Source organism: Lepisma saccharinum, chromosome 1 (genome assembly GCF_977018435.1).
Source record: "Lepisma saccharinum chromosome 1, izLepSacc3.1, whole genome shotgun sequence".
Taxonomy (NCBI): Eukaryota; Metazoa; Arthropoda; class Insecta; order Zygentoma; family Lepismatidae; genus Lepisma; species Lepisma saccharinum.
Genome location: NC_139229.1, coordinates 125,654,055 through 125,889,360, shown reverse-complemented (window position 1 = coordinate 125,889,360; position 235,306 = coordinate 125,654,055). Strand labels below are relative to the sequence as shown.

General features: G+C 38.9%; 1 protein-coding gene and 1 non-coding gene across 3 annotated transcripts; one reads left to right on the top strand and one right to left on the bottom strand.

Moving 5' to 3' along the window:
* The first annotated feature begins 11,139 nt into the window (after positions 1-11,139).
* Phlpp (PH domain leucine-rich repeat protein phosphatase) lies at positions 11,140-230,719 on the top strand. 2 transcript variants are annotated; one of them, XM_083138376.1, is made up of 18 exons: positions 11,140-12,375; positions 34,258-34,411; positions 45,356-45,490; positions 48,840-49,018; positions 114,788-115,119; positions 176,955-177,105; positions 179,248-179,376; positions 210,575-210,728; positions 211,660-211,720; positions 213,744-214,001; positions 215,026-215,223; positions 215,867-216,029; positions 217,350-217,480; positions 218,919-219,062; positions 221,061-221,252; positions 224,977-225,232; positions 227,256-227,392; positions 228,489-230,719. In XM_083138376.1, exons 1-18 carry the CDS (start codon positions 12,016-12,018, stop codon positions 229,768-229,770), a joined length of 4,416 nt encoding a protein of 1,471 aa, XP_082994502.1. In that variant the 5' UTR covers positions 11,140-12,015; the 3' UTR covers positions 229,771-230,719. The 2 variants fall into 2 exon arrangements, with proteins under 2 accessions (XP_082994502.1, XP_082994504.1); XM_083138378.1 differs by lacking the exons at positions 11,140-12,375; positions 34,258-34,411; positions 45,356-45,490; positions 48,840-49,018 and adding an exon at positions 75,765-76,572 and having other exon boundaries at positions 228,489-230,718.
* Positions 57,070-57,141, bottom strand: TRNAE-CUC (transfer RNA glutamic acid (anticodon CUC)). The gene has a single exon. It is a non-coding gene; the product is annotated as a tRNA-Glu (tRNA).
* Positions 230,720-235,306: the final 4,587 nt, after the last annotated feature.

The window sequence follows — 235,306 nt, the reverse complement described above, 5'->3', positions numbered from 1 at the left end:
AAATTAATTGGGTTCATTGTTTCTTTTTTTTTTCAAAAACTTTGTATCTCTTTTCGTATATTTCATCTTTCATATGCTGCAATGACATGACTTTGAAAAATGTCGACCTATAATTTTTGAGGCCAGAGGCGTCCCAGAAGGAGGATCACTTGGCCTCTTCACTGCAGCCTCTCTGTGCATAAAGTGGACTTAAAACAAAATTCAAACAGGACAATAAGAATGGATATCTTATCTTTCACCCGTGTTTGTGTTAACAGAGGAAAGAAAAATGCCTTATAAGGAAAAGAGAAAGCATGAAAGAAACAATAGAGAATGTGAAAAAGAGAGAAAAATAAAAGAAGCAAGTGGCATAAATACAGGGTGATTCTTATAGAACCGGACCGACAAATTGAGCTGCAATATAAAATATACCATATAGTTTTTAACGTAATTTATGCATGACGTACCTTGGATAGTGTGCCGTTGATTGTGATCAGAGCATGTGTTAAAAGTGTCCGCCTTTTTCAAGAAGGCAGCCTCCACCCGCGTTTGTTCATTCGCCGTGACTCGCCGCAGTGTTTCTCCGGTCATGTTCCTGATTTCAGCAGAAATGTTGGAAGCTTGTAACGTACACCCGTTTGATTGCATACACCCTCTCCTTCATTAAATCCCACGTACACTACAAGCTTTAAAGAACAAGGTATGTCATGCATAAATTACGTTAAAAACTATATGGTATATTTTATATTACAGCTCGTTTTGTCGGGTCGGTTCTATAAGAATCACCCTATAGAAAGAAGCAGAGCAGAAGGAGAAGGGGAATAAGGAAGCGCGAGGGGAAGAGAAAGAAAAAAATATTTTCTGCGCGTCTGATTCCTTTCTTCCTCTTTCTTTCTCTCAATCTATACCATTTCTTTTACATCTCTTCCTGTTTTCTTATAAAATGTGTGTGTGTGTGTGAGGACACTAAGATGCACGTCAATACAATTCCATGAATATGGCATTTGTTTGCCGTTACGCAACACTCTAAGATAAAAGGTGTGCATCTTTCACTTTCGCTACCGATGGAAAGGGGTTCCCGGGTTCGAATCCTGGCCTGGGCATGCGTGTTCTTTGTGAGTGTCCGTGCACTGCTTTAATCTAATCAACACTCATCTCTAGGCTTACCATACGCCCGGGATTAGCCCGGACAGTCCTGTTTTTTTTTAGTGATGTCCGGGATTGCAAAATGTCCGGGGTTTTGAGAATCTGAACATGAAAATAGCTACCGGTATTGAATATTCACGACCAAAATTTATGACCGGCAAGGATCGATCGATTATAAGGATCGATTATACCTTTTCTTTCTTCGAGATATCGACTTCCGAGCGGTTCCGTTTCCGTACTTCCGTGAGCGTCTTGGTGGTCTTGCAAGCGTGTGAAGTAACTCGTCTACACGCTTTTGATACAAGGAACATCTGCTCCAGTTGAGAGAGTATTTTCAATTATGGGGAATATTTGGTCTGCAGAAAGTATCCACTGTTAAAGATCTGCTGAATGTCAAAATTAATTCAGAACTTTCATGTTGTGAATTTTATGATGTTAATAAAACAAACAAGCTATTTCTGAAGAAAGTCATGTGTAGTGAAAAGTACAACTGAGTCTACTAACAGATAATGCTACCTAGAACAGAGAGGTTTTCCAAACATCAGAAAATGTATTATTCAATTAAAGATTTGAAAATTAATCGATTTATTTTAGAAAATAATGTTAATATTTTTTCTTGTGCAATTTATAGTTTAATATTCCAATAAAATGTTAAGGCTTTTAAGTAATTTCAATTTATTTTTGTAAAAAAAACAAATTCAGCAGTAACGAGTTGATCGCGAATATGTCCTGGCTTGGACCCAAAAAGATATGGTAAGGCTACTCATCTCCATCATCTCGATTAGCCAAAAATCAAGGGGTCCAGGGGTTCGATACCCCGGTGGAGGCACATAGTGGCTCAGATCCCACTTTAAACTGTAGAAACAGTCCTGCAGGGACGGCGACAGGGGTGGCCATGGGTGGGCAAGCGCCCATCCAAAAAATCCTGTGCCCACCCGATTGCCCACCCAATCAAAATCTCTAAGTACATATACTTGAGGGTATGTGAATGTTTCAATAAATAATTGTATTCTGTTATTCATTACATGTATATTTTACTCATGAATATTGTCTATACTAGAAATGTTCACATATCATCATCCCATAAAAAGCTGTCTTAACTTTGTCATTAGAAACCAAAAAGAATTACTGGAGAACTTGTAACAAAATAAACTGTCATCAATTGAATACTTCTATGGTTAGAAACAGCTAGTAGGCTTAGGAGGTCTAAATTATGTAGGATATGGTTAAGATGAGATCAGGATTTAGGGTGACCTTGACAGCTGCAGCTCTGGGCTTGCACTGGGGAAAACTGCTTAGAAAACTTCTGCATAAGGAAAGAAAGCAGGTACTTCGGATGTGATGAAAAAATGTAGAAATACGTGTAACTAACCACCTCACGTAGCTTAGCGAAAAGTTATAACTGAAACTGTGGAGGGGATTGGGGTGGGATCTTTGTAAATCCCGGCCTACGCATGTAATGTCTAAATAAAAATATTCTCCAGCAACACAATAAATTATTTCGACTTCTTAATTAGGTCTAAATTGAAATTCCAGAAGTGTCCCTTTCTTTATTTCATTACAATTTTTACATACATGTCATCTTCAAATATCTACGTGGTATACAAACAACGACTTTGTATTCGTCCTACTAATAAATACTAGGGCCTCCCCGATGGCGCAGTGGTAGTGTCGTTGCCTTGTAATCAAGGGGTCCCGGGTTCGATACCCGGTGGAGGCACATAGTGGATCGGATCCCAGTATAAACTGTAGGTCCAGTCCCGATTAGCCTTACTGTGCACAAAGTGGACTTAAAACACCAAATCAAACCAAACCAAACTAATAAATACTAATAAGAAGTAAGCACAATAATCGCTACAATACTAAGTAATACTAAACAATCGCTATGTGGGTTTGGAAAAAGCTAAAGAATTATTGAATTGATAATAGCCTATCAGTTATGTAATCATGCAATTTTTCTTGTGATTAACTTACGTAGAATTAAAAGAAGAAAGGGGTTGGTAGGAAAGCTTTGTTTTGAGGGCGTCAGAGAACTAATCAATCACGATGAGAATGGTTTAAACTTTAGAAGCATCCGAGGTTCAGCCGAAAAGGTCAACAGAATCTGTAGATGCAGATGAAGTAAAGAAAAAAGGTGTCACGAAGTATCCATTAGAAAACTTTGTTTGTTTGTTTTTAAGCCCACTTTTAGGCTCAGATAGGCTAATCGGGGCTAAACCTACAGTTTAAAATGGAGTCTGAACCAGTGTGCATTGTGCTTCCACCAGAGGGGGGGGGGGGGGCAGCAGAAGCCAGAACCTCTTCATTATAAGGCGACAACGTTATACCATTGAAATATTTGAGACTTTCGGAAAACAACGTTATTGTTCACGGAGTTAGCTGCCTTGATCCAAGAATGCAACAATGTGAAATTGAAAGTACCACCTCAACTTTCGAAGGGGTATGAACTAATGAAACTCCACTTTTGTAAGAATAAGTTGTTGCTGATTCGACTGATTTGTTCTATGTGAAGTAACTTTTCTGCTAATTTGGCTAATGGCGACGATGAGGTTCGATGGTGATTAGGTGAAAGTGACGAAGGGCGAAAACAAATACACGCAGACACTGAAAATACAACCCCACACAATTAAATTATTATTTTGACTGTGGTTCCAGGCGCCAGAGATTCGTTCACCTGCAAGATTAAAGTTTCCAGGGTAAACTGGGCAGGATAGAGGTTAACATATGAGCGCTTTCGAAAAGGTCGCGGCATACAACCCAAATCATCTATGAAAAAGAGATGAATTACCGGGTATGGTGATCAATTTCGATGAATTCCTTGTGTCTAAAATCACATTCTACAAAATGTAAACTATTTGTTACCTCAGGGCATGTGTTCATCTAACCATACGTGTGTTACTTGTCCCGCATGAGTAACGAAGACTAACTTCAGAAAACGAACAGCAACTTAGCAAATAATCTCTTCAATTCTTAACAGATTATTACTTTTGAACGATGTCTTGTCAAAATATCCTTTCATAAGCCTTGAGATACTTTATGCAGAATGAAGAAAGAATTGTCTTTTTTATTTTCCGCGCGCGCGCGCGCGTGTGTGTACATTCATAATAAGACATTCATTTTAATCAAAATATTCAGTGCCAGCAATTTGGAGGAGCAAGTGGGGGAGGGGGAGTTTCCCCTGCCCATTTTGCCACTTATTGCACCCGTACTATGGCCTCTTAATGCTAAGACTTTTCTACCAAAAAAAGGTAAACTGTCCTTGCCCCTAGTTTTGGCACCCGATCGCCGTTACTGCAAACATACATTCAGATACATTTGTCAGTTGCAATAACCTTGTAAGCCAAGAAAAGTGAACATTAACCCCCAAGTTTCAGTCAAAAACTCATGATGAAAATAAAATGATCAGGAACATGCATTTAAATTACGATAAAGTAATTTATTTCTTCACCATTGTCTGCCACAGTGGCGACTCGTGGCTTTTTTTGGAGTGTAGGAAGAAGTTACGGTAAACTGAGGAAGATTTGAAAAATGAGTTCAAATACAGTCGCACAAATCGCTCGTACTATCCATTGCATTTAGAATGTTACCTGTAGACCCACGCACAAGATAGGCCAAGGGGCCCTCTTTAACTATGATTTTTTTAAATGTGAACCTATAAAATCAAACGAAAATAGTATTGACGATATTTTAGATTTTTCAAGAATTTCGATTTTGTCCCCTCTCCCTGTCGTGTAGATTGAGGATAATAAAAAGTGCTGCTTAAACTCTGAAATTATGTTAAATGCTTCTAAATTGTGCTAGGATTTATTATTAATTACTTTTTTCGGATAACTGCAGTTTTAAGTTTAATTATGGATATACTTTTGGAGTTTTGAACTTGCGTTACTTATTATTCACTACACATTGTGTAGAATGGCTCAACAAACGAAATGGGTTCAGTATAGAACTTGAAACTGTTTGAGAAAATGGTTTGTTTACTCCCCCCCCCCCCAACCTTCTATCGATTTACTGCAGTAAAATCTCCTCAAGAAAGAAATCAAGAGGACAAAGAAAAGATAGAGGATGGATCGTCGCATGGTTGTAAAAACATGCGTGTCGCTGTGTATGCATACTCCCTTTTATTTGAAACAAGTCCGCTGGTGAAGTATAAATGAGACTTGGAAGTAATTTTATTTCTATTTCCTGAAAACTTATTCCTTTGAATTTGATTTCCCTCTCCCAGAGATCGCGATTGCAGATTATGCTAGATTTAACCATTATGCCAAAAGCAGGTTAGGGGCCAACGAAAATTACACTGTGCTACGTTTAGTACCATTTTGATGGAGTTGGCACCACTGGTGAGGAACCCCTCGGTGCTTCCTTGCTTTATCTTTAAAAACTGCAACCTTCCCCCCTGCCCCTTTTCCACTCCTCACCCATCTGTCTGTAGAAATGACCGCCGATGTTCCTCGGCGAGCGGCAGCCAAGCGTGTGTGTCCATCGTCTTCGGGCTGCGGCTGGAAGGAGCGTCACCAGTCAACTCTTGACAGTAGCTAACCTAGTCAATTGTACGTACATTGCGCTCATAATTTTATAACGCACATTATTATTAAACTCCTAAAAAGTAGAGAATTGGAAGCAAGTATAAGTGAACTGTAGGAAGTTGCTCACTTCCTACATGGAGGAATCGCCCCTGGTCTACCATCACACGTTCTATCACTGTCGCCGGATATATAAAATTGAGTATGTGCCTTGTATTTTTTGTACTTGAAGAACAAAATGTGATGCAACCGATTCACATTTATTTCACTACATTGACATGAATGAAAGAATGTGATTAGCACGTATGGCTGAGCAGACACAAACACTTCCTTGAAATATTTGTGTCCGTCGGAGACAAAGAAGTGGAACAAGATGCGAGAATAGATTAGAAAAGAAAGAGAAACATTTGAAGAATGGAACGAAAGAAAGTGAAAGGGAGAAAGAGGTAACAAGTTGAGAAAGAAAGATATAAGAAGGCATTAAAGAGTAAAAAAGAAAGATGAAAAGTAAAGGGACAAGAAGTGTAGGGAAATCGGGAGTGTAAGAGAGGAGGGGATACATATACATATATGTCATACCTACATATAAATGGCCTTACATTTATACCTGCCCACCCTAATCTATCAATATACAGCTTCTGCCCACCCGATGAAAAATTTCTGGCGCCGCCCCTGCAGTCCTGATTAACCTTTTGTGCATAAATTGGACTTAAAACAAGAACTGGGGTGTAAGGGGTACCTTCCACGTAGGCACCCAAAAGTCAACCTCACTTCCACGTAGTGCACCCTGGACAAGAGACTAACGAGGCTCTGGCGACTGGCCCTATGGCCAGTATAATTGTGTGTGTGTTGTTCTGTTTTTGTCCTTGTATGTGCTGAGTGCCCGTTTACAGCCTCAGCTTTTATCAGAAGTCAGAACATTCTAACATTTTTAGTTATGCAACGTTAGAGTTGTTATTTGAAATGATAAGGGGCTGGCCCCCGTATAATGTGACGGGAGCAAAATAGCCTAAGTGCTGACGCTCCCAAATTTTTAAATTCAAATTCAAATTCAAAACAAGAACTAAAAGGAGAATCAGGGGCTTCCCGGTGGCGTAGTGGTAATTGCCTTGTAATCAAGGGATCCCGGGTTCAATACCCAGTGGAGGCACATAGTAGTGCAAACTGTAGTTCCAGACCCGATTAGCTTACCTTTATGGTTGTAAGGCAAAAACGTGTTTAAGCGTCTTGGCCTTGTAATCAAGGGGCCCCGGGTTCGATACCCGATGGAAACTCATAGTGGCTCGGATCCCTCTTTAAACTGTACGTTATGTCCCGATTAGCCTTACTGTGCATAAAGTGGACTGAAAACACCAAATCGACTAATCCAAAAACGTGTTTATGTATCGTTATAAGCTATGCAAAAACAAATAAGTAAACTCAAGTTTAATCTTCCTGCAAGACATAATTAGAACACCTAGGACATCGCCGCTTGAATCACATTGGTTCAGATCTCACTTTAAACTCTAGATTCAGTGTCGATTAGCTCATCTGTGCATAAAATGGACTATGAAATGAACAACAACAACATATACCGCGTCTTACCGAACAAATTCTAACAGCACATAGAAGTCATTGACCAAACAATTTTCCTTAATGAAGTGTTTCTAGTTTCGACGCTACGAATCCTTGAAGAGTGGAATTTTATCGTGATTCATGAATACAATCATGCTACAGCCCTCGAAAAACTGCATTTTATTTCGAATACATGCAATCAGGGACCATAGGCTCAGAATTGGCACAAACAGTTTGACTTTGTAATTAGAACAAAACAAGATATGTGACTTAACTATAAAAAATCAGGAAGATATATATTTTTAGAATATCTAAAGAAGTCGCAGATTAAAGTAAATTTGTTTTAGGTAATAATAATAATAATAATAACCCATAGCTCTACAGCCCGATGAGGGCCTTGGCTTACCTACCGACTGCTGGTCTCCCTCCCACACTGTTCCTCCGTCACCTGTTGTAGCGTGGAGATCTTAGACCAGTATTGGAGTGTCGGGGGATCAGCCCGACGAGCCCCCAGCCGTTGCAGGTCTTCTCGATCGGGTTACGCTCACTCACTCGGAGCTTCCCAATTTCCTCACGATGGTGGGTTGCCACCGGCCCTATACATAGGCCGAATAAATTCCGACCAGAGCCGGATTCGAACCTACGCCATCCCGCAGCGAACGATCTCAAGACGAGTGAACGCCTTAACCCGCTCGACTACATTTTCAAATGTTATGCCATGTCAGGCAATGCAACTCCACACTTTAAGAAAAGTATCGAATTTCGACACGAGAACGAGACCAGACCTTTCGAGACTTTTCGAGACGAGGCTGTTAACGAGACACACCACTATAACATCGTGACGAGCTAGAAACTTAGTGTCAAGGACACTCGGTCACATTCCAAACTTTGGTATGATGACGAAAAAATTACTTTATGATGCGACTATACAGAATTTAGGATAAAATGCCGGTTGTTGAGGGATCGTAGCGATGAAACGAGGCGTCAAACAGAAAAACATTATTAACCAAAAGTTGTTTGCCTTAATGACCTCTACGCACTGACAAAGTCTGTGTGCGATAACATGTTGTGTGTACTATATATTTCTAGACTCGAGACCGAGAAAGACATATTTTCAACTCGTGATGAGACCAAGACAATGTTAAGTCTCGCTTCTTGTGGTCTCTTCTTCATACCATCCCTATGACAAAGTCTTGATTCATTTGTTTAGTTTATTTTACTTTGCTTTTTTGGCTAATCCCGAAGATGAGGATGAATGATGAGTTGAGCCATTTTCTTTTAAGTCCACTTTTGTGCACAGATAGCCTAATTGGGACTGGACCTACAGTTTGAAGTGGGATCCGAACAACTATGTGCCTCTAAGGATGAATGATGACATGATGAATTTGATGAAGACCCATGGCCAGGCCGGGATTCGAACCCAGGAACCCTGGCGTTATATCGCGCTGTGCTAACCACTCCGTCACGGAGAACGGATATACCAAAGTATTGAACGAGAACTAGTGTCTTGTAAAGTAGGGTGCAAAGTATCACAACCAAATTGCTCTTTTTCTTAACCAGTGAGAGATTCAAGAGTTGAAACAAAACAAAAGCTTCTTAATTAATTAATGAAAATAGTCCTGGACAATTCGACGAGCAATACGTGTGCATCCCACTGTACACGACGTCTCGGTCTCGCATTGATTTTACAGATGTCTCTCTCGTTTTCGATATCGTATCGAGGGATCTAATCTCGTTCTCGTCAGGATTTTTACAAGGTCTCGGTACGTTCGTTCGTTACTTTTAAAAAGTAATAGCGAAAGTCACACTCTGACGTCATGCTCTATGTCTGCAATCCAATTTCTGAGAAAAGGTGAAAAACTGCAAGGTCACTTTTATGGAAGGTGATTCTCGTAAATTGGGTTAGGCGGCTGGAATTAAGGTGGAAGAACACAGGTAGAGCTCAAGTGTAAAGGCCGAAAAAGATACACCTTCGCTTTCTAACATGTTGTTTTCGGCCGCCATGGCTCACCGGGCCGTAACGTTTTGTCTGCACAGGAAATGAAGTCAGGTGGTGCCTCCCTCGACTGTTTTATTCTGCATATGACTCCTAGTTTTCCCTTTCTTCAATGGTGCCAACTACATTGATTTATCACTGCATGTAGAGGTAGGTGCTTTTCACTCCACGTGCCGAAATATACACACATGTAAAGTTTTTTTTTTTTTTACCTCTTCCAAGATTTTTGTATGTTTCTGTGTTTGTTCGTCTACCAGTCTGCCATCTTCCCTCGAACGAAATTATGTAAAAAGAAAACTAGAATATAATTACTATTCTCTCCGCCCAAATGTGCAGATATGAGTTTGAGTTTAGATTTAAGGTACCACTTTACGCGCAGATAAGCTAATCGGATCTGGAACTACAGTTTGGCACTACTATGTGCCTCCACCGGGTATTGAATCCGTGATCCCTTGATTACCACTACGCCACCGAGAAGCCCCTAATTCTTGTTTGAATTCTTGTTTTAAGTCCAATTTATGCACAGAAGGCTAATCAGGATTGTTCCTACAGTTTGAAGTGGGATCCGAGCCACTATGTGCCTCCACCGGGGTATGGAATCCTGGACCCATGGGCGTCCGGAAAAGGGGGCAAGGGGTGGCCGTGCCCCCCCCCCCCTCCCTGAAAAATGAAAGTCAACCAAAAATTATGTATTTCACACATATAATTTCATTTTAGCCACAATAATATGTGTTAATTATTGCATGATCACCATAAATTCAAATTTAAGCTATTTTTTTTTTAGGGAACAGCACTATTTTTGGAGAAAATGTGCCTTGTTTGCCCCCCCTGGACCCAGGACCTCTTGATTAGAAGGCAAAGACGTTACCACTACGCCATCGACAGGCCCCTAATTCAATGTGATATCATTTGCGAAATACTAAGCACTAAAATTTCCAAAATGAAATTCCTAGAATAAAATCCAGCTAAAAGAGGTATACATTATATATAATTTTAATAATTAGGCTCCTCCTATATACCGAATACTTGAGCGAACAGATTTGAAAGAAATAAGAAGAATATGAAGAACAGTATGGAATTGCACTCACGTGAAAGTCAAGTAATTCTGTGTTTCCCTTTTGCAAAAGTTGACATGAAACTTTACGTTATTTTAACATATTATTACTATGGTGTTCACTCTTCATTTCATCATGGCCAAGACATTCACTGATTCGGCAGCCTCTGTAACCACATTTCACTTGGAACTATAGACTTTCCCTGTCTCGGTTACCAACGGTGCATAAAGTAAAATTCGAGAACAGAACTTGACAGACGGTTTTTTAATTTTATTTTTTTATTATTTAATTGTTAAAGAAATCCAGACGAGAACAAGGGAAGGTGGAGACTTACTCTCCGAGAAGCAGAGACAATAATGAGACGGGTGTTTATAACATTTACAACTCGAAACGAGACCGAGAACGAGACGTCTCGTCTCGATGTCATCCTTAGTTGAGTATCAAAGGTCTCCCAGCCTAATCAAGATTTACTCCTCGAAATTGAGGATTAGAAGTAGAGTCGAGACAGAGAACGAGACATACACGAGATAGTCCTGAGATTATACTAATTTTTCCCTTAGCCAGATTGATCGCACGGCTTTACTTCACCGTAATTTCTAGCTGTGTCGAAGCTTCATGTTCACTTAACACGTGACCGAATAATACCACTAGCCATGGAAAGTGGGTATTTCTTCAGGTAACAAGCATGCTAACGTACAAAAGAGAAAGGTAGATTATAATCTAATAATTGTTATATGAGAGCTTCCGTTAACGCTTGAATTTCCACCCACCTCCAGTGTTATTTCACATAGCTTGATGGATACATTGTTTGGAACTTCCTGTCGACTCAGCCAGTAATCCGTTCACCAAGTGCTTGGCTGACTGACCGATAGATCGCGCACGAGAGTTTGTGGCTGAGCGAATCGCGTTGCGCGCGAGGTCTGCCTGTCAGTTGCGTTTCGACGACACAACGAAGAAATCGGGAAGTGTCAAATGATACCTTGCTCGAGTTTCTTGTCACTGGAGAACAAGAGGAAGAAATATTCGGGAAATGTATCGACATCTCGAGGAAGATAGACATAACATTGTAAAACAGTGGGATTTGTACAAATGACAGTGATGACATCTGGAAAAACGTGGGAAGTGAAGTTCGTTAAAGAAGTACATTACATGTCGCCAGGCGGCCCTGTTTTCTTTGTGTAATTGGTGAGAAATTCTGTGATATTGCTCACACGTACGTCTGTAACAGTGTCTTCGAGTATTCTGCAAGATTCTAATCATAACTAGAGAAGTGCCAGTAAGACAAACATCGAAAAAATAAAGTGTGGAGGAAATGAAGTTTTTAAAGTTCAATTGTCTTGTCAAAGTGAGTGTTCAAGTTGTTAATAAGCTGTGTCAGGTGTGATCTAAGTTACCGATACGAGGAAGTGCAGAATGTGATATTGATATTGCTGCAGTTTCGATGTGAAATTATTGTTCGTAAGGTTTCTTTTGTGTTGTTTTGTGACCTTGGACAAGTTAAATTGCTGTCGAGTTGGTCAGTGAACTTCATTAATGCAAAAGTGATGTTAGGAGAGTTTTTACTCAATTATCTGACCGCGACCAACGTTGATTTTAAATGCATTTTCGTGTAATTTGTGCTTAAACACGGTAGGTGTCGCTAGTTAAGAGCTCAAAGTCGAAAATTCGGCGGTGGTGCGTGCCATCAACGTAAAACCATGGAAAAGCGTGGATAGTTCTCACGGATGCGTTCTTATCGATTTAACATCCTTTTCCGATACCAATCATGGTGAGGATGAAAGTGATAGAGGTGCTACCGAGCCTGTCGTCGAAATTCAAACTGGACGACGATAGTGTCGGTGGAAGTGTGAGAATTCCCAGGAGAAGGTCTTCGGCGTTTAGGCGGCAGGCGTCGTCGCGATTGCCCTCGACGACATGGCACCAGCATTACGATCAACCCAGACGAGAGCGAAGGCAGGAGCACTTGGTTCGTGGGGACTCTGACCGCGACCAGTGCGGCTGGGTTCGAGTCTTTGGCGGCACGGATGATTCCAGGGGGACCTTGGTGTACCTCACCCTTACAACAACTGTAAGAGACATTTGCAGAGACCTTGTCCTTACAGAAGAAACTTCAATATGGGTTCAGGTAAGACATTTTATTTACTTGTATACCTTGATAATCGTAGCAATGTATGAAGGATATAGAAGGCGAGACTTTTACCACGACGACAGTGAACGTTTTAGAACGTAGCAGTCAAGATAAATTTGACTTTGTTACGAGTGAAACCCAATCTAAAATTTCAAAATTTATACCACTTCAAGTAAACACGCTGTAAATTTGACTGTTTGTCAGTCTGGCAGTTTCTATGTTGGATGTGTTTCCATACGTTAAACGTTGTAGAAATACTCAGAGCGAAAGCTAGGGTAGATATTGTTTCGTTTGGGGCGAGAATAGATTTTGGCACCCTCTGAGCCAATTTGTGTTCACCCATCCTGCTTGGCACAAATAATCTCCTACACTTTTTAAAAAATATTCTCGCACAAAAATCTCTCGGAACCGTATGATATCAATAGCAAATAGAAGTTCATTTTATCTAATATTAGCTATCTTCTCTACAGCAATAATATTTTGCTAAGATAAAACTGTCCTTCAACAGTTTTGGAAATGTGCATTTGGCATTATTTATTTATTCTTTGTCGGGTAATTTACAACTAGTTATAATGCAGTGTATTCAGTACAATAATCCAGCATACAGAATAGTATTAATGTCTGTAATATCATACATCTGTATCTTAAGCAAGTAGTTTGAACTTGAAACGGCTCGTTGCGAGCAACAAAAATTTTCAGATTTATTTCTTTGCCAACTGGTAATACTGGTAAAGGTAGAGGGTAAAGTTCGCCGTGCACATAAAACCGTGCCATGAAGGCATATTTAGGGAATGTAGGGGTAAGGCCACATCAATGACGGCAATTAGGGGGGCGTGGTGGGGGCAGTTGACCCCCCCACTTTTTGCCACTCTTGCCTCCGCACTTTGCTAAACCTTATCTACCAAGGGAAAGTAAACTCCTTGCCCGCTAGTTTTGGAACCCGATCGCCTTCCTGGGCCCCACATATTCTCGATCTCGGCCATTTTGGAGATGATGTGATCAGCACCACGTTCCGGCTGCCCTAACTCCCCAGGGTTGCCCCCCAGGTACCCATTAATTTGAGGAACGGCTAATTCGACTTTTTCTTATTTCCCTATCTCCATCTAACGTGTTGGTTCAAAATGTAACGTTTAACTAGAATTTAAAGCCGGGTTAAAAAATGTTTGTTTTATTGCAGCCAAGAATTAGCCCTTTTCATCTATATTTCTCACTTGTTACATTTTTCATTTTTTTTAAAAAAAAAAATAAGCCACGTGGGACGCGAGAATACTTCAGGAGACAAGCCACGGTGGTCGCCCACTTCGCTCACTCCTTGCCACGCCTCTGTAATCACACATTTGCAAGATATGCTACATGCGATTTGCATACAAATTGCATATACGTACATATTCTGAAGAAAAAATATATTATAATTGTAATTATGCCATTAATTGCCCAAATAGTTTTTAGGATGTTATGTTCACAAGGACACATTAAACACACAATTTCCCCTAAAAATGCCTCTTTTCCAATTCAAGAGTAATAAATATTCTTAGCTTATTATATTGCTGGTAAGACTCTGTATACATGTGTGTACATACATATACGTAAGCACATACAATCCGAAGATTATGTTCGGTAGATAAGTTGAGTGCAAGGAAAATGGTTTTCTTTTCTTACGGACAACTTATTTTTCACTTGAAATGTTAGTTGAATTTCGTTTACTATATGAATGCTCACGTGATGTTGTTTTTATGGTTGATTTGAATGTTCTTTATGCAAACTTTCTGTCATGCGTATATTACCTGAAAAGGTAATATGATTATAGTATTTGCCCCATGCAATATTTGAAAGTATAGAGTTGCTTTTAACGCAGTTACAAGTAACCTTTTTCGAGTAACATAACTGTAACTAGTTACTTTATTAAGTAAATATAATTGTAGCTCGGTGTTACTTTTCCAGTTAATAAGTAATGAAATTAATGTTACTTTCACTTTCTGTACAGTTCAATAGCAATAAATTGTTAACCTTCATATTACTACATTTTGTTATGAAGAAGTGTTTTGCATACCGTAATTTTCTCAAATGTAAGGGTTTATTTTAAATTTTCTTACCTCTATATTTACATATTAAAATATACGAAATTTATTATAATCGACTAAAAATTAATATTAATTTTATATGAACTTGAGTGAAAAATTTAGAGTCATTTTGCAATTCAAACATGCAAAAGCTATGAAAAATTATAGTTTTAAATGACACCTACTTTTTTTAAAGTAACGATAACAAAGTCATATTTCATCAGGCTAATTGTAACTAAGTTACTTTTGAGCAAAGTAATTGTAACGTGGTTACTTTTTAAAAAGTAACTTTCGAAAACTGATCCTGTGTCGATTCACTGGTTGAACAGAATCCATAAGTACTGTTGAACGGAGAAACGTTAAAGAAAGTCCATTCAGAACATGACGTGAGTAGAAAAGAAAAGAGTGGAATGTTGTTATACTTCAGCACACACATAACATAACCCAGTCTCAATGCAAACAGACATGAATTTAAATCTTGTTTGATTAACGCTCCCATATTACCCGTCGATAGCACATTACATTTTTAGAATTGACACTTCGCAAATCCCATAGAAATTAGGTTGTGTCGACGACTTTGTTAAACTGAGGAGTTTGTTTTTGAGTCCACTTTATGCACAGAAAGGCTAATCGGGACTGAACCTACAGTTCAATATGGGAATGGAACAACTGTGTGTCTCCGCCGGGTATCGATATTCCTTGGTTATAAGGTTACTACCACGTCATCGGGAAGGCCCCGGAGATGAGAATGAGACGGACCTTTGTAAAATCGAGACGAGACCAAGAGCGAGACAGCGAGACGAGACCGAGACTTTGTGCCCGAAACTCTGTCTCGTTCGAGAGTTTGGTACGATATTGAAAAGTTTACCCAAACCAAATTTACTTTACTATGCCACATCTGCAAACATACCAAACGAATATACCAGCGTATTAAGAGATTCATTCGTCATAAATTCTGTTTGTAGTATTTGCAAAATCAAAACGTTGGCGGCAAATTTGAACAACCTGTGCTTCGTGGTTGCATATACATGTACAACATATTGAAAAATCATGTTTGCCTTAATGTCCTCAAAACGCTATGAAAGTTTCTACGGTGACACGATATAAATGTTGTTTAAACTATAGCTATACTTTGAGTATCGACTAATGTTGGGCGATATCGCCCAGACGATATATCGCGATATTGAAAAAAGTATTGTCCAGGCGATATCAACTAGACTATATATCGTCACGATATTTTGGCGATATATATCGTGTCTGTGATGTATCGTCACGATATCTGGCGATATATGCTTGTATATAGTGGATATGATATATCGCCTATATCACGATATGGAAAAAATATCGTATCATATCATCTGTGACGATATTTTCTTGACGATATATCGCGATATCAAATTTCCGATATCGTCCATCCCTAGTAGATGCAAGACGAGACCGAGAACGAGAGAATCTTTTAAAACTCGAGACAACATCGAGACCTGCCAAGTTACGTCTCCATACCATCCGCAATTGAAATATCTACGTGGCATATCTAGGAAAACTGTTGTTAAAGTTTTGCATATTCCTTGGTTACCAGGTTGCTTGTGGAGGAAATCCCCGAGTTTCAAACAATATAAAATGGCCTATCTTTAATTACGTATAATTATTAAGTGCCGTTAGGTACTACGATGTAATTTTACTAGTGAAAGCACTGAACAAAACATAGGTAATGTTTTGCAGTTTACTTCATCTAGAATATCAGTGTTTTATGATGTGATTCTTTAGAAATACTTCGGAGGCAAAAGCAACAAGAATTATGGCCAATGTGTGAAATCAACGGATATACGGGTATCGTACGCTGGGAATTTTTACAATGTATAAATATTTTAAAAGAATTTAAGAATTCAGGAAACTTCTGAGCATTGGAAAAATGTCAGGATTAACAGAAACTTGAAGAGTGTGGGTCTAAGCTCATAAGTGCATGAAAACCATCAATTTTACAATTTGCCCAGTTAATTGCTTTCACACTTTTTAAGTTTAATATTTTTCCTTTGGCCTTTACTCGTAATTCCGTAGCTTACATTGATTCATGAAGTTCCTCTTTTTCAATAATGTCTTAACAAAATTCTGTAAATATGGGCAAATTTCAAATTGTATGCAGGTAGGAATATTTTTTTACGCTGTTAGAATATACTTAAAAACTTGCAATAATCTACCATTAAGAGTTTGCAGAGAGCGCTACGACACCAGGGGTCCGACTTCGAATCCTGGCCTGGGCGTTCTTCATCACTTTCATCATATCATCACTCATCCTCATCGTCACGTATCAAAGTTAGGTAAAGACCTCAAAATTCAATGGTAACCCTAAATTCTATTTAAAATGACCGAACTTCAGTGAATCTGTCAGTGAATTTATTGACAGTGAAAGTCAGGGAAACGAAGCGTTCTGTTGGTCACTGATTTGGCACTGTCACTGTGACCGCGAGGCCTATATATCGCCGTGTTAATCAAGGAGGCGTGACTTCAGCTGACTTGTTACGTTGAGCTTTGGTGCCACTTCCAGTCGACCCAGAACTTGAAAAGAGACGAAGGCGTAATAAAAAAGTCAACAAGTGAGAATGGGCAACCGCAAACAATTCTCTAGTTCGGGGAGGGAGATTAGAAAAGTTGTCAGTTTAAGCGGGATATATTGATATCTTTATGTATCATAAAAAGTAAACAAGTGCAGAACGATGAAATAAGCGATAGAAAATGGGAGAAAGTAAAAATGAAGCGAAAGCAATTGCACACACACACACACACACACACATATATACAGAGAATTAAAGAGGAGGAAGGGAAGGAAGAAGAGGAAGTCAGAAATAGGTTGGAAGAGTAATGCAGAGCTTCCTTTATGCCAATTTTTTTTTCACAAGGACCCATCTGTAATATTTAACCCTGAAAACTGTCAAAATTTTATGAATGGCTATGTTTGAGCCCATGCTGTAAAAAAGGGTTGCATTTCTAAGCAATGATATTTTATTTGCGGATACCCTGCAGGTAGGCCTTACACATAAAAAAATCAAGCGTTAGACTAAAGCCCTTCATTTAAAAAATCGGCCTTAAAAATCCAAATTTTAAACTATTCTTACCCAAAATTCCACCATAATTTTCATACTTAGGATGCAATTTTGAGCAAAACATATTTCAATATCATAGAAAGTATAACTACTTCATTATCTACAAAATGAATTTTGTTCCAAGTCTGTAATGTTTCTGTAAACTGCTACATTATTTTAAAAAGCCGTGCAGCATGTTGGAAAAATGGCCGCTCCAGGAGAACTAAGGACAGGAATTTCTTTTAACATTGGTTTTGATATCTAGAAACATGTACAAAAGTATGTACTAAAATATTTTTTTCTAATATGGTCATGCAATCACCATTGGATGGTTTCGTATCGAATGACACTAGAGCAATTTTTAATCTTCCAGGAAGGTGGAGGGGGTGGGGGTTCAAGTAACTATCTTTGATGCTCTCTATAGTCTTCCATGCAAGAGAATGACATTTTACTGTAATTAGGAATTACCCTTTACAGGCACAGGAGAAGTAAGTTTGATTGAAAATGGTGGAATTTAGATTTCTTAATGGCATGTTTTTCGGCAATTTTTCAACCAATCTCATTTTTTTTGTTCGAAAGCTTTAAATATGATCTCTAATTTGTGTCCTTATCATTTTTTTCATTAAGATCAACCATATGCCTGAAAATTTGAAATTAGTGTGGAAATTTTACAGTAGCATAGCCTTTTCCTTTTTTGGAGATTCCAATTTGACGTAATTTCCTAATGGCAAAGGAGAAAACAACAAAATGTTAATAGGTGGTAAGCCGAAACTACTACTAACCTTTCATATATGAAACTGGGGAAAGGTCCAGAAACAATACGAGGTGTGGCAATAAAGCTTCCGGACTCATGCTATAACTGTAATAAGACTATTGAAATGTTGTACCTTTCAATGTAGTCCCCTGCCCGACCCCTACCCCGCTCTACGCGGATCTCCCACTGTTAGAAGCAGTGTTGCAGGTCATTTTCTGATAGGCTGTTCAAGAGTTGCATCTCTTTGGCTTTCACCGCATACAGGCTCGAACCGGGTTCCTTTTAACGCAAACGTGACTTTTGGGAAGAGTAAAGAGTCGCACGGGGCTAGGTCCGGCGAGTACGGTTGATATTTCAACACTGGCATGTTGTGTTTCCCCCCAAAAATATTCACAGATAGCACGTTGTGAATTGGCGCGTTGACCTGATGAAGAATCCATGAGCCATTCTTCCACATGTCTGCTCTCCTTCTCACCCGTTCACGAAGGGTCCCCGAAAGATTATTATAATACAACTGACTGGCAGTCTGACCTTCAGGCACCAAAGTAACGACCATAGTGACCTTGTCCATACTGTCTTGAGTTTTCGAAGAGCAAGGGCGGCCTGATCGTGGATCGTCCCCGACGCCTTCTTTACCCTCTTTGAACTTCTTAAACTACAGTACTCGAAAACTTGCGTGCGAAATAAGCACTGACGTGGGTTCTGGGGTGGATTCTGAATTAAACTTTGGGGGCGGGCGTATCAAACTCTAGGTCTTAGATCATTGATTGATTGATTGAGTTGGTGTTTTAAGTCCACTTTGTGCACAGTAAGGCTAATCGGGACTGCACCTACAGTTTCAAGCGGGATCCCAACCATTATGTGCCTCCACCGGCTATCGAACCCGGGACAGGTCTTAGATTATGTCGAGTACTTTAGTTAGACGGGGATTGAACATTAAATTGATGGGGGTATCCAATACTTGTGTATTACTATTGTTTTAGTCTGTTGCGGAAATTCTGGTGTGGAGACTGAGAATTTTTTTTTTTTGGATCAGACAATATCCACTCTAGTATGGGTAAAATAAGATTGGAGACGGAAATAATTATTAGAAAGCTGATTCCTTCTGAAATACATTCTTTAGGTCCCTCTGTACTTCCCCAGAAAAATCCCAAAAAATCCTGCTTGGGGAACACCCTTAAATTTTGAATAAACGGCCGCCATCTTGGATTTTTAAAAAAATGCGATAACTCAGTAATGGACAAACATAGGGAGATGGTGTTGGTGCCAATCGTTTCAGTTTTGGCAGAAGGAACTTATTACTGCAAGCAAAAGTGTAAAATATAGAGTTTATATAAATTTATTAACATATTATTGCATAAAACAGGTTTGAAAACATACAAAAACATAATTTTTTCAGAAAAGAATTGTAGAATTTGTTTGGAAACATTTCAAAATGAAAAATGAACACGTATACATAAACAGGTAGTGTTTGATATGTCTGACAAATTTCCGTCTTTTCTCGTCGTTTCAACAACCAAAAGATCCCCGTCACTAGGGGCCTGGAAAACTGGGAACTTTGCTTTCTGGAATTCTGTGCTAAGGAGTTCCAAAAAAACTTATTTTATTCTCAACGTTTGACAAGAAATTCTCTTTTGCAATTGTCACGGGGTTGGATGGAGTTACATCAACCCTCGCAGCTGATTTCCCTACAGCTCGTCGCATATGCACTGCATCTTTCGTACTTTTTTCATATCCGTCAAATACTACGATGACATTTGTTCCGTAATTTCGGTTCACGTAATCTAAGTAGGCATTGCACACATGACCATACGTTGCTGGACGGGGCCAATGTACTCTGTGCAAAAGATCCCCACCGTCGAAAGTTTGGGTTTTCCGGCAATTCATTGTTAATCGTGCACATCATGCAACTTTCTGGATGACAACGATGACTGCCAGTACCTGTTGTCTGACCTTATAGAGATGCTCTTACAGTTCAGTACCGACAGTGACAAGTTAACAGTGAAAGGCGTCTGCGGGAGCTTTTATCAGCAAGCTAAGGCAATACTGTTCTTATGACATCCAGCAAGAAATGTTTCAGGACTGTTGTTTCTTTTAGGCCCGTTGCATCGAGGATTTTAACGGACAAGTGGTACAGCGATAGAAAGAAAGACGCTGTGGAAGAAAAGAAGAGGATTATAGACACGACTATTACCATTCTCCAAGAAGAGATAAGATCTAAAGTTTATGATTGCTCGACATATCCAACCTACGAAGAAATATCGAAACATGGAGAAAATCAAGTAGGTGAGATGCTCACTCATCTGCTTTCTGGTCTAATGAAACCAGTAAAAGGTCCACCTTGCAATCAGAAGGTGTTGAGTGTTGCGCACTCTATCATTTCTTCGGTGCGTCGACGTTCATTTGTGTCAGCTGTGCAGGTTGAAATTGGAGTGTTTCTTCATAGGCGTTTCCGATCAAAACATCTAATTAACCTTCTGCATAATTTAGGCTGCTCTGTTTCCTACAGTGAAATCTGTAAGTATGAAACTTCCGTGACAACGAACACTTCAAGTGAAGTTCAGAAACATGGATTTGTGCAGTTTGTCTTCGATAATGCTGATCATAACACTCGAACTGTGGATGGACATGGAACCTTTCATGTGATGGGAGGAGTGCAGTGTGTGACGCCTTCTTCAGCTGTTCAGACGAGTTCTCGTGTTCCACGACCGAAGATTATACCAACGTCAACTGTTGTTGGAAAGTTTGGCTTCATCTCAATCGTCACTCACGACCGGCCCAAGAACCATGGATTGAATCGCCTGGTAATGGATTTGCGGCCGATGGATGCAGAAATCGGAACCTGATACCAATGGATTTGGATGGCGGGTCCCAAGTCAGCTGAAGAACCTCATACGGGATGGAGTGGTTTCATGGAGATTGCCGCAGGAAAAAGATCCTGCGAAAAGTCAGCAGTGATACCCTTGCCCTTCGTCAATCTTCAACCTTCTAACCAAACCCAATTAACACCTGTCTTCCTTTCGCGGTAGAAAAATAGAAGAATGCAGGAAGCAGCAACAAAGGTTTATTGTGACATTTGATCAGCCACTTTTCATTAAAGTCGTGGATATAATCTATCAGGCAGACGAAACTCATGATCCGTCCAAGGTAATCTTGAGATTAGGTGGATCTCGTCTGCTTATGAGTTACATGGGTGCGGTGAGCAAAACCATGGGTGGAAGTGGTATGGAAGAAATGTGGGGTGAGGTATTTGCCAAGAACGCTGTTGTCCAGATGGCTAATGGACATGCTTATGCAAGAGCATTATGAGCTCATTCGCTGTCTCAGGCAGCTATCGCTCATTTGATTTTGGAGTGTTGTGAGGAAGGCGGACTTTTGATCAGCTCTGAGGTCCAAACTCTCAGGGGAATTCACAGTGAGGTGTTAAAATTGTCCTCCTCCGCAGAATCTTTCTTTCCTATTCAAAGTGAAACCTTTACTGAGTGCGGTATCCAGTGTGATGAAGACACTTGAAGAAAGAAGTCGTACTGCTAAATTATGGCTGCAGTATTTCAAGCAAGTTTTTATAATGCATGACTTCGTGAGAGCGGAAAGAACAGGCGACTGGAACCTTCATCTCTTCTCCGTTCAACGCATGTTAGTTCACCTCCATGCAGCTGGCCATATTCATTACGCTAAAACAGCCCACCTCTACCTCCAGAATATGTCTAAACTTAAGACTACTTTGTCGGATCAAGAGTTTGAACGTTTTGTCAGTCAGGGTTATTTTACAGTTCGGCAATCGGATAAGTTTTGGTGCGGCGTTTGGACGGACATGGCCATAGAGCAGGTCTTAATGCAATCTATGAAGGTTAGCGGTGGTTTGACACAAGGCCGAAATATGTTTGATAGCGTTGTAGCGCATTGGATTTGCACCATGCCAGGAAGTCTCCAGGTGATGGAAGCAGTGGAAGCTTTCGCAGGAGTGACAGGTGAATCCTCCGACCAGAACATTTCTTTATCAAGACTGTGGCAGACTCGAGATACCAGTGATTTGAGAAAATTTTTGAAATCCTCTAACTTGGACTCGTTAACAGGTCTTCCGACCACATTTTCAGATGGCTCACCTGGCATACTTGAACCAACGTTTGAAAATCGTGCATCACAGTTTTTATGATATTACGATTCGGCCGCAATCAGGTCACATTCGCTATTAATGCGATTTAGAACTACCCCCCCCCCTTGTGGCACCTATTTGCGCACATACTTAGAATACTTGACTTTTTTGTAAAGTTTCCACTTGGCATATTTTTGGGTGGCGATGTGTGTGCTTGTTGCAAGCTTCCTTATCAACCGTCTCCCCGCAATAAAGACAGCACGTTTTAAAGTCGAAGGGATGTAGGTCACTTCTGAGGAGGGGTTTTCTTGCATTTGTTCCTACAGGAACGTAATTTCCATGTCTGGTATAACGTTTTTTGCACTGTACATGCACTCGCACATGACTAACGCCCTCAATTTTTTCCACAATCCCATCTTTTCTCTACTGAGATTCCTCAAAGTCTGTAACCCTCTTGTCACTTTGACACTGTCAATGTCCATCATCCCGCCTTCACCGTAGATAATGCACTTCTCCTCCATCTCCTATTCAGCTTTCCAACAACCGAATACGATCACTGACACCTGACTAGAAGAAAAACTATTAATAATAATGGTAATGCGGTTTTTTCTGAACATTCAATTTCTTTTATCAAAATTCTTATTAATTTCATTAAATTTTTACCGTAAACTGACTTTCTTTAGAAAATACATGTTATAATCGATTATACTACACAAACCATGCATTTTAGCGCAAAACAGCACCTCCCTATGATTGTCCATTACTGAGTTATCGCATTTTAAAAAAAATCAAAGATGGCGGCCGTTTATTCAAAATTTAAGGGTGTTCCCCATGTAGGATTTTTTGGGATTTTTCTGGGGAAGTAGAGGGGGACCTAAAGAACGCATTTCAAAAGGAATTAGCTTTCTAATAATTATTTCCGTTTCGAGCCAAATTTAGGTCTAAATGTACTATACTACTCTTCAATATCAACAGTAAGTCTAAAATTTGCATGAAAATTTTGGTGGTAGGATTGAGAATTAAATTTAAAGGGGGAAATAGAAAGCTCTTGACGTTATGTTCAATCTTAGATTGAATTTCTGTAGTGCAGAGAAAGTTCGAACATTAAATTCTGAAGAGACTATTTTGCTATATACGTAGTATCCACACGTTTTCGACCCCGAACGTGCCAAAGGAGAAACTGGAAAAGACTAAATATCTCGAGATCATAAGAAAGTATTGACACTCCATTAAATTAATATTCTTGAAAGCCTACAAAGAAATGGATGTAAAAATTTTCTTGCTAGCTTCGCTCGCAATAGTAGTATGTTGCTAGGATGCGTGTTTGGTGCTTTAATAAGGTGATGTGTATTTACACTATAGCTGCATTACAAGACAATCGATAATCTTGATTATGATGAAAGATTTTAGGGGTGGTCTTGAGTGATGGGCACCCCTGTTTAGGGAGGAGGGGCAGATCAAGTATAGCTTTAAGTAACGCATAAGAAAAAAGTAATTTGGTGGGATTACGATATGGTTTGAGGGCGCTAATGATATGATTTGGGGGGCGTATGACGTGATTTTGGGGGTGATGCGTCATTTGCCTTGGGGGGGGGGATGGGCAACCCTGCCTTTCGGAAACTCAAAAAATGAACTGAAAATCCTAGATCCTTGTGATACCACGCAATTGATGCGCATGAGATATTGCTTTGTTGGTATTAATTATTATTATTATTATATGGAGAGTGTCATTTTAACCCATCATTATTACTGTTTTGCAAAACGGAAATTCTATCCCCTCAAGGTTGATTCGGCTGAAAAATGCGGAAATTGTCTCCCAGCTGCTCGCTTACGGCACGCCATGTGTTGGAGAAAGTGGAGTTTGTGAAGAGCGCATGCGTGACGAGTGGAACGCAATTAAACAGTACAAAGCGTTGGGGGAACCGCTCAGTTTTTGTTTGTGTCTCGCCCTTCTTATTGTTTGTTTCATACCTCCATTAGCGGCTGTGAAACAATAGCCATTCCAACAATGCTTGTTTAGAGAAATGATTTCTAGCACGTTCACGTTGCCTTTGGAAATAAACAGGGTGCGGGGGAAAGTGGGGGGGGGGGGTTTCAGAGGATACACCCCCCCAAGAAGGGTAAATTATAATCCCTGTTGGGGATGACGTTATCCACCCACTCTGACCATTCGCGTACGCAAGGGGGAGGTTATGGGCTGCAGCCCTCCCGAAATTTTGAGAAAATAAAGAATTCAAATGAAAGCGGTGAAGAATTCTGGAAAAACCAAAATGCTAAATGCAACCTCCCATTAAAATCACCCCGGCTATTATTATTATTATTATTTTTTGGGGCCTTTGAACAACTTTTAAAACAACTGTTTGAAATGCTAATTACAATGTATTTTATTGTGCATCCCTCCTCCTCCTCGAACGCAGGTATGTAATATCCACCTTTACACTTCCACTCCCTCCGAAGAAAAGACTGCCAATGCTAGTGACTCCGACTGTTGTGAAACTGACAGCCGAAATTCTTTACAAAAAATACTTTAAATGAATTCGTGTGAAAAAATGAATGAGGGATTCATTGATTACCCGGCATTGCCCGGATATTTATTTATCCCAGTCTTCTATTAGACAGGAATATAATGAATTCTAACTATAGTGTAAAATGAACTTGGAGTTGAACTGCATTGGGAGTGTCACTATTCCTCTTAGCGACCCCGAAAACTATGTATTCTACACTAATATCGGTCGTTTTCTATTATTTTTACATGTCACCCCCTTCCCACACCCATCCCTAGGGGTGCCAGGGGTGTCTTGGAGTTGAACGGCATTGGGAGTGTCACTATTCATCCTAGCGACCCCAAAAACTATGGATTCCACACTAATATCGGTCGTTTTCGATTATTTTTACATGTCACACCCTTCCCACACCCATCCCTAGGGGTGCCAGGGGTGTCTTGGAGTTGAACGGTATTGGGAGTGTCACTATTTATCCTAGCGACCCCAAAAACTATGGATTCCACAATAATATCGGTCGTTTTCGATTATTTTTACTAGGGCTGAACCGATACCAATTTGAACAGATACCGATACTCTTACCGATTCCACCGATACAGATACTTGAAAATTGCAATAATTAAAATTTGTTCGAAATCTTTATCAATATCGGTGTGTAAATATTCTTCTCCAATTATATCCATCCATTTACCAAGAAATTTGCTTTAGAATTTCCAAGAATTGCATCAGAATATTAAAATAGATATTATGTAAAAAAAAAACAGTTTTCGTGCAAAATTGGTGTAAAATAAAAATAAAGTTTGAATTTTACATAATTTTCAGTATAATTAGACTCGGCGAAAGTGTCGGGCGGTAATTTTGCGGACCCCGTGCAAGACCAATATGCCAGAAAAGTATCGGCTGGTATCGGTAGATGAATTCAAACCGATACTTTCCGATACTGATACATCGGCATCGGCTCACACCTAATCTTTAGATGTCACCCCCTTCCCAACCCATCTCTAAATACTTGCAGCTACTTAGACTTCAGCTTATAAACAAGATGACGGTGGAGGCACATAGTGGTTCGGATCCCACTTTAAACTATAGGTCCAGTCCGGATTAGCCTTTCTGTGCATAAAGTGGACTTAAAACAACAATTCAATCAATTATAAACAAGATGAGCGAATGATGTTCATGTTCTGTGGATTTATTCTTAAAGTTGTGAGCTGACTACATTTTCACTCTTCACTGCAAACAAATTATACAAAATAGTTTTACCTAATGTCAAGGGGGGCTGATGGCCCCTCTGGCCCCTGCCTTGGTTTGAAAACTAAGTTTCTCAAATAACCAGCAAGATACTTGCAAAAATATTCACTATCTTTTTTATATACACATACGAGGGACGTTCATTAAATATTTCTCCTGACCCAGTTCTAGTTAATGTAGAATACTGAAATTTTATATGTGTAATGATACATATGTGCATAGGTCATGAGGTAATTTCCAATTCTGAACTCCTCTTAGTTGAAAAACTAAATATGCTGACCAAGGCAGTAATTTATTTTATTAAAAACATAAACTAAACGTAACGTTTCAACCTTCTAGAGTCGTTTTCACGTTCAGAAGACACAACGGCGCTTATGGAGAAACCGCACAGTGTTGCCAATACAGCGCTAGCTCATGTCGCCGGGAAATGATGACCTTCCTTCACAATGAAGGTGTTACATATTTTGTATATATAATGATAATTATATGTAATTATTAATATTAATATTTTACTGTGAACGTTACAGTTACCCTTTTAACTATGATCCATTGCGATCACTACACACGCGAGTGTAATGCACGAATATGACACTTCAGAAATCACTTAAAAAAGTAAAAATCACTGAGAGCTCACACAACTGAAAACACTTTTTTCGGGAGAGGGAAAAAGTCTAAACAGACCAAAGCAGATCTCTCACTCAAGTAAGGGGAACCTGGCACATGGGTTAGATTAAGTTGCAACCCAAACAAACAAATGAGTTATGGCCCACGTGAACTGATAAGACGTGAATGACTCAAGCAAGGCATGTCATATTTCTATCTTGAAGCCCCATATTTTGTCACGTGTTGGAAAACCTTTCAAGGGTTAATATGGTGTCTATGAATTTATGTGTACGTAGGAAACTGAAAGGTGATCTTCATTTCAGTATTAATGTCGACAGTAATGTAAACGAAAACAACGTGTATTTGCGACAGCACTAATGTTGATCACAACAGCAGCATTGGAAATAATTGTCAATTATTAAATTTAAGTAATTTCAATTCTATTATAACAAACAGCATGAAGTTCATATTTTTACTGAATGGAAATAAAATAACTCGAAAACTTGGTGGTGATTAGCCGGAATGCTGCGGTGAGTCAGCTCAAGATGGCCAGACAACGTCTCCTTACTTCGCGCGCGGTTCGGGTTAAAAAGAAACTCCAAATGCATGGAAGTAATATTTCTGGGAACCTTTGAGTGGTTATAAAAAATAATTTCATTATTTTCTCCACAACTTTGTCGCTGGTAGTTTTTACTTGGAATTACAGAACAAAAAATGGCCAGCGACGACATTTTCTACTGCACGAATATAAAAAATCTCCACATACTTTATTTGAATATTTTTTAATGCAAATATGCTTTAAAGTATTGATAAATTCTGAGTACCACCGTCACCTATGACAATTAAAAAACAGTGTCAATTTTTTTCATAATGAAAGCTTCAATTTTACGGCATGTTTCAACGTTAGGAATGAAAACAATGTAAAAATTGTGTTTTCACAGAAAATTTGCGTTTTTAATTTATCTAAAATTATGTAAGAAAGTTACCAGTTTTTTGTGTTCACCATCGTATTCTCTACAAAATTTCCTGCAAAACTGCAGGTACCGATTTTACTTAAGCTAAATTTGTAAATCCAGAAATTTGACAACAGCGCGCTCGTATTTCCCATAAGAAAAGCATTGCCCATAAGAGCCCATTGTGTCTTCTGAACGTGAAAACGACTCTAGCAAGGTCTTCTTCAGACTCTGTATCAAGTACAAAAGTAACAAGAAATGCATAAAAGAGACAGGAAGACTACCAAGTTTGAAAGGCTTTCCAAAGATACACAAAGAGGAGATAAAGTTAAGACCAGTAATGAACTGCAGAAACAATATTTTGGAACCCTTAGAAAAGAAATTAAAGAAAGTTATTGACGTGTTAGTAACACAGCAAGAAAGCAGAGCAGTTAAGAACAGTGAACAAGTAGTACACCTCATAAAAGGACTTAAGTTAAATGAGATGAAGACGACAATGTTTAGCTTAGACGTGAAAAGTATGTTCCCGAGCATCAAGAGGGGACACGTTTTGGACATTATTAAAAAGAGAATGGGACAAGAAATTATAGGAGAATGGGATAGTGAAAGGGTAGTGAAAGCGCTGGAAACCATTTGGAATAACGGTTACAGTATAATGGGAGATAAAATAATGTTAATGAGTGAAGGACTAAATATAGGTTCAAGTCTAAGCCCAGCATTGGCTGAATTGGTTATGAATGAATGGGAAAAGAAAGTGATAGAAAAGGGAGGTGACAAAATAATTCTGTTTTGCAGATATGTGGACGACTGTTTTGGCATATGGAAGGGAACGAAGAGGCAGCTTGACATTTTTGCCAAAGAAATTCAAGATGAAGAAAGAGGGATATTATTGGAACTTGAAATAGAAGAAGACAAGTTAAGCTATCTAGATATATTGATGAAAAGGAAGAGAGGACAAGAGATTGAAACCGCTTGGCATCAGAAGAAGTGTGCAGCAGGGGTATTCTGCCACAAAAGAAGTGATGTAAGTGAGGTGACAAAAATAAATTTTATAAAGAATATGGAGGACAGAATCAAGAAACTATGCATGAAAGAATGTGAAAAAGAAGGCAAAATAAATAGCCTATGGAAACAGCTGGAAAAGAATGGCTATGAGAAGCAGGATAGACTGGACATAAACAGAAGAAGGAAGAAAACGGGCAGGGAAGAATTGGAAGAGACAGAAAAAGAGGAAGAGAAAGAAAAAGAGAGAAGGTTTGGAATAAGGAGTATGGGGAAGACCACAGAAAAGATATGCAAAGTGCTTAGGAAAGCGGGAATTAAAACTTACAGGAAGGGAGGGAGAAGCATCTTAGGAATAACGAGGAATGCTAACAAGAAAAAAAGGAAAACAGAGAAGAGGAAGAGGAAGGGATTATCTACGAAGTGAAATGTAAAGAATGTCAGAGTGTGTACATAGGAGAAACGAAAAAGAGGCTGAAAGACAGGTTGAAACAACATAGGGATGATGTACGACTTAAGAGAGAGAAAAATGCAATATTTAAACACACAAGAGGAACAGGACATGACATAGAGTGGGATGAGGCTAAGCAGATAGGAAGGGAGAAGAGAATGCTAGTGAGAAAATGGAAGGAAGCCAAGGAAATAGAGAAGACAGGTGAAGAAGATACAATGAACTGGAATGGGGGACTGAAGTTAAACAAAGAATGGAAGAAGATGTTAGAAAGAGTGGAAAGGACAAGAGAGAAAGAGGAGAGGAGAAGGAAGAAAAATGAAGGGAAAAGAGCGTGAGATTAAAAGTCCAACCACATTCTATATGGAAGTAATTGTGTTTAGCCTTTTAGGTGAAAGTAAAGTTGGCAAGTGAAAGTCACCTGCTAGAAAGTTCCAAACAACTTTCTAAATAGTCTGGAGGGAGTAATGTTTGTGTATATATAATGCCCTGTTTATGTATCTTGTTACTTTTGTACTTGATACAGAGTCTGAAGAAGACCTTGCTAGAAGGTTGAAACGTTACGTTTAGTTTATGTTTTTAATAAAATAAATTACTGCCTTGGTCAGCATATTTAGTTTTTCATAATCATGGAAACAAGGCTTAATGGTGTTATAATCCTCTTAGTTATTGTCTTACAAGTACTGAATTGAGACAAGGTGTAGTGATGGATCCAGTGGAATACCGAGCAGTCATCAAGTTTGTTTACTTGAGAGGCCGCACACCAAAGGAAACTTTTGATGAGATGAAAGTGACCTATGGAGAGGATGCCCCATCGTATGACGTAGTGAAGCACTGGCATCGTCAGTTCAAGTGTGGTCGGACTTCAGTAGAAACAGCTCCCATTCCCGGGCGACCCCAGTCAGCCATTGACGAAGACACCATTGGGCAATTGAAAGCCGCCATCTTGGAGGATCGCCGCATAACTGTTCGCCAACTAGCTGAAGATGTCAAGATCAGTGTGGGGTCTGTTAAAAAATCATCCATGACCATTTGCACATGCAGAAGGTGTCTGCCCAATGGGTTTCTCGGCTACTCACACCTTTCCAAATGCAGGAACGAGTCACGTGCTCCCAGGCTAATTTGACCATGTGCCAGGAAAACCAGGAGGATTTATTGACAGACTTATCACCCAGGGTGAAACGTGGATCCATCCCTATGACCCAGAGACCAAGGCCCAGTCAAAGCAATGGAAGCATCCTGACTCACCACCAGCAAAGAAGACATGTGTCCAGCCCTCAGCAGGCAAATTGATGCTCATGGTTTTTGGGACCAGCATGGAGTAGTTATGATGGATTTCCTGGCGAAGAGTACCACAAATACCAGCACGTACTACGCTTCACTGCTGCAGAAATTGCGGAAGGCCATCAAAACCAAGAGGCGTGGCATGCTGACCAAAGGCGTCCGCATCCTGCAAGACAACGCTCCAGTTCACAACTCGCATGTTGCCCAGACAGAAGCACGGTCCTGCGGATATGAAATCCTTCCTCATCCCCCGTACTCTCCAAACCTCGCAAAATCAGACTTCCACCCTTCCCAACAATGAAGTCATTTCTGAAGGGAACGCACTTCCACGACAATGAAACGTTGATTTCTGAGGTCAAGTCATGGCTTTTGGAGCAACCTGCAGACTTCTACAAACAAGGTCTCCACGGGTACATAAAGCGATGGGAAAAGTGTGTGGCCATTGGTGGTTCCTATGTAGAGAAGGAGTAATGTCTGTACCAATTTTCGTTTATCTCCGTCTATGGGAACTGGTTCAGGGAAAATCTTTACTGAACGTCCCTCGTACCTAGGTATAATACTAAGGCTTAAAAAACCCTAATTTGCGAGTTAACATTTCTATCTACATAATATAGTATCAAAGAAAAAACATATCAATTTATCAAAGAAAAAGGTAATTATATTTCAATCATTGCATTATATTACATAAAGATTTATCTTTCGACTGCTGTTGGTTCCAATATTTTAGGTCCCACTGCTATAATATATACCCACAGGTATAATTTATCGGGTGTCATATGTTGGTCGACGTTAGCATGAGATCTGGCGAGATCTGCAGTAACTTTTCACCATTTTTCACCTTTACCTTTTATCTAAAATGTCTCGGAAGTAGTTACGATGGCCAATTTGGTGAATCCCACTACCCAGCTAGCTTGTGCTTTTATATAACATATTCTGAATTTGTTCCATAAACTCGAAGAGGCTTCAAATTAAAATTAATCCATTCCGAGTCTTGAGATGGTGAGCACTGACCCATGAAAATGGTGTGTAGGGGGAATATTCACGTCTCGTATATATACACAGTATACGTGAGGAGTAAGTAATTATATTAATGAAATGCTACATAGCATTGTCATTAAGTTTAAGTAACGTTTATGAAACTAGAAATTGGCTGTCGCACCGTAAAATGAACGTAAAAACGGATGAATTTGACCTGATAATAACATATCTAAGAGGTTGAAAGGAAAGTGAAATTTCACTGCATGTGAAATTTGAGTTAAACTTGCAGAGAACAGATTTTTCTGTCAAATTTAGCCAAATATGAGCTGCGTTTACGCACTTACATAATTTTTCATGGAATTTGAAAGTAAAGGTGTATACTTGGAAATATAAATTTTATATTTGTGGCAAAGAACTTAATAGAGTAATTTTGTCAAACATCTGGAAGTAATGAGGTAATAACAATTTTTTCCTTGAATTTTGAGCTTTAATATTGATATTATTCACAGAAATTCCTAACTTGAAACAGAAAGAACAAATTTCTAAATAACACTTGACGCAGACTGAACCTCTCTCTCTTACGCCGGTCGCATAGATAGTCCGCGTAACAACATTGCCATCTAGTGGTGTGCATTGTAGTGAATTACCCGACTTCCAGAGAACCTGGGCCTACTATCGGATTACAAATGACTAATTGTAGATAATAGCCTTTCTTCCATAAATACACCTCATTGTCAGGAAATGTACAAGTAATTCAATGTCGAAAAATTGTCACATGACATAAAAACAAACATACAAATATTTTCCATTTGGCAATTGTTACAGAGTTATGAATTAGTGCAGTCACTTTAGACGAATTATTTCAAAATAAAGGAACTAATTCACAGGAAGCTGAAATTTGTTACATACCAAAAGTCTCCGACGATCACCAGTACGCTAAGTCCGCCAAATTCTATAAATAGGAAAACACTGGTGGTATGATCGTGATGAAATTTTAATACGTTGCAGGTACACATTTCTTAATTTTCAGAATATTTTAATTGGTCAAGAAAACATTCTTATGAATTTTGTAAAAAAAATATTTTTATTGTATTGGGTAGTCCTCATACAAATTCAATATTGGTCTTGTTTTGAACCTCTTTGCATCTGTTTTAAAAATCGATTACCATTGTCAATTGCATTGCAAACCGATTTTATACAGATTTTTATTCAACGGATTAAAGATGTGTGTTGAACGTGGCGACATCTTTCGTTTTAGTACCTATTTAAGTTCATGTTTATAACCCTTTATTGCCTATTGCCTATGCCCCTTTTGATCATTTTATTATCCAATGCCTATCTTGTATTTTCGTGTCACTGTAAATATCCTGTGCTCTTTAGCAAGTATAACTCCATTAAGCCTTGTTTCCATGATTATGAAAAACTAAATATGCTGACCAAGGCAGTAATTTATTTTATTAAAAAACATAAACTAACGTAACGTTTCAACCTTCTAGCAAGGTCTTCTTCAGACTCTGTATCAAGTACAAAAGTCTAATTTTTATCTTTCATTACCTAATGCCTATTTTATGTTTCAGAGCTAATTAGGCACTTCGTGCTTGCTCTTTTGCCTGTCTATATTTTATTTTTTCAATGCCCAATGCCTATTTTATAATTTTAGTGCATATTAAAGTGCTTTTGTAGAAATTTCAGTTTTTTTAAAAACTTTTCAGTGTCCAATGCCTATTTAACCTTCTTAGGTTCCTTTGCCTGCTTATTTTTCAAAATCTTTTTAGTGCTTAATGCTTATGTTGGCCTTCTTAATGTCTTTTTGCATTCATATGTTCTTACATTTTAATGCCTAGTGCATATTTTGACCTTTCTAACGGTCTGTTTTTCTATTTTCTCTTTAGTGTCTAATGCTTATTTTGACCTTCTAATTTATCTTGCCTACCTGTGTTTATCTGTTCTTATGAAAATCATAAAAGTCCAATAAAAATTGTAGGGCAGACTGTATACAGCTCAAATTTACATGAATTATCAACTGTTATCTACAAACGACCTCAACGCTGCAATACTCATCAAGTGAGCCATATTTGTTATTTTAAAGATGGTGCCTCCTATACACGCTGGCACCAGTGAAGAGAAGTAGTTTCTTGCCCTCTGTCAGCCTAAAGCTTACAGAAATTTCTCGGCAAATGAATATTCAATATTTCTGTGCATGCTTACTACACCAGCAAGTTTACTAATGGAGGAGAAAGTTAACAATGGCGTCAGTTCGCAGGCAAATGGATGGAAAGGCCTTCGCAGTGGCTTATAAGTGACTGCACGTGGACCCCAAAGGCTTATTCTTCTTAAGGTATATAGGTACTAACTCAAAGTTGAAAATACTTATAGAACAGCAGTGTGTCTGTGCTAAAATGCAGAAAATTTGTGCCACCGTACCTACAGAATGGCGGCGATTGGGTTCCAAAACCAGGGGGCAAGGTGCCAAAACTTGGGGAGCAAAGGCAGTATATTTTCCTTTGTATATAAAGTTTAGCATAGTGCGGGGGCAAAAGTGGCGAAATGTTGGGGGGGGTTACTAATCACCGATAAGTAACAAAAACAAATTAAGGTTTTCATTTGACTCTCCCATGTTGTGGCTCATGCCTGTCTTGTAGTATCAGTGCCTAATATTTATTTAGAAATTTCAGTACTTACTGCCTATTTTTTTAGTTTTAGTGCCTATTTTGAACTTCTTCGAGCCCTCTTTCAGCCTATGTTACAACTCTTTAAGACAGTACACGTCATTGTCGTCCAAGCCTCAGATTCCAACGTGTCATTGAGAGGTGCTAATCGTGGAAAGTAAAGTTATTTCTTCCTAACAGTTGCTTTTCTCCTGTTACAGTACGGCGGAGGGGACAGCGCGAGGATGGACTTGCGGGAGACGCCGCTGGCCGTTCAGGACGCGTTCCTGGCAAAGCTCGGCTACTCCGAGAGGACGCGGAGGGCAAGGCTCGGCATCGACCCCGAACTACGACATCTCATCAGATTCCACACAGGTAAGGCAGCAAGCGACTCTTCCGGGGTCAGCTTCTTGATATATGTGCAGCCTGAGAAGCTAATATATTCTTGGCAAGAAGCAGTCGGACATTACTAAATGCACGGCCACGGCAGGGCAGATTTGCATTGGTGTCACATATGGGAATAGCGAGAGCGGGACAAAAGTCGATGGTTCCCATGCACTGTGTGGCAACGTCAACCGGGCTGCGTTGTTTAGTTCGACCGTCAGACCAACCTCTCTCCGGGGCACTTTTGTGTCATCCCTGTCATTTCTAGCAAATACTGCCAGTTTGTTTCACATGTATTGCAAAGACCAACTCTACAACTTCTTCTTTCATTCTCTCAAACCTCCGAACACACGGAGTTGTGCTCAGACGTGGCAACAGCGCGAACTTTTGTCATCCGCCTAATTTCATGGCCGTGCGTTTACAATCTGAATTGTCTAATAGTGGGCATTCCCATAGGCGCACCTAGATTTGTTTCTGGAAGAGGCACAAATCATGTTGTGAGCATATGATAGGGTACGGCAAAGCAAACCTTAAGAGAGGACCATTATTCAGGGTGGCTCAAAAACTCACTTAACACCCTCGGTACAAGGCCACTGCAGCGCGCAACATGAAAATAGTGATGACCAATTGTTATCAGGCCAAGGGGGAATCACATTGACGCCACCCACGCGGTCGGCGGCCATCTTGAATTCAACTTCAGCATTTTAATGGGAAGGGGGTGATATGATATATCAAATCAGGCTAGAATTTCACGAGAAATGCAATGATGAAGGTTTTTTCGACGTATCTTTAACCAGTAAAAAGTTATGACTGAATTCTTGTACCAATTTGCTCCTTTTCGAGGTGTTAGAAAAATGCCTTAAAATTTGTTTAGTGCATCGATAATGCATCGAGATCAAAGTGATGTTTAGGGAGAGAAGTTCGCATGCCATTGCACAAGATTTTAATTGGATACATCCATGAAGAGCTGTGCATTATGAATGGTTGTCGCGAACAATTACAGTGTGATGCTTCCATTAAATGAAAAGTCCTTCACAGTGACAAGGCTAATGTTTATGTTCATAAGGAAGTTCATAAACAGAATATTCGATGCTTTTTATCTGATAACTCATTTTCGACAGATAAAAGCTGAATGGTTAGCGCTGGTAAGTTAATGGTGTGGCGTTTTGTGTGGAATAGATTGGTTAGTCAATTTTCCATCAAGGGAACCTTAAATGCTTAGGGCTACTTGGGTTTGTTAAATAAACAGGTTTTTTCATCCTTGCTTATGGAAGAAGGTACTTTTTACAGAGTTTTTTCAATAGGGAGGAACACCAGAACACTATGGGAACGTTGTGAAGCAGTTTCTGTCCAAAGTTAGTCATCAGATGACAAGGGTCGCATATTCTGTTTATGAACTTCCTTATGAACATAAACATTAGCCTTGTCACTTTGAAGGACATTTAATTCAATGGAAGCGTCACACTGTAAATTGTTCGCAACAGCCATTCATAATGCGCAGCTCTTCGTGGATGTATCCGATTAAAATCTTGTGCAATTTCATGCGAACTTCTCTCCCTAGACATCACTTTGATCTCGATGCATTACCGATGCGCTAAACAAATTTTAAGGCATTTTTCTAACACCTCAAAAAGGAGCAAATTGGTACAAGAATTCAGTCATAACTTTTAACTGGTTAAGATACGTCGAAAAAACCTTCACCATTGCATTTCTCGTGAAATTATAGCCTGATTTGATATATCATATCACCCCCTTCCCATTTAAAATTCTGAAGTTGAATTCAGGATGGCGGACATCAAGATGGCCGCCGACCGCGCGGGTGGCGTGAAAGTGGTTCCCCCTTGGCCTGATAACGATTGGTCATCACCATTTCCATGTTGCGCGCTGCAGTGGCCTTGTACCGGGGGTGTTAGGTGACTTTTTGAGCCACCCTGTATATCGCTGAAATGAAAAAAAATAGTAGCATAATATCTTGGTTAGCAACACTAGCGTTAAATCATTATTTCCAAGCCCATCACATGACCTCTATTGTTCGCATAGCACAGATTAGCATGGCCCTAATCGTAAAACTGCGATTTATGACCTTTTCTCCACCGATATTGGCATCCTGGAAAGAATTCCAATCCGATTTCAGCCATTAATTTCTGGAATTTCCGGTATGGAATGTACTGGCAATCAAATGTATTAAAACATATGCCAATAGATGAGGCTTATTTGGGAAACCTGGTGTGAATATGCGTACTAGTTTTCATGTTATAAGCGACTTTGGAAAAGCTGTCATCCATATGTAATCGCCATGTACCTTACATTCAAATTTAAAAAAGTGTCTGTCCACTTGAGACACTCGGACAGCGGAAGTAGCAGGGGGGTGCGGTGTGAACTTTAGGGGGTGCAATGTTGAAAATAGTGGAAACATGAAACATGCCCGCATATTCTAAACATTACATCATATACCAAAATACCAGTCAACTTCGAATATGGTTCTGTGAAAATATTCCAATGAAACTGAAGATGAACACTACTAGTGACCTGCTTAATTTTTGTTTGCTTTTACCATAACTGTCTCACGTATTATACGTAATTTGAAATGATCAAACCATGTTCACGACAGGCCAATAACATGCAGTGTGTTTTACAAAACTTTCTTTTGAATTTTTGTTTTAAGTCCACTTTATGCACTGATAGACTAATCTGGACTGGACCTACAGATTATAGTGGGATACGAAACACTATGTGCCTCCACCGGCTATCGAACCCCTTAGCAGGGACGGCGCCAGGGGTGGGCACGGGTGGGCAAGCGCCCACCCAAAAATTCCTGTGCCCACCCGATTGCCCACCCAATCAAATTCAATAAGTACATATACTTGGAGATATATGAATAATTCGATAAACAAGTGTATTCTGGTGTTCATAACATGTATATTTTACTTGTGAATATTATCTATGCTAGAAATATTCACATATTATCAACCCATAAAAAGCCAATTTTGTCATTAGAAAGTGAAAGTAAATACTAGAGCTATTGAAACAATAACTGTGATCAAATAAATACTTCCATGATTAAAAGCATTTAGTAGGCTTAGGAGGCTCAAAATTATGCAGGGTATGATCAAGATTAGATCAGAATTTAGGTCGAACTTGAGGACTGCAGCTCCGGGTCTCCACATACGTATATAAATCCCGGCCTGGGTATGGTTAAAATAATCTCTAAATAAACCAATAAAATCATCATCTTAGCGTTACTTCCACCGGGAACTCAATACATTATTTTGACTTTTTAATTATTATTATTAGAATAATTTAATCAAGAAGACTTAGATGGGCAGGCCATGTGACACGAATGGCAGAGGAAAAAAATAGTTTACAGGATTATTGTTGGGAAACCTGATGGTAAGAGACCAGTAGGAAGGCCAAGACGAGGATGGAGGGATAACGTTGAGATGGACCTAAAAGAAATCGACAAGGATCGAAAAGATTGGATTGATCTTGCCCCGAATAGGGACAGATGGAAGGCTTCTGTTGCTGAAGCCATAAACCTAGAGAGTATAATATAGTTTTAATTAGCTCTGCATTAAAATTCCAGAAGTGTCCCTTTTTTTATTTCATTACAATTTTTATATACTTCTTATCTTCAAATATCAATATGGTACGCGAAATATCAACTTTATATTCATTTTACTAATAAGAAGGAATCACAATAATCACTACAATACTGCGGTGAATAAATTTTAATAAACCAGTTATGTATGGAAAAATCTACAGAATTATTCAATTGCTAATGAGTGGCTTATCCTATTTAGAAATCCTCGTTCCACACATAAATTTTGCCATATGAATCAGCCGAAAATGGCAACAGAATCTGTAGATGCAGCTGAAGTAAAGAAAAAAAAGTTGTCACGAAGTATCCAGAAGACGATTTTATCAGTTTGTTTTTAAATCCACTTTTAGGCTAATCGGGACTAAACCTACAGTTTAACGTGGAATCAGTGTGCATTGTGCTTCCACCAGAGGAGGGGTGAGTCGAACACAGGACGTCTTCATTATAATGCGACAGCGTTATGCCTTTGGGGGAAAATATACAGAAAGAACTCGCACCAAACGTGGCATTTTATCACCACAGAAGGTGCGTCCATTTTAGGAGGGTGATTGCCTGAGGCAAATATTTGAGACTTTGGGAAAACAACATCATTGTTCACGGAATTAGCTGCCTTGACTTGATCCACTAATGAAACGCTGTGCAATTGAAACTACCATCTCAACTTCCTAAGAGGTATGAACTAATGCAACTCCATTTTTGGAACAGTAAGTTGTGGTTGATTTGCTATATTTAACCTTTAAACAGCCGAGCCGGTTTTCGAAAGTAACCCCTCTCTCGCCGCGGCCTTTGCGCGCGATTTTTAAATTTTTACACATTTCAGAAAAACGTTATATCTCGGATACTATTTGAGCAATCTACTTCGGATAACTTTTGTTTGAAAGCAAAAACATCAGAGCACGCGACCGTGTACAATTCAGAAAGCCCAATTGAGAAAAACGGGGTTGGGATGGGCCAAGTCCCAAAATTTCAATGAAAAAAAATCTGGCGTTCCCACCCTCTTCTCCCGTTATTTTGGAAAAAGGGCGCAAACATTTGCATTGTTTTCAAAGAGTAGACCTTTTGCAACAAAGCGAAACTTGTTTCAAGTTCTAGTTCTCATACAAGCTGAAATATGAAGCAATATGTACAATTTGCATTTTGGCTAAAAATAGCTAATTTGTATATTAGAGAAAGGGGGAGGGAGGTGGGTTTTCTTCCACATGACATTTCAATGTCTTGTCTCAACATCTGTCAGCGTTTACAACCTCACATACAAGTATGAAGGTCCTAAAAGCACGTGAATGTTGTAATCCGCACCGTGGGTCATACATGACCCATTGGCTGTTTAAAGGTTAAGTCATTTTTCTGCTAATTTTGATAATGACGACGATAAGGTTCAATGGTGATTAGATTAAAGTTACGAAGGGGCGAAATCAAACACAAGCTGACACTCAAAATACAAACCCTCATAAATTATTACTTTGACAGTGGTTCCAAGCACCAGGGACTCGTTGCCTGAAAAATCAAGTTTCCAGGGTGTGCTGCACAGGATAGAAGTTGACATTCTAGTGTGTTCGAAATGGTCACGCCATGCAACCCAAGTCATTATGAAAAATAGATGAATTATTACTGGCACGGTGATCAACTTCGATGAATTCCTTGTGTCCTAAATCATTTTGTTACCTCAAAAAATATGTTCATGTAACCAACCATACGTGTATTGCTTCTCCCGCAATAGTAACATGACAGTTCAGAAAATGAATAACAACTTAGCTAATAATCTCTTCAATTCTGAACAGATTTTTCGATCTTACTTGTTTGTGAGTGATATTCTGTCAAAATAGCCTTTCATTAGCCTAGGTATACTTAATGGACAATGAACAAATAATTTGTTTTCCGTGTGTGTTTTAAAACATTCCTAATAAGACGTTCATTTTAATCCAAACATTCAGTGGCGGCGATTAGGAGAACCGGGAAGTGGGGGATGCGGTTCCCTCGCCAAATTTTGCCACTTTTTGCCCCTGCACTATGGCCTTTTTATGCTAAGCCTTTTCTACCAAGAAAAAGTATTTTGTCCTTGCCCCTCAAACGTTGGCACCCAATCGCCGCTACTACAAACATTCAGATAGATTTCTCAGTTGTACAAACTTTGTAAGCTAAGAAAAGTGACCCATAAGGAGTAAGAATACTCTTTCAGTTAAAAACTCATACGATGAAAATACTATGCTCAGGAACATGCATTTAAATTACGAGAAACTGCACGATTGTCTACCATCGCAGTTTCTATCATTGTTGCCGAATACATAAAATTTGCAACACAAGCTCAAATCTAATTCAAATTTATTTCACTGTATTAACATGCATACATTAGAATGTATGGCTGGGGTATGGCTGCCCATGTGTAAACACTTCCTTGTGTCCATCAGAGACAAAACGAAAGGAAATGGAACAAGATGTGAGAATAGATTAGAAAAGAATAAAGAGGAAAACAAGGAAAGGAAAAAGAAGTAAGAGGAAAATCGGGAGTGTAAGAGAGAGGGGGATACATACGTACACATACATGGTCTTACATTTATACTGCCCACCCTATTCTATCAATAAGGAGCTTCTGCCCACCCGGTCGAAAATTTCTGGCGCCGTCCCTGCCCCGTAGCCCTCGATTGCAACGCAACGAATAAAATAAAGCGGTCTCACTTCAATACCCAACATTCTATTCTACCCTCAATATGACGACAGTCTAACATTATAAGAGTTAATAGAGTTTTCGGTTGAAAATAGGTTTTGAAAGAGGGGGAAGGGGTGCGATGGAAAATTAATGCATTCCCTATCGGGGAATAAGTCCCGGCCTCGTCTCTGCTATTGCATTGTCTCACGATGCGTTTGATCTCGTTCTCGTATAGATTTCTAAACGAGGTTACGGTCGTTATAATAAGAACGAACTTATTATTTTAAAAACGAACGTCGTAATAAGAACGAACTTATTATTTTAAAAAAGCACGTAATTTCAGGGAAATAGTTCGTGTTGCTATGTGGTAGTTCTGGTGTTATTTTGGCCATGTATATATTGGTTGTAGCTGCACAGTTCTTTATATAAGGTCCCACAACATTAATACAGCAGATACGTTGATTGGTATGGCTTTATCACATACACTATATTCCTAGGTGCAGAGCTGCGAACAACCAATATTATAATACGTATATCAAAAGCTACATGCATTTCTTTACACTGACTTCGTTCTTACAGCGGATACAGAATAGGTGTTATTCGTGCAATCTAAGTTTTACAATTATCATAATTTATTTGTAAATGCTCTCGTTTTTTTACGGATTTTACTTATATCCTGTCTTTGCAATATGTGGAGCAAGGCCGCGCATAACGGAAGAAAAAGGGAGAAAGCAAGTTTGCGGAGCATAGCAGTGTGCGCTGCTACAAACTGCTGGTAGCTGCACCCACTTCTCCTCTCAGGAGTATATTGATCAAGTCCTCTCGAGATTGCGCAGAGATTTTGTTTTCGTTCGCTGGCTCCAGAGATTCCCGAGACAGTGTGTACGTATTAATATAACGCAATATACGTATTAATATTGCAAATTCCAATTTCAATTCACTGTCATAAAAATATATTTGTGTTGAAGTTTCCGCCAGTTAATTGGCGCTAGTTCCACGACGCCGTGGGCCCCATGTTCAAATCCCGGCCTGGGCATTGGGTATTCTTTGCGAATCCTTCATCAATTCCATCCACATCTTCGCGATTAGCAGAAAGTGGCTGAAAATCGAAGTAAAATGAACCAAATCAATAAATAATTTAATTGGCGCTAGTTATAAGAATTTTGCTTCATTTGCCATATTCTGTTCTCTTTCCCTGATAATGCGTGTAAGGCACGGATAAGTCAAAACCTTGCTTGTATTATAATAAACCGTCCCAAGGTATAGGGTCCAGCAGCGATAAGGGGGGTGTGAGCAGCAATAATATTTACAATTTTAATGTATTTCCTATAGTAACACAATACTGCTAATGTAAAACAACATAGTGGTAATAGATAGATAACATAATGCCATTTGTGAACAATAACACAAACTGTTCACTTTGTCTTTTTTTTTTTTTTTTAATCACATCAGGTAGATAGCCACCATTCCGTGCTGTACACTCACGGAGTCGACGAACAAAATTATCCATTACAGACACCAGCATTGCGGGACATTATCAATGTCCCAAGGTATATCAGACAAATGTAACCTGGGACAAAAACAACCCTAAGAAAAAACTGTAATAACTAAGAAACTAAGTGGCACATTAGAAGTTGAAACCATATAGATACCACTGAACTAATGCATCATATTAGAAAGTATTCGAAAATGCAGATGAAGTGTGACGAAAATATGAAAATGTTCAAAATGTCTCTACTGCACCTTCCCCTAAGCCCTGACTGCTTTCTGCAGAAAGGAGGCTGGTGAAATATAGTGACCTGGAAAATCTGGTATACGACAGAATATGCGTATGCATGTTCGGTAATGTAACTAAAGCCAGTTCTTTCTTTTCACTCATTTGTCATTTTTATTCCGAATTCGACATTAAAAACTCAACATTTCAAGCATATCTAGACCAGTTGCTCTGTTTCGTAGCGTGTGAATATTTGTGAAGTGCAGTCATCCATATTGGTTTCCTGTAAGCTCGAGGGAACCCTTTTCCTCAGGTATTCTCGTACAAACGTCGGTTCTTAAGTCTTGATTGTTGTGCATGAACTACAAGATTGGAGTTTATTGTTGCATGCTCGCATTGCATTTCTTGGGACACAGTTTCACATGCCAGATTTAATGGCAGGAATTTCGAGCTGCTGCCTCACGAAATAACGTCTTGATAGTTCCTGAGAATCGGCAGCCATCCTTACTCTATATCTTTCCACTTAGAGGCAATGCTACGTGCACAGGTGAATCTGCAGGCTATAGTGTATTGCTCGGCCTTACACATGGAAAGGATATCGACCTGTACTCAGGAATTGTAACGTTATCAAATTATAAAAAATATATGATTTTCCCGATTCTTCGGAGTTTTCACAATGTCTGTATATAAACCCAAACAGGTTTCTTGTTGACGACTTTCGTATTTAACGAACAGTTAATTGTAGTGGCGGAGATTGGGTTCCCAAACTAGGAGGACGGGGGGGGGGGCGGCAAAATGCTAAAACTGAGGGGACAAGGACAGTTTACTTTCCCTTAGTAGTGCTGGAGTAAAACTGACAAGAAGTTGGGGGGAGGCAACTGCCCCCTCACGCCATCCTAATCGCCGCCACTGGTTAATTGTTATCAAAGTAACAGACCCCCATAGCTCGAAATTAGTTCTTGGTGGAAGGGAAAAAGGGCGGACCGGACTAAAATTGGGTTAACCCTGATACTATTGATTTCCAATAACTCCCCAATTCTCCTCACGATACTGATTCAACATTGAAAGTTCTGAAGTTACAGCTGGGATCAGTGGCGGCGATTGCGTTCCAAATCTAGGGGTGCAATGTGCAAAAAGTGGGGGAGGAAGGACGGTGTACTTTCCCTTGGTACATAAATCATAGCATAGTGTGGAGGCAAAAGTGGCCGCCACTGATTGTGAATCGAAATCGGGACCTCTCGCACCAAAGGCGAGAGCGCTAGCTCGTCATTAGACTACATCTTTACACGCTTACCATTCAAAAAAATGTTATTTTATGTATAAGAAAAAGATCCTATAGATCTAAGCCCCGCGACAGGTTAAGTTTGCAGCAACGTTTTGCATATATAGACACAAACGTACACGCAGAATATAGTTCTGCTGCAATACTGACGATTTTCTCACTGTCTGCTATATGAACAGCTCGATGCTTGAGGAAAGACTGGCACGGGATTTGCAGAGCGTCGTTCTCAGGCGGATTAATACATAAAACCTGCTGCAAACTTAACCTGTCGCGGGGCTTAGTCCAGATTCTTCCCTCAGACCCCTCCCCCCAAATAATGTTTATTAAAGTTTACATGTTAAGGATATTTTTGTTGACCTGTAACCGAGGAGAGAAGCAATAGAGAGTAATTTTTATAATTTTTCCGATCTTCGCGGCAGAGTGGTTTACACAGCATGCTACGACGACGAATCCCCGCCAAGGTATGGGTGTTCTTTGTGAATGTTCCTTCATCAATTTTATCATATCATCACCCATTTTCATGGTCGCGATTAGCCAAAAATGGCAGAAAAGGGACGCAAATTAACAAAAATGAAAAATAAATAAAAATTCAAAGATAACAGTTATTTACGAAAATAGTCCTGAACGCTATTTTAATGCAATGGATAACTTTTCGATTCTCTCCTCAAAGTTAGGCATCAATGCTTGAGGTTCATATTATAGGCTATGATATGACTTAGTAATAATAAAGTTACAGTAACTCACATAAAGTCCATTCTAGTTTTTAAAAGTAGCCCTACAATCATTTAACATTTCCCGTTCTTTAGTTGTTTTCTATTGGTTGGAGGTTATTAAAAGTTTACTGAAGGTTTGAAAATGTTGATTATATTGCTACCACGATATGTACTAAATTTTGTGTTTGATTATTACCGGTATATATGCGTGTTTGTAATAGTATTGGCAGTTCGTGGCACATATTAATATCGAATGTTGCTAAAAAACAGAACTTTATGATTTTCGGTAAATTTTCGTAATGTAGCAACAACTATTCGTTAAATAACATAGGGTAAATGGGAACCATGCTTTCTTGTCATTAACATCACTCATTATTATTATTATTATTATTATTATTTTTATTATTATTTGATTGCCCGGCGTTGCCCGGGAATTTATTTATAGCTACTTTTATAATAGTATCTTCTATTAGACAGGAATATAATGAATTCTAACTATAGTGTAAAATGAACTTGGATTTGAAAGGCATTGGTTTTGTCACCATTCATCTCAGCGATCCCGCAAACTATGGATTCCACACTAATATGGGTCTTTTACATGTCACCCCCTTCCCACCCCCACCCCTAGGGGTGCCAGGGATGTATTGGAGTTGAATGGCATTGGGAGTGTCACTAATCATCTTAGCGACCCCGAAAACTATGGATTCCACAGTAATATCGGTCGTTTTCAATTATTTTTACATGTCACCCCTTCCCACCTTCCCACCCCACCCGTAGGAGTGCCAGGGATGTCTTACCCTCACAGTATTTCTTTCCAGATTGTAAGTCATGTGTGTACCAAGTTTGGTTGAAATCACTCCAGGCGTTCGAAAGTTATGCCGTAACCAACACACACACATACATGCATACATACACATCCATTTTTATATATTTTATATATTAAGAAGATTAAAGAAAATAGAATCTAATGCATTCTCGTTGTAGGTCCTGCAGTGCCAATGCCAAACCTAAGTGGACTGACTTGCTGTGGAACCGTGCAGGTCCTCAAGGGCCTTGTGTTCCCCCAGTGGCGACGCCGCCCTATTTGCCTGATCGGAAACAGGCTCTTCATTTATCCAGGTATGTAAAAGCAATATTTAAATTGTCAATTATACTGCTTTTCCAGGTAAACTTTAGTTTGTTTTGTTTCTCTTACCATCATGGCATTGCACTAGCAGTAGCTCCGACTTCAAATAAATGGAGGAGGGGCAAGATATTGCCCCTCTTGGGGAATTTGAGGGGACAGAAAGTGCCTCCCCCGAAGCAGGCACCTGTATGCGCTAGTAGTTAATTGAGGGGTCTAGTGAGAGAGGGTGCTATGCCACTTTGACAAGAAATGGAAATAAATTGAGTTTTCTGAAGCATTGCGATGAGTCATAATTTGTATAACAAAGGGTAATTTTTTTTTCTGGACATATTGTTAGGTAAATTATTCAAAAGCAAAAATATGAATTTCAATATAAATACAATTTATTATGAACATGTATGGTATATTGTAGTATACCATGTGAAAAAATCAATCTAGCACATCAAATACTTTGAACAAGGCTTAAATACTTTTGCCTGAGTGAAATCATGTTCACAGGGTTACATATGATCTACATAAAGACAACTTCACATGTCTTCTGGAGGATCTTCAATGTCCATTGTTTCTGTGGATTTTAGTTTTTGGTAAACACCATGAAGAACTGGAAGAATATAAGGCATTAATGCCATGAGATCTTTTAACTTCAGGGCTGATATTAAATCTAGCACCGGTTACTGCCACACAACCTCTGCCACTCCTATTGCAGACACCATCAGTAAGTGGCATAGCTCCTTCTCTCACTCAAAATGCTGATGAGGACGTATTCAAGAACTCAGAAAATCTGCTGCAGAACAAGCGGGAGCTATGCCACATGGTTGTAGTTCACATGATAGATGACAGATAGTAGGAGAAGACTGAAAATGGCAAAAAAAATTTTTAAGAAAATTCAAGATTTGTGGCATAGCTCTCTCTCTCACTAGACCCCTCAATTCATGGAGGAACTATTGGGCTTCAGCCCTCTTCTCTCCCGAATAGTTTAACACTATCGAAGTCTGTATTAACCACTAAATGTAAAGTAATTCACATGTAAAAGCTATATTCATTCATTGAAAGGCGAGGAATATATTTTCGAGATATTGAAAGCTGGTACTATTCTTACATAGATTATTTACGTATGCGCCAGTTTAAGAAATTTCAAAATCTGTAATCTGAGAGAGAAGGGAGGATTGGTAAGTTGGGATGGAAAGAAAATATTGATATAGCCAAGTTTGAAAACATGAAGGTATGCTCATAGCATTTTTTCTTATGTAATCTATGGCGTAGTTCTGGATCGTTCAGAAGGACTGCCCTGGAACGCAGTTTTCCATTTTTTCCTAACTAGTAAGTTAACAAATATGTGGTAAAATTCATTGCAGACATTTGTAATATATTCAGGGTCCGGCGGAATGAATAGCCTGATATGAGTCACGTAGTACGTCGTCGCTGTTGCGCCTGCGCAACGACGTGTGTGCGCGCTGCATTGAGGAAGGACTGCCATTTGTAAGTATGGCCTTGTGGAGTTCGGAACATCTAGGATTCGCCGTTGAGGCGTATTTAAAAAATAACGAGTCTCCAATCATCGTGCAGCGACTCTTTCGTCGCCATTTCCAGATGGGCCGACATCAGAACGTCCCGGATCATAGGACGATTGTACGGTAGACGCAACAATTCAGGACTACTGCATCGTGTGCAAAAAAGAAAAGCCCGGGGTGACCAAAGACACAACGGACCCAGGAGCGAGTGGAGGAGGCCCGTCAAGCACTGATCCGAAGTCCTCGGCGTTCTGCTGCCAGACATGCCTTGGCGCTAGGAATGTCAGATCGTTCCCTGCGGCGCATCATCCATGAAGACCTCCACTTCCACCCCTAGAAAATGCAGGTCGCACAGAAACTAACCGAACAAGATAAACATGCCCGTCGAACCTTTGCGTTGCGTTGCTTGGAACTTTTAGCAGCCGAGCCTCAGATGCGAAACAACATACTGATGTCGGATGAGGCTCATTTTGATCTGCACCGTGGTGTCAATAAACAGAATTACAGATACTGGGCGCCATTTAATCCTCTTTGGCTGCATGAGCAACCCCTGCACAGTGAACGTGTGACGGTGTGGTGCGGTGTGGCATCATCGGTCCATATTTTTTTGAGGATCTTCATGGACGTGCGGTAACGGTTAATAGCGATCGCTATGTCCAAATGTTACATGACTTTCTCCTTCCAAGGGTGAACAGAGACATATAGTTCCAACAGGACGGGGCAACAGCCCACACGGCCCGCCGGTCCATGACTGTCTTGCGGCGTAATTTTCCTCGTCGATTGATTTCCCGATTTGGGGACATTCATTGGCCATCATGGTCGCCCGATTTGACTGCCCCGGACTTCTTCTTGTGGGGCTACCTGAAAAGTCAAGTGTAGGCTACACGTCCTCATACCGTGTCTAAACTGAAGGCAAGGATACGTACAGCTGTGGAGGCGATCTCATTGGACATGCTGGAGCGGGTGATGCGAGCTTTCCTTCGCTGCCTGGAAGAATGCGCTGAACTTGATGGTGACCATCTGTCGGGCGTTATCTTCAAAACCAAGTAAAATGGCATATATGGTATGTAATGGCATCTATTATTCTTTGTTTTCAATGTGTGTTTTAATAAATTATTCGATTTGTTTCGACGTTCTGTCCTTTTTATATCCTACTATTCATTCTGCCGGACCCTAATGTTTCATGCGCAGAGTGTTGCCATACCGCACCGATAAACTTTCACAGCGTCTAGAAGACATCAAGGCGAACAACTTTTCTTAATATTTTGGTTCTCCACGCAACGAGCACTGGGAAAAATATCCTGTATCTATGCAGCCTCTCAACACAGATTCATGGTTGCCACTGGCAGTTATTTCTTCTGTCGTAGGAGAGTATTTTTGATTCACTACCGATAGAATACATAACCAACAGAAGCAAGGGTCAGCCTTTACATACACCGTCCCCCCACACACACCCTCCTAATATGCTCAATTGTTTCGCAAGATGCACCTAAAAGTTTTCACAAAGGTCCAATTTATAGTCATTCGGGCATATTTATACGGTATGCTTTACTCGAGAAATGATAATCCTTGCAACCTCGCCTTAACTGTTAATCTGCTACCACAATATTATTTTCCATTGCATACTCTCGATTTTAATAGATTATGTGACATAAATATCAATGTCGCTGGCAACTGTGATTCTGTGTTGAGTGGTTGCATACATACAGGATTACTGATGCTTTTCCTCCTGTATGCATATCTCACTCTTGGCATAGATGTTACACTTTAATTTGTTAAAACACAAGTTAACATATTCTGATTCCAGATATTTATGTTGCAAACATTTCAGGCAGTGCCTCGACCGATCCCGAAGTAATGGATCTGGCTGGCGGTGACGTCACAGAGCGGGCACAGAAAGCTGGTCGTCAGGTACTCCGAGTAGCTACCGCGGGAGACATTTCCCGGCCTGTCTTCCTCGGCTTCAACCAATCATGGGACAAGCAGGTGTGGAAGAAGTGGCTCATGAAGGTAAGTACTTTCATTATCACTATTAATACCCTAAAATTATGTGACTACCTACTTTGATGACAGACGTCCAGGTACCTGACCGGAAACGTGGGCCTTTTAACATGGGTCAACTTAATTTCGAAGCGGAGGGGAAACTATCATGGCGGCGAGCGTACCTTTATATTTCCACTTGTAACAACTACAGGGAGTCCATAAAGTCCTGCAAAAAACTAAAACTCTATAACTTTTTAGCTGTTGCGTTTAACAATACACATTTTTTGGGTGAGAAGGGTGGAAGATTAAAGTTTTGTTCTGGCCACACTGCTCAGTGACGCTTGCAGTGGTAATCACGTGATCATGTGACTTAAGATGGCGCCCATCCAGGAAAAGACACAGTGTGAAATACTTTAAATATTAAGAGATAGAAACCAACCTGGCTCACGCCGGTTTGAACTCTGTGGTTTGCAGAGTTAAAATCTTGTGTTTCAGTGCAGAGAAAGAAGTTCCAGACAACATATGGGCAACCACCCCCAGCAAATTCAAGTATCAAGAGATGGTATGAAAAGTTCAAGGCAACGGGAAGTGTGTCAGATTTGCCACGCAGTGGAAGGCCAGGATCGAGTGACGATGTGATTCAGTCAGTGCAGGACAGCGTGCATCGGAGTCCAATGAAATCGCTGAAACGAAGATCACTGGAACTGGGAATACCGAAGTCAACATTCCATAAGATCGTACGCAAGAAGGTGAAGGCCCGGCCCTACAAGTTCGGCAGTTTCTTAACGAACAATTTCAAGATAGATGGATTGGCCGAAGAGGGCCCACACCTTGGCCTGCAAGATCACCAGACTTGACACCTTGCGATTATTGGTTGTGGGGACATGTAAAGCCCGAGGTGTATTCATAGAAACCAGCTAATCTGGATGACCTAAAAGAAATAAAATAAGAGATGTGATTCTGAATATCCCAGGAGAGCACCGTCAGCACGCAATTCTCCGTTTCACAAAAAGACTGCAACAGTGTTTGGAAGTGAATGGTACACAAGTGGAGGTTTGGCGATGAACCTAACAAGCAGGAAATAAACTTTGAACCTTGCTGTAAGTATACACAAAATATTTTGTTAATAAACTTAATAGTTTTCAAGTTATAGAGTTTTAGTTTCTTGCAGGACTTTATGGACTCCCTGTATTTTGAAGATTGTGAGTTATTGCGTCACACACAAGATTGCAATTTTCAAGTTTACTAAGAAAGATATAACTTTACGTTAGGTTCACATGTTGATCCCCACAAACGTTCTTCTGCAGGCTCAAATCAGAATACGCATCTCCGCCATATTTCTATCCAACCAGGCTATGAGCGAACAAAGATACGCGGCTTCAAACAAAAGAGCATCGCTTTCAGTCTGTAATTAGATGTCTAACTTTTTACTAATTGAGTGCAAAGGTATGTGAATGCCAGGTGGATCAACGACAAATAATGAAAGTGTAGTGGTCGAAAAGGAGTAACGTCATATTGAGCAAAAATAAAGAGGGGTCCAATATACGTCTCTCCATCGTCGACCTAACCACGTAAAGGTTAAGGTCTTTAGGGTAATATGAGAAATATCTTCTAGAGCGCGGAAATGTTCGTTCACGAAGATACGTGGGTTTGAATGTACGCCGAAACTGTAGGTTTCTCAAATAACAATACTTGAATTCTCTATTTCTTCTAGCAATTTTCACATTTCACCGATTTTGACTTGAACGTATCTGATATCACTTTTATGATTGATTTGGTTTATATCATTTCGCCCTTCTGCCACTTTTGGCTAATCACAAAGATGAGGATGAGTGATGATTCGATGAAGGGGATACTCACAAAGAACATCTATACCCAGGTCGTGATTCGAACCCCGGATCTCTGGCGTCGTAGCGCGGTGTACTAACCAGAAATCACTCTCATGGATGCGTGTGGGAAGTGAATCGTAATATCACAGCAGTATATATGAGTTGAAGCAACGTAAAGTTTCGATCACATTACACATACACAAACATTTTTCGAGAGAGAGACTCTGAACTTATCTAACCTACTTACTTTCAATTTCTTTAGAAAGTTTGCATACAAACATTATACATAATTCCCTAATCTAGAAGGGAAATTAACAAGAGTTTTCAAGCGTTTATGCAAATTTTTCAAATAATAAACAGATAATTTAAGGAATTCATAAATGTTAACAAAACTACAGTGTTATTAAGCGATAAAGAGAAACTTTCAAGTGTTGAATAAGAAATTTCTAAGCGTTAAAATGCATTTATAAGTGTTAAAGGGGAATCTTCGAACGTTAAAGATAAATTTTCAGGGGAGTAGAAATATACAAATGTTAGTGATTTTTTTTAATGAAGCGAAATTTTACCGCCAGCGGATGGCAACACTGCCTGTCGTTGGGCAGCGAGCGCAAGGTGTTCTGGTGGCACCTGCCCCTTGTCCAGCAGACCCAAGATCCGGGGTGGCCTTGGAGGGCTGCAGGCTTCACCGAGCAGTCGAGACAGCAGGGAAAGCGTCGATGGTCTGCTTCACAACGTGGTCGGCTGCAAGGGAAAGGGTTCTTTCCAGCCTACATGCTGTTCGTCACAACTCCCGGGAGATTATTGCGACGCAATGACGATAATTGCTTTCATTTACACAGGAACAGTGGCGTTCGGTCATAGAACTAGCCGACCATTTAAATACCAGTGGTTGGAACGAATCTAAAACTTTATATTGTGGGGGAGATATGAGAAAATTGGCTCTCTTTTTTAGAAACCTATAAATGACATTGTTGATATTATTACTCATAACAACAGAATAACTTCTGGGTTATTTCGAAAGCCACAATCGGCACTGTAATCATGGGGTCGCATGGGCGTCGTCGGTAATTTTTGTACGGAGAGGGGGCTCAGGCTATTGATAAAATTTTGAGTAATACTAACTAACTCTCTAGCCTGTTTAAACCCGAAGGTTTATCGCTGCAGCAACACAAGCCTTCCTTCCATCTGTCCCTATCCTGGACAAGATCGATCCAATCTTTTCCATCCTTGTCCATTTCCTTTAGGTCCTTTTAAACGTTATCCCTCAATCTTCGTCTTGGCCTTCCTACAGGTCTCTTACCATCAGGTTTCCCAACAAGAGTCCTGTAAACTCTTCTTTTCTCTCCCGTTCGTGCCACATGGTCTACCCCCTATGTCTTCTTGCTTTAATGATTCTAATAATGTCTGGACAGGAATACAAATTGTGCAGTTCTAAATTATGCAACCTTTTCCACTCACCTCTCTCCTCATCCCTTTTAGGTCCAAATATTTTCCTGAGGATTTTATTTTCAAATACTCTTAATTTGTTCCTCTTTTAATGTAAGGGACTTATAATACTACAGGCAAAATTACTGTTTTGTATATTTTAACTTTTATATATTATACGAGAATATAAAAGTTTATGAAGAGAAAGTAACACCCATTTCCTGAATTAAGCCTGCTTTTTATTTCCTCTTTAATATCATTTTCATTTGTTATTATTACCTGAAAGTACTTGAATTTGGAAACTGATTCAACTGAGTTGTCATCAATAATTACATTATGTTTATTACCTAACACTTGGATTTTGGCCTGTAAGCATATATTTAGTTTTCTCTTTGCTAACCCTATTCCTTTAGCAGCCTTTAAAAATAGTTTAACATTATTCTTAATTGTATTTATATCATCCTCTAGTAAGTCTACATCATCTGCATATGCTAACAACTGAGCGAGACCATTTATTTTTAGTCCTTCATTAGTTTTTTACCTACCTAACAGCATATTCTAAGGCAAAATTAAATAGCAATAAATAATGCATCTTCTCCCTGTCTTAACCCATTATGTAAATTTTTGTCAGACATATTAACACCCACACGAATTTTACTTTCTGTTTCATTATTGTATAAGTTTATCATGTTAACAAGCTTTTTAGGTTTTCCAAACTCTAATACTCCCTCTGTCCCATAATTATTGTCCCGTACACCTTTGCTTGTTGTCCCATAATCATTGGTAATCGGCTGGGCTGTATTTGTTGCTCTTTGCGATAAGGTCACGCTGTTCCTCTTCACAATCTTGAAGACTGATCTACTGTGCCTCTCCTCATGCGTGTGCTTTCCATCTGCCTCTTCGTCTGTAATTTCTGTACTACCAATTTGGCATACCGGACTATAATTATGGGACAGAGGGAGTAATATATTAGTCTATATAATTTATCCCTTTTAACCGAATCATATGTTTTTTTAAATAATAATAATAATAATAGTAAAATGAGTACGAGATTATTTTTATACAACAATAACTTTTATAAACTAAATATATACACCAAGTTTCTTCTAAATTTACTATTATATTCTTGGAGAGACACTTGTTTTTTATATTTCATACATTTAGTGTACTGAAATGTATAGTTATTCTATTTTCTTATTAACTTTTACACGCCTCTTTCAAGAAAAAACTTTAAAAATTAGTAGGAAATTTTAATAATAAAAGTCTAACATAAAACGATATTCTTTGAAATTTTGTAAACTGTGGAACCATGTATTCTTTGGATTAAATGGTAGGATACGGAAACATAAACGGATTCTTGTATTTAACACTTAAAGTTACCCATCTAACGCAGTTGTTCTTGGGTTATTCTGTTCAAATACTAAGTATCTGAACTTCATTTCTGTCATTAACAATAAAAACAACCTTTCTTCTTTTTCTTCAACTTGAAATTAATGATACCAATTTCAAGGGAGGGGTCGATGAACCGATTTGACCCTCCTCGAGACGATCACGAGGGGCTGCGGGTTTGATTCCCGGTGGAGGCTCATGGCTCAATGGTTCGGATTCCACTTTAAACTGTAGGTCCAGTCCCGATTAGCGTACCTGAGTTATTCTGGACTTTCGCGACTATCCGTGTGGTAGTTTGTACCTGCGCGATAACTCGTATAAGATTACTGGATTATAAAGAAACAGTGCATACATATTAAGAACTATTATTTGTTGTTTCATTGTCTTGAAATTTTTACTTTTCCTATGCAACTTTGAGGTACACTTTAGTTCAACATCATGCACTGAGAAAACACGAAGTTTTCTGCATTGAACACTCGTACAATTTAAAATTCAGCTTCCGTTCCCGAATATGTGACCAGACAGAAACCCGAGTTCCGTCTCCTACGGTGCCCAGTTGATGCCAAGCGGTCGCATTTGCTTGCACACACCGTTCTAGCTGCGTGAAGAAATTCTTGTTTCTGGCATTCGATCAAACCACTCGTTTTGCATTCAAGAGAACGGCAACCGACGAATATAAAAAGGCAAATATCCCTGCACGGGCCTCCCCCGATGCGTGGCTATTCTTCGTCCACTGAAAGAATGAGGTGATTATAAACAAAAACCATGTGACTTATGATAAGTATCTGCATGTCAATTGGTTAATTCTTAGCGCTTCCATAGATATATTTATATATACATAGAATTAGGTCTCTCAACTTGACATGTGTAGTTGAGTGACATGGCTTTACTGCATGCTCTATATTCCTACTCGCAACATTTCTGCGCATCAGCTGTCATCGAGACTAACCAATAGGATTTCCCGCAAGTCACATTCATTTTCTTTACATTGACTTCGTTCTCACAGTAAACAGAGAATAGTTTCAGTTTTCCTTTTGCCAGTCCCAACCTTACCCTTTCGGGAACAATACAATTTTCTTTGTAAGGAACCGATCTTAGAAATTAATATAAAAAAAGAACTTGTCCTCATTAACTGACTTATTAACACAGTCCAAACCCAAAAAGGACCTAGAAACCTAAAGGTTTAGGGCTGCCTTCCTTTGACATAAGCACCCACTAAGAATGGATTTTCCTAAATTGAACGCCTAAGGGGGGAAGAGGGATGGGAGTTAAGCCCAGACTTCTAGACGTAGAAACATGTATTATAAACCAAGGTTGTCAACAGATGGCACTGTATGTATTATACATCTCAATATGGTTGGCTTCTTCCGGAGATCTGTATAATCACCTGAAGAACTTGCCTGAAATTTAATTGTAATACAACTTGAGCGAGGCACTAGTTCATACATAGATGATGTGACTTCAGATATTGCCTCAACTAATGCATGAGTGTGTTACTTTTTATATCACTCAAGATTTTGGTTTAATATACTTACTATGACGTACTTCATTGTGAAGGAAAATAGTGAGCGTTGTGGTGGGGTCCATTCCGTGATCGAGTTAGAGTAGGTCTTGTGATAACTAGTAATTTAGGATAATATTTTTCGCAATTTAAGTCACGTATCTGCTTATTGAGGCTAATCGCGACCATTAGATATAGATGCAATTGATGAAGAGGCACTTGCTGTAACGCCCACTTCCTGTGAGCGGAACTCAAGCCCGGAACTCACTGTCACAATATCGTGATTGACTAGTTAGTCAAAGCATTGCAAGCATGCCCAGGAATTGCGTACACTTTGCGTTACATCCCGATGGTATAACTTTTTCTATATATACCAGATGTTTCATATATAATCGAGGGGTTACAAAAATTTATTGCAAGTAAACTATTGAACTTTCGTTAATGAAACCAGAAAGAACTAGCAACTCAAAACAGTTTTTTTTAACACCTACAAATGTTTAATGTACCCACGGGTGACACGGCACGCATCAACACGATAGGAACGCAAACAGTTTGTGCGTGGATGTTTCGTTAGGCTGAGAGTTCATATCCCTGACGCTAGGCGACACTCAAATAACTAGCATCACTCAGTGTTTTGTGCAATGTTTTGGTCCGCAAAATCACGAGACCTTTACACCGTGTGGCTTCTTTCTGTGAGGTTCCATCGGTATTCGTCTCACCGATGCCGCGTGATATCGCAGCCCTAAGGGAGCGTATCATCGCATCGATAGACACTATCGACAAGCCCATCTTGATGCGACTGTATCAAGATGTAGACTATCGTGTTGATGCGTGCCGTATCACCGTGGTGCATACATTGAACATTTATAGGTGTTTAAAAAAACTGAGTTTCTCGTTCATTCTGGACTGGTTTCATTAATGTAAGTTCAATAGTTTACTTGCAATAAATATTTGTAACCCCTCAAGTATTTTTGAAACACCGAAACACCTGCTATATTACTGTTCAGTTCTACACAGCAAATATCGCCTATGAGCATGTTTATACAATATTATATAATATTGAAATGCATAAAATGCATAAAAAATCGTTATATATTTTAATTTACATCGATAACTTATGTAATGTTTTCATTTTTCTACGTGTTAATGCTACTTTAAAGGTTATAAATTTATCCATCAGCAAAGGCATATTCAGTGACATGAAACCTAAACCCCCGCCCCCTTTCTCTTTTGGGCAGCATCTCCAAAACAGAAAAGAACGTCGAATGGTGTAAAATGTGGCAACTGATTACTAAAAAATAGAAGACGTACCCTCTCGTTTACGAAAATCCTGGATATTTTGTGTTGTTATGCTTCTTATAACCAGGGGACGCATTTATATGTACTAAACTAGTAACTAAATACGTACATATAGTTATTTTAATCAAAATATGGAATTAAATTTGGATTACAATTGTGATGACTAGCGGCTCACATAGCTAAATAAAGTGCATTTTGCGTACATGACATTAATTGTAATTGAAAATCCATATACAAAATGTGCTTTATATATTTTCTTACCAGGAAATGTGTTACCAAGTTTTCTTTTAAGTGCTGAAACGTGAATCTCTTGTGTGTCTAAAGACAGATTTATTTATGTTGCCTGAAACTGCGTTCAATATCGCATGAAGGGAGTATATTTAAAATATGCAATGGATTTTACCGCAAAACCTCCAGCTTGCATTCTGTATCGTAAACAAGAACGATAGAATAAATAAAAAGATAATACAAAATAACATTAATTTGAGCATCATAAGAAGTTGTATTTATATATAAATCTGTTCACTTCTTACGACAATTGAATCCTTATTCCTTCGAATGATTGTGACATGTGACTCATGCAGAAAACATTCGTGACTACTTTTTCCGGCAAGTCTACGCCGGAAAAAGATATATTCCGGCACCGGGAATCGAACCCGGGCCTCCTGGGTGAGAGCCAGGTATCCTAACCACTAGACCATGCCGGAGTTCTTGACACTTCGATGTAGCAGCGATCTTGCGTGCGTAACAGCTGTAGGGCATCGGATCTTGGCGACATTCGTAACTACAGCTGTTTAATAGGTTCTAATAATCACTAGGAATTCTTATGAATTATGTGAACACCTTGCTTTCTGTTACTTTCGTCTGCTATCCCACTGTCTCCCTTTTAATAAGCTGCTGTAGTTGCACCATCTGTGAGTCAAAGCTTGAACTAAGCAGCATTGTATTACGATCTTGCTCGGTAGATGGCAGGAGTGTCGCATATATCGGGTTTCACAAATAAAGCAACAATTTTTTGTGCTTCGCATAAAACGTTGAGGATTATTTTATCTGTTGAATATTTTAACATTTTCCTTACATGAAACGCTTTTATTTTATTATGAGAAGGCAAGGGCGTGCGGTGACATTTGAATATGATTCAATTTCACACAACTGTATAATAATGCACCCAGTGTTGACTCCAGCCACTATCCTCCCGGGGGGAATGTCAAAGGCATCAAATTATAATACTACACCAGGCCCGTCGCTCTACACATGTTCATTGTTGAGGTTCAATAAAATTGAATTTTATTATTTATTACTAGTAGCAGTTATCACAACGGACGATAGCTGTGGGACGGCATGGGTTCGAGTCGGGCTGTAGAGCCACGGGTTGTTATTATTATAACCCGTGGCTCGATAGCCCTGCAGTGGCGCAACCACAGGGGGGCAGGGGGCATTGCCCTACAACCTTGGTCGGAAATGAGTTCTAGGGGGTCAAACATTGACGACCAAGTGTATCTGCAGGGGGCAATTATCGCCCAGAACTTCAATTTTTATGCAAATAAAACTACTTTCTGTGAAATTTTCTTGCTCGCCTCTCTCGCAATACCTGCCTTTCTTGGTCGTATCAAGTTCAGAACCGTAGCTAGGGGACAGCGGGAGACGGCCCTGGGCGACGAAAGATCTAAGTTAAAAAAGGTGTAAAATTGATTGATTGATTTGTGTGTGTTTTTTTAAGTATACTTTATGCACAGAAAGGCTGATTGAGACTGGGCCTATAGCTTAAAGTGGGTTCCGAACCACTATGTACCTCCACCGGGTATCGAACCCGGGACCCTTTGATCACAAGGCGACGATGTTACCACTACACCATCGGGGAGGTACAAAAGTTGTAAATGATATAATGCCATGGCATTCCGTGAAATTATTTGCGCCTTATTAAATTAACATTTATTTCAGCCTGCAAAAAAATTGGATCCAAATATTTTTTTATTCGCTTCGCTCGGAATTTATGTTTGTTCGCTGTAATGCATTGTAAATCACCAGACAGAGAAATAAGACTTGTCTTAATTGATTTTGTTTTAAATGCATGAACAATTGTTTTGAGGAAAGGGAGCGTGCACATTTGACAGACAATTTATGTAATTTTTAATTTTTGCTCTTGGTTTATTGTGAGATGGATGAATTGGTTGTTTAATGTATTTAAATAATATATGCTTCATATATATATATATATATATATATATATATATATATATATATATTTATTCCAAGTTTCAGATACAGCACTTTTAAGGCCATTTTACACTGAAAACTCTAACAAGAACAAGTCAAGATGACTTTAGGTAAAAACAAGAAAGGTTAAATATAAACATAAGACATAAACAAGGAAACAAACAAAGATTTACATATTCATTTTTAGGGAAGATCGAAAAATACTTTCAGGGGCAAAAATGTCTGTTTGTGGGTAGTTTATTATAGAACTGGGGCAGCCTGTGGAATAGAGCGCGCTGTAAAAGGGAAAGCCTAGCGGTAGAGTTGTGGAACAATTCAGTGTTTCGGGTCGATCAAGAGGAACTCTGAAGTTGAATTCTGTAAGCAGAAATTCAGATCTTAATTTTCCATTGATGATGTTATAGAAAAATTTCATATCGGCCATATCGCGTCGGGTCTGCAGTAACTGGATGTTCAAAGTAGTCAGGATGTCAGGTTTCTGAAGATGCCGCAGAGAAGGAATTCTATGACGAACAATGGCGGTAAAGAAGCCGAGGACTGAATCCATGCTAGAAAGATTTGTATTGGAAGCCATGGCCCAGACTGGAGAGCAGTATTCGAGAATCGGAGAAATGAATGACTTGAAAAATAGGCTAAGAGAAGTTGGAGTATCAATTTCAGTGAATCGGTAGAGGAGGCCTAAGAGGCGCATTGCACTTTTAGTTGTAGCTGCGATGTGTTCCTTAAAGTTCAGTTTTTCATCTATGATAAATAACACCTAGATCTTTTTGGGTCGCAACTGTAGTAATATAATTTTCAAGAACATAATGAGAATGTATCTTGTTCTGTTTTAAAGAGACTGTGAGGGAGGAACATTTCTGCTGGTTAAGTGGTAGATTCCACTGCTTACACCATGTGACAAGTTCGGAAAGAGCATTCTGGAGAATCACAGCATCTTGTGTGGTTGCAGGGACGGCGACAGGGGTGGGCATGGGTGGGCAAACGCCCACCCAAAAATGCCTGTGCCCACCCGATTGCCCACCCAATCAAATTCAATAAGTACATATACTCTGGGATATATGAATGATTAAATATTTAAGTGTAACCTGGTGTTCATAACATGTATATTTTACTTGCGAATATTATCTATGCTGGAAATGTTCACATATTATTATCAACCCCTAAAAAGCCACTTTTGTCATTGTTGAAACAAAAACTGTGATCAAATGAATACTTCCATGTTTAAAAGCAGCTAGTGGGCTTAGGAGGCTCAAAATTATGCAGGGTATGATCAAGATTAAATCAGGATTTAGGGTGAACTTGAGGACTGCAGCTCCGGGCCTCCACTACGTATATATACTGCTGGACAAAAAAAAAAAAAAAAAAAAAAAAAAAAAACCGGACACCGTAATATTTGACGTCTGAATTGCAATTACTTATAAATTAAGCTTTCAGTTTGGTAGTTTTCTGTAACTTTTGTTTTTGTTCTAATTTATCTTATTAATGAATGTAGAACATCCTCTTTGTTTTCTGTTGAATATATTTGCAATAATTTAGTTAGCCTTCGAATCAGAATTTATGCGTTATCACAAAAAATGCAAGTGTCAAGGGTTTTTTGTCCAGCAGTGTGTATACCGGCCTGGCTATGGTTAAAATAATCTCCAAATAAACAAATCTAAACATCATCTTAGCGTTACTTCCACCTGCAACACAATAAATTATTTCGACTTTTTAATTAATATTAGAATAATTTAATCAAGAAGACTTAGTTAGATGGGCAGGCCATGTGACACGAATGGCAGAGGAAAGAATAGTTTACAGGATTCTTGTTTGGAAACCTGATGGTAAGGGACCAGTAGGAAGGCTAAGACGAGGATGGAGGGATAACGTTGAGATGGACCTAAAAGAAATCGGCAAGGATGGGAAAGATTGGATTGATCTTGCCCCGAATAGGGACAGATTGAAGGCTTGTGTTGCTGCAGCCATAAACCTTCGGGTTTAAGTATGCTATAGAACAGGCATGTCCAACGCGTCGATCGCTATTGACCGGGCGAATTGGGGCGTTTGTTGGTCGATCGCAGTTATCTATTGTAATTATACGAATATACGTTATTTGAATTCAACTTCTATAACGTATAATGGCTGAGTATAGGTACAAATTTTTGCAAAGATTAACGATTAATAGTAGTTCACTGCCTGTTGTGACAATAAAAAGTAGATCACTGCTTGATTGAAGTTGGAGTATAATATAATTTTAATAAGCTCTGCATTGAAATTCCAGAAGCGTCTCTTTTTTCTTTACAATTTTTATATACCTGTCATCTTCAAACATCAATATGATATACGAAATATCAACTTTATATTCGTTCTACTATGGTAATAAGAAGGAATCACAACAATCACTACAATACCGAAGTGAATAAATTTTAATAAATCAGTTATATATGGAAAAAGCTACAGAATTATTCAATTGCTAATGAGTGGCTTATCCTATTTAGAAATCCTCGTTCCATACATAAATTTTGCCACATGAATCAGCCGAAAATGTCAACAGAATCTGTAGATGCAGCTGAAGTAAAGAAAAAAAGTTATGTCACGAAGTATATAGAATACGATTTTGTTAGTTTGTTTCTAAGCCCACTTCTATGCTCAGATAGGCTAATCGGGACTAAACCTACAGTTTAACGTGTAGTCCGAACCAGTGTGCATTGTGCTTCCACCAGAGGAGGGAGGAGTCAAACAGAGGACCTCTTCATTATAATACGACAGCGTTATGCCATTGGGGGGAAAATGTACAGAAAGAACTCGCACCAAACGTGCCATTTTTTCACCACAGAAGATGCGTCTATTTTAAGAGAGTGATTGCCTGAGACAAATATTTGAGGCTTTCGGAAAACAACGTCATTGTTCACGGAATTAGCTGCCTTGATCCACTAATGAAACGCTGTGCGATTGAAATTACCACCTCAACTTTCTAAGAGGTATAAACTAATGAAACTCCATTTTTGGAAGAGTAAGTTCTGGTTGATTTGTTTTATTGTAAGTCATTATTCTGCTAATTTTAATAATGACGACGTTATAAGGTTCAATGGTGATTAGATGAAAGTAACGAAGGGGCGAAAACAAACACACGCTGACACTCAAAATACAAACCCTCATAAATTATTACTTTGACAGTGGTTCCAGGCGCCAGGGACTCGTTGCCCTGAAAAAATTAAGTTTTCAGGGTATGCTGCACAGAATAGAGGTTGACATTCTAGTGTGTTCGAAATGGTCACGCCATACAACCCAATGAAAAATAGATGAAGTATTACTGGTACGATGATCAACTTCGATGAATTCCTTGTGTCCTAAATCATTTTGTTACCTCAAAAAATATGTTCATGTAACCAACCATACGTGTATTGCTTCTCCCGTATTAGTAATATGACAATTCTTCAGAAAACGAATAGCAACTTAGCTAATAATCTCTTAAATTCTGAACAGATTTCTCAATCATACTTGTTTATTACTTATGAGTGATATTTTGTCAAAATAGCCTTTCATTAGCCTAGAAATACTTCATAGACAATGAACAAAGAATAATTGGTTTTCCATGTGTGTTTTAAATCATTCCTAATAAGACGTTCATTTTAAATCCAAACATTCAGTGGCGGCGATTAGGAGGAGCGGGAAGTGGAGGATGCAGTTCCCCAGCCACATTTTTCCACTTTTTGCCCCCGCACTATGGCCTCTTTATGCTAAGCCTTTTCTACCAAGAAAACGTATATTCAGGGGTGACAGGCTGCGCCATCGAGATTCTTTGGGAGATTTTTTCCCTTCAAATAATGTAAAATTGAACATTTATAAACCTTTCCAAAATACAGGTAAGAATTTTACACCTTAAATTCACCATATTTAGTCCATTAGACGAAGAAAAGAAAGCGTTTAAGGTCATTATTAGTGTTGCTCACGAGACGAGACTTTGGCCTCTCTCGTCTCGTGGAAATGCTGTGAAATGCTGTCTCGTCTCGAAAATATTAGTTTGTCAAAGGGACACATGATCAATCTCGTCTCGTCTCGAATTTTTAAAAGCCTGTCCCGTCTCGTCCCGTGGGCAACACTAGTCATTATTGAAGGTGCGATGGGGGGGGGGGGAATAAATATCCAACTCTTATATATTAGGCCTTAATTGACACGTGAGTTCTGGGGAGAATTCTGAATTAAACGTTGGCGGGGACAGTATTCAACTCTAAGTCTTAGATTATGGCGGGTATTTTAGTTAGAGGGGCATTGAGCATTAAGTTATCCAATTCTTGTGTATTACTACTGTCTTAGAATGTTGCAGAAATTCTGGTGTGGAGACTGAGAATTAATTTTTTGGAGGAGGCAATATCCAGTCTTCAATATCAACAGTAAGTCTAAAATTGGCATGGACATTTTTGTGGTAGGATTGAGTATTAAATATAAAGGAGGAGATAGGAAGCTCTTGAAAAAGTGTTAAATCTTATAGATTGTCAATGGATTTCTGTAGTGAAGAGAGAGTTTGAACATTAAATTTTGGAGACTGTACTTAGCGATATGGTATCCACACGTTTTCGACCCCGAACGTGCCAAAACAAAAGTTGGAAAAGACTAAATATCCCGGGATGCTAAAAAAGTGTTGACACCCCGTTAAATTAATATTCTTGAAAGCCTGCAAAGAAATGGATGTAAAAATGTTCTTGCTTGCTTCGCTCGCAATAATGTGTTTGTTACAACAATGCGTGTTTGGCGCTTTACTGAGGTGGATGTGAATTTTTATGCTATAGCTGCATTACAAGACATGAGCGATATTCTCCATATTCATGAGTAACATCACTTCTTAAAATATAGTGCTTACTGCTTATTTTAAAACAGGTGCATCATTTGTAACAAAAAGCTAAGCAAAAAGTTACTTTCGGTGTATGGATTACAATATAGTTTCAGGGCGCAAATGATATGATTTGGGGGAGGGACGGATTACATAGACATGATTTTAAAGGGACGCGCCATTGGCCTTTGGGGGGATGGGCACCCCTGCGTATATTGTCCTTGCCCCTCAAATGTTGACACCCAATCGCTGCTACTACAAACATTCAGATAGATTTGTCAGTTGTACAAACCTTGTAAGCTAAGAAAAGTGACCCCCAAGGAGTAAGAAATCTCTTCCAGTCAAAAACTCATACGATGAAAGTACTATGCTCAGGAACATGCATTTAAATTACGAGAAACTTCACAATTGTCTACCATCGCACTTTTTATCATTGCCGCCGAATACATAAAATCAAGTATGTGCCTTGTATTTGCAACACAAGCTTAAACGTAATTCACATTTATTTCACTGTATTAACATGCACGAAAGAATGTGATTAGAATGTATGGCTGGGGTATGGCTGCGCATGTGTAAACACTTCCTTGAAATAATTGTGTCCATCAGAGACAAAACGAAAGGAAATGGAACAAGATGCGAGAATAGATTAGAAAAGAATAAAGAGGAAAACAAGGAAAGGGAAAAGAAGTAAGAGGAAAATCGGGAGTGTAACAGAGAGGGGGATACATATGTCTTACGTACACATACATGGTCTTACATTTATACTTCCCACCCTAATCTATCACTATGGAGCTTCTGCCCACCCTGTCGAAAATTTCTGGCGCCGCCCGTGTGTGGTTGAGATTTATTTGAAAAGTTTACAGTCGTCAGCAAACATGAGTATATTGACAGGAAGTGAGGAAAGGCTTTGAGGGAGATCGTCCATGTATAGGATGAACAAGAGAGGGCCCCAGATAAGACAGGAAGAAAATCAGAAGAGACGCTTGAAAGAGTGACACGCTGAGTTCGCGAGTGTAGGTAATCCTGGATTAAGGAGAGAAATATGCCGTTAAATCCAGTTCGTAATTTGTGAATAAGAAGAGCATGGTTTATTTTGTCAAAGGCTTTTGAAATTTCCAAGTATATCACATCTAGCTGGGAATTTTTGGAAATAGCCCAAGTGGCATGTGAAAGGTAGAACTGAAAGATTAGTCAAGCAAGAGCTACCTGGAAGAAAACCGTGTTGGACAGTACTGATATGCGGAGATGTAAATCTGAATAATCTGTCCTTAATGATTTTTGCACAGAACAGAGGTGACAGGAGTGATATTGGTCTGTATGATGTAGCACTATTTTTATCTCCAGATTTGTGAATGGGTACAACGTTGGCTTTCTTGAACATCTGAGGAAACACGCCTTCAGAGAAGCACCTACGTGTATTTAGCAAGGGAGAGAGGATGAGCCAAGAAGTCGGCAGTGTTAACGGAGGAAAATCGTGGGAATTCCTTGTATCCAAGTAATACTTGGAGTGGCGTCTGATGCTACAGAAGGTTTGGTGTGTATGTACATTGGGGCAATGTTTCCACAGATTCCAGGCTTCATTTCATATTAAAGAAACTTTGAATACGTACACAATTTAGTGTCCACGTCACTCCACGTTGCATATATGTGAAACATAAATCATGGATGAAAGTTATGTTAATGTAAAAAAGAGTTCTACTTGGAATGCATTTATCAAGCATTTTCTGTCTTTCAAAAATAGTTTATGTGCTTGTTTTCCGTTATTAATGTGAAATTGAATGTGTTAAAAAATAATTCAAATCGTTTGTTTGAACACAAGTGCTTTAGAACAAACTTCTACCCCGTTTTTGCGTAATTTACGAGGATAATAACGTCCTTGATACTACCACTACTAATAGTAATAATAATGTTGGTCCTGGGTCCGAATCCCGGCTTGGGCATGGATGTTTGCGAGTATCCATTCATAATTTTCATCACTCATCCCCATCTTCACAAATTAGCCAAAAGTGGCACAAGAAGCGAAGTAAAATAAAGCAAATCAATAATAATAATAATAATAATAATGTTATAATAGCATTATTAGTAACATTATTATTAACATTATTATTAACATTATTATTATTATTATTATTGGTACGTTTATCCTGGTACTTGCCCTCCCCATCCAGACAAAAATTCATGGTTGCGCCTCTGCAGCCCTGGAAGGGCCTTGGCCTATCTCCCGACTGACAGTGTCCCTCCCACAATCCTACCTAGAGGTGTGGAGATCTTCAACCGGTAATGGAGTGACGTGGGGTCAGCACGTCGAACCATCAGCCGTTATAGGAGATTTCCATGTCCCGCAGTCAGAGCCCAAATCCCAGCGCCATAGAGTAGGACATTTTAATATCTATTTTTTTTAATTATAAAGAAAACGGAATCATGCTTATTATTACGAAATAGCCAGAAAAATACTATCTGCGTTAAAATGAATGAAAGAAAGCCAAAGCGAACATGGTTGCCAAATATCTTGGCTATTGTCCAAATGCTCTGCCAGGTTTATACAATTTTCGGAGGGCGGCTTCTCTTCCGGAGAGGATACCCCCACGACCCCCTGAATTCATCACTGGTTACACTCCCTGCACTACAGAGAACAGATGTTATAATAATACCCCGTGGCTCTACAGCCATACCTGGGTGTAAAAAATTAAGTTACAAAAATGAGTTTCTTTTACAAGCAACGTAACGGCAATTATAACGTGTTACTTTTTAGAGTAGGCAACACTTAAATGTAGATTTATAGTCCACAGTACATCACTGGAAAAAAACAACAACTAAAATTAGAAATGTTTTTTTTTCGATATCCGGTGGCGTCACATTTCGGTAGTTCGTATACAAACTACTTATATAGGTGCAGTCCCGATTAGCCTATCTGTGCATTGAGTGGGATTAGACTTTAGCAGGCGACGAAGGGAGGAAGAATAACCCGCCCATTGTCAGGACATCGTTTGACATGGGACATTGACTGCGAAAATGCCTTCACCGACCTAACACGTTTCGTGCGGTTATGACGCGGTGAGAGACGCTTCTCAGTTTTCCCACTCGCTCATCCCATTTGCCATTTTTCTCCGACTAACTGTAACTGACCATATTTGCATGTTCGTTCTTGTTGCCAAAGGGCCCCGGTGGAGGCATTTTGTGTTTCCGACTCACTTTAAACTCTAGGTTTAATCCTATCTCTGTATAAAGTAGACTCAAACCAAACTTTTATCTTTGGCATCATTTGATGCATTTAAAGTTCATACATTAATTTTGATGCATTGTGTTTATTTAAAATATATTTTATGACAGTGGCGGATTTAGAGGGAGGGGCACGGGAGATGACTAAGTATTATAAAAAGTACTGGTAACAAAAAAAAAAATGTTCGAACAATCCTTTTCCATGTAGAAGGTTAAAAGAACAAATCAAAATTCAGCACAAATCTGTGTGTAAAGGGTGACTTTCGTTCAAGGCCCCCGAAAGTCAACCTCACTTCCCTGGTAACTGCAATGATGCAGGCCAACGAGGCTGTGGTGCCTAGACCTGAAGCCTAGGGCATGTGTTGTCCATATACGTGTCCCTTTATACATTTCTTATTATTACCATTATTCTCCATCGTCACGATTAACCAAAATTGGAAGAAATGCGACGTTAAATAAACCAAATCAATCGACAAATACATTAAGTGTCTTGTAATTGGGACTAGAATTACTAGACACTCGAATAAGTCTACACCGGGAATCAAATCCTGTGTTTGTTGGTAACAAGGTAATAACGTTAACTAATGGACACAAAGAATAGTAGGTGAAATATTTCCCATCTTTGTGACAGTTTCGCCTGATTAGAGCTTATTCCTTTATGTATTCATTGTTATACAAACATGTATTTCCCAAAAATATGTTTATGCTACCATCTTATCAAAGAGTCCTGGGATCGTTTTCTGGTGGAGATACGTTTGCACCACTGTTTGGATTCTACTTTGAAGGCCCAGTCCTTTTTATCGGACCACAAATTGGATCTAAAACGAACCCTTGCAATTTTCTTGATGTGATTATTTTATATCTAGCTATATATATGGACACACCACACACACAGTCTGCTTTTAATATGTTGAAAAATCTGCATATTATATTTCCAACGATACATCTTATCATATGCTTACGGAGTTTTCTGTGCACCTTGCAGAAAACAATTCTGGATCCGCCTGTTTGATGGCAACTATTCTCAAGAGTTGATTGATTTATTTTATTTCACTTTTCTGCCACTTTTTGCTAATCGCGAAGACGAGTAAGAATTATGATAAGTTCGATGAAGAGAGACAATCATAAACATAGATGAGCGACACAACACAAGCGTAACAGGCATGGACGTCCGCAGTATTTTTTTCAGGGAGGGGCAAGGAAGGTATTTTTTTTCCAGGGGGGAGCAAACAAGGCAAATTTTCCCCCAAAATAGTGTTGTTCCGTAAAAAAACATTCCTTAAGTTTGAATTTATTGTGTTCATGCAATAATTAACACATTATTATTGTGGCTAAAATGAAATTATATGTGTAATTCTTAATTTTTGGTTGGTTTTCATTTTCCGGGAGGGGGCCACGGCCCCCCTTGCCCCCCCTTCCGGACGCCCATGGTAACAGGGTGGGGTGTAAGGGGTGACTCTTTCGGAAGATACTCAAATGTCAACCTCCCTTTGGCGTAGTACATCCTGGACTGCATTTTGTAGACTAGCAAGGCTCTGGCGTCTGGACTCACAGCCAGTATAATCCTATGTGGGGCTCTTGTTGTGTTGTCCCTTCATCAATCTCATCACCTTCCATCCTTACTTACGCGATTAGGCAAAAGTGGCAGAAAAACGAAGTAATATAAAGAAAATCGATCAAGGAGCGCCACAGAGAATTTTACTGGCTGCGAGTCAGACACCAGAGTCCACTTCAAACCAGGGTGTTACTACGTGGAAGGGAGGTTGACATTCGGGTGTCTTCAGAAAGGATCACCCTCACACCCCTATTCTCAAGGGTCAAGACACTTAAATTGAAACAGGCAGATCGATAGATGATTGGTCTCCGAAAAGGCCAGACTTGAATAAGATATGGATTAAAAACAAAACCTTGCGAACGCAAATTCAAATAGTGTCATCCATTCTGTTCACTAAAGCAATCGACTACAGTTTTCCCACACAGAAGGCAAAAACATTGAAATAACTTGGAGAGCAAAATCGCGACGAGAGTGCCTACATGGCGAAGGAAGTAAGACGACAAACTGAGGAAATGAAGACCTTCAAGGTTTCTTCCTTCCTTTTTTTCAAAGGTTTGGGAAGAGCTCTTTTCCGTTTTGGTGAGCAGGTTCCTGTTTCGCCTTCCGTCGTAAACTTGAGCGCACAACTACTTCTTGTCAAAGGATGTTTTTGCCTCCTCCTCGATTGCCTTCTGAGAATTGCAGTGGCATCTCTCTGTGTGGGGAAGGGTTGTAGCTTTCCGAACGACATTGAAAATTTCAAGTCTTCAGAAGTATGCTTCTTGCATTGCAAGTAATATTTACTTTGTAATGAGTAAGAAGTGGCGGATCCAGAGAAGTTTCAGAGAAGAGGGCCAAGGTAGTGAAATTCTCTCCTGAAGTCGCTTGTTAAAGCTGTCCCAGATCCTCAATGGCCAAAAAATGTATTTCAATAGTGTTTTATTTGTGTTTTGTTTCGCAGTAACCCTAGCGAATCACCTAAACTGGGGATAGTACAGAGACGATACCTTTTACCATTGGAGTGTTCAACCATTTTTGGCAGAGCCATGCTACAAGTTTATTCATGCGAGAGCAGTTCAACAAGATATATAGCGAAAGTGATGCACCTTATGTTGATTCAATTTATCAACACTGGACAATTACTAGAAGGAGAATTAGAAAAGAAAATTGTGGCTGTTGGAGTCAGTCTTTTATTTACCTGCAGAAAGCTTCGTTCTTAAATTATCCTGTTGTAACGTACACGTTGAATTCTTACCGTCCTCCGTGTGTGCTGAATTAGTAATTTGACCAGTTCGTAGTTTCAACCTAGTGCAGGTCTGTCTGCATGATGTCATAAAAGTACTACATTTAGCTGACATTTGTTAATGACATACTAAACGAGGAGGCTTAGTTAGACCCCACAGGACATCCCCTAAATTCGCCCTGTATACCTGGGTTACTTCCCCATAAGCAAGTGTAACAGTAACGGATTTACTTTTTGAAGTACAACTACAAGTGTAACGGTTTCAATCTTTGATGTACAACTTTAACGGATTTCCATTTTGATTGATTGATTGATTTGATTTATTTTACTTCTGTTTTCTGCCACTTTTTGCTAATTGCGAAGATGAGGATAAGTGATGGTCAAGGACGTATTTAGGGGGAGTCCAGGTGTCCGGACCCCCCCCCCCCCGAAAGATTAACCAAGTATTAAAATAAAATAATGAAAATGTACTTTTTAAGCATTTGTTGTGCTATAATTGATGGTTATTTATTTCCTATGGACTTGGGAGACAAGGATTATTATATTGGGACCTTACTGCTTTGAAGGACAGTACCAAATAAGATTTATTCAAACTACTATTAATGAAAATATGTATAACATATTAATCAGGAACATAATTTTTTATTCAATAAATATTCAATTCTTTATCTATTTGACATTAATTTCTTTATTTTTATACAAATGTGGCGATCTTAAGTACACGCAAACAAGTAATAAATATATGCTATTATATTTATATCCTGATACAATCTTTTTAAGTACTCATGTAATAAAAATGCAATATTAATACATTTACATATTTTAATAAATATTTAATTGAATTATAATTACATTGTTTTAATTTAAACATTATTATTATTATTATTATTTCTGGGACATTTTGTTCGGACCCTCGCGAAATATATTTCTAAATACGTGCCTGGTAATGGTGCGATGAAAGTGACAAGGATACACTCACAAAAAACGAATGTAGGACAATTGCGATGAAGCCAAAATCACGGACAATTGCGATGAACTTGATGCTGAAGGTCATTTTACAAATTAATGGTAGGACAATTGCTACGATCAGGAGGACCTAACCTAACCTAACCAAAGGCGCCACAGAACTAATAATGCTGTAGAAGGTTGGAACAACAAAATAAAATAGGTGGCTTGGAAGACCGCATCCAAGAATTCATGATGTTCTGGCCTGCCTCAAGAGCCAAGCAAAAGACACCAACATCAAGTTCATGCGGATGGAACTTAATCTAGAAGGGCAGAAAAGGAAGAAGCGTGACATTAAAATCGACGAGAGAGTTGGAAAGTGTATTCGCACATACTCGTATGAGGAAACGGACGGGTGACTTCAAAAGATGTCTGTCTGTTGGCTCTAGCTCATATTCAAAAGCTTGATTGAATCAAATTCCCAGCCGAAAATATCAATATTTCACATAATTCTCGTGTAGGAGATATTGTACTGGGTGTTAAGTCATCCTTCAATTTGATAGAATATTTAAAATGTCATCGCAATTGTCCACCCGCCTTTCACTTCTAACTGTGTTCATCGCAATTGTCCGGCTACCACAGAAAACACTCATCCCCAGGCCTGGATTCGAACCCGAAACTCCCTGGCGTCGTATCGCGTTGTGATATCTACACCGCCACGGAGGTAGACAACTGTAACGGATTTAATTTTTAGTAAGCAACTATAACTGTAACGGAGTTAGGTTTTAGTGAGAAATTACAGTATCAACGTAGCTCCTTTTTAAGGGCATGGGTACATAAAATGCAAATGCCGACCTCCGTGGTGGAGTGGTTATTACACCGTGCTACGACGCCAGAGTTACCTGGTTCAAATCTCGGCTTTGACAGTTTTTTTTTCTGAGTGTATCTTCATCAATTTCATCATATCATCACTCAGAACAGAATCTCCTATGAATTCTAGTTTCCATATCTCTCGTCATGTAACAGTTGCAAACACTTCCTAAGAAGACAGCGGTATCATTTCGTTTAATTTAGAAACTAATTCTAAATAAACTTCTGTCTTAAATAAGTAGCGTAGACGCTCTCTAGGATTATTCATAGCATCAAATCATGTCAATGCCTTTTGAAATGTTTGAGGTGTTTCGATGTTATTCCCCACTGTTTTTTGAGTCCTATCAAATTGTCCCCATTCCGTGGAGGATGTAGTGAGGTCATAGAACACCTTTTAGACTTATAGTGGGTTAATAAACATGGTTCCTATTGCCCAACAAAAATTTATTTCAGAATTATTTTGGTTAACCTCAATTGTAAGCATGTTAGTTTGTTTTTCTTTGCCATTATTCTTAAAAGCCCTTGATTCAATAGAATGCATCTTTTGCAGATCTCTGAACAATCCAAATGTTTACATGATGTATACTTTGTGCAGTTGTACTAAGTAGCATGCTCCTAGAATAGGATGAATAAATGTAATGTTTCCATAAACAGCCGTTTAAAATTCTAGCTTCTGTCCCACAGAATAGGATGAATAAATTTAATGTTTCCATAAGCAGCGGTTTAAAATTTTAGCTTCTGTCCCACACCAAGCTACGTAGATCTCAATTTATTCGTCCCTCTGCACTTGAATAAAACTGTACCTTTTGTTCTTAAAAAAAATATATAACAGTGCGGAGTTACATTTGAGTGAGTGAGTATAACAGACCAACAATCCTAGGCAAAAAACAGACAAACTTCCAAAAACTGTGTAAAGCAGGGAATTGGAGAAAAGTTATTTTGGTCCTTCTTGAATAATGTATTAAGAAAGTCTCAAAGAATCGAATTTCTACGCTAACCAAAAATGACAGTCAAAATTGTGGATAGCAAACTAAACCTATCAGCATGGACGGCAATCTAGAAATTTTAAATTTTAAAGAGGAACATTTTATAAACTTAAGGCAACGTATCAGCCCTATATGTTTTTGAAATTCGAAAAATCGACCCACCCTAGTGAAGTTCGTAGGAGGAGGCATAAGCAGATGCAGAATTCTTTTCTGCGAGATGGAGCGGGGGGTTAAGTCTACCCTATGCACCGAAAGGCTAATCGGGAGTAGACCTACAGTTTAAAGTGGGATCCGAACCACTATTTGCCTCCACCGGGTATGAACGTGGAAGTGTGTGTGTGTGGGGGGGGGGGGGGTAGGTGGAGAGAGAGGATATGAAGACAATATGCTTTTCTAAATGCTCATCTTCGAAAACGGCAGTGCTATATGTATGCAACGACTTGATAACAGTGTCACGGTTAACTAATGTGGGTACATCATGTTCTTCTTATGTAACGATATCAAACTTCATCTCTCCACAACTGGTTGCTATGCACAATACTGCATTTGCCCACTCTTGGCGAAAATTAATGATAATCATCGATGAACCTAAAAAGGCGGAGAAGCATAATCGAATAACTAAAACAGAAAATTTCAAAGGGGTTGTAGAAAAATGCTATTGTATGTAGAATCGCATTTCTGTTAACCAGGAACTTCGGCATCTCGGTTCATATGAAAATTTTCAGACCGGAATATTTACATTGCTGCGTATCTGTATACCTTTGTTTAAGACAGACAAGTATTATGAATAATAATAATAAAAGAAATGTCGGCCGTTACGTCTGGATATTCCAGAAGTCTTTCAAAACGCTGAAAATAGGTCATCTTTGATCAGTCCTTGTCAAGATCCTATCTCCTTTCGCTTCTTCGCCAACGGTGATGCATTTTTACGGTTCCATAAATTCTCTCTCTTGCATCAGTGGTTAGGAAAGGTTAGTGGGAACTTTCCATTTGTCTGGTTTTGTGCCTCTTGGGAACGTCATCCACATTTATGATATAGTAAATAGATAGTTGAATAAACTCCAAGAAAATGCTTCTTCACATGAATATGGGGCGCAGATTGGCTGAAAACACACATTACAATGCATAAAAGTAAGGACGTGACACTCTAACATAATCTAACCTTACTTGACGTAATGTTAGCTTCTTTTTGGATTTCTAATCTAAATCAATGACGAAACTTGGAGTTATGGTACAGCAATAACTTTTGCATGTCTCCTTCTGTCGATCGCGATATTTTAAAATACATTCGTACTTGCAACCCTAATTAATTTGTACACTGTTGTAAAGTTTTAAACAAATATATCGCTTGATATGATCATAATTCGGGAAATACTGTAATGTTGTTCACTTGTTATAGAAAGATGGTGAACAATGAATGCTTTCACGGTTCAAACAATTACAACCAAGAGCAGGGGCGGCTTAAGGGCCGCTTAAAGGGGGGTGCCAAACCGGGACGTCCCTTTGAGTAGCGCCAAAACCTTATTTTTTATTTCATGAGCGTGGTTATTTGTTTTAAAAGTGTTGGATTTATGGAGACAAGAATTAATTGAAGTTACTGCTGTATAACATAATAAGAATATTAATATATTTCAGCAATTAAAGCCATTACTGATATTTTGGTGCTATTATGTAGGTATTAAATAAACCCTACAATAAACGTGTTCCTTAACAGTAACACTTGAAGTATTTTTAAAATATGGCTATTATTTTTTGTCAATAAAATCGTAAATATATAACATGGTAATTGTTATTGGAGGAAAATAGGGGCACCAGGATAGAAAGTTGGGGGAGGGGGTGGCAGGGCGGACTGTAGGGGGTGCCAAAAATCCATCTCGTCCGGGTAAAAATGTTATCTTGATCCGATCCTGTCCAATAGACAATATGACTTCTTTAAGAGGTTTCATTTTTTTATTTTTAAATCCGAACAATTTATTATTAAAAATCATAGTTTTTAATACTGTGTTTCGAACTTATTTTCGTAGCCAAGGAACTTAATTCGTCACATGTTACGTCATGGCACCATGAGCCCAGTTGCAATTATAATGTACGAACTACGAAGCATAGACCAGAGTGATGGGTTTGCTCTTACTAATTCATGATGATATGCTATATTATTTTCATATTAATTACAGTTACATTTAAAGTAATAAATCGATGGACTTGACTGTTTGAATTGTGATTCGAAAACTTTGAGCTTGGTTACGAATATTAGGCGAACCTTGACTAGCCATAACGGGGAAAATATTTAATGCAGCCACAGATTACAGTTTGCAAGTAAGCAAATTGAACCTCCAATAAAACCGCAATAATCTCGAACAGAGAACTCTCAGGTTGAGATTATTAAACCCAATTTTCTTTACTAAATAATAGTAACAGAGAACGCTAGACATTTGGAGATGGTAAAATATAAGACATGACTGCAGAAAAGCGGCGTAGTAGTTCCCTCTTACGTGCACATTATTCCCTGAATAAAATTTGTTGGAAATTAAAGAGCGCGAGCATTTTGCCCTAAGTGCCTATTTTATTACCGTGAACATATTTGAAGGATATTTTAGGGTACAACAGTTGTGTTAAATCTATTCTTCGTAAAGTTGACCATTAGTTCCGGTTTCGAAAGAAAGATGTCAACAGCATCACTGTATAATAGTTTGTAGTCTTCTGTCATTGAAGAAGGTTGGAAGATATAATTTTATCTGCTTTGAGAGCCAATAAATAATGTATGTATAATGTATAAATGTGTAAATAAATATGTAATGGGTCTACTGTTTCTGTAAATATTAAAAGTAAACTATCTACCTACATTATGAAATCATTATCTTTAATATTAATTTCATTATTCTCACAATGTTAAACGTTAATTCCTATTAATTCGTGTACGCCTTGATTTATTTTAGGTGCATATTTTCCAAGTTCTTTTTAGCCTTTTTGCCTACCTATTTGGGTACGTTTTAGAATTCCTGGCTCTGTTGATTAGCTAACACGAGATGATATAACGAAAGCCTTTGATTCGTTGCGTTATTCTTCTCGGACGGAAGTCTGGAGAACAGTAAACAAATGAATCAATTCATCGTGTGACAAAAACAGCCACGAGGCACACTTGTTATGCTCGTTAGCGTAATTGCGGTGCCAGAAGTGTAAAAGGAAAGAAGGGTGGAACCGAAGATGTGATAAATTTGTGGGTTTCTGCTCGGCTCTCTCTTTGGCATTCGAAGTCTGTGCATCCTGCAGGTCACAGCCATTACTAAACAACGAAGACAAAGACGCATGCAAACCAGAGCAAACACATAAAAGCGTGTTTGGTAGCGAACTGAAGGATTTTGCTCGTACAGCTAGCGTTACGCTCATTACTTTGGTAAGAAGCGTGGAGGACAGCAGCGCGTATCGTCAACTTCCGGTCTCCGGGTACCAAGGGAAGAGCCTAAACGTCATCAAGTGTTGACGTTCCTTATGTGTGTGCGCTCTGGTCTGGCGTGTGTGAGTATGTGAGTGCGCGAGTTTTCTCAAAGTTACGATGGATGGACGTGTGGTATTGTGAGGAGTACAATGCGTTTCCGGATGGGTAACCCTGGCCGTTGGAGATTTAGAGCCTTTTTATCCAGTCTCCGAGTGCAGGCGTGTCGATAACATCTACGTTTTTATCCATTCAATGTTTTGGCCGTAATGTTCGTGGTCCTATGCTTCCTGTCTAGTTTCCAGACCCACTTTCACTCTTAGTGGACCTGCGTGTGGTGTTTGCAACAGCGAAGCGTTGGTTCCAGAAGGGTTTCGTCCATTTTATTGATGCCCGCGCTCGTGTGCTGCGACACCCATCAACTCTAGAAATCTCACGGAACTCTTTCCTGAAAAAAAAAAGTGCAACGAGAGCGAAGTTGGGTCCAGATCTTTGTGGAGCAAGGCGTGCGTCTGCGAAGGAATACCGGCACGCCACATTTCGGACACGCACTAATAACGCACCATTAGAACGATCCTTCTCCGTCGAAGGCAATAATCCAAGTCTCCTGCGGCCGTTTTGGTTATATCATCCCGCTTGTTTTGTTTTTTTTATTTTCCCCCGTGCGGTGGTCACGCGCTCGGATTGGAATTATGACGGGTTGCATAGACGGAGATTCTCTCTAACGGTGACATGCCTCCAGGTCCATGTGAGCAATGGACCGGCGCCGGGAGAATTTTCCTGCCCCACGAGAAGACGGCGGTGCGAGGACCCGGGACATTGGACGCGCTCAGACGTCAGAGTCTGAGGACCAAGATACCGTGGACCAAGACTCTTTGGAGGTGAGTGGCATTTGTGATTCCAATTAGCAACACCCAAGAGTTTATCTAGAATATCCCGGGGGTGCTGGGTGGAGGTGTAAGTACCGGTGACCATCAATTGGGCCTTTTATGAAAAATTTTAGGGGCGTTGAAATATTCTGTGCGCGCGCGTGTGTGAATTAATCATTGGTAACGCATTAAAAGTCGGGTGAACCTTTGGTTTTGCGCAAGTGGTTCATCAAAAAAATTCTCTCTAGGGGAGAATTTTTCTGTGGCGTTAAAATTTAGCAGAAAAAATGGACGGGGCCTTAACAAATAACAAGGCCGGTTGTTGAATTTTATATATATCAAATTTATTTTACAGTACAATACTACTAAATTATTGGAATTGACGGAGAACGAAAAATCTTTCTTCTGGTTATATTGATTTTTGTTATTTAACGTCGCTTTTCTGCCACTTTTGGCTAATCGCGATGATGAGGATGAGTTGTTGATACGATGAAATTGATGAGACACTCATAAAAAACACCGGGGATTCGAACCCGGGACCCCTGGAGCCATAGTGCGCTGTGATAACCACTTTGTCATGGAGATCAGCTCTTCTGGTTAGAATTTTAAAACTTATTTACTACATTAATATGATTGTGCTGCACTCTTATGAGAATTCAGGAAAGAACATTTCACTTGTTGTCTCTCTGATTATAAGTTTTGTCCTAATACTTTTCTATTTGGCGAGTCCAAAGGGAGTGCCCTCCACTTGCGTATTTTATTGAATTAGCAACGGAAACTACAATTTCCATAAATTACACCCATCTAGAAACCCTCCTAGATCAATGATTTCCAACCTTTTTCTTAGCTTCTTGTATTTTTATCCAATTGCTACCAATATCGAAATTTTTAAAGATTACCGAGAACTAAAGACTGAAACATTTTTTTATTAAAAGCTTTTTATTCGCGTTAACGGATAAATTAAAGTTATTTTATATTTAAATTGAAAGAATAGTAATAATAATAATAATAATTAATAATAATAATAATAAATTCTGGCATTCAGGATTTAAAAAATGATAATTACGAAAATAGGATAAAGACAGCTGCACTACCCGAAAAAATACTAGAAAATAAGAATAAAGAAAACCATTTGTGGTATCGTGTTTTAAAATCTTAACCCATCATCCTTGTCTTATACTACCGGTAGATAACCGCTGTTCTAGATTAACCGGGGTAGTGGCATAATCTTTGAGCGTCAAAAAAATACTACAATGTAAGACTTGAAAACTGTCCGTGGCAGTAACGAATTTATAATTTGATTACTGGTGCAGGGCAAGCGTATTAGTTTCAGCGGTGCGCGGTTTTATGTATCTCCATGATCCTTAGGCCACAATTGTATTTCAAGTTTATCATAGGACAGCCGTATGTGTATGAGTACCATGGGCGTCACCAAACTTTTTGTGCGGATGGGAAATGCCATTGGTATAAAATTGAATAGCAGCAATAATAATAATCATTTAATAATAATTAAAATAATTATAATAAGCTATAGTTCAATGCTGATTTATTATTACTATATTCTTGAAGCGCAGCGTTTTCCCTATTTCTTTACATTACAGACAGTTAATATAGTGAAATGCATAGATATCTTATTTTATCACTTACACATTCATTCTTTGAAACTTCGGAGAAATGTTACTCATGAGGTTTAGTCATAATTTAATATATCCCCTCACATAAAAATACCAGTTTCGGACTTTTGAAAACCCTTGAATTCATTGGGTCGTTTTAGTGGTTGCGTCCTAATTGCGAACAGTGCCTGAATCGTCCATATTGCGAACACATGAAACTGAGAAATATTTCCACGTCCTAATTCCGAACACACAGAACTGAAAACCTGTTTTTTTAAAAACAGGTAAGTGTAAGACACGAGACTTCTGGTCTTTGCCAGCACCAAAGGAAGAGAGACTTTGAAGACCCAAACACATTATTTATGAATGAAACGTTCAAGAGCTGTGCTAGCCAGTTTTCTTAGATATACACCATGCATGCAGACTTGGGAAGTACGAATTTAGAAGCAAATGTTGTACCTCTAGTCTTTGCGTTTCCACCAGACAAGAAGAAAGACATTTATTTACGGTTGTTTCGATTAATCTTGAGGGAAATAGCAGAGTGGAACCCTGAAACGGCGAATATTGACTTCGAGGCTGCTGCTATTTCTGCTTTAAAAGAGGTTTTAACCAAGATTAACATTCATGGTTGTTTTTTCCACTTTACACAAAGTCTTTGGAGGAAAGTTCAAGAAATTCGCATGACTACATCTTACAATGAAGATGAAGAAATAAAGAGGAGCATCCGTATGTGAGCATCTTTAACTTTTGTAAACCTATAGTACGGCGGATATGTGTAAAATAGTGCATTTTAGTGATAAAAGCATGAAACTTCGAATGTAGTTTAATATCCGTCTTAATATCATTTTAAAGATTGGAGGCATTTAAAATACCCTGTTGGTCAGCAATGGCGGACGTTTTAAAAATGGTGGCCGATTTATTAGTATGTCTTTTGACACAAGCGATGTAAATTAACTATTATTGGTCCTGTTTGAAGATTTATCTCCGTTATTGGTCAAAGGAAAGGAAAACTTTCAATAAGGCCTACGAAAGTATTCTAAATGTGTGTTAATGACGAAAAATACATTGTTTGCCTATGTTCCAGGGGCGCGTTTTTCATGATTGTTTATAATAGCATGTTGCTGTTCAAGCAGCTTCAGTTTTGAAGTCTGAACTGTAATTGTTAATTATAAACACTTTAGTTACTAATTATCATACTTAACGGATGTGGATATGGGTTGTATAAATTCCAGGGGGGGGGAAACACAAAAGACTGTACCATTTATAGTTGGGCCAATATGCAGATATTTGCTGAATTGTGCATTTTTGTGATAGAAGCATGAAAATTGGTCAATAAATTAGTAATATCATATCAAACGTTTTGAAGTTTGCTGGCACTGAAAATACCCCATCGGAGGCGGGTGAGGGAAAATTTTCAAAATGCCCGTCATATGCTACATTTTGATACTAATATCACTTTTTTTATATTGTCGTCACGGAAAATAGTGCAGGATAGACTATAAAAGTAATTATTACATTAAAGCAAAGACGTCTGATAACAGGTAAATGCTGATTGCCTAAATTACAGGGCGATTCTTGAATATTGATACCTATGATTTGCCTGCGCCATACGACAGTTATATCTGCATAGTTTGAATTTTAACAATAAATAATGGGTTATTTTACGCCACTTCCATTGAGGTTACTTCAGCGAAGGACCATATAAAAAAATTAATAACGTTATAATCAAGCAGCAATATGAAACCTGCAGATTCTTATCTTGATGTCATCGATAACTAATAACGCCTTAACTCGTAGCATCACAATGAGAGTAATAGAGGGCATCACCAAAAATAATGCCTGGTGAGCTCTATAGTATTAGCATTAATTACATCTGATTTGAATCATGTTGAAATCGAAGTTATTATATTTTTTTAACGTTTTATTATTGTACCTATCAGGGAGAAAATGACGACAAACTTTGTGTACAACATACACTTTACATACTTCTAATATGTATATTTTCCATTTTGCTGAACTTCTGTCGCAGGAGGACCCTAATCTACCCACAGACTTGATAGTCCGCGGCGTAAGAAAAAGCACCTTAGAGAAAAGCGGCGCGACACTCTCTGGAGCAGAACATTAAAAGTGACGCATAGTGTAAATACTTGTAAATTGAATTATTGAACTCTAGCTCAAGTGGCTAGCAGCGGAACATCGTACGCATTCATTTAACATGTGAAGAGAACACTTCGAGCACATGAAGTCGCAACTTCAGCACAAATCCAATGGTTTTTCATAGACAAGATCTACAACAATCAATATCCCAAGCCCATAGAAGCCTAGAGTGAAAAACAAGAGAGGATAGTTCCCACTTTGCTTTTCGGGAGAACCTCCTGCAATTAGAATTGGGCGTTCTCACCTGGGGTCGATCTGCCCAGAAAGGCAACTTTCCTCTCTACGTGGAGTCTTTGGTTAACTTTTGGATATTTTTTGCCCTCGATCATCATAATTAATCCATGCTGTCGTAGTACGCGTGCGTGCTATAAATAGATGAGATTAAAACAACAGAATCCAACAGTATGTGATGAATTTCTTACAGTGGGATTTCAAGCAAGAGAACCTGCGCAGAACCTTGTGTCGTGTGCATCTTACTCGCGCGTCTAGGGGAGGGGCAGAGTGAAGCAGGTTTCCCTATAGACAGAGCTGAAGGGATGGAGGGGAAGATGGGCGAAGGTTTATGGCAGAAGGTTATTTTGTTTGTGGACGCTTTATGAAGGAAAATTTACTTATTTTAGTGCAAGAAACCTAGAGGCTTTTCTTGACGAGGCTCACGAGCGAAACAGTGCGTTAGATAAGGGAACTGGAGGAGCAATAGGATTGACAGAGAACCCTTTGTCGGTAAATGGATACAGGTTGGTTGGGAGTAAGTCAGATTTGTTGCCATGTGTAGAGGAAATGCTAGAAGGAATTTACTTACCACCCTGAAATGCGAGTAGATATGCTTGTCATAGATGATGCGGCAGTAATTAACTTTGTTTGCATTTGACATACATCACAGTTCAAGCCAGTTCGACTAGTAGACGTGGTTTTTGACATGTATAGCACCACGAGCCTCACAACAGCAAAAGAGGAAAGACAATTTGAAGGGGTGTAGACGAGCAAAGGATTGGTCTCCAAAATTTGCTTCAGTTCCTTCGTGTAGATGAGAAAAAGAAAGAAATTTTCTTTAAACTTCAGTCTCCTCGAATCGTTGTATCAACCTGCGCAGATTAAGCGAAGGCCACTGTGGACACAAACGCAGATTGACTTTCACCGTGCTCTCAAGAACAGCAGACACTCTAATATTTCTGCACTTTTAGATGGTGTTGCCTGCATATTCTACAGTAGGAAGGTGCACTCCAAACGATGGACACAGTCGTGATCGTCCTTACCATCAGTTTCGCTTAGAAGCTTGGATGCGAACGTTTCACGAAAATGGACGAACCTAGCGGTGAGGCAAAGTGAAGTAATACCTCAACTCTCCATGCCATAAGTGGGTGGAACTGGTGGAACACCACTTTTAGCACTGTTGCCCACGAGACGGAACTTTCGTCTTTCTCATCTAGATTCGTCTCGTGAAAATGCTGTCTAAGCCCCGCGACAGGTTAACCTTGCAGCAACTTTTCGCATATATAGACCCAAACGTGCGCACAGAAAATAGTTCCGCTGCAATACTGCGGATTTTCTCACTGTCTGTGATATGAACAGCTCAGCGGTTAAGGTGAGACTGGAACAGGGATGCTGAGTGCCGCTCTAGAGTGGATTGATACATAAAACCTGCTGCAAAGTTAACCTGTCGCGGGGCTTAGTTCCGAAAACAGTCGTTTATGTCGTCTATTGACCAACACTAAGCTTCGCGGGGAAGGAAAAGCGATTGACTTGGGTGGCCTGGAACACCTTTCAAGAACTGACACCTACGTTCCAGTTATTGCTAAGGGCACCACCTGCTGATAATACTTTCTATGTTCAAAAGGGCGCTACATTGTAGCTCAGAACGATCGGTCGAGACCCGAGAGGAACGTCAACGATGCCCGAAGAGTTAAAAAGGAAGGGAAATTGAACATATTTCCTCTACAAGAGATGCTCTGCACTAACATCATCTTCGAGTGGCCTACCAGGCTGGCCAGATATGGGTCCGAGCCCTGGAAAAGTCTCCAGAACTACCCACGCTTGTTAAAGACGGCGAATGGAATCCGAAATGGCTAACACTACCACCAGAGAGAGAAGCATGGGTGGAAATTTTGAAGTGCGGCTATGTCGATATATGTGCAAGTGATTTTCCAGCAAGGGCCCGATCCGTTCGTGCTCAGTTGTGAGCTCCGTAGGCTGAGCTTTATGGAGTTTAAGAGCGAGTATCAGAAAGTGGACGTTTGGGTGTTCGATTCCTTGATGCAAGTTGTCTTTCAAGCTCCAGAAGAGAGATCAATTCTATCATTTCCTACTGATTCTCTGTAAATCTTCCGTGTACTCAACTATGCAGGTACGGTGGCTGTGACGAAGGACAAGACACCCAATTATGATTTCGTGATGTTACTAAGATCATTTATTGATTGTATTGATATTTTCTCAGTTACTGATTAAAAGCAATAATTTGAAAATTAAAACAATTTGATTAATGAATAACATTTAATACCGTTGTTGATTTCCAAGAGACTCTTTCAAGTAGCATTAAATAGTTCAGTCTTTGTTTGTGTTTTTCCCCCTGGAATTTATACAACCCATATATCTACATCCGCGAAATATGATAATTAGCAACTAATGTGTTGATAATTAACAATTACAGTTCAGACTTCAAAACTGAAGCTGTTTGAACAGCAACATGCTATTATAAACAATCATGAAAAACGCGCCCCTGGAACATAGGCAAACAATGTATTTTCGTCATTAATACGCATTTAGAATGCTTTCGTAGGCCTTATTGGAAACTTCCCTTTCCTTTGATCAATAACAGAGATAAATCTTCAAACAGGACCAATAAAAGTTAATTTACACCGCTTGTGCCAAAAGATATACTAATAAACCGGTCGCCATTTTGAAAACGTCCGCCATTGCTGACCAACAGGGTATTTTAAATGCCTCCAATCTTTAAAATGATATTAAGACGGATATTAAACTACATTCGAAGTTTCATGCTTTTATCACAGAAATGCACAATTCAGCTAAATATCTGCACATATCGGCCGGACTACTAGAAGATCTTGAAGAAGGATGGCTTGATATTTACGAGCAAGCTCCTCGTAATGAAAACCTTGTGAAATTCTTCGACTATTTTGTGGACCGGTGGCTCTAAAACCCCTTACTGCCAAAAGATATATGGAACTGTTTCAACAGGAGGCACGGGACAAGTAATGCAGTGAAGAGATGGAATCATAAAATCAACAGCGAGCTTGGTAGGCCACATCCAAGAGTGGCAGAGCTCATTAAATGCTTAGATGCTTAGGCAGAAAAGTCAAATGATATAATTATGAGAGTGGAAATGAACCTGGAAGGTGTCAAGCGGAAGAAAATATGTGTTTTGTTGGCCGAGAGGATAGCAAGAAGCACCGACAAATACAAGGAGACTGGTGATGTCCCTAATTTTTTAAGAACAGTATCATATGTTTTGAAATTTGACTAGGTAACATCGTAACGTTCACCGCATTATTAATTGACAAAGTCATTAATTGTGTTATTAATTGACTAAGCTCTTTTTGTACAATATGTATAATGTATATATAATGTATGTACTTCGACGAAGGCTTTAATCATGTCGGATTGTATGTTACAACTGACATGCTTCAATTTGAGGTGCAACTTTTACACCACCAGTAACACACAGGCCTCTGACCAGTTTCAAGTCTGGCACTGAGTCTCTTTTAAAATATAGTTAAAAGGACTCAGGAAATTGAGGAAAGTTGTAGGTCACAAGGCAGAGAAATGTGTTCGCCATTAGGACGCACCCCTTCGAGTGTATTACTTTTCAGGCAGGAAGTGTTCGCAAATAGGACTGTTCGCAATTATTACTACTTTTTTTTATAATAGGTGGGATATGAAAACCTCAAATTTGTATGTTTTACACACAATTTTCCAATCTGACGCATTTTGTTAGTCTATAGGAATGCTAATGAACTGAACTTTTTTCCTGCGACCTGCTGCTGTCTACTATAAGCATAAGCTTTTTGCTGACCACCGGGGTGCCGACTAATCGGTTCGACTCTCCACTCCCCTCCCTCCCAAGACGACATGATGTTTAATAGTGAGAATTTTTAAGTTGTAATAGTAACCAAAAACTTCTTCCAATTCGAGAACATTTCGAGGGTTTCACTCAGACACGTAAATGAGCCACAGGTCAGTGGCATTATTTTATCAGAGAACAGTGACTATTAATTTTATTATTATTAATTAACTTCCCCATTTGAAATTCTAGCGACACAGTGGCCTAAACTATTTTTGTATTCTTTCTTTCATGCGCAAATGGGAAAATTAATGGATCTTGTACAATTGTCTATATTTTCGTACCATTTTAGTTAAGTTAAAAATCCCTTGAGGCAATCCTCGTAGATACAATAGTGGATACGTATACCAATAAAGCAATACATTAACATGTGAAACGGTTAGTATGCAATGTTAATTGAACGTTGTCCATTTTATAATGCTTCTATGTAATACTACGTTTGGAAAGAGTACCTCTTCTTTAGTCTTCAGGTGAACAATTTGTGATGTGAATCGAACCTACGACAGACCTGGGATTTTACTACAAACCCGATGCACTAACCAACTAATCCATAAATAGATAGCACATTTTGGGGGAATGAATTACAGGACCGAAAGAGCTTGAATATAATACTTGATTTCGAATATCTTCAAATTAGCATGCAATATTGATGATTACGGCAATTCTTTTTCTTTTTACTTAAAAAGCAAAAATGTTAATCAAATTTCCCTGCATTGAGAGAAATTTATCTTTGTGATAACACTGTAATGGGCTGTTTGCGCCAGAGATTTGACGTTAGTTTTAGCTTTATTAATTTACGTGTCTTAGGTTTCAAACTGTTAGTATTTTTAATTTTTGTGAAGTGTGTTGCCGTTAGTTTGATTCTTGAATTATTATTATTATTCATGATGTCAGGTATACACATATTAACTAAGTTGGGAGACTTTGTCGCATTGAACAAATATAATTATAAGATGTCAGTCAGATCTAAAATTGCCTTCTTTTTAGGAGGACTTTTGCTTGTAATTTGATGTTTTCATTTCTGTAAGATGTTTTCCTCTTTTTGCATAATTCTTTTCAACACTTTAAAACATCGTCTGCAACTGTTTTCAAGGGCGTCGCCAGAAATTTTTGCAAATGATAAAAGTTTAATAGAAGAAAGAATAACAATAAGTATTATTACCACGGTTATAAATGTCATTATACAATAATAAATATTATAAACTAATAAATACAAACTTTATTCGAAATAAAAAAGAAATAATAATAATTATTATTATTATTATTATATAAATGTGGAGACTCGATCCACCAAACGAGTGAATACCAGCACAAATATTTTCCACGATTTATTTTGCATCTTATGCAGTTAGTATCTGAAATGCATTTTGATATTAACTTCTGCACGTCCCGTTCAAGAAAGGGCTTTCAATGTTAAGGGGAAATTTTTGTTCATAAAGTTTGTTGTGCGACCTCTCACTTACAACTGTAATTATTAGAATTTTGAAAACTGTGAAACCATCTGTTCTTTGGATGAAATGGTAGAATATAACCTCGTTCCTGTATTTTTCGCTCAATGTTTTCGATCCAATGCATTTTTACTTTGATTATTCTGTTCGAATACTAACTAAATTAACTTTATTTCTGTTCTTAACAATAAGATGGGTGATCTTTGTGAGTGTTCCGTAATAATTTGCATCATATCATCACTCATCCTCATCCTCGCGTTTAGTCAAAAGTGGCAGAAATGCTGAGTAAAATAAACCATATCAATCAATCACATCTTTCTTGTCATACAAGAGAGACATATCCACGAGACAACGAGTCCTCGTTTAAGTATGGCGAACCATATAAGATAATATAACTTCAGGACACATTTGCCTCCGTACATCGTTGGTAAGTAATATTTTTAAAATCGGTTAACAAAGGCACTTAAGCTTTGAGTAGCATACTTTTCTTCTAATTTCAAGTATAATGTTAACATAGGTGAATAGAGTCACTCGGGGGAATACGCCCAACTTTTTTTTTTTTTTTGGTGGTTTATAGCTTCGCGGAATGAAGGAGTGTCGCAATGAAAAGGATGTCAAATTACTATTGGGGTTCGGAAAGCTGCATGTTTTGTTATTGTTACCTATAAGTTTTATTACTGTAAGTCTTATAGCAAGAGAACCATAGAAAAATAAACAGATGAATGTCAATTTGGACAAATCACCCCTTGTTCAGGGTAAAATGCCCAATACAAGAAACAATTGTAATACTTGACATGACATATGTAAAGGAAAATAATACACAGCATTAACTGGAAGATTATTAACGTTTGTTTCGTAAACAGAACATAATTTGTACAGACAAGCATAGCGTTTCTAACATTTATTTGAATTTACCATAGCCTCTTTTACTGTTTACATTTGTGAGAAATTGCCGTGCACTTTGGACACATGGACGTGAATTTGATACATATTTCATGCATCCACATACTACAACGAATACACTGGATCCAGTCACATTGTGGTCCTTTCTTACCATAATAATGCCCATGGGCATATTGTACTTAATTTCTACAGCTACAAGCAGAAAATTGAATCACTGGCTGGGCAACTCTTGAGCACCATGCGGCAGTTTCATCTGCAGCTATGTTTCCCTGACTCTTGATCTTTACACGAAATATAATTCAGTTTCTTTCTCTCTTGGGAATATTATTGCACACTGTTAATAGAGCAATGTCCAAAAAATTATTACCTCAAAAGTTGTCTTCTTACCTCATGAAATTAACCCTGGATGGCTTCAGATTCTTCTCACAAGCTCCAAACCTGCTGCCTCGTCTCACCACGACGGCGCTTTCAAACAAGAGTCTGAGAGTTGCCACAACATTAACGTTGCGCGAGATACAAGGGGGGGTGGGCATTTAACCCCGATGGGCATATTCCCCAGAATGACTCTACATTTAATCCTCAATCACTAGTAAGGTTATCTTCTCGTCACACATTCGTGGGTTCGAAGGTAAGTTTTCATTAAGTTCGTTTATTTTCTTTTGACATTTTGTGAATGAAATTTGTGAATCTTCTCTCTCACAAAGGTCAACAACCACCAGTTAATAGTTGTTCATGTTTCTGGAAATAAATGCCAAATATAGTAACTTTTCCTAGTCTGTTATAAGAAGTATGAAGATGTTAACTTTAATCCACTGATTCAACTTTTGGACCTCTAATGGTAGATGAGGACCTATTGGGGTTCGGAAAGCAGTACTAACTATAGTATTTATGTATTGAGAAAATTTCAGATACAGCACGACAAAGGAAAACAGGCAAAATATATGAATTGGCACAATCCCTCGCCCCCTTCCTGTTCAATCCCCTTCCAATTACAAAATTCTTTCTAAACACGCTTGTTCAATTGCATAAGAACCTCCTCGATGGCGCAGTGGTAACGTCGTCGCCTTTCGATCAAGGAGTCCCGGTTTCGATACCCGGCGGAGGTACATAGTGGTTCGAATTTCACTTTAAACTGTAGGTCTAGTCCCAAATAACCAATTTGTGCATAAAGTGGACTTAATAATTTACATTAGATAATTGTATTAGATACCCGAAGTGTTTCGGTGGCTAAGCCCTGACCGAGTTTCAGTCCGGACATTTCATCAAGTTATCATCCTATGTCGTCGCTATTAGCCAAAGTAAAGTTGAAGTCCTGATTCGAATGCCAGTTCGGTATCTTTGATATAGCTCGAAAGGAAGCCGACCGGATGCAAATCTGGTTTCGAGCCAGCACCGGATTCTCTGACAAGCACCGTTGTCTCTTTCACCTGCAGTGTTTAGACATCAACACGAACTGCGACGATGTAACACTCCCAAGGTCTCCACATTGCATATATTTTTTTAAAAAAATAGCACAACACAATAACACAATTTAGAAAAGATAACCGCAACCTGACGTTTGAAGTCTCTAAAGAAACTGAATTGGCAACATCTTATTTACTCCACGTGCACTTGACAAGCTGTCAGTTTCTATAACAGACGCTATTGGTGGGAAAGGTTTGAGGGGAGAATCTACTGGGCTCCACGTAGACTTGACTTTTGTTTGTCAGAGGGAAACTGATCTTTCGGAACTGTTTTTGAAGTAAAGAGGCGTTCGAATCAGGACTTATACCATAACAAAAATATGAAAAAGTGACTTGGCGAATCAACACTTCTACACGCTCGTGAAATTCTTTTGCCCTTGCACATTATTTTTCCTTCCATCTTAGCGGAACGAGTTTCGTGTGCACCTTTACGGCTACTTCGTGGATTGAGACGTTGTTCACTTGTTTGCAAAGAATTCCACCGGCTGCCTAACATAATCTTCCTATTTGGTTGACAGAAAACTTGTTTGCTTTCACGACAAGTCGGGAGATAAGGAAATGTTTACAACTGCGTCTTTGAGAAACGTTGAAGGATCCTGCTATGCAAAAGTTTAACCCACATCTGCAAGAAAGCGAGGAGATTGTTCAAAAGTGTATTAAGTGCATTCTTCAGCACGATAATGGAATAGAAGTTTTAACTTTGCCGTCATCATAGGTGGCGTTCAATTTATCGTTTATTGATTTGGATTATTTTACTTCATTTTTATGCCACTTTTGACTAATCGCAAAGATGAGGATGAGTGATTAAATTGATGGAAGGACACTCACAAAGAATGCCCATGCCCAGGTCGGGATTCGAACTCGGGACCTCTGACGTCGTAGCGGTCTTAGATATCCACTTCGCCGCAGAGGTCAGCAGGTGGCCTTTTGACGTGTGTGTCTGGCCTCTGGCAACGGGAGAAAATTTCCTTGGGGTAGGGCTAAAGGGTGGGGGGGGGGGAGAATCTAGTTTGAGTCTGCATCGATGGAAATCCTTATTAAGGTTCAATCTCTTTCGCACACACACGAACACACTCACGCACTCACTCCTTGTTTCTTTTCTATACTTATCTCTCTCTCTCTCATTCTTTTCTCTATTTCTATTTCACTCTTTCTCGTATCACACTTCCGTTCTCTCCCTTTCTATGGCATATCTCTTTTCGTCTTTCTCTCTATCGTAAACTGCTTTTCTTTCTCTTTTCCTCTATCAGTCAATCATTCTCACTCATTTCCTCTATTTTTTCTTTCTCCTCTTTCTTCATCTGTTTTCATCTCTGTCTCTCTTTTCTCTATCTCATTTCCTCTGTTTCTCTTTATTCCTGTCCGAATTCTTACCCTGTTCTGTCTTTCTTTCCTTTATCTTCCTTTCATTCTCTCTCTTTCTCTATCTCCTTCCATCAACTTCCGTCTCATTATTGTTACATGTTTTCTCTCTTTCGCTTGTGTGTGATTCTTCTCTACTAAAATGCTTCTGAAAATTTTTCATAGATATTTGGGAAAGCAGAAGAGTGTGATTATTTCACGGTCACCTTCGTTCTTAGGCATTTGTATTCGCTACAGTACTTGAGTAGCAGAATTCCCAAATTAATCAACATGTACCCGTTCGGATATTAAAGACACTTGTTATTTTTTTTTAAATGTCAAAAGAACCTTTGTTTAACTTAAAACTTGATGCATTTATAAAGATGATAAGCTATAATGGTGCTGTTCCTACACCAATTTTGTTTGTCCGATTATTTTTTTTTCTTGGCTTTGTAACATTCAGAGTTAGTGGCTTATATGTTTTTATATGTGCATGCAAATATTTAAATGAATGTTCTTGTTTATTCTTTGCTCAACGTTATATTTCAATATACTGAGCTACCAGTTGATGGGCCGGGGGAGATCCGTTGCCAACCGGCCTCCTATGAAAGCGTCTGTGTTAGGTAACCGAGGATCATGCCAGATTTTAAGAGGACGAAGAGGATATGCTTACGCGAACATAATCCCTGCTCAACGGGCAGAGATTCTTTCCGAACCTTGACATACTCTGCAATCAAGATATTTTCCCTTTTGAGTTTTACATTCATATTTATTTCTCATGGCGAAGTTAAGGGTTTTCTTCCACTCAACCATGTTAACATCGAAATTTTTCTATCTAAAAATTAGAGGAACAACATTTATGCCATTACATAAAGGGGAAATATTGGGGGAAAATGCAAAAAATACAAACAAAAATTTACGTACAAGAATTAAAGTCTCATATTCTGCTGTTCTGTATTGTTGTTTGAACTTGAGAAGAAAAAATCGTATGTATTTATATCTCCTCTAAAGTTCCGGCAGAAGAGAGATTAAAGGGTAAAAGAAGTAAAAACCACTGGAGGGAAGGGGGACATTACACCTAATTAATGTAATTTTAATGATTCATTTTAAAAATATATTTATAGTGCACGCAACTGTCATTTATAATCGTGATATTTATGCATGATAAAAACTGTTCAAATTTTAATTAAAAACATGTGTGTCCCGTATTTGTAAATAAACAGGTAGAATGTTAAATTTTAACGATAGAATATCGTAAATTTTTAGGTAACTGTACATAAGGCATGTTCAGAAATGTTGCTGAGGGTAAGTCCCCCAAATGCATGAAAAATTTGCGATTAGTAAAAGAAAAAGTTATCTTCTCTTACGAAATACCAAGGGCACGTCACTATGAGACTGCGTGTAAATGAAAAGTAGGCAAAGGACTTTCTGCCCGTCCTTGACTCTTTTGTTGGGGCGTCTAATTGCCTCGGCCGATTACGATAAGAGCGATAAGCGGCGATGTGTGGAGGCGTCGCGATGTAGCGGCGGACGGCTACTTGGGAGGAGGAAAGGACAGGACACTTGAGTCGGTTATTACACGCACCGTTTTGCACAAGATTGCTTTCCCCATGTGGCAGTCACGCTGTAAAAAATATATACAAGTAACGGATCCTCTGGCAAGAAGTACCCATTAAACCATTTGCGGAAACATGTCTGTTAACTACATGGTGTCAGGCTTCCGCCTTCCTTCTAACTTTTGACCGGATCTCGTCATCCATATCACCACCTTACATAACGTGTGTAATATCTTCGCTTTCCTTGCGATGAAGTGTCTCATATTTCAATCTTCCTACGTAATAAAGTAGACATCGAGAATGTGTCAGGTCCGTGCCCATCGGATGGTCCTGGGGACCATGTCCCCCCCTCCTCGAGCTATTAAATATTTTAATGTGAACCTATAAAAATGCTACGAAAGTAATGACGATTTTTCATATGTTGCTAGAATCCCAAATTGGCTCTTGCATAAATCATTATCCCGCTACGTATAAATGAATGGCTTCTTCGTGTAGACAAGTAGGCTTCAGAGGTCTGCAGTCTACAATATTTCGTAAATTTAGCTACCAGACGTCCCGATTTGGACGGGGCAGTCCGCATTCTTTTTAATCAATATCCCGACTTTTTTCGTCTCTGAGTCTACCTCGGAAACTAATGGGAGACCCATACACAACTATAGACGTTGTACTGTTATGAAGGGCATTCTGTAGATTACTGCGTACATTGTTAAAATACTTTTGACTTTTTACGAGCCAGAAACAGTTGTTTGTCACTCGACAAACAAATAGGAATCATTTGAGTAATTAATGCAGTGGTTCTCAAAGTGTGCGCCACGGTGTCCTGGGCGTCGCGAAGTGTTTCAATACACTGAAATGACTTACTGTTAGTCTACACATGGTTTTAGAATCGGGCCATCAGTATATGTTCAGAATTGTTCCAAATGTGTGTTTATTTTGTGATTTTTCTTTTAAAAAAATGCTTGTGAATTTGAAATGTGTGTTGATTTTTTAACTGAAGGCCAGCAACCTAACCACACTAACCGAGCGTTGAAAGTGTTAGATTGCCCTACATTCTGACTTGGGCGCCGCGGAAAAATTTCGAAACGCTAAGGGCGCCGTGAAACGAAAAAGTTTGGGAACCACTGATTACAGTATCGTTAATGTTTCACATTAATTTTCAAAGAGGTGAGTTTTGTATATTTTTTACATTATGGAACAAAGGCTCCTCAATGACTAACTAACTAACTAACTAACTCCCTAGCCTTCTTAAACCCGAAGGTTCATGGCTGCAGCAACACAGGCCTTCCATCTGCCCCTATCTTGAGCAAGTTCTTTATACTCTTTTCCATCCCTACCGATTTCCCTTAGGTCCATCTCAACGTCGTCCCTCCATCTTCGTCTTGGCCTTCCTACAGGTCTCTTACCATCAGGTTTCCCAATAAGAATCCTGTAAACTCCTCTTTCCTCTCCCATTCGTGCCACATGGCCTGCCCACCTAAGTCTTCTTGATTTAATTATTCTAATAATATCTGGACATGAATACAAATTATGTAGTTCTAAATTGTGTAACCTTCTCCACTCACCTGTCTCCTCATCCCTTTTAGGTCCAAATATTTTCCTAAGGATCTTATTTTCAAATACTCTCAATTTATGTTCCTCTTTCAATGTAAGGGACCAAGTTTCACATCCATTTAATACTACAGGCAAAATTACTGTTTTGTATATTTTAACTTTTAGTTTCTTAGATATTAAACGAGAAGACAAAAGTTTATGAAGAGAGAAGTAACATGCATTTCCTGAATTAAGCCTACTTTTTATTTCCTCTTTAATATAATTTTCATTTGTTAATATTACCTAAGTATTTGAATTTGGGAACTGGTTCAAACGAGTTGTTATCAATAATTAGATTTTGATTATTACCTAACACTTGGTTTCGACCTGTAAGCATATATTTAGTTTTCTCTTTGTTAACTTCCAAACCTATCTCTCTAGCAGTTTTGAAAAATATTTTAGCATTATTCTTAATTGTATTCACATCATCCCCCAGTGAGTCTACATCATCTGCATATGCTAACAACTGAGTCACACCATTTAATTTTAGTCCTTCTTTAGTTTCTTTTACCTTCCTAACAGCATATTCTAAGGCAAAATTAAAGAGCAATGGAGATAATGCATCTCCTTGTTTTAACCCATCATGAATTGTAAATTTGTCAGACATATTAATACCCACTCGAATTTTACTTTCTGTTTCACTGGTGCATACTTTTATCATACTAACAAGCTTCTTAGGTATTCCAAACTCTACTAATATATTATATAATTTATCTCTTTTGACCGAATCATATGCTTTTTTGAAATCAATGAATAGCTGATGGACATTTTGATTATATTCCCACTTTTTTTCAAGTGTCTGTGTGATGTGAAAAATTTGATCTGTAGTTGATCTGTTACGTTTAAATCCACATTGATAATCACCTATAATTTCTCCTCAATGACTGCAATACAAAACTAACCATATAAGGGAGCATTTAGCTCTCCACCCGCACCGCAAGGTCTGTGGACCCTTTTCGCCGTCACGAAGTAGAAGGATAAAGAAACTTTGTCTTTTTTCTCAAACATCAGGGTTTTTTTCTTGCAAATGATGTCAATTCTGACAGTCACAGAATGACTCAGGAATACGATTATTTTCCCAAAATGCTCGGGAAATTAAGTAGAATATTATTTAAGAGATTCTATCGGTCGGAATTTACATATTTTGCTGCAACTTTTCTTATTTTCTACTTGTAATCGTCTTGATAGCAAATACTGAAGGGTGTGACCGTAACCGACAACTTTCACAGTAAGTAGAGGACATCAATGCGAAAAATTTTCTTGGTAACGTTTTGCTCGTTGAGACCTCGATTCGATGCTACAAACCGTTGAAAATGGCATTTTCCATCCTGTATGTAGGCCTATGCAACCCCATTCAATTGCTTCGTGGTTCCCACTTGCATTTATTTTTACTGTCGGATAATTATTCTGAAAGCGAAAGTACGCTATGGAAACAATATTATGCCAGCGGAGACAATGCCAGGGTGAAATCACTTCCCTTTAGATAATTCATTTACAGTGTTCCCACTGACCTGAAAATCCTGGAGTATCTGGAGTGTCACGAAAACCAGGCTACGAGTGAGGTACTTGAAAACGCAGGCATATTTTTAGAAGCGTTCAAAACCTCGAAAATTTAGGGGAATTATTATTTTTTTTTTTTTTGCTTTGCAGGATGTAACCGAAAACACATTTCGATTTTTCTCCCCAACAAGTTTCTTTTGTGTGTAATATTGCATATAAAAATGTTCCTTTATTTTATATTTCATTTATTTTAAAGAAAGCTCAACAAACTTGATTCGTTTGATTAACTTGCAAAGTTGAAGTATAACACTTATTTATTAGCAAGTTAAATCATAATGCAGTAATCTTCTTCTTCTGCTGCTCTACAGCCTGTTGTGGGCCTCGGCTTCCTTCCAATATTCCTTGTCAGCAGCCTTTATCTTCCAATTCCTTATGCGCACTCTTCTGACATCTTCTTCCAGAGCATCCTGCCATATTTTCTTTGGTTTTCCTCGTGATCTTGTCCCAATTACTTTTCCTTGGAATGCTTTACTAGAAATTATGTTCTTCGGCATTCTTATAACATGTTCTGCTTCTCATCTAAGCCTCTGAGACTTAGCGAATCTCACTATGTTCTCTCCCGTTTAAGGAGTTGTTCTAACTCATGGTCGTATCTGATTATATATGTTCCATCTTCGTTTTTATTGGGCCATATATTTTCTAAGTATTTTTCTTTCAAAAAGCATTAGGCAATCTTCTTCCTGTTTCGTTAACTTCGATGATTCTGATCCGTATACATCTACTGGACGTACGATTGTTTCATATAATCTTAGCTTTGTTGCTCGAGACAGCAGTTTGGATTTAAATAATGTACCATGTCATGATAACATCTATTACCTGCTTGAATTCTATGGTTTTTAGTTCTTGTGGCGTTGTCAGTTTCTATGTCCTCTCCCAAGTATTTGAAATGCGATACAACTTCAAAACTGTAATTATTGATAGTAATTCTCAAGGGAGTTCTTGTTGGATTTCTTGACCAGCACATGTATTTAGTTTTCTCCTAATTTACTTTTAGATTCATCTTCCTTGCATTTTCTACTAGCTGTATAAATGTTTCTTTCATATGATGGGCTGTATAGTGAGAGTGTCACTATATCGTCTGCATAAGCCATTATCTGAACTGTATTATATGATGTATTTCCATGTTCCGGTAATCTTCCAATCACATTCTTAAGTGCAATGTTTCTCCTTGTATGCTCATTTTTGCCTCCATTGCCATTCTTATCAGTTTAATGAGCTTGATTGGGATGCCAGCTGCACTCAATGCTTTATATATCCCTTTTCCTGTTTAGACTATCAAATGCTTGTTTGAAATCAATAAACAGCACATGCAGATCTACTACATATTCTTTGAATTTTTCCATAATTTGTGATAGTGTGAATATATGGTCTGTTGCGCCTGAACCCACTCTGGTATTCACCTAGGACAGTTTCTGCTATTTCGAGTGTTCTTGCATATATTATATTAGATAATATTTTATAAACCACATTTAATAGCGTTAACCCCCTGTAGTTAGTACATATTGTCTTGTCCCCCTTCTTGTGTATGGGGAATATTATTCCTCTCTTCCATTGGCATCTCTTCTTTTCGCCAGATACTACATATTACCTTGTGTATTGTTCTCAGTAGTTCATCCCCACCATACTTTATCATCTCAACTGAGATGGTATCTTCTCCTGGTGCCTTGCTGTTATTTAGTTTGCTATTGCATGTTGTATTTCCTTGGGTTGTCAATAATTAGATCTTCTATTAGATTTATCTGTTCCTCCCCACTACGGCAGTCACAGCTGTCTGGATTTAATACTTCTTCAAAATATTGTGCCCATATTTCAAGAAAATTTTTGTTTTCCAGTATTAACTTCCCATTTCTGTTTGTACACATTCCACTTCTTGGTAAAATCCACTTGCTATTTCCTTTGTCTGTTTATATGTGCTCTTTATATCCCATGATAATCTTGACTATTCAATCTTTTGCACTTTTCTTTCCATCCATTCTTTCTTTTTCCTTCGGCATATCTTCTTAGCTTCCCTTCTTTCTATAAAACCCTATGAATTTGCTCTAGTTTCCAGCTGCGGCATCTTATCTCGGGCCTTATTTTTTGTATGCTCTCCCTGCATTCGTTATGAAACCATTCATTATTTATTTATTTATTTGTTTCTTTCTCCAATACTTGGCTTAGTAGCAGTGGTCACAGCATTTTCTATTTTATCCCAAGTGTCCTCTATACTCTCATAATTGATTATGTTCTGTCCTACCATTGACGATGTTCCTATATTCTCTTAACTTTGAGCTTATAAGTATCCCACCTTAATCTCTTCTGTCCTTTTATCTTAGCAGCATTAGCAATTTTCAGCCTTAGTATACTCCATATCGTGTAGTGGTCTAACATCTGTTATTGCAGAGGAGTGTCGTCTGTCAACTATCACGTGGTGATCCTGGCATTTTCCATGTGCCTTTGTGGATGTCTTTATGCTTAAAGTATGTACTTTTACCGTACATATTATTTTTTGCACAGAAATTTATTATGTATTATTCTCCCATTTTCGCTAGTCGTTTCATGTAATGAGTTGCCGCCAGCTGTCTGTTTACTTTCCTCTTCTTTTCCAATTTTAGCGTTAAAGTCTCCTAGTATGAGTGTGATATCATGCTTACTAATTTCGTCTCGTAGCCCTTCCAGTTCATCATAGAATTCATCCTTGGCAGCTTCTTCTGCATCTTTGGTTGGTGCGTAAGCAGATATTAAACTTATATTTTCAAATCTAACTTCCATTCTAATTGCGCACAGCCTGTCGCTTACTGGGTTAAACCACATTAGTGCTCCTCTACATTCCTTCCAAATTAATTATAAATCCTGTTCCTCTATGACCTTTTTCTGTTCTCCACTATAGACGAGAATGAATTTCTTCTAATCTAATCTACCGGAACCTGCCCATCTTGTCTATTGTATTGCTGTTATATGTATACTGTACTTCCTTGTTTCCTCTGCTATTTCCTCATCTTCCCAATCTCGATTGATTGAATTGTTGTCATAAGTCCACTTTATGCACAGGAAGGCTAATCGGGACTGGACCTACAGTTTTAAGTGGGATCCGTACCACTATGGTTCTCCATCGGGTATCGAACCCTGGACTCCTTGATTGCATGACGATGACGCTACCGCACTTCCCCATCTCGAGATGGTTCGTACATTCCATGTTGCTATCCTTAAATCGTTAGCCTTATTACGTTGCCTTGTCCATGTTCTATTATTTATTCCATCCTTCCGAGGCTCGCTGTGTGGTCTCTGAGCCGTGCGCTTTTAACGGTGGCGGGTTGTTAGCCCTGCTACCAACCCCCTTCCGGGAGGACCGGGTTATTTCTTGGAGTTTTATCCGTAGGGAGACTGTCTTTACTACGCCTATGGAGCTCCCCCTACCCCTTGGTTAGCTGTCAGGGGTCCTCCCCAACCTGCAAGTCAGGGGTCTCGCTTATTGCACAACGCTAGGGCAACCGTGCGTTCTGACGTCAGACGAGGAATGCCTACGTTGCTAGGTTAGGTCTGTGAGGTTTGGTTCCCTTAGCATAAATACACAGAAAATATATTGTTTATGCTAAGAGAACTAAACCTAACAAGCCGAACCCAACAACTTAGGCATTTACCGTAACAATGAAAGTGACGTCAGAACGAAAGATTGCTCTAGCGTTGTGCGATAAGGGAGAAACTCAAGGCAGTAGCAGTAGGGGCAGTACTGCTTATTTGATGGCGGCACTTCCTCGCCATGTCACAGTGCTGTCATTGGGCTTTTATGAAGATGGTCCTGCCACCTGCCAACCCCCACAGACCCTGTTAACACTGCCGCCTCAGTCCGGGACTGCTTATTTGGCATTGCCTTATTCGCTTCGCAGCTAACCACCATATCTGATGGCCGTTCTCTATCCGCCCAGTAACTGAGGCTCGCCTCCAGGGTTGCCCATCCCCCCCAAGGGCAATGGCGCATCCCTCCAAAATCATGTTATGAGTACCCTCCAAATCATATCATGCGTCCCCCCAAATGATATTATTCGCGCCCTCAAACCATATCGTAAGTCCCACGAAGTATTTAATTACGACAGCATGTCTTTCTAAAGTAACAATTTTCGTAGCTTTGCTGAACACTATACTTGATCTTCCCCTCCTCCCTAAACAGGAGTGCCCATCACGCAAGGCTGCCCTTAAAATCGTTCATCACAATCTCGCCAAAGTAGTTTGGATGAATGTATGGAACAATTGATGTCTATTTCAATGAAATATCATGTTAAACTGTCCATATTTTGATAATAATGTTCGATTAATTTATATGTAAACTTTTCCTGTGACAAGAAGTTAGAAATGCGGATTCGATATATTTTTGTTCCAAATGGTACATCTGCTTTAAATTAAACAGTATACTAACACTAAGTATTATATTTTAAAAAGTGATGTTAGTATTAATGAATATCAAGAATATCGCTTATCTCTTGCAATGCAGCTAGTCAGTAAAGCGTCAAACACTCATTCTCTGAACACATCACTCTCTGCGAGCGAAACGAGCAAGAAATTTTTCACATCCAATTCTTTGAAAGCTTTCAAGAATGGGGTGTCAATACTTTTTTAGGATCCCGAGATATTTAGTCTTTTCTAGCTTCTCTTTTAGCACGTTCGGGGTCGAAAATGTGTGGATACGAGGGATGTGACGAAGCTGAAAATTTACCGATGCCGATGTACTCACCGATAATTTTTGGAACCGATGCCGATATTTAACCGATTCCGATACATAAGATTATTAAACAGAAATTGAATGTTATTTTCTGCATGACAAAAATAAATTTGGTATGTACATTTCTATTGCATATCATATGTATCGTATATACATATATATTCTCAAGAGATGTGAATGTACATTTGTATCTACAAAAGGTTATGTGAACCTAGAGATTTAACATTAGTACACAAGCAGTTCTGTGAAATGCAAAATGAATTCCTGTTCTACCAGATTCAACTTCAGAAATGCGAGATTTGGAAGCACTTCAGGAAGTAACCTACTTCTTCTCTTATCTCAAATCTGTTCAGCAACACTGAACACTCAATCACTGAATACTGATGCAGCAGGTATGCCCAAGTATTTTCTCAGGACTTGCTTCAGGTTTGAATATTCATTTTTGAATTTCCAATACAACAGCAGATCCTGGTTCAGCAATGTACTGTTTTATTTCCGGTAGTTAGGTTGATCCTCTGAATGAGTTTGCAATAATTTTATTACAAAAACTCTACAATAATGACGAATCATAACCAAATTTTCAATAAATCATACAAAACTATAATATAAAACTTATTAGAAGGTAAAACTCTAGTATAAATATCGGATTTTTGCCGATTCCGATACCGATATGTCAATTTCTGCCGATTTTCATACATCTGTAATCGGTTTCGGCACATCCATCGTTAAATACAGTCTCTAAAATGTAATGTTCGAACTCTCTCTCCACCACAAAAATCCCTCGACAATCTAAGATTTAACACTTTATCAAGAGCTTCATATCTCCTCTTTAAATTTAATACTCAATCCTACCACCAAAATTTCCGTGCTAATTTTAGACATCATTGCCTCCTTCAAAAAAATTAATTCTCAGTCTCCACACCAGAATTTCCGCAACAGTCTAAGACAATAGTAATACACAAGAATTGGATTCCCCCTCAATTTAGTGCTCAATCCCCCTCTAACTAAAATACCCGCCATAATCTAAGACCTAGAGTTGGAAACTGTCTCCCCCCCAAACAATTAATTCAGAATCCCCCCAAAACTCACATGTCAATTAAGGCCTAATATGCTAGAGTTGGATATTTCTCCCCCCCCCCCAACTTCGATAATACCCTTAAACACTTTCTTTTCTTCATCTAATGGATTAATATGGTGCATTTAAGGTGTAAAATATTTACATATATTTTGGAAAAAGTATATATGTTGAATTTTATATTATTTGAAGGGAAAAAATCCCCCCAAAAAATCTCGATGGCGCAACTTGCGCCATACCCCCCCCCCCCCTGTGCGCACCCCTGCTCTCCTCGGAAAAAAGCTCGGCAACTGATTTGGAATGAATGAACAGTGCCAACTTCTAAGCAGTGTCGACCTCCTATACTCCTCCAGGAATATGAACGAGACTTCTGTGCTGTTTGGGGGTGTGGACGCACCGAAAGTAAAAATATTAAGCCCATCACTATCAGAAATACGTTTCCTGGTTTTCGACTAGAGCTAATAACCACGCAGGTGTGCTTTCCCCCTTTCTTCGTACATTGCCACTTATCAGGGGAGGATATCTCGATGCATACAAAGTAAGCAAACCTTGTGCAACCTCGGCAGAAGCCCCTCCGCTCCCGTTCGAGTGACTGCTCTTCCGCGAAATGCTGCTTCCTGCATAGCGGCAGCAGAGGTAGCTGAGCGTGTCGCGTTCTACTGGCTAATAGTCGCCACTGGATGTAACTGGAGAGGGACGTCCCGTTCCCTCTGGATGGAGGGGGATGTGACCTTCACATGTGAGACACGACTTAAATTGATATGACCGTTACCTTAGGCCAGTGCAATTGACATCCAAAAGTATCACAAGTCTTGTCAACAGCGTTCCAAAAAACACAGTCGATACTTGCAGTGGCGTGCCCAGGACTTATTTTGGAGGGGCTCAACCTGGAACAGGGTTGTTAAAAGTTCCGAAACTTAAAAATTGTAATGGGTTCTATTTGGTTCCGTAACAGGATCGAAAACCTTTTTCTCGCGCAATTTAAATTCTGTCCAAGTTGCGTATTATTTCAATACGAAACTTGTACCCATATTTAAACTGATACGGGAAAAAGGTCCCTGGACCGTATTTAAATTGATCCTGAAAATGGTTCCTGAACCGAATTGAAATACTTTAAACACGAAAAGGTTTTTTACGGTCCAGAACACATTTATGCTTGCTGATTTTCTCTCCTGGACCGGAATTGATTTTATTTAAAATTCCGGGACGTTGAACAACCCTGAGCCGGGGCCCGTCTCGGAGTGGTTAGCACATCACGCTACGACGACAGGGGTCCCGGGTTCGAATCCCTGCCTGGGCATGGATGTTTGTGAGTGTCCATTCATCAATTTCATCATGTCATCACTCATCCCCATTTTCGCAAATTAGCCAAAAGTGGCACAAAAGCGAAGTAAATTAAAGCATATCAATCAATCAATTAACAACCCTGAGCTGGACATGCATCCCAGTGATTTATGCACACACACTCCAACGACCACTAACACCCTTCCAAAATATTTCACGAAGCCCCATTATGATAATTTTGGGGCCCTAAAAACACATCAAAATGGAAAAATCTGGGTAAACCCTTATATCCTACAGGAAACGGAAAAAAAATTCACGTTGAGTCCGATTAATTTTGGAACATCTCAGCAAACAACGAGTCTAGTGAGCGAGCCTAGCAACAGTGCAGATGCTGCGTTGAGATGACGTCAGCAGTTCATTTGTTGATTGGTTGCTGCTGAAGCTATAACTCGCTCCCGAAATGCGAAGGTATAACAACCAGAGATGCTACGGAAATAATGCCACTCTACTAATTAATTTACCCTTTCTTTGTATATGTTTGAGGCTCTAAAAAGCCAGGCAATAGCGGCGATGGTGTTCAATGTGATGATCATCTGCCATTGAATCATGAGGGAATTGTGGCAGGACAGCACTGGATGAAAACATGCATTTGTAGTTTCCTTAATTTGTGTCACTTTTGTGCCTGTTTTGGCTAATCGTGAGAATGATTGAATGGAGGTTATTATTTTTAAATAAAAGAAAATTATCAATTTCGACCAAAGGGAAATGTACTTGTCTACTTTTTTCTTTTCTTGTTGGGGGCGGACTGGTCGTACAAAGGGATGTCCGCTTTCTGACTCTTTCTGGTGCAGTCACTGTTCTCTTTCTCTCTTTATTACCTTTTTCTCTCACTCAACACTTTTCTATTTCATGATTTTGAACTCGGCTTAGAATATTTTTACGGGTGCTCATGTGTGTGTATCTCCACGATATGTTTGATGCTTGAAAAGTTTCCCGAAAAGGTTAGCTCCTGCTCTCTTCTTCGTGGGGAGAAGTTGCTCCGAGATCGGTGCTCGAAGTGAGGGCGGGATGATATCCCCCAACTGTCTCATTGTCACGATATTAAACCATAGGAGCATCCCCCCCCCCTCAGCTAACCCAAGGGCTCGTCTAATCATTCCCCCACCCCAGATAACATTTTCCACCTCAAGCGCTCACCGAGATTGACCAATCAGCTTTATTATCCTTTCCACCTGTTCTACGAGTGGTCACTGCTCAGAGTATGGAAGGGGTAAGTGGGGAATGCTATCCTAGTTAAGAAAATTTGCGTGAAGCATCTCCCAGCTAGAATAATTTGCATAAGCATTCCCACCTACTTCATTGTCCCCATGTTGGAGCATATAATCACTATCAGATAAGAACGCTACGACGCCAGGGGTCTTTGGTTCGAATCCTGGCCTGGGCATGTATGTTCTTTGTGAGTGTCTCTTTATCAGTTTCATCACACCATTCATTATCATCGTCATTAACTCGTGATTAGCCAAAAGTGGAAGAAACGCGACTCTAAATAACAAGAATCAAAATCAAATCGAAACCGATCTCCCCTCACCTAGGTTTTGATTGATTTGTATTTTTAACGTCGTATTTCTTCTAATGTTGGCTAAACGCGACGATTGGGATAAATTGTGATAAGATTAGATGGATCGATATAACGTAAGCCACACAGAGCATTATACTGGCTGAGAATCCAGATGCCAGAGCCTCGTTAGCCTAGAAAATGCAGTACATGGTGTACTAAGTGGAAGAATTTGATGTTTGGGTGTCTTTGTAGAGGATCACCCATTAGTCCCACTCTCACCTAGGAATTTCCACTTCGAGCACTGCCTACGGAATAAGTCTTTACGCAGATAAGACCAGAGATGTCCAGCCTCCGGAGGCCAGGCGTCATGAGGTCCGGCCTCAGACTCCAGGAGCATTGCGTGGCTGAGGCCGTGTGAGGCCGAGTTGGAGTGCGGAGGCTGAGGCCGTGTGAGGCCGGAGGCTGTAGATGGATCTCGGAGCCTGGAGGCTGAGATGGATCTCGGAGGCTAAGGCAGAGTGAAGCCGGAGGTCGACTTTGAGCTTGGAGTCTGAGGCCGAGTTAGAGGCCGGAGGCTGAGGTCGTGTGAGGCCGGAGGCTGAGATGAAGTTTGGAGGCCGAGACCGAGTTGAAGTTTGGAGGCCGAGACCGAGTTGAAGTTTGGAGGCCGAGACCGAGTGGAAGTTTGGAGGCCGAGACCGAGTTGAAGTTTGGAGGCCGAGACCGAGTTGAAGTTTGGAGGCCGAGACCGAGTTGAAGTTTGGAGGCCGAGACCGAGTTGAAGTTCGGAGGCTGAGTTCGTGTTAGGCCGGAGGCAGAGATGGAGTTCGAAGACTGAGGCCGTGTGAGGCCGGAGGCCGACCTTCAACTCGGAGGCCGGGCCTCCCGAGGCCGAAGTGAAATGGCCATCTCTGGAGAAGACAGTCTTTCGTCACAGGCGGGAATTTTAACTTTCACTCAATCCACTCTTCCTTACATCCCGCTAATACAGACCATTGCTCAGTCAATTGTAAGTTCCAGTTTGTTTTCCTCTCCACGCCGTATTTCAACGGGCGTTGGTTCCTCCCTTCTGAAAAGCAACTCGCTTTCCACGCTCGCCATGCCAAGATCCGCTGTCCACCTGGATATTGTCTTCAAGCAGCCCGTAGCAACAAATTAGTCAGGGCCTCTCTGCACCACGTAGGTAATTAGGGTATTGATATAATGGAGACACTGGTACGGAGAGCGCTGTCCATTACATCGACATTACTTACGAATTGTTCTGAGATGAGGCAAATCTCGGTTCCGTCTAAGTTTTCGAGCCAAGGACGAGACACTTCGAGACTTGTCAAGAAGAGACAAAGATGTCTAAAACGTAGACTTAATGTCCGATGATCTCGTTTCGTTCCATTTGCTTTGGTTCATTTGGTTTATTTCACTTCGCTTTTCTGCCACTTTTGGCTAATCGCGAAAATAAGGATGAGTGTTGATATGATGAAATTGATGAAAGGACAGTCGCAAATAACACCCATGCCCAGGCCTGGATTCGAACCGGGATCACTCCGCCACGGAGGTTGGCTTTTTTAACAATTTAATGTAGTTTAATTTATTTAGCTTTTATATTTCTCATAAACGAGCGCGCTACGACGCGAGGGTCCTCAGGTTCGAATCCTGGCCTGGCCATGGGAGTTCTGTTAAACCGTGGAAAGTGCGGGCTGTCACTGCGAGCGGTGTCGCTACGTTCAAAGCACATCTTTACTCCTTTGAAAAAACCTATATAAAATCGATTTCTCAATGTGAATTGACAATGATAATGGGTTTTAAAAACAGCAGGAAAGAGCATCAAAACAAGACCAATATTGCATTTGTAGGACTACCCAAACTAAGAAAATATTGTTTCACAAAATTGATAAGTTTTTTTGGCCGATTTAAAAAGTCTGAAAATTAAGAATTCTATTTAAAACCTTTCTACGTCCTCAATCGATTTTGCTCATTTTCGAATCACTTTCGATTTTGACTTTTCATGTGTGTTCTACATCCTATTAAAATTTGGCGATGGTGTTTTTCCGTACAAGAGAGAAAATGTATTTTGAAAATTTCATGTAACATGCCAAAAGCTTTGCAATTGTGAGTAGTTGTGCTACATGCAAGCAATCATTCTGAAATGAAATTTCGTGTTGGATAACAATTTACAAATCACTTCCGAGTGAATAGAAAAACATTCAAACCCTTACTCTAGGACGTATTTTCATGGAACATTCAGGAAGAAACAAATTGCATTTGTGTGCAAGTTATATTTGTACAAATGTGAAAGAATATTCATCAGTGATTAACAACACACTCCAAACACCTTAAAACCTTTACAACCCGCTCAGTGATTAAACAACACAACTCCTAACCACCTCTCAAATTTTTCATGTTACGGCCCTAATGTTTTGCGGAATTAGTATTTACGGTCTCTGTGACCCCAAATGTACATCTCCCTATCAAGTTTTGCATACATTCTGAAATAGGATACCAGAAGAATATTTTTCTTACTATTATTATCGATCTCGTTTAAGAATTTGATGTGATATTGGAAAATGTACCTCAACCAAATTTACTTTGCTTAGGACTTCTTCAGACATATCAAGCATATATCTAGTTGATTATTTATAATATGTAAGTCCATGGACTTTTGGAATAAGGGTCAGAGGCACGGCATTCCCCCTGGAAAATGGATGCCAAACTAATTATTATATATTTTACACATATAATTTCATATTTCTTTTGAATTTGAATTTAAAATTTTGGGTGCGTCAGCACATAGGGTATTTTGCACCCGTCACTTTATATGGGGTTCAGCCCCTTACCAGAACTAAAATAAAATAACTGTAATGTCGTGTCGTAACTAAAATATCTGACTTCGGTTAAAAGCTGAAGCGGTAAAGGGGCACTCACTCAGCACACACAAAGGACAGGAAACCGGACAACACACAGAATTATACTGGTCATAAGACCAATCGCCAGAGCCTCGTTAGTCTGCAAAATGCAGTCCAGGGTGTACTTCGTGGATGGTCACCCCTTACATCCCAACATATAATTTCATGTCGGTCACAACAATTTATGTTAATCATTAAAATAGCGTTGCAGGAAAACGATAACTTCAAAATTAAAGTGTTTTTTGAGGGGGCAACACTATTATGGAGGATAATATGCCCCCCTTTTCCCCCTCCGTGCCTGCTGGAAAAGATCCTTTGTTTGCCCCTTCCCGGAAAAAAAAAATATTGCTGTCGGCCATGGATAAGTTGTACATTTTCCTTATACAAATAATTTCAATTTAATTTATTGGTGTCAGTTGTGAACCTGTGTTGTGTGGTTGCATATACAACCGGGGTAAAATCCGTTCTTTAAAGGCTTGTATCTTGGTTTGGTTTACTTTACTTCGCTCTTTTGCCACTTTTGGCTAATCGCGAAGATGAGGATGAGGGGTGACAGTATGAAATTGATGAAGGGACACTCACAAAGAACACCCATGCTCAGATCGGGATTCGAACCCGTGACCCCTGTCGTAGTAGCCCGCTGTGATAACCTCTCCGCCACGGAGCTAGGAATGGTAGAGTCGAAACGAGACTTCAAAAATAAGAACTTGTTTGCATAATGCCGTGAATAAGCTGTGGATGTTTGTGCGGTAGTACGTTGTATGAGTTGTTTATACTTTATATTTCGAAACTCGGGACGAGACCGGACTCCTCAACCCTTTGATAGGGAGATTGTGAGTCAATCGCTCAGCGTGCCCATCTATGCGATGCTGCTGTTATTATACATTGAGATAAAAGTTTATAGCACGATTGGATTGTCCAGCTTCGTCATACACCACCACGTCGACACCACTGTGCCAAAAATCCTGATACAACTTTTTAATCAACATAATTTTATGTAGGATACGAGGAGAGTTTAAATTTATAGCACACTGATGCTTTCTAAAATTACAATAAGGTGGAAAATATTTGGATTTAGCTTTTGAGAAATAATAATATATAAATAGATTGAGAGTAAATACAATGTACACTAAGAGTCCGTTGATCGGTTGACTCCTTATCTACGACTCCTTATCATTTCTAATCATAATCCATCCTCATCGTCGCGATTAGCCAAAATGGCAGAACATTTACGTAAAATACGAGAACTATTGGGGCTGCAATGATTATATTATACCATTTTATAGCTCTGGTTCTGCTCTACAAAATGAGACTGTAGGATTTTATGTAGCTGCTTAAGAAGAGCGAAAATAATTTATCTTTCTGTCCGCTTTTTTAACAAAACATGAAAGAAAAGGAAGGAAAAAAGTGCTGAAGCATCAAAGAGGGGATAAAAAGTGCTCGTAGAAGGTATAAAATCTAAATATACATGTTGAGAGTTGAGTAAGACTATAATTGGCAATAAAGTATTCTTGTAATGATAAACTTCACCGTAGGGTAAATAAAACCCCATAGCAAAGCATAAATCATTGGTGTTAACCAGTGGCGTAGCGCAGTTCTCAGAGAGCTCCCCTGCAAGTAAAATATTGGGGAGTACCTGCAAGTAAAATATATATATATATATATATATATATATATATATATATATAACAGGCGCGTATATTCGAGGCTAGCTAGGATATCTGCGAAGCCTGAAAACTAGATAGTGGAATACAGAAGAAAAATCGATTATAAATTATGAATAAAATTACTCATTTCAAAGATACGATGGTGATTATGGAGTTGGCAACCTAGTCGACGTTAATATGGCAACGAGACTTCCTTGAAGACGCCCAGAACTAGCAAAATAGGTGTGTCTATCCACTTACACACGGTGGTCAGGTCCTCTTTCCTCCATAGCTTAGGACCACGTCTCATGGTGAGATTGTCCAGATCTTGGACTTAGCATACGCCACTGATATATACAATAATATGTAATATGAAAAAAGATGATGCCAGAGTTGGATGCACGTACAATAGTCAGCTAATAACCCCTACTCCCCCCGCCCGAGTAAGAATCTTACCATTACCCAAATATTCTTCCTTCCCATTTTGTGTTATCGACTTACAGGAATATATCAGATTAGTAGCTTCTGGAAACTAATTCAAGATGGTCTCTGAGAATAACTGGAAGAAGAAATTGAAAATTTGTTCTCTTACTTGAACGCCAGGATTCTCTTTTGCAGCAGGGGAGAAACTTCACGCAGCCAAATAATTTGTTCGTGATCCTTTGCATTTTCTGCTTGAAACATTTTTAAAAAATACCAGGTTAGATATAATTGCACAGATATTCCAAAAAATACTGGGCTTCGCCGATGGCGTAACCAAGGTGTCAGGTTGGAAAGCCGGTGGAGGCAGATAGTGATTCAGATTCCACTATAAACTGCAAGTCCAGTCTCGATTAGCCTATCTGTGCATAAAGTGAACTTAAAACTTAAAACAACAATTCCATTTTTTAAAAAAAATACTGTTTTGGGGGGGATTGTTTAAAGGATTGTAACCATTCCTCTTTAAGATTTGAAAGTGGATGCGGCTTCAACTCCAAAGCCATCCCCTGGCTGCGCCAGGCCAAGATTCAATGTAGGAGTCGTTCACATTAGCCTTCTAATACTGATAGTGTGTAATGTACTCAAGCAAACTTATCATTTCAGTCTTGGGGGTTGTACTGGACCTCTAGATTGTCAGTGGTGACCTAACATCTCAAGGTAAATTGCAATCTACTACAAAGAAATAGCAGCGGACCCCAATTTTGAGAGACAGATAATAAAGTTGGGAGGGGACTCTATTCACTGAAAATTTGTCACTCAATGAAATGCCGATTGGAAGGACTGGTGCCCCAAAAATGTGTTTCTACACGAACACTGTGTTTAATTTTGGAGTTAGTGGACCTCAATATTATTATTCATAATTTTAACGATGCCATTTCTTTTCGATAGACCCCTTAACATATTTTTCTCAAAGACTTTCTCATGAGAAAATAACCGTTTTATTAATAGATCATCACTGCTTGAAGTGTGTATGTGCGAGGGAGGAATGAAGGAGGATGCTATCCCACAGCTAAGAAAAAATTATTTAAATATCCCCCCACAACTAGGATAATTCGCATAAGCATCCTCCTCCACCTACTGCATTGTCTTCAAGTTGATCCCAAACTCGAACAAGCAACTTCGCAGCTAGACATATTCACATCGAATACTGTAGATCACAGAATCGTAACAAATTGGAAAAAGTAGAACTGGTTCGACAGAAATGTGCAAAAATTTCAATATGTAAGAAAAATGAACTTCACAAAATCCTCCAAAATAATGGTGACTTTTAACTCGTACACCCTGCGTGACAGAAGAGCGGGCTTCTGGCCCTACTGAGTTTTTGGACCCCTTTGAAGTAAAACCACTGGTAAAACGTAACAAGTGCGGACAATGTGGGAAATTTATCTCTGCTCTTATTTCAATATGAAAAGGCTTGGGGCCTCCTTGAAAATATTTGGTGGGAATTTACATTTTAAGTGTCACTTGTAAATAATGTTAGTGGTAAAAGGTCACGAATTACCAAGTATGATTGTTTATTGTATAGCAATAAGGCATCGACTGGTTGAGCAACTGAATTTTTCTACTGGATTCATAACTGTAGACAATTGACACTCTACACAACATTTACGACAAACTGCGTAGCGTATTTTCCTATCAATGGTCATCTACGAGACAAGTAAGTTAGTTCTGCATTTCGGAGGTGGCCCACATGTCAAGTTGCCTGGACCCCTCTGTCTGGGACAATGCGGTGCTTATTATCGCAGACGCCATATGATACGTTACTGGGAACCAGATTTATGTTTCATATATCGATTTTTTTTTAATAAGAGATAATCTCTGTTGAATTTCTGGGAGTATAAAATTTCACGAGCACAGAGAGAGAACATTGTGGAGCCTCTACACCTCGCCCCCCCCCCCTGCATTGCGGGTTTTGCGGGGGCGGCCGCTACGCCACTGGTGTTAACTGAAACGAAATAATCATAATGAAACTCATTTTTTCATCCACTATTAATATCTTCCTAATCAATATAATATCTACGTAGGTTATTTCTGTATAGTTAAGAGTTCAAATTTAATTAGTAGTCATTTAAGTTGTTAATTAATTTTAAATGTCTGATAACTGTGATACTGCTGTTTGGATAATCTTAATAATATTTTCAAATAATTTCTTAAAATTGTTTCAAATCATTCTAATCTACTCAATAAATAAAATAATGCATTTTCGTGTTTTTTTAAAATTTTCTTGTAATGGCCTTGTCAAAAAGTACAGAAACTAGAAACCAGAATAAATTGTTAGATTGGTAACGTCTGACATCTGTAGGAAAAGCTCTCAACTTGCAGTCACGGCAACAGTTCCGTGGCAGGAAGACGTTCTCGCTGGCATTTAGTTACAGTACAACTCGCTAGATGTCTCTTCATGGCCAGTTTTACCACAAGAAACAATGCCTACCTGGTGGCGTTTGACGCTGGAACAACAACTGAAGGGAATTGAAGAAATGAAATTTTTGCGATTAATTCAATGAGGGGGGGATATATAACGATAATTTAAATATAAGGCAATTATGTGTATTCTAGAAAGAACTCGTGGACAAAATACGGCTTAAAAGCTATTAGGTCCAAAATAAAAGATTAGTAATTATTTGTGTCGTCCGCGGTATCTGTTCGAAAAAAATACATTCTCATAGGAATATCCATGAATATGCTACCTGCCCGCGGAACAATTTCGATTTACCCCATTATTCAACCACGGCCTACAAATCATCTTTCTCCTTTTCGGCTCCCAAAGCATGGAATGCATTGCCTGCAAACATCACATACATAAACAACCCCGTAAGTTTCAGACGTAAAGTAAAATATTTACTGTTAATTGAACAATGGCAGAGTCGGAGCACATATTGAAGGTATCAAGTCACTACATGAAATTGTATTTTTATTATTATCTATTATTTTTGTCTTTTATTATTACTTATTATTTTGTTTTTTTTGGATTTGTAGTTCATCACTTCGTGTATTAATGTAATTGTGTTTGTATTTCTTATATATATTATTTTACTTGTAGCTTGTTGCTCCACATGCAGTTTATTATATATTATACATGTAACAAGGGTTAGGCGGCAGAGCAGCCTTTAGGCTGAATCTCGCCCGCTTAATAAATAAATTTATTATTATTTTTATGAGATCCGTGTTTATTCCAGTTGTCTGTTATTTTGTTTCATAGGCGTGCGCATACCCTCTGATTAGGGGTGTAAAAGTCTTGATCGGGAGAGAAAAACCTCATCCCATCTCACTGTTTTATTGTATCTATGGGTACCAAAAGGGATGTATATGGAGTGTGTCCGCACCCACCGAAAATCCCATTAGCGAAATTTTTGGCGTCTCCCTAGTGTAGAAATGGAAGTTATATTTACTTAGCAGATTTTCAGCTGGTAAGCTGCTGTGTTCAGTTTGAGGAAAGGTTGGGGATGCTTGTATACATCAACGTGGAAAAAACGCAGAGTGGGGGGGGGGGGGTTACCTGTGCACATTATGTTGGTAGGGGATGTTTTATGACAATTTTCTTAACTGGATGTGGAGGAATGACATCATGCTCCCCCACTGACAAAAAATCCTGCGGTTGTCTTGGATGGACTTATGGAGAATTCCAAATTCCGTAACACCAATGTTTTCTGCTCCCTTTCCCTTATTTTGTCTCTGTGTTTGGGAGACTGTTTTAAATATAAACAGCAGATTCCCAACAACTACACGTAAATTGTTGCTTGCCAATATATGAGCAATTTATTCTGCGACCACATACAGGTAACACAACGAATAAAGTACGTGCGAGTCTTGATAAGAAGAAATTTGCTGGAAGATGAAGTGGGATAGTCCAATTACAGACGAAATATAGGAAATGATTCCCCCCCTTTTCGTAGTTGCTTGGAACTTTCATCGGCTTAAAAAATGCTTCTTATCTCTTTCTCTAAGCGTGTAATAGTATTAAATAAAGGCGATAAGATCCCTCTACACTAAATTTCTGAGAGAAAGTATTAGAGGAGTGCAACACCCTCTGATCAGGGGTGGCGAAAAGCCTTATGAGAGTTCAGAATAGCTAGAACAGGAGCGTATCTAGAGTTGGTCTGGAACCCATGAAAATTCCACCATGTGTAGGTCTGGTGTACTTTTAGGCGTATATATATTTTCAATTTATATTATATTCAATACATATCCATTAAGCTTACATATAATCAATGTATATTCTTATATTACATTTATGCATCACCCTGACAAGGGTCTGTTGTAAGAGTCCGAGGTCTCGAGGCCGAAACACGCCCGCTCTAATAAAGATGATTTATTATTATTATTATTATTATTATTATTATTTACATGTATACAGGCTGATTCAGAATTCCTACTACGTACTTCTAGGGGTTGTAGAAGGGACTTAGTAGATCAAGTTTTGATAAGGAACCCATGTCCGGAAACGTCCCGTTTTGGTACTCCACAGATGACAAGATCACATAATTTCACATCTCCTGCTTTACCTGCGTCACTACATGAGTTGCTCAATGTGGCAACCTTGAAGTTCGTTGCAAACAGTGTACCTCCGAAGGATGTTTGCATACACACGCTCAAAAATACCTGCTGTGTGCTGAATCGTGTCTGCTGCAGCCAGAACTCGTGCAACCAGGTCTTCCTCCGACACTACAGGAGTCTCATAATCAAGACTCTTCATGTGGCCCCATACGAAAAAGTCAAGAGAAGTTAGAACCGGCGACCGTGGTGGCCAAGGAGTTGGTTCACCGCGAGCTATCCACATGTCCCCGTATGTTTGATTGAGATGTTGTCGGACGTCATGGGAAAAGTGTGCTGATGCGCCATCATGTTGGAACCACATGTGCTGGCGAATGTGCAGCGGCAAATCGTCCAAGAACTGCGCCAATACTTCTTGCAGGAAAGTCAAGTACCTCGGACCCGTTAGGCGGCCCGGAAGAAGGTACGGTCCAATCAGACGACCACGATACCAGCCCATTCATTGATGCCAAACCGTTGCTGAAATCCATGAGAATGTATGGCACGAGGATTTTCGTCATCCCAAATGTGGCTGTTCCGACTATTGAAAACACCTTCTCTAGTGAAATGCGCTTCATCCGTAAAAGGAACAAGCCGAAGAAACTCCACACAACAGTGTATAAACCATGCACAGTAATTGACACGTGGTTCAAAATCTGCCGGACCCATTGCCTGTACCCTCTGGGGGTGGTACGGGTGAAGCTGCTGGTCATGAAGAATATGCCAGACGCTGTTTTGAGAACAGTCGGCCCTGTTAACTTAAAGTTACCTGTTTCTCGCAGCCGTTGATCTAATCTGGCAAAAATGGTATGTGATGGAGTGACACGATGCGGAAAACGCTCTTCATACAGACGTTGCGCAGCTCTACCATTACGTCCAGCTTCGCCGTAAATTAGCAACATGTCGGTGTTCTCGGCAAACGTGTATTCAACCATACTGTACTGTCTTCCGCAACGACTGAATAGCAACTGACGTGAAGGTCGAGGCATACCGGATTGTAAACTGGGGACGTTGGAATCAGGACACATGACATCAGTTGACTGAAGACATCGCCATCCATCAATGTGGATTGCCTACCGTGAAGCCGGAGAGTGAAATTATGTGATCTTGTCATCTGTGTAGTATCAAAACGGTACGTTTCCGGACATGGGTTCCTTATCAAAACTTGATCTACTAAGTCCCCTCTACAACCCCTAGAAGTGTGTAATAGGAATTCTGAATCACCCTGCATTTACAAATATGAAACACTGTTCGTCTTTCTCTCTTGTGAATCGTAAAATGAGCATAATCCAAAAATTAAAATGGACTGGAGTCTTAGGAAAATATTCTAGCCTACAATGTTAGTTGGTTTTAGTTTCTTTTAAAGTCCACTTTATGCACAGAAAGGATAATCGGCACTGGATCTACAATTTATAGTGGGGTCCAAACCACTATATGCTTCCACCGGGTATCGAAACCTGGACCCCTTGACTAAAAAACGACGACGTTATCAATGTCACTGGGGAGGCCTCGTACAATGTTAGTCTTCGTTCATTTGGTGCAAGGATTTTAAACCCCTCCACTATGTCGCTGACATATCCGATTACATGGTAAATAATACCCTCTTCACCTTTGCTTGAAACTTCCAGCGACTTGAAAATGCTTGAACTTTATTTAATGGTATAATATTATTTATTGACGGCGATGAGATCCCTCTACATACATTTGTGAGTGAAAGCAACGGGGAGAGGAAAGGGACTTACATATATATAACCACAGAAGCTCACTAGAATTTAGGGCGAATAACTTCTCTAATTAACCAGAATCCACAACGCCTTCACAGATAGGATTTGAATTTTATTATTTAGTGTCTGTTTTTTTCCACTTTTGGATAATCGCGACGTTGAGGATGAGTGATGATATGATGAAATTGATGGACCCTCACAAAGAACACCCATGTTCAGGCCGGATTTTGAACCCGGAACCCCTGGTGTCTTAGCGCACTGTGAAAATCACTTTACAGAAAAAAATGGAATAGAGGGCCGGGGACATTTTTACATTGGCCTTTCGGGGCGGTGACATTTAATACCTGCCCCTTGGTCAGTGGCCTGCCCAGCACTTTTGAGAAAAGAGCTGGGGTTACGTATATATATATTTTTAATAGCCAGTTTCTATTTTGCCATATTTCCCTGCCTTAGGCATTTTTTTTTAAATACTGGGCCCAAAGGGGGTTATGACCCCCACCAACCTCCTTCTGGCACGCCACTGCCCCGGATACGTATACAGACTGACTTAATCAATTTCATTTTCAAACAGTAATAATGTTTTACTGAATGGTTCCTGCTAAACGTTGTTTTTCCTCTCCTTCAGGCGACGCAGGACAAAGACATCCGCGCCGTGGACCTCTCCAATGGTCGCCTGGAGAAGATTCCAGAGTCCCTCCTCGCGTTCCCGTACCTGGAGGTGTTGGATCTCAGCAGAAATAAGCTCGTGTGCAGAGCCCAGGGTGGCGCTGCTAACGGCGGCGTCGGAGCGAACCTCGAGGAACTGGCGCGGCTTTCGAACCTCAAGGTGTTGCGCCTCGCAGGGAACGCTTTGCGCTGCCTCCCCGCGTCCCTGTTCCAGCTCGGCTATCTCGTCCATCTGGACGTGTCCGACAACAGGCTGACGGAGTTACCGCAGGATGTCTGGAGGCTGGGAGGGTGAGTACCTTTCTTTATTTCCATATGTTTTCATCAATTACAATAAGAGCACCAAATGTCTTAACAATGGCCTATAGAATGACCTTAACATTATTTTAAAATTTTAAAAAAAACGCCACATAAAATTACTTTAGATTATTATTATGTAAGTATGAATTTCTCACAAATGACAGGAATGTCGCATACTTGTGACATTGAATAATTCGACAATAAATCTGACTACAACGTTAAATCTTCGATCCCTTTCTCTATGGGTCGTTATTTGTGAACATTATCCAAGATGATACCTGTTTTCCCTCTTAGAATTTGAACTAAAGAAAAGATTTATTATTATTACTTCTCTTAATTCTATGTCGCTTTTTGTCACTTTGGATTAATCGCGACGATGTGGGTGTTACGATGAGATGAAGTTGGTGAAGAGACACTCACAAAGAACATCCACGCTTAGGCTAGGACTCAAATCGGGAAACATAGCATTTTGGCAGAAGTAAATATAACAAATATGCATCTAAAGTCCATGACGAAGCAAAATTAACTAAAAAGAAACTTAAAAAATACAATAAATATTGTCAAATTTCCATGAGTGACCAGTATCGTAAAAATGGTTTTAGCAATATCGAAAAGTGCAATACGAAAAACAATATTTTCTGGTTCTAGCTAAGGAAAATAAAGTAATATTACGCAAAGCGCCATCTTCAAGTAATTTTTTAATAATTTTAAGGCCATTTAGTAGCTTATTTTGTGAAAGATTCTCTACGTCATCAGCTTACGATCTCTGTTAACGCCAAATACATGGAACTTCTTCGTTCTTTGCCTTTATGCGAAAAGTCATTAGCCCATTGGCACTCAGATTGCAAAATTAAGACCTTCGTTCCTTCAAGATGCAAGATTAGATTGAAATAACGTTAGGACGACTCAATACTTACGATATACTTTCAAATCCTGACAGGAAGAACTCCATTCTTCACCTTCAGCCACGCAATGTCGGCTGCCGTTATGTTAATGCCACGCGTACGCAGAGTGGAACTACATATTATATCTGATTATCAGCTGAGATTTGATTGTTGTCCTCGAGTACACATGTGCGTGAGGTTGGACACCAACATGCGTGCCGTTACATTACGCCTTAAACCGCTTCGCGTGGACTGCTAATTACAGGCTTGGAGGAATATCAAAATGGCCTGTCTCATTGTTACCTGTGGAGTTCATTTTTCCTGCAGGATCACGTGGTCATCAGTGACGTCACCAGGGAAGTTCATTAGGACTCAAAGGGTGGACGAAATTGTATTTACAAGTGGGTTCTGCTACAGCGGTTATAGCGGCTAAAATTTCTCTTTCGGGCTCTTTATATCCCTCTCTTTTCCACCCATTCTTTCTCTCTCTACACTTTTCTTCGTTCTATCAAACTCCCCCTTTCTTTCTATTTCTCTCTTTCTTTATTTTCTTTCTCTCTTTTTATCCTTTATATATATATATATATATATATATATATATATATATATATCCTTCTCTTTGTACGATATATTTCTACCTTTCCTTATCTATTTCTGTATATCCAACTTCTCTCTCTCTCTCTCTCTCTCTCTCTCTCTCTCTCTCTCTCTCTCTCTTTATCCAATATATTTCTCTCTGCCGTTTCCTCTTTCCCTCATTCTTACTCTATTTATTTCTTGTTATCCAATTTCTATCTCTCATTCTCTTTTCTAATCTCTCTAATTTGCCTTCATTTTCCTTCTCACTTTTGATTTCCTTCTTCCCATTTCTTTATCTTTCTATTTTTCTCATTCTTCTCTCATTTCTCTGTACTCTTATTTTCCCACAAATTTTATACTCGTACGTTCTCCATTCTATATTTCTCTATTTCCTTCTATTCTTCTGTTTCTAATATGTTTCTTTCAACCTCTGTATCCCGATTGCTTCTTTGCTTTCTCACATTTTATTCCTCTGTGAGCGATCCAAGCTCCACTAAATCTGAAAATCTCTCGTGTATTTTGGGCTGGCAAGAGGGTGGCTAAGACTATTTTGGGTGGGCAACAGTCCCCTTCGCCCCTCCGGTGGCGACGCCCTCTGGTAGCCAAGCTATTTTGCCTGAAAAGTGATATGCGGGAAGTCTATATCTACACGAATTGCCTATGCTTAGATTTATTTGCCCTACTTGGGCCATGTAAACTACACGGTTAATTTTCAACGCTGTTTTGAAAGATGTGTCATTTCTCAGCCACATTGGTTCATATTCAAATGAGAGGCCTATTTACAAGAAAATAATTCACACATCCTGACTGTTGGATAAGGTAAAGAGCACTCCCGCATAGCCAAATGGTTAGAGCTCTAGCCTTTGGTGCCAGAGGTTCTGAAGGAACCAGAATTCGATCCACGGTGGAGGCACGATGGCACAGATCCCACTTGAAATTGAAGACCAGTCCCGATTAGTCTATCTGAGCATAAAGTCGACTTAATCTGAAACTTCGATTTGAGTTCTTGTTCCGAGTCAATTTTATGCACAGATAGGCTAATCGGGAGTGGATGTACAGCTTAAAACATCTTGATTTCAAGGGCGACGGCGTCACTATAGCATCGGAGAGACAATTGAACTGAAACTAAAATATAAAGAAACACTACATTTGGAATAAGTGCTTTGTAGCGCGGTACGTTTTGTTGATGACCTTCCCCAAATCTCTCCCTACCCAGAATTTCAACCTACGGCACATGGGTTCGTCGTGCGCCACATTAACCACTACAACACTAAGATGGGCGATACGAGAGAAATACATGATGTGGGAGAGATCGAAATCAGAACGAAAGCGAACGTAATTAGCGAAACAGTAAAGTTTGGAAACCAAGATAACGAAAGTAAAAATGGTATAATCTTTACTAAAGCACATCGGACCATAGAACAAGCCTGGACACGGAAGTAATAAAACAATAAATAAATGACAATTACACATGCCTTGCGGCTTCCGCAACTTACAATGAAGTTACACGACGATAAGGAAACTAAAGTGTGACTGATTGTCATTGTGTGGAACCCATTTGTCCTGTTTCAACTGATACAAGCAATTTATAAACTTCGCATGTGTACTGTTCTACTTTCTTTATAGATGTCGCTGGTTATTATCCATATGACTTTCTATGCACTGTTACTATGGGATACAACTCTCTGCAGCGTTGTGCTTGAAATCTTATTTCAGTATAAATTTGCATGTGTCGTTTACAATATACTAATTTTAAATCAAAATTTGATCATAATTATGGTTTCAATGTTCATAACCATATTGCTTTTGGGTTCTTAGGCCTCCCCAATGGCGTATAGGTAACCTCGTCGCCTTGTAATCAGGGGGTCTCGGGTTCGTTACATTATATAACTACTATCTGCATACCTACATACACACTGGCTATCAAGATGTACTTCATTACACTCCAACATTTGCCTGAAGTTACATGAGAAAATCTTAGGGATTACTGTTATTGCTGTAATTTTAGTGTGGCAAGCTGGCCAAGTTCACCCCAGCATAACAACAGTGGACGCTGACCAAACAGAGGACCTTCCCGACCCAGCAATATTCCAGAGTAGGCGAACTCGTACTAGCTCGGAAAACGTCATGTACTATCACACGTAGTATAGGGCAACGAACGATAGGGAAAAACCTTATCGCGAGAGATCCTACAGATTTTCTTGCCATCCGAATAACAAGAATCCATGAGATATAGGATGGAAATGTAACGTTTAAAGTGCTTTTAATTTTTTTTTTTTTTTAAAAAATGCTTTTGTTAGCAACTATAGTGTGTTTGATATGGAAACAAGGCATAACCGTGTTACAGCAAGAATCCAAGTCACTTCAGGAAAATCCTGTGTGTTATAATTTGTGCACACAAAATATAACACACAAGATATAACTGTTATATAAAATAGCACATAAAGAGAACAACTAGCATTCTGCAATCTAATCTATCAAGCTATAGACAGCAATGGTGATGGGACTCGATGAGTTCACTATAGGCGCCATCTAACAGAAATCTGGTTGGTAGGCTTTGGCACTCGAAGACCTGTTGGCCACAGGGTTTATCTATTTACAGACAAACACCTTTGAACATATATAGCATTAATAAGGGTTCCTGGTTCGAATGCTGGCCTGGTAATGGGTGTTCTTTGTGACTGTTCCATCATCTTCATCTTCGCGAGTAGCCCAAAGTGGCAAAAGAGCGAAGTAAAATAAGCCGAATCAATGTAGCATTAATAACATTAACATGACGGTTCAGTAACAGTGTGTGTTAAGTGGCCGACTTTCGATCTTGCCACAGGATTTCCCGGCTTCTAATCTCGATCTGAGCATGGGTGTTGTTGTAAGTGTTTTCTCTTTAATTTAATCACAACATCTCTTAATTGGCATCGTCGGTATTAGCCAGAAATTACAGAAAAGCGACTGAAAATAATAAAATTCAAAAACTTACATACTATCCTACAGCTGCCAGCATCTCTCCACTTTTGAATTTGAGCTTTAGTTCAATATAATTCTTATGCGTGTCTGGTCGTCAGTTTTTTTTATGTACCATAGTTTCATAGTTACTGTAACGAGCTTCAACAATGAGCAATAACTGTTGCATGTTAAACATTGTTGTGCTGTTTTGTGTTAGGTCACGTTCATTTACAAAATAATCTAGAATGTAAAAGAAGTAGATTTGAACTTAAAGAAAGTAAATATTGAAAGTGAACGTGAAGTTAGTAAATCTCGGGACTTAGCTAATTTTACTTTTTTTAACCCTTAACTACTATCGTGTTAAGTGTTCTTGGTTACACAACTACTACTGTATGGTGGAGTCAAGATTGGCACCGATTTTTTAAAACTTACTGAGGATGGACTACATATTTTTTGAAGGTTCTAATTGACTGTGACCATTTTTTGTACATTTAAAAATGCAGAAACGTATAGAAAATCATCAATCTGTACAAATATATTCTTGAAATACGAGTAGTAAAAAAAAAGTTAGATTTTTCCAAACTAAATTCAAACCCTTCTTAACTATGACTAACATTGTGAATACCTAATATGCAGGGCTCGAAAAATCCCAGTCGCCAGGTCGCCATGGCGATTAAAAATTTCAGTCTGGCGACTGTGATCTTTTGCTGTAATATGTACGAAGTTTTGATGATTCTAAGTTAAAATTGCAGTACAGCGTAAGTTAGCAAATGATTTTTTTTTTATCAACGTTGTGAACATTCCATAGAGTCCGTAACAATTTCTTACCCTTTGTCCCCCAACACCCCATTTCCTGCTTTCTCAAATAATTTAGCGATGTTTTGAATACCATGATGCTCAGCATCTTATACAGAGTGTTTCAAAAGTCGCACAACCCAAACTTCGGAAATGTATATTATGTAAGAGATATTTGCACCGGGTTTTCTGCATTATAAAGCCTCATCCATTGAGATATTTTTCAATGCTTAAAATTATAAGTTCACTCCGTACAGAAAATTATATAAATTAATAACTGACGGAAAGCAGCATTCAAATTTTTCAAATTTTCCCAGAAATGAACTTCTGAGTAAGAAAAATATGTAAGAAATTATCGAAGGGTCGTAATTAGACATGACTGATGCCATGTCAGTCTGTCATTTGCGACCAATATTGGTCATGTGCAACATTTGATGAATTTTTGACTGGTGATTTTATGGGTTGAGTGTCATTTTTGGGACGTATCTCCGTATATGGCAACACTAGCAGGTCGAAATATTGCCAACAGTCGCATGCAATATGTGTCTAAGTATTGGCTATACATTTACGTGGAAAATCAATATTTTGTGCAGAAATTGGACTCTTGAGAGAATCCTAGGCTGCCCCTAGTTACATTGAATTCTCTTCGCTCACTTTCGCCGCTACTGTGCCTGTTTTTTTTTTTTTTAATTGATTCAGCATGGCGTGTTCATTGGAGCAGTGCGTGTGCATTGTTGAAGAGTATTTTTGTACTCATTCTTACACTCACGTGCAAGAGATTTTCCAATAAAAATGCCCTCCCTGCTTGTGCTGTATCTCACAAAGCAACGGTTTTACACCAGTCAAATACCAACAAATTATCCCACAAATTGTTTAAGAGTTCGTATTTATTGTTGAAAATCAGTTCTCAGATGTTTTCAGCAAAATAACAATCTATTTGAAAATAATGTAATTGCTTTTATTTAGATAGATGCTAACGTAAATTTATGAACCCAGTGATAGCCTACAGGATTAGTTTAGTGCATAAAACCCGATGTAAATATCTCTTACGATTTTCATGATATACATTTTCAAAGTTTGGATTGCGCGACTTTTGAAACATACTGTAGTATGCACAATTGCTAGTAGTTGGTTCCTGGCGCCTGATTTTCAGAGCTAGCGCCTAGCTTTGAAGAACATTTTTCTAGTACTGCTAATATGACAATGAAATTATACTCAAGTATTGTTGTAACAATACTAAACTTAGAGTAAATGAATAATTATCAGATCAATGTATCATAGGAAAGAAAATGACACATGTTTTCGATATAAAATATAGAATATAGCCTACGTATATCCCTGGTAAAATGTACATTACACAATAATCATCAGTCTTCGTCCTCGCCCACAACATTAAGAGACCAACCTTTTAATTCTCAGGACATTTGTCCAATATGAAGAGAGCATGAGAATGTGCCTTCATTACATTCATTACACACGCCCATGGGTCCTCAATTTCTGAGTCTGTACACTATGTTCACTTTCATTGTCACTTTCCTCCATGCTCACATTTGCTTAAGGTACTGCTTCAGTTCCACTGTCACTCTCGCCACTGTCTGACTGTTGTATAAATATATCGGCCAGTTAAGCGCCTGGACACGATTTTACAGAAAGCAACTCACTGATCACAAAATAAAAAAGGCTACGCAACTACTTTTGTGGGGTCAAATATGAGCCCTTACGCATGGCCGTCCGCAGGATTTTTTCCCCAGGGAGGGGCAAGGAAGGTCTTTTTTCCCAGGGGGCCAACATGGCATATTTTCCCCAATAATAGTGTTCATCCCTCAAAAAACATTGCTTAAATTTGAATTTATCATGTTCGTACAATAATTAACACACATTATTGTGGCTGAAATTAAATTAGACCTATATGTGTGAAATATGTAATTTTTGGTTCATTTTTCAGGGGGGGGGACACGGCCATGCCCTTACTGATATTTCACCGCGACAGTTGCCACTACCTGAACGAATTGTCTCCGCTCTACAAGCACTCGGCCTGGATTGAGAATAGAACAGAAACACAACCTAGCGGTGAACAAAGAAAATACTTTGGGTGATGTTAACTGTGACCCCACCATAGTAGTTGAGAGTTAATATAGCCATTTTGACATCGTTGCTCCTTACCTGTATCAGTTCATTTTCAATTCCAGAACGTGTATAATTATTGTGAATCTCATTCTTGTGGTAATTGGTCATATTTCGAATGAAATTCCTTAATTTTCTGTTGTTTCTGCTGTGTATAATGTTTCTAGATTTTCTCGAATTATGAGAAGTCAAAAATCGTGTTGATGTTCATCAGCCTTTGTAAGAGAACGTTTCATTGGTGTTGTTTGGTTTCCTGAATATTCTAAAATCAGACGGCTAACACCCGGTTTATTTGAAATATTAAATAGTTGACGAATTCATTCAAATTGTAATGTTTCACTAGAATTTATAACCCGTTAAGAACATAATGTTGTAGTTTCCTCGCCCACAAAAATTAGCCCTTTCCATCTATTTTTATCACCTCTATTTATTACATTCATTTTTTAAGAAAAAAATAATAAGCCCCGGGCGGTCGCCCACTTCGCCCATCCTTTGCTACGCCTCTGTCGTTATCATAATGGGACACTGAAGGTCAGATATGAGGATTAAAAAGAAATAAATACTGATTCAAATTTAAACTGTAGGTCCAGTTCCGATTAGCCTATCATGAGCATACAGTGGACTTCTCGAGCCTGTTAAACGTGGTGATAAAAATACAGAACGAATGAGTCTTGAATATTATTAGGCATAATAATGCATCCAAATACGTGGCAGTTGGGATCGCCCCTTTCGCCCTCCCCTGGAGATTGATGAAGAGGGAAGAATACGTGTCGAGAACTGCTGAGCTTCCTAGCTCTGTTGGTTTTGTTGCAATTAAAGAAAACCTTCCGTGAGTTACAACAAGGGTGAATACAATTAAAATTAATTTATTTTGAAATATCGACAGCCACTTACAGGCCCGTATCCAGGAATACCTTTCGGGGGGTGGGCTGAACACCATTTTTTAAAGGGGTATCACGATTGTATGTTTAAGGCCAGTGGTGGCAATTGGGTTCCAAAATGGGGGGACAAGCATTAAGAGGCCATAGTGTGATAGTGTGGAGGCAAAAGAATGGGGAGCAACTATCTCCTAAATCATCGCCACTGTTTAAGGCTGTCATTTTAATCAGAACGTGAAATCGGAACATGTTCTACCACTCAACTCCTCTGTTTCCATGCATTAACATTGTGTGCCGGAACCATCTCAGTATGTGTGTTTATCCATTTCTTCTCATCAGGCATCAAAACATCTACGTACCAGAAGTGTTTTTACGAAGTTGTTACACATTCACGGGATACACAATCCACTTGACAACGCGAGATTCAAACTGTGTGCTGGGAACTGGACGCAGACAGTTCTCGAATATTTCTCTCTCATTCGAGCCTGAACACCACTAATGTGTCTTGTCCTCCCATGGTTGCAGTTCTTACAAAGCCGAAACCCACCAAATTGTTCATATCCAGGCCTAAGCACTCGCAAGTGTTCAAAATTGTCTGTTGAGTGTGTGTCGAACCCAGTAGCCTTAAACAAAATTATTTTTTATGCCATGAAATTTCTCGGACTGCGTACACAAAATTGGTCCTGGCACAACTAAATCATCACTCAAAACTTTGATTTTCAGTTGATCTGTGCAGCTTATTTCATTTTTAATAAATCGCTCCAATGACCTGCCCGATACTGCCGAAATATTCACTTTAGCGAGAGAGACCTTCGATCTCATAGTCTTTGGACCCGAACTACTTGTAGCACTATACTGAGGCACCGGAAGTTCCGCTGCCGTCAATGTCTTTAGCTTTGGGCCCGAACTGGAACTAGTAGTAGACGTCGTTACTTTAAGGTAGTCCTTTTCATTTTGGAATCACTAGATCTTATAAAGCAACCAATGGACACTGACTGATCACTAATCGACTGTATGAAGTCTCAACCTATTCTGTTGTACAGATCAACTGGGAAATTGAAGCCGCGTATTAATATCCTCATTATATTCTAGAACGTCCCGCAGATAAAACGATTCGTAATTATTGCCAATAGTTCGACTCCTTCTCTTATTCAAGAACGTTCCCTCTCGCGCTTTCCAGAGATTAAAAAATTACAATGAATCCGATTCGCCCTACGTATGGCGCTACCTTCGTTGTGCAGCTTCCAAATGCTGACAAGTCTCTACATAGTGTTCAAGTTCGCTACGACAACACCTAAAGCGTAAGAAAAGTTTACGTGCAATATTATCAACAACAGGTTTATAGAACATTCTCCGTCTTGCCTTGATAAGTATTTCTCTCCTTAAATTATCGTCACATTATTCAAGAAGACAAAAACTTAATTTTATCTAGCGTAAACTGAAAATTTTCTGAAGGAGGGGGCTTGAGCCCCCTGATTCCCAACTTGGATACGAGCTGTTACCAATAACAAGGTTATAGAATATTCTCAGTCTTGCCTCGATAATTATTTCTCTCACGTCACATTATGTTATTTAACACCACAAGAAACAAAAAATCTCATTTTATCTAGTGTAAACCGAAAACTTTCGGGGGGAGCTCGAGACCCCTAAGCCCCCCCCCCTGCCCTTGGATACGTACCTGGCCACTCATAATTGCTTTCTGAAGCATATTTATATGGACCAAATGCCTAACAAAACATATCAGTATTCTATTTCAACAAGCATGTTTCCATGTGCTTTGAAAAGGAGGAGGTGAGTACTGATTCTTCTTACACGGCTGATGGTTTCTTTAACAACTGCTTCACAGGGTACAGTTCACCTCCCATTTACGACTTATTCTCATACCATACCGTACCGAAAATTCAATTTATTCAAAAAATCTCTTCTAGGAGAATTACACGCAAGAAAAACTATGATGATTAGCAGTAATCTGGCTAATGGATATTAAAACTAGGAGTGCTGACGTAATGACGATTATTAATGTATGAAGGTTACCTAGTTTACCTATCAACCGTTGTTCTCAAATTCAAATTGTTGGTAATTATAGGCTTCCTATTATTAACCATTGATATCCAGCTGTTAAATTTAGCATGGTCCAATATTGTTCCTGATGACTAGGTTCATGAGTACTAGTAGGCTCATTACGATCTCCTTAAAAATTAAAGAAGTGGCTTCACTAATTAGGTCTATCTGAAAAGATAGCGCGGATGTGGAACCAAGCGAAAATACGATGCGATCTGCGATTTGTATCCGATTATCTTCGCCTACATCAGCCTTTTTTTTTCTTTTTTGGTTTTGCCTTTTGAGTATAATGTGTCTAGTAAATCAGGAGAATGAGTTGCATTTTTGTCAGTCCTCGAGCATCGTAACAGTACCATCACCTCTTGGAGTCCAGAAGTGGTGTATAATATGATGTTTGTGAGGTCGCAGAAAAGTTTCTGAAGAGGGTCAACGTCATGTCCTGAAGTGCGATATTATTTTCGAAAACCCTCTGACGTCATGTTTACGGGTCATCGTAAGTTAGAATTGTATTAAGAGAGAGAGAAAGAAGGAAATAAATTAAAGAAGACAGAGAGAGAGAAGAAAGAATTAAAAGAAGATATAGAAAATTAAAGTTTAATGCAAAAAAAAATATAAAAGTGACGTTTCAATCTTATTTAATTTGGTTCAGAATCTGAGCAAGACCTTGCTATAAGATTGAAACGTCACGTTTATATTGTTATTTGACAATGAATTCTGCGTTGGTCAGCATTTTAGTGTTTTTTTAGACGTGGAAACAAGGCTAAAAAGTGTTAAAATTAGACGTGTGTGGGAGCGATATATATATATATATATATATATATATATATATATATAGGAAAACAAATAATAAAGAAAAGATATGGAAAAGCAGAGTGTATGGTGGAAGTAGAGAGAGAGAGAGATAGGGAAAGAGAGAGGCAAAGAAGGAGGAAGAAAAAAGAAGCGATAGAGAACGACTATCTATGGGAATAAGACATAGAGACAGGGAAGGAGAAAGAGAAATAAAAGAGCGATAGGGAAGAAAGAGGCAGAGAAAGAAAAAGCCATAAACAATGTGTGGAAAGGACAGGCGAGAGACAGAGATAGAAAAAGAATAAACGAGAGTAAAGAAAACGAGGCAGGAAACCTAAGAAAAAAGGTCGTAACAGAGATAATCAATGAGAGGGACAAAGCAAGAAGTATTGAAAGACTGAGGAAGTAAGGTGATATTGTAGAATTAACACATACATACACACACACACACAAATAAATTGTTAGCAATAAATGGGATACGTCGTCTTTATCGCGATGAGTACAATAGAAGCCTCGACGGGAAAAGCAAAAGTAGTTCCTTTTATTTTCTCTTGGATCTGGTTCAGGCCTCGACAAGTTGTGGAACATCTTCAGCGAAGAATGCTAGATTTATTGCTGTTTAAAATTCACAAACGAATTTTCAATTTAAACAAAGTTTAACTACTGTACGTATTTTATTTACTTGCTTAATTCTTTCTTTAGAAAATCGAAACTGTCCAAATTTAGTATTGGGGGGTTATTGTTTTAATACATTTTGTTTTGTATTATCATTATTTTATTTCTAGTTATGATGGAGGTCGCAACGGGAAGGGAGGGGGTTTGAGCCGGTCAGACGACCTCCCAGAAGTTGACATCTTTCATTTGAAAAAAAAATGTATTTATGAAGGTAGATAAACCAAGTTAATTAATATTCAAGCCGAATATTCGAACTAAAAAAATAGTTAGTTCCAAAAGTAGTGTGAAATACATAAACCAGGTCAGAACTTGATATTTTCACATTCTACCAGTTCACTCCAAAAAACAAATCTTACCATGAGAAAGTGTTTCCAAATTATAATTGGATTTTTTTATGTGGAAAATTGAGTAAGAAAAAGTTGGATAACTAAAATTTCAGTTTTCTTTTCATAGAGGCGGGTGTAAAAGTGATAAGAAAATATGGGAGTGATAAGTATGAGACATAAATCCAGTTGTCAGATATTAACACATTTGGTGTTTCGAGTAAAAATAGTCCCCAAAGATATAGTCCCCCTCTGTTTATCTCTTTTTCTCTTCGTCTATCTCTCTGTTCATTTCTTTCTCACTTCGTCTCTCCCTCTGTTTATCTCTCTTTCTCTTCATCCCTCCTTCTGTTGATTGCTCTGTATCTATTTTTCTCTATTTATCTTCGCTCTTTCTATCTTCATCTTTCCCTCTGTTTATATTATTTCCTCCCTTAGTGTCTCTCTCTCTCTCTCTCTCTCTCTCTCTCTCTCTCACTCTTTCTATCTTCAACTTTCTCTCTGCTTATTTATATCATCCTTTTATCTGCTAACTTTGTCTCTATCTCTCTCTGTTCAGTTCTCTTCCTGTTTATCTCTTGTCTCTTGAGCTGATGGAGAAGAAAACCTGTGGAGAAATTAAGAAGGCAGAATCTTTGTTGACATAACAGAGATTTCTTGTGGTGGACCTATGTATAGAATCAGATCAAAGGAAATATGATAGACAGAGGATGGAGAGAGAGAGAGAGAGAGAAACAGAAGGAAAGTTGAAAAGGGATAAGGATAAGATTAGAACATATATACGTGTACATATATACCGGGTGGTCCAAAAGTTCCGGAACGGTCACATATCGTGAGAAATGCACATCGAATCGGAAAACGAAAAAATACGTGCTTAATAAGTGAAAGAAAGCTATTCAATGATATCACACTTGATTTCACACCCCCGCCCCCTGGGGTTGGGGCGGGGGAAAGTGTGAAATTTTAAATGGAATCGGAAAGAGGACTTCATTCCGAGTCCAACGAGCTATCAAACATCCTCCAAGCTCAATTAGAAATGGAGATAGGGCGATTAAAAAAAAATTTAAAAAAAAATTCAAAGGTACGCTCTGCCCCTAATTGAGCTAGAGTGAAAGCGATTGCAGATTCGAAATTTGCACGTCAAGACCTTTCAATAGAGTATATGGAAGGGGGGAAAATTTAAAATCGCCATATCTCCGTTTCTAATTGAGCTAGGAGGATGGTTGATAGCTCGTTGGACTCGGAATGAAGTCCTCTTTCCGATTCTACAATACAAAATGGGGGTTTCCATTTAAAATTTCACACTTGCCCCCCGCCCCAACCCCAGGGGGCGGGGGTGTGAAATCAAGTGTGATATCATTGAATAGCTTTCTTTCACTTATTAAACACGTATTTTTTCGTTTTCCGATTCGATGTGTATTTCTCACGATATGTGAACGTTCCGGGACTTTTGGACCACCCGTCATATAAAGATACAGAGAAAGAGATAAAGACAGACGGAGTTATATTATTATCTGTGACTGATAATTACTAGTGTCATGTGCAAGTACGTTGCAGGAATATCAGAATTTCCAATTCAAGCAATGTTTGGAGAGAGGTTCTTGAATCCATTATGGATGTTCTTGAATCGATTATGGATAATAACATAATACTTCCAGTATTATGCCAAAAGCCATTTATGCAGCAAAGTTTCCTTCAAAGTTCATAAGAAACTAGCAGTTTCGACTGATTGCTTTCCAGCGTCATAATCATCGTTGTCATCGTCCTCTCAACCACTTGATTCCCTTGCTCAGTCTTTGGAAACAGATTTCACAACTATGCGTTAAATCATGTACGCATTCTCACAGCTTGATAAAGCCATTTGACAAATTATTATAAATGTACAACTATTTTTTTGTGCCTTCACGTCGTGAAAAGTCTCTGCCAATCCCTTCAAGCGTGCAGTTTTGTTTTTAATTCTCAAAATTTCTCAGGTTCTACAAGGCCGAATTTAAAGTGTCGCAACGTAATTTTGCTATTACAAGTCAAATTTTGAAAAATTTAATTTTTTCACTTCAGCATGCTTGCCAAATAATAGCATTTGCGCATCACGAGCAGGGTGTGCCGAATTCTCTTCTCTTCTCGCCTCGTGTTTGACGAGGTCTCGTTCTCGGTTCTGTCTAGAATTGTAAATGCCTCTCTCATTCTTAGTCTTGTCGCAGTTTATAAACACCCAACTCCAAATACATATTGTAAGCAACGTGTGCAACTTCAAAAACTTTCTAGCGTATAGAGATAATTTATCCTCAATGTATGCAATCACGCTCAAGGTTCCCATTTGAAACAAATTAATTAAGGCTGATCTGCGCGTCAAAAAAGACGTTTTCAAAAATTCGTCTCCTTTTGAAAAACTGTTATGATATTCCAAAATCTGAAAAAATACATCTGTTTAGAATTCCGTCTACAGTATTCAAGCGAACCTTCGTGGTTTCCTTGCGCTTTTGTCTATATATTTCTCATAGTTTCGAGGCAACGCAAGCCAATATTCTGTTACATATTACATGTAAACAGAGAAAGCAAACCAAGTGAAGATTCACTTGAACACTCTGGAAGGAATTCATTACTTTGATTACTTTGGAATATCCAGGGTGGATTTGCTGTCGCAAAATAATCAGCCAAATATCCACTTCAGATGTCTGAGTAAGTCGCGTAGCAGAGTATTGGTTTTGACAAGAGTTTTCAAGTTTAATACATGATAGCTACATAAAGTCTCGAACAAGACAATGTTTAAGTATGAATGTCGACCTAAAGATATGTAACTCTCAGATAATAAACCTTTTCATCGAGCAGGCCTCATCTCCAGGAAGCTATCAACTCGGGGCAAGCCCAGGCACCTAGTGACCTGTTGGGTGAGATGAGTCAAGGCAAATGGATAATAAACCTTTTCCTACTCCCACAAAAATAGACAATAGTTAGGCTGGAGAGTTCAAATGAACTAACCGATCTCTAACTACGCAATTTATACCTCTCTCGTACATTGCCCTTACATGTTCTGGGAGAAATTGTGCTCCAGATTCGTAAGATATTACATTATGGGACAGGATATGCATACTATCTTGCATCTTACGTATACATACACGATCTCTTTACGCAGTTATTTACATAGCAATTTTTTTCAGTGAGAGAAATCCCATAGTGCTGGAATCCTTCTTCAGTATTGCGTTGGGAAACTCATCAACGATTGAAGCACCATCTATCATTTACTCTTGCACGTTCGCGTGGCGAGTTCAGCGCCTCTGAATATATTCGTTCCACTTCTTGCATTCTTGTCCATCGCCTTGGTCATTCTTCCTCTTTGCTTCTGACCTTCCTATGCTTCACGGGTCATGGAAGCACTTCCGGAAAACCAAATTGCAAGTTTTATTACGACCAACAAGTACATATTGTGGTTCTTAACGTGGAGGAGTCTATATTCGAGACGCAAACATGCCATCTAGAATTCTGATTATGCGTCGTTGGCTACAGTGAAGCATAGAATCCAGTATAATTACAAGGTCTCTTTATAATTTACATTTCATGGTTTCCTTCATATTCAAGCTAGTTTTAACAGAGACGTGTCAGAAGGGATTTTATGGGTTCGACCCCCACCCCTTTACATTCTCAAATGTGATTCTTATTGGCAGCTACCAACTGCGTCGAGTCTTCGATTCTGTCCTGTCTCTGTCGTTATACATATGAGACTTGAGCCGAAATAAACGATTGTTTTCCGTTGTAGAATTCTGGAAAAAGCACAAAAGAGCACGACTAAAATAAGTGAAACGATCGTGAAGGGGCAAAATTCAGTCGATTTTTTTTTTAAAAAATACAACAAAAACTGCAAAATTACTAAAAAAAAATGACCAATCCAAACAACGAGTTCAGACTGAAAAACATAAATTACTATTATGTTTAGGCTCGTCTTCAAAGATCGCCGATAGAGATTGTTCTTGGACAACTTCCGAGCTGTTCAACGTACACAGTAATGTTTACCAGAATCTAGATTAAAGAATATTGTTTTATCTGAATCTTTTAACTCAACTGTAATTAGTCAAAAGCTGAAGATATAAAATAAACGAAATCACCTTCCGCTTTTGGTGTATACACTTGACCGATCACTACCCGAGCGGTGAAGGTAATGCGTTTATACGTATTAGTTCTTGGTGACGCAATTGTAGTACCAACTTTGCAGGTTTTCTTATTTGTCTCCCATAAATAAGGCACACAATATAATTAACGCTGTCATGGATTTCGCTGTCACATTGTAATGGAGTTGTCCCGGCTTCGATTTAGTCCAGGTGACGTCATGTTTCCGTGGTTCGAAATTCGAATTTTACTTCAAAGTATGTATATATAGTCCTGTTATGAGTATTTACAAAACCCATGTAGAAATCGCAACTCTTGCGCGGGGATGTAATAAACGCACCACTACTGTCTGTTGCCATTAGCCACACCTATAGTTGCGATTTACATGTGTGGGTACGTAGCCAGGGGGTGGGCTGAAGCTTCTCCCTCCCGAAATCTTACAAATGTTTCGTTGGAAATAGTGTATAGTGGTAATTAATTTAGCAGGCTTAAACATCTTGCATAATAAGTTGTAATAGGTACTGAGAAATAAATCTTCAGGCTTTCTATACCCCTCACACATTTTTCGCCTTTAGATTTTTTTTGCTGATAAGGGATTAGCCTCTCCCGCCGAAATAAAATTCTGCCTACAGGGCTGTTCATGTGGGTTTTGCAAATTTGTGTCCTTATTAGCCTATAAGGCGGATTTTAACAGCAAACCTCGAAGACTAACTTTACAAGAGATATCACAGTTCTATCAAGCGTAGTCTGCTTAAAAACTATAGCGTACAAAATGATCACAAACCGTTCATTATTACGGAGAAAGTGAGTATTTAAAAGCCTGTGCGTTCGGCAGAAAAACAACGCGAAAAATCAACTTCCTCTTCACCTCGCAAGCGTGAAATTGACCACCGAAGGAATGTTTGTTTTTATTCCTAGCTTCCTTCCATGCACGTACCAAACTCATTGTCTCATGCGTCAAAATCGCTTCTAATTCATATTCGCGGCGTTTTGCGTTTCGTTCTGATTTTTTTCCTTGCACGGTTGTGTGAATTGTAATGGCTCAAAGTATTTAGAAACTTCAGCGTGATTCTATTGGTCCGGAGTGCTTCGTTTTTTTATCCGTCTCTTACATAATTGGGCACGTTCTACTTGTCGCACGAGCCGACTCGGTTGCAGAGTCCCTCGGGTTCGAGTACCGGACTGGATATGGCCGTTCTTTGAGAGCTTCCCTTAGCCATGTTGTCTACCCATCCTCATCGTCACGATTTGCCGGAAGTGACAGAAAAAGGACTTAAAGTAACAAAAATGCAAATACCTATCACTGAATTTGTCACTGAAGCTTTTCGCTGACTAAGGCACTCCTAACCGCTCCGTGTTGGGAAATTATAGCATCTGCCTTTTGTTTACGTCTATAAAGAATTCCGAAACTTCACGAAGATGCAGTACTTGGTCTCCTAGATATTGCATATATTTTCATTCATGTGAAGTACTCTGCACTGTTATTCTGTAACAAAATAAAAGCCGTTGTAAAAAAAAATAGCTTTTATTAAGGTGCGCATTACATTCCCCAGCAAATATTTTTGTTTTTGTTTTGAAATTTAGAATGCGCATTATATTTGAGTACATACTGTTCACATATAATTTTTAAAAAATTGTTGCTCCATGAAACATTTACAATTTCAATACCTCCTCCGTGGCCGTGCGGTCTAAGGCGCTGTGCTTTGGGCTCGGACTGCGGGACGGCATGGGTTGGAGTCCGACTGGTTTCAGTTTCTGAGTTCTCGGCCTGTGTATTGGACCGGTGGCAACCCACCATCGTCAGGAAAATTGCGGAGCTACGAGTGAGTAGCGTAACCCGGTCACGGTTATCTCCTATAACGTCTGAGGGTTCGATGTGCTGACCCCACGTCACCCCATTACTGGTTGAAGACCTTCACACATCTAGGTAGGATTGTGGGAGGGAGATAGGCCAAGGCCCTTGCGGCTTGTAGAGCCACGGTTTTTTTTTACCTCTGAAAATAAGTATTAATGTATGTAATGTTTCTTCAAAGTGGTCCATCCTTATTTTTTTTTTTTACTCTTTCATTTGGGATGGATTTCAGTATTATGGGCTATTTCTCTGCTTATGCTGTTAATACCAATACACACATATGTTGAAGCTGGCCCCCGTGGCGGGGTGGTTAGCACATTGCGCTACGACGCCAGGGGTTCCGGGTTCGAATCCCGGCTTGGGCATGGATGTTTGTGAGTGTCCATTCATCAATTCCATCATATCATCACTCATCCCCATCTTCGCAAATTAGCCAAAAGTGGCACGAAAAGCGAAGTAAATTAAGCAAATCAATCAATGAATTACATCCGTTGAAATCAACGCTTAGGTTATTAGATACAGCGTAAAATAATTGCATATATTCATGTTTTTATTTACGTGGTGCATTTGTCAACCATGTGCATAATATAATACATAATGAAGAATTCTATAACTAAAGTATGCATCATCGTAAAAAAAAAAAGTTGTATTCATGGTTTTCATAGTTTCAGATTAGGGATAGTAGAAAATATTTGGTATCTATTGACAATTCTTCTAACTTCCAAAAAAAGAGTGGGTGGTATCTTTAAATACAGGAAACTGATTTCATTCATTTAGTCGCATCAGTAGCAATCAAGTTGAGGATTGACTTACCTTCGACTCTCTATCAGAAACGCTCTTGCCGAGAAGTATTTTCAAGTCTTTGCGTGGGGCATAGAAACGTCACTACCAGGTAGGCAATGGTGGGTTCTAGTGCACAGCGAAATAATCTTGCACATAATAACACCCTTCTACCCAGAAATATGGGAAATATTTAATTATGTAAAGCAGGGATAGCATTACACGCGTAGAGGAATGAACAAAGGAATAGAAAGATGGAGGGGAGATAGATATTTAGAGAACGATATTAAAAAAGACGAAGAGAAAATAAGAGATAAGCTTGAAAGAGAAAGGGTGTAGATGTAGTGGAATAGAGGGAAGAAAGATAAAATAGGTCTGGAAAGAGACGAAGAGAGGATAATGTCTTAAGAACAGGGATAAGGAGAGAAACAAGGAATGAACAAAAGGAAAATATAGAAAGGGAGAGTGGGGAAGGAACAGAGAAAACGAATAACTGAACTAGAGAAACAACATAAATAAATAAGTGTAGAATCAACTTGAGAATATTTCGACACAAGATTCTCTGGCAAAACTCGCATATACTCGACAAAACGTAAAAATCAATTTGCGTTACTAGAGCAATACTTTCTCTCGGCATGTGGAGAAAGCCATAATTGAAAGGGTGGTAAGCAAATAAATACTCACTTAGCATAATAACAGTCATTTAGCGTAACAGGCCACCATAAAGCTACCTTCTGGACAACCCGTTTTCAATCAGGCCGGAAGAAGCGAAAGCCTGCCATCTATCGGCGGCGCGCGAAGACAACCGGGCAGGATTTCCGCTCCTTGCAGTTCCTCGCCACGGATCCGTGGAGTCGGGTTTCGTAGTCTCGTGTTGCGACGTCTGTAATGAGCTTCTTCGTGACGACTCAAAACGTGTTTAACAATTGTGTTCCTTTGTGGGTTTCTTTTTTTAATTTCGGAAGACTGAATCTTAGAAGATTTTGTGACTGATCGGGTGAGTGAGGAATAATTAATCATTTTTTTAACATGTTACTTTGCATTTTTCCGTGCTTGTCTTTTTATGTCATATTTCTGATACCATGAGGATGAATGATGATTATATGAGATTGATGAAGAGACAGTCACAAACTTGGGCGTAAACAGAAATTTTCGTACAGGCAAAAATTGATTTGATTTGATTAAAGAGTTGATTTGTTGTTTTAAGTCCACTTTATGTACAGTAAGGCTAAGAGGGACTGAACCTACAGTTTGAAGTGGGATATGAACCACTGTGCCATGTGCCTCCACCGGGTACCGAACCCGGGACCAACAAGGTGACGACGTTACCTCTACGCCATCGGCCTAGGCAAAAATTGAACAATATGATGATAGTAAACATTAATCAAAGAACAATTATCAGTGTAAACTTTCAGTAATAAACTTTCCTTTTCAATTTATTATTATATCCGTCAGACACTCTTCCTCTCTAAAATGATTACTAAATGACTTAACTAACATGTCATGTCATTAATACATTGAAATACTTAGTTACTCTCTTTGAATACATTTTAGTCAACATAAAAATCTGATTTGGCATTTTGAAAACTCGTGGAGCCATTTATTCTTTGGAGAAATTGGTAAAAATTAATCTTGTTTATTATTTTAGTGGAAATACTAAGTAATTGTTCTAATTTTGTTATTGAATATGAAAAGAAAATATTATTTTTATTTTCTTCTAATTTAAAATTAACGATGGCAGTTTCCTGCTGAGGTTGACGCCTATACTCGCAGAGAAACATCCATGGCTAATCCGAAGCTTGAACCCGAAACCTTCGTGATGATCACTTGCAGCGCTCCGCCATCAAGGTTTCATTTTTATACTTATGTGGATTTAAGCTGTTTTTTGTTTCTACACTCATAACAGCTCATGGAATTTAATTGGCGTACCTATTCTCAGGAATGTAGAACACTTGCGCTCGCTGACAATTGCGACTCAGGCGAAATTGGAGACCATTGCGATGTCGTCTTGGAGAGTGTCGTTTTAAAAGTTACCTGTTACAACGTGTTCGATTGTCCGTCCATTGTGACAAACTGGGATTACCCCTCTACCCACACTATTCACGAAACGTTGCAATCTCTCACGAAATTAAGAATGTTCAGAATGGACATGGAATTGCATATACAATTGAACGATCTGTTTCCACCAAACCGGATACATCTGGAAGTTACAATCACCCATATCCCCCGGGTCCATGCCCTCATCCCCCCCCCCCCCGCCAGGTCCCCTGCTCAATGTGGTCGAAATTGTCCAGATATCGTTCTCAGAAGCGATGCGTATTTCATGAAAAAGTATCATCAAATTAAGTAACTAAATATTAAGGTTTTATAGAAAAGACACACTTAAGCTAATATCTGTTATTGCTCTTCATGCATAAAATAGAGTACAGACTAGGATTTACGTAACACATTATATGTTAATATAGCTATGGCCGATGAACAGAATGTAAAATGTTAAAATAATATATTAAGAAAAATATGGATTACATAGTAACTTCCCATTTTTAAATGGTAGTTAAATTAAGTAGCTAATTTTGACTGGGCCTATAGTCTGAACATATCTATCCTCACAACTTTTATCACAATATGTAATATACAAGGGTCTTTCATGATATTATTATTTGTCGTTAAAATTTGGGAGTATGGGGCTTGAAACGAAGGGTGTGCAAACACCTAGCATATGGGCCCGAAATAGATCGAAATCCCTTGGTTTCAAGCGATACAAAGCGAAATAATTTCCTTCTGGGAAAAGAAAACGAAATCTACTGGCATGTATCAATATTATTAATATTTTCAAGTACTTATGCAGATATTTACATCCCAATCATAAGATCAACATACACATTGAAACATAAACGTACATTGGAAATGGAATAAAATCTTTACAAGATATGTTCACCATAGTAACTACATATGGAAATCTAATTAGCTGAAAAATTGTTCATTATTTTTATCAATTAAGCTATTTAATTATGTATTATTTCTATTAGGGGTCAACAATGTCAGTAGATGATATAGACTTATGCTGCAATCTGGTATTCGTATTCTAAACCATATTTTGAAAGTAAGAGTACACAAGTAAATTCTCAACTGTATACGCTTGTGTAGTCTTACTATTCAAAATAAGGTTTAGAATACGAATACCAGATTGCAGCATAAGTCTATAATACATAATTAAATAGCCTTACTGTTTCTTCACCCATTCTCTTTCTATTACTATTTTTTTCGTTTACGACTGAAAAAGATTAATACATTTAACAATAGCACAAAATGTTAAGATGATCATGGTTGTTGTTGTTGTTTTTATTGTTGTTATTGAAAAAGGTGATTTGTGCAAAGCGCTATGTAGACAGTGTTTCAGGTTAAGTCATCGCCTCCTCACCTGTTAGTTGTTCATTATCATCGTCGCGATTAACGTAGAGAGAGAGAGAGAAAAGCTCATGTGTAATAATCAAAATGACGATTATTATCATTAATAATACTCAGAATTTGTAACTTACACTATTGTGGCAGCGTGGGAGGATCAATAAAATTTCAACTGAATTAAATTTGTTCCGTTGTCCGAAACTTAAACATCACCAACGAATATACGTAGAAAGTAGAAACACTAAAATGAGACGAAATCGAGAAAACTGAAAGGACAATTTCAATATAACAAGCGACAAATTAAGTTTGAATAGGGTTCATATTTTTTTGACAACTACATTTGTTAACCATTTCATTCATCAATTGGAGCTAGTTTCCCTTTCTTTTACATGAATGCTCACATTTCACATCTTCATTTATGCTGAAGCGCATTTCTTAACTTCTACTAGTTTATCAGCAAATTATATTTTATAAGAAATAAAATTAGAGCAAAATTTTATATCTTTCAATTTTTAATAATATTCTGCAGCTATGGTTAGCTGAATTGTTCTTTACTTGTAATAGACTGAAGGTACTAGTACAGCAATGCTTCGTTGTGTCATCTGTACTTATGTATGTGATATATTATTTTATTTGGAATTCATTAAATGCAGATGCTTATTGACGAAACTACTTGAAGAAAAAGATTGTTTCAATTCATAGTGTCTCTCTCTCTCTCTGTCTCTCTCTCTCTCTTTCTCTCTCTCTCTCTCTCTCTCTCTCTCTCTCTCTCTCTCTCTCTCTATATATATATATATATATATATATATATATATATATATAAAATATCCGTCTGTGTGCACGCGGGACACATCCGTAATTAGAAATTCGTGACAATTCTTCCTTTATTCGTATAGTTTTTCTTCCTTCCTGTTTGTATTTGCTGTATCTTTTTATATTTTCGTCTTTCCGAGTCTTAGAATTTATTTCTTCCTTATTCCTTCTCTTGTAGATTCTTTCATATACTGACTTTACTCTCTTCCTTTTTGTGCCTCTTTTTCTCCTCTATTCTTTCTTCCTTTCTCACTTTTGGTTTTGCTTTATTTTTCTTTCCTTTCTCAGTCCATTGCCTTTCTCTCTGTCTCTTTTATTTCGATGTCTCTGTCTGTTGCTCTTACAGCGTCTCTCCCTTTATTTCTGTTTTTCCACTCTCCCTCTGTTGCTTCTTCCAACTCTCTCTCTCTCTCTCTCTGGGTTCTTTTTAACGCCATTTCTTTCTATCTATATCCTGTTTTATTTCTATTTTTCTTTCTTCTGTTAACGACGCAATTTTAATACATCCCTACCTAGAAAACTTATTTTGATCTCCTGTAAACGGATTTCTATAGACCCCAATGTGTTTGCGAGCGAGAATTGAGGCCTGTTAATATTTTTTTTTGTGAATTTTACTTTTTGATAGCAATGTTTGTCGTACAGATGTGAAAAGTGCGTTTCGAGGATTTTCTAGATTTTCCAAATTTTCTGTTCTTAGAGTTCATATAGAGCACTTCTTTGAGGTGGGTAACTATTCTGAAGTGTCCAGAAAAAGTTCACAAAAAATTAAAACCTTTGACTAGGCATAATATTTCTTTCATTCCCTTTCGGCTATTTATATCACGGGAAAAAGGTACATTAGCTAAAAGTGGCAGACGAGCCACGTAAAATGCGAATAGTCCAAAATCCAAGTATATGAGAAGGGATATATTTAGAGACCATTATATAGTTTACATTTAGAAAATGGTCGGCGCAGTGTGGTGTTATGGACTTCCAAAAAAGAAAATCGACATATTAGAATCGAGAAGTTAGAGATGATAACACTGGTAAACACACTTTTCATTGCCAACGAAATTAGTCATTTTATGGTATCTTCGCCATTGTGATTTCGAATATGATATCAGTTTCTCTACATTGGCTCTAGTTTTTGAGTAATGACTGTCCCTTAAAAACCATTAAAAATCTCATTGTTAATCACTCTTAATGATAAAAAAACGTTTCTGAAATTTTCTTGTGTGTAGGGTGTCGTAAAAATCACGTTGAAGATCCCAGCAATAATTTGCTACACACCAGCGACGATTGGATACGAAAACGGGGAGGGGGCAGGTGCAAGGACAGTTTATTCTCCTTTAGTAGACATGGCTTGTCATGAAGAGACCATAGTCAGGAGGCAAAAAGTGGGTGGGAAATGCCCTCCACACCCCACCTAATCGCCACCACTGATCTGCTATCTCGTATCTGTCCCAGCTGCTTTGAAATATTTCCTCAATCATCTCCTTTATCATCTCCTTTATATCTTGGTGAAACCTCTCCCCTTGTATATCATTAAAGTCACCAAGATTATCTGGAAAACTATCAAAGTGTATTTGGAAGAAATTTATCTTTATGCTGTTTGATATCCGGTGGAGGCACATAGTGGTTCGGATCCCACTTTAAACTGTAGGTCCAATCCCGGTTAGCCTTACTGTGCACAAAGTGGTCTTAAAATACCGAGTCAATGAATCGATCCATATGCTCACATTCAGTGGTGTCTGCCGCCTCCGCAACCTCCGCAATGCGGGGGGCCCCGAGGTATAGGGGCCCCGCAATGTGCTTCTGAAATTTTATATAATAGCAGAAATTTCACAGTTAGTGTCGCTTACAAAAAAAAAAAAGAAAAGATAGATTTGCGAAACAGAAATCTGGTTCCCAGTAACATCATGTAACGACGGCTGCTATAATAAGCAGTGACATATTGTCTCAGCCAGAGGGGCCCAGGTAACTTGTCATATGAATCCCCTCCGAAATGCAGAATTAACTTACTTGCTCCCCAGATAGCAATCGATAAGAAAATATCCCTCATCTCATACCGTTATAGCTACGCTGTCTGTCGTAAATGTAGAGTAGTGCGTCAATTGTCTACAGTTATGAATCCTGTAGAAATATTCAGTTGCTCAACCAGTCGATTCTTTATTGCTACACAATAAACATTAAACTTGGTAATTCCTGACCTTATTAGTGTTACACGTGATATTTAAAATTTAACTTCACATTAGATATTTTCAAGGGGGCCCCATGCCTTTTCATATTGAAATACGAGTTGAAATTAATTTCCCACATTGTCTACACTTGTTACGTTTTACTTCAAAGGGACCCAAAAACCCAGTAGGAGTTGGGGCCCGGGGGCAATTACCACCTTGCCCTGACCTTGGGGGCCATTAACCCTTCCTCTGCCACGCAGGTACAGCGTATGAGCTAAATGTGTCCATTATTTTGTGTAATTTTGTGAATTCATTTTTTTTTTTTTTTTTTTTACATATTGAAATTATGTGGACATTTCTGTCGAACCTGCTTTTCTTTTCCAATGTGTTACGATTTTGTGATCTGCAGTGTTTGAAGTAAAAATTCCTGTCTGCGAATGTCCTTGTTCAGAGTTTGGGGATAGAAGGAAGGATCCTTGCATGCATCAACTTGAAGACAATACAGTATGTGAAGGAGGATGCTTATGCAAATTCGAGCACTGATCATCTATTAATAAAACTGTTATTATTTCATTAAAAAGTCTCTAAGAAATATATGATCAATGGTCTATCGAAAAGAAGTGGCAGCGTTAAAATTATGAATAATGATATTAAGATCGAACATTTTGTGTGTGTGGTGGGGGGGGGGGGGAGGGAGTGGTTCAGTCCTTCCAAGCGGCAAATTTCCAGTGAATAGTGGTCGCCAGATCATTCCTCTCAAACAGATTAAAATGATGATCACTTTTATTAGAGGCAGCAGACAGTTCTTCTTTCCAAATGTTCTTAATGAAATAAGAATTTTTTTGTAATTAAAGTTTCTATCCTTTCATTATGCAGTATTAAGTATAACTCCGTTGTCTTCCCGCCACAACAGTAAATTCCGTGAGTGTGCCCGTTTCGCCACACTAATATGTTGAATTTTGAAAATCATGTTTATCATTGGAAATGATACAAATTGAATTAACTCTTATCTTCGGTGGGTTAGGGCTCGCTTGTTCGACACCATATTGCATATATCAAAATTCTGAACAGTTTCAGAGTTATATTTAAATGAGCCCAGGGATGTCGTTAAAGGGGGGGGGGGCACTGGCCTCCCATGAAACTTTCATATGATGCCCCGAAAACTTTCCGTGAAAAATTTAGTTGACATAAAACACTTCAAATTATGTATTTATTTAAAAATCTCTGCATGTAGATCACACCTTTTAATCTATTGTAATGTGTGTGTGTGTGCTTAAAAACTACTACTATTAAAAACTTAATATCGCACATAAATGAGGACTATAAGTGGTAAACGTTGTAAGTGCCAGAACCGAAAGTGTTGGGAAATCGCATCGTTCTGTACATCAGCCCGTAAGAACGTGCACACTAGTGAGCTCTTTACACGACCTTTGAACTACTTAGCCACATTTCACGTTTACCACATTATAAAGCATGGCACATTTCACAGTTTAACGTGGAAATGTGTTGAATTATTGTGGCACTTACAGCGTTTACCAATTTTAGTCTTCAAATGTTGAGTATTATGTAATAAATATTATTAATATATAGGATGCAATATGCAAATCGTAATATATACATATATGTTAATGTATCCAAATTTGCCCTCCCGCCCCCCAACACATCAGCCTAGCTACGTCCCTAAATAAATCTAACAGAAACATCAAAAGCATTGAAATATTCTCCATAGTCCAAAAGTAGGTTTTGTTCCTAGCACCCAAAGCACTAGATGGTTTGCATTATGTTTCCACATGGTGCAACTTTCTAATGAATTTCCAATGACCGAGCCCGGTAGCGCAGTGGTAATGTCGTTGCCTTGTAATCAAGGGCTCCCGGGTTCGATACCTGGTGGAGGCACATAGTGGTTCGGCTCCCACTTTAAACTGTACGTCCAGTTCCGATTAGATACATAAAATAGACTTAAAACCAATGACCGACCGAAACTATAACAGAAAAAACATTGTCAAGTCAAGTTTTGTAGTATGACTCGTGGAATATTAATTCCATCCTTTCCCAAATGGAAATTGCAAAACTGCACGTTGAATATCTCTCGTGTCCCTTTGGTCGTTTGGAAATAACAGGAAAGAATCAAATTGTTTTGTAATTGGCTTCTCTTCAAATTGATTAGCCTCGTTGTGCAACGCGTGGCCGTCTCTCCGCTAATTAGCGTTTCCACTTCCAAGGAATTTTTGTGCCAGCAGTCTCGTATTGGGTTATTTTACGTTTAAATGTTACATTTCAATTTGCTCACTTAAAGCTATGCAAAGGTCACAAAAACCGGAAATTAGAACTGTATAATGTTGAAATTGTCAACTTTCCGATTTGAGTCGCTAATGTCACACTGGATCACATACAGAGTCTCATTTACATGTATTATACTCCTCAACAACACATGAAAACTCACCCTTTTAGATATCCTTAAATTACGTGTTTACTTGTTTCTTGGAGAGGTGATAGAGAACCGTATTGATGGAAATTGGTGTACGGTCCCCCCTCCCCCACAACGCCCCTCCGTCTAGCGCTGCAGTAATTCTTATTTATTATGAGGGGCTCGGATGTAAAACATGGTGACATTTTGGTAATTTTTGAGTTAAAAAGTAAAATGTGTCATCCTTCAATTTCCGAGTGAAATTGCCGTGGCATACAATTTTCATTGGACTCGGTGAAACCTTGTGAAATTGGTGAACACAACACGAAAGCAATTTATCTACAGTATAGCTTCTAATAACCTTTTTTCTTAATGAACTCAGAAATGACCAACATGTCACTTACCATGTTTTACACCAGAGTCCTTCAATTATATTAGAGGGTCATTCCACGTCAAATCATCCAGGCCATGTCACCCACCATCTCCGATTTTGATGAAATTCGGTAAACTTATAGAACTTTTGATGATGATTACAAAAATGACAACTTTTTTGAGATTGGTCAAGGGGTTCAGAAATTACGCGATTTTAAAAATCTCCCTGTACGCCACATGCGGCTCCACTTTGAATGACACGCATTAGGTTATAAATTATAGTATCTTCTCTCAGGTTTGCAGTAGAAACTTCAAGTTTGATTTCTTTTGCTCAGGATAGTGTAAGCTTTCATTTAAATAAGGTTTCTGATCAGTGTATCAATAATCATGTATTTTATGTATAGTTTCATGTATTTTTTTAGAAAAATAAATGACTAACTTCAAGAGCGAATTTCGTGCAATGCCCCCCCTTCAATTTCACCCAAATTTTATATACAGGTAGCTGAGAGTGGGTACTAATGCTTGATGGAAAAATTGGGATGGGCGGTTCAGAGACAGGGTGATAAAAAAATCATTTGCATTAAAAATTAATCTTATTAAAAATACTTATGTATTTAGCACTAAGTCTGAAGTACAATATGTTTTGAGGTATAACATTCAAAATTTCTGTTCACTATGTGTGAAGGTAAGCATATCCGTAACCTGGTGTGGGCAAAGGGAATCATTTCCCCTATCCAAAATGTATAGATTAATTAAAACCTACAAGTTAAATATATTTTGTGAACCTCTTGGCACTTGAGGAACAAACAAAAAAAGAGTAAGTATTGTGATTTTTCAAATGTGTTTAGCAAATAATCTTTGACACTATTTCCATGGGACTGAAAACTTTGATTCTCTCAACCAAAGATAGTTCCCAAGTTCCCAAGTTACTCCCATGAAGATAGTACCGAAAACTCGATTGTATTCTATGCATTGCCAAAATTTCATGCACTATAAATTGTGCCGTTCACATTTCCTGTTCCCAACTGTAAAAAAAAATATATCTGTACCTTCTCTGGATGCTACGTAAAAGGATTATCTTGGAATTGCTGGCCTGTCAAGGAAGCTATGCTTTGTTGCATGCTAACTTCATCCACGCTTTACTTCAATTCATATCTACTTGTATGTGAAAACTTCAGTGTTTTAGGTGGACTGTCGAGCTAGGAAACAGTCATCGTTGAAGGAGTGGACCTTTGGATTTTGTTGAACTTGGAATGGAGGAGAAAGAAATAGGTGCAAGTGGAATCAATGACACCATATTCAAAATACCGTGGTCAGCATTCAAATGATTTCTTAATTAAAATCGTTCAAGCAAAGTCGATTCTGTGTTTCGTCATTTATTTGCAGTAGTAATATAGGTATATGATGACATACGGATTATGTACTAGAAACACAATTTGTAATTTTTACACAAATCAATGATCATTAACTGTAAGTTTCTTTCACAGTAACTGTAAAGTAACTCAGTTACTTTCAAAGTACCAGTAACTGTAACAGAGTTACTTTTTAAATGAGTAACTTACCGAACACTGTAAATAACCTGTAGCCTAAGTTCAAAACAGTGCATACTTAATCTTGCTGGTGGTGTTGTATAGTACTTTGCAATCGCTGACACATTGTTCTGCGGGTTGTTATCATTTCACCTTACGTGATTAATAAGAAATGTATGCCTCGAATACTATTTCTATGGAATTGGTACTTCATTGCTGAACTTGTTACTTGATACTGTTGATGTCTATACAAGTCTTCTAAGTGTTCCAACCAACCACCCCATCCATCACAAGGAAATTTTCTCTGGTATATGGCAAGAAAAGCTCCATTTGGAAAAACTTCAATCAGCACAAATGTGTATTATTAATTCTTACTTCATATTACGTATCTCCGTGAAGAGTATAAAAAAAAATCCATATTGAGATAAAATGCACAAAAAGAAAAATGTTCTCGAAGAAAATTTGCTAAGCTTGGGAATGCTAATGACTATGATTATAATATTTTTAAAAAATTGAAGACAGTTGAAACTAATTTAGATAGAGTGGAACTTCGATTTTACGTTGTTCAGGGGACCAAGCTGAAAAAACTTAGAATGCGAGAAAATATAAAACCGAGGAAAATTTGCTATGTTTGGACCACCAATATTGAATATAAAATGCAGGGAAATGTAAAATCAAGGAACTTGAAATCGGGGTTCCACTGCAATTATTATTTGTAGGTTTGAATTAATGTATAAATTTTGGATAGGGAAAATTATTCCCTTTGCCCCCACCAGGTTACGCCTATGCTTACCTTCACATATAGTGAACAGAAATTTTGAATGTTATACCTCAAAACATATTGTACTTCAGACTTAGTGCTAAATACATAAGTATTTTTAATAAGATTAATTTTTAATGCAAATGATTTTTTTATCACCCTGTCTCTGAACCGCCCATCCCGATTTTTCCATCAAGCATTAGTACCCATTCTCAGCTACCTGTATATAAAATTTGGGTGAAATTGAAGGGGGGGCATTGCACGAAATTCGCTTGTGAAGTTAGTCATTTATTTTTCTAAAAAAATACATGAAACTATACATAAAATACATGATTATTGATACACTGATCAGAAACCTTATTTAAATGAAAGCTTACACTATCCTGAGCAAAGGAAATCAAACTTGAAGTTTCTACGGCAAACCTAAGAGAAGATACTATAATTTATAACCTAATGCGTGTCAGTCAAAGTGGAGCCGCATGTGGCGTACAGGGAGATTTTTAAAATCGCGTAATTTCTGAACCCCTTGACCAATTTCAAAAAAGTTGTCATTTTTGTAATCATCATCAAAAGTTCTATAAGTATACTGAATTTCATCAAAATCGGAGATGGTGGGTGACATTTTCACAAAATTCTGGATGATTTGACATGGAATGACCCTAGAGTCAATGCGTAGTAAAAGACAAACCCAAAAAAATGGATAATAAAACTCCATGAGGCGACAGCCCCCTAAGTTCCAAAGACTGCCAGATCGGCATTTTCATTTGTTTGGAGAAAAACAAAAACAAAATAACCAAATTTGGTCGTTTGTGTGGCTCTAGGCCTCTTGTCAATAGATACCTGGAGGCAAATCTCTGGGTTAAAGAAGGTCAAAGTGTGGTGTTGATCACAACAATTCCACTGTATCAGGTTGATAAGTTTTTTGAAGCCGGGTGAAAACATGTTTACGGTTTAGGAAATGATGTTAAGCGATAAATTGACATAGTTGTACAGTAAATCTTCTATACCAACCCTGGCCAAGGAATTGCTATAATTCAAAATACTACCTACTACCATGCATTTCGGAAACCGCCAGTAGCGTATGATGTTGATCCGATCCAGCCATTACATCAGGGGTGGGGATTTGTCACTAAGCTATAGCCTAGCGGCCGCACAAGGATGTGAAGCTGAAGGGCATCGACTATTAAAATTGGTTAACATTGTGATAATAGCCAAAAAAAAAAGTAAATTCCTTTCACTTCCTTATTTCATGAAAGAACATAGAAGGAAGGAGTTCTAGCGTTTAAAACTTATAATCCTATTTTCAGTACTGTATTATAGGACTGTATGGCAGACTGCAAAGGAAATTTACCAAATGAACATAATATAATATAACATATATAATAATATAACTTAATTTTTTTCAATTCGAAACATGTTTACCCTGAGCAAACGAGGCACACCATGAAATAGAAGTTTTTCAGTAAGTTGCCTGACGGACAGCTGAAAAACTGCAAGTGTTATTAATGCAGAGCATGCAATTAGTCGAAGTAACAAAACTGTTAATAATAATAATAATAATAATAATAATGTCGGCAGGAGCCCAAATTTTATAACTCAATCCCTGCATTACATAAATAGCTGAAGTTATAAGCCCAGAGTTATGATGCGTAGAAGAAACGCGTGTCTTTTAACATTTGCATGCAGTGACCTCAGTGTTAATCCCTCCAAATACATACCAAGGCCTTCTCTGATGTCTTTGCATCGGTGGCAGTTGATTCTTGTGATCTCGCCGCAGAAGGTCACTGAATGCAAGATCTTCCGCGCTGCATTGTGGTTGCAGGCGTGGCCGAAGGTGAGAGGGAATCTGTATCTCCTGCCTTCCGTTGCCAGGCAACGCTTCATCTACGACGGAAGAGCATTGTTAGTTCCTGCAGCCAAGCTCATGGTCTCTGTCCCGGAAGTTTACCTAAACGCGCCATTGTTTCAATTCCTTTGGTCTTCACCTTTCATTCTTGCACGGGAGGGAAGGGGTGAAAGAGTTTATTGTAGCTATCAAACTCCATGGTGTATGTAAATCAATGAAAAGTGTAACTGTTTATTTCCTTATGCCGTAACTCGGATACACTGGGTTTTTCTTGCAAGATATACAGTACATGCATGTTCGGGAGAGCTGCGAGAACAATTCTACACATTTGGTCAAAATGGGAAAGGCTGTGGCAAATTTGTATCTCTATCTTGGTGTTATGGCATGGACTAATAGGAGAAAAATGGCGTATATTCTGCAACTCGGATGGACTTATTTTCTTCAATTCTGAATTTTGGTCATTTACGCCGCTTTTGTACTCCTTTTCCTCAACGATGAAAAAGGATGACGAATTGATACTTTACACTGAATATAGTCTATACAGTACGCGAAGGATAGCAGACTATAATGCAATTTAAAAATTTAATTTCATGTCATCAGCGCTCAACTGGGTTTCCATAATACTATATAACTTACATTGCAAGAATTAAAAGAGCACAATTTATCTTCCTTAAACTATTATTTCATCTCAAATAATTAAATACAAACTCATTTGCGGTTTTTAACACAAGACATTTAAGTCAATCTTCTTACATATAACAAAAACGAATCAAGATCAACAACTTAAAACAAATATCGACATTAATACAGCATTCTTAATCTCAATGGTTCCCTGTTAATTTTATAAACTTGTACACAATAGAAATAAAGTAAATGTTAGTTATTTGTGAATGTAGAAGACAAATTTACATATAAGAAAGACAATGAAACGTACATGGTTTATCCAGGATTTGAACCAGAAACCTCGGATTCACGTCGCGCTACGCTAACTACTCTGAAAGCAGAGAATTGTTATTGAATTACTGTTTTAGTCCTCTTTATGTGGAGATAGGATAATCTAGACTGGACCTAAATCCGAACCACTGCACTTGTGCCTCCACTGGGTATCGAACCCGGGACCCCTTGACTACAAGCCGATTAACATTACGCCACCGGGAGCCTCTGCAAATAGAGAAAGTTAAGTTCATACTATTTAGTTAAAATTCACTTTTCTCGTGAATTGGTTATAACTGTTAATGTTTCTATTTCGATTTGGTTGAGATTGATCGCTTTCCTTCCTCCTGTGTTAATCGCGAAGATGAGGATGAACAATGGTCTGATGAAATGGTGATTAAACAAACACAGATGCATCCATGCATGACCAAAGCTCGAACTTAGGACCTCTAGCTTTGTAGCGCGTTACGCTGAATCAAAAAATTATGAAGTCTTATCAGATATTCAAAGGATAATCGTATCCTTGAAAATTATATATGAATAGAAGTGAATGGTTGCGTTCATCCGTTTGTTATTATTTACAAGAACGGAGGGTGCCAGCCGCCATCTTCCGGCCTTTGTTGTGCAAGGAGGCCGCTTCCTCTTCTCCAGGAGATGAGGCCGGTGGTCGGAGAAAGCCCCGGAGACCAGCGGGACGCAGCTTCCGTTTACGAGATGTCAGCGCGGGGGATTTATTTGTATCCGTCGCCTTGACAAGGATGTTCATATGTCTTTGCGCAACGTCTTCTGCTTGTGCAATGCAATTAAGAACGTCGTAACTGCATACCATTGTTGTCTGATTCTTGATTCGGGGTTTCCACGTGATGCAACAGTACAAGTGTTTTTTGAGGACTTGCGAACTGGAATTTGCTACATGGCAAATGGTGGCAGCCATGATGAAGGGGGAGGGCGGAGGATTTAAAAGCAAGAGGATGAATGGTGATAAAATAGAATTGATGACAGTCACAAACCCACATGGACACAAATCAAACCCCAGAGAGGCCTCCCCGATGGCGCATTGGTGTCGTCGTCTTGGGGTCCTGGTTCGATACCCGGTGGAGACACAAGTATAAACCTCTGTGGGGTTTGAATGATTCATTAAGTTGGTGTTTTCAGTCCACTTTAGGTTCGGATCCCACTTTAAACTGTAGGTCCAATCTCGATTATCCTTACTGTGCATAAAGTGCACTTAAAACACCAACTCAATCAATCAGTCCATTTTCTGCACAGTAAGGCTAATCGGGACTGGACCTACAGTTTAAAGTGGGATCCGAACCTAAAGTGGTCTGAAAACATCAACTTAATCGATCAATCAAACAAACCTCACAGAGGTTCCTGTGAGTCCAGCAGCGGCGGCGCCAGGATTAATCTAGGGGTGCTGAGGGGGTGCGGAAAGAAATTTAGAGGGTGCGATGCTCAAAGTAAGGAAAACTTCTACCCTTTCTGCTCCCTTGTTTCTATCTATTTATTTTCTCTCTCGCTCTTTCTTCTTTTCATTGTTTCTCTCTAACTCTGTCTTCTTTCTTTCTCCCTTTACGTATTTCTTCTGTTTTCCCTCTTCACTTTTAATTACCCTCTCCCCTGTGTTTCTACCTTTTTCTTCTGTCTCTCCTCGCTTCTTATCTGTCTCCTCTTCCTTCTCTCTCTCTCTCCCGTGCGTTTTTCTTTTTCTTCTGTTTCTATGCTCCAATACTATGTCTCTCTATATTCTCCTTTCTTTCAAGCTTTATATCTTTCTTCTTTCCCTCTACCTACATCATTTTGCCTTTTCTCCATTCTATCTATTACCTTCTCTCTTTTGGTCTATTTTTAATTCTCTTCTATACCCTTATATCTCTTTATCCCTCTTCTTAATTGTTGGTCGACTCTTCTCCATTCCCTATCCTATAGGATGCAAGGATAATGTAAACAATAATGAGAAGGAAGGATGACGAAGATATAGCTGAGAAATCTGAATAGTAAGTCTGCATGAAAGAATTGGGAAATAAAAGTAAGTAACGGGCAGAGGGTTACCTGAAACTGATCACTAGAAAACAGCAGGTATATTTTTCTCCATAAAGTCATTTGTGTAATAAATACAATGAATACCATTAAATTGGAGAAAATTAAGAATGATACAAACAGAAAGAAGAAATTAAGTATTTGTCTTTATGTTGAACCTCTTGCTAAAGGGTTCGACTGGATTCTGCGGGGACTTACTTGTTTCAGCACCCACACTTCCACGCTGCAAAACGTCAATAGTTCATGACAAAATTAGAAGGCATGGAGTTCCCTTTTGACAGTTTTGGTTGAAATGGGGTCCTGGAGATGCCTGTTCATTTCAGATGTTATCTCGGATAACGATTGCTTGTGATTTCAGGCCACTATGCGCTTCAACACCCTCCTATCCCGAGCAGCAAGCTTTGTCTTTCGTCCACTGTTGTGCTTTGAAGACGCCATCTTACCTAGGATGACCAGACGTTCTCTTTTATCCGGACATGTTTTAACTGTCGCCTCGGCTACGGCTACTTATTTAACGTGCCTGACGTCATTCTGATTCTACGTTACGAGGGTAAGGTCAAACCCACAAAACAATTAAACAAATAAACAAAAGGCAATCATTAACAACCTATTTACCTTTTGTCCCAGGGTAAGTGCCATCAGTTGGAGCCCAAGAGATTACATAGGGTAGAACGAATCACACTACAGGGTTAGTTCTATATATATACTGTAATTTCTATAAAAGAGCACATGCATAAACATTACATCATTGCCCCTTTCACTCATACTTTCACTCTCGCATTCATTTCTCGGCAATCCAAAATACATTAGTAATTAATACAATAATAGTTCGGCGGCATGTTTACAGTTAGCTACATTAATTTAAACAGTTCTTAATTTGACATTTTACTTTTGCATTTACGGAAAAACATGTTCCGGTCGGAGCTTTACCTGTACAACAAAACACTACTCCTTTTATGTTGTTGTTGTTGAATGAATGTTACTCTATATATTGTTAATTTTGAGGTTAACGAGGATCACTGATATATAATTATGTTGACAATTTATAGCGTCGTACAATCTGAATATTAAATACTTTGGATGAATGGATAATTGAACGCTGTACGGTTTTACATGTTAAAATGATAGTTGATGCAATTTAATCACCGTAATAAGCAATGTCTGTTCGAGATTTTTTATGTAATTAAAGCGAGTTCATTGGATGTCACGACGGGGCGAACGAAGCTTATCATTTTCACGTCCATTCCGGCTTACCTTTGTCGGCTCAGGCTAAAGTCCTCGTGGTGAAGTCGTGGATGTTTGTGGCGTGGTCAATAGGTAGCTTCCGGGCGATAAGATAGGATCTCCGCATCTTCCTAGGTGGTAACTGGGTCGGACGCCCCCCAGCAGGGCCTTTCTCTGTCTCTACTCCATATTGATAGTACACTGACACGTGCGAAATAACACAACACGGAACGGTGCGACACAAAGCGGATACTTTCGCGGGTGGTTCTCGAGAGATTGACGATGATAACACGTCGAAAAAATCTGAGTAAAACTGGTTGATAGCGCGTCGAAGAAAATCTGAATAATACTGTGTCTTCCGCTTCTCTGCTCGTCTATTTATTTTCTATTCAAACGGTTCGTTACTGTACCCTCTCTGTCCAAGCGTTGCTAAATTGTCCTCAAGTCGTAGGCTCTTGTCTTGCTATCTTCCCCCGTGTAATTGGAGTTCTTTGACCCTTTCAAAAAGCACCTCGAAGAGAGGTTAGCCTAAGATCGGGCCTATTGTAACCTGCACGTTCGTTCCGAAGACAGTGCCAGGGAGTCTGTAGCTATTGTTATCCAGTCTAGCTGTTTAACCTTTAATATCGGGCTTAATTTATCTCCTATCAAATTCTGCTTTGGGAATTTCGTCGATGATAATCTGCTGCTGGGCTGTCTTTAATTTCAGTTGAATCTGACCATTGGTACTAAAGTTGTATTTTTATATTTCTTTACCCGAGGCTCGGCCTCTTCTCTCGGGAAACAGGCTAGTCCTTCGCTCTCTGCCGTCCAAGTCCCGGTGAACAGTCACAATCCAATGCATATTATTGCTTATTACGATGATTAATTGATTTACCTGATAATTAGCAAGATTTTATCGTTATAATATTCCCCTCTCCTTACACATGAATTTTTTCTGAGCTTAAGATTATATGCGAAGGGGAAATTCATCAAAACACAATTAATAATTAACGTTAAATCTTGCCTAATTATTACACACAGGCGCTCGAATAGGGACTCGAACCCTGGAATATATAGTCGTCTTTCTCTATAGACTAAATTGCACTTTTCAATTAATTTTACATCATTACATTTAATATTAACCAAACATAAAATTGCAGGATTACTCAACATTCATTTGCAGTTCTTGACTCTGTAACATTGCTCATTTAAACAAACACCTTGCTAACACTTATGAGAATTATCCTATTATGTATGCATATACCTATGTGAACTTACTACATTCACATTCTAAGTTATGATGAAAATTCACTCTTTGAGATATAGTTCAGAATTATTGAGTTATTACATAAAATATTTCTTATCATCAATTCAAACCATTTAAAATACATGTTTCTTTACTAAATAATATCTATTCTGGGTAATAAGAATATAAATAATACGTTATTAATGTTGGCATAAACATAACATGATATATACTCAGATATTGATATGTATATAGATATATATATATAAGTTCTCAGAATATTAATAATAATAATAATATCATAATTGTGTTAAATTATTTACACTAGTATGAGGAATAATTTACAAGTTTAAAGGCTCTTTAGATGTTCAATACTCTCTCCGCCGACACGAGCCGAGCTGTCGTCGGAGGGTGTTAGTTTTCCGCTCTTGCGCCGTGGCTGTTATCCCAACGAGTACCTGACTGGTAATCTGGCGCGTTGGGATTGAGTCCCCTACTCGTTGATGGTTGAGGCCATTGTTCCTCAGTCTCTTGCTTCTCATTGTTGTAGGCGGTTCTTACTAAATGAATAGCTTGTGTTCTGCCTTCTTTCATACGATTGTCTTCCTCCTCGCGTGAAAATCGCATGTCGCCACGCCCTCGGTAATCTGCGTTTGTGTTCTGTCCGCCTCCACGGTAGTTTCCTCGATTCGAGCGTTTGGTATCCCTGTCTCGCTGTCTTGGAGGACTGTACTGCGATTGTTCTTGTCGATTGAATTGTTGTCGACGTCCATTGTATGTATTGCGTGTAGTCGCCATTTGCACTCGTGGAAAATTTTCTACTCTCTTCCTATCAAAATTATTATTCCCTCTTCTGCTTGATTGATCTTCCCATCGATGTTTTTCGTTCTCCTTCAGCAAATCCATGTCTTCAAGGATAAGCGACATTCGGTCAAAATTTTCTAACACATCTCCTGTAAGCTGTCTCTGTACGTAGCTCGGGTACATAGCTCTGATGGCCGTGAGGATTTCTATCACTTCGGTTCCGGGCTTAAGCGAACGGAATTCATTCACCCTCTGCCAGAAAAACTGTTTGTATGTGAGCCTTCCGTTGACGTCGTACCGCTTGTTTCTTAACTGGGTAACCTTCCTCTCTACCAATGATCTGCACTGAAATTGTTCAATGAAAGCTTTTTCGAAGGAGCTAAAGGTCTTGAACGCTGGTACCTGGTGGTCTAACCAAATGCGTGCGGAACCGCGAAGAAGTTTCTGGATGAGCTTCAGGTAATCCTCTTCGTGAATCCCATATAAAATGCAATCTCTTTTGAATTCTTGAAGAAACGTGGATGGCAAAGTTTCTGTCTTCCCTTGGTCGAAAATCATAAAGTTGTCCAGTGAAAACTTCGAGAAGATGGCACGCCTGCCTATTTCCGAGGTGGCTACACTGGTCTGTACTACGGAGTGGACTCGCGAGCAACTGCTATCCTGCTCCATGACGTCATCGCCTGTGGGCTGACTCCCCGATCGAGATGTTTGCTGCGCTAATGTCGCCAGGGGCGTTAATTCTCGCTGTTCTTCCTCGTTCCTCGTTCGTGGTGACGTAATAACGATTGAAGAAGTCTCTCTCTGCATCGTTTCTTTGATTCGTGTGACGTCTTGGTGTAAGTCTTGCGTCATGTTTTTTATCTTCCTCCATTGCTGTTCTTCCGAGGTCATCTTTGTTTCGATTTGTCCAAATCTTTCTTCCACCATTCTGGAATCCGCTGCAAGTCGACGATCAACCATTCGGAATTCCTCTTCTATTCTCTTTTCTACGTCATTCTTCTTTTCTTCTATCTTCTCTCCCAGGTGTGCCAGGTGTTCATGGATCTGCCTGACTTCAGTTTCCACCGTTTTTTCCAGGTTCTCAATGTCTTTCGAGTTATCACGATGTCTTTCAACACACTCTTCTTGGGCTTTTTCTATTTTCTCATCATTCTTTTTTAATGCTTGTAGAAACTGATCCATCATCTCTCGGTGTTGTTGTTCTTTCTCTCTTCTTCGCAATTCTTTTTGCTTTTCTTTCTCTTCTTCTTCCAATTTCCTCTTCCTTTCTTTCTTCTCTTTTCGACGTTCTTTCTCTTGTTCTTCCAATTTTCTCTTCTCCTCTTTCTCTTCTTCTTCCAATTTTCTCTTCCTTTCTTTCTCCTCTTTTCGACGTTCTTTCTCTTGTTCTTCCAATTTTCTCTTCTCCTCTTTCTCTTCTTCTTCCAATTTTCTCTTCCTTTCTTTCTCCTCTTTTCGACGTTCTTTCTCTTGTTCTTCCAATTTTCTCTTCTCCTCTTTCTCTTCTTCTTGTTGCTTCATCATCGTAGTGAAGAGCGCCATTATCGCTTGAACATCCATGGTGCCTTGGGTTGGTAACACTGCCGTTGGCTGCTCACTTTCAGGGATAACTGTATTCTCCGGAGCACGGTTGCTTTCTCCTCCCTGGTCGCCTTCCAGTAACGTCACTTCCTCTCCTTCCTTTGGATTGTCCATTTCTTCAATCTTCTTCCTTTGTCGAGTTATTCTCTCCATCACCCTTCTCCTCGGTCGTTATTCTCTCTCTCTTCTTCCTTGGATTCGATGCGTTCTCGCAGCGAGATATAAATTTCTCTTTTCTTTTTCATAAATAGACCCTACGGGGTTTTGCGTCTCCCCCCTTACCATCCTCGATCGATGCTTTATCCTTATCGCCGCATAACAATCCAAAATCTCTCGCTACGTAAATTACTTTAACCATTATTACTTCACGCCCACTATATATATATTGCACAAACAATTAAATACTCAATTCACATGCTAACTATGCGTAAATACACTTAAATACTCTAAACTAGAAAATTACTGATTATAGCAACACAAAGAACTAAACGCTTCATACTCTAGGTGTCCTGCGTGGTATTTTTTTAACTGCAATAAGTGATTAATATTTGATTTTCTACCTCTATCAATCTCTTGGTTCCTGTCGAAGGCATGTAGGCACATAGCTCTATAACTGAATAATTATGGCACAATAAACTCATTTTTTGCGACTATTAATAACTTCCTTCCAACTATCGACACTTATTTAAACTTCGGGCCTACTCGGGCCTAATTATCGCATATTCGGGCCTACTCGGACCTACACGTCGAATGTTCGGGATTACTCGTCGAATATACATGTCACTTGTTCGGAATTACTCGTCGAATATACATGTCACCTTGTTCGGAATTACTCATCGAACCTACATGTCGAAATGTTCGGGATTACTCGTCGAACCTACATGTCACATGTTCGGGATTACTCGTCGAACCTACATGTCACATGTTCGGGATTACTCGTCGAACCTACATGTCGCATGTTCGGAATTACTCGTCGAACCTACATGTCGCATGTTCGGAATTACTCGTCGAACCTACATGTCGCATGTTCGGAATTACTCGTCGAACCTACATGTCGCAATGTTCGGGCGCCATCTTTTAACTGTCGCCTCGGCTACGGCTACTTATTTAACGTGCCTGACGTCATTCTGATTCTACGTTACGAGGGTAAGGTCAAACCCACAAAACAATTAAACAAATAAACAAAAGGCAATCATTAACAACCTATTTACCTTTTGTCCCAGGGTAAGTGCCATCAGTTGGAGCCCAAGAGATTACATAGGGTAGAACGAATCACACTACAGGGTTAGTTCTATATATATACTGTAATTTCTATAAAAGAGCACATGCATAAACATTACATCATTGCCCCTTTCACTCATACTTTCACTCTCGCATTCATTTCTCGGCAATCCAAAATACATTAGTAATTAATACAATAATAGTTCGGCGGCATGTTTACAGTTAGCTACATTAATTTAAACAGTTCTTAATTTGACATTTTACTTTTGCATTTACGGAAAAACATGTTCCGGTCGGAGCTTTACCTGTACAACAAAACACTACTCCTTTTATGTTGTTGTTGTTGAATGAATGTTACTCTATATATTGTTAATTTTGAGGTTAACGAGGATCACTGATATATAATTATGTTGACAATTTATAGCGTCGTACAATCTGAATATTAAATACTTTGGATGAATGGATAATTGAACGCTGTACGGTTTTACATGTTAAAATGATAGTTGATGCAATTTAATCACCGTAATAAGCAATGTCTGTTCGAGATTTTTAATGTAATTAAGCGAGTTCATTGGATGTCACGACGGGGCGAACGAAGCTTATCCATTTTCACGTCCATTCCGGCTTACCTTTGTCGGCTCAGGCTAAAGTCCTCGTGGTGAAGTCGTGGATGTTTGTGGCGTGGTCAATAGGTAGCTTCCGGGCGATAAGATAGGATCTCCGCATCTTCCTAGGTGGTAACTGGGTCGGACGCCCCCCAGCAGGGCCTTTCTCTGTCTCTACTCCATATTGATAGTACACTGACACGTGCGAAATAACACAACACGGAACGGTGCGACACAAAGCGGATACTTTCGCGGGTGGTTCTCGAGAGATTGACGATGATAACACGTCGAAAAAATCTGAGTAAAACTGGTTGATAGCGCGTCGAAGAAAATCTGAATAATACTGTGTCTTCCGCTTCTCTGCTCGTCTATTTATTTGCTATTCAAACGGTTCGTTACTGTACCCTCTCTGTCCAAGCGTTGCTAAATTGTCCTCAAGTCGTAGGCTCTTGTCTTGCTATCTTCCCCCGTGTAATTGGAGTTCTTTGACCCTTTCAAAAAGCACCTCGAAGAGAGGTTAGCCTAAGATCGGGCCTATTGTAACCTGCACGTTCGTTCCGAAGACAGTGCCAGGGAGTCTGTAGCTATTGTTATCCAGTCTAGCTGTTTAACCTTTAATATCGGGCTTAATTTATCCCCTATCAAATTCTGCTTTGGGAATTTCGTCGATGATAATCTGCTGCTGGGCTGTCTTTAATTTCAGTTGAATCTGACCATTGGTACTAAAGTTGTATTTTTATATTTCTTTACCCGAGGCTCGGCCTCTTCTCTCGGGAAACAGGCTAGTCCTTCGCTCTCTGCCGTCCAAGTCCCGGTGAACAGCCACAATCCAATGCATATTATTGCTTATTACGATGATTAATTGATTTACCTGATAATTAGCAAGATTTTATCGTTATAATGTTCTCCTTTTTAGGTGTCTGTCCGGAGTCCGGGCGGATTTTTTAGAAATCTGTAATTGTCCTCCTTTTTTGGAAAGAGTATGGTATCAACCATAGCAAATGTGCTGCATAGAGAATGTTTCCACACATGACGATTATCATTTAAGGCATATCACTTAGGGTGCGTTAAGTATTCGAGCAATGCTCACCTGGGAGCTGAACATGATCACTTTTTCGACTGAGTCATTAGTAGGGTGCGGATTTATAGGCACTAAAAACCTCTGAAATATGCATAAAAATTATGAAAATAGGCACTTAAAAGGCACTATAAACTAAGAAAAGCCACGAAAATACACACTTAAAAGGCACCATCAAATTAAAAAAATACATTAAAATAGGCAATGAATTTGAACTTGTTTCAATTTTCTTCTTACAATGCACAATTATACTGTATTAGCACTTCAATTTATACATAAAACTGCGCTAACGATTAATCCCCAGGCCTAGATTCGAATCCGGGGCCGCTGGCGTTGTGACGTGGTGTGCTAACCACTCCGCCAGGACGGTCGGCCAGTTCCTTTTCGAGCTATACATATGCGAGACAGAAACGCGTAGTGAGAATTTTGATTGTTAAGTAACATTTACTTTCATGAAATAACGAAGTGAAAGTGTAAATTCACTACTGATCTCGCAATAAAATATCCAGCTTTTAAAGGATAGAAGAAACGAATATGAGATAAAGTGTAAGGTGGCTGCCACTTTTCCCTGCTGTTGAAACAGTCCTAGAAATGTTCGCGGCATTAAAATCATATTTCGTGTCCCAATCTAAACTACCTAAAATTTTAAATAGGTTTTTGGAAATAAGTTAAAGCGAATCTTACTTGTTACATTTGCATTCACTTGTGGGGTAATTTCATTCGAATATCCAAGAATTAGAAAATGTAGTAAAATTCTATGCTTCAAATTGTAGATATTCTTTGTCATTTGTTAAATAACAGATTAGGAGATTGCTTTCTGTGCTTAAAGGTAAGAGGAAGTTATTGAAAGAGATCATCTGAAAAGTATCTGTGAGCAAAGTGTTGGTAAGTTTCTTTTATATCGATTAAATTATGAGTAATGGCAAGTGTGTTGCCATTTCTTGCGGTGTCCTCTTTTTTATGACTTTGTCCTCCTTTTTCGCCATGCTCGGTCTTCTCTTTTGAATGTGTGTGTCTGGTCACCCTAATCTTACCTTTCGTTGTGTACACTGTCATAATGGCCGATACTGTGCTCCTTGCACACCCCACAAGGTTTGCGGTTTCCGTCACCGTGGCTCCAGCTGAACGTGCTCCAACAATCATGCCTCTTTGGAACTCTGTCAGGTCTAACATTGCATCGTCTCTTGAGAGCGTACGATAGATGAATGCACCACCAATGACTGCTGTTGACAGACTAATACCTTCCCCTTCACGGCCACTAGGTGGCAGACTTCGGTGCCAGGTGGTGCTGTTGTACTGCCAGTGTGAAATGTGGCATACTTATTAACAGGTGTTCGTATTATGTTGTCCTTTATCTGTATATTGCCATTCTTTTCAGTAGAAAAACGCCATATATTAACAAAGACTGGTAATACTAAATATCTAAAGACAATGCATACATACACAGAGAGGGGGGTCATTATCTTCGCAATAGGCTAATAGTTCTTAACGGATCTTCTCGAGAGCTCGTGGGATGTGTACCACTTGGAGGATATTGGCGAGTGCCTCTGATATTTCAGCTCCTCTCCTTTATCCTTTCCAATCTATTTCAATCGATTTCAACATACAGGGTGTTCCAATAAAATATATACACACTTTGAATGATTACAAAGTCAGTGATTATTAAGGTACAGTTAATTTTCAAAATTTCAAAGAATCTACAGACATGAATTTCTTTGTCAGCACCTGTTTTCAAACTGATGATCATTCTCGTCCACACAGTGGTGGAAACAAGAAAAAATGGAATCGCAAACATCAAGAATGATTTATCAATGATTCTTGGGTTCGATACCCGGTGGAGGCACATAGTGGTTCGGATCCCACTTTAAACTGTAGGCCCGCCCAGTCCAGATTAGCCTTACTGTGCTTCAAGTGGACTTAAAACATAAAATCAATCAAGAATCATTTCGTTCTGTATTTTTGCGTTCAATGGCTGCCTTCAATTCGTGGACTCTTGCTGGTTTTGTACCGTAAACCTTATCTTTTAAGTCTAGTGGCGTGAGGTCCAGTGGCGCAACTACATGGGGTCATTGCCCCCCCCCCCCCCAAACCTTCGACGGAAGTCAATTCTAGGCTTGCAAGGCGGGCAAACATTGACGGCCAAGGGCACCTGCAGGGGGCAAAGAGGAGTGATTACCCCCTCCATTTCTAATTTTATGCAAATAAAAATAAATTTCGTAAAATTTTCTTGCTCGTTTCGCTCTCAATGCCTACTTTTCTCAGTTTCGTCTTCAGAGCCGTAGCTAGTGGGCGGCGGGCGTCCAGTTTAATTATTTGCGCCATATTAAATCAATATTGTTTTCAATTGCAAACATTGAAACTAAAAATTTTCTTCCTCGCTTTGCTCTCAATCTTATTGTTTTCTGTAACGTAATGTATTTAAATAATGTGTTGTATATATGTATTCAATAAAGTTTGAATACGTATACAATTTAGTGTTAGCATGTTGAATATATTTTTTCTCATTTTATATCGCTCCAAGTTGTATATGTGTAACACATGTCTTGTACATGAAAATTATACATGTTATATGTACAAGAAGAATTATCTTCGGAATGCATTTATCATTAATTTTCTGCCATTCAAAAATACAGTGTGTGTGTGTTCTTGTTTTCCATTATTAGCTAATGTGCAATTGACGGTGTTGAAAGAAAAATCTTTCAAATCGTTTGTTCCAAACAAATGCTTTAGCATCGACTTCTACCCCCTTTTTGTGTAATTTATGAGGATGATAACGTATTTGATACTACTAGTACCACTAGTAATAATAATAAGACATTATTGTTGTTGATAGGCTATAGTTATTATTACTATTAGTTTTTATTTTCTTTTTGATTTGCTTTATTTTACTTCGCTTTTTGTGCCACTCTTGGCTAATGAGTGATGACATGATGAAATTGACAGGAATGGATACTCGCAAACATCCGCCCAGGCGGGATTCGAACCCGCGACCCCTAGCGTCGTAGCGCGATGTGCTAACCACTCCGCCACGGGGGCCAGCTTTATTATTACCATTATTATTATTGGTACATTTATCCTGGTACTTGCCCCCCCCCCGACAAAAAATGTGGTTGCGTCTGTGATGAGGTCTGATGATTGCGTAAGGTATTTGCTTCTGTACATCCGTTTGATGTTTCTTGCCAAGTACATACCACTCACAAAACTGCACTCTCTGGTTCGCGTCATCTGCATGGAGACCATGGAATCTTCTTTGAATTCAACTCTTCCAACTCAAGTGGTTCAAAATGCAATAGACGCTTGATTTTGAAACCCTTTCTCACGGTCCGTTTGCCGCACAGCTGGCGATACGATTCCATCAACCTTTCTTGCCTTGTGGGGCTCGTTTTCTGAATCGTTTCATGTTGACATTCTGAACATTTCTATCTGTTTCAATTCGAGTGATGGTAAGTCGCATATAGGTGGAACCGTTTGAAACTCCTTCCAAAACTGTTTTTGCACTTCAAATCCCTTTTCAAACTTCAAGTAGCCGGGTCCCTTGGCGGAGTGGTATTGTCGACCTCCGTGGCGGAGTGGTTAGCACAGTGCGCTACAAAGCCAGGGGTCCCGGGTTCGAATCCTGGCTAGGACTTGGATGTTTGTCCGAAAATGAGTAAAAACTAGAATACAGTGAAAATTGACATGTGTTAAAGTTTGAGAAATGTGTGAATGACGGGGGATACTGAAGAATAGGTGTATTCCTTTAGAAACAAGAAAAAAAGAGTGGTTGGCACATCGCACTACAATGTCAGGGGTCCCGGGTTACGAATCCTGGCCTGGGCATGGATGGTTGTGAGTGCTATTTCATCATATCTTCACTTATTCCCATCTTCTTAAATTAACCAAAAGTGGCACAAAAAGCGAAGTAAAAAAAAAAAAAATCAATCAAGCTTCAGTAGCATTTTAGGATCATTTGCCTTAGTTCAAAGCTTAGTCTAGCTTCACTCATTTTTTCAAGTTGATTGAAACTGAAACGGTCAGAAAATTATGTTATTAGCTGTTAAAGTGCACAGGAAACAACTGATTTGTTTGAATCAACAAAACAAGTTTGGTTAAGGTTTTTTGATACTCAGAAACTGGTAGTGTTTACTAAATTTGATAATTTGACCAAATTCCTTATGGTAACTCTAAACAAATGTGCACGATTACTAAACGAATTTGGTTCTGATGAACAAAGATTTGTTTGTTGCCTATTTAAACAACAATTTGTTAACAAGACATTTTTTTGGTTACTCCAAACAAAGATTTTATTCTGTGTATGTACACATTTTTTGTGACACCCTGTATTTCTTTTGATTCAAATCTACTTCTCTCTTCGTTCCGTTTCTTTATCATTTCTTGTCTGGCATTTCTTTTATTTTCTCCATCTGATTTCTGTTTCCTTCTATTGTATTTGCTTTCGATTACTCGTTCGTAAGAAAAAGAAATAATAAATTGCCTGGACGCTTCTGCTCCAAGTATTCTTTTAACTAGATATAACAAATCGTCCACTTAATGGCCATCTTTCTTCTTTTGTTTCACAGGTGCTTAACCAGTTAACTTAATTCTCTGCTGAATATAAAATTACTTTCGGGAGGAGTGAACGCACAGGGTGCAACGCCATTGACACTCGACGAGGCATTAAAAAACATTCAGCAATAAACGACCCAGGCGGGCAGCCATGCGCTCTGTCACGTGACGTGGTCAGGGTGAGCTTCGGAAATGGCCAAGCGATGGCGAATAGGCGAGCTTCCTTTGCTGATGTAATCCGCAGATAAAGTGCGTTTCTTTTGTTGTCATGCTTATCGTTTAGGTCTTTCTTCCGTGTATTTTCCTCAAACAAGGAAACGAAACGTCTAATTAGCGAAAAGGAGTGACTCCGATGGAGATTAAATAAATATTGTGGTTAAACCATTGGCTTCTGTTCGTTCCTTCACCTCGTTTTATGTATGACTTATGAAGTGAAGAGGATTTTTAGGTTTTCCATTTCTTTTTTCATGATTCCTCACTTGAATGAGAGAAATTTGCATGCACCTCTTATACACACTTCTACCTATTAATTGCATTTGTTTTCCCCCTTTGTTTTTCTTTTCTGATATATTTTCTTTCTAGCTTTTGGTCTATTCTGTTTTAGCATTTATTTCATCTTACTTTCTTACCTCCTTGATAATTTTCTTCAATGTTTTGTCTACAGTTTTCTGTTCAATTTCTTGTTAAATCTCTCCCTCTATCTCTATATCTGTTTCTTTCTCTCTCTCCCTCCCTCCCTCTCTCTCTCTCTCTCTCTCTCTCTCTCTCTCTCTCTCTCTCTCTCTCTCTCTCTCTCTCTCTCTCTCTCTCTCTCTCTCTCTGTCTGTCACTGACTTCTTCCCGTTCTCATATTCTTTCGTAACTTTATTTCCTATAACCCCCAAAACTCCCCTAAGTGTGGGCCTGGGGCAGCACTTCAAAGTGAGATTCGAATCACAGTACCCGAAACCCCTTGATTACAAGGTGACACAGTTAAGCAGTATATCGGACACCCTGACCCAGGGGTCTTCAACCCATGGCCCGTGCCCGTTTGAAAAATTAACACTTACCATAAAAGACCGGATTAAGTAAACTGTAGATGGCAGCAGCGTCTTACAGTTCTCAATACCGCAGTATAGCTTCGTGGCCCGCGAGCGTCATTGAAATTGTTGATGTGGTCCGCACTGTCTGACAAGTTGAAGACCCCTGCCTAACCTATTCAACTGACTGTTTTTAATTGGTTTATTTTACTTCGCTTTTCTGTCACTTTTGGCTAATCGCGAAGATGACGATGGGTGATGATATGATGAAATTGATGAAGGGACACTCACGAAGAACACCCATGTCCAGGCCGGAATTCGAACCTGATATCTCTGGCATGGAGGTCTGAACCTAAATTTAACACATTTTACAATGCAAGATTGGAATTTGTATTTTGTTTTTACTCCATGATTTGTAATTATTGTTTAGGTGACTTAGCAACAATGCAAGTGTCAAATACTTTTGTATTTGAAGATGTGGTCCTTCCAGATCTTTGACAGCCATCCAGTAACCCAACTAAAGCACTCCGTACTGGGGGAGGGAGGAACTGTGCACAAAAATACCAATCCACGGCAAAAGCTTCTTGGATGTTTTCTTTTCTCGCGTGCCCCCAATACATTACGTATTAATAGGGTTGTTTCGTCTTTGCGTGTTGTGCTTCAGCTGAGGTTCATGGGAAAAAATGGCGCGTAATCCATCATTTTCACACTGCTAACGCTGGCGTTAATGTCCGACAATCGAAGTCGCACGCTGGTTGCATGTTTTTCCCCCGTGGGTGGTGTGAATCTTTGGGAAAGCAGGTCACTCGGCTGCACCGAGTGCTTCGATGACAAAAAGTTGCTGCATTCACGCACAACGAAGATGTTGGGAGGAATTTATGAAGTTGCATAAATCAAAGAAAGAGGCCCGGAGCTGAGGCACCTCCTGGAGACAATTTCTGTTTTAGGTGAAGTTATTTATATCTTTACTAAATTTTCTATATCTATTTCTTTTCATTTTATGGTCGTTTTGAAAGGATTTTTTCTCCAGTGGAGGCCCGGGACTGTGACCCCCCCCCTATTTCCAAGCCGCTCCTAAACCCTGACCTGCACAGGTACGTACAGTCACCGTCAATAAAAATGGGAGACCTAAAACCTGTAATACTCGCTTCCCTGCAAGGCGTTATGTGTGTTGCCTAACTCTTCGGCGATGGTACGCGTAGAACTTACCATTTTTATTGCCGATGATTGTACATTCAAAGATATGTACTTGGACTGATTGATTTGCTTTATTTTACTTCGATTTTCTGCCACTTTTAGCTAATTACAAAGACGAGAAAGAGAGATGATAAAATGAAGTCGACAATAACGTAAACTACCAGCTCCATGTAGTTCTGCCAGGCTACAATATCATCCAGAGATTCCGGGGGCCCGCTTTAAGGACGGGCCCGCATTTCGTACACTTCCTCTCTCTCTCTCTCTCTCTCTCTCTCTCTCTCTCTCTCTCTCTCTCTCTCTCTCTCTCTCTCTCTCTCTCTCTCTCTCTCTCTCATATATGTATGTATGTATGTATGTATGTATAGGCTATATGTGTGTGTGTGTGGGGGGGGGGGTAATATAAATCATTAACATTGAAGTTAATTTTTTAATGGAGAAAACTATTTTTGCTCTGACTAGGTTCGAGTTCTGCTCACTATTTAAGATAAGCTACGGCAATATTATTTATGGAGTTGTCGCTTGCGATTATAAATATTATATTATTGACAAGAAATGCGTATATATTGAAATATACACACACACCTGCACACCTTCTCCCGCATATACAGGGGTAAATAGTGAATTTTTGACTAGTAGTTCCATAGCCTACGTGTAGAATAACAATTGTACTTTCCGGACTGACTTTAGCATTTAAATGAAGTCTCGAAGACCAGAAAGGGAGTTCCCTAGGCGTTTTTTGGTAGTGTTTCTACTGCGAGCCCCCCCCCCCTCTTTCTGTGTGTGTGTGTGGGTGTGTGTGTGTGTCAGAGTCGCAACCACTAATTTTTGTCCGGGGGCAAGTATAAGGATAAACGTGTCAATAATAATTATAAAGCATTATTGCTATTATTATTGTTATTATCACTTTTATCCTGATATTTTTTCAACACGTTCAATTTCACATTAGCTAATAATGGAAAACAAGCACACAATCTGTATTTTTTAACGACAAAAATAACGAAAATAATTATTTTTGTACATGTGACATGTGTAACTTTATGTACGTACAACACATGCTTTAAACTTATGCAACATGGAGCGACATAAAATAAGAAAATATATATGCAACATATTAACACTAAATTGCGTACGTATTAAAAGTTTCTCTAATACATGTAGGTATATAACAAATTATTTAAATACATTACATAATCAATTCATCCACCCCATAACAAACCAACAGCATAAATGATATAAATTGTCTCTCACATGTGTGCTCCTTTTCCTCAAAGCAATTGTTCATACATTAAAAGCAAAACTGTTTAGCAGCAACAGTCTGAAGTACATATTTGGTCTTACTTCTCTCTCTGGTATTTTAGAATGCATTACAGAAAACAATCATATTGCGAGTGAGGCGAGCAAGAAAATTTTTAGATCCAAGTTTTGCAAACTGAAAACAATATTAATTTAATAGGGAGCAAATAATTACACGGGGCGCCATGGCATTCTATGTTTTACAACTTTCTTCATTTAGATCGATCGGCGCCCAGGCCCGACTCCCGCCGCACCCTAGCTACGTCTCTGAACTTGATTAGACTGTAAGAAAAGCAGGTAAATCGAGCGAAGCGAGCAAGAAAATTTTTATATTTATTTGCATAAAATTCGAAATCGAAGGGTGGCAATTGCCCCTTCCCCCCACCATGCAGGTGCTCTTGGCCGTCTGAAAAAAATGCAATAAATACATACTTTAATTCCATCTTGAGTATAATTTTATTCTGCTACTCTTAGATTCTGCTAGCCTTGCTTTTCTTTACTTCAATGTTTCCTCCCCCCCCCCCTTCAATTGGTTTCCGTCCAAGGTTGGGAGGATGTAATGCCCCCTGCTCCCCTGTGGTTCCGCCACTGGTGAATGTGTGTGTATATTTTACTCTCCTTCTGTATCTCGCATTTGAGACGTTTCTTTCTTCGTTTCCAGAGAACACACTTGAATTAAATGCAAGAAAACAAATCCAATAAGAACAACTGGCAAATGTATTCCGGTTTTCCTAATAAGGTACACTTTTTTCCTAGCAGAAACTATAGAAAAAAATTTCAACTCTCCTTTTTTTAAATTATTTTTGCATTTTTTAATAATTAACCGCACATTTGTACATTTTCTGTGTAAAGCGTTGCGTTACACAAAGAAATATAGTTATGAGCTAGGGCCCGGGACTTTATGTCCTATAAAACTGTAAAATAACAGTTGGGCTGAAAAGTTCGTAGGCTAACATAGTAAAAAATATTTTTTTGACAAAATTCGATTTTATTATTCAATATAGTTGCCTTTGAGGGCGATACAACGATTATAGTGGTCATACAATTTTTCGATGCCATTTTTATAGTATGATTTCTCTTTAGCCTCAAAATAGGCCTCAGTTTCGGCGATTACCTCTTCATCAGTGCTAAATTTCTTTCCAGCGAGCATTCTTTTAAGGTCTGCAAACAGGAAAAAGTCACTGGGGGCCAGATCTGGAGAATATGGTGGATAGGGAAGCAATTTTATTACGGTTGAATATCGCTAAACATTGCTCCGAATCATCAAAACGTTGTTGCTTTTGATCGATTGTGAGCACGCGCGGCACCCATTTTGCACACAGCTTTCGCATGTTCAAATATTCATGCACAATATGTCCAACACGTTCCTTTGATATTTTTAAAGTCTCAGCTATCTCGATCAACTTCACTTTACGATCATTTAAAATTAGTTTGTGGACTTTTTTGATGTTTTCGTCGGTAACAGCCTCTTTGGGGCGTCCACTGCGTGCATCGTCTTCGATGCTCATTTCGCCTCGTTTAAATTTAGCAAACCACTTCTCAACGGTTGATTTTCCTGGTGCAGAGTCCGAATAATGTTTATCAAGCCAAGCCTTGGCTTCAACAGTATTTTTTTTCGCCAAAAAGCAATGTTTTATTAACACACGAAATTCTTTTTTATCCATTTTTTCACAATGACAAAAGCTGCTTCACTCACAATGCTATATCTCACGAACTAATTATCCGGCAGCTGTGAAATTTATACACGTATCTTTTGAAGGTTAGTACTAAGTAAAAATCATATGGATTTAATTCTAGTAACGCCATCTATGAGTCAGCCTACGAACTTTTCAGCCCAACTTTTATGTATGTAATTATGTCATATAAATTGGAAAATATGTCATGAAAAATTACAAATATGTCAGAAAAATGCAGAAATATTCCCAGTAAAGCCAAAAATATGCACAATAGTAATCTCGAATTTCTCCCATACCCGATAGAGTAGAGTAGGGGTTGTAATATACCGAATGTTACTTTTACTTTTGACTGATATTTGTGAAAAGCGAAAAAGGCCAAGAAATGAGAACGAAACTTCTTTACTTCCCGTGCAATAATGAGAGAGAACATTTTGCCTGAGTAATGTTTGCATGGCTATCAATTGTCAGCGGGATAAAAAAAAAGTGGGGTATTTTTATTCTGTACTAAGAAAAGACTGCACTTTTCTTCCTCCGTAATTTTTATATTCTGCCATCGACAATATGAACTATCCGTTGTGCTAAAGCTACGAAGAAAAAAATATGAAATAACCGATTATGTGCGAGAGAATTAGTAAATTATACAGAAATATGTCTTATTACAACAAAATTGAAGAAATATGTTGTAAGAACGCGAAATTGGTGAAATATGTCAAAATATGCTTTGTCAAGTTTGTGTATTTCGGCTGATTTTCATCAGATATGTAAAGATCTCACCCCAATAATAGATCCGAAGCCAATTGAAAAAAAATGTTATTACATAAAGTCCCGGGACCTAGTTATGACGTACTTGTGATTCGAGCCAAGAACATGTAGATTCAACTAAAGAAATGTAATAGAACCGAATTTCAACCGTAAATTTTCACAGCCATTAATGCCACACTCTGTCTTTAATCATAGAAATAGGACAATACTACTCACGTTTATTATAATAATAATGGAATCTACTTTGTTTGTGCTTATTATCTCATTATATTTACAAGGAAGTATCTTTCTAGAATATATATATATATATACAGGGTGTTGCAAAATACCTGTTACAACGCTTGGGAGGTGATTCGACAAGTAAAAACAAGGAAAAAATGCCATGTGAAAAAATGTCGAAATCGGCACCGTTTTCGAGTGACAGGCGTGCGAAAATCGCCTCACACCATGTTTATAGCATAATAACTCAAGAAGGAAGAAATATATCAATGTCGGAATAAAATAATACAAACAAAATCGTACCTGGCGAATACAATGGTGCATCAATTGAGGCCCAGTGTAAATTGCGCAAGGGGACTCTCAAAGAAAGTGGGGAATCCCCTGATGGAAAATACAAGAAATTTACTACTATCTTCTACATAATGTTGAGATCGGAATGTAGCCAGTAAAAAATGGCGACGTATGTCCACATGTCCCACTACTGCTGGGACACCGTCCCACACCCGGGAAATAGGAAAATAACTGCAAATCTCCTGTTGTACACGGTTCACATTGCGGTACGAAGAAGAAAAGAAACCAATTTGTCGCATGTCTCACTACTGCTGGGACACCATCCCAAATGGAAAAAAATACGGGAAAATCATAAAAAAACGTTTTCAATTCCTTAATGTTGACCCACTACTTTCCAGTACGAAAAACAAAAGTTAAACAATGGCCACATGTCGTCAGGCTGTACATACGTATACTACAATAGATCTCCCCAAAGAAAGTGGGTAATCCTCGAAGGAATGAAGACGGAGAATAGCGAGAAAACGCACACAATGACATGTAACATTTCCAGGCACAGCACATCTGGAAGGGATTCCACTGAGAAGCGCACAACCTCCGCACATGCAGATCGACGGTATGAAGTACAGCGATATCCAGCATCTTCACTCGCACCTTTCACTATAGGACAGTATGCGGTGCTGATAGGGGCTCACAAACACCGGTATACTCAGAGACTTTGTTGAAAATGTCCGCCATTGACTTCAATACAAAGATGACATCGGCGAAGCACTGATTGTCTGGTACGTGCAAATACCTCTGGCATATCAACAATTGTCCCAGCAGCGGCACTAACACGAGCAACGAGATCCTCAACACTTTCCACAGGGGTTTCATACACGAGCCTTTTCATTTCTCCGCCACACAAAGAAATCCAGTGGTGTGAGGTCGGGGGAACGAGGTGGCCACGGTAAAGGTCCACCCCTGCCAATCCAACGATCGCCGAAAATATCGTTGAGTAAGGCCCTGGCTCCCCGGTCGAAATGTGCGGGGGCGCCGTCGTGTTGAAACCAGATACGTTGTCTACCTGCCAGTGCCACGTTTTCCAAAAGTTCAGGTAATACGTCATGTAGAAACACCCGATAATTCCCACCACACAAAGTAGAGGGCAAAATGTACGGGCCTATCAAGTGGTCACCTACTACGCCACACCACACATTCACTGCGAACCTATGTTGATGATGGCGCACAATGATTGCATGCGGATTGTCCATATCCCAGACGTGGCTGTTGTGGTTATTGAACATGCCGTCCCTGGTGAATATTGCCTCATCGGTCCACAAAACTCTTCTTGGGAAATCTGGAATGGCAAGAGTTTGTTGCACGTACCATTGGCAGAAATCCATGCGTAGGGGAAAGTCCGTGGGCAGTATGTGGTGCACCTTATGCAATTTGAATGGGTGCAATCCCTCCTCCTGAAGAACGCGGAACACATTGCTATGGTGGATTTGACACGTGTGCTGATGTTAGGACAATCTCGTATCGCGTCCAACACGTCCTCTTCAAATTGCACAGTGCGCACAGTGCGGGGTCTTCCACAATCCCACCTACGGGGCAGTAGAGATCCAGTTTCACGCAGTCGAGCATCAAGTCTTTGAAAGAGTGCATGTGCTGGTAACCGCCTATTGGGAAAACGTTCGTGATACGAACGCCGTGCTTCACGGCTGTTTCGGTTTGCCTCTCCATAAACGAGATGCATACCAGCAAGCTCGTGGGTAGAGCACTCCACCAGTGTCCTGTTCGAGAACTGCCCATCAACAGGGGCACTTTCCCTTCGAGTGACGGATCACAACTACCGTGATTTGCACCCACGTAATGTCACACAGGTGTCCACGCAGTTTTTGCAAACCGAGAAAGAACACGAGAATACGTACTCTACGTACACTATTCCTTGGCGCAATTCAACCATACACACACGCCAGACTAAACTCCACGCTGCGAGACGCAGAACAAAAGAGGAAAAACAACGGTAGACTACACTCTCTACGTAGTATCCACCAACACTAATACGTGACAGGGGACCTACACTCCCAGCGCCTCTAGTGGGGCTTTCTGTATCAATTAGCTGAAATCAATCTGAGCGTAATTTGACGGCATAGCGTCATTTTCGAGTGAATTTCCTATTTCCCGAGTGTGGGACGTTGTCCCAGCAGTAGTGGGACATGTGGACATACGTCGCCATTTTTTACTGGCTACATTCCGATCTCAACATTATGTAGAAGATAGTAGTAAATTTCTTGTATTTTCCATCAGGGGATTCCCCACTTTCTTTGAGAGTCCCCTTGCGCAATTTACACTGGGCCTCAATTGATGCACCATTGTATTCGCCAGGTACGATTTTGTTTGTATTATTTTATTCCGACATTGATATATTTCTTCCTTCTTGAGTTATTATGCTATAAACATGGTGTGAGGCGATTTTCGCACGCCTGTCACTCGAAAACGGTGCCGATTTCGACATTTTTTCACATGGCATTTTTTCCTTGTTTTTACTTGTCGAATCACCTCCCAAGCGTTGTAACAGGTATTTTGCAACACCCTGTATATATATATATATATATATATATATATATATATATATATATATATATATATATATATATATATATATATATATATATATCCGTTTAAGCTAATGGAATTAACGAAGTAATATCTCTATAACGGTGCAATTTATTCCTATTTAAATCTACAGTTTAGTTTTGCCATCTAGTGTACAACTACGAACTTGCAAATACATAGCACTGCTAACAAGGTTTGTCGCAGCTACAGAATATAATTTCTATGATTACCGTGTTAATTTCGAGATTATTGAAACACACTGTCCAAAGCAAGAACGAAGATGGTATACAAATAAAGAAACGTGGTTTGTGAGCTTGCTCATTGGTTAGTTCTCAATTCAGCTCGTCAGTATATTTACTGGCCGTTCCTGTAGTACAGCTGCTGTGGAAATCATGCAATAGGATCTCTCCACGTCACGTGAGTTGTTAACATCGACTCATATTTGCTTTGGACGAAGAATAGGTAGGTGCGTGTTGTGACTATTGTTAGTGGGAATACAAAGAGGACACTCCACGGCTTTCTGCTTACTCTGGTACAGTCAACGGCAAAGATAATGGTAAGCAAATTGTCCACCGCTATTTTCATGACGCACGAAATGATACCCCATTTGTTTTTAGTGTAAAAACTTTAGTAAGCAACATTTTTCAAAAAAACATACATTGCAGTGAACAAAGCAATGTGGAAAAATGTTTCAATGCCAAATATGCTCAATATGACCACCATTGCACTGCACAACTGTAGTCAAACGAACAGTTAGGTTATTGATCACCCTCCGACACATGTCTTCTGTAATTTCAGTGAAAGCTTGCGTAATTAATGTTCTCAAATCCATGAGATTTTCTGGATGTTTTGGAAAAATCCTTTCCTTCAGGAATCCCCACAGGAAATAGTCACAGGGATTAAGGTCTGGACTATTGGGAGGCCAATACTGACCACCATTGTGTGTTAAATGGCAAATCCTTCACAAGAAGCTGAGGAATAAATTGATTACGAAGCATGTCCAGGTAACGCTCACTGTTAATATTTTCATCGAAAAAGAGTGGTCCAATGAGTCCATGCGTTGAAATAGCGGCCCACTCTGTAATCCTGGGAGAATGGCTTTCCTTTTGATGGAGCACTTGCGGATTGTCGGTAGCCCAAAATCGCATATTTTGTCTATTCACCCCTCCGTCCAAGTGATAGTGAGCCTCATCCGAAAACCACGTATTGTTGGTAACATCCATATGTCCCTCAGCCCATTCAGCGAATACCAGTCTCCGCTGAATCTTTTCTGGTGTCAGTTTCTGCACAACTGTTATTTTATAGGGGTACAGGTGAAGATCACTTTTGAGAATTCTTTGCCGAGAGCGTCTCGATATACCCAGTTGGGTAGCTGCTTTTCTACAGGAGTTACTGGGGCTTCTTTGCATAGCGACCCGTACACTTTCGTTGTTTTCCGGCGTACGGACACTATTCACTCGCGGCCGTTTCGGTTCCAATAATGTCCCTTTAACCCGCAATTGTTCATGGAGTTTGTGAATTGTTCTCTTGCTTGGAGCCCAACGTGTGTTGAATTGGACGCGGAAACGTCTCTGTGCACCAACAATGCTTTTGGTTTCCGCGAACAACAACACTATTGCTGCACGATGTTCTGGCGTGAGCCTTCCTTTGTCAGCCATGCCGCTACACTGGACTGCTAGCGCCACGGTGAAGATTCAGTGAACTACAGCCACTGGCAGTAAATCTCCATGGATTAAGGTTTCCTAGGAAAAAAATATTTTAAAATGAATACATAAATATTATTTTCATTCAAAAAGTAAATGGGGTATCATTTCGTGCGCCACCCTGTACATTATGTGTTGTTTTAAGGAATGAAACTATGTTGGTTCGAAGCAGACATTTTTCTCTGCTTATTGACGTCTTTATTTGAATTCATTGTCATCAGATTGTGTAATTCAGACCGAATGTAAATGGTGGTGGACAATTCGCCTACTGTTTCTTTTGCCGTTGGGTGTACTAGCTTCACTACATGGAACAGTACTCAAGAGAGTGTGTAAGGGGCAAAACATTCTATACACCCTATACAAAGTTACTACAAACTCAACAGAGTTCTGAGACTTAAAAAGACATTCATTCACTTTCAATACTAGACTAAAGTATGTGTTACAGAGGAAACTCCACTGTTCTCGGATGTAGAAGAGACTTAAATATGATCCTCCATTATTCTAGAAGAGTGTTTTCGCTAGTATTTTCACTTTATAGAACATAAAGTGGATGTTTTCTTGAACGATATTGAATTTTGCGATGGCCTATTCTAGAACAGTCCCGGACGAGTTCCGTCAAAGTAGAATTTCGTTTAGATTACCTTCACTTGCCTTTTCTAATTTCTTTATCTTTTTACTATTTTCCTTCCTCTGCTTCTCTCTTTATTTCTGTCTCTTCCTTCCTCCATTTTCCCTCACTCTTTCCGTGTCTCCTCCTTCTGCTTCTATGTCCTTCCTCCATCTTCCTTCCTCTGTTCCCCTATATCGTTTCTTTCCATTTCTCCCATTCTTTCTCTCCTCCTGTTTCTCTATATTCTGTATTTTTCTCTTTGCTTTGTGTATCATTCCTCCTCTTTCGTTTCTTCCATCCTCTGTTTTTCAAACACGTTCTTTCGTTCCCTTTATTTCTTCTGTTTCTGTATTTTCCATTCTCTCTCTCTCTCTCTTCCTTTCTGTTTCTCTATCGTCTTTCTCTCTTCCTTCTGTTTCTCCACTGTAGTACAGGTTTTCTCTCTTCTTTCCGTCCTCTGTTTTTCAATCACGTCCCTCTATTTTCCATTCCGTGTTTACCTATCGTTTTTTTTACCTCTCTTCGTGCCTCCTCGATGGCGTGGATGAATGGGTCGCTGGTTCGATACCCGGCGGAAGTACAGTCAGCGGCAATAAAAATGAGACACCTATATCCTGAAATATTCGCTTCCCTGCAAAGCGTTATGTGGGTTGCCTAACTCTACGGCTGTGGTAGAAGTTGGCATTGAAAATTCGCTATTAAAGTCCACTTATCGCTGTCGAGGTAGGCAACATACATAACGTCTTGCAGGGAAGCGAATATTTCAGGATCTAGGTGTCTCATTTTTATTGCCGGTGACTGTACACAGTGGTTCGGTTCCCACTTGAAAATTGTAGGTCCAGTCCCGATTAGCCATAAACTAAACTATAAACATAAACTAAATTTTTGCCTCTCTTCCTTCCTCTGTTCTCCGTTTCTCTTTCTCTATCTTTGTCTTTGTCTATATTATTCTCTTCTGTTTTTATTTCTTCTACCCCTGTTTCTCTAGCGTTTCCTATTTCAATGCGTTTTCCATGCAACTCTTTCCTTGGTTTTCTCATCCTCTTCCACGAGGCTGTTCAATGGGTACCAAGGTGGATTAAACCCACCCTCTCCACCCTTGTCTTAAACCTTGCTTACCCTAGGGGGCGCTGTCAGGCCCACCACCTCTATTTTTTCGATTTTTGAACTGAAAATTTGTATAAAGAACTGAAAATAAATTACATTGCTGTCTAGGGTTTTCCTAATATTTCTGTATTACTTTTGTTCATAAAAACTTAAATGTAATGTAAATAGGAGGCAAAACGCACTAGGTATCAGGCGCCATCTTTCAATGCATGTCATTCGTGACACTCATGCCAGTGAGAGTGTAAAATAGTTGATAATGATGGTAAGTTTTGTAATTATTTTAATTAATAAGCAACTGCACCTTTACAGACAAGAAAAGCATAAATAATAATTAATAAATAACTGCACATATATAATCAACAAAGGAGGCAGTGAATCAAGAACAAAATGGTTCCTTGAATTTTAGTATTAAAGAAAAGTGTGGGGTCTTTCAGCCCCCACTTAAGTCAGTTTTCATACGGAACGTTGCCGGACCCTGTGGCCGAGTGGTTAGCACATCGCGCTCCGACGCCAAGGGTCCCGGGTTCGAATCCCGCTCGGGCTTGGTTGTTTGTGAATGTCCATTCATCAATTTCATCAGTCATCCCAATCTTCGCAAATTAGCCAAGAGGCACAAAACGCGAAGTAAAATAAACTAAATCAATCAATCATACGAAACATTAAGTTAAGAGTTAATTACATTTTTATATTGGGCAAGGACAGCATTTGTGTTCAACGACAGATAGGTACGGAAGTGATATGCGTTTAAACAAACAGTTCACCCCATTGATGACGGCCTTCACCGACATAACACCGTGCACAGGTGAGATAAGAGTGTTCCATTGACACCGACGTTCACAGGGTTCGTTAGGCAGCACTCCACGCCCCGTCCGCAGACCTTTAGTGCCATCTGCGAGTGCCCCGCCCTTTCCTAGCGCTTGTCAATTGTCCTTGTCGAATGTGTCTCCTCGCTCGATGGCAAATTAAATCGGAGATAACAAGCCCTTCCTATGATCAATTTGCATATTAACTTTCTCTCGCCTACATTCACGAATTCCGTCCCCAGTACACTATTTCGTATTAGCTGAACGTGTGGCAAGTTTCATTCAGCGGGGCGTAATAAGGTTTGTAACACGAACTATACAAAGAGGAATTGCACGGTACAAAATGTTTGTCTAATTGTTACAGTAAGCCTAGTCAACTTCTTCTTAGTCAGAAGTTTTGCACTGATTATGCATCTTTTGTTGCATCAAGAAAGCATTTGCTACCTCTCAAATTGTCTTCACCTGAACATCAAAAATTGAATTCCATGTTTATACTAAAAACACGCACTTGTGAGTTTAAGGATTCTGACTAACCAGTACATTTCTAATCTTCTTGCCCACACGGAATAGTTTTACATCGCTCCCAAATGGCTGTAAATTCACCGTCGTAAGTAGGGTTTTAGATTTACACAAGAAGGCGCAGGATTCTAAACAACCCATAGAGTTTTGTTCTTGTCAAGTTGGAACTCGATTTTTTACCCTCGCGTTTTTCGTAGTCACACCTCCTCGTTCCACAAGAAAACCCTGACAGTTAAATGTTGTATTCCTGTTCATATTTAAAATTCTCAGGATTATATATATAAATTTCAATTATCTTAAGTAATGTCTCGCTACTAACAGTTTGTATTCATGTAGGTACATGAAGGATATTTATTTTGTGTGTGTGTCTCTTCATCAATTACATGTAATCATTATTCATCGCCTTTAGTTGCGATTACCCTCAAGAGGCCGCAAAATAAGATAAATACAAGTGCAGATACGTAGGCCTGGGTGAGTGTTAAATTTGAAGTCGCAGATTGAAATCCTAATTAAGGTTTTTACGTGGTTCACTCCAAGCAAATGCTGGGGTTCCGTTCCTACCACCGTCTTCAATCAATTAACTAACCAAAAATTCTCATAACCTTTTCATTAGTTCATCAATTATGTATATAAGTGCTGTATGGACGAAATTTTCAATGGATGTATAACCTCTTGTGTTCTTCTCCTTGCAGTTTGGAGGTGCTGAGGGCCTCTCGCAATGCTCTGCATCAGTTGCCAGGGTCCCTCACCAAACTCACGAAGTTGAGGACCCTCCACTTGGCCCACAACAATCTCACGGAGCTAGAAGACGTGCTGCTAGCCATGAAGGCCCTGTCGCTAGTGGTAAGTACAAGCTGTGCGTGTACTTTAAGAAATATAATATGCTTGCAATAATACGGCGGGAAAAATTTCTACTTCCCTCTTTACCCGCATCTTGAAGTATTAGGAATGAAAGTGGTTAACGGTCAATCCATTACAAATGGTCCTAAAACAAACTGTAATTAGTTGGTCGACCATTTTTTTTAAAAAAAAAAAAACATTTTTGTTGTCGCAAACCCTATTGTTTCATGACTTGAGGCATTTGTGGCCTTTGCAGAGAGTTGAGATAATTATGACAACTCAGATAAGAACAAATATAGAAAGCTGACGGAAAAAGACATTGTTTTCAGTACATTTCAAGCTACATGTTCTGTACCATCTCTAATACAAATGGCTGAAATTTATGGTCAAAACTGATATTCAACTTTGAACGAAAATTAAAGTTTAGAATTTTTTTAGTAGGGAAATAATGTAATAACAGAGCTATAATTTTTTTAGAGGAAACTTATATATACAAAGTTTTAGCAGAAAATATTTGAGCTCTGTTACTGATTTCCTCTTTGAGATATAGTTTTTCATTTATTTATTTTTTTCAAAATTAGAGCTCCCATATCTCTGGTGGGAGACCTAATACAAATTTGATATTTACAGCGTAAAGAGTACTCGAGATTGATATTCCATGGAAAGTTAGTCAAAAACATAATTGAAGGGGTTGGGTGTAAAACATTGTACGTAACATTGCAGTCATTTCTGAGTTCATTAAGATAAGATGTTATTAGATAAATTGTTTTCCTGTTGTGTTTACCAGTTTCAGAAGACTTCACTGAGTCCAATGCAAATTATATGACATGGCAATTTCACTCGAAAAATGAGGGATGGCACATTTTGCTTTGCAACTCAAAAATGACCAAAATGTCACTTACCATGTTTTACACCCGAGACCTTCAATTCATAACAGTATAATAAAGCACAACGTCAGAGATAAAACTTTATTTCAGAAGTTAAAACATATCAAAGTAAAATTCACTGAAAATACAAGGTCACTAATATAGTTTATAGAAATTAACCACGAATTTCAGAGTACTAAAAGTAAGTCATTAAAGAACTATGATAAATTCATGTACGTGGGTCGTTCAATATATAAGTTTCCCTATGCTGTAAAAAAAATAATTTAAGATACATTAGAAAACTATAAATACATATGTAGGAGGATCCTTCTGCAATTCTCCACATAATCCCCATAGAGATTCAGGCATTTGTCCCACCGTTGCACCAATTTGTCCATACCCTTTGCAAGTAAATCAGGGCTCTGGCTATTGAGCACTATTGTCACATTCCGTTTCACTTCTTCATCTGTTTCGAAACGGTAGCCTTGCAATTCAGACTTTAACACCAGAAAAAGATGGAAATCACTCGGCGCTAAATCGGGGCTGTATGGAGGGTGGGGCAGCCGTTCCCACCCCAATTCTTCAATTTTGTGTTGTGTTTGCACTGCTGAGTGGGGGCGAGCGTCATCGTCAAGAAGAATGACACCAGCTGACAGGAGACCTGGTCGCTTATGTCGAATTGCGTTTTTCAGTTTATCCAATGTTTGACAGCATTAATTGTTCTTCCTCGTTCCAAAAAGTCCATAAGCAGAACGCCCTTAGCATCCATGCTTGTGAACTCCTTATGACGCGAGCCCGCGTTTTCCGAACTTTTCGCCCTTGAGCGCATGCGCCTTCACGTTTGATAACGAATCGATTGTTGTTCATTGTAGACGAAGGATGGCGCTTGTCAACCATGTGCTTCTTTTTAATGGCATTGCTTTATACAATATTTTATAGTACAGGGAAACTTATATATTGAACGTCCCTAGTATAAAAATTACAAAAATCGAGTATTTTCCCTATTATCAAATTGTGTACTGCTGATAAGACTTGCAAGAGAGTTGACAGATTACTTGAACTAACTCACACTTGACTTTATTTCGTCCGAAACACATGTGAGCTGAACTGTATTAGTTCCACAGAAACTCCTTGTGTCTTTTCTCATTAGCGAAATGTAAAATTAAACGTGGTCTGCATAGAAAAGGAATCGGATATCTTGAAACGTCTTTTACGACAGGATGCTCGTTGTTCGAGTAAGAAAGAGCGACATCTTTAATGAAGATTTCTCAACTTGCAGGATCTGCAGGGCAACAAGGTGGACGGCGGGAAGCTGCTGTCGCTGAAGGAGGATTCCAACAACTCTCTGAACAAGATCAACCTCCGTCACAACCTCCTCAAGGGGAACATCATCCTCGGGAACTACGGGGTAAGTAGTCGCCCTCCTGGCCTTAATTCACTTCGAGATTAATTGCTTACTTTCGCTTATAAGCTGTTGCGTTTGACGGACGGCGGTGTCAAGCAGTGGCGTGCCCAGGATTTTCGAAAAGGGGGAGGATGAGTTCGTATATATATATTTTTTGTAGTCAGCCCTCATTTTGCCATATTTTCCTGCCTATAGCATTTTTTTTTAGAAATACTTACCCAAAGGGGTTATGACCATCATCAAGCCACCCTTGGGCACGCCACTGGTGTCAAGTGGGGGAGAGTGGGACAGGTGAGGCCCCTTTAAGAATGAAAATGTTATAGTGCTGTACAGTGTCCTTCCTTTACAGGAAAATGGTTGCGATTTGCATTTATGTATAAATACAGAAACCATATACAGATTTTCAAGAAGATGCATAAGCTTACGGTGTAATTATAAAAAGTAATTCTGTGCACATGAAATTTCAACAACACTAATTTTACGCTAGAAATACTGGTGAACGCGCTCACCCAAGGGAAGCATTACATGCTGCTGCCATCTTTAGGGATTATGACGAACGTCTTCGTGTTCTCTCCATTAACTAAATGGAACGGACAAATGGGAGGAAAACGCAAGGCCTTGCTTCGCAACACAATGCTATTCCTTTCTCAGAATCTTCAGCTTCAGCCGCAAGGCAGGATGTGTTGCTCACGATTTTCTCACCTCTGCTTCTATAAAAACAAAATTTTTCCACCATTGAACTCGCTGTTCGCTTTAAGATTTGAGGACATTGTTAACGAGGTTAAAAGGTTTCAACCTTGAGAAAGTTGAATATTTTTGAAAATATTTAGAAAGCTAAATATACTGTACAGATGAAGAATGATCAATTTCTTGGATGCTGTACCAACATTCAGTATCTGTTGTATTCTCTCATTGTTGCGAATGACAATCTCGGTAACTTGTCATAGGTTCGACAAGGTTCGAATCAAAAACTGTGCAAGGAGACGAGTTTACATGGCTCCTCGTATCGAAAGACCTGCAAATGATGTAATTGAAAGTTCCTGAAAGGAAAGAGAAATTCTTTAATATTCATCAGAGTTGGGTAAGTTACAAAAAAAACTCGTTATTAGCTATCGAATAATACGTTACTTTGTGACACAATAAGAACATTTAATGATTTACACAAGTATTACATCTGTTCAATGCAGATTAGTGTATGTTTTCCCAGTGTCACTTTACTGTCCAACCACGGAAGACGAGACTAGCTCTAGAGGACTATTCCAAACGCGAGAGGGGGAATAGGCAGAAGCACACGCTGTGGTATTGCGCTTGTATGCTTTCGTTAACGCTCAAAACAAATCCGAAGGGTAACAAAGACGATTCAGCACAACGTAATTGATTTGTTCGATTATGAAGCAGAAATCGTCAACGTTTTGGTTCCTGTTACTTGATCTACAAAACTAGATTGCCTGCGTCTCGTCTGCAATGAAGAAAATCCGTGGACTCTTCCATAATTCGTAAACATATCTTTACGTATTTTGCCGGCGATGTTACTACGTTTAAAAATTCATTGTTTCGGCAGCAAACCTTTTTTTTTTTCTTGCAAAATCCGCTCCAAATACACTTGCTACCGTCACCACTATTTTGCCATTGAACACATGCAGTAATCGTACTTTCGTCCATGATCTCGACCAAAGCAGCCGGACTGTACGTACATGCACAAGAACAACTAAACAAAGCATGTTCGGTTCCGTGTAGGTCAATAAGTCTACCAGTTCTCAATGCATGAAGATAAAATAAGTAACGCAAGGTAATAAAGTACGATTACTCGTCTAAATCCTGTAACGCGTCACTAACGCAAGTACCGAGAAAGTAAAGCTCTGACATTCAAAATTAAAGAAAGATCCCTGAATGATACTTGTTTATGTATCTTCTTTCCTACGACGCTAGAGATCCGGGTTCGAATCCCGTCCTGGTCATAGGTGTTTCTCTGTGTCCCTCCTTCGTCGCATTCGCGATTAGCCAAAAATGGAAGGAAAGCGACGTACCTAGGTAGAATAATCCAAATCAATCAGCGAGTCCAGCTTTGCATCTTCCTTTCTGTCTTTAGTACCTTTTTCTGTGCTTGCATCCCTCACTCTACCTGATCATTTCTACTATTTCTATGTATTCCTTCTTGTTTACTGTCATTTTGTCGCGATTAACCAAATGTGGCAGAAAATCGACGAAATATAAACTAAAGCACTCAATCAATATCTCACATCATCTTTACTCCTTCTTCCCCCTAACTCTCATTATATTGCTCTTCTAATTTCTCTTCTTTTTCCGTATCACTATCTTTCTCGTTTGTTTATTTCTTTTTCTTTCTGTTTCGCTTGTTTATTTACCTTCTCTTCTGTCTCCCTCTCCCCACTCTCTCTTTCTGTGCTTTTGTATGGCTTCTTCAATACACCTCCTTCGTCTCATTCTTTACTATTTCTTCCGTATCTTCTTTCTCCCAATATTTCCTTTCTTTTGATGACACAAAACGACGACAATGCACCCTCCTTGAGAACACGACTTTTATATATTACCCCACCCCACTTCTCTCTTGAAAGTTTATTTACAAGATTCTTGAGTAAAACAGGGGCGGATCCAGGTTCAAGTGGGATATTCGGTGGAGAGTTAGTGAGGGGATTGAGGTGGGAGAGAGATCTTTTCATTTTTTTTGCAAACAATTTGATTACCACAGTTAATAGCAAAGCTGAAGCCATCCTTTTAATTGACATGTAGCAAGAATTTACACATGTTTCACGACTTTTGCAAAACCTACAGGCTTTCATCTAGAGAAGAAAGTCTAATATCATCTTCTTGCATTTTGTGAAGCTCTGTGTTATTTTGAGAACACTTGGAACTACATAAAAGTGAATAGTCAGTAGAGCCAATCGTGTGAGCCACTTTTCCCCATGATGGCTCTTGACCAAGTTTCGATACGTAGCAGGAAGGAAAAGTTCCTTTCGTCTGTGACATCACTCAAAGAGAGGATAATCAACATATACTATTACATTTCTCCCCTGCTTTCAGTATCTTTCTCCAAGAATCGGATCGATATTGCTAAGTCTTTACTCAGATTAATGAGGATCTTGAAATTTTTTAAACCAAATACTATATTTTTTTTTTAAAGAAGAGTGTTACAAACATAAACATGTGTTGTTTCAAACGTGATGTTTTAAATATGCCAATCCTGATTAATTGTCAAGATCTTTGTACTTTCTTTTCCTATTTCTGTTGTTCTTCGTCAATTTTTATTCCTCTTGTGTTAATTGCGACGATGAGGCTGAATGATGAACTGATGTATGTGTAATTTGACAAACACAATGATACGTTCATGCCATATGCAGGATTCGAACCTGGGACTGCTGGCTTCGTAGCGCGTTATGCTGACCACTGTACTGAACCAATGTAAATAGGCTTTAGAAAGGAAATGGACCAGCGTTGCCAGAACGTGAACAAAAACGTTGTGTGCGATGAAACTAGATAAGCTTTGTTTCCGTTCCGGACAGAAAGAAAGAATAAAAACAAGGAACCAGCGCACCTTCATCTTGGTACAGAAAGAATCAAGCGGTAGAAGGATCAACACAGTGACTTTATTTTGTGTCAGAAGGAAATGTAAAGAACATTACGAAACTTCATAAACTTTTTGCCTCCTTACAGTTTGGTAATGCTTTCTTGTTTCTACAGTAAGGTTTATCTTGTTAATGATATGTTCCTTTGTTTTTTTGCTTTAAAATGTAATGTTTTAGGGGGAAGGGGGAATGCAGTAAAGGGAAATAAAGTGTCAACGAGGCTTTCTTTTCTTTTGAAGCTCCGTTGAACAGGTCCGCCTTCAGACATTGTTTCCTTGCAACAAAGCTTTCACTTGTGGGATGGGTGCAGCGTGAAGGCCTTCCTGTACTTCGGTCATTATTATTCTCTGCTAAATTTATACCTTCAAAGGAATTTCTAAATTCTAGGGAAGGATGTTTCGCCTAATGCGGTTGAGATATAGCATTTTGTAAAACATGTCATCTGCAAGGTTGTCCATGAACGAGGATTTTAAAAATGTTGTCAGGGTCAGAATGTCTTTGACTTAATTAAGAACCGATACAGGGTTAAATCAATTTCTAGCTGTTCCTTGAAATTTTAGGAGAGTCGGGGGCAGTGACGTATTAGCTACTTGTTTCACGAGAGTCAACAGCATGGTAGTATATACGGGTCCAGGTTGACGAGTCAACACTTCTCCAATTGGTTATTAAATATTTTGCAGTAGTTGTAGTATCAATAGAACAAAACAGCAGAATCGAACCCATCTTTGAAATGATTTTCAACATTTTATGTTTTATTCCACATCCTCACAACACTTTCATGTGGCGAAAGTGTGAATTTTACCTAAAGTAGGACAGGTCGTTGAATTTTATACTCCCTGCGATTGGTGTGATACTGATCATCCATCAGTTAATACTTATCAGTATTAATCTACGATTAACTGTTACTGGGGAGGCGATAATCTTAAGTTTCCACAAAAGTATTTTAATGTACTGTCATATTTTAGTTACTGTTCACCAAGCTAATTCGGTCAATCCGCCATATTTGTGGAAGAGCGCTCTCATGTGAACTGCAGAGCGAGCAGCGTTACTGCAGCGTTGTAAAAGGAGCGGAAAGGAGCGAGTGAGCGACGCACGAGGCTTCGTCGGTCGCGTTCGTGCAATGGGAAACCTCTCTCGTCATTTGATTCTCGTCGGAATTTTTAGAATCATTTATAGAATAACGTGATTCGTACACAGAGGAACAAAGAGGAAGAACGATAGACAGAAATAAAGAGAAAATGTAATAGAAAGAGGCACAGGAAGAAAAGATTGATAGATACAAAGACAGAAGTAAGAGAGAGAGGAAGGTAGAAAGTAAGAGAGAGAGATGGAAAGTAAGAAAGAACATGAATAAACAAGGGAACAAACGTAGGAAGAGAGAGATGAAAACAGAAAGGAGGGTGATATACTGAAAGTTAGAAAGAGAAGAATAAAGAGAGAAACAAAAAAAGAGGCAGAGAGTAAGAAGAAGAAAATGAAGGAGTGGGATATAGAAAGATGGATAGAAGAAATTAGAGAGACAAAGGAAGAAAGATAGTACCAAGAAGGGGAAGAAAATCGAGAGAGAAAAGAGACATTTAGCAGCCGCGACCACAAAAGCAGAGGCTACCTTTCGTCCTCTGTCGACGCCATTATTGCACGTTTGTGTGGTTCTGTTCACATTTTAAACATTAGCCGATTACCCTATATGTGTATAAAGTCGACACAGTCGTGGTTTTTATGTCATTTCCTTTCTGTGCAATGTTCTGTTGCAGCGCCTCTTCTTTTGTACTCACGTGTGGAAGCATTAGGCCAAGCTCTCAGCTTTCTCTCAGAAGAAATATTCCTCAGAGTGAAACCCTTGCTCGTGTTATGGTACTACCTTGATCCGATGATGGTACTTTGTTGGATTTCCTTCTTCTTATTGTTGTATTAGTTTTCCAGCCTCTTGAATTTCAAACCCACAAATACTCTTCCTGCATTATCCCGTAATTGCAGAGTCGCGTCTTAAGGTACTCTTAATCGGGTTTGTATATAATTTCAGTTTATTCTCTCTGTTTCTTCTCCTCTCTCTCTCTCTCTCTCTCTCTCTCTCTCTCTCTCTCTCTCTCTCTCTCTCTCTCTCTCTCTCTCTCTCTCTCTCGTTCCTTTCACTTACTTTCTCTCCCTTTCTCGCATTTTCTTTCATTTTCTTCTCTCTCTCTCTCTCTCTATCTCTCTCTCTCTCGACGTGGCCTTTCCACGTAGTACACTGGACAGAATTTGGAGACTAACGAGGCTCTGCCGTCTGGACCTACGGCGAGTATAATCTTCGTAGAACTGTGTAGTGTGTTGTCCTGTGTTTTGTCCTTGCGTGTACTGAGTGCCCCTTTACAGCCTCAGTTTTTAACCAAAGTAAGAATATTTTAGTCCGACATTACAGTTATGTTAGTTTGTATTTTAGTTGTGGTAAGGAGCTGGTCCCCGTATAATGTGACGAGTGAAAAATAGCTTAAGTGCGGACGCACCAAATATTACAGATTCAATCAATCTATCTCTTTCTCTCTATGTTGCGCACTCGCGCGCTTCTTTAATTTTCTTCTCTCTCTCTTTCTTGCATCTTTTCTTTTATTTCTTCCCTTTCTTTCGCATATTTTATTTCGTTTCATTCTCTCTCTCTCTCTCTCTCTCTCTGTCTCTGTGTGTGTGTGTGTCTAGTTTATCTTTCTTTCCCTTCTCCTTCGTTCCTTCTCTTCTTTCTCTTTGTCATCTCTCCTTTAGCTTATTCTATTCTTCCTCCATCTCTCTCTCTCTCTCTTAAAACATTTGTATTTGCGATGACCCGTAAGCAAAAAGCCTCAATTTGCAATATTGGTGTTTTAAGTCCACTTTATGCACAGTAAGGCTAATCGCGACTGGACCTACGACTTAAAGTGGGATCCGAACCACTGTGCCATGTGCTTCCACCGGGTATCGAACCCGGGACCCCTTGATTACAAGGCAATTTTCAATATCCTTCTTGTTATCCTATATATGTAATATCCTATCCCACCTCAGGAACTTTTTGACTTTGACTCTGCGATCTCTCATGCTTCCTGAATATGTTTTTTCCTCGGTGTCAACACGCGGATGGTGGTATGATATGAACAGCGTGGCCGCTATCTCCCAAGTTCATTGTGGTCTCACTTCTCTGTTTTGGTTGGCCTAGTTGGGCATACAGGTGACGTCATTTAAATTTGCAAACAAATAAAAAACCAACAAAATGATTTAAGTTGTATTTTAATTTATCTTGTCTCTCTTCCTCAAGATTTATTTCTGCAGCAGGAGAAACCTTCCAACGGTCACTACTATCACTAATACTACTAGTAAGTTCCTACACGCTCATCTCAAAATTATCTTCCATCTTGGTCTTTCTATGTCTCTTACCATCAGGTTTCCCAACGTGGATGATGCAAACTCGCCAATCGAAGTCGTCTTGATTTTTTGTTTATTTTAGTCAACTTTCTATTTCTTTAGGTTAAATGCGACGATAAGGATGACTGATGACTAGATGACATTGATAAGGGGGCAAGCACAAAGAAAAGCAGATGCCAAGTAAGGTTAGGAATCGAACCCAGAACCTTTCGTGAGTTGAGCGTTCAAAGAAGCCTATGCTCAGTTATTCAGACAAATCATACACAATCATAAATCATTTGCCCTTGAAGGCAAATATCCTTTTGAGGAACAACAGTAATTACAAATTTCATTATCTTCTATCGGACTACAGTTCTACTCAATTAATCAAACATTATTTTGAATAATGTTAGCAACAATGGCTTCCCTGATGGCGTGGCGGTAACGCCGTCGCCTTGTAATCAAGGGGTCGCGGGTTCTATACCTTGTGGAGGCATATAGTGGTTCGGATCCCACTTTAAACTGTAGGTCAAGTCCCATTTAGCCTTTCTGTGCATAAAGTGGAGTTAAAACAAAAACTCAATAAGAACTAAAATCATATACGAGGGAAATATAGAAGAAACTTGGAAACAATGCCCTACTTTTCACTTTGAATCCGAACTTTAAAATTTTAGCTGCTGTTGAAAATCAAACTGGTAAACTCTTGCTGAAAAACTGATAGCAGTTATGCTATAACTAACTATAACCACAGACAAAGGTAATATTACATTTGTTTGTGCTATAACTATGAAATGTATAGTTATTCATGCTGTTACCAGTTGAATGTTCTTTAGGAAGGCAACTCCTGAGCAAGAATTAATTACTTTTAATCCAATCTAGAATTAATAAATTAAATTTTTTAACATCACATTTTATAGCTTATGTTAGTTGGATTCATGGCCCGTATTTGCAAAATAAAAAAAAATGCTCGCTCCTGAGAAAAAAGGGGCTGGCGCCTGATGAGACTATTCAGTGACTGGAACCATACTAGATTAATTGTTTGATTTGGCTTATTTAACTTCGCTTTTCTTCCACTTTTGTATAATCGCGACGATGAGGATTAGTGATGATATGATGAAATTGATGACGGAACACAGGAACACCTATGCCCAGGTCGGGATTCGAACTCTAGACCCCTAGCGTCGTACCGCGCTGTGCTAACCACTCCGCCACGGAGGTCGGCTGTTCCAGATTAAACCTCCTGAGAAATACATATGATAAACAACACGGAAAACTGAGACAACAAGTACTGGGAATGTTAGTATATAAAGCCAAATATGGTGATTAAAAGTCAAAGCAATTCATCATGTGGAATAGAGGTTGACCCTTGAGTGTGTTCCTACTAATGAGACAATTTTTAAAACATTTCTTCATCATTATTATCATTGTGTTCAACCTAGAGCCAGAAATATGTGACGTGAATAATGAATTATTATTGAACCAGAACTGTTTATCATGCTTACAACGAGGAACAAAGTATTTTTAATTCCTTTTAGGTCCTCCTCCAACACCGTGGAATGATCTTGCCTTACTAACATAATTATGCGGCACAAACAAGAAGAATTCTTCACTTAATTTATTACATTTCTCAGCTCCGATGGGAACACGACCTTCTCGGTTCCCAGCAATTGTCCCTTGAGGAACTTTCATTGTTGGACCATCAAAAATTGAAACAATGCTGATGCCGCCCTCGACGAACTTTGTGCAGCTTTTTCCTATGTTGCGATTGTGGCAGTTAGGCTCAGATGTTATCAGCCAAGATGGCGTAGGTGTGTTTAATCGGATGATACTCAAAGATACAAAGATTTCTTATTGTTCGTCGTAGATGTTCGGAGTTAGGAGAGTGAGTACTAGTTCTGCAAGGGAAAGAGGGGAAGGTGCTGGGGATTTCACTTCCGTGCTGCCAAAGTACTCTGAGCAGTGTTGCGAAATGAGGGAATTTCCCTTAGTTCAAGAAGAGAGAGGGGAAATTTTGATGAAAATCTCATGGTAGAAGTTCTAGAGTGGTTGAAACGATTTCCAGCATGATGCAATTAAATGCTAAGTTGTGACTAACCATCGGCGAGGAAGGATCATTACTTTTCTTCAAGTGGATGTAACATTATTTTTTTGTTATTCAATAAATATTAAATTCATTATCTTTCAACATGAATTTTCTTGCCAGGAAAAGGCAGCTTTTTTCACAAATTTTGGCCATCTTAACTACACGTAAGCTAGTGGGCTATTGTAGAAAGGCAACATGTGATCTGCTTACGCAGCTATAAGTTCCCTCCCTTTGCCGATTGTTATCCGAAATAGTAGGGCAAGATTTCGCGATCAATTTTCTTCAACAAAGTATAACAATTCCAATCTTCTCCCTGCTCTACCCCTTCCATGCTCATCGATACTGGTCCCCAATACCATATCTGAAATTTTGAATGTCCAAAGGCTCTGAAAGATTAGGACTTTTCCCCCTCAACCGTAAACATTTAAAAATATGGTACTGAGTTGTCATAAAAAATAGTGGCAAGTTAACAGCAAGCATAATTGAGGTATCCACTTATTCGAGTGTAAAATTCCGCTAATCTTGGTGGTGTTTGGCAGCCAACGATGTATCAAGACAATAAAGATGGTGCTGAAGAACGTCAACATTATTAACACCAAAAGGAATACTGTGTTACGACAAGTATTCGTAGATCACTATTGATGTTGTTTCCGCACCACACTTTTTCCAGTGCGATTGTGAAAAAATTGTAATGTGTGACGCTTTTGTTTATTTTATTTTTATGCATACAATAACATAGTACCTGCACTAGGATATTTATCCTATCAGTAACAGAAACTGCACCACATGCACCACCGTGCAGCTGTGGATTTAGAGTACTTAAAGTTTTCTCCTTTTTTAAAAGTGCCAATCATTACTTCGAGTCTGCACACCCACATTTATTTGCATTTGCAACAATCATAATACAATGGCAACATTACAAACCAAGAGGGGGTGAGAAATAAACATGGTTTCAGAACATTTAAATTACCTCAAGCCTGATAGTCCCCCTTTAAACACACACCAGGTATCCCTTAACGAACATAATTATAGTACAATTCTGATGTGATCTCTTTACCTAATGCGGTGAGCACGGTGGTGAGGAGTGTCTAGTGGAAATCTTTCTTCTCAAGGTTGTTGGTTCTCGTGCTGATTTGCAACGGATCCTGGTGGTGCTCGGTTAGCTAGGTGGTGGCTCCTTCTTGCTGCTGTCGCGAGAAGAGTAAATAAAAAATGTACGACGGATAAGAGAAGTGACAACTATTGTTGACATGTAGAACAGAAGTTATTCCAGTGTGAGGAATTAAACTTGTCAGGGTGGATCCAACGAGGATACGTAGATTGGCCTGGACTGCAATTCTTCTCAATATCATATTCTGAGTATGGTTAAAATTAAAATATTTCTGAATTTTGTACATTGACTTGTGAACTTTTACTGTAGGAAAGAAATCAACATGTACGTCTTCTATTCCTTCGTTTTCCATTAAAAACTTCTCCATGTCTCATTTATAGCTATTGTTGCTAGTTTAAAATAATGTAGAATTGTCATCAGAACGGCTATTGATATATGTTTCCAAATGGGCCGACATCTTTCGAAAATTAACACAACTTCTGGTTATTTAAAGACTTCGAATCAAACTCGTAGCGTGAGTGGTAAAAGTGAGACACTGATTTGGGAGTTCGCATGTTCAAATCCCATTGACTGTCATCGCGACAGACTTTTCCGTGTTTTTTTCAGTCACCCCAGGTAAATGTTAGGAAGATATCTTTAGTAACAGGTTTTCTTTTTCGGGGGAGGTAAGCAAGGAATCTTTTCCACCCTTGAAAGTGTCGACCCCTCTTAACAATTTCCTCTTCAATTTGGAATCAAACCTGGGACCTCCTGCAGCAAAGGCGAGATCGTTAACCATTTGACAAACTAACACGTAAAACCAGACGATGAGCGGGAAATTTCTGAGATGCTGAAAGATAATTCTGTACTCCAAGTATTCTGCAACACTGATTCCGTATGCAAACCTGACTGCAAACGAGGACGAGGAGTTGTACTGGTTTCCGACTGGCTTTTTCTTTCTTTTTTCTTCCGGTGAGATCGTCCCAACGCCACTAATTGCTCTTCTTTCTCCCTTCCACCAACAAGGAAAGCGCTCAACCATCAACGTAACAAGAATCTGAACAGTGACGCGGGCTGTCACAACGAAGCCCGGTCTAACTCTGTGTCAGTGGTGAAAGGTCCGCAAGCGAGTGAAGATGGTTCTACAGCGGTGCGTTATCCGTAACGTTGCACCCGACCAGGATTTTCGCGCGTGGCGGTGACTCTGTGCGAGTTCTGTGTCTTACCTGTAAGTTGTTGTGTTTAAGAAGAGAAGTGCTGCAACGCTGACCAATGCATCTGCCCTTGGACGTGAAAGAATGAAGATCCCTTCCGCTTGCCCCCTCTGCACAGTGAATTTCCGGACGAACCGTGGTTACGAACGAATGCGGGACTCGAAGGCAGAACACCACCATTACGAGAACATCTCCCCCATCCCTCTTCGCGAGCTCGGTCGCAGGAGAAGCAGTCCGAACATTGTCCTGTCCGAGCAACCCCCGAACGCGCAGACTCATCCCCGGAAAGGGAACAAGGCGAAGTACTCCTGGTTCAGGCACAGTATACCTAGAAGCAAGAAGCCATCTTTGGATTCTCGCGATGCGACCTATCTTCGCTTGAAACTTGACACCTCGCATTACTTGAAGTGCTTGCAGCTCGATGGAAACCCGTTTCAGGTATTTTAGGCTTATCAAGTCACCATGATTAATATTTTTTTTTCCTACAACTTACGTAACTTGCAATGCGAAAGGGACAATAACCCATTAAGAATTGTTGATTGAGTTGATGTTTTAAGTCCACTTTATGCGCAGTAAGGCTAATCGGGACTGGACCTACAGAATAAAATGGGATCCGTCCGAACCACTATGTGCCTTTACCGGGTATCGAACCCAGGAACATTGATTACCAGGCGACGGACGACGCTAGCACTACGCCATCGGGAAGGCCATTAAACATTGTGTATAGCTTAACCAAAGAATGGTCGTGTGGCGTTGTAAAAATCAAATGACTGTACACCTTAGTTCGCTAGTTTGCCGGGGACATTCTTAATCTTAGTTAAGCTGTATATAAGATATTGGTCCATGGACCTCCTCCCCCCCCCCCCAAAAAAAAAAATTAACGCTCTTTATGAGAAAAAACATTTGGAGTTGGAGTTTGTTTAAGTCCACTTTATGCACCGGGACTGGACCTACAGTTTAAAATAGGACCCGAACAACTGTGTGCATCCACTGGGTATCGAATCCGGGACCCATTGTACACAAGGCGACTACGTTACCAGCATGCCATCGGGGTGGCAATTTAAAAATGAAATCGAATTTAAGATGGCTGCCATGTTTGTATCATGACGTAACTTAACAAATTATCCTCGATTTCCTATATTATGTATCAGAATGCTTGCTATTCTCTTTCCATAGTTGTTTCAGACTGATGTTTGAACACTTACGGATCACCTTGTAGTTTCCTCTAAGTTTAGTCAGATTTGTGTATCGTTGACGTGCAACAAGTATTTCTAACAGGATTAGTCCCCTTTTCCTCTCTACATTAGATCAGCTGGTCAAGGGAACTTAGGTTGGCTTAAGAACTTGGAACCATACCCAAATAGCTCGCGCGATAAAATTTCGGAATCACGACAGAGTAATATTCTCACACAGAGAGAGAGAGAGAGAGAGAGAGAGAGAGAGAGAGACAGTGGGGGATAAAAGCAGAAAGGAAGAAGTTGAAAATGGGGCAGACATTTTAGAAAGTATCCAACAGAGGAAGAGAATGAAGAACAGAAAAAGGGAGGAAAAGAAGGTAAGAAAGCGAGCGAGACAGAAGCAAAGAAGAAGAAGAGAAGGAAAGATACAAATAAAGAGAAACAAAAAAAGAGACACGGGAGGACGAAAAGGAGGTAGAGAACCAGGAAGAAAGAGTGGGAGAGAAGTAGGAATGAGAAAGGAAGTGCATGAACACAGAAGCTGAGCCTACCTGAAGATATTTTTTCAACCAGCGATATCACCTGAATGCAATTCTCGGGAAGGGCAATGCTTTATTTTGAATCATATGAAAAGGGAATAACATTTATTTTACTTACCACGTTAAAAAAGCACAATGAACAGAATGAAAATTTTTAACCGTAGTTTTCCGAAAAGTGAGCACGTGCCCCTTGCTATCCTCTGGATACGCCTACTAGGCACAACTGACTTAACAATCTCAAGTACTGTAATATTTTTTACCAAACTTCTGTTTTCTCGCAGTGTCTGAAGTATACCTGTAAGATTGAGCAAACATTTGCTGGAAGAAATGTCTACCATGTACTTTCATTTACATTGAATTTACACCTAAAAGAACTTAAGCTTTTGTTACTGCCCATAGATGGTAGCATAATAATTCTGTGGATAGTAATAATTTTACAATAGAAAATATGCTGATGTTTGTGCATCTTAATATAGAATTATTAGTTTCTAAAGAAAACTAATGACAAATTCAATTTCTGTTGAACATTAGCATTACTTAATGCTAATTATTAAAGAATCTTTAGTCTAATCCGGCCATAATTATTATGTAAGTTTCAAATAAGTTATATTTATTTGTTAGCTGGAATGTATTTATTACTGTATTGTTATCAGGAAACGCTCAAGATTGATATAATTGACTAAAACTGCGTTCAATATTGCAAAAAGTACAGGGAGTGTATGTGAAATTCGCAATGTCTGCTATAACAATCAGGAGCTGATGCTTGGGCCCTCATTCTCTATTGTTGGCAACAATTGTAAAGAAACAGGAATTTTTACAACAGCGAAAGCAGTTAAGAGATGTGAAATTTCATCGTAAACTTCCGTTAGTTTAACGCCGCTTCGGACTTTGTCAGTTAAGAAACTCACCCAACTCTTTCGGTCACATGGGGACATGTAGTTATTGCGCAATATGAGTACGGTAGATGTTGAGAAATGTTCTGAAAGATGGAAATAATATGTAAAAATAACTCAAATATTAAAATATGAGCCAAAATCTAATATATGAACAAATATAGAAAATAAAAACTGAATTTTTCGAGTCTGCATGCCATAATGCGCAAAGATAATACAAAATATAACTGATTTGACCTTAATACATAAATATGTATTTACATATAAATTCGTTTCCTGGTGATTATCATTGTGCATAAGCATGATTTGTTTGCGAAAGTACAGTTTTAACATTTGCGTGCAGATTAGCGCATTGGTAAAATTACAGATATGAATGAATTGTCCAGTATCATAAGTCGCATGGTTGCTTGGAAGATCGAACAACTCAACATAGTCGTATACACTATAATGCGTTTAGATTATAATAATGCAAAATAATACAGTGATTATACTTTGGGTACTATGTACATGATATGTAAACACGAATGCAGATTCTAGATACTACTACGGGAAAACACTGTTAATTGGCGCTACACGAAGGTCACTCACTACGTTAGGTTGAATGAAACCATCCAAAGACCTAATTTATTGATGGAAATGATGCTCAGGAAGAATGAATCATTCAGGCAAGGGCTTAAATCTTCCAAGCGTGCGTTTCCCATTTTCACAGCGAAATCGTGCTAATTTGGAACGCTTCACTAATGGTTTCTTCGTTATAACCTGCTATGTACATGTGCAGTTTCTTTCCCCTTCTTTCGTAACACCGTGCGATATCTGCCTCGCTGCTTAATTTAGTTTGTGGGCCCCGTGTAAGGAACAATGTCTGAAAGTTACTGTTTGCAAGTAACCAATTTATAGCTTTGCTCGAAAAGTAACTCAGTTACAGTTAGTTATTCATTGTGAGAATAACTCGGTTACACTTATTTACAAAAGTAAGTAAAGGTTACTTGTACAGTTACTTTATTCTAAATATAATTCATGTAACATGCATAGTGATACGAACTTTTTTTTTTTTTTTTTTTTTTTTTTGCGCTCGGACAATATCTTCTGTTGACGCAAACCGGAAATACCAAAGAAATTTGACTATTTGGAGGATTTTATGTGACGCAGACTTGGCCTTCGGGGCTCATAGTTCAGGATATAGTGTGTTTTGTGCGTCCCAGTGAATAAGGGAAGGCGTATGGTATCGTTCATCAAGGAACGAACAGCAAGACCAAAAACAGCTGAAGAATAGAAAAATATGAAGCTTCGAGTGTTGCGGGTTGCCTATCTTCAATCATTACGCTGCTTCTCCTGCAGACGGCTCTCGCAAAAAACAGCCAAAGGACCAGTGGCACGCACGGAGGGCGTCGATATCCCCAACCAATTTCGAGTCCTATTTTGGCAATACTCTGGACACTTGGGGACCTTAAATTCTGATATTTCAAACAACATTTGCGGACCTACTTCGTCCAGAAGTTATGGGGTGCCACATCAAATCAATGACTTGTTTACAGTTCATTGCTCAATCTGCATAAGTGTATTTTATGCACACTTTTGCGTTTTTTCTCTTGTGTCACGGTCGCAGGGATCCTGGGATCTAGTCAGTGTACTATCCTTGTGCCCATCAAAGTAGAGACCCTCGAGTACTATCACCTCCAAGGCATTTACGCTGTCTTCCCAAGTCACCGCAGATAAGTAAACGCCTTCCAGGCACATCCAGCTGCTAACAGTCACGAAAATGTATTCCTAACAGCTCTAAACCTGGTTCTCATAACGTAACCACATATGCATTATTAGAACTAAGAGGAATTATAAATACAATAAATGCATATGTGGTTAGGTTAGGAGGCCCATCAATATATTTTCGTGACTGGTAGTAGCTGGATGTGTCTGGAGACAAACCTCTGTGCCGTGTTCCTGGAGAGCTGCTACCATGGCTACGTTGCTGACGCCGTACGTTCGCCGTCGTAACCATCTTGGTGTTTCTTTGTCTTCTCCGTGTAGACGGGATCCTCTGCGCCTTCATAGACGTCCCAAGAAGTGGCAGTGACCTCCTGGACGCCTTAACCTTTACTCTCGCGATGATACCATATGGTATCATCAGTGTAAGGTCGTACTGCCCCGATGATACCATATGGTATCATGATGCTGATGACGAAATGAATGTGCATTTTGGACCTTCATACTCTTATGTTTGGGTGGAAACTCTGACACAGGTCTGGAGCAAGCCTGGGAAATTCATATTGATGAGCAACCTCCCCCCTCTCCCCCTCCCTCCGCAACATATCCATGCCACATTTCCTAACAGAGTTTCACATTTTGGCCTATTATTCAACTTGTATGGCACCCAAGAATATGAAACATGTGTCATTCTCTTGAGAAATGTCCATTCTTACTAAAGTTCGCGCCCTTTCCCCAAAATTCCGGGAGAAGAGGGGGCAAACTCCAGATTTTTGTTGTTTTTGTTTCATTGAAATTCGGAGGTCGGGCACCTCTAAGCCCCCTCCCTCGGTCCGTCGTTCTGAATTGTACACGGTTGCATGCTCTGATGTTTTAGCTGCAAAACAAAACTTATCCGAAGTAAATTGCTCCCATAGTGCCTGAGTTATAACAATTTTCCTCCAAAAATGCAAATTACCTATATTTTTCGTTAAAAAAATAATAATCACATTTTGGCTTATTATTCAACTTGTATGGCACCCAAGAACATGAAACATGTTTCATTCTCTTGAGAAATGTCCATTCTTTGAAAATTAAACTAAAGTTCGCGCCTTCTCCCCAAAATAGCGGGAGAAGAGGGGGCAAACTCCAGATTTATATGTTTTTCCATTGAAATTCGGGGGTCGTGCCCCCCACCCCCAAGCACCCCTTCCTCGTTCCGGCGTTCTGAATTGTACACGGTTGCATGCGCTGATGTTTTAGCTGCAAAACAAAAGTTATCCGAAGCAGATTGCTCCCATAGTGCCAGAGTTATAACAATTTTTCTCCAAAGAGTGTTCGAATTTAAAATTCCCGCCGAGAAGCCCGGGCGAGAACGGGAGTACTTTCGTAAACCTGCTCGGGAGTGTAAAGGTTAAGAAGGTATTCACGGTTGACAAATACGAGTCCCTTGTTGACATGTACTTTCAAGCCCTCATTTCCTCTATCTCGATGCCTTGCAGTGCCTCGAGTTCTGGGTGGTCTTGGCGTCTGTTCCTAGCGTCTGCTGCAGTCTCTTGGATCGTTGATCTTTGAAGTCATACTCTTTTTTTCAGAGTTGTTTCACATTTGCATCAGTCAGTTTCAAACAGCTTCCTCTCTTGTGTCCGTTTGAAATGTCTACATTCCTTCCGAAACAGTGTTTCATCCTCTGGAGCGTCAATCCTAGTACCTTAACTTCACAAAAATTTCGTTTGTCATGCATTTTTTCAGAAGATGGCGGATCCGTGCATGTCTGAGCTGATTCCCTAAGAGCTTGTTAATGCTGATGAATCGTTCAAGAATGGATATCTATCGGCTTTTATTTTTATTTTTATTTTTTAAGACCGCTTTATGCGCAGATAGGACCATGATTCTTCCTGTTGCTACAGAGCATTGGTCCATTGATTGATGAGCTTATGAAACTAAATGAGTGAATAACAATATACAAGCTGGCAACGCGTGCTGTTCGGGATGTTATAAGATAGAGCGCAGTTGGACGAATACAGACAGATCATATATGTACATTGCCCAAAAGCGGACTTGTGCTGTTGTGGAACTTCAATTACGACTTCAGTTTGTTTGAGTTGCTGTTTTAAGTCTACTTTAAGGCTAATCGAGACTGGACGTACAGTTTAAAGTTGGATCCGAACCACTACGTGCCTCCAACGGGTATCGAACCCTTGACCTCTTGATTACAAGGCAAAGTATGATCCTAACCGCTATGTAACTCTAACCGGGTACCGGACCCGGGAACCCTTGATTACAAGGCAACGACGCTACCACTGCGCCATCAGGGAAGCCCACGATTTCAGTTTCGAAAGACGTAAACAAATAGATAGGGAGGTACGTCGGTGAGAAGTTTATCCCCTCAAGCTCCTTGCTTAATGTTATCGCAGTGGTTCGTGGAACCTTTCACTGAACTGTTTGCAATGTGGTCGCAATTGTCCGTCAAATTCACGAAAAAGGAAAAGGATAATTTAGATAAACAACTTTTCTATAAAAAGTTATATTTCAAGCTTCGTTTCGAGGTTATTCAAGCCTTCGAAAAACTTAATATTATCCTGAAATTCATTGAAGGTAAAAGGAAACACTCACCGGACAGCAGGCCCGTAGCCAGGAATTCTTTGTAGGGGGGGCGAAGTCAATCCTAGAGGGGCAATTTCTTAATATATTGTGTCGCATTGGCAGATACAGTACACAGAGGCACTTGCCCCCTCCCCCAGAAGAGATAAGTGGATGATATCTTGAAACTGCAACGAACAATAAAAACTTCGAGCAACATCAAATAGCAATATTTCGATAATGATCTTTCCAGATTGCCAAATAATCAGTGGCGTGCCTAAGGTGGGGACTAGTGGGGGTTATACCCCACCTTTTGGTCCAACATTTAAAAAAAATAACGTCAAAGGCAGGAAAATATGGCAAAATGAGGAATGACTACTTAAAAATGTAGACATAACCCCTCCCTTTCGAAAATCCTGGGCACGCCACTGCAAAGAATATAAAGTTTAACATAAATAAGCTAATGGGGACTGTATCTACTTGATATTTACAGGTCGATAATGTTAATAGATGATTAATATGTTCCAACAGCTTTGGGCCTCTCTGCAAAACTGATTAAGGGAGCCCTTTATAAATCATGCTTCATAATGATTCCCTCTGGTTTCCAGTATGCAAGATTTTTACTCAAAAAGGTATCTAACGTGAATCCAACAACACCATTGTGTTGTGTTATGCAAGAAAAATCGAATTAATTAAATAATAATGGTTACATATTATCTACACTTTGATGAATTGTGTAAAAATTTGTAATACATTTTTTTGTACTTGCTGAAACATTTAAACATGGGTCCCTTAGTCCACCACGGACTCTATTTCTTTAAAAGGGGAGACTCTTGATTCACTACAGACATTGTTTGCCTACTGCAAAATATTTTGTGAATTGTATTATATTATAGTTGAAATATATGTTTTGACACCTGACAAACAAATAGGAATCCCTTTACTCATCAATGACTTCTTGGATTACAGTGTCATCTTTAATATTTCATATTAAGTTTCATAGAAAGAAATTGTTTTAATAGGATGCAAATAACTTTACGAGCGCCATAGCATTCTCTTTAACATTTTTTTTACTATAGATCATTTGGCCGACTCCCGCCGCCACTTAGCTATGGCTCTGAACTTGGACTATAAGAACAGTAGAGACTGCGAGCGAAGCGAGGAAGAAAATTTTACGAAATGTATTTTTATTTGTATAAAATTTGAAATGGAGGGGTGCAATTGCCCCTTGCAAGTCCCCTTGGTCGTCTGGAAGAAAAATGCAAGAAACACCTAAAAGCTAATTCCATCATGAGTATCCAATTGTCCTGCTATTCTTAGATTCTCCTAGTCTTGTTTTTTTTACTTCAATGTTTGCTTCCCCTAGAATGGACTTCCGTCCAAGGTCGGGGGGGGGACAATGCCCCATGCCCCCTGTGGTTGCGGCACTGTTTATGAGTGTCTCTTCATCAATTTCACGTCATCAGTCATTGTTGCGATTAGCTAGAAGAGGCAGCAAAGCAACGATAAGTAACAAAAATCAAATATCCACTCCCTCTCTCTACCACATAAAGCAAAAATTTAAGCAGTTCGAAGTTCATAGCAACACATCCAAGAAAACATCCGACAACTTTTGGCACCTTTAATACAAGACTACTCAAAATGTTACAACTGTTCTAGATACTGAAAATTGCGAAATCATTTTCCGAAGTCTGAATCTGGAAGGGAATTCCCCCTCCCCCCAATCATGATACGACATTATACGGAATCCCATACACGCTAATAAATCACACAATCAATAAGTATCTTTATTATGTTGCTAGAGTAACACATGATATAATTGTAAAGATTGTTGAGAATTTCAGGTAAGAATGTGTTCTGTATTTTTCACAGGGGGGGAGGCAAAGCAGGCTCTCAGGGGGGGCAGTGTGAGTGGGCGGGATGGGTCGCGAGGGACGGAAGGATGAGGTATGTTGGGAGGGTGGGATGACGTGGGTTAAGGTAGGGACATTACTGGTTGGCCTTTTTCAGGACAGGTGGAGTGGTTGCACTCATGGCCGATATATAGTCCCTCTCCAATCTTCCCATCTTTTGCTAATAGAGGTGTTGGCTGGTTAGGGTAGGAGATGGATGATCGCTACCCGGAAGCAATCATTGAAAGGGATGTTGTGGTGGTTGGTGTGGACGGCGACAGTGAAGTCCAGGTTGTGGGTGGAGGAGCGGTGGTTATTGATGCGGAGGTTGAGGGCAGGGGGAAACATCTACTTACATTTACTTAGCCCTTTTGGTCCTCCTTGCTTTTATCCATTTATATATATGTATATATCACAAACAAATCCTCAATAAGCGATTGACTCTTTAATCAGTATAAACCAAAATATGCGACTTTATCAGTTGCAGATATTCACTTGATACTGTTTGGCTCAAGAAGTCGCATTGTGAATTAAATTTCGTTTAGGTGAATTGTTCAATATCTTACCAACAATGCCTCGAATGAGACCGAGAGTCTTGAAGGCTAAGTCAAGGTCTCGTCTAGATATTAGAGACGTCTATGACGTCCTTGGACTCGTCTCGAGAAGTGTCAAAGCATCTGATGTTGGTCTCGTCTCGCTCTTGGTACATCCCCATTAAAAGCAAGTCTCGGTGACTGAGCTCGTTGAATGTTGGCACACAGAACTCCATCCAAAAGGTTCTGGGTGCGAGTCCCAGCCAGATAAATTGTTTCTTTATATTTGTTCCCTCGTCTGTTCACTCTCGTAGTCGCAAGAGGCAGAAAAATCGAATAGAAATGCAAACATTTTTTTTAAAGAGCAAAATCATTTTCCCATGGCTTGCTACCACGATGGATTTCCCTTAAAATAGGTTGTTCTGCTTTCTCCTTGAACGTGCTTCATTTTGTATGCAAAGTGCATGCACGCATGCCTTTTCACTGCAGTGTGTACTCGATGCACATGCACTTTTGGAAACGAAAATGTAGTGTTTGGAACAGAAGTAAAAAAAAGAAAAACTCGCGAGAATATGCAAAGTGACAAGAATGAAAGTTGGTTGTGGCCGGCATGTGCATTTATTTAGAGGATTGATTTGGTGTTTTAAGTCCACTTTATGCACAGTAAGGCTAATCGGGACTGGACCTACAGTTTAAAGTGGGATCCGAACCACTTGTGCCTCCACCGGGTATCGAACCCGGGACCCCTCGATTACAAGGCAATGACGCTACCACTGGGCCATGGGGGAGGCCATTTAGAGGAAGTAGGGTTGTAAATAAGGGTTAAAAATAATATTCAGTTTTGCATTTTCAAGTACATATATTATTTCTGCTTGATATAATCTAAAAGGAAAAAATAATTTGATTTCATTAGTTGTTTAATATACTCGGATTTTTATGTAATTACTTTTTTACTCTTGTATGTTGACAAGCAGAAATGACAAATGTCGTTGCATAACGATGTTATGTTACATATTTTTATATCTGGGCCATAGAAAACCTAGAACAACGACTAGGGGTTGTTGTGTTGACCACACGTCACCCTGTAACTGGTTGGATGATATCCCACGTCTGGTGAAAGAGAGACCGGTAGTCGGGTTATTATTTATTATTATATTTTTGTATATATTGCAGATTTTTAGTTTAGAACTGTGTCATGTCTCTACATTTCATTGAGTAATGCAGTTATATTTGTGGAACCTACTAAAATTTATTCAGAATATGATAACTCCAAAACTCGGTACTTGTTACCTGAATCTGGCATTCTTGTCGTTACTCTTGTTCAAACCATGAACATCGCATAAAACAAGGTATATAATGGTAATTCTGTGTATAGTGACTCCAAATCTAGTCATTATTTTAAAACAACGTTAAATAATTGAGAAATTAATTTGAGAAAACTAATAGCGCAGGAAAGAATAACAGAAGACTACTAAAATATTACATATTTCAGTGATTTATTTGTGTGCATGCTGAATTTGAAATGACTACGAGTCGTTGAAGTGCCATGTACGCTTTATAAAAGAAAATTGCCTCAAATGACAGTCGGTTGCTTGCAGCTTCCTTTTCATTTCCTGTTCAGCCAAAGATCTGATGTTCCTCATCTTACACTATCAGTGACTCCATCTTGCGTGCAGGATAAAGAGCTTTCACGCAGGTTTACAACACTGGAGCATCATCGTGTCTTTGTTTCTGCCGAGAAGGAACAATGGGGGAACGGAACAATGATGAATGCGGAAAAGATGGACTCCTAAGTGAAAGTATGGTTTAATCAGTGATCCGTAATTTGCTCCAACAAGCCTTTTAGAAAATAATTAGAAGGTTTCCAGGGAAAACTAATGTGTGGGAGATCAGGTGCAGTTTCAGCTGTATAATTTCTGGTGGTATTATTGTTGCACTTAAAACGACACCCTTTCTTTTCCAAACCTTAACCCTTCTGGACCCTGGGAAAATCTTACTATTCGACCAGGGAAGACGCGCTCAGCTCCAGTGGACGAATCGAAATACGAAAGGGAAAGTAGGCATACACATGCACGAAACTATCTTGTGAATTCTTAAAATTATTATTTTTGTTTTTTGTGATTTTCTATTGCCCGTTTCTCTTCGTAAAAAACTCTTTCTAAGTGGAAGAAAGACGATTTTCAAGGAACGTGCTTCCTCGTCTGCGTTCTTCTTGCAGCTGTCACCCATAATTCGCCACTGGGACTGGACTCTTCCAGTCATCGCATGCGCTCTTTGCGTCAATGGTTGCGACTAAACCAGGCAGGTTGTATGCGTGCTATTTGGTCACGGTGGCTTATGTGGGAAGTTTATGTTTCGGGAATCTCTGGGGCGAGCGAACATGTCTCCGCGCAAGTAGTGAGTCGAGAGGACTCGACCAATGAATGCGCGAGAGGGAGCGGAAATGCGTGGAAGGGAAAAGCCACTACAGCTACCAGCCATTTGCAGCTTCGCTTCGCACACTCGCTTTCTCTACTTCTCTATTGTTATGCGCAGCCTATTCCCGGAATATAGTGTAATTGCTAGCCAGTAATTGCTTGGAATGGTGGCATTACTTCATATATGTGTCTCGTATATACATATGACCCATATGATCTCGTATATACAGGGAGGTTATTTCAGTCGTTCACCGCCAGCGTGTCGGCCGTTCGGCGGACTCTTCATGCAACAGGTCCAGGCAAATTGCGTTCAGGAAGTCCGTAACAGAAACCGCTTGTTTTGTAATGTTTCCACTTTTCACAATTACAGTTACAATTACAATTGAAATAAGCACGTACCTTGTCGCAAGGATGCTGTGTGTGTGTGGAAAAGGTGTCCTCCCAAATACAAATATTTCTGGCACCTTATTTCTGACAGAAAATCTTAGATTAGACATCGTTACTTTATCGTCAGTTGTCAGAAAGGGAAGACAGCATCCCGGCGCATAAAGCAAACCGAAAGCGTAAAATGATATTTAAAAGTAATAATAATGATGATCACTAACCTCCTGTGTTATAAGAGATGTTGAAAATGACCTCCTTTAACAGCAATACAACACGTTTCTTAGGTTCAAGAGATCCTGTCTATCGTAATTCCCTGACCACTTTTCTGCAAGAATTCGTTTTCACGTAATTATCGTACATAAAAACTCTCTGTTCAAGACTATATTTGTTTAACGACATAACTAATGAATGAATAACAATTAACACACAATAAAGCACTGGCCATGAGTAGCACATTACAATAACACAGTATAAGCAACACGTGTACTGATAAACGCAAACAGAAGTGAACATGAACGTACACTGACGTCTGGTAGCCGACAGTGTTGCTAACCATTTTTCGGCAATGTCCCTACAGACGTAGTCAAAATGTCCCTACAACTGACCAAATGTCCCTACGCCAAGTAAAGCGACTAAAAAAATTATCACCTCATGAGCATGCAAAACAGAAGATAAAATATACACATTTACTTACCAAATCTTTCTGCTCGGTGGCTCGGTGCTTCCACAATTAATGAAGGAGCGAATTTACATTTGCCTATCCTAACTTAACCTAACCGTACCTGGAAGCGGCCCCGGCGCCTACCCAGCGTCGAATAACATGGGTACCTGGGGGAAACCCTGGGGGGTAAAGGCGGTCAGGGGCGTGATGCTGATCACATCACCCCCACTCACGACCGGATCAAGAAAGTGTGGGGCGTTACCCTCACACCCCCTATACGGCTTCATGGCGTGGTGCTATGCACAGGGGAACACTTTACCTTTTTTGTACCTGAATGGTTCGTGGGGCTATCCGTCAATGGTTTGATGGGCTACCCGTTTTTCGAGCCCAAATTTTAACTATGTTTGCCTTGCCTAACCTAACCTAACCTAACCTTACCGAGAATGCTCAGTGGGGCTATTCCTGAATGGTTTTGCGGTAATTGTGATTACGAACCGATAAAAAATATTTTTTTCGTAGCACTTTAACATCATCGAAGACGCCATTTTAGTATCCTGCAATTTTATGATTGATGTAATGTTGCCAAATTTACCTGTAATCAAATCAGTTCTTCTACATCGTGATTGTCGCTGTCACATGTAAGCACGTTCTTTGGGCAATATACTGAAATGAATAAGTTTATTAATTAGCCCTCCTGCACACTCCACCTAACAATCTGTATAACATTAACAACTTTTTTACTGTTCTCTTCCGCTATTCTTACACAATCCATGCTCTCCAAGTATGAAATGAACAGTGTGGCAACGCTGTAGACAGCGTAACTAATTGTAATTTGTTCATATCAACAAATATGGCTACCATACTTGTATACGGAGAATCATTGCGAGAATTGAAATGCTTATTTTACAACTTCTACACGTTAATTAACATTTTTTCCCCCTCACCCCAACATGTTAACTTGAGATAAATCATCACGAATAATTATTTCGTGAGTATAAGACGTAGCATAGAAATTACAGAAGGGTCCGGTATTGTAAATTCTTGCCTTAATGAATAATAGGGGTGTGCGGGACAGAATTTTTTGGGTCGGGACGGGATCGGGACGGTAATTTTTTTAAATCCCGACATTCGGGACTGAAAGATTTGCAATTTCCCGACCAAGTCGGAAAATTTTCAGGACGGGAAATGTTCGAAATTTCCCGAAGCACTGGAAATCTCGAATTTTACAAGTCATTTTCACTTTAAGTGATTGTTTTTGCATTTCTAGAATAAAAACTTAGAATTTTCGATAAGTTCCAGAAACTTACAAGGCAGAAAACGTCGAGAATTAACGACTTTTTAAAGTAAAGGATCCCGCACACCCCTAATGAATAACGTTGAGTCGTTTACTGTTGATTATGTTATTTGAAGTCATACATGCTGCTGCTGTGCAGAGATAGATGTTGGTTGGTGATGCTGTATTTCCTGCAGTCTTTAACAATTCTGGTCCCATTTTATTTCCCTTTTTTGTTTTTGTATCACTTAACATTGAAAATATTCTTTCCGTTTCCGCTTTAGAATGTGGCAATGTTAGCACTATTTTCGCGAGAGTGGAAATGTTTTCAAAAAGGAACTTGCCTTGAAAGTTTTTGGTAACCGATAACATGTTCCAAAATTCTGATGGAGATTTGTTAGTTAGTTCTTTTTTCTCCTCTTCGCTAAAGTATCCAGATAAACTAATTCATAAAATGTCATTTACCAAGATTGAAAAAAGTACCTACGTTTTCCCTCATTTGGCAAAATCTGTCCCTACGTTCCTACGCGGGCGAAATTTAGTGAAAAGTCCCTATGCTTAGGGACATGTCCCTACGGTTGGCATCACTGCCGACACGTGCAGTATGAAGCGCCCTCTCGCGGCTGACAACTCACCCAACCCCCGATAAGCTGCCGGCGCTGTCGCGACAACTGAGGATAAAGTAGCGATGACTAATCTAAGATTAGATGTCAGAAATAAGGTGCCAGAAATATTTGTATTTGGGAGGACACCTTTTCCACACACACACACACAGCATCCTTGCGACAAGGTACGTGCTTATTTCAATTGTAATTGTAACTGTAATTGTGAAAAGTGGAAACATTACAAAACAAGCGGTTTCTGTTACGGACTTCCTGAACGCAATTTGCCGGGACCTGTTGCATGAAGAGTCCGCCGAACGGCCGACACGCTGGCGGTGAACGACTGAAATAACCTCCCTGTACATATGCTCCAGTCGGTGCAATCTGACTGCCACGCTGAAGTCCCGATGAAAATCTCAAATTGTAGGCACTATGTCCCCTTCAAGAGATTGTTTTTGCACTTCTGGAATAAAAACTGTTAATTTTTTTTAAAAAATGACACACTGATAGTGCAGAACATTTCAAGAATTAACGTCTTTTAAATAAGGCCCTTTGAATTTCTCAGTTGTTTGGGATTACGAAAAGTCTGGAAATCATTTCCCGAAGTCGGGATTTGACCTTGACAATTCACTCAATCATTTTGAATTATTACTTTTTTCATATACAGTGGTTTTAGACTTTTGAAAACATGGATCAGAGGTACCATGAAGGACAGTAGATTAAGTGGTCTCTGATGTCTATGCATTGTGAAAAAAGTACAAAAGAAAGTGATAGATGTTATTGGAAAGGAAGCAAGGCGATTCCAGTTTTTATTTAAATAAACTCAACTGTGAACTTGTATTCAACGCCAAAGTATTTTCAACTCAACTTGAATTTTATGATTTGTAAAAAAAAAAAAAAAGTAATAACAGTAGCATTAATAATAATAGTTTCTGTAACTGGGGGGCAAGATATGAAATCTTACTCTGCTCCTCTGAGAACTGGCGCCACCCAGTTACTGCTATTATAGTGGCTGGATCAAGTAATACAAAAATGTGTAATTTTAGCATATGGGGTGTAAGCAAATAGAATGCTCTTTATTATGATTAAAGATGTGTTTTTTCCATAAATTCTAGATAGGAATAGAACAAAATATCTAATAAAATAAATACTGTGAAATACATTTTTTACTTATTAACAAATTAAGATTAACAATTAATAATTGCAATGCTTACATTATAGATTAATTTGTTATCATTAACGCAAAAGCATCGATTGTTAAACTTTATTTTCTTGGTTCTGTCATTTTCAGTTGAAAGTAAAGCCAGACCACTGACGTTTCTGACTCTCAGTACTGCGTAAACAGATGTTCATAATTTTAAATTTTGAAAACGATCTCTCTGGCTTTGCTACTGTGAGAGGAACAGTAATGTACAGTCACCGGCAATAAAAATGTGACACCTAGATGTTGAAATACTGGCTTCCCTGCAATGTGTTGTGTGTGTTGCCTAACTCTACGGCCATAGCAAAAGTTCCTATTAAAAAGTTGTTATCGTAGTCGCCGTAGAATTCCAGAGAAGCCAGTATTTCAAGTGTCACATTTTTATTTGAGGTAACTGTGAACATGCCGTGAACACATCAGTATAACTGGACGTCAAACTATATTGTCTAACAAGGAGATGAGCAAGCTCCTTCACATCATCCATGTGCTTTATCTTGGGTTTGAAACAACTTCTGATAATATGTGTGACTGAAATAAAAGTTTGAAAAGGTTTTTGCATTTTTTTTCAGGTTCTCTCCAAAGGTCGGTGTCTGTAGATCTTGACAAAAAGAAAGTTGTATCACTTTCTATGTGTCTACGACGCCTCTCATGTCTTTAAAATGAATGTCCAGCTTTGAGTAAATTGTGTTTATCATAGGGTACAATATTGATAAGTTGAACCAGGGCTCGGTTGGACAGAGTTCGTCAAAGTGCTTTTTCTATCGATATGATTCTTTTGTCAGAATTCACTTGAAATCTTCCTACTTGGCACATATTTTCATTATTTCAACAAGTGATTCAAATAATACCCGAAGCTCAGTCATTTCTAAGAGAGGATTCCGTAAAAGATCACGTGCAGCCGTATAAAAATAGTCTGCTTGTAATGACTTAGAAATTATATTCATCTGCTCCAAGAACAGCTAATAATAAAATGAAACTGAACGATTCAATTTTCCCCTTAAGGCCAATAACCACACTTCCTTCATTTGGCTTCCTGCTTGTTAATATTATATAAGAACTTTCAAAACGTCAAAAGCCTTTCTTTAAGAGCATCTTCTTCTATCTTGCTGCCCGTCTTGTTGGATTAAGAGTTTTGAGAGTGGTGTTCGGCTAATTTCTTGTTCCAGATCCATTGCAAGAGATTGCAGATAAGCGTTACCAAAAAGATTATAGACATTCTGAACTATTACCCGCAAAGAGAAAATGTTTTTTTTTTTTACCTGTTACCTTCTACAGCATAAAGAACTAAATTTAAGTTATGACTAACGTAATTTTGAGGTGCATGTTGTTGGCTTCATGTTTGTACGTACATACACCGATTTCCCGGCCAGCACTTGCGTACGCAGAGGAGAGGCTGATAGGGCTGCAACCCCCTCCGAAATCTTGAAGAAATGAAAATTTTCAATAAAAGAAAAGGAGTGAAGAACTCCCAAAAAACCAGAGTGGTAAATACAAATCCCCCTTAAAATGACCTCCGATTGCCAGTTTTCAGAGTAGAACGTTCTGAACATAATTAATATCATATTGTGTATACCGTCCCCCTAGAAAGCAGATATCTACTATCCATCTTTACAATTCCAGCCCCTGCGTTGCCATCCTTACTTAATTGTGTTAAACCCTGCACAATTTTTCCCCGCTGGCATTCTTAGCTTAATATATTGGAAAATCGTGGCATAATTACATCAGACGTGCACCTATACGAAATCACCAGCCTTGGGCCTCACGCGTCAATATAATCTGCCAGCAGTCTAACAGAAACATAAATCAGGAAAATCAGTCTTCCGGCCTTTCGGGGCCCTTTTACCTCGGGGCCCCGGGGCACCAGCCTAGTTGCGCCCCTGACGGGGAAAGACTTAACAAAGACGTCAATAGGTATGTTGTTTAGAAGCTCCTTGCTTTTATAGCGTCGCCAGTAATCAAAAACTACCAATTAACGTTTATATCAGTTTAAAACCTGTCATTCGTTTGATTGATGGCACTTGGGATGCGAATCGGGGCACCTAACAAAAGAACTTGTTCTTTTGACTACAAAAAGTCACGAAATCCCACCAACTTTCTAATTCAGAGATTATAATCGCGCCACATATGAGGGGAAATAACTGAGAATGTGAATGTTGGTGAGGGAACGTCAAAGGGTTAGGGGCACTCGTATCTCGTGGGAACAATCGGTCTCTCAGATTAAATCGCTGTTCGTGCAATAAACGTAAACGAGAATCACTCCCTCAGAGGAACGGTTGACCGAGTCTTCCCAACGTAGCTGAAGGCGTGGAAATCTTTAGTGGATTCTTCAAAATAATGAGCGTTTCTGTCAAATCGTACCAGTACATCCACTGCAGGGAGTTGGTCACAAATTGGCAACCAAATCTTTCTCGTCTTGCCGTTCAATCCATTGGCAATAAACATGCAACATTGACATTAGCAATCAATCCCATTGTTCCCATTGGCAGATTAACACTTCTTTAGCGATGTATATATGTTGTTGTTTTGTTTAAATCTGGCTCCCGCTAGGTGCATTGAAAATTTGCGGTGTATTATTAGTTTTAGATTGGCAGAGAATTTGGGATGGGTTCAAGGTGGACAAAATATTTTCAGGTGGACTGTGCTTCGATTGGCATCATGTGCGTCGCCAGAAATTTTTGTGGGGGAAGGGGCACGTGCGTTGATAAAACTTGAAATAAATAAATAAATAACTATATATTATAAACGAATAAAAATTAATCCATGTTATTCCAAATTTATATTATTATTATTATCCTTGGGGAGACTTTCTATCACCAGATGCAGTAGCGGCGAATGGATGCCAAATTGGTGTGGGGGGAGCAACTTTCTTCTGGTAGACAAGGCTTATCATTAAGAGCCCATACTGTGAGGGTAAGTGGGAGGGAATTGCCCCCCCCCCACGTCACGCCTAATCGGCGCCACTGATCCAGCACAACTGTTTTTAATTATTTATTTTACAATTGATACAGTTCGTGTAATGAAATACATAGTTGTTATATTTTGTTATTAACTTTTACGCACTTTATGAAGGAAAAATCTGAAAGCTAGGGTTTATGTTGTATGACCTTTCACACAAGAAAATCTCATTTTGAAATTTGAAGATTGTGGAACCATTTCATTTATCCTTTTAACCTGGTTCCTGTATTTTAGTTAATTTTTTTCGATTTTTTTCTTTTTACTTTGGTTATTCTGTTCGAATACTAACTGAACAAGCTCTCTGCTTTTTATGTAACTTGAAATAAACTATATCAATTTCCAATATCAATTCCCCGCCCCCATTCCGCCCGAAGCCCATGGTTGGTATTAGTGTTGCCCACGGGACGAGACGGGACAGGCTTTTAAAAATTCGAGACGAGACGAGATTGATCATGTGTCCCTTTGACAAACGAATATTTTCGAGACGAGACAGCATTTCACAGCATTTCCACGAGACGAGACAGGCCAAAGTCTCGTCTCGTGGGCAACACTAGTTGGTATTTAGATGGTTACCAAGATTCTTGGACTATCTCTGCAAGTGTCATGGAAGAAGCAAAGAGGAATAAAAAAAATAAAAAAAGAGCATCGACCGCAGCGCCGTCGTCGAGTATTACTATCAACATTGTAATAGAAAATGGCCAACAATGCTACATGAATTAGCCACCAGGAATAAAATTTGTCACCCATAGATTTTTTAAGGAAGAGCACTGGGATAAATTCATGATGCTGGGACATTTTATCTAAAAGCAGGACTCTCCCGGGAAAACAAATGGGAACCCTAGTCTAATTAAATGAATGATTAAGATTCAGAGATTTCTCGTGCTCTTTCTTCGAACCATTTCTAATTGTCTGTTTCCTTCAATATTTATATATAATATAATATATACTGTATATAATTATTGTTTCAATGTATACATTCTATTTAAAGCATTGAACTATTTAGGGTGTATACCAATATACTTGCGTTTGATGATATTTTTTTTTTTTAAACTGTGATGTATTTATAAGATTTTATTTTCCAATTGCAGAGTTTAACTCACCTGGATGTAAGCGAGAATAGCATTGAAACCCTGGATTTGCGAGCACTTGCGAAGTTGGAGTCAATCCAGTGTTCAAGGAATCGTATTGTGGAACTGACAGTGAATGGGAAATCTTTAACTACATTGATAGCTGACAACAATAGTAAGTATCTTTGTTACGGCCTCCCGATGGTTTAGTGGGAACGTCGTCAACTTGTAATCAAGGGGTCCTAAGTTAGGTTCGATGCCCAATGGAAGCACATAATGGTTCGGACCGCACTTTAAATTGTAGATCCAGTTCATGTTACAGGACTTTAGACGCTTTAAGTACAGTGGTTCCCAAAGTGTGCGCCACGACGTCCTGGGACGCCGTGGTCGACTTACAGGGGCGCCGAGAAATGTTCCAATATTTTCACTAAAATTCAATCAGGGATATGATTGTTCCAAATATGAGCTTATTTAGTACTTTTTACACATAAAATGTTTCTGAATTTAAAATATATGTTTATTTTTTAACTTAAGGCAAGCAATCTAACCGCACTAACAAAGCGTTGCAAGTGTTTGATATGCCTACATTTTAGAAAAATCTTGAAACACTAAAGGCGCCGTGAAACTGAAAAGTTTGGGAGCCTCTGCTTAAGATATTAATATACACACGAAACGTGCTTAAGTATCCGCGTAATCGAAGAAAATAAACAAATACGCATACTTAAGCTCGTTTCGTGTGTATATTAATAGTCTTCCTGCATATAAAGTGGAATTAAAAAGAAACTAAAGTTTCTGTGTTACATCTTTCTCGTTAAAATATAAAGTAAGTTGTGATCAATTAACCGTTAATAGCAATTAGCGGTCAATAATGACACGATGGTTTCTATGTAAAAAGTGTTATAAATTCACATAAATATGGAATTCATTCTCTGAAGTAAAGAGGGTCCTTACATTTTGGAACAAATAGATATTTGATTTTCAAATATATTCTGGACTAAAGACTTTAGAAGAAATTACTTTTTTTATTCATGAAGATGCATATGGATGTGAATTAATTATGCTACTGATTAGATAACTGGTCTTATTTATGCACTTTCTGTTTTCAGAGATTAAGAAATTGGCAGTTACTTCTCCACCAACCAATTTAGAGCACCTGGATTTGTCGCAGTAAGTTTAATTTGCTTTGTTTTGTGAACAAAAAGGTTCAAAATGAAAGTTTTTTTTCTTCATTACTGAAACACATCTACACTACTACGATTCACACACTGTTACCAGGGCTCGAAATGAACCGGAGTGGACCGGAACGACATTCCGGTTCGTGGATATCTGGAACCTTCCTCGGCCGTCTCGTCAGAAATGGCAACTGACCACCCCAATTTGTTAATTCTTTTTTGATATTTCACTACATTTTCCTTTTTAGTGAAGTAAATTGTTAATATTAATATTATAGCATTCATATATGATTCCCCTCTATGTTGCAGCGAGAGAACATAGTAGATTATGATGGCGTCTATGTTGCTTTCATAATTTTGTGTCATATGATTTTCGTTCTTACCTTTTTAATATGTTAATTATTATTTGTCGTGTCTTGTGGATTGAACTGTTCTGAAGATTAGCCCAATAGTTAAATTTCAAGTCAGTCAAACAATAAATCCAATCCTTGATCATACGCAAGAAAATATCTTTAACTTGCTCAAATTGATTTTTAATAACTATTGAGGATATGTACAGTAAGAACAATTAATTCAAATTTTCTGTTTAAATTTTTAAAAAGGATGAAAATTCCAGAAGACTCGTGTTCAATATATTTTATATCATTATTAAATATTTTAATATTAACTATTATTAATTGTAATACAGCGAACCATTTCACTAGTCGTTATCTCGTCGTTCTAGTAACCACAGACAAAAAAAGATAGCACCAAGGATAATAGATAATCCTTGATAGCAGCATGTTAACTAAAGTAAAGCATTCAGTTTCGTGAAAATTTCCATTTCGAGCTCTGAATATACAGGTGTTGCTCCAAATTACCCAAGTACCAGACCCATTCCTTGAGGATTGTTGTTTTTGATTAGGTGATTGGAGATGTATGTAAAGGTACGCCCTGTAGGGCGGTAATGGCTCCGTAGAGCTGGAGATGGGGCTTGCATGGCCCACGGAAAGTGAAGAGGTTGAGCGGAAGTCAGGACTTGGGCAAAGTGGATGGTAGAGAAGAGCAGAGGAAATTCAAAAGGGATGATTCGTGTTAGGGATTCGAACCCGGGACCTCTGGAACTTGAAGCAATACCCTTACCGATTGAACTAACAACGGCATTCACTTGACGTTCTTTGGAACCTATATTTCAACAAAGTTTGACCTACTCGTTGCCTGAAAAAGATCAAACTTTCTCGGAGGAGATTTGAACTCGGATACCAACCAGCGTTCTTACCAACTGGGCTACGGAAGATCATGAACAACCATTGATGAGAACTTGTATTTGCAGGAAGTTTGACTTAAATGCTGTCTTAAGAAGGATCCACTTTTCTTGGAGAAGATTTGAACTCAAGTCCTTCCGAATACCAACCAGCGTTCTTGCCAACTTTTTTCATTTTATTTATTTGAAGTTTTTTTTCCGAGGGGGGGGGGAGCATAGTTTTGGGGAGAAATAACTTGCTTGCCTCTCCTTGTAGAAAGAAAAAAGAAAAAAGCTTGCCAAAATAATGAAAATTACGCATTTTGATCATTTTCATGATATGACTCTGCAAAAGTGTTATGTGGCATTTTGGCGAACACACCACCTTATAATCAAGGGGTTTCGGGTTTGATACCCGGTGGAGTCACATGGTGGTTCGTATCGCACTTTAAACTGTATGTCCAGTCCCGATTAGCCTTACTGTGCATGAAGTGGACTTAATACACAAAATCAATCAACTGTATCAGCTGATACTGATTCATAGGCACGTTACAGATTCAGAACTATATATTATTTATTTAAGTGATTGTGTCCCATATTTTAGAGCACTGTGCCATACTTTTTTCGAATAGTAATCTGATAACGATAACTATGTACATGCACCAACTGAGACTAATGTTTTTATAATTATGGGCACACAGGGCTAATTGGGTAGTTGTTAATAATATTATTTTTCTAAACAACCTTTGTGGATAATTAAAAAAAATAGTAAACTAATAATTATTTTTCTTTTCAGTAATGAACTGGAGTACTTGCCAGATTGGACTACTGTCTGTCACAAGCTGAAAACCTTGTTGGTGAGCCATAATGAACTACAAGCACTGCCTGAGCATCTCTTCTGCAGTGAATACAGCAGCCTTCAGACACTGCAAGCCAGCTACAATCAACTTGCCTCTCTACCTGCAGTCATACGACACATCCCACTGCAAGAACTGCTTCTTCACAGCAACAAATTGACATCCCTGCCAGCAAACTTCCTATCCGCATCAACAAAGTATGTATAAGCAGGTTGTAATGGTGGTAGAATAATTGTATCACAAATTATTTGATGGTTATGCAACTTTTTAGCCTAAACCCACTGTTTTATAACTTAAGCAGAGTTCAAACTATAATGCTGTTCATTAATTAGGTATTCATTTGAAAGTACAAAAAATTCGGTATATTGGTATGTCTGGGAGGGATTTGCCACTAGGCTATAGCCTAGAGGCTGCAAGTCCAAGGGGGTTACACAAAAATTAAACTCTGAAGGGGCAGAAGTGACTCAATTCATCGACTATTAAAATTCCTTAATATTGTGATAATAGCAAAATAAAACAACATGTCAAATCCTTTTACTTGCTTATTTCATGAAAGAGGTAGGAGGAAGGAGTTTCTAGTGTTTAAATAACTTCTTACATCATAACCATCTTACATTATAAGTGAAAACTAAGTTTAATGAATAATTGTTAATCAGATGTGTCTATGTTTTAAAGTTTACAAGTGTTATTAAGGCAGTGGAATTAGTGGAAGTGAAGCACCATGATAACAAAATTGTTAATAATAATAATAAATATAATACCGTAATAACACATGGCGTGACAGCCATCGAATGTCAACAGGGTCCCAAACAAAGGATAGCCTAGGGGACCAAATTTTATAAATACCCTCCTGCGTGTATCCTAGTAAGGGACAAATTCAGATTTTGAATGAAATGTGAAAAAACAAATTATCTGAGACCATCTTTCGTTGGTGATAATTATAATATTTGATCTTGGAGCATTTCAATATTATTATTATTATAGTTGCATTTTTCAAATTTTACATTTAGTTGTGACTAATTGTGATCAAAATTATGATTAGATGAAATTTACTGAAGGGACATTTTCACAGAAATTGCCATGCCCAAAGCAGGAATTGAACCAAGAATCTTCAGCAGAGACGACATGAGTTGGTCATCCATTGTACTTGAACACTGAGGCACAATATTATTATTATTTCTACGTCATATGCAAATTGTATGTGTGTTTTAATTGTTTCAGAATGAGAGTCCTTAATTTATCCAACAACAGACTATCAGGTATTCCCAATGTCCAGTCAAATGGAAAGGACCACCACTTGGAGAAGATCTATCTGTCATCTAACTCCCTCACTGACAGTGCCATGCATGCTCTCAGTTGCTGCAGAAATCTCAGGGTATTGCATGCTGCATACAACTGCATACGGACACTTCCAGAAAGGTTAGTTTCTTTTATCTTATCAACATCACTTTACAGATTCCATGTAAATATCCTTCCATGTTCTTTTATAGAAAAAAAATGTTTATTTTGAACATAACAACTTTACTGCAATCACATATTTTAATAAGGATCCATAACTTTAAATACGATATTAGTGTTATGCTTAACTAGTGATCGAAGTAAAAATTATTGGATGGAGGGGGGATGTTTGCTTGAGCCTTGGGAGATGCTCCTATGATTTAACATGAGGACCACAGGACAGATGAGGGAGGGTGGGGGTGGGTGGGTGCTTTGCATAAAAGTTCCTGGCTGATGGGATAACATCCCTTGAATATTCCTTCACTTTGAACACTGTACTTAGCTAAAAAATTATCAATAGTCACACAAATAGACTAATTGCAATTTTCTATTAGTTGATAAACATATCAGCACTAGAGAACCCTAAAAATAGAAGTAAAATGTTGATTCCATCTTCTAAATTATAATTACATTGTAAACAAAACTGTATTAACTAAAATAACAAACACCAATTGTTCCTATAAGTGACTTATTAATACTGGCTAGCAACAAATACCTCAACAGGGATGTTTAATTACAACTTGCCAAAATCTGCCTGACTTGGTTTGATGATTTTTCTTTTCAGCTGCATAACAGTCTGGAGACACATAGAAGAAATAGTTATCTCTGGCAACAAACTTCAGTGTCTGCCTGAAAACATAATACATCTACCACACCTGCGAGTACTGAGGGTGCATTCAAATAATTTGCAGTCCAGTCCATGTTTTGCTAAGATGACATCTTTAAAGGTAATGTGCTTTTCCTTTTTTTATTATTAGCCCTCCATCGGTCACCCTGTATTACCAAGATACATGCAACTAAAATTGCTTATTTTCTCGGAAACGATAAGGTGTATGATCCAAAGTAACCAAAAGTGGTTGACCAAACGTAAGAACATACCACTGGGCAATGGTAATTTTGGCTGTGGTTACGTTGGGCCAACATACTGAAACTAAAGTATAGATAGGTTTGTGTTGTAATATTTATATAATTTATTGATAGGCTAAATATAAACTTTAGTACAAATTACTCATGTTAAATTTTTAAAAATACACAGAACTTTACCATTCATATGGTATCAAGTGTCGCACAAAAAACACTCTACAGTTTACTTAGTTTTCCACCGATCATGGAGTGCACATAACATTGTTTATTTCATATATATAGAAGAATACCTGTAAGCATAAGTACACAGAGCAGACCCTCTGATTAAGACAGGGGGGGGGGAAGCTTTGATGAAAGTTCAGTGAGAGAAAAAACCTCATTCCATCTCACCGTTTTATTGTATTGATTGGTACTAAACAGGGATGTATATAATGTGTCCAGACCCACCAAAAATCACTCTATTATGGTAGAAGAATTTCAGCTTTCTTGGCAAAAAAGTTCTCTGCTCACCTCGCCCTTTATTTTCCTACTCTGTGGTTCAGAATAATTTTCATGGAACCATGATTTCATACAGCAGATTCAAAACAACTACACATAATGTATTCGTTTCTAATGTGTGACCAATTTATTCTGGAACCACATAGGTGTAACACAAATAGACTAATGAATAAAATGTGTGAGTCTGCTGGAGAATGAAGTGAGATAGTCCAATTAAATATGAGATAACCCCACCGTAGTTTCTGGGAACTTTCGTCAGCTTGAAAATACTATATTTTTTGACGAGAATAATATTGTTTAATAACGGTAATAAGATTTCTCTACACAAAATTTCTAAGTGAGAGTATTAGGAGGGGCAACTGCCCTCCCCCTTGACCCTCTCCCCTTCATGTCTGTAAGAATGTTCTTGTTCTGCTACAGCTAAACAGACAAATAAATTTTAAAAAGGTAAAATCAACTGGAGGGTGGTGTTGATCATATTACCTCCAAAATATGGCTAAGATCAAGAATATGTGGGGCCCTACCTCCATAGTACCTTACAAAATTTTAAAAAAATTCTCTTAAAAGAAAATAATGCACACACATACCAGAAATCAATGGAAACAGAAAAACTCGGATCTTGGTCTAATATTAATTGGAAATTCTGAATGCTGCCAGGAAAATTACATACTGTTTCTGTTTCTTAGGTATTGGATCTCGCCCACAACCACTTGGACAGGATCAACTTAGCATCTCTAGTGCCACAACAATTGCAGTTCCTTGACTTATCCTGCAACTCCCGCCTTCACGTTGACCCGAGGCAGTTCCAAGTATATAGGTAGTTATTTTATTTATAAACCAGTGTTTTTAATATATATTTATGGGGTGGAATGAAATACAAATTATATTAATTCCATAATAATTTATTGTGCATTCTGTATTTTAATATTAATAAAAATACATTATATAAAGTATAATTTTTTAAAGACCTCAACTGTCTATAAATATTATTAAACTGTGAACAATGCATAAATATAACATTTCATAAAACACTTTAGACTACACTAAATTCTGGAAAACAAATAAAACTTAACATTTTAAACATTAATAAATAATATACAAGGGTCGTTCAGTGAGAAACTGGAAAAGTATTAAAAATCACATGTGCAACAGATATTGTTGCGTGTGTGGAGGTGGTGGCCTTGAGATACCAAAAGATGATGTTGGCAATGGGAACCTGGGAAGCAGTTCGACAGTGCACAAAACAAGAACAGCAAAGTGTTGTGAGATTTTGTTTAGAGACGGCGTGAAACATATAGAGATGCACAGTCTGATGAGAACTCAGTGTGGTGACTTGTGTATGAGCCGTACACAAGTGTATGAATGGATTGAAAATTTCAAGAATTGCATCAGTAGTCACTAGTGCGGAGTATTCTCGTTGCCTGGGTCCAACATCCATGGCATTCATGGAAGACAGCATTGCAGCTGTGAAGAACATGATATGGGAAAACCAGTATGTCACAGTCAGGGAGGTGGCACCACTATTGGACATAACTGTTGAATCAGCCCATGTTATTATTCAAGACAAGCTAAAGTTCCAAAATATATATATATATATATATATATATATATATTATATATATTTTCCTCGTCTTCAATCCACTGAAGGATGCACTGAGTGGAAGGGAGTTCCGGGATGGTGTTGAGGTTCAGTAGGCAGTGAATGAGTGGCTGCACACCCATCCGAAAGAACTCTTTCTTTTCCTGTGGTATCTATGCGCTTCAAGACCTGATGCAAGTGTATTGAACTCTAAGGGGTCTATGTTCAACAGCTATGATATAATAACTATTTCAGTGGTCGGTTTTCCATTGAATACACCTTGTAATCATTTACCCTGAATCACCCATCTTCCCTCTTTATGATTTTATCATTTCGTATCACCACATAACACATAAATCATTATATCTGTGCATTCAATCTTCTGCAATTTACATGTGTAAAGTTGAGACATGGTCAATGATTAAAAAAATATGTTTCTTTGTATAATTTCTATAATTTGATGGATTATATTTGAAACTTTACATTTTTTTTTATTTTACAAAAAAAAATTAAGTATGTTCAATAAATGTTGTATTAACCTTAGAGCATTGTAAATAAAATCCTATTTATTCTTTGATATCAGTAACTTTTATTTTGGATTGCTGCTACATTGACTTATATCACCTTCTTGTTTTACACATTTTTTAACAGAATTGTATTATCTCTTCATACTTAGGGCACAGAGACCGATGAGCTTGGTGGATGTGTCTGGTCAGAATCGTACCTGTTTGCCTTCAACTCCTTATCATGAAGGTGGGGATTTAGATGAGGACCCTCCATGGAGGACTGGGTTTTCAGAAACACCAGGCTGTAGAGAGAAGTAATTTGTTTTTATATACATACATTTTCTCACATTATTTAACAGAAAATTACATAAATTAATATTTGTACTAGGATCATTGTACTAGGATGATGTGATAGTAAGCAAATATAGTGAAACCTCAATTATACCTTTTTTCATTGAACTAAGGCTAAAGGAACTATAATGTTGGAAAATTGTGTAGCACATTATTTTACTGGGACCTAGAAGGAAGAGCGTATAATGTGACAAATAAAATGTGAAGTCCAGGACTGTAAAAAATAGGGTATCTCCAATGTTATGGAGAATGTTTTTAAAATAGCTCTGATGCAACCCTTTGATGCCCAAAGTCTATCAAGTAGTTTTTGTTATGCTACAAATGGTTAGTTTTTAATTTCCATTACTGCTTTTATATGACATATGTTTCTGACTTATTATTTTTTCCCTTTTCTAGTACATTTTTCTATCAAAGGATTTGAGGAAAGGGATTCAAGTATTTTCAGTTTCACATGCTATTCACGATTCACGATTGTTAGGGGCATGCATATTTCGTCTTTGACAAAAAAAAACTAAATTTGAAGAAACACATTGTAGTGTTAATTTTTCATGTTTTTGAAAGGTGTGAGATGCATTTTGTGACCATGTTTTGTCACGAAATAATGAGAAATGAACTGCAAAAAGCGAAATTAACTCTTAAACACGAAATTCAGGTTTTATTCACAGACGCGACACTTCCTGAGGCCTGAATTATCCTTAGAGTTATGCAATTCCCAGAAAATTGATTAATTCTGCTGTTAATATTGGAGAAGCAAAAATGGACTCCTTTACACAGAAATAAACTTAATTCTCTGATAACTACATAAATATGCTATTAGAAGTGAAATGTTAATTCTGTGGAATAAGTGTAGTTTTTAAATCAAATTGAGGATTATATTCACAATTTTGAAACCAAAATGACTTTTTATATACCACTTTACATCCAATTTTTCACCGATATAACATCGATATTTTATTTTATTTACCGCTTTTGAACCCGAAACTGACTCTGTTTTTGTACCGAAATTTTGCTTTTTTATTTACCAAAAATATGTGCCTCTAACGATTGTTCATAAAATTTGTCTTATGATGGTCCTTGTGTATACTTAAAGATCCAAGGGTCTCCCCGATGATAACACCATCACATTGTAATCAAGTGGCCAGTGCCGGATTTACAAGCCACAAAACCCTGCAGTGTGGGGGGCCCGGAGACAAGTAAGCCTTTAGGGGGCCATCAGCCATTGACATAGTAGATGGTTCGCATATGTAAAAAATAAACGTAGTTACTCAGGGGTACAGAAATGAATACAACATATACAGGTAAAGTTCCCTGTGCATATAGCACCGTGCCATGAAGGCACATTTAGGGTATGTGGGCCCCACACATTTTCGATATCAGACATCTTGGAGGTGATGTAATCAGCACCATGCTCTGGCTGCCTTTACCCCCACTGGGTACCATTTCATTTGAGGCTGGGTGGGCCTGGAGCCACTTTGTGCAGGGACGAAGACTGAAAAAACTCTGACCTTAGATCACGCACCCCCGAGTTTCCTACGTGGAAGAAATCAAGAAATCTACTTCATCAAGATTAAAGTATGATCTAAAGTTGGTCGAGGGTTCCAAGTTTGCAAACCCTCCTTTCTCAATTTTTTGAAGACTTCCCCCAACTCTATTTGGGGCAGGGTAAAGTTTCCTGTGCATATAGCACCATGACATGAAGGCACATTTAGGGGATGTGGGGATAGGGCACCACACATTCTCGATCTCTGCTATTTTGGAAGTTGTGTGTCAGCACCACCCTCCAGGTACCATTGATTTGAGGCTGGGTGAGCTTCAGAGCTGCCTTATGTGGGGACAAGGACGGAAAAATTCCGATCTTAGAACACCCATCCTGGGAATCAAACCTGGGTCTTACCACATGTGATACCTCGGTTAAGATATAAGTTTAAGAACATGTAATAATGCCTTATATAAAATTGCAGGCTTCATGTGTCTCAGATAAGATTACCAGCCTTTTGCAACACAGAGGCTGTTTTCGGAATGTTTGATGGTGGGAGCAATAGTGAAGTGCCAAACATACTTGTGAAAGCTGTTCCACGGATATTATTGGAAGAAAGAACAATGAAAGAAACAGCAGGAGAATACATGAAGTACACAATGCTCTCAGCTCATAGGTAAGTTTGATTTCCTATTTCTAAAAAATCTAAACAATGCATTATTATGTGAAGGATATTGTCTGCCAGATACAGCGCTCTCAATCATGTTTTCCATTTCATGCCACCATACTTTTTAATTATCCTATGCTAGACTAAATCTAAGTACTGCTTTTTTTTATTAACAATCCTAGACACATTTACCCTTTGGAAAAGTAAATTTTCCAGTTTACCAGGTCTGTCCCAAATATGACAAGGACAATTCTGTATCCCAGGCAGTGGCGTGCCCAAGGGGGGGAAGTTTGGTGGGAGTCATAACCCCCACCCCCAACCTTGGCCCAGTATTCCTAAAAAAAAAAAGAACATCAAAGACAAGAAAATGTTCCAAAATGAGGACTCACTAATAAAAAGAATATACTTAACTCCTCCCTTTCGATAATTCTGGGCATGCCACTGATCCCAGGCTAACCCCACCTTCAAAGCCTAAAGTAACAGTTTTCTTCAGTTGTTTCTGATATTTGTGAACACCACTGTCACGTGTTAGTGTACAAATAAAAGTAAATAATAAATAATCTAAATTTGTAGAAAAATGGCAGTCATATTATGTTAAAATTAATAAAAGTTGAAGTACTCACATGCAGTATATTCTTCTCTCCTTATCTGACATTTTGGTCATCGACATGTCAACCTTCCTTGAGAATTTCACAAAAGTGTGTCAATTTTCACAATTTTCCACCTGCAGTTGTAAGTTCATATTTAGGGAAAATGTACAGGTAAATTTAGAGCCACAATGGCCACAAATTTGGCCATTGTGAAAAATTTCAGGATGTTGAGAATTGGGAGGTGTTGGGTGTATGTGAATCACTGGTGAGAGTTTTAAACATTAATGTTAAAGTGTACAGGGGAAGGGGTTAAAAGAAAAAGGTTTAAAATTTAAAATTCTGATTCACATTAGTTAGTTGTTCACATGCTGCTGATCTGAATGTTCTGTTGTTGCTGTAGTCTGTTTATTGTCTTTGTCTTTCATGACTCATCTTTTTTCTTCTCTGTGCATATCATCACCTCCTTACTTTCCAAACCACCAGAAGATGGCAAGCTGGCTCTGAACACCCAGAGATTATTTCTGTATCTTGCTACTCTGATATAGGTATATAATTGGAGAATAACAGAACAATTGACAGTTTTTTTTTTTGTTATGTTTCTGTAATTTTTGCTGCAATGATTATTCATTCATTCATTGTTTTCTGCCTAATTGGCAGGTTTTTCACTGCAATCTCCAGCTTTCCCTGTTCTCTGCCTTACGCTTCGTAATAGCATACGACCCAGTTAATTTAATATCATCCATAAGCTGATATCTCTTTCTTCCACGGACTTTTCTTCCTTCAACCATTCCCTCCAAGGCATCTCTTAGCAGGCAGTTTCTTCTTAGACAGTGTCCTAACCAGTTTATTTTCCTCTTCTTGATGGTCTCCAGTATAGATCTTTTTTCACCAACTCTTTTCAGTACGGCTTCGTTTCTTACCTTGTCTGTCCATTTTACACGCTCCATTTTTCGCCATGTCCACATTTCAAAAGCTTCGAGTCGTTTCTCTTCATTTCTTCTCAACGTCCAGGTTTCTGCACCATATAGTGCTACACTCCACACAAAACATTTCACTAATCTCTTCCTTAGACCTATGTCCATGGGTCCACAAAAAACATTTTTTCTTCTATTGAAAGCTTCTTTTGCTATTGCGATTCTCATTTTCACTTCTTGGTTGCAGCTCATGTCACTGCTTATAGTGCATCCGAGGTACTTGAAGCTATCCACTTGCTGGATTCTTTCACTGTTTGCTCTCACATTAATATTCCTTGGTTTCAGTCCTATAACCATTGCCTTTGTCTTCTTTACATTAATCTTCATCCCATACTGCTCACAGCTGCTGTTTAACTCTTCTAACATACTATTTATGGTTATTTCATCCTCAGCGAATAATGCCATGTCATCAGCAAATCTTATGCAGTTTATTCTTCTTCCTCCCAATTTGACACCTCCTGTGCCCTGGAAACAAGTTTTCACTATATCTTCTAAATAGATATTAAACAAAGTAGGCGATAGGCAGCATCCTTGTCGTACTCCTCTTCCAATTTCACAGCCTTCTGTCATTTCGTCTCCTGTTCTCACTTTAACTCGTTGATTCATGTATAAGTTGCTTAGAAGTCTTCTCTCTTTCCAATCTACACCAATTTTCTTCAGAATTTCTAAAAGTTTAACCCAATTCACTCTATCAAAGGCTTTCTCCAGGTCTACAAATACTACAAACACATCCTTTCCTTTCTCTAAATATCTTTCCCCAATGGTCCTCAGTAAACCAATTGCATCCCTTGTACCTCTTCCTTTCCTGAAACCAAACTGTTCTTCCTCTAACTCGCCACTGACCTTCGAGTATAGGCGTCTGTTCAGAATTCTTAGAAGAATTTTTGCCGAGTGAGATATCAAGCTGATTGTCCTGTACTCAGAACATTTTCTGGCATTGCTTTTCTTCTGCAGAGGTACCAAAACAGTCTCCGTGAAATCTTGTGGCCAATCCCCTTTCTCATAGATTTCATTGCATAAATGCAGTATTTCTCTTTTTCCATCTTCCAGGCATTTGATAAGTTCAACAGGAATTTCATCAGTGCCCGTTGCTTTCCCATTCCTCATTTCTTTGAGTGCTTGCTCAAATTCTTCATTCAGGATATAGTATCCTTTCTCATCATCAGGCACGTCGTCTTCATTTTCTACATTCAGACTGTCTGGGCGATTCTCTTTCTGGTAGAGCTCTTCAACGTACTTGCCCCACACATTCGATATTCCTTTTTTGTCTGTGATTTCACATCCTTCCTCGTCTTCTATCATCCACATTGTTTTCCATTTCTTCTTTTGGAAGCCCAAGCAGTTTACTTCACGATACATCAAGTCATACCTTCCTCTTTTTTCCAGTTCTTCAATTTCTTTACATTTTTGTTTCATCCATTGTTCTTTTGCCCTGTCAGTTTCTCTTCTTAGCTGGTTATTCAGTATCTTGTAATTATGTCTTCCCTCTTCTGTATTTACATTCTTCCATTTTCTCCGTTCCTCCATTTTTTCCAGCATACTTTCAGTAATCCATGGTTTCTTTGCATTTTTCCTTTCCCTGTAGCCTATTGTTTCATCCACTGCCTTCTGTAAGCAGCTTTTTATTCCATCCCACATCTCATCCTTATTGTTACAACTAGCTTTAAACTTATTATAGTTTCCTTGGAAATGTTCTGCAAATTTTTGTCTTTCGTCTTCTTCCCTTAGCTTCTCTAAGTGGGGTTTCTTGATTCTGGTGTTTATTTAGTTCACACACACACACACATTTACATAAGGTGTGTGTGTTAATAGGTTAAGGGTTTGAACTGATGTGTTTACCAATGGAATTACAACCATTACAAAGAATTCAAGGTAATAAGGAGGAGGTGGTTTGTATAATTACCAAAGCAACATACAACAAACTTGAGCCCCCAGAAATCTATCCGGTTCACTGAATTGAAAATAACAAAAGAAAGAAAAAACAATTACCAAATGTCTACAAGCAGCTTGTAATTTCTCTCATTGTGTTAAAACATTTAACGTAGGTGTAGTAATTTACAAACTAAGAATTTTTAAGTTAATATAATACACAACACACATATATATGTGTATATACATTTGTTAAAAGCAGTTGATATTCATGACCTTTATATCTTCTTGCATTTTCAGGGAGCTGAAAGACAAAGGCCAGAAGAACGGAGTGTGTGCCACACTGTGTCATATTACAAGGACAAAATCTCCACATCAAACAAATCACTTGAATGAAGGCCACAATAGGTTTGGATCTGTCATGCAGAGGTACACCATGAGGGTTGCAAATGTTGGGGATGCCCGGGCTGTATTGTGTCGTAAGAGTGGCACCCTGAATTTAACACAAAACCACTTCCTACAGAGCAATGTGATAGAAGATAGTGCAGAATTGCAGGTAAGGGCATCCTTGCTGTTAATTAATATGCATTTTTTATATTAAAGCTTGGCCAAGATGAGAAAATGCCTCTGCCGCTGTAGTCAAATTTTCAACTGTAAGCAAGCAGAGGGAGCATGGGCGATGTTTACCATGGAATCCTGCCATTATGTTGCCAAAATGTGTGGCATTCTTCAACATACTATCATGCACTTTATTCAGTGAAGTTTTTGACAATGAAATTATACATGTGGAAACATGGGGAGTCACTTAGGCAGAAGTAAAAAGCAAAGCAAGGAAGCCATGGCGGTCTAGTTGGTAGGGTGTCTGCACATGCAGGGGACACGGGTTCGATTCCTGGGGTGGATGATCTAAGGTCGGAATTTTTCTAGCCTTGTCCCTGCATAATGCAGCTCCGGGGCTCACCCAGCCTCAAATCAATGGGTATGTGGGGGTAACCCTGGGAGATAAAGGTGGTCAGATCTTCATGCTGATCACGTTACCTCCAAAATGGCCAAGGCATGTACAGAAGTGTGGACAAAGGGTTCCACACATTCAGGACCTCTGCCATTGTGGATGCGATGTGATCAGCACCAACCTCCAAGCTTGTCTATAGGTACTCATTTATTAAAGGGTGGGTGAACTTCACTGACAGCTTTATGCAGAAACATTGTTGGAAAAATTTCCACTCCACGAATTGAACTGGTCTCCCACGTGCAGTCAGATGCCCTACTAACTGAATACCTGTGGCTCTTATATCACTAAATATTGAAATTTTAGCTGAAATGCTTTACTCATGGTTTTCATGCTTTCTGGGAAGTGGCAGAGGAGTCGATTGTGGAGAGACATCTGTCCTTCATTTCGTGCAATCACTGGTACAGAGATGCTACAAGCAAGGAATGAGAAGAGATCAGAGGATAATGATGCCAGATCATCTTCTCTGATCCACCTGATCATCAGTTCCAATAACCAGGTTGTCTGCTGAGGTATACAAGTGGCAACAGTGGACTCGGTGCAGCATTGTTATGCCACTGTCGATCTAATAAGCTGCGTGGACCATTTGTGTACCATGTAGTGGGAACGGCAACACATCCTCTTTTTCCATTGTCTGACTTTGGTAGCTTCAAACATTGCATGCTGAAGGAATGACATGTGTATTGTTTATACCCATGGGTGTATCCAGAAGGGGAAAAGAAGGGCCACTTGCCCCTTCCCCCTCTGGAAAAGGAGTGGTGAAAGATTTAATTTGGTTCAGTTATATTGGAAAGTAAAATAAATTGGTAAGTTTGTAAAATTAAATTTCATTGAATTTGAACATTTAAAATTGAATTTTCAATTAATTCAAAATAAAGCATTGTCAAAATTTCGAAGTATCCCCGAGAATATGTTGCTTACCCACCTGTAAAAAATAGTTTTATTTTGTTCCCTCTGGGATAAAGTCTGTGTGGGATTATGTTTATACCTAACTCCTATGAACTTTACTGTAGGAGAATTTCAGAGAAGAGAATTTACAATATAACAGATTATACCACAAGTTTAGTAGAATTATTAATAACACAAAAAATTAGAATAAAATATGTTTGATAATAAATATAAAATATGCAAATAAGGAATATAAAAATAATAAATAAACAGTGCTCAAAGAAAAGTCACATAAAAATTACGTGTTCATTAAGTTTGTTACATGTATTATTTTACATGTAAACACACAAATTATATTTCGAACAAGTGTTCTTGGGTTAACAGCCACTTTAAACCAGCATTTAACAACGCTAACAAAGATTTAACCTGGCTGTTAATCCGAGAACACATTTGAATCATGTCACAAGGAAAGCTAAAATTCCTACGTAAACTAATTATATTTAATTTGGTCTCATTCAATTCTGATAAAGACAATAAGCAAAACATATTTCATTCTTTAATGGGAACATACAATTTCTAGATTGATGAAGTGATAATGTGTATTTTGTTTTGCCTACAGGTGACATGAAAATAATTTGAAAGGCTGTGTAAAGATTGATTTTTTTTTTAAATCTCCTTACAGGATGACAAGCCAAATAGTGAAAATGTGATTCATAAACTGGGTTGCAGTGCCATGTACCCTCTAGTCATACCAGATCCTCATGTCACAGAGATTTTTCTTGAAGAACAGGATGAGTTTCTTGTTATTGCAAATAAAAGGTACAGAATATACTTACAAATTATTAATGTGCATTAATAATTTGAGGTATTCTTATAAAAAATATATAATTTAATTCATAATAGACTTTGCCAGTGTCAGTGTTATTACACTCATGTTGATTTGAAAACACTTACATGTAGCATCTATGTGCAGATAAAATCTGATGTTTCAATCCTTTGGCATTTAGTGGCATGCAACGATTTTATCTGCACACTAACCACTGCAATTTTGCCTTATCAGTAATAAGTAATAATACATAAAGGCTAAGCCTCATTATTCTTGTAATTTTGTTGGATCGAGAATCTGTCTTTTAGAAAAAGTCTCAACACAGGAAGGAGATACCTGCTGATGTACTTTTAAGGTCATACATAGCATTTTGAAGTTTAAAATATATATACAGAAAATCATTTCTTGTGGCTATGACTCACGCCCAAGACGTCATAGATTACAAGCAGATATTGCACTTTTTACAGTCATATTTTACTTTAACCACACATTAGCTGAATAATTTTTCATCACTCTAATTGAACTGAACTGTGTCAAAAACAACTATTCATCAGGACCTCATCAAAAATCAAGGATAACAGACTTGACAGTGTAAGGCAAGTTGCAGTCTCAAGTGCTCTTGACTTCAGGAAAGGTGCTAGGAAGTACTTTAGCATGCAATTCAATATGAAAGTTCTCTTTCGGAGCAGCTATTGTCACAGTGTGCTCTATATTTGTCAAGATCACTGTATGCATGTTCTTGTGTAACACAAGCAGCTATGAGGAAAAACTTGGCAGGGTTTACCTTGACAAACAAAATTAATTTTTGATAGTTTCCAGATTTAACACTTAAAGTGAGAATTTCTAAGTGGGAGAGAAGTTTGTTTGAACCTTGGGACAAATATGAATAAGTAAGAAATGTTCATATGGTTCCAACATGGGTGGGAGATGCTTCTTTTTAACAAATACAGGGATGTTGTCCAACCCCCAAATAACCTCTTATTACCATTGGGACACCCAGTTTAATGCATGCAAAATGTTCATTGTCACAAAAATAAAACACACATTCTCCAAGGTTATTTTTATTTTCGATTTTTTCCTCCTCCACAGGTTTTGGGAAGTGATGTCAGTTGACGAAGCCATACAGGAAATTCAAAACATCAACAACCCAATTCTGGCTGCCAAGAGGCTGCAAGACATGGCTCAAGGATATGGCAGTGAGGAGAATTTGAGTATCGTTGTGGTGAGATTCAATCTTCATTCGGATGTCGACCAGTTGATGAGGGAGCTGAGACACACAATTCGTCAAACAAAACATCAACTTTCAGTTGAGAATGGGGACTGTCATGGAGGTCACATGGACTTCTCCAAGCACCACTGTCAGCTGTGTGCTACGCAACTGTGTAGAAGATGCTTAGGCCCCACACACAATGGAACAGCAAATGGATCTGGATTTTATAGTGAGTCGATGCCATTGACAAATGGACATCTTAAACCAGCCTGCGTTATGAAGCAGCATTGTGGGTTAAGTGTGCGGCATGGTTGTTGTGAAAATTTCCCAGATACGGACCGTTCGTCCCCTAGTGGCCAAAGTGATCAAACAAGCGAGTGTGGGCGAAAGGACCTATTACGGAAAAAGTCACAACAGTTGATGCAGTGGGACAACAAAGCGGTGAAATTTGCAGATACTCATCAGTCTGTATTGATGCATGAAAATGGTACAAAGAAAATGAATGCAATATTGAAGGGTCGTGGGCAGTCTCCAACGCTTAGTAATGGAACTGCGGGAGTTTTTGAAAGGCGAAGTTACAGAGACAAAATTATGAAGAAAAATGCAGTGAAGTTAGACAATTACCACAATGGACATCTTGCAGATGAGGAAGAAACTGGTTCAGAAAAATCTGGTACCCATTTGTCTGATGAACAGTTCAAGTGCTGGGAATATATGCTCGAACAAAACACTCAAATGCTCTTCAACAAGGAACTGGACACTTTATCAAAGAGTTTCACGAGGAAAAGTGCAAGGCCGACAAGTGCTGTGCTAGACCCTTTGTGGCCTCATACGGAATCATCATTGCGAGTGCGTGGAAAGGCCCTTTCTCACAGCAGCCCACACTTATCTGAAGGCACAAGTTCACCAAAGCCTTCTGCGTTCCTCTCGCGACATTTTGGCAGTGCACGGTCCTTGAACCCCATCACAAAGGGCAGATTCAGGTCAAGTCACAAATTAAACGGAGGACCTAACGCTGCATATTTCGGCAGTTTACAAAGACTCATGCCTTACAATGTTGAGTATGACTTTGCAGTAACCCAAGAGCGACCACATTTAGACTCCTTGGAGCAAGACAGTCGTATGCAGAAATACTGGGGTATTGCAACAACAGAATTGTAATCCATAGTGTTAAACAATCATTGTGAATAGTGTAACAATATTCTACATCTTCAATGTACAAACTTAGAATTGAGACTGCTTAGATGTATTTTCATGTTAGCATTAATGCATTTTACATATACATATGTATTCCATAGGTGTGAAATCCATTACTGTTAGTGGAATTTCATTGTTAAAAGTTGATTCTATCTTTCATTATGTTGTACAACATAAAAATATTTCCCATTGTTAGGTTTTATTGATCATAAAGGATTAAGATATACAAGAACTACATCAAATGAAGTACATGAGATCTCCTGTACATATTTTTTTCATATCTGCAAGACTAGATGCAGTCTTGATTATTGCATTTTTTATGAAATCATTTCAAAATTTTTGTTGCAAATCATGAATGTGTGAAATTAATACTGAATTGAACTACCCACTTTTCCGAGAACCTGTTTTTATGAAGTTTTATTAATTTTTGTGGTCACTACCACCATACTCTTGGAAATTTGTTGTACTGTTGCTTTGTAAGTTTCTGTTTGTATTTTTGCAGCATGTAGGTGTGATGTTGCCTGCATGACCACGGCATCATCTGCTGTTCTTTGATGCCAACGGCTGCAGTCAAGGAATCCATGTCTGGTGTACCTGTTCACTGTTGGATGTTTAATTCATGTGGGAAGTCCATAATGGTAAGTTCCTCTTTGATTCTTGTGTCCAGACTGTGAGCTGTGTATTTGAGGTGTTCAGTAAATCCAGTGGTGGGCAGCTGTTGTTATTTTTTCCATCTGTTAGGTGCTGCTGAATTCCTTCATTAATGGATCTATCAATGTAATGTACCTTGCCCTCTCACTCTGCACCTGGCTGATTGGAAGTATTGTTTGTGTTTGTTAAGTTTGTAGGCTATTTTTGGCAGTTGGTTTGTGAGCTACTTTAGTGTTGTTAGGTGAATGGATGTGGTAGGATTATAAGGGAAGTCAAACTGTTTTTTTCTTAATGTTGGGTGTGACCTGTATTTCAGCCTTGATAGTTGGATGTTTTAGGTTTAATTAAGTAAGGGTGGGTATCTCTTCTCACAGATCCTCTTCCCTAGTGCAGTAAGAGAAAGCTCATTGGGAAATGTTTAGCCACATATTTGTCATTTGTTTTGGTGGATGGTTGGAGAGGACATGAATGTATTTACCTATGTGAAGTTTCATGTTTTCGCGTTGCACAATTGGATAGCTTTTTCCGAATCCGATTATTTTCCCTTCATTCACTAAGGGTATGGCATCTGGAGTGGAGGTGGTAGCATGTCACTTCTTTGTTAGTTCCTGGGCAGCAGTAATTGCATTTTCTCCCATTTGGCAGTGCTGGTGTGCGTTTGCTGGCTTTCATCGTATGCTGTGCTTTCTACTTTCCATCGTTGGGTTGTCATTGGGGAGTTGGGCCATCTGCTGCATTCTGTTGCTTGGTATGGTGGAGTTCCAGTTCTTTGCGTGGGTGAAGGGGAGTCGAGCAGGGGCTTTTCTTTTCGTGGTCTGGGATTTTTTTTAAGGACGGTGTGTCAAGTCGGTTGTGCCCTTCCATTGTCCAGGTTCAGAGCTAGTTTCTGTTGGATGATGACATGGGTTTCTTTGATAGTGTTTTCTATGATAGAGCCGGTTGGGTGAAGTATGGATGTGGAGGAGATGGGGTGGTGTGTAGGTGTTGTGAAAGGCCTGATCCTGGAGTGTCTTTTCTGACAGAATATATGCCCATAACACCCTAGTGTTAAATTCGCACTGTTCAAGAACGGATCAATGAGCATATAAAGATGGCAGAAAAGACTCTCCAGGATCAGGCCTTTCACAACACCTACACACCACCCCATCTCCTCCACATACATACTTCACCCAACCGGCCCGACCCTGTGGCCGAGTGGTTAGCACATCGCGCTGCGACGCCAAGGGTCCTGGGTTCGAATCCCGGTCGGGCTTGGTTGTTTGTGAATGTCCATTCATCAATTTCATCATTTCATCACTCATCCCCATCTTCGCAAATTAGCCAAGAGGCACAAAACGCGAAGTAAAATAAACTAAATCAATCAATCAATCAATTCACCCAACCGGCTCTATCATAGAAACCCATGTCATCATCCAACAGAAACTAGCTCTGAACCTGGACAATGGAAGGGCACAACCGACTTGACACACCGTCCTTAAAAAAAATCCCAGACCACGAAAAGAAAAGCCCCTGCTCGACTCCCCTTCACCCACGCAAAGAACTGGAACTCCACCATACCAAGCAACAGAATGCAGCAGATGGCCCAACTCCCCAATGACAACCCAACGATGGAAAGTAGAAAGCACAGCATACGATGAAAGCCAGCAAACGCACACCAGCACTGCCAAATGGGAGAAAATGCAATTACTGCTGCCCAGGAACTAACAAAGAAGTGACATGCTACCACCTCCACTCCAGATGCCATACCCTTAGTGAACGAAGGGAAAATAATCGGATTCGGAAAAAGCTATCCAATTGTGCAACGCGAAAACATGAAACTTCACATAGGTAAATACATTCATGTCCTCTCCAACCATCCACCAAAACAAATGACAAATATGTAGCTAAACATTTCCCAATGAGCTTTCTCTTACTGCACTAGGGAAGAGGATCTGTGAGAAGAGATACCCACCCTTACGTAATTAAACCTAAAACATCCAACTATCAAGGCTGAAATACAGGTCACACCCAACATCAAGAAAAAAACAGTTTGACTTCCCTTATAATCTTACCACATCCATTCACCTAACAACACTAAAGTAGCTCACAAACCAACTGCCAAAAATAGCCTACAAACTTAACAAACACAAACAATACTTCCAATCAGCCAGGTGCAGAGTGAGAGGGCAAGGTACATTACATTGATAGGTGCTGCTGAATTCCTTCATTAATGGATCTAACAGATGGAAAAAATAACAACAGCTGCCCACCACTGGATTTACTGAACACCTCAAATACACAGCTCACACTCTGGACACAAGAATCAAAGGGGAACTTACCATTATGCACTTCCCACATGAATTAAACACTGTGGACAGTCGCAGGATCACTTTACTATAGTACTTTTTACCATGGTTGAGCAGGTAACATCATCACACCTAGTAACATTCTTCAAAACTAAAAACAGAAGAACAGTCAATGGCCACCAAAATTAATAGAAAACTATAAAAACAAATTTTGCAAATAAGTGAATGAAAACTACCTTTCAGTATGTTATTAGGCAACAGGAGATACAACTTTACTGGCTTCCTGCCGCTCTATGCTGAGTCACGTGGACCGGTGGACATTATTACCGATACACTAATGCTGTCTTATTCATGGCAGAAGCACATTGCAAGAATTCTTTACACTGTCTTTTTTCTATTTGCTCTTGAACATTCACCACCATCTCCTCGCATCCGAACACTAGGCTCTTCCATGCTGAAACCTTTCTAGATGCACCATCAACACAAACACCACAAGCAACCAACCTACCATGTGGCATATGTATTCTATGTTGGGCCTCAACATGCAGAAACCATTGACCCTTTCAACAGGAATGCTGCAACATTTTGTAACAACAGTGGTTTGTTTGTCAAAGTGGTTGGTTTTCGCCGACACAACCCTCTACTGTCATATGTTCCTTTGGCAGGATGCTGTTAGTTATTCCTTTTGCCCTATAATCTGCTACCATGTCGTTCTTATCCCAAAACATGAAAAGTAAGTGTAATAATCTGAATGATAAGAGGATGAGGTGCTCTATCTGTTAAAAATTTTACTTTGAAACCCAGCACAGATTTCTCAAACTATGTCTTACAAAAGCAGTTTTTAATTTTAAAGCATTATCTCAAGTAAATTCATGCATCTCATATTTTAAATTATAGAACAGATACTATGGGAATAAAAGCTAACTAGATTACTCTCAAGTAATTTACAGTAAAAGAGTGAGTATTTAAAATTTGTTCAAAAAAATGTGAACTTTTTTATTTTCTTATTAACTGTATCAAAAGTGCAAAATTGTGGAATGAAACTAGAATATTGATAGAAATACATGATTGGTGTGATTATCAGCAATATTACACGTTACAGTAAATGCCAACTACATGTTTGTAAAAGTTGATTATGACCTTGGAGATTGAGGTAAACTTACATTCTGGTATCAATACCACAAGATTTGAGGCCATTATTTTGTGCGGGTACCTTTTAAGTTTCAAATTCATAGTGATATACATTTTATATTATTAGATTTCATAGCTGAAGACAAGCCCGGTAGCATGTGTGTTCTGTGCAAAAAGCACAAACTCATACCTAGCTGCAAAATCTATGAACAGAAATGATTCTGACTCTACACATTCAAACCAGTTTTAATAACAACATAATCAGTGACGTAGAAAGAGAGCAAGAAGAGAGACTGTGAAATACAGTGTCTTCCAAAATAGCATTTACACTCTTTCCCAGATAGCACATAAGTTTGTGCAAGCTAGCGATAGCTTCCTTTTAGCTTGTCAAAGCAAGCTTGGCATGGCAAGCTTGACGTAAGCCTGATGCATGTGATACGGATGCATTTTTTTAAAAATAAAACAACAGACTCACCCATTTAATATAACAATAGAGATACTTATTAAACAAACAATGTTGACAAAATGAAATAAAACTGAAATACAGTGGAATGAATTCCAGTGTGAATAAAGCACCAAAGCTTTTATTTCATGCAGCGTACACTAGATGGCAGTGCAACTCAAATGTAAAATAAACGTAAGTTTTAGTAACATAAATTAGGATAACTTTGATTGTAATTAGTGAAAAAAATGTGTTTTATTATCCTTCGAAAGATGTGTGAATATTGAAGTTGCAACGAAGATCAGAAAATAAAATGTGGTGAATAAAAGTGAAACTCCCATGATAAATATTTTTTTATCCCAGACTATATAATCAGGAGCTAAGTACTGCAAAGAAAAAATTATTACCATTGTATAGTTAGAGATTGATTAGTTCATCGAACTCTTCAGCTTAACTAAGCTTAACTATTGCCTATTTTGGGGGAGCATGAAAAGTTTTTATAAGCTGCAAAGATAAACTGTGTCCTTACAAACATAGGTGTTTGTTGTTATAATTAGCCCCAGTTGTTTCTAGTTTTGCTGTTATGCATATGTGTGTACACAATGTACAATACAGCCATGTTTATAAATTTAGCTTAAAGATACACATTATGGCTTACTTCGAGCATTGCATTCTGTAAGCTTACAACCAGTTATGAAAAGCTTGATGCAAGCATGCCTTGGCTTGGCAAGGTTGCTGCAACTTCCACTTCTGGTAACTAGATTGCTTAATGCAAGCTTGCATCCAGATAATGCTTTGCCATTGCAAGCTTGCTTCATGCTTGCAGCAAGCTGTCTGTGCTATCTGGGTTGGATGTTAATAATGGGAACACTAATAACAGCAAGTATAAACTTTTTTTTGCACGTCACATACCTTAAAGTTATAGATGTTCATTGGCAGCAATACTTTATCTGCAATGCTACAGAACAGATTGACAAATCAACGAACAGCA

What these genes read in the sequence shown, in the direction of transcription:
- Phlpp (XM_083138376.1), top strand. Translation starts at nt 12,016, where the DNA reads ATGGTGAGGATGAAAGTGATAGAGGTGCTACCGAGCCTGTCGTCGAAA. An exon ending in AAGATAGTGCAGAATTGCAG is followed by an intron (nt 225,233 to 227,255) that starts GTAAGGGCATCC and finishes ATCTCCTTACAG; the next exon opens with GATGACAAGCCAAATAGTGA. An exon ending in CTTGTTATTGCAAATAAAAG is followed by an intron (nt 227,393 to 228,488) that starts GTACAGAATATA and finishes CCTCCTCCACAG; the next exon opens with GTTTTGGGAAGTGATGTCAG.